Source organism: Bos grunniens, chromosome 25, assembly GCF_055505025.1.
Source record: "Bos grunniens cultivar Pamir isolate PY7600 chromosome 25, Bosgru_T2T1.0, whole genome shotgun sequence".
Taxonomy (NCBI): domain Eukaryota; kingdom Metazoa; phylum Chordata; class Mammalia; order Artiodactyla; family Bovidae; genus Bos; species Bos grunniens.
Window position 1 is genome coordinate 3,771,718 of NC_141189.1, and position 258,312 is coordinate 4,030,029.

General features: G+C 58.0%; 5 protein-coding genes, 4 long non-coding RNA genes and 1 other non-coding gene across 26 annotated transcripts; 5 read left to right on the forward strand and 5 right to left on the reverse strand.

Annotated features, from left to right (window-relative positions):
- The first annotated feature begins 2,280 nt into the window (after nt 1-2,280).
- SLC29A4 (solute carrier family 29 member 4) lies at nt 2,281-25,963 on the forward strand. Of its 5 annotated transcripts, none has more exons than XM_086373801.1 (11): nt 2,281-2,426; nt 14,402-14,583; nt 17,439-17,564; nt 17,868-17,981; nt 18,445-18,573; nt 20,479-20,553; nt 21,786-22,033; nt 22,635-22,770; nt 22,886-23,073; nt 23,711-23,951; nt 24,958-25,963. In XM_086373801.1, exons 2-11 carry the CDS (start codon nt 14,412-14,414, stop codon nt 25,098-25,100), a joined length of 1,572 nt encoding a protein of 523 aa, XP_086229927.1. In that variant the 5' UTR covers nt 2,281-2,426; nt 14,402-14,411; the 3' UTR covers nt 25,101-25,963. The 5 variants fall into 5 exon arrangements, 3 of the variants coding, with proteins under 3 accessions (XP_086229927.1, XP_086229926.1, XP_086229928.1); XR_015154228.1 differs by lacking the exon at nt 2,281-2,426 and adding an exon at nt 10,704-10,925 and having other exon boundaries at nt 20,484-20,553; XM_086373800.1 differs by lacking the exon at nt 2,281-2,426 and adding an exon at nt 10,717-10,925.
- Nucleotides 25,964-28,903: 2,940 nt separating this feature from the next.
- On the reverse strand, nt 28,904-118,935 carry TNRC18 (trinucleotide repeat containing 18). Of its 13 annotated transcripts, none has more exons than XM_086373789.1 (30): nt 118,759-118,935; nt 110,693-111,128; nt 91,464-91,619; nt 88,929-89,054; nt 86,740-88,482; nt 77,789-77,891; nt 77,339-77,544; nt 76,662-76,808; nt 75,997-76,187; nt 74,295-74,724; nt 71,783-72,778; nt 65,192-65,367; nt 64,637-64,773; nt 64,335-64,463; nt 62,756-62,927; nt 60,927-61,287; nt 57,500-57,775; nt 52,936-53,178; nt 46,114-46,535; nt 42,398-42,550; nt 42,004-42,145; nt 40,186-40,303; nt 39,667-39,742; nt 39,405-39,513; nt 36,809-36,925; nt 36,250-36,414; nt 34,615-35,912; nt 30,928-31,164; nt 30,743-30,817; nt 28,904-30,392 (listed from the first exon to the last, which is right to left on the reverse strand). In XM_086373789.1, the coding sequence occupies exons 2-30, from the start codon at nt 110,877-110,879 to the stop codon at nt 30,186-30,188; spliced, it is 8,898 nt and encodes a 2,965-aa protein (XP_086229915.1). In that variant the 5' UTR covers nt 110,880-111,128; nt 118,759-118,935; the 3' UTR covers nt 28,904-30,185. The 13 variants fall into 13 exon arrangements, with proteins under 13 accessions (XP_086229915.1, XP_086229914.1, XP_086229917.1 ...); XM_086373788.1 differs by lacking the exon at nt 118,759-118,935 and adding an exon at nt 113,034-113,718; XM_086373791.1 differs by lacking the exon at nt 118,759-118,935 and adding an exon at nt 112,416-112,774.
- Nucleotides 113,870-134,445, forward strand: LOC147344725 (uncharacterized). The gene is made up of 2 exons (XR_015154230.1): nt 113,870-114,229; nt 134,143-134,445. It is a non-coding gene; the product is annotated as an uncharacterized LOC147344725 (long non-coding RNA).
- LOC147344726 (uncharacterized) lies at nt 121,665-134,148 on the reverse strand. Its single transcript, XR_015154231.1, has 2 exons — nt 127,743-134,148; nt 121,665-126,998 (listed from the first exon to the last, which is right to left on the reverse strand). It is a non-coding gene; the product is annotated as an uncharacterized LOC147344726 (long non-coding RNA).
- A 27,107-nt stretch (nt 134,446-161,552) lies between the features above and the next one.
- FBXL18 (F-box and leucine rich repeat protein 18) lies at nt 161,553-187,895 on the reverse strand. The gene is made up of 5 exons (XM_086373804.1): nt 187,743-187,895; nt 181,887-182,090; nt 176,779-178,316; nt 173,730-173,948; nt 161,553-165,779 (listed from the first exon to the last, which is right to left on the reverse strand). The coding sequence occupies exons 1-5, from the start codon at nt 187,758-187,760 to the stop codon at nt 165,623-165,625; spliced, it is 2,136 nt and encodes a 711-aa protein (XP_086229930.1). The 5' UTR covers nt 187,761-187,895; the 3' UTR covers nt 161,553-165,622.
- Nucleotides 187,896-193,595: 5,700 nt separating this feature from the next.
- On the forward strand, nt 193,596-195,491 carry LOC147344728 (uncharacterized). Its single transcript, XR_015154233.1, has 2 exons — nt 193,596-193,709; nt 194,645-195,491. It is a non-coding gene; the product is annotated as an uncharacterized LOC147344728 (long non-coding RNA).
- Nucleotides 195,310-198,707, reverse strand: ACTB (actin beta). The gene is made up of 6 exons (XM_086373805.1): nt 198,624-198,707; nt 197,757-197,885; nt 197,354-197,593; nt 196,475-196,913; nt 196,204-196,385; nt 195,310-196,072 (listed from the first exon to the last, which is right to left on the reverse strand). Exons 2-6 carry the CDS (start codon nt 197,877-197,879, stop codon nt 195,929-195,931), a joined length of 1,128 nt encoding a protein of 375 aa, XP_086229931.1. The 5' UTR covers nt 197,880-197,885; nt 198,624-198,707; the 3' UTR covers nt 195,310-195,928.
- Nucleotides 198,708-212,256: 13,549 nt separating this feature from the next.
- On the forward strand, nt 212,257-216,326 carry LOC147344730 (uncharacterized). The gene is made up of 4 exons (XR_015154236.1): nt 212,257-212,420; nt 213,595-213,858; nt 214,149-214,239; nt 214,911-216,326. It is a non-coding gene; the product is annotated as an uncharacterized LOC147344730 (long non-coding RNA).
- Nucleotides 216,327-236,129: 19,803 nt separating this feature from the next.
- Nucleotides 236,130-236,202, reverse strand: TRNAG-UCC (transfer RNA glycine (anticodon UCC)). Its single transcript has one exon. It is a non-coding gene; the product is annotated as a tRNA-Gly (tRNA).
- Nucleotides 236,203-240,163: 3,961 nt separating this feature from the next.
- Nucleotides 240,164-249,645, forward strand: FSCN1 (fascin actin-bundling protein 1). Its single transcript, XM_086373825.1, has 5 exons — nt 240,164-241,117; nt 247,221-247,377; nt 247,464-247,585; nt 247,853-248,020; nt 248,332-249,645. The coding sequence occupies exons 1-5, from the start codon at nt 240,286-240,288 to the stop codon at nt 248,532-248,534; spliced, it is 1,482 nt and encodes a 493-aa protein (XP_086229951.1). The 5' UTR covers nt 240,164-240,285; the 3' UTR covers nt 248,535-249,645.
- Nucleotides 249,646-258,312: the final 8,667 nt, after the last annotated feature.

The window sequence follows — 258,312 nt, forward strand, 5'->3', positions numbered from 1 at the left end:
TTTGCGACCCCACGGGGTGCAGCCCGCCAGGCTTCTCTGTCCATGAGACTCTCCAGGCAAGAATACAGAGTGGGTTGCGGTTTCCTCCTCCAGGGGATCTTCCCGACCCAGAGACCGCACCCACGTCTCTGGCATCTCCTGCATCGGCAGGTGGATTCTTTGCCACTGAGCCCCCGGGGAAGCCCTGAGGATGTAGCACCTTGGTTGCTGTGGTTCAGTCGCTCAGTTGTGTTTGACTCTCTGCGACCCCACGGACTGCAGCCCGCCAGGCCTCCCTGTCCTTCACCGTTACCCGGAGTCTACTCAAACTCAAGTCCATCAAGTCAGTGATGCCATCCAACCGTCTCATCCTCTGTCGCCCCCTTCTCCTCCTGCCCTCAATCTTTCCCAGCATCAGGGTTTTTTCCCAGTGAGTTAGCTCTTCTCATCAGGTGGCCAAAGTATTGGCGCTTCAGCTTCAGCACCGTTTAATTAACTTTTAACAATGGCTGAGTTCAACAACCGTCGAGCAGAATTATCTAAGAAGGTAATTGTTGGCTCGCAGGGCTGACAGGAGCACCTCCAGCATGGCGCTGGGAAGCTGGAGTGTGGCATCTAGAAGGTTCCCTCACTAAGTGCATGGAGGGGTAGGGGGTGGGGGTAATGGGGGGACTGTGCCCACTGACCCTCAAGGACCACCTCCAGCCTCATCCCCTGCCTGAGGGACAGCCTGGCCCCAGATGCCAACCATGCCCACAGATGCAGATGCGCATCCCTGGTGGAGACCCCGCAGCCCAGCCCACACCTGCTACATGCTTTGAGAGCCCAGCAGTTCCTTTCCCCACCTGCTGCGCCGCAAGGGGAGGGGGACCCCCAGCTTCAGTCTGCCCTGGCTGTGGTCCCCCCACCCTACAGGCTGAATATTCTCCAACTGCCCAGGGGGAGGGGTATCTGCCACCACCAGACCACGCCGGACACTGGTCAGTTGTCACAAGCCCTCTGCGCTGAAGCTGTTACCCTCAACAAAGCAGCCCCGGGGAAACGAGCTGGATGTCCAAGTCCGCCCCCGGGAGGGACAGCCCAGCCTCACCAAGCAGTCCTGCTCGCCGGGCGCCAGCTTCCTGCAATCTGTTGTTTTATTGTTGGTTCTGCAGATCGCGGTCAACAGCCCCAGTGGCAGGCTTGACGGCCGTCACAGGTTACTAACGTAATTAGCTGCGGTGACATAGCTACTGTTGTCGGCCCATTTCACAGACGGGGAACAGAGCTCAGCTCAGCAAGGCTCAGGAACGTCACAGGTCCCACGGCTGGGAGGTGGAAGGCTCGAGTCAAACCCAGATCTGTCTGATGGCAAGGCTCAGTGGTAAAGAACCTGCCTGCCAGTGCAGGAGACATGAGACACGGGTTCGATCGCTGGGTCGGGAAGACCCCCTGGAGGAGGGCATGGTGACCCACTCCAGGATTCCTGCCTGGAGAATCCCGTGGACAGAGGAGCCTGGTGGGCTACAGTCCAGGGCGTTGCAAAGAGTTGGACATGACTGAACGACTTAGCACACAGGCACACAAAGGCTCAAATCTAGCCTCTCTGCTCTCCCAAGCAGGGATGACAACGTATGGCGGGGCGCCGTGTGCCGCAGGCCACGATCTCTGGGGATCTTAACAAGCAGCGAAACTGTCCAGGGATGAGGGGAATATTGATAAGTCCCTCCCTCTCTCTGTCTGCATCTCCATTTCTATTTCCATCTCTGAAACATCCTAGTCAATGACCTCACCTCCCCCTTACAGGGATCCCCGCCCCCTCCAACACTACTTAGAGAGCGGTCTAGACAGATGTTCTCCTGGATGGATAATCCATCTATGCAGGGAGAGGTGTACCTTGCTTGGTTGACTTTTCTGGATCGGCGAATTATCATCTGTATAATCAGAGGAGACAATAAAGCTATTTTCAGCTAGGGAACAAATGAGTGCAGTGGTAGATCCAACCCCAACGTCTGGTGCTGGGGAGGCTGACTCTGTCCTCATGGCTGGCAGCCTCCCCCTGCTGGGGAGGGGCTCATCTACATGGCGAGGACGAGGGAGGCGGGCAGGAAGCCTTCAGGAGTGCCAAGGCTGGACGGCCCCCTCAGTGTTACCAGGGCAGGTCCTGAGAGGGTGGGGGCGCGGCTCCGGGGACACACAGCCCGCAGGGTCCCCCGGTACCCTGCACGGCTCTGCTGGGCACGGCGGCCCCAGAGACTGACTGCTCGGGTGTTTTCTCAGCACATGGGAACAGATGGCTCCAACTCCCACCCACGGAAGCCAAACATTTCCCTGGTTACCCTGCTAATTTGCTCACAAGGCTCCTCTTGTAAATAGAGAGTACAAAGGCTCCTTCGCGCCGCGTGTCTGACGAGCAAATTCTGACTCCACGGGGGAGAGGCCTCAGAGAGAGCACAGCAAAGTCCCAGGTAAGTCCCAAGTAAGGCCAGGCGTGGGCCTGGTGTGGTCCAGGCGTGGCCAGGAGCGTCGGCCATTCGGGGCCATTTTCCTGCCACTCCCCAGAGGCTGGCTGGGAAAACTTGGGCCAGCCTGTGGCACGTGTTTCCTCATCTGATCTGTGAAATGGGCGTGTTGATGGCAAGGGACCCGGATGCAAGCCATCACTCAGGTGCTCCAGGAATCCGAGGATCTGGGAGTCTGGTCACCCTGCCTGCCTTCCTCTGGGGTCAGCTTGGTGGCCCCAGGGTCCAGTGCCACTCTGTCCCCAACCCCAGTGGTAGCTGGTTCACCCAGACCCTTTTACTGACCGAGACCTTCTCCAAGCCCAGCCCCAAGGCTCAGAGACGGGCTGACTCCTCGAGGCTTCTCAGTTTGGGCAAACATTCGACCTTGGGCAAACGGCTTCCCTCACCTGGGCCTCACCCCCATCTGTACATTTGCGAGTCCTCAAGCCTCCTTCAGAGGCAATGAGGGTCCAGTGACCCCCAGTGAGTACTCAGGGTCACCCCTGACATGCCCAAGCCAGGGGGAGGCTCCGTGCCGGGGGACAGTGGTGCTGAGCCTTTGTGAGTGGATGGCAGTTGGCGGGATGGGGAAGGGCGTGTGTGGATGGGGGTGGAGGGAACTAGGTGGGCAAAAGCTTGGGCAAAGAGTCGCCTTGTTGTTGGGGGCGGGGAAGCCTCAGGAAATTGGGTGTGGCTGGGAGCTCAAGGGAGGGGCTGGGGGTGGGTGGGAGCGTCGTGGGGGGTGGCTCGGCGCTGCGGGAGGCGGAGATCAGAGCTCGGGGTGCAGCAGCCAGCCCAGGGTCTGCCGAGGCTCCCATCCCCCACCATCCTCAGTGGCTATAATGAAGAGCTCTTCCAGCTAAAAGCTCCTGGAGCCTGGCCAGCAGCTGCCGCCGCCCTGGCCAGCCTCCAGCAGGGCCCCGGGGAGCCTTTATGCCCACTCGCTGCCTGGCCTGAGGTGTCCTGAGGGGCAGACCCCAAGATGCCACGATGGCTCGGGGCCCCGGTCCCGGAAACCTGGCCCCCGGTACGCCTCCCTCTGACCTCCAACCCCAGGGGTCTGGGGGGTTCTGGGGAGCAGTGTGCCCCACCTAGGACAGACAGGGGTGGCTGAGAAGGGACAACATCTGCCTGGCCTTGCTGTGTGACTTGAGCAAGGCAACTGGCCTCTCTGAGCCAGGCCCCTCCCCTCCTAGACTCACTGTGAGGATCTGAGCAATGACCTTGGCCCAGGACTGGCTCCTAGGGCTGCCAGTGCCAACCTACCCCCCGCCAACCCTGTCCTGCTCAGCACCACACACACCATCCCTGCCCTCCTAGGAGACAGTCCTGGGGTTTTATTCATTCAAGTTGCCTTTTTAGCCCAGAGGGTTGGGTTGCATTTTCTCTAAGTTGACACCACGATGCTCAAAGGCAGAGCACAGGCAGGGATGAGCTGATGGCATCCTGGCGTGTGATGCCTGCAAGGCTCAGGCAGGGGGGTCCCGGCCGGCCCAGGGGACCTTTCTGCCCAGGTCAGAAGCCTGGTGCCGGGGCCTGCCCTGAGGTGACCGACATCACCCATGTCCTGGGGTCACTGTGAGCGTGGAATCCAGCTTGTGTATGGCGTGACTGTGCAAAGACCCACTGTTCCCTCACCCCCGCCTCCCCACTGCCCCATTGGCTTCCCCAGCTCTCAAAGGGCGCTCCCAGGCCCCTGCACAAATTAGAGGAGGTGAGAGGGGAGGTGCCACGGGGAGACCCTCGCCCCTCCACCGTCTGTGGAGGCCTGGGCCTGCCCAGCGCGGTAGCTGGCGGGCCCGGGTGGGCACCCAGCCTCTGTCCGGGGGGGCCTTTGCCTCTCCCTCCCCAGCCCCTCCTGACAGTCTCTGCCTGACTCTTGGCTGCATGTCCCGGTCGATGGGAAGATTCTAATGGGCTTTAAGTTAATAAGTTGGGAATAAATTAGGTTTGGGCTCTGCGGGAAGCAGATGGTCTGGAAGAGCCCTGGCAGGGGTGGGGCAGGGTAGGGAGGGGGCATGGCGGGGCGCACCACTGGCCCCTTCTCTGCATCCCTCCACCCCCAGCATCCCAATGTATCATTGCAAACATTTTCAACATAAGGAAGAGCCGGAAGAATCATGCTGGGGACCCCCAGCGGCCCCCCCAGAGGAGCCTGCCTGGACTCCGCTCTGTTTCTGAGAGTCCAGCTCTCCACCCACTCTCCACCCAGCAACCCACCTTCCTTCAACGCAGTTCAAAGCCAACTGCAGACACCAGGACACTTCGCCCCCACACCTGCAGAGCGGTAGCTAGAGGTCAATATTTGGGGATTTTTCAGACAAAATTTACCAACAGTAGAAGGCACGAATCTAAAGTGAACATTTGCTGAGTTTTGACAGATGGACATGTTGGATTAGCCAAATCTCTATCAAAATAGAGAGCATTGCTCACCCTGATGCCTCTCCCTACCGAAGGGTAAACATCAACCGGATTTCCCTGGATTCATCTTGTCTGTTCTGGAATTTCATGTGAATGGAACCACACGATAGGAATTCTGTGCCTATCTTTCCTGTGTCTGTCTTTTCCATTCAGCATAACTGCACCTGATGGTCATCCGGTTATGGGGGTAGCAGCAGCGTGCTCCTTTTTCACTCCTGAGTAGTATTCCGTGGTGGGACTGGACCACAGTTTAACCATCTTCCCTCGCAAGGCCCCAGGCTGTTTCCAGGTTTCTGCTATTATGCATAAAATCTGTATCTGCCTTTTTGTGGACATTTATTTTTGAGATTACCTTGAGTCCGTCCCTCCCTCCAAACAAACCAAGCCCACCCTGAAGCTGGAGGGGACAGGAAAATACCCCAATACACCCGCTGGTCTTTGGGCTGAGCACATCACCCCCACACGGCGTCCCACTGGGGGGCCATGGTGGTCTAGGAGGCACCTACTCCCTGGGAAGGGACGGACAGTGAGCGGGCAGGCTTGGTAGCTGTTGTCACTGCAATGGTGGGAGTTATTCTAAAACGTCCACTTTGGGCCCAAAGTGTATCCCCCGAGATTCGTGCACAAGGGCACCCACCTGGAGGGCTGGTTAGATGGGCCACCAGCAGGAACAAAGCCAAGAGCCTCCAGAAAAGCCATCACCCTAGGGAAAGATCGAATGTAGAGTATTACCAACAAACCATGGTCTTGGGTCAAGCAAAATTTCAAAGCACTGTTGTCGGGGTAGATGATACGGTTAAGAAATATTTAAGGGGACTTCCCTGGTGGTCCAGTGGCTAAGACTCTGCACTCCCAAGGCAGAGGGCCCCAGTTCGATCCCTGGTCAGGGAACCAGGTCCCACATGCTGTAATTAAAAGATCCTACGTGCTGCAACTGAGATCGAAGACGCCGTGTGTCGCAACCAAGACCTGGTGCGGCCAGTAAACACATATTTTTTTAATAAGAAATATTTAAGGTAGTGGCTTGAAATGCTCTCAGCTAGATGAAAAGGCTTCTAAGAATCTTAAAAGCAGGCACCTCAGACTTTCTCTGTTAGATTAGTGAAGTTAGTGAAGTTGCTCAGTCGTGTCCGACTCTTTGCGACCCCATGGACTGCAGACTACCAGGCTTCTCTGTCCACGAAATTTTCCAGGCAAGAATACTGGAGTGGGTTGCCATTTCCTTCTCCAGGAGATCTTCTCGACCCAGGGATTGAACCCAGGTCTCCCGCATTGTAGGCAGACGCTTTGCCGTCTGAGCCACCAGGGAAGTCTGTTAGATTAGAGAGCTTCTAAAAATCGTGGGGACCTTGTTCCTCAGCCCAGCACTGAGAGATGTGTGGGTGCGGCTTTTACCTATTAATAGTGGAACGGATTATAATTTGATACATAGGAAGCCCACAGCGTTTTTAAAACAATTATATCAGATTGGGCTGAGCAGCTGAGCCAAATCTCTGCTGCTGGGACAGAACCCACTAGCCTACCCACCTTCCCACCCATTCGTGATGTGTGGGGAAGGTTACAGGGTGGGCTCTGGGTGTTACCCCTGCAGACCCTGAGGGATCCTGGGAGAGTCAGTACGAGCAGGTTAGCTTTCAGGAAGCTCGCTCTGTCCGTCTAGCGAGCTGGGTCGGAGGGCACAGTGCGGGAGGCCAGGAGACCAGGGAGGGGGCCCTGGTAGCACTCCACTGACAGGTGACTTTGGGGGGAGCTTCCGAGGCCACCGAGAGCAGCGCCCAGCACTTGTCGAGTGCAGGCCGGGCAGGGGCCTTGGTCCCCAGCGGTGGCAGCTGCAGGTCACTCTGGGGCATGAAGCAGACCCCACCCCAGCCTCTCCCTGTGCCACCTCACCGCCCTCACGAGGCTGGGTGACAGAACAGGGGGGACAGCGGGCCCCTCCCTCAACCCCTGCCACAGCCCGTCACCTGCTTGTTCCAGTGGGCCTTAATTGGCTACATTTTTCAGCCTGGCAGATGGCGTTTCTCCAAGGGAAGGCTGCTCACAGGGATGGGAGCACAGGCATCGACGAGCAGGGTCTTTGCTGCCGTCAGTGAGGCTGGGGTGTCGTCAGCAGTGACAGCGGGCCAGGTCCTGGGGCTTACCCAGCCCGGCACCCCCACAGAGAACACTTTCCTGGGCCTGCCACTCAGCCCCGAACCCTCAGGAGGCATAGCCAAAGACTCGGCTCTGACCTGATGGCTGGGACCTCTCTGGGTCTCAGTTTGCCCACAAGTAGAATGGGGATGGCTCTAGGGTTCCCCGGCACAGGGCAGCTGGCGGGGGGAGGGGAAGGATGTCTCTGAATGTGCACTGAGATCTCAGCAAGCGTCGGTGCCCCCTCCCTGGTGAAGCATGTTAGATCTTTTACCCCTCACAACAGTCCTTCCAGCTCTCCTTTTCCAGCTGAGACACAGAGAGGGGCGGTGAGTGGCCACAGGTCACACAGCAGGAAGGCTGAGCTCTCGCCAGCTGCTGAGGGTTGAGGGTCCCCGTGGGGGAAATGAAGTCTTCCTATCTCCCTCAGAGGGTACAGCAAGGTCCTTGGGCATGAGACCCACGGTATGGTGCACGACAAGGAGACATTCAAGAGCAGGGCAGAGGGCACAGCACGAGCCAGTGTATCAGTTATCACAACCACAGCCATGCCGCGTAACAAACACCCTCCAGAGGTCAGTGGCGTAGACAGGAGGTGTGTGTGGCTTTCACGTGAGCCCTACAGAGCTCATGGCTGGACTGACCCTGAGGAAGGGTCCTGATGTGGCAAGATGTGGGAGTGGCCTGGCCCCTCTCAATTCCGAGTCCTATTCAAATGCATCCGCCTCTCCCAGGCCCATTAGAGCCCCCACGACACAGCCCTGATCACCCCCATGATATCGCAAGCTCCTGCTAAGGTCCTCTGGACACGAGCAACATCAGTCATCCTCCCAGACCTTGGCCCTCATCTAAACCCTGAAGTCTCTTCCCTGTCTTAGCAAACTGAAACTTTTCTTAGCAAATAGAAAAGGCAGGAGACTTCCCTGAAGAGCCAATGGTTAGGACTCCGGGCTTCCACTCGCAGGGAAACTGGTCAGGGAACTAGGGTCCTGCATGCCCTGCGGCATAACCAAAAAAAAAGTCAGAAAAATAAAGACAATGATGCCTCTCCAGTCCCCACATTCAATGGCGACTAACATTTTACTGCATTCCCTTCTAGTCTTTCCTCTATGCAGAATACATATACTGTGTGAAACTGTGTATCGGGCTTGTCCAAATAATGTTACAAAATTCAGTGTATGAGAGGGGACAGTAAAAAAATCAGTGTCCTTTCTCTGATCCTGCCCCCACCATCTCCTTTCTCAGAAGCAATCGCTATTTGGTACTATTTTATTAGGGTGTTATGCTGATATTCACAGGTGAGGCTCACCTATTATTTTCTTAGAGAACCTTCTTCAGGTTTACCACACTCTTTCTTTTCTCCTGTGCTCTGAAACGATGACGTTGCACCTTGGCTCTCCTTTCTTTAAAAGTTGGGTAGAATCTGTAATTTTGTGAAACTGCCCACACCTGAGTTTGGGAGCAGCGAAGACATAGTTCTTAAACAAAATTCTCTATTTCTTCTCCAGTAAATGTTCTATTTAGATCTGATTTCTTATTTGATGGCAGCTTGTCTGCTCATTTTTATTTTCCCAGAAAATCTTTTATCCAGTTTTTCTAATCTGGGCCACAAAGTGCCAAGTATCTTTTGTATTTCTTCCCACTTCCTGTTGATATGCCACTTGCTTTCACATGGCCAGTTTCCACATTAAACGGTACATCCTAGTGGTGACAGATTATTCCACTAGTTTTCTTGTTTTTTTTTTTTTCAAATATAACAATCATGTCATCTGTCTCCCACCATGATGAATATTCCTTATCTTCTCTTCTTGGATAACCAGACTATTTGCAATGTCTGGCTATTATGGCGAATGTTTTTGTTTAGAAAGCCTTTTCTGTATTTTTAGAATTATTTCCTTAGGCTAGATTTTCCGAATCAAAGGCATCTTTTTTAAGCCAATTTACTTTCTGGGAGGATTGTTCCAATTCACATCCCCCTACCCCAGGAGAAATGGCAACCCACTCCAGTACTCTTGCCTGGAACATTCCATGGACTGAGAAGCCTGGTAGGCTATGGGGTCGCAAAGACACGACTGAGCAACTTCGCTTCGCACCCTAGGAATCTAGGCTTAAAACTCTTCCTCCGACTAAAACACTCCAGGGACTTTCCTGGCAGTCCAGCAGTTAGGACTCCTTGCTTCCACTGCAGGGGATGTGGGTTTGATACCTGATCAGGGAACTAAGACCCCACATGCTGCTAGGTGTGGCCAAAATAAAGAAAGAAGACACGCCAGGGGCTCCAACAGGAGCCCCCTCAGGCTGGTTTCTGCCCTCTGCCCCCCTTCCTCCCCCCTGGAGGTACACTGACCTTCTTTCTGTTCTTGAATAGAATGAGGTTTTCTGGCCTCGGGACTGTGCACTGGCTGTTCCCTCTGCCCAGAGCACCCTTCCCACAAATCTCCCCACCAGGGGCAAGTCTCTCCCGTCCAGTGTCACCTTCTCAGAGTGGCCTTCCCTGACCACTAGGACGCCCACCCACCCCCGTAGGCACATGCCATTGTCTCTCCCACCACTGTCTCTCTGTCTTCCAGGCATCTGAAGCTTCCAGAAATGATTGCACTTGCTTACTGCCTGCGAAACCCCATGGGGGCAGGGACCCTGATGGGGTCCCTGCACCTGGAACAATGTCTCACAGGCACCGAATAATTTTTCCTTGCACCAGGGCAGCTTCACCATGGCCTCCCGCATTGGCCCTTTCAATGCTTTAGAGCCCTGGGAGACACCAGACTCATTAACTCTAAGATTAATGATTTTGAACAACTGGCCCTGTCTCCCAGCCCACTCTCTGCTTGTCAGAGGTGGGTCACCAGACAGGAGGAGGGGCTAGTCTGGTGGGAAGTGAGGGGATGACATCCAGGTAGGGGCTTGGCATGGTCTCTGCCAGGCACCTGTGTGGATCCCTCCTGGGGGGGCTCAGCCCTGAGTGGGCTTCCCACGGGCTTGCTCCTCCACCTCCCACCTCTCCTCCCCTTGAGGTTGGACGCCTCTCCTGACAAAGAACTTTCCCTCCCTTCCCAGTGTGGTGGGCTCCTCCCAGGTCACAAATGAGCAAAGGGAGGCTCCCAGAGAGGTGGGCACAGGGGCCAACAGCCCTGGGGGGGTTGTAATTCCATCCACCCGGGAGGAAACTGAGGCTCCGAGACAGGAAGCCGCCTCCACAGCGTCTGATCTCAAGCAGCGAGCAGGAGGACCCCAGGGCAGGAATGGGGACCAAGGCTGCAGAAGCCCCTAGATCTGTTTGGAATGCACAGGATCTCCTGCTCGCCGACTTCTACTCATCCTTCAAAACTTGAATCTGGTCACCGGCTGACCTGTCCCACCCACTCTTCAAGCACCACAGGCCTCCCACGAGAGGGGACAGTAGTTGGAGGAGGTGAAGGGGCAAGGCGGGGATGGGGAGGGGAGTAGGCCTGGGCACCCAGGCAGGGAGGTGGGCATGGGCAGTGGTAGCTAGATCAGCCACAGGTCACCCAGAGGTCGCCGGGCGGGGGCGGGGGGGGGGCGCCCAGACCTCAGTCTCCGGCCCTCCCCCGCGGCTCGGAGGGCGGGGAAGGGGGGGGGCTGGGGGGCGGGAGGGAGGAGGGGAAGGGGCGGGGCTCCGCGCGGGGGGCGGGCCGGGGCGGAGCGCGGGGTCCCCCGCTGTGCTCGCCGCGGCCGCTGCGCCCCCCCGGACGCGCTCGCCGACCCGGGGGCCGGCGGACTGGGACCCGCGGAGGACGCCGGCCGCGCCGGGCCCGAGGCGGGGTGCGGGGAGCGGGACGCAGCGGGCCGGGGCACGCGCGCCCAGGGGTCCCGGCGCGGGGGCGTCGGGCGCGGGCGGGGCCGGGCGCCCCGAGGACCCCCACCACCCCCAGACCGGACCGGACCGAGGTAAGCTGCCATCGCGGGGGCGGCGGGCGGGGCGCGGGCCGGCCGGGACGCGGGGACCTGTCGGAGCCTTTGTCTGAGGCGCGCGCGGCCCGGCTCCGTGCTTCCCCCCCACTCCGCGCCGGCTCCGGCCGCCGAGTCCAGGGGCGCGGGCGCGTGACCCCGGGCAGCCCGAGACCCTCATCCTCCCACTCCATCCCGGGGTGAGCGGGCTCCCACGCGCACCCTGTCCAGCCTCCGGACCGGGCCAGCCCGCCACCGGCCCCTCTGCGAGCGCAGGACCCAGACCCGGGAAGCGGAGAGTGGCCGCCGGCTCCAGGCCCTGCCTGGCCAGGCGCCACCTCCTCCCCAGGCACAACCCAGCATCCTTCCAGCTGAAGTTCCTCCTTGGAAGTTCCTCCGCCCCACCGCGCCCCTACCCCTGCCCGCCCCCTCCCAGCTCTTGGGAGAGCGGCTGAAAGAGGTGGGGCCTGCGCCCAGAGGTCACCTCGCAGGGGTCCTACCGTCTGTCCTTCGCCCAGGAGCGCTGGCCTGCGAACCGACTGCGTTGCTGTGAAGCTGGTCTCCCGAGGGAGCCGGGGCTGGGGGCATTGCAGCACCAAGGCCAGGGGCCAGGGGCGGGGCCAGGCACCCGGGTCGGCTGGCGCCTGTGGCCGGTTGGCCAATGCTTTTGAGCCTGCCTCCTACCCCGCTCCAGGCAGGGGGTGGCCCGTGGGCCTGGAAACCCACTTTCCTATGGGCAGAACCACCAGGGAGGAATTTGGGCCAGTCCGGAAGGCTTGGCCGCGGAAAGAGCGGTAGAGAACTTACAGGCTGCCTCAGATAGGGGGTCCGGGGGCAGGGCCATCCAAGGGCGTCCAGCCAGCCAGGACCAGGGGCTCGCATGAGCCTGAGGCCCCAGGAAGACTAGCCGGCTGGCTTTCCAAGCAGATCCCAGGCTCCCTGTGCCCTCCAGCTGGAGCGCAGCCCCTGAGAGGCTCAGACACCCAGAGCCTTCACAGTGCCCTGGGGGCACAGTTAGAACTCAGTTGCCTCTGAAATGGGGGGGACCCAAAGGCGGCCGGCCTGGTGGGGCTCCAGAAGGCGCTGTGTGGCCCCTGGACCCGGCTCTCTGTGCCTCAGCCTCTCTTTCTGCGAAGTGGGGGCCTTCAGGACTGCTGGGGTGTGGAGAAGACCCCTGTGCCCCTGTGCCTGTCCATAAAGTTTAATTAAAGCAGGACCCAAGGAGGAGGGGCCGGGGGAAGAGCTAGGCTCAGGCTTGCCTGTGTGGGGTGGAGCTGGGCGTGGGGGGGTCTGGGGGGACGGCTTGGAGGCCTGCAGCCCAGGAGAGGGAGGGGCAGCCCCCTCCAGCCAACCCCCCTTGCCCTGCCAACATGGGAGGTCATATCGGGGGTGCTGGGGCCACTGAGCACCTCCCAGGAGGGGGCCTGGAGGAGCACAAGGGCACAGTGGCCCAGGCAATGTGAGTGGCGGCTGCCCGTCTCGCCCGCAGAGTGTCTGGGAGCAGCGGGGTGGCCTCCTGGCTCCATGCGGAGCACGTCCGCCTCCCGGGTGGCGTGGCCTCTCGGCTAGGCGGAAACCTCAGCGCAGAGGCCGGGCGTGTCCCCGGCGCCGCGTCTGTCTCGGAAACACAGGCCAGGGGGTCGGAAGCAGACATCCTCCAAGGCTGGAGGGAGGGGTGCTCGTCGTTGCAGACCCTGTCCTGGGCCCACCTGGGAGGCCGGGTGGCTGGGGGACCCAGGGTGTCCAAGCCTCCAGTGCAGGACCCTGCCCAGGGCCACAGCCCTTCACCCGCGACTGAGCTCCGTCCTGAGTCCCGTTCGGCCCCTCAGCTCCGGATGTGGCAGGAGGTCCAGGGCTGAGCCTGGAGGGGGGTCACGCCTGGCTTCCTGGCCCCCACACACACATTGCTTCTGGGTGCCCATCTGCCGGTCAGCCCCCAGCCTGCAAGGACAGAATTTCCCCAAGACCCACCTGGAAGCAAAGAAGGCTCCAGACTCTCAGACCCCAACTAAAACTCTCTATGGGGAGCAATGAAGCGGGGGGAGCCCAGGGGAGGCTGGGGAGCAGGTAGACAGGCGGGGCTGCTGGAGGAAAGGAGATGAACCAGGCAGAGGCGGGGGTGGGCATGGCTGTGGGCCAAGCTCAGAGAGAATCGGGGCAGCCGCGGGCACATAAGGTCCCTTGGGGAGCGGTCCCTCTCCCTGCTGCTTCTGTGGGTGCCCTGACCCATGCTCCAGGGGGAGGGGATCAGGAAGTAGGGACGCCACACTCAGTGCCCGATGCTGCCACATCCCATCTGTCTCCGGTTCCCTACAGTGAGTGTGTATCCTCTTGGCAATCAGATAAACGATTAAAGGTTGTTCCAAAAACAAACTGGTCAGTATTTTAGGGAAAAAAGCTAGTCACCCAACTTCTCCAATGGTACTGGAGAAGACTCTTGAGAGTCCCTTGGACAGCAAGGAGTTCAAACCAGTCCATCCTAAAGGAAATCAGTCTTGAATATTCTTTGGAAGGACTGATGCTGAAGCTGAAACTCCAATACTTTGGCCACCTGATGGGAAGAACTGACTGATTGGAAAAGACCCTGATGCTGGGAAAGATTGAAGGCGGGAGGAAAAGGGGGCGACAGAGGATGAAATGGTTGGCTGGCATCACCGATGCGATGGACACGAGTTTGAACAAACTCTGGGAGATGGTGAAGGACAGGGGAGCCTGGCATGCTGCGGTCCATGGGGTCACAAAGAGTCGGACTCAACTGAGTGACTGAACAACAACGTCCATTGAGGATCAGTTAGCTCCTTTCCTCCAAAGATATAGATTTGAATTGAGGCAAGAGCCAGAGAGAAAGGACTTCCCGCCACCCCACAAGGCTGGCCCCAGTACGTGGGCCGTGGGGGCGCGGGGACCCACAGGCCTGGGTCCAGGTTTAGGTCCCGCCGCTCACTGCCTGTTAGACCGGGGTGGCGGGGCAGAGGAGCTGTTCACCCAGTAACGTTCCTTTTCATCGGCCATCAAATGAGTGGATGTTGGAACCTCCTTCCAGAGGGCAGTGGTTCATGGGACACTTGAGTGCAGCACTGGCACACACATGCTCAAACCACCCCTCCTGCACCACCGCATCTGTTTCCTCTCAACCGTGCCCGCCGCTGCCGCCCTCATGCAGGCCTCCAGTCTTGCTCCCTGCTGCAGCCAGGGAGCATCTTAAGACACAAGTCACATGGCATCACGTGTCCGCTTGGGTTTGCATCCAGCGACTCTGCTGTTTCAGTGCTGAGGGCTCAGGTTCAATCCCTGGGCGGGGAGCTAAGATCACATAAGCCATGTGGCATGGCAAAGAAAGGAAAAAGAGGGAAAAAAAAGGGGATGGGATGAATAGAGAGGACGGATGGCCCTGGGGGGCGCGGGCTGGCAGCAGCGCAGTGGGGCTGGGGTCCTCTCCTGGGCTCCCCATCTGGCCTCCTTTGCTTTCTCTGCAGCGCGGCCGCCATGGGCTCGGTGGGCAGCCAGCGCCCCCGGGAGGCCAGCGTGGCAAGCATGCCGCACGGGGGTGTGGTGATGAGCTTCAGCTTCGACAGCGGCCACCTGGAGGAGGCGGTGGCCGGGGCCACCCAGGCCCAGGGCGGTAGGACCAGGGGCATCCCGATTTTCACGGACTCTGGTGAGTGAGGGGCAGCGGAGGGTCGGCCTTGGGAGTCCTCCCGAGCCTTCCTGGGATGGGGAACCTCGGTGGGGGGGATCACTGAGCCTGGGGGGCAGCACTGGCCAGGATGGATTAGACCTGCTGCGGCGACAAAGGAGCCCACAGTCCCAGTGCCTTCGCCAACGCCGTGTGTCCAGGTGTGTTCAGGGAAGCCTCCGTCTTAATGTGGGCTTCCACGGGGGCAGGCGCACCGACCCGTGTGTGGACTGCTGTCTGCAGGCGACGTCTGTTGTGTGGCCACACTCATTGGCCAGAGCCAGCCTTGCTTCACTTCAGCAAAGTCCCCGAAAAGAGGACTGGTGTGAGATTCCAGGACCCTGTTTACTACCTGACCGTGTGTCCCAGAGCAAAGACCTCCGCCTCTGAGCCTCGGGTTCCCTCGGTGGAGGAAATAGGGCAGACTTGCTGAGCGGGCAGCATGTGGGTCTGGAGTCAGGCAGATTTGGGTTCCAGAGAGCTCCCGTCTCTTTGTCTGCTCAGGGACCTTGGGCAAGTCACAAAAACACACTCACCCTTTCCCCAGGGGCTGCAAAGTCCATACCTCTTCTCTGCTCCCCGGAACTTAAACACTGAGATGCAGAGCTGTTACGAGCACACCTTAATGTTAGATGATACAGGGGTGAGAAAGTGAATACAATAAGAACATTTGACTACTGTAGCCCGCCAGGCTCCTCCAGGCAAGCATACTGGAGTGGGCAGCCATTCCCTTCTCCAGGGATCTTCCCAACCCAGGAATCCAACCCAGGTCTCCCACATTGCAGGCAGATTCTTTACCGTCCGTGCCACCAGGGAAGCCCTAATACATATATACACACGTATTCATATCAAAATAAGGAAGAAATGCTCGGGCAGTCAGTCCTCCTATCTGGCTAGTCACGACTGTAGCTGGTATTTATAGCTACTTTCTCCCACCCACCCCCACCCACATTCCTTGTGCCCTCCACCAGCACCTGAGCTGGTCAGGGCTCTTTTCCGGAAGGCTCTGGAGCACGAGCAGTCCTGCTAGACTTGGGTTGGGGTCATTTTCCATGGACTGTATCACATAGAGCGGACATCCTGAGAGAGGCCGTAAGGAATCTCCCGTCTTCCAGATCCACACATCTGGGAGCACCCGGATGTCCCTGTGATGGTCAGGATCAGCCCCTCCGCCCCCAGTGGGCACAGCAACTCTGTCCTCTGCAAACCTGCAGAGGACAGTGTCTTGGGGTGGAACCGTCCCGCCCTTTAGAAGGAAGCCCCCTGCACCAGCAGAGCCTGGAGACATGGGGGTGGGAACCAAACGTTTTGCGTTGCTGTTCAGTCACTCAGTTGTGGCTGACTCTTTGAGACCCCATGGACTTGAGGACACCAGGTTTCCCTGTCTTTCGTCATCTCTCAGAGCTTGCTCAAACTCTTGTCCGTCAAGTTAGTGATACCATCCAACCATCTCATCCTCTGTCACTGCCTTCTCTTCCTTCCCTCAGTCTTTCCCAACATCAGGGTCTTTTCCAGTGAGTCAGTTCTTTGCATCAGATGGTCAAAGGACTGGAGCTTCAGCTTCAGCATCAGTCCTTCCAATGAATATTCAGGACTGATTTCCTTTAGGATTGGCTGGTTTGATCTCCTTGCAGTCCAAGGGCCTCTCAAAACTCTTGCCAGCACTGCAGTTGGAAAGCATCAATATCACTAGTTCGGGGACCTCTGCCGGTTGTGGTGATTTGGCCTGCTCTCACTTCCACCGTGGTTCGTGGGAATGAGAACGCTAACTCCAGGAGAACTTGGACCATATATTGGACACGGACTTAGAGCGTAGACAGCCTCCCAGAGAACACTGTCTGAGCCCCACTAGCTGTTGACACCCAGCTGGCCCTGTACTGAGTCTGTAAAAAGCCATTTCAGCATTCTGTCCAGCCAGGCGTTTCAGTGGCCATGATGATAAGAGTCAAGGAGGCGGAGAGGGTCACGGAGGCGGAGAGGGTCACGGAGGCGGTCGGGGTCACGGAGGTGGTCGGGGTCGTGGAGGTGGTTAGGGTCACGGTGGCGGTCGGGGTCGCGGTCGCGGTAGTGGTGGGGGTCATGGTGGCCGTGGGGGTCACGGAGGCGGGGAGGGTCACAGAGGCAGTCAGGGTCACGGTGGCGGTCGGGGTCGTGGAGATGGGGGCCTCTTGGTGACGGACGGCGGCCGTGGTGAGGGTTGCTGTGGTCGTGGCGTGTGTGGTTGTAGATCTAGTGGCCGCGATGGTGACGACTCGGGCGGCAGTGGCCACGAGGGTGGACAGTGGCCCGGTGACCGTGACCCTGGTTCTGGTGGCTCTAATGGTGATGCCAACAGCCGCGATGCACGGTTGGCTTTGCCAGCCTCGGCTGTGGGATGGATGGCAGCCGGGGTGATGACAGCCGTGGTGACTGCGGCCTGCGTGAGGAGGGACCACAGTACAGTGATGGTGGGCGTGATGGTGGGCGTGATGGTGGTCCGATGGTGACAGGGGCCACAGTGCTTTGTAACTTTTGAGACTGGCCGTGCTGGCAGGGGTGCGGGCAGCTGTGGCCATAGGGCTGGAGAGAGCCCACAGTCATGATGGCTTCAGTGGCTGCATATGGTAGGAGTGGCCATGCTGATGGTGCCCACGATGGCGGCTAAGGTGGCAGAGGCACCGAATGGTGGGATGCCACGTCTGCGGTTAGGGTGACATTGAGTGGCTACGGCTGTGGTGGTCACGATGGGGGGTGGTGTGGTTCACTGTGCCCGTGGCGGCGGCCTGCACCCCAGTGTGGTGGCCGCGGCCACGCGTGGGCCTGTCCGCCTCACGCCTGAAGTCTGGGTTTGTCGGCAGAGGAGCCGGCGCCTGACGACCGCTACCACGCCATCTACTTCGCGATGCTGCTGGCGGGCGTGGGCTTCCTGCTGCCCTATAACAGCTTCATCACCGACGTGGACTACCTGCACCACAAGTACCCAGGTGGGCCCCGGCCGCGTCCTGCCATCCACACTGCCCTGCTCGCTCGGCTTGGGCCAGCTGCCCTCCAGAAACCCTTCGGGCGGCACCCTGCTCCGGGGGCCCGTTTTCTTCAAACTCTAGCTCGGCTGTGAACTGCCGTATGACCCCAGGGCAGCCCCTCACACTCTCTGGGCTGTTAGCCCCTTTGGGGCAGAGGGAGGAAGCAGTGCTCTGTGGGGGCAGCTGCAGAGGGCGGGGCTCCACTGAGCCCCGGCTGCCCCCCCGAGCCCCGGCTGCCCCCCCAGCGCCCCCCACCGCCCGCAGGAACCTCGATTGTGTTTGACATGAGCCTCACCTACATCCTGGTGGCGCTGGCGGCCGTGCTCCTGAACAACGCACTGGTGGAGAGGCTGAGCCTGCACACGAGGATCACCGCGGGTACGCTGCCCACTGCCCACCCGGCCCCCAGCCCTCCCCTCTGGCCACCACGCACCCCTGCGCCTCACTCTCCTTGTCTGTAAGATGGGTGCACTTCCTCCTAGGAATGTCATAGGTTCCACTATGAAAACCGGGTCAGGCTCGAGGGGTGCAGCGCACGCTGGCATGATGCCCGTACCTGGGGAGGCTGCTGTGTGCCCCACATGTGTTCCGGGGCCCTTGTTCTCCCCTGCTTTTCTCTACCATTTGTCTCCATGGTAACATTCAGCTTCAAAGTCCAGCTCAAAAGGCGCCTCCTCCAGGAAGTCTTCCAGGTGCCCCTCTGAGACCTGTAAGACGTCCTGCCCTCCCAGTCCTAAGGGGAATGGCAGAGAGAGAGCACTCAGCCCTGGCCCTGTGTGGAGGTGAGGGGGCTCCCCCAGCCCACTGCTCACTGCTCCCTCTCTGGCCTCCCCCGACACAGGTTACCTCTTAGCCCTGGGGCCCCTCCTCTTTATCAGCATCTGCGACGTTTGGCTGCAGCTCTTCTCTAGGGACCAAGCTTACGCCATCAACCTGGCCGCTGTGGGCACCGTGGCCTTCGGCTGCACAGGTAGGGCCAGGGGGCCAGGGTGGGTTGAGTTGTGTGCTAGGGGCGTGTTATACAGGGTGAGCAAGGCTCAGGGCTGGTGTGTGTCCACATGCACACGGGCATGTCCATTTTCACACATCGCACACTGCACACCCACAGGGCTGTGTGCGCTGGGCACGCAGTGTTGGAGCACACACACCGCGCACATGTCCACACGCCCAAGCCTTATGTGGACATTAAGGCACCTCCCTGGTTTTCTCAGGTATAAACTGTGCCTCACAAACTCTCAGGCATTTTTTCTGTGTCAGTGTTTCTATTGGGCAGTAGCTTTCCAGTTTTGTTTTTTTTTAAAGCTTTTTATTTTGAAACTATTTCACACTTGTGAAAAGTTGCAAGAATAATATAATGGGTTCGCATATACCTTTTAACTTCTTATTGTTGTTCAGTCGCTAAGTCACGTCCAGCTCTTTGTGATCCCGTGGAGGGCAGCAGGCCAGGCTTCCCGCCCTTCACTATTGCCTCGATTCACCAGTTGTTAATATTTTGCTGCAAATGCTTTCTTTCCTTCTCTGGCTTTCTCTGTCTCTCCCCACTTCTAAAGTAGCTGTATATATAAATTTCCGCGTACATATATATAAATGTAAAATAATGAACGTTTTCTCTTTAAACCGTTCAGGAGTTACTCCAGACATCGTCACACTTTTTGCCATAATACTAACAGTTCAGGGCTTTTCACTGTGGTAACAGTTAAACCTGAGACGTTTCCCCTAGAACCGTGTCTACAATTGCCCAAATCAGGACATTGAACACTGATACAGCAGTGTCATCGAATCTATAACCCATGTAAAGATTTCACAGGCTATTCCTATAATGTCCTCTATAATTTTTGTCTTTCTGACCCAGGGCCACATGCTGCATTACTGGTCATGTCTTTAATCCAAGTGGTCCTCAGTTTTCCTCTGTCTTTTATGGCAGCAACTTTTACAAAGGTCCAGGCCAGTAGTTTTGTTGATAATGCCTTCCGTGAAGAAATGCATTTCACATTATGACTCAGCAAACGTGTGTGTGTGTTTATAAATAAAATCAAGGTTTGTGAGATAATATTCTCAATCCAGGCTTTGTACACAGGTCTGCTCTGTTTTTTAAAAAATCCTGGTGACAACCACGAGATCCCAGTTTGCCTATCCTGCTCCAGGGTTTCCTTCTAGACATGGAGTCATTAGACTGTAGGGTGTGAGCCAGTGTGGCTTGATTTTCCCCAGACACGGCTGCAGTTCTGTCTTCATATATATATATTTTTGCTTGCACCGGGTCTTAGTTGTGGTGGGTGGGTTCTATTAATAGTTCCCTGACCAGGAACTGAACCCAGGCCCCCTGAATTGGGGGCATGGAGTCTTAGCCACTGGACCACCAGGGAAGTCCCTGCACTTGTGTCTTATTGGTCAGGACGAGAGAGGTTATGCTTGGTAGTAAATGAGCCCAGAAATCTCAGCGGCTTCGCAGAACCAGTCTTACTCCTGACTCTTGCTACACGTCCAGCTGGTGCCTGGGGTACTTTGCACACTCACTGGTGCTGACAGTGGCTCTCCATTTGTAACACGTGGCCTTGGCTGTAGCTGCCCTTGGGGAAAAAAAAGACTGGAAGACCACGTGGGCTTTTCCTGCCTGGTCCAGGAGTGATGTATGTCATTTCTGCTTGGCTGTCAGTGACCAGAGGAGGTGGGGGAGCCTGGCCAGTCCAGGGTGGGGACACAGAAGGCAGGCAATGCTGTTTCCACCACACCCCTCGCGGTGGTTGGACCACCTCCCTCTGCCCCCAGTGGTGTTCATGTCCTTTCCCCACTCTCTTGCCAACACGAGTGTTCTTGAACTTCTGAACAGGTGATAAGTGGTGTCTCACGGTTACTACTCTCTCTCTCTCTCAAGTGCAGCAATCCAGCTTCTACGGGTACACAGGGATGCTGCCCAAGAGGTACACGCAGGGGGTGATGACGGGGGAGAGTGAGTATCTGCAAACCCCAGGAGTGGGCGCTGGGCTTTCTGGGCTCTGAGACCCTCTCCCTGGGACTGAGGTGGGGCTCAGGAGCCCTGGGCACATGCGGCGGGAATGCCTGGCTGGAAGCAGGGGCAGGACTCCCAGATGAGGAATGTGGCTGTGAAGGGCATGGCCTCTTTGGTGTGCGGTCCTCTGGGATGTGAGGCACAGGTGGGTCTAGAGTGTCTCGGAGCGCCTGTGTGAGGCATGCGTTTTGTGTCTGTGTGTGCATGCGTGCGCGCGTGTGTGCACGGTCAGCCCATCCACACATGTCATGTCAAGTGCCGTCCCTCAGCACCAGGCTCTCCTTGCAGCCCCAGACCCATGAGCCACCGCCACTTGGCATCTCAGACTCACTACCCCAAGCCCACCGTGTCATTTCCCACGGCCTCAGTGAGCTGCACCCCCACGCTCAAACCTGAAAGTTACTCAACACCCCATCGTTCTGCAAGTTGTGTGGGCCTGCCTGCCCTCCAGCTGATCCTGCCTCTCCAGCCCCCGGTCCAGGTAGCTGACCCCCTCATGCGGTGCCCCCCTTCCACACAACGTTAGCTCCACCCTCCATCCAGCCCCAAGCAGCAGGGGCCCCCAGGAAGGTACCTGGCTTGCTGTGACTCCCCACCCACCTGGTTCCAAGCCCACAACTTCCTTTCAGCTCCTCAAATAGAAACACGCAGAGTTCATGCCCTCTTCCCCTGCCTGTACCCCCAAATCCTGGTGTTCTTCTTTGCGACCTTGGGGTCTCTCCCCTCCAGCCTCATAAGGAAAGGGCCTGTGTGCATCATCCCCACTGTGTCCTCAGGGCGGTACGGTGCTAGGCACACAACAGGCATTCCATCTACACTTCCAGTGGAGTGGGAGAGGGTGTGAGCAGGCGGCGGGCCGGGGAGGGGCGGTCTGCGTGGATGCGTCCTGTGGGCAAGTCTTAGGGCTGCGGGATAGCTTGTGGGACGGGGCCGAGAGGGAGGGCGGGGCCGAGAGGGAGGGCGGGGCCGAGAGGGAGGGCGGGGCCGAGAGGGAGGGCGGGGCCGAGAGGGAGGGCGGGGCCGAGAGGGAGGGCGGGGCCGAGAGGGAGGGCGGGGCCGAGAGGGAGGGCGGGGCCGAGAGGGAGGGCGGGGCCGAGAGGGAGGGCGGGGCCGAGAGGGAGGGCGGGGCCGAGAGGGAGGGCGGGGCGGGCGTCACGGCCCCTCCTCCTCAGGCACCGCAGGAGTGATGGTCTCGCTGAGCCGCATCCTCACCAAGCTGCTGCTGCCGGACGAGCGGGCCGGCACGCTCATCTTCTTCCTGGTCTCCGCGGGCCTGGAGCTGCTCTGCTTCCTGCTGCACCTGCTGGTGCGGGGCAGCCGCTTCGTGCTCTACCACACAGCAAGGCCCCGCCACTGCCGCCCGAGCCGCAGGGCCGGCTACCGCGTGCACCACGACGTGGCCGCCGAGGACGTGCACTTCGTAAGTCGCGAGGTCGGGGTCTGGGGGCCCTGGGCACGGCCGCCACCCTGTCCCAGCCGGGCCCTCCTTCCTGACGCGGACCACGGTTCCATCCCCCGGTGGCACACATGTCTGGGGCCTGAGCCCCCTCTGGATACGACAGCCCACCCCTGAGGCCTTAACACTCCCCCACGCCGGCTGTGATGGACCACACCTGCGGCCTGAGGTCCGTGCCGAGCCGTCCTGGGGGCTGGGGCGCGCTCTGGTGGCGGCAGGGCCACCTAGCCCGCAGAGGGCCCAGGGATGGCAGGTGTGGGGGCTAGGCACAGGGGAGCCGGGGAGCCGCCTAGGAGAAGGGCAGGGCAAGGGGAGCCAGAACGTTCTCAAAGGAGTTGTTCCAGCGAGTCGCCCTCGCTGGGCCCTGGGCTGGGGACATGAGTGAGCCAGAGACCGGCCCACGGGAGGCCCCCTTGATGGTCAGGGAGGTTCCCCTGATGGCTCTGGGCTGAGACCTGACCCGTGCGGCCGGAAGGCCGTTGGGGGTGGAGGGGAGCACAGGCCCAGAGGCTCGGCTGCGGCGACCCGCACGCAAGTCCCGGCCCCCACTCCGTCCTCCCTCCAGGAGCACCAGGGCCCAGCACTGGCCAACGGCGGGTCCCCGAAGGACAGCCCGGCCCACGAGGTGACGGGCGGGGGCGCCTACACGCGCTTCGACGTGCCTCGGCCAAGGATCAGGCGCAGCTGGCCCTCCTTCCGAGGTGGGCGGGCCTGGCCCGGCGTCGGGTCTGCGCGCGGGGTGGGGCGGCTGCTCCGACGGGCTGCTGGCAGGGGCTCCTGGGCTCGCCGCCCTCTGACCCCGCTGGCCGCCCACAGCCCTGCTCCTGCACCGCTACGTGGTGGCCCGCGTCATCTGGGCGGACATGCTGTCCATCGCTGTGACCTACTTCATCACGCTGTGCCTGTTCCCGGGTCTCGAGTCCGAGATCCGCCACTGCATCCTGGGCGAGTGGCTGCCCATCCTCCTGATGGCCGTGTTCAACCTCTCTGACTTCGTGGGCAAGGTGGGCCCCGCCCCAGCGGAGGGGAGGGCGCCCCCACTTGAAGATGCATGTGGCTCCGGGTGGGGAGGGTTGGAGCCGAGCCATGGACCAGACCAGGGGCAAGAGGAGGGGCACCTGGCACTGGCCCCAGGCTCACTGGTTGAGGGGTCTCTGGTAGCACAGGTGTGGATACAAGCAAGGGGGCAGGAGCACCCAGAACTGGCTAGCCTGTCATTGGGCTTTTCTAGAGGAACACAAGGCTCAGAGAGGGAAAGCCATATGCCTGCGGTCACACAGCAGGGAGGTCTGAGAAACTCCAAGCCAAGCTTAGTTAGCGGGTCCAGCTGCTGCCGCTTCCTACAAGTTGACACAGGTGGGCCTGACTCTTTGGGCCGCCGTGTCCTTGTTTCTCAAATGGGATCGTGAGCCTGCCCGGTGAGGGCGCTGTGAGGACTGATGCAGGACACGTGTCGTGTTTAGCTGGGTGCCAAGCACACCGCAAGGCCTGTGTGTCGCCACAGTGAGGGGTTTGGTCAGTTTTCGGGGGCAAAAACAGGAAAGGACAGGGACACAGCCTGAGCCGGGAGCGTCCAGGGACAGGAGTGGGTCTGGAGAGGCGAGGGCAGAGGCTGGGGCCCACAGGTCCATCTCCCTGCAGATCCTGGCGGCGCTGCCCATGGACTGGCGGGGCACCCACCTGCTGGCCTGCTCCTGCCTCCGCGTGGTCTTCATCCCCCTCTTCATCCTCTGCGTCTACCCCAGCGGCACACCCGCCCTCCGCCACCCGGCCTGGCCCTGTGTCCTCTCCCTCCTCATGGGCATCAGCAATGGCTACTTTGGCAGCGTGCCTATGATCCTGGCGGCGGGCAAAGTGGGCCCCAAGCAGCGGGAGCTGGCAGGTAAGGCCCCCTCGGCCCACTTGCCTGTGAGACTGTCCACCACCAGGCAGGGAAATCCAGGCCCATAAAAGTCAAGGCCATACCGCAAGCAGCTGCGTTTGGGTCCCAGGGACAAGTCAGCTCAGAGCGTGTAGGTTGGGACGTTCATCAAGCCCTTCCTCATTCATCCCACGACAGCTCGGTGAGCCTCTGCCTCGAGGCAGGCACTGTCCTAGGCTCCAGGGACACAGCGACAGTATAAGCGGTCCCTGTGCTGATGGGGTTGACCATCCAGAGCTGACACGGCACACAAAGATGTGCTGTGCTGGAGGAATACAAAACAGCGATGGGATGGAGGAGTCGGGGTCGGGCCTCACTGTGGAAGCAGGGCAGTCTGGCAAGGCATCACTGGGGAGGCCGCGTGAACAGAGCCCTGGAGGAAGGCGTGAGGGGCCAGCCACGTGATGGTGCAAAGGAAGCGGCGGGACTAGTATGTGCAAAGGCTCCGGGGCAGAAGCAGTGTGGGCCAGGGAGGTGGTGAAGAGGTGGGAGGAGCCTGGAAGGAAGCCCTGGTTCCAGAATCTGTTCTGACTGTAGGGCCTGCAGGGCCAGCTGACTGGGAGATGTAGCATGAGAAGGGGGCGGGGGCAGGGGTGTGGTCAAGAAGGACGCCCAAGTTTGGGCCTGTTGCCGAGGGCAGGAAGGCTGGACGGTTGTCAAGTGAGACAGAGGAGGGGCTGAGTGGGGAAGGGGCACTGGAGGTGGGTTCTGGTCAGGGTACCTGCGGGAAGCCTGGTGGGCACCCCAGGTCGTCCTTGACAAGGTGGGAGGCTGGAGAGGAGGCGGCGCAGGCCAGGCTGGGCCGCCCAGCACGTTCTGTCAAGGTTGGGCAGCCCTTGGGCGGCAGGAGCTGGCCGTGGTCACCGCCTCACCCCCCAGGAGCGGGGCTTCGGCTCCAATGCAGGCGTGGCCCGCCGCCCCCCAGGGGCCCCGATCCCCGCCCGCTGAGTCCCGGTCCTGACCGCAGGGAACACCATGACCGTGTCCTACATGACGGGGCTGACGCTGGGCTCCGCCGTGGCCTACTGCACCTACAGCCTCACGCGGGACGCCCACCGGAGCTGCCTGAGCCCCTCCGCCGCCAACGCCTCCTTCCCTGCCGGCCTCTGAGCCCCGCCCAGGGAGGGCCGCCGGGGCCCCCTCCCCACCCCTGCCTGCAGTGCCTGGGGGCGCCCAGCCGCCTCCCTGTGCAGAAACCACCACCTCCTGGCGCTCCGGCCCCAGGGCTCCGCCCCGCTCTCGGAGGCCTGGACGCGCCGCCCCGGATGCGGCTGTGCTCCGCGCTCCGTCTCACGCCTGCCCTCGCCCCCCGCCCGTGTCCGCCCGGCCCCGCTCTGTTGGGTCACTCACAGCCGTCCCCGCCCGGGAGAGCAGACCGCCAGCCCGTGTCCCCTCCTGGGTCCTCTCTGAGGGCCCCACGGCCCTGACCCCACCGTCCGCGGCACCTCCCCCTCCACTGGGGACCCCACTCCCACAGGCCTCCCCCCACACCCCTGCTACGAGGGGGCTGCAGCCTGGGTGCGCCCACCCCGCGCCAGCACCACCCATGCACCCTGGTACCCCCCTGACGCCACAGGCCTGGGGGTCTGTCTGCCCAGGGAGCCCGGTCGACCTTCCTGTTTCCTCCAGCCGCCTGTGATACAGGAGGAGACAGTTTGAGAGCCACGACCAGGGCCCACAGCCTGGCTGGAGTCACACCCCACGACCTAGCCTTGAGCCCTGTCCAGGGGGGGGTGGAACAGACGTGCCCAGGGATGCCTGGCAAATAGAAGGGGGGGGGGGGGTCCCTCCAGAGCTCCAGGCTGGCTCAGCACCCCGAGCTGGGGGGATTCCCGGGGCATCCTGCCAGCGGCGGGCTTCTCCAGGGGTAAGACAGGCGCCCTCCCACCCCCTCCGGGTCCCGTCCACCCGTCGGTCCACTGACTGTACCGCACTGGCCATTAAAGATGAAGGCAGAGCCTCTGCCCCACCAACGCCTGGAAATCACGTCTGTGCCACCGCCGTCTCTGCCCGCCGGGGTGGGAGGAGGGGTCCTGGTGGGGCAAGGCTGGCGGTGACTGGGACCAGTCTTCCCCCCACGCACGTGGCGGGCCCAGGATGGAGCTGTGAGGAGGGGCGCGGACAGGATGCGCGTGGGCTTTCAAGGGCGGCCCACTGGAAACGGGGGAGAAGAAGGGACGGCAGCTCGGCCCTGTCGTCCAGGGTCAGAGCGAGGAAGCGGGCTGGGGGGCGTTCCGGGGTCAGGTCTCGGCTCTGTCGCTGACAGACTGTGATTGGAGCAGATTCCTCCGCTGTTCCGTGTCTCAGTCTCCCCGAAAACCGGGTCGGTGTACTCTCTGATGTGGGCGCATGGGAGGAGGGTTGGGGAGGCGGGGACCCGGCCGAGCCCACGCGGGGCGATGCCACAGGGGCCGCTCCTCGGGGCTCCGGGGAGGAGAGGGGAAGAGGTGGAGGGATGGGGGAGGGGGAGCGCGCACCAGCCCGTGACTCAGTTTCTCTAAAGCCCGAGGACCGTCCTAGATGGAGGAGCCCATCCCAGGCTCTGCAGACGCTGAGCTGGCTGCCTTCGCCATCGGCACACCGTACCCTCCACGCACCGCCCTCAAACAGCAAAGCCATCCGTGTCCCATGCACGCCTGGGGCGCTGGGGCGCTGGGCGGGTGCCCGTTGGGTCCGGCCTGAGCTTCCCAGTGCCGGGGTTGGGGGGGAAGCGGGGTAGGGCGGGGCGGGGTCAGCACCAAGACCCTGGCGCAGCATCCCCCGAACCCCCGCAAGAGTGCGGCTCCTCCATCTCGCGCCGGCTCAGGGCCCCGCAGACCGTCAGCACCCTCGTTATCTCTTCCAGAGTGGATGCAGCTGGGAGCATTCAGCTCCATAGGTTTTCGTTAGGTTTTTTGGCAGCGCAGGGTCGTTTGTTGCAGTTCAGCTCCGTTGCTGCGTGTGGACCTTCTACAATTGCAGGGCCTACTCTAGTTGCAGTGCGCAGGTTTCTTGTTGCAGAGCAGGGGCTCATTAGTTGTGGAGCGTTGGCTTAGTTGCCCCGAGGCATGTGGGATCTAGTTCCCTGGCCAGGGATCGAACCTGTGTCCCTTGAATTGCAAGGTGGATTTTTAACCACTGGGCCACCAGGGAAGTCCCTAAGGTAATTATCCATATTTTCTTATAGCCCTCTTGCTAATTGCTTGGGAGTTGCATTTTATAGGTCTCTTTTTTAAACTTTCTTTTGTTCTCTTATGATATGATGCCTATTTTTAATGTTTGTATTCCTTTTTGTGTATTATAGATTTTGGGTGCTTTTTTTTCAGTTTTAACATTTTTATTGAAGTATAGTTGACTTGCAGTGTTAATTTCTGCTGTACAGCAAAGCAATTCAGTTAATATCTTTTAACATATTCTTTCCATTATAATCATAGAATATTGAAGTTACCTGTGCTGTGCAGTAGGACCTTGTCACTTATCCATTCTCTATATAAAAGCTTACGTCTGCTGACCCCAACCTGCCACTCCATCCCTCCACACTTGGCAACCATCAGTCTGTTGTCTGTGATTGTTTCATTTGTGTTATATTTCAGATTCCACATGTCATACCGTATGATATTTCTGTTCCTGAGTTCACTTAGTATAATACTCTCTGGTTACAAATGGCGTTATTTCATTTTTTTACGCTTGAGCAGCATTCCCCTGCATGTATGGACCACACTGTTATTCATTCATCTGTCGATGGACACGTAGCTTGTTTCCCCGTCTTGGCGGTTGTGAACAGTGCTACTATGAATGTAGGCGTGCGTGTGTCTTTTTGAATTCTATGGTTTTGTCTCAATCTGTGCCCCGGAGTGGAATTGCTGCCTGTGTGGTGTGTGCCCCCTGGTGAGTGAGACTGGCCTGAGGCTGCAGCCGGCTTCCTGGAGGGCAGGGCCAGAGGCTGGCACCAGGGAGCTAGGCTCTGTGCTGGACTCGGGTCTACAAGCCGCCTGTCTGCTGATGGGTGGGGCTGCATCTCCCACTCAGTTAGTTGTTCGGGAGGCAATGTCCTAACACTGGGGCCTACAGGCTGTTGGGTAGGACCAGCTCTTGGAGGGGGTGCCCCGCAGCTGTGCAGCTGTGCGCACCAGCATCCACATCGTTGGAGTGCCCAAGAATGGCTGCTGCCCACGTCTGTGTCCCCAGGGTGAGCCATAACTGCCCACCCCCTGCCTCTCCAGGAGACCTCCCCCGCCCCAAGACCTGGGAGACCTGGCCAATCTCCCATCAAGGTATGGCTTTCGCCCCCGAGGCCTGGAGCACAAGAGATTCCGTGTGTGCCCTTTAAGGGTGAAGTTTTTCCCCCTAGCCCTGTGGAACTCCCAAAATTAAGCCTTGCTGGCCTTCAAAGCCAGATGCTGGGGGGCGTGTCTGCCCAGAGTAGGACCCCGAGCAGGGGAGCCTGGTGTGCGGCTCAGAGGCTCACTCCTGCAGAAGTCCTTCTTCTCCAGTGTGCGGCTCAGCCCCTGGGGGTGTCCACCCCTCCTGTCTCACTGTGGTTCCTTCTTTACGTCTTCAGTTGCAGATCTTTCTGGTAGGTCCTGGTCCTTTCACTGATGACTGTTCCGCAGAGCTGTGATGTTGGTGTGCTCACGGGTCCTTATGCTCTGTCGTCTTGGCCCACTCCAGCCTGGCTGGGAGAACTCTGCACCGACGGACACAGGCCAGCCTCCGCCCGGTAGCCACTGACTGTGTCTGCTGACCAGTGTCAGCGAGGACAGCGTCGGTGAGGCTAGGGAACTTTCCATTTCCGCTAGACTGGCTCGCCCGCCAACAATCGCAGGCAGCCGCTGGCTGCTCTCCTCCTCCTGGAAATGTCAGCCTCCCTCCAGGAGCTGCATCCCAACACCAGGCCCACCCCAGCCCCTGAAATGAACCACGCCAGACAACCGTACTTTTCCAATTATAGCTTTTTCTTTTTTCTGTTTTTTTTTTTTTATGAAAAAGATCACACAGAATTCGCCAACAAACAAAATTCCAAAAGAAACTTAAAAAAAAAAAAGGAAAACAATAATTCCCCCAAAAAACAAAACCGAAACCTGGCTTTTCCTTCCCTTAAGATTGTCTGGACGAGGCCTCCCGTCCCCTGGAAGGCGCGGGGGCTGCTAAGTGCTTTCGTGGGCTGAGCAGGGCCATCTGCCCTTTCAGCCTCTGCTCTCCCTAGGTCCTTCTCCATCGTGGGGGCGAGTACAGTACACCTGGGCTGGGGGCGGGTGGGGGGTGTGCTTGGGACAGGACGGGGGCCCGTGAAGCGGGGTGCTAGACACTCACAATCTAACAGGAAATAAAAAATAATATTCTGCACGTCAGAATGTGTTCGCTTTTTTTTTTTTTATAATTTCGTAGCTATTTTTTCACAGTTTTAAAAAGTTTATATTTATATATATTTATATATATTTATCTTTATATATATAATTAAAAAGTTGACTCCATTTAAAGGCGTATGATACAGGGAAGAGTCTCTTGGTACAATAAAACTGTACAGGCTAAGAACTGCCGCCTCCCCGCGGGCATGGGGACGAGGTTTCAGCACCATGGGCTTGTCTGTAGTGTGAGGGTCTGGACCGGCGGGTGGGGTGGGCCCTCCCCGGGGCCTCAGGGCACGCAGCCCGCTCCCCCTGGCACCTGGCCAATGCTGCTGGACCACCCCCCAACCTGGCTCTGCTCCCCGAGTCCAGGCCATCCTGAGAGGGTGGAGGGTGGAGGCCAGACCCCAGGCAGGCGCCCACGCAGGCCCGGCTGGGTCAGTGAGGCTGGGGGCAGGAGGCCGGCCCGGCCCCGCGGTGGGAGGCTCAGGGTGCGTGCTGTGCTGAGGGGGCGGGGCACCAGGAGGACCCACCAGCAGTGGGAACCTCCGAGCAAGCATGAGTTTGGTTGCTCAGACACCCCCTCCCACCAAATCCCCAGCTGGCGTCGGCCTGAGGGTCCTGGGGCCTGGCCTGGCCAAGTGCTTACAAGGTGCTGGGGGGCCCCAAGGGGCCGGCAGAGCCATACCCTGATCGCTGAGAGGGGAGGGAATCTGGACGTGTGCACATGTGAGCACGCACGTGCATGCATACGGGCACACACATGTACACACTTACACGCTGGGGCATCCACGGGCACACCTGCATGCACACAGCCCGCGCACGCGGCCGCCAAGCCCTGGCAGTGGGGGGCAGGCGGGCCGCTGGCTCAGCAGAGCACGGGCACGCCGTCGGTGGAGAAGATCATGCCCGTGGTGGGCTCGTAGGTGCCCGCCAGGTAGTACAGGCCCTCGCTATCCTGGTGCTTCTTGGTCTGGAGCATCTGCTCGTACTGCTCCAGGCCCACCACCAGGCACTTGTGCGACACCGTCTGCACGTCGTTCTCGTCCACGTGCGAGGACTGGTACAGGGCGCGCTGTGGGCACATGGCGGCATCAGGGCACGGCGGGCCAGAAGGGAGCCCCGGAGAGAACCCAAGAAACACGGCGGGCGGAGGAGGAAGGCAGCCAGAGACCCAGAGAGAGCCCCTGGGACAGGGACACAGGCAGAGACGGAAAGAGACCCAGAGACGGATACAGAGAGATACAGAGACTGAGACATCAAGGAAGGGACAGACACACACAGAGACCCAGGGACTTGAGGAAGAAGACAGCAAGGGCGACAGAGGCCGGCAGAGGCGCAGACCGGGACACAGCAGGCAGCGGTGCGGGTCGGGAGCCCCCCGAGTGGGCGGGGTCATAGGAGGCCCCACCCCCGCGCTCCTACCTCCATGAAGTCTTTCCTCTGGCTGGAGGCCCGCAGGGAGGCGGGGAGGCTGCGGCCGGACTTCTGGTCCCAGGGCTGTGTGCGCAGACGAGGGGCTGCCGTGAGCCTGGGCCCGGCCTTGCCTGACCCCTGGCCCCAACCCGGCACCTGGCCCCCAGACCCCAGAGCAGGGCAGCCCGGCCCACCTGGCCTTCGTGGAGGCGCTTGCCCGGGCTGGTCTCCTCGGGGTGGTAGAACCACTTGACGCGGACCACCATGTTGCTGCCCCACGACTCCCACATGCTCTGGATGCGGCCGATGTAGGGCAGGTTGGGGCGGCCGGCCGACAGGAAGACGGCGCAGTCCCCGATGCGGATCATCTCCTTGCCGCGCACGATGGCCTTGTAGAAGAGCTTGCGGGCCTTGCCCTTCATGCCGCGGCGCTGCAGGCGGGCGGGCGGGTCAGGGTGGGTGCGCCTCCCCCACCCCAGGCCCTGGGTTCTGCAGCGGCAGTGCAGGGCGAGAGGCCCCTGCCTGCCCTGATCGGGAGCCCCGGCTCACCCCCGTGGCAGAGTGGGCCTCCAAAGGGACTTTACGTGAACTAAGACTCCGTGCTGAGAACCGGGTGGGCACTGATGCGGGGTGGGCGGGGGGGGGGAGGGCCCTGGGACGCCCACACGAGCCACAGTGCTGCAGACGCCACACCTACTGCCGAGTCCCAGCAGGCCCCCACTCCTCCTGCGGGGTCCTGACACCAGCCCCTGAGGCAGAGCCGGCCCCTGCTGACCCCCAACTTCCAGACGGATGGGGAGGTCGCCCCAGCCCCGTGCTCTCTGCTCCACTGGACACAGATTCCACTCGACACTTGCAAAGCCCATCGCCCTCCGGGCAGCCTCAATCTACATACACCACCCTGAACAGTGAGCAGTGCCAGGTCTCTGCACCAGTGGGCCCTACCAGAGGCCAGGGAGAGGGGCCTGCTGCTGCTGCTAAGTCGCTTCAGTCGTGTCCAACTGTGTGTGACCCCACAGACGGCAGCCCACCAGGCTCCCTGGTCCCTGGGATTCTCCAACCAAGAATACTGGAGTGGGCTGCCATTTCCTTCTCCAATGCATGAAGGTGAAAAGTTAAAGTGAAGTCGCTCAGTCGTGTCCTACTCTGAGCAACTCCATGGACTGCAGCCTACCAGGCTCCTCTGTCCGTGGGGTTTTCCAGGCAAGAGTGCTGGAGTGGGGTGCCATCGTCTGCTCCGGGAGGAGGGCCTGGACAGTGTTAACCCCCAGGCACAGCCGACTGCCCCACACATTACCCCAGGAAAGCCACTCACAGAGATCATAGCTTGGCCAACAGGATCCAGCCCTGGGCTGGTGGCTGGATTTCTCTTCTCGCAATAAACACTCCCTGGCGGCCTCTCAGCGCTCCTGCCTCTCCAGCGTTGGGACAGGCTGGTATGCAGGCTCCAATGAGTCAACAGACCAGCCATCGGAGCCCAAACTCTGCCCGAGGCAGCCCCGCGACCAGTCATTGACCCCAGGCCAATGCTGCCCAGGAGCCAAGCCGGCTCAGCTCTGCTCTGCCCTCCAGTGGAGCCCTTGCGCCTTCCCTTCAAACCAAGTTGTAAAACCCGCCTTTCCCTTCTCGGACTGGCCACTAGGCGGCGCCAAGGGTGTGGGTTTTTTTTTTTTTTTTTTTGGTATAAACAAGGAAAACCTGCATACTAATTTCCTACCATACCCGGCTGACCCTTTTCTACTTTTAATTCACTGAGTCCCTGGTGAGACTTGTTTGTTTGTTTAGCCACATCACAGCATGTGGGATCTTTGTTCCTCGACCAAGGATCAAACCTGTGCCCCCTGCAGTGGAAGCAGGGAGTCCTGAAGTCCATGACAGACTTTCTTACCTGTTCTGTAAACCGCTCAAATTATTTTCAGCTCAAGGCATGTTACAAACTGATTTAAGGTGAGATAGGTGGCTAAGACCTCTAAGCCGGCTCATCTTTGACAGCAGGTATGTTTTCAGGCCCCAAAGGCTACCTTCTTCAGACTCAGAGATGCCCCCTTGATCCATGGAGTGCCTAGTGGGGCTGACCCCGCCTCTGTGGCCAACACGGGACCTGATCTGGCCAATCCAAACAGCCCACCCTCCTTCTGGCCACTGTGATTGGCTCAGGGGTGTGCTCAGGCCCTAAGCCAAAGGAGGCTCCACCCACTTTCCCTGGAACCCTAATTTTTAAAAGAAGATCCTTCCTTCCCACTGTCACTTCTGAGCTAGTAGGTCAGCTGAAAGCTACGGGGCTGCCTACTGCCAAGAGGAGAGGAGCTGCCGGAGAAGGAGAGCAGGGCAGAGAGAGAAAGGAGAAAGTAAAGCTGGGAGCACGGGTCTGAGAGGGATCTGAAGACAGCCTTTGGGCTGCTGGATCCAGCTGGACCTGAAGCTGACAACCGCAGACTTTTCTATTAAGTTTGGCCCTGTGCTCCGACCTCTGCAGCAGTAAGTGCACTCAGTAACAGTGACACTGGAATGTGCAGAGAGCAGATGCCAAGATAAGGAACTGGCCGATCGCCCTGGGGACAGGGTGGTGAGGGTGAGCCTGTCCTTGGCTCAGAAACCACTGCTCTTCGATATGTCCCTGGACAAAGTGTCTGCCTGGATCAGGGCTCTGGCGGGCCTGGTCAGGAATGTCTGAGTGTGGCTCATCAGCAAAGACCCTAAAAGAATCACTATACCCCGGTTTGCTGTCTCGAGTAGTGGCCTTGCCAAGAGAGGCGCTTTTAGCCTGGAGCCCGCAATCCAAGGTGGATGAAAGTCAGATAGCTCACACCCTGCAGGGTCAAGCAGCAGATCTTCTGCCCCAGATGACCCCAGGGGACGAATCAAAGGCAAGGATGTCAGAAGGAGAGCAAGAGCTGTGGGAGTGGGAGGACACCCCCTTGTCTGACAAAGGGGGATCCCCCACCCTATCCTAAACAGTCTTTGGGGGTGCAGCCTGGGGCCAGGTGGAGCTGTCTGTCCCGCCCCAGGGGATCCAACTGCCCTTGGCTGGCACAGTGGCTAGCCCTAAAAGGCTGCTGCCAAGACAGAAACCCCCAAGCGAGTCTCGATACATCACCATAGAAACGAACCCCTAAAGCCTGCCTGCCTGGCAGCACCGGCATTACAGAGGTCCACACCCAGCAGGGCGCCTGGCTCCCGCGTGGCCTCAGAGGACCCTGGCTCAGGGCAGCGGATGCCGCGGGCAAACCTGACCTGACTGGCTATTCCCATGGGCCAGGGGCCCAGCTCTTCCTGCCCAGGGGCGTGGGGCAGACTGGTGGCCTCTGGACTGTTCCCTTTCTACATATAGAAGCTTCACGCATGTGCATGCATGTGCAGGTGTGTGCATGTGCGTGTACAAGTGTGTCTGTGTGTGCACAAGGCACAGGGTGGGCCAGGAGGGGTCCTTCTGCAGAACCGACCCCCACCCACGCCAGGGGCGGCCACGTGCCTCAGACCCAGTCAGCCAGAATGCTGGGCCTTCCCCTGACTAGCTCAGGGCGGGCAGGGACCCAGCCAGGCCCAGGAGACTCAGTCCTGGACTTCAACCTGCAAAGAGGGAAAGAAGTGCCTCTGCTACGACTGCTAACCTGACCGGCCCGAAAGTGAAGAAAAGAAACTCAGGCCACGTGGCTATGTGGCTCTGAGACCAGCCGCACGGTCACTACAGGCCTGCCACAGGACTGTGTGGGTCAACTGGGTGCCTCCAAGGGTGGGTCTAGGTCCCCGGGACCAGGGGGGCAGTGCTGCTCCGGGATGGGTGGGACTCGGGAGTCACATGGACTCCACAGCTGTGACCCAACCCTCCACCATGGGGCTGCTGGGACGACAGAGAAAGATGACCCCCCCGCCGCACCTACCTGGGTGGGCTTGCCGAACCACTTCCAGAGCTGCCGGGCGGGCAGGAAAGCGGCGATCTTGGGCCGGTTCTCCACAGACGGCAGGCGCTGCCTCTTGGCCAGCTCCTTGGTGGTGGGGAGGTGGACACCCTCTCTCTTCTTGGGCCGGCTCTTGGCCCCGGCCTGGGCCTTGGGCGGCAGAGGTGGCGTGGGCTGCGGAGGGGGAGCCTGGGCCGCAGGCGCCGGTGCCTTCTTGCCGGGGGAGTGGGCTGAGGAGCGGGCCTTGCCTGCCTGCTTGGGCGCCTTGCTGGGGAGGGCCGGCGGGGCGGAGGGACCAGCCGTGGGGGCGGGGGCGGCCTCGTCATCAGAGCTGCAGGAGGAGTCGTCTGTGGTGGAGGAGGAGGAGGAGGATGAGGAGGAGGACGAAGATGAGGAGGAGGAGGACGAAGATGAGGAGGAGGAGGACGAGGATGAAGACGAGGACGAGGAGGACGAGGAGGAGGAGGAGGATGAGGACGAGGAGGACGACGAGGACGAGGACGACGAGGAGGAGGAAGAGGACGAGGCCCTGGAGCTGGAGGCGCTGCAGGTCCGGCCGCCGCCGCCCTGGCCGTCCTCCTCGCCCTCCGTCTCGGAGCTGCTGCTGCTGCTGTCGCTGCTGCTGCCGCCGCTGCTGCTGCCACTCTCCGACTCCTCAGCCCCGTCCTGCTCGGCCTGGCCCTTGTCCGGGCTCTTGGGGGTCCCAGAGTCCTCGAACGCAAGCCCGACCGCAGGCTCCTGGGCCAGGTCGCCATCCGCAGCCTTGGGCCGGGCGGCCTTGGGCTCGGGGCTCCCGGCTGCCGGCGCATAGCTGCCCAGGCCAAGCAGGCCCTTGGGCTCCTCCCGCAGAAGCAGGGCCTCCTTGGCCTTCTTGCTCTTGGGCGACGTCACGCCCTCATGGTCCAGCTTGACCAGCAGCTCAGCCTCCTCCCCTGGCCTCCGGGCGCCCTTGCTGGCCGACTCCTCGGCAGCCCGGGCCTTCTTGGGCTTGGGGCGGGTGGCAGGCATGGTGATGGGCACGGTGACGAGGGGGGCGGGGGCCAGGGCCGCCGCAGGGGCTGGCAGCTCCCCGAAGGGCTCGGGAGCCGGGCAGCTGGCAAAGGTGGATGGTGCTGGGCTGGGCTGTGGGGGCGCCGGGCGAGCCTTGGGGGTCTTGGCTCGCTTATCCACGGGTTCTGGGGGGCTCTTCTTGGAACCTGGGGTGCTGACGGGCTCCAGAACCAGTGGGGTACCGGGGACGTCATCTGTTGAGCCCCCCTCCTCCAGGACGGCAGCTCTGTCTGCAAGAGAGGAGGAGCAGCCCGGTGAGTCAGGGCTGGGGGGCCAGCGAGCCCATGTCCTTCCTGGCCCTGCAGAGCTGGGCAGAGCTGGGGGCCCTCTCAGGTCCTCGGGATGAGCGGCTCTCACACCGCACCATCCCCACTGCCCTGGAAGCCCTGCACTGGATTCTGGAAGGACACGCCTGCCTGGACCTCGGTTCTGCCTCTGAAAGACCCACGAGCTCCTTGAGCCTGCTTCCTGTCAACGTTCCCGCACAGGCGGGTGGGGGGTCTCTGTGCAGACACTACAAGAGTGTGGCAGGCCCCGCGTGCCGGCAGGTCAGTCCCCAAAACGTACCGCTCTTGGCCTTGGTGCTGGGTTTCCGCCCGCGACCCCGAGCCTTAGCGCCGGGCTCCTCGGGTGCCGCCGCGGCCCCGTCCTTGCTCTCCCCGGCATCTTTGCTGGTCTTCCGGCTGCGGCGCTTGGCGCTCGGCACCAGGAGCGCCGGAGATGGCTCCGCACCTGCGGGGCAGGACAGACAGCAGCTCAGGCCCGGCCTCCGCCCCCCACTGCTGCTGGAGCGTCACCCGTCCATGGGCAGAGGGGTGGAGGGGAATCGGACGTTGCAGCGTGGCCTGCACCCGCTGCGTGGTCAGGCGGCAGGCCCGTCTGCAGGAGCGCAGCTCGGGGGTCTGCACCTGCGTGCAATGAGGCTTCCTCGAATAAACGAGCAAGGCAGGGCTGACTGTGGTCTTAGTGGTCCATGTGGAGGATCCAACGCCCTGCAGCCCTGGCACTTCTGGGTCAGTGTCCCGGTCCTAATTCTGACTAGTCGAGGGAGCCGCGATGAGGCATCTCCCCTCCGAAGCCCGGGTTTCCTACTGGTCAAGGGGCAGGGGGGTCCCAGACCACTCACACTGGATCTTGTAGTCGGGCGGCAGGAGGCGGATGTGCGAGAGGGGGATCCTCCCAGTGTCCCCGTCGTCGAACTCCACGGTAATGAGGTCCCCGTCATCTTCCAGGCCCAGCAAGCCTGTTGGAGGAGGGCAGGGTCAGGGGAGGCCCACGGGCCTGGGCCCCCTGGCAGACGCGGGGCAAAGGGGAGCAGACACCAGCCACTGAGCAGCCCCGGGCGCAGGACGCATGAGGGCAGGTGGGCAATGGAGCAGGATGTGGGCTTTGAGCCGGGCAGTCCTGGGAGCGTGGGCTCCCCCTGTCCAGCCAGGCACGTGGCCATGTCCACCTATCCAAGGCCCTCCCCAGAGTGATGAAGGAACAGCGAGCGTGGGACCACACAGCAGAGGGAGCAGGCTGGAGGACAGCAGCTGCAAGAATGTGGCCTCTCGGAAGACGACACCTGAGTAGACGAGCGGGACTCCTCCATGCTGGGCCCGCTGTGCCAACGGGAAGGAAGCAAGCTTTCACAGGGGAGCCCTGGGGTCCCCTCTCCTGAGCACTGAGCGCCTCTGCAGGCTGGGGTGCAGGGGTCACTGGGCAGACTAGGGGTCACACGGCAGCTGCAAGCTTCACGCCAGGACACTTGGCACAGCAGAGGAGAGTGGTGGGCACCACACCAACCAGGGTGACAGGGAAGTCCAAACACTGAATGGTGTCCCCCAGCCCCACTCCTAGGTGCTGGACGTGGAGCCCCAAGTCCCGAAGGATGGTGCCACGGGCGGGCTGGCGGGAGGAGCCGCTGGCGCTCGTACTTGGCGCCCCCGCCGTCAGGTCCTGCCCACACACAGCTTCCAGTCCCCTCGCTGAGCATCGCCAGTGATGAAAGAACAGCCTCCAGCAAAAGACAGTAGAAGGACAGAGGTACAGACAGGAGCCCGCAGAGACGGGAAGGGGACTGCAGGAGGAAACAGAGCTGAAGAAACCGCAAATGGAAACACTATGGCCTCAGGGAAAAAAGGAATCCATGAAACAAAGAGAGATCACTAAAAACAGAAAAAAATCAAAGAATAAGAAAGAACTTTAGAAATGTTATAAACAATAGCAGACACATCAAAAATGCAACGGAATAGAAGGACCGGAAGGCAGGGGTGAGGAAATCTCCCAGAAAATAGAAAAAAATAAAGAAAAAGATGATAATGGGCAAAAGACAGCAGGAGAGGGCCACCAGACAAGTGTGAGACCCAAGGAAAGAGGGTAAATGAGGGAGGAGACTCTCCAAGAAGAGAGACGAGAAAAATCTCCAGGAACTGGAAATCTTCCTCCAAACTAAAGTGCCCTTCCCCCAAATGCCCAACAGAACACACACACAGAGACAGAGAGACACAGAAAGAGACAGAGAGAGAGAGAGAGAGACAGGGAGGAAAAGACAGACAGAGACACAGAGAAGAAGAAAGACAGACAGACACAGGAGAGAGAGAAAGAAACAGAGAGAGAGAGGCCACATGAGATTCCAGATCTGGGAGTAAGGGGACGGTGCCAAGTCTCCCATGACGATTTGGGAATAACTCTGGTATAGGATACCTCCGACATCAGAATCCACATAACGATAGAATGCTGACTTCAGAAAAAGCGAGGGAAGGTGATTTCCAATGTAGAATTTATACCCATGAACTACCTCTAAAGACTGGGAGAGAACAAGCAGACTCGGACGTGTGTGTACTTGAGGAGTTTCCCTCCCACGGACCCTTTCTCTCTGGAAGCCATGAGAAGGTCCTCTGCCACAAGAAGGGAAACAGACACGAGATGCAGCACAGCAGAGAGGTGGAATTCTCAGCAGGACTGCAAGCACAGGTCCCAGCCGCCAGCCCATGGGGCTCAGGAGGCTGGAGCCCCAGGAGAGCTGGATGGGGAGGCACGGCTCCCTTCGTCAGGGGACTCTGGCCCAGCGCTCCATCCCCATCTCCTGGGCACATACAGGTGACTTAGGCGGCCGACAGGTGGACTCCCTTTGCCCCCGGGTTTGACTTGGGACTGTAACACACGCCCAGACTCCTGGCTCCCAGATGCATTGGTTTTGCACTAGCTCAGTGTCCACCACCTGCTCATCTGCGAGTTCTGTCTGTATCCACACTCACGTCTTCTGGGCTACCGTTACCCTTTGTCTGCCCAGCTGTCAACCTCTTATTCTGTTCACACGGTCAGATTCCCTAGGGAAGCCGCCTTCCCGTCTCTTCCAGTCCACAGGCAAAATCAGGAAGCTGCCTCACTCATTAGCAAGGACGAGTGCAAGACACAGAACCCAGGTGACCCAGGCCAGTTCAGTGCAACTCCATCCTGGGACTCAGATGGGAAAGCGGCGCATTCCATGAGACAGGGTCTGTTCAGAAGGTGAGGAGTCCTCGGGGGTGGGGCGTGAAGCCAGCACAGCTGAGAGCATGGCTGACGGACACAGGGACCCTGAGTCCTGATGACCCCAGGGGAAAGTCCCCGCTCCAACCAACGCCAATAAAACTCAATGCTTAAGTCTGTCTGAGCTGGCCTTCAGGAACCAAATGGATCCATGCTGACACGCTGGGAAACGGGGGTGCCGTGAGGGTCTTGCGGGCGGGTCTCACCTCGGACCACCGTGCCAGGGTAGAGGCAGCGGTACTGCTGGCTCCAGTAGGCTGCGATCCTGGTCCCTTGCGGCAAGTAGCGCGTGGAGGCCGGCCTCACATCGATGATCTGGGGAGGGGAGGAATGAGCGCCAGGCTGGCCGCCCCGGCCCCGTAGCCCCGCCCCCACCGCCTCCTGCAACAGCCCAGCGGCCCCGCCCCGGCCCCGCCCCCACCGCCTCCTGCAACAGCCCAGCGGCCCCGCCCCCGGGCCCGCCCTCACCGCCTCCTGCAGCAGCTGCTCCAGACAGTAGATGTGGGGCCGGTTCCCACGCTCACCCTCCACCACCACTCGATATCTGCAAAGATGGGGCGAGGTGACGTGAGGTCCCCCCAGGCAACCCCGCCTCAGCCCACGGCCAGCTCTACCTCCTGGACCACCAGGATGGGGTGTGCAAGCTGGGGGGTTGCTGACTTGCTGCACAAGCTTAGGACTGGTCTCCCCACTCTGGGCCCATCTCCTCAAGATGACCAGGCGGGGTCACAGATGCAGGGAAGGCCAGCACGCCCTCTCCTGCTCCCTCCCACTAAGCCCTGTCCACCTGGGGGCCACCTGGGAGTCCGCCCTGCCCCCTGGCCCGCCCACAGAGTGTGCTGTTCTCCAAGCCTGCCTGAGCCCCCATCCTATGGGGGGAGCGGGGAAGCCACAGCTCAGAGAGCTGAAGCAAGGCGCCCACAGCAGCCCGGCAAGGCTCTGGGTGGGGGTCTGAGGCTCTGTGCGAGGCGGCCCACCCCCACTCACATGTCTGGCGAGTGCAGGGTCTGCACATGCCCCGCATACAACAGCTTGTCGTCCATGGGGATGAGTACACGCAGGCCGTCCTTCAGCTCATCCTTGTCAATGATGCAGGAGCGAGGAGCTGAGGGCAGGCGGTGAGGTGAGGCTGGAGCAGGGGGCGGCCTGGAGACGCCCCCTGGGCCCACCTGGCCACTCCAGCACCCCTCTCTGCAGTGTGCCCACGCGCACACGCCCCCCTCCCAGCGTCTGCAAAGACCCCAGGCAGGTGGGAACGCAGGTGACGCCCACGCAAGGACCAGCGCTTTGCTGAGCCTCAGCTGGAGGCTCTGTGCCATCAGACCCCATTGCCACCCCTCAGCTGCAGTCTCCCGCCTTCCCCACGAGGAGCACTGCCTGTTCTGGCAGCAACACCCCCAAGGCTGGGCTTCCTGCCCCAACCAGCCCCCAGCCCGAGACTGCCGCTCCTTCTTTCCCTCCATTCTCCTCCAGGCCCACCCACGCTGCTTCAGACTCCTGGACCCAGTCTTCTCCTCCGTAGGACCCTGGGCCCAGCCCCTCACTGCTGTCACCTCACTCAGAGAAACCCAGATCACTGGCTGGGATGGACGGAATGACGGGCCCAGGTCTCGGTGCCCGCCTGCACCCGCACCCCTGCCACAGCCTGAGCATGGGTGCAATGGCTTCCCACCTCTTGACCTTGGGCATGGCCATGTGACCTGCTTTAGCCAGTGGATAAGGGGAGAAGAGCTTGAATCTGAAGGGAGGCCTCCCTCCAGAGGCCTTCCGGTCCCTCTCGAGCCTCTGACAGCAGGGCTGTCAGAGAACAAGCCCTGAGCAGCCCAGAGGCCCACGCTGGGCAGACCTGTCCCTGGTGTCAATGGACTGCTAGCTGTCCCATTATCACCAGAGCAAGCCCAGCTGAGGTCACCCTGCCGTCCTGCTGACAGCCTATTCCCAACCATCACTGAGTCTGCATGCTTGGTCGTTACACAGCGATAGCTGACAAATACACTCCCCAGTAGGTGACAAAGCTCCTCGGGGCTGGCCTGGCTCTTCTCACTGTACTCCCCCAATTTACATTCTTTAATCTCAAGCTCCAGACCCCCAGGTCCAAGTGCCTACTGGAAGTCATCGCTCTGGGATGTCCTCCAGGCACCCCAAACCCCAGCCAACAAAGCCCAGCGGTTCCCTCTGTGACCCACCTCAGTGACAGCTGCCCCCACCTGCCAACACCTGTCCACAGGCCTTGCCTCCCCGCATCTGCTCACACAGCCCTCGAACACTCCATCCCGCCCATGTGCCCCGGCTCCCCCCACAGGGTCCCACCACCCCTGGACCCACTCCCTGGCCCACCCTGACTGCTGCTCACTCAGATCCCCCAGCAGTCTCCTAACTCATCTTCCTGGCCCCCACTTCCTGCCCCAGCCCTCCAGTTCCCTGTCTACACAGCAGCCAAAGAGCTTACCGTGAAACCAACCTGACCACCCTGACCTCCGTCTTACTGTTTTCAGGGCAAAGCCCAAACCCCCACCGAGGCCCTCAAGACAAGGGGTTCTGCTCTGCCTGCCCCCAGTCCAAAGCCGCTCTCCCGCCCTAACTGACCAGCCCAGAGTCACGCTGGCCTTCCTGCAGCTTACCTCGGGCACTGCTGTGCTCCCGTCCAACCTTGGGGCCTCTGCACACGCCAATCCCCCGTCACCCTGTCCCCTCTCTACGCGAGCCTGGCCTGGCCCGCTCGGGCCCTGCTGGCAGCTGCCTCCGGGGAACCCCCTGCACCCCCATACTCCAGGCCCGCGCCAACACGGCATGGCAGGCGCTCACCTGGGGTCAGCGGCCGCTCTGCCGCCCCGCCTCGGGGCAGGTGCTCGTCCTCGGAGAAGCTCGAGTCCTGGTTGGGCTCAAAGTCCTCCTCAGCGGCCATGCTCTCCATCAGCTTGCTCACGGCTCCTCCCTTGCCCCGGTTCTGAGAACAGAGCAGGACAGACCGACGGCTGAGGCCGGGCCGGACCCCGGCGTCACCATCAGGCTGCCATGCAGCGTGGCACAGAGAGCAGCAGCCAGATCCCACCTGAGCGCCAGGAGGAGGACAAGACGGGTTGAGGGAGCACCTCCAGCTGCACACAGATCTTGGGGTTGGGAGGGGCACCCAGGATCGCCCGCATTTGTCAACTGAGCAAAGCAACTCTGCCGTGCCTAGGCCCCCGGGGAACCTCACCTCCTTCTTCACCTCCTTGCCCTTGGCCTTGGCCTTGCTCCTCTTGGCAGAGGCTGGGGAGCTGGTATGAGGGGCCCGGGCCTCGGTGGGCAGGGCAGGAACGCGGGGCGGTGGCAGCGAGGCTCCAGATCCGGCCTCCTTGCCCTTCTTCTTCTGGGGATGAAGCCAGAGAGTGGCTGTCAGAGGGCAGAGCGGGCCCAGGCCCCACATTCACCCTCCCGCCCCTGGCAAGCATTTCCGGTTTTAATCTGGCTTTATTACCACTATGCATTACTTGTTATAAAAAAAAGAATATCGACGTGCATGTAGCTGAGTTCCTCTCCAACGAGCCCACCAACCGCAGAGGTGACTAGAGGGAATGACAACAGCGTGGCGTGTCCTTTCCAGAACTTTCCCCAAGCACACACAATCATGTAAACTCACAGGCTACGCAAACGCATTTGTGCACACACAGTACTTTTTTTTCCTTAAACACGGATGGGAATTTACCGAAAATTCCGCTGTGCAGCCTCCCTCCCCCCACCCTCTGCCAAGTGTATCTGGCAGACAGGGAGAAGAGGCCTCCCTTTTTATTGTGACCAGCCGACCGAGGTGCCTTGGCATGGAGACCTGAAATTCATCTGGCTGCCCGCCTGCTTTTTCCCTCTGCTGAATGAGGCCAAGAATGACGACAGCGTCGCTCGGCGAGGCGGGCACATTCCTGGCAGGAGCGTGCAGAACCGTGCCCCCACTGCCCAGGGCACTTCTGGGGACCAGCAGTTACCTTCCTCTTGCCCCAGCAGTGGGGGACACCGAGCTCAAAGCCCCCAGGGTGGATCCGGGATGCTCCCTCCACTGGAAAGTGGGCCAGTGCACAGGGACCGTGCGAAGCTCCACTTATCAGAGCAAAGGAGTGGCAACAACCTAGATGTCCAGCAACCTGGAGTGTCCACAGACACAGTTACAAGCTTCTATCCCAGAGGCCAAGGCCCTGTGCCAAGGAAGAGGTGACAGCATGGGAGATGCACGTGATGATATTCGGGGCAGGCAGCAGGCTCAGGCCACAGAGGTGACGGGAGCAAGGGCAGGGGTCACTTGGTGCATTTTAGAAGAGACGTGCCTGATACCAATGACCGAGTCACGGGCCAGGGGAGACGGAAATTAAGACAGAGAAAAAAAGAAGACTGGGCAAATGTTACCAAGACAGCAGTAGAAGTCACAGCTTCCACAAGAGACGAGTGAAATTCAAAGCCAACAGCGTTAAAAGGAACAAAGTGGGGAATGTTACAAGGATAAATGCGTTCGTTTTAATCTCTATTTAGGGGGAGAAGTATATATATACAGCTTTATATATACTGAAGCAACTTGGCGTGTGCACACACACAGACACACACACAATGTTTTCTTATTTCTGATGTGTCTTGTAATCCTCTTCCCATTTCTGAAATCAGAAGGCATCTTGGGGGTGGAAGGACAGTGTTTCATGTGGTCGTGTCTCCTTTTCCACCTGACTTCTATTATTAAATAGACAGCCTGTCTTATGGGGCATGTCTTTGCAGTTGCATCTTCAGGAAGAAAGGGAAATTGACAGCAAAAAAAAAAAAGAAAAGTTACCGCTGCGTGGAATTTAATTTTCTTCCTTTTCTTTATCATCCAATTACTGTTACAATCAGATAAAACTGGTAACTTTCTTTCCCACTAACCAGAAAGCCCATATCTAAGAAACATTTCTTCTTTTAAAAAAAGAAAAGAATTCCGAAGGTGACGAGTTCTGTACACAGAGCAGAGATGTTTGTTGCTGGGATGACTGCCATGGCAAACACCACCATCAACCAGATCACCGATGGCCAGCGTGGCTGTTGGCAGGAGATACTGAAAACCACAGGATGGCCAGATGGTGGGATGCTATTCCTTCACTTAGAGAGTGACTTTAAACAAGAAAGAAAGAAAAGTAAGCCAAAAAGTTGATGGCATGTGGGAATGCACAAGATCTAACTCCAAATCTAGGAAGCAGGATACAAAAGGGCACCTCACCAAACGGTGAACCGTTTGGCCCCAGAGCGGTTTCCTTCGTGTCTGACGCCCTAGGCAGTTAATCTGTTCCGTTCCACCTCTGACTGTATCGTCAGGAGGCTGGGATCAGGTGAGCCCCTGGCCCTCTCCTAAGGGAAGCTGCCTTTTTGGGAAAGGCTCAGAGAGGCTGGGAGCCCTGTGGTTAGGGGCTCAGGCACTAGGCCTCCAGTGTAAGCTCAGCTCTGATGATCATTAGCTGCTGGGCTGACTGGGACGGTTCCGGGGCTACCTGTGAGGTACAGTTTTTAAGACTTCCTTATATGGCTTGTAAAACCCTCCTTACATGGCCTGTGATGTCAAAAGCAGTATGTACTTGGTCTCTCCCCGCCCCCTGCTGTGTTCCTGATACAGCGCTCCTACAGCGCCCTGGCATTTCCGGGGTCACAGGCACATCTTCTGTTCTAAGAAGGGGACATGTGATGAGCTCGTGGATGGCCTTAGGATGGGGCCTGGTCTGCAGAAAGACCAGCCACGACCCAAACTTGAAACTTCGGCCTCATCCCCGTTCTTGGGAGAGGAGCAAGGGGCTGGATGGAGCCTGAGTGACTGCTCTCCATCGTGCCTCCGTGATGAAGCGACCACGAAAACCCCTTAGCGCTGGGGCTCCGACCACAAGAGGGCTGGTCCACACACTGAGGCGTGCCGGAGGGGGCATGGGGCTCGACGCCCCTTCACACACACCCTGCCCCTCACGTCTCCTCCACCTGGCTGCTCCCAAGCTGCATCTTTTACGATCAACTGGACCAGTAAATCAAGTGTCTTCCCAAGTTGTCATTTTGGGGAATTATTGACCTGAGTGGGGGGCGGGGGTGGAGTCACGAAAATCCTTGATTTATAGCCAGCTGGGCAAAGAGCACAAGTGACCACCTGGGACTTGTGCCCGGCCTCGGGGGTGAGGGCTCCACCCGTGGGGTCTGTGCCAGCTCAGGGGAGTTGGAGTCAGAGTGTTTTAGCAGAGGACATAAGCGTCCCCCCACCAGCACATGCAGGATCCATGGCAGAGCGATTAGGACATGCCGGGCCCCCACCGCAGATCCCCCAGTACGGTCATCATCATGCATTATTCCAGCATCTTCTCTCCAGAAAAACCCGAGGTGGCTTCGGCCGTGAGGGGTCACGAATAAGGGGTCCCTGCAGATGCCACCCAAACGCAGCCCCTTCCCCTACCGGCCGACGCCGAGTTCTGTCTCTTTGGGTGGCTTTCTCGAGAATGACACTGTGGTGTGGGGGACGCAGGGCAGAGGGGCCTGAGCCAGAGACCCATGTTGTGAGCTGGCTGTACGGTATGAGTGCAGCTGGAAAGGCAGCAGGCCCCATCAAGACAGACTTCTCACAGAGTTCTCAAAAGGGAGGTGTTCCCTCGGGTGGGGAAAAAAAAAAATCCCAGCTCTATTTTCACTAACTTCTCCAGAAATGAGGTTTTCCTTTGGGGTGAGCCTTTGCCACTGACAGCAGTCACTGCCCTGGAGCATGCGACAGTTCCCATAGAGGCCTTGAAACACTGCCTGAGACCACGCTTCACACGACGGCGCTTACTGGCCCAGCTGCCGGGTGTCCTCACCAAAGACGCCCGTCGAGGGGCACCCAGAGGAGTGCCCACCACCAACGGAGGCCTCAGCATCGCGCTGCCCCCAGGGCGCCCGGCCTCCCCGTCCCAGGCCTACCTTCCTGGGGTCCTTCCTGTCCCTGGCGCGGCCGGCGTCCTTGCGCGGGCTGGGCAGGCCGGCCTTGGCGCAGCGGCCAGGCTTGGCGGCGGTGGGCGCGGCACTGCTGGGCGCGGGGGGCGCCGAGGCGTCATGCAGGAAGATCCGCTCGCTGCGCCGCCGCGTCCACAGGTCGTCGTCGCTGGCCTCAGGCCCCGCCTCCAGGCCCGGCTCCTTGGGGCCCCGCGACTTGCGGGCCTTGCGCCCCTTCTCGGCCGCCAGCTTGGCCTTGTCGGGGCTGCTGGGGCCGGGGGTGCGCGCACCAGGCGCGGCCAGGGCTGGACCTGGCTCCCCCAGCCCCTTCTTGGGCCGCAGCAGCCCGGCGGGTGACCGCTTCCGCACCTTGACCTCGCTCTCTGAGTCGGTGTACTCGAACTCCGTGCCTGCGTGCAGGTGAGGGGGGCGGCTGTGGACGGGGCGCTCTGCGGCCCCCACTTCCCACCCTGGCCACCCCACCCCTGCTGCAGGGACGAGGCCACCCGGGGAGGCTTCCGCCGCTTCCAGGGAGGATCCTGAGGCCGAAGATCCGAAGGACTGTGGCCCACTCCCATCCCGAATCACCCCAGGCTGCCCAGACTCTGCTCCGGACCCTTTACCCCAAAGCACTGTCTGGGAATGTGGCATCTCCTGCCTGGCCACGTGTGAGCTTCCCGGCTCTTCCTGGGCCTCCTCGAGCATCCAGGAGCCCTGGGAGGGTGAGCCGGGGAGAGCCCCACACCTGCACGGGCAGCAGCTCTAAGGGAGGTAGGCGGGAAAGTCCACACAAAATCCCCAAGCCCCAGCACGGCCTTGCCTCTCAAAACTGGGGGTCCTAGACACCCAGTCCCCTTTCAAGAGGACAGGATTCCCCAGAATCCACACAGATCTGGGGCCCAGCCCCTCCCCACAGCCAGGGGGCCACTTCCCTCTGATGCAGGGCAGCCCCCAGCTTCCGCCCAGCGCCTGGGCTCCTTGAACGCACAAGCTCTCCCCAACATCCGTTGTCCTGTCCTTGTAAGCCCCCCGGTCTTCGCTCCTTCTGGCCCCTCTGCCCACACCACCATCTCTCCCTGCCCTCCACCTGGATGACTGCAGCCTCCTTTCTGAGAAGACCCACTCCGCGCCCTGGGGAGTCCTCGGGCCACCCCTCCTCACCACAGGTACACGGCACACTGCAGAGGTCCCATCTGTGTTTGTCTATCTTGGCGTGCTCCACCCCCAGAAGTAGATCCCCACCTTCTCCTGGAGCCCCCAGAGTGGTACAGCGCAAAGCTTGGCCCAGAGCTGGTGGCCAGGAGAAGACTCTAAATGGGGGTGAGTGGTGCTTCTCCCCATCAGGGGAATGAAGAGGGGCCTGCCTCCTCCAGGCAGACCCCAGGGACGAGATGTCTGTGACAGTCCTGGGCTGACCGCCCCAGAGAAGGACTTGCCCCAGGTCAGCCGAGAAGCCAGGGCTGAACCTCAGGCCTACTGACCCTTGGGCAGCCAGCAGTCTGGCCACAAAGGCTCTTGCGGGAGGCTGAGACCCATCACCCCAACAGATGCAGCCTCGGTGGCAAGGGCAGGGCCAGGGGAGGGGCCACACTCCAGGAGAAGGAACCACTTGCAAAGAATGATGATCTTATTAATTCATCTTTTGTTAACAGACTTCCTGCTGCAGGGGAGATAGCTGGGGCTTTCTTGGCTGATTAGGGTGCAGGCCATAAAACACTCTTGGTTTGTGAGCTCTGCTTCTGGGTATGAGGGACTGAGACCCAACCTGATGACAGGTCCCTTGCAGAAAGCCACCTGCAATCCAGGACGCACACAGACCGCTGCAGGCGCACCGCACAGGGAGCCGGCGCGGGCAGGGCGGCGGGCGGGACTGGACCCTCGCCTGGAGAGCAGGGGCTGGGGCCTCCTGCTCACCGCCAGATCGGGTAGGAAGATAACAGTTAAGAGCCTTTGGGGCAGCACAAGCAGTGCCGGGAACAGAGGACACGGTCTCGTCAGGCCCCGCGGTGGGGACAAGCACGAGGCCCGCAGAGACGGAAGCATCTTGCCGCAGCCTCACTGCGGACAGGCCGGAGCAGGGAGCAGAACCCCCAGCCTTGATTCCCAACCAGCGTCCAGTGAAATGTCTCCTCCTCCCCCAAAAAACAGGCAGAAAGGAGGAAAAAGGAACAGGCCCAGAAAACAGACAAAAAATAGTACAGAAGAGAATAAGACAAAAATAGGCTGAACGTCAGGGGATTAAAAGAGACATACGATGTGAAGAGTAACCAAAGTTGAGCTGCAGTGGCTGTATAGACAGGCCTCACTTCATTGTGAAACTGCACCTTTTACCAACTCGAGATCGGTGGCAACCCTGCGTCGAGCACGTCTGTGGGCGAACATCTTCCAAGAGCGTTTGCTCCCTCTATGCCTCTGTGTCCCATTTTGGTAATTCTCACAAGATTTCAACTTTCTTCATTATCATTATATGATACCATGCTTGTTATATCTGTGAGCAGTGATCTTTGATGTTACTACTACAACTCACTGAAGGCTCAGAAGATGGTTGTCGATTTTTAGCAATAAAGTATTTTTTAACTGAGGTAGGTGCTTTTTTTCTTAAGATATAATGCTACTGCATCTTTAGGACTATAATATGGTATAAACCAGAGAAGGCGATGGCACCCCACTCCAGTACTCTTGCCTGGAAAATCCCATGGACGGAGGAGCCTGGTGGGCTGCAGTCCATGGGGTCGAAAAGAGTCGGACAGGACTGAGCGATTTCACTTTCACTTTTCACTTTCCTGCATGGGAGAAGGAAATGGCAACCCACTCCAGTGTTCTTGCCTGGAGAATCCCAGGGATGGGGGAGCCTGGTGGCTGCCGTCTATGGGGTCACATAGAGTCGGACACGACTGAAGTGACTTAGCAGCAGCAGCATGGTATAAACACAACTTTTATATGCATTGGGAAACCAAAACATTTGTGTGGCTCACTTTACTGCAATATTGGGTAAATGCAACATTGCGTTGGTCTGGAATTAAACCCACATGATCTGTGAGGTATGTCTCTACTATTATCAGACAAAATAGGTTTGAAGACAGAAATCGAGAAAGAAGAAGGACGTTTCGCAATGATAAAATGATCGATCCATCAAGAAAACATAACTATAAACAGACGTAAACGCAACGCAGAAACGCACAGGCAAGATTATACACCGTGACCCCGTGAGACACAGGCCAGGCATGCAAGGCTGCTTGGACACTCTTTACAAAATCAATATAATACACCATATTAATAGGATAAAACATTAAAACCACATGAACAGCACATCAACAGACACAGAAAAAGCAACTGACAAAATCCAGTACCCTTTTGTGATAAAACCACTCAACAAATGAGAAACAGAAGGAAACTTCCTTAACCTGACAAATGAAGAAAAAAAACCACTGTTAACATTATATTTGGGGTTCCCAGGTGGCTCAGTGGTAAAGAATCCACCTGCCAAGCAGGGGACTTGGGTTCATGGAAGAGATCCTGGGTCAGGAAGATACCCTGGAGAAGGAAGCGGGAACCCACTCCACTATTCTTGTTTGGGAAATTCCATGGACAGAGGAGCCTGGCAGGCTACAGTCTATGGGGTCGTAAAGAGTTGGACATGACTTAGCAACTAAACAACCACATCATACTTAATAGAAAAAAGTATGAAAGCTTTCTCACAAAGATATCTATGGAGCAGGGAGGACAGGAAAAAAAAAAAACAAAGATATCTATTCTCAGCACTTCTGCTCAGTATTGAACGCAAGATCCTAGCCAGAGCAATTAGGCAAGGAAAATAAAGGGACTATACATTGGAAAGGAAAACATAAAACTACCTCTATTTGTAGATGGCATGAAACTCCAGTACTTTGGCCATCTCATGCAAAGAGTTGACTCACTGGAAAAGACTCATGCTGGGGGGGATTGGGGGCAGGAGGAGAAGGGGACGACAGAGGATGAGATGGCTGGATGGCATCACTGACTCGATGGACGTGAGTCTCAGTGAACTCCCGGATGACGGACAGGGATGGTGATGCACAGGGAGGCCTGGCGTGCTGCGGTTCATGGGGTCGCAAAGAGTCGGACACGACTGAGCGACTGCACTGAACTGAACTGATCTTATATATAGAAAATCCTAAGGAATCTACTTTAAAAAAATTATTAGAACAAATGAGTTTAGCAAGGATGTAAGATATAAGATCAATTTACAAAAATCAGTTACATTTCTATACATTAGCAGCAAGCACTGCAAAAATGAACAGAATTCCATTTACAATAGCATCCTAAAGGCCTTCCCTGGTGGCACAGTGGATAAGGATCTTTCCTGTATACCAGCAATGAACAAGTGGGAATCTGAAACTTAAAAGACAGTATTACTTACACTAGCGATCCCCAAAATGAAGGAAGCTAAATTTAACAAAATATGTAAAAGATCCAAATGAGGAAAACTATTAAAAAAAAATCTGATAAAAGAAATCAAAGCTAGTCCATTGCCAACAGGAAGAACTGATACTGTCAAAGTGTCATTTCTTTCCAAATTGATCTATGGATTCAATGTAATAAACCCAGTAAGAAATGCAGCGAGTTATTTTGTAGATACCAATTCTAAAGTTTGTATATTGAGGCAAAAGGCCCACAACAGCTAACTCAATATTTAAAGATAAGAACAAAGTCAGAGGACTGAAGGTAACTCATTTCAAGACTTACTGTAAAGGTAGAGTAATCAAGACAAGGAGATATTGGCAAAAGCATAGACAAACAGGTCAATGGGACAGCAGAGAGAGCCCAGAAAGAGACTGCCATGAAACTGTCCGGTGACGTCTGACAAAGGAGAAAAGGCAATACGATGGAAAAGAGAGAATCTTCTCAACAAACGGTGCTGGAGCCAGTGGACATCCACGTGCAAAAAAAAACCAGAACCTGGACGCAGACCTTACACCCTTCACAAAAGTTAATTCACGCTGGACCACAGGCCTAAACTTAGAACTGCAAAAATACAGGATTTCTAGACGATGATGTAGGAGAAAATCTAGATGACCTTTGGTATGGCGGTAAATTTTTAGATACAAAACCAAAGGCAGGATCCATTAAAAAAAAAAAAAGGAACTGATAAGCTGGACTTCAGTAAAATTAAAATTTTCTGCTTTGTGAAAGGCACTGCCAAGAGAATGAAAAGATGAGACCCAGGAGAAAATGTCTGCAAAAGACACATCTGACTGTTATCTGAAATACAAAAGGAACCCTTAAAACTCAGTATTAAGATTTAAATTAAATAACCCAGTTTAAGAACGGGACAAAAACCTTAACAAACACTTTACCAAAGAAGATATGCAAATAGCAAATAATAAGCATATGAAAAGATGCTCCACAGCGTATCATTAGGAAAAATGCAAATTAAAACAACGAGAACGTCCAGAATCCAAAACACTAACACCAAACGCTGGTGAGGGTGCTGAGCAGCAGCAACTCCCATTCACTGCTGGCGGGACTGCAAAACGGTGGTTAACTTCGAAAGACAGTCTGGCAGTTTCTTAAAAAACGAAGCGTGATCTTAACATATGCATATAATCTAGTGATCACACTCCTTGGTATTTACCCAAAGGAGCTGAAAACAGGTCCAGACAAAAACCTGCACACAGAAGTCTAGAGAAGCTTCAGTGAAAACCGCCAGAACCACGGTGCCACCCAGACGTCCTTTGGGGCCTTGAGCAGGTGAATAAAGAAACCAACTGTGGTCCGTCCTGACAGTGGAACGTTTCTCAGCACAGAAAGCACTGGGCCATCCAGCCCTGAACAGACGTGGTCTCTGGAGGTGGTGCGGGCCACTGGGAATGCGCTCTGGGGTGCATGAAGTCCAGGCAGCTGCAGGAGGCCGGGGGGTCGGGGTGGCAGGGTGGCAAGCAGGGCCCATTTCCCGTGCTCCAGCCCCTGCCAGGAGGGCCTCATGTGTACCACCGAGGCTCAGAAAAGGGCAAAGGGAGCTGACAGCCCAAACACTAACCCCTGGTGAAGGTGAGCTGGGTCCATGCGGGGAAAGTGGCCCCGTGAGAATGGGAGTGAGCCCAGGAGACGGTCCCAAGGTGTCTGTCTGTCCCAAGAAGACAGAGATACGACCGGAGACGCAGAAAGGAGGGACGCAGGGCCAGGATACGGCTGGGCCTCCTGCCTGAGGGTTGGTGCCTGCTGCCTTTGTCTGCCCAGCCGGGCAGCGAGACGGTAAGCCGGCACCTGGTCACCCGCACTAATGACCTCCGCTGGGTTGCAACCCCAGGCCCACGAAATCTGCCCGGTCTGGGCCAACGCATCTCACTGAATAAACCAGCCCCACCTACTGCCCTAAGTGTGAAGAGCTTCCCCTTCTTCCAGACCTTCGTGCGGCCTGTTCTTGCCACGTGCGCCTCGACTTCTCCTACATCGCCTTAGCCAGCTCCCATTTTTCTCTCCTGGCTCAGCCTGGGTGTCGCCAACCTGCAGCGGTCTCCCTTACCCCTGGGCTGGGCCAGGGGCCTCCGGTGGGCTCCCACAGCCCCCAGCGTGCAGATCCGAGGCCTCTGCAGACCCCAGAGCTGCCTCTGGGCGCCTGAGGTCCTGTTTGCTGGGAGCATTGCTAGTGAAGGTCAGGGCACAGCTCTGGAGACCCCTCCCCAGGGAGTGGCAGGCCAGGGAGGCCCCCATCACCAGGGCCGTCCACCCAGGCCCGGCCCAGCCCTGGAGTTCCCGTCCTTCTCTTGAGCCCCTCCTGCAGGCCGGGCAGTGGGACCCGCTGCCACACAGCCCACCGCCGGGACTCACCCATCAGGCTCTGCCGCTCCTCCTTCTTGCGGGCCTTCTGCTTGGCCTCCAGCTGCACCACGGACAGGGATGGCCCCACGGTGGGGCTGGGCAGGGCGCTAGCAGCAAAGCGCGCCAGCAGGCCCAGCCCGCTCTCCTCCAGGCCTGGTGACAGGGCCCGCTCCCGGGCGCCCAGCCTATAGCCGCCAGCAGCCTCGTCCTCCTCTGGCTCATCGTCCTCGTCCTCCTCCTCGGAGCTCTCATCTGGCGTGCAGAAAACAGGGCACGAGTCAGAGCCTTGGCCCGGGCCGGCGCCACCCCCCGCCGCCCCCAACGCCGCCACAGCGCCAGCGAGGGGGGGCCGCGGCCCCAGCCCGGCTCCGGACTCCTCACCAGCCCACACGCCTCCCACCCTCTGCCGCCCCCAGCCGTCAAAGCGAGCCCAAGACCTGGGCAACCTGGCAGCCCAGAGGTGGGCGGCGGCTTTGGGAGGCAAATGTTTCTGCAGGGGAGCACCAACATGCACCTGTGCTGTGGGCGGGGGACGGACACACGGACGAGGACTGGAGACAGCGCTCTCCACGGTCTCACACGCACACACGCGCGCACACAACCCAACACACACGTGAAAGCTGGGGGAGGAGGCGGGAGGAGGAGGAGGGAGGTGAGGGCGGGGCGGGTGGCAGGGGGCGGGAGGACCCTGGGGGCGCAGGCCGGGCGCTGGCCCCAGAGTGTGTGGGGGCGGACAGGGGGCAGTCTCGCCCGTGGGAGGCCTGGGGGTTGGCTGGCAGCAGAAGGTGGAGTTCTGTCTCATCTCGGAGTGGGTCAGGGGCTCCCATGATGGTAATGCTCTACAGGCTCTGGGGTCCACAGCTGAGGCCCAGCACCTTGGGGAAGCCTGGGGCAAATCCACAGTCCTCTCTGAGCTGCTGTTTCCTTATCTGTGAGAATCTCAGCTTGGCTCAGCCAAGGGAGCCACAGCCGGCTACACCTCCAGGGGCCAGGAAGGGAGTGGCCGGGCTCGTCGGCCCACTCTGCTCCACACGGTCAGGTGCTCAGGCGGCAGAGTGGGACTTGAACATGGGGCTGGCGACTCACCACCCACGGCCTAGTGGGAAAAAGACTCTTGGAGAGCCCCAGCCCACCTCGCTGGGTGGTGAGACGGAAAGGTGCTTCTCCCCAAGAACTGGCCCAGCTCGGACCATCGGCACAAAGGCAGGGAGGGCAGTGGGGCTGGAGGCCGCACCAGGGAAGGTGACCTTCCGTGCACGTGAATTAAGTCCTCCGCCAGAAAGAGAGATGGCCTGGAGGTACAGGCCAGCTTCCCCGCCTTTCTGGGGAGACAGCTCAGCTGACCCCACCAGGCCAGTGGGTGGGAGGGCATCCGGCCAGTCTGCCCGCAAGGCACTGTGACCAAGGAGGTGCCCGTCTGCCCAGGGGCACTGGGAGCCTGGAGGGGACTCGCCAAGAAGAGGAAGGAGGACTATGAGCTACTGCCTCTCTGCAATGTCTGGGGACCGGGAGTCTGGGTCCAGGGGCGGACGAGCCCTAGAAATTGGCCAACTCCACATTCTCCTGCCAACGCCCCCCAGCCGCCTGCTTGTTGCGCTGCAGTGAGCGGCCCAAAAGGCGGCCTCGGGGGTGCCAGGGAGGACGAGGGGTGGGGGAGGGGCGGGGGTCTGGTCTGCCTGTCCCAGCCGAGGGAGCCCTCGGTGAGGGAGGCGGATGAGAGCTTGAGGGAGGCCCAGAAGAGGCTGAGAAAGGAAGGAGGCAGAGAGGAGGGCTGTTAGGAGGGTGAGCGGACGGAGACCCGGCTCCCTGAGCGATGGGGGCAGCGGGATGGAGGCCGGCGGGGCGGGCAGGCGGCAGGCAGGCCGTGCACACTTGCGATCCATTCACATTGCGGACGCCACATGGTTCTGTCTCCGCCCAGTGGGCCACAGCGGCAAAGCAGGCTAAGTGTAGGCAGACTTCTGGCAGCGCCTGGGTCCCCCGCTTCGGGCAGGCCCCCCTCCACCCTGGGGCTTGGCCAGTCTGAGCAGGGTGGCGGGCAGGGGGCTGGCTGGGCTGGGGGTGGGCGTGGGGTGGGCGTGGGGCTGCTCAGGTGTGGAGACTCCGGCTCTCTCTCCCACCCAGGGTTCCTGGTCTGGCTCTGGGTTTCTGGATGTCCGGGAAGTCTGTCTGCATTGGATCCCAGAAAGCCAGGAGTAGCCTGAACCCGGCACCACGAGATGGAAGAATGTTTGGGAAGCAAAAGGCCAAAATAAAGGGCGTGTCTCCCACAAAAGAAATGCTGACTGGGTCACCCTGGTCTCCTGAGACCCTTCCCTATCTCCTGCTCCCGCAAGCCTGTGGGCCGGCCCTGGCTTCCTCCCAGGGTGGCCAGTCTGCTCAGGCCAGAGCCCAAGCGGGTAGGGGAAGCTGAGAGAGGGAAGGTGTCTCGGGACCACGGAAGCCACTCGGGAGCTGTCCACACCTGAGGCGACAGAGCTTGCCAAGGGCAAGGGGAGGAAAAAGTCCCAACAAAGAAACCTGAGGAAATGCAGAAAAACTTTTTTTTTTCCCCAGAGGAAAAAAAAAAAAACCTGTTGGCTCAATATGTGGGGGTTGGCTCTTGTCACTTGGTTTTTCAAAACCCGATCCGTAAATGCCAAAGCGATCCGCTGCTGCCATAGCCGATGGGGGCAAACCCCGAGGGGTGGGGGGTGCAGAGGGGACACAGAGAAAGGGGTTGTGCCTACCTACGGAGCAACGAGCCCGGCTCGCACCCAAGCTCAGTGACCCGCTGCGCGTCTGCCCTACTCCCAGCCTTCGCTGTGCGTCCAGAGTGCAGCGTGAGAGCAAATGCGAGAGACCAAAACAGACATTCAAAGCGTCATGGGGAGGGGTCAAGGGTGAAGGTATGGCCAAGCTGCTGGGGGGAGAAAGCAGACACACCAGAAAAGCCAAGCCAGTTAGGTGTTTTAGTATCAGGCATCAGGAAGGCCCTATTACCCAAATATCCCTTTCGAGACCTGACCAGCGGTCTGGGTGCAGCGAAGACCCGCCTGCCCCCTGCACGGGCTTTGTCTGCTGCTGGGTCTGGCCCTGGTGGGTGGGCCCGTGGCTACCAGATCTGGGATGCTGCCTGCTTCTCTGTGGGGTCTGGGCTAGGGTGGGAGCTCCAAACCTTGGAAGCTGGAACTCTGGCCTCTGAGGGGGAGGAGGCATGGGGACCCAGCCCCGGGGAGGCGAGAGGGGAATGAGGAACCAGCCAGACGTGTCCACAAAGGCCTTACAAGACGAGGCCGGCGGGAGACCTAGCGGCCCAGGCTGTGCTCACTCAGGTGTGGCGGCCGCACGGGGAGCCTGAGCCCCGAGGCACCGGCTCCATCCTCTCCTGATCATCCAAACGCCTCCCAGTCAGGCTCAGACCCCCCAGGATTCTGCGATCCCCCCACCAGCTCTGGGGTCCCTGAAAGGGGTCTGCCCTGAAGCAAACCCTAAACCAGGGTTGGAAAGCCTCACCCCCACCTCAGGACATCTGGGAGTGGAGGTCCTGGAAGACTGAGACAAGTCAGTCTACCAGGGAGCTCACAGGGGTCGCCGAAACCAACCCTCTCTGCCTAAGTGAGGCCGGGGGCAGACCAGCCTGGGACTCCTGGAACTCCTCTGAGCTCTGCCCCAACAAGGCAATGAAGCCTTTGGATTTCACAACAGAACTCGGGGATGCAGAGTGGTCTTGATCCTGCACTGCCTACATGCCCTCCAAAACAGAAACATGTTAGAAAATGAGCGTTTGCAAGTTTTTTAACCACTGTTGCATAAACAGCTTTAAGAAAACAAAAGACAAACAAGCAGCTTAAAAAAAAAAAAGATGAAGCTTGAGGTGAAAGCAGTTGACTTTAAACCTGGAAAATGAAAGGCATGCCAACAGCTACCAGGGATATTTGAATAATAGAGAGAGCGCAGACTGCATCTACCCCTCTACCCCTTCTGGGGTAGGGTGGGGTGGGGTGGGGGTGAGGGTGGGGTGGGGAGGAGGGGAGGGGGGAACAAATGAGGGAAGCGGCAACCTAATGGTCCAGTCAGGACACAGCAAGAGAGACAAGGCACACGGGTTTAGTTAAAAATGAACTCGGTATGTTTAATAAAGCTTGGTATTACCAAAATTGCGGTACAAACATCAAGTCACACGCCCACACGACAGAATTCCATTTACAAAACGTTCCCTGGGAGGCCTCCGCGGCCATGGCCACGCCAGGAGGACCCACCCAGGCCTGCGGTCCGGGGGCGGGAAGGCGAGGGGAGGGGGCAGGCGGGCGGAGGTGGGAGAAGGGGAGGAAGACTAAAAACAGTGCATATAAAAGCTCCAAAAGAGCCAGCCAATGGTATTATCACAATGATACAGGTACAAATAAAAACAAAAATTAAAGGACCCAGGCTGATACAGCAGGCTACGCTGCCAAGAACTGGACGGCCGCCCTGGCCGGGCCATCCCGGCGGCTCCCGGCCGCCCTCCCTGCGCTCGCGCTCCGCTCTCGCTCTCGCACTCACTCGCTCGATAGGAAACACGGAAGGTTATTTTGTGTTTGGAGCTAGTAACCTTGGTCAAACGAGTCCTCCGAGGAATCGCTGAAGGAGGAACGGGGCTCGACCTCTTGAAGCAGCAAACAAAACGGCTGCTTCCTGCCGGCGGCCGGCTTGGGCTTCAGAGTCCGGGCGCCTGCCAGGCCCCTCCTGGTCAGCTTGGGGCCACCGGCTGGCTTGCTATTCTTCGCCACCATGCCGCACAAGAGGGAAGGTGTCAGTTTGGAGCTGGAGGGGCCCTGGGCAGCCCACTCGTCCTTCAGGAATTCCTCCTCTTCCTCTGAATCCGTATCTGCAGTCAAAGTAGTTTTTAATAAAGATAAGTCACAGAGCCGGGGAAGGAAGGGGCTAGGGTCTCTTCCATCAGCCTCGGCACCTTTGAGGACACTCTGCCACGCGCCAGAACCGAGGTCCAAACGCCCACCGGCCGTGGACCCGGCAGAGTTCCAGCACCTGGCGCGCTCTTCCCCATCCGGGCCTCATCTCTCACCTGGGAGGCCTCTGAGCCGCAGGCCCCACACGACCCATCTTGCGTGGTGTGGACCCAGGCCCTGGCTGGGCCGCTGCTGCCAGCACCACCCACCACACGGCCACAGGGCGAACAGTCTTTCCCGGCCCTGCAGGAGGTGGAAGCCCCGCTCTCAGGAAGGTCTCTGCCCTGTGCAGGGAGGTCACGGCCGAGTCCAGTCCACCCCACAGGACTGCAGCCAGCCCACGGGCTCCTCGTGGGGAGGGAAGCAGCCTAAGAAGGGAAGGACTCAGGTAAAGCCCCTCTTTCCCAAAACACCAGCTCGCAGTGGTATTCGGGGCAAGCGTGTAAAGACTCACAACCCAGCTTCCTGCTCGGCAGTCAGCACAGCGGCATCTGACGAATGACACTGCAGCTCCCAGCCCTACCCCGTTTCTTTTCCTATCTGAGAGGGGGGACCAGCATGCTGGTTCTGGCCTCCCACACGTCTCCAGCCTTGGAGCTGCTTGAGGCTTTGGGGAGGGAGCTGTCAAGTGGGCACAGCTCTGGCCCCTTCCAATCCCTCCCCAGGCAGACTCACACCACTTTGGTCTGTTCTACACGCGAGGCTGGTGAGCGAGATTCCATAGGACGGAAAGGCTCTGCAGCCAAAGGCTGTAATCCCTTCATCTCGTCAAATCCGTCCCAAAGACGTTAACCAACACAGCTGCCCTCCCCAAGTCCAAGAGAAGGAGGGAGAGAGAGAGTGTGTGTGTATGTGTGTGCACGTGTGCGCACGCGCATATGCTGGGGGGCAGGGGTTCTCTGGCTGCCTCCTCCAACATCTATGCTTTCCACTCAACACCCAACTGCAGGGTAGTCTGGCAACTCTGGGTGGGACGAGGACACGCCTCTGCCTGTCCCATAGCCACAGCTCTCCCTCCTGTGTGCTTCATCCTGTCCTTCTTGAAGCCACTTGCCAGGCTGGACAAGTCCGTGCGTGACAAGGACCAACTTGGCTTCCCACCAGAACCCAAGCAGGCCACCGGATCCCTACAACCCACAGTGAAATGCAGGAGGGCGACGTTCTCTCCTCCTGATACAGCATCTCAAGGCTAGGAAACACCTCGACTTCTTCATGACCCTGCATGCAGGCATTTACAGGGAAGACAAAAAGACTAATGTGAAAAATAGAAGAGATGCACTCTCTCCACAGCCAGCCACTCTCTCCACTCTCACATCATAGCCACCAGCTAACTGCAGACAGGCCTTTTGACCAACCTGTGGCAGCATTAACCCACTTCTCTCAACTGAACAGTGCAGTTTTAGACAAGAGCGCAACAGAGATGAGCAATCTGAACACTGCTTTGCGTGCCTACACACATCTGCCGCAGTGGACTTGGCAGCTTAGAGCCCCCCTCCCCCCTGCAAAGACCTCAGCTTCTCTCTGGACTCTAGCCTGAACCCCACCTCATCCCCCTGTAAGAGGGGGAGAGCAGAGGATCCTTCCAACACCAGCCAGGCCACATCCACTGAAAGATCAAAGGAAAAGCAATCCCTGCTCTCTCTGTGATATTCCAGAACAAGCAAAGGAAAGCCCTTCCCTTCTCCTTCGGAACTACAAGTCTCTAGAACTGGCACGAGGCAGCCAGGGGCCTGGGCAGTGCCGCTCAGCTCACACCCATCTGAATCTGAGGTGTTTCGGCCACTGATCCCACCCAGGGGACATAAGGCACAAAAGTAGATCCTCGCCCCCCCACCCATGAGCATCAAGGCTGGAGACCCAGGACAACCAAAACCAGGAACGTTAAAATCCAAAGACACCAGCAGCAGCTTCATCTCACGCCAGATGCCTTCTCCCAGCTGTTCACCCACCCAGCCAGCTCACTTAGGGCTCTGGACAGCACTCGGGGGGCAGGCCATGGTATCTTAACTCTATAGAGACTTTCTTTCCTTAAGAACACACACCATTTCTTGCCCTTAACAGTCATCACCCTCGCCCCCGACCCCATGAAGTAGACAAAGCCGATGAAAGGCCCAGTCATACAGACGCACGCAGTCACTAAGGAGAAAGCTTTCTACCCAAGTCGCAGCCTCGGGTCCCCCTCGAAGAAACCCGCGGACAGATGCCTGGAGGCAAACAGCCCCTCCCCGGCCTTGCTGCGGCGACCACAGCCCTGGGCAGCCATCCTGGCATCACACGTTCCGCCCAGGTACTTACCGAGCACCTATTAGGTGCCAAGCGGCGGGCTCTGGGCCAGCGGAAGGGTGTCGGGGGTGGGGGTGAGGACAAGGCCGTCCGGGCTCCGGAAGCCCACGCTTCCCCAGTTCCCAGACAAGAAGCGCGAGGCCGCAGGCTCCGCGTACACTCGGTCCCTCAGTGCCACAGCTGCTACGTTTCAGGGGCCCGAAAGCCGCATGCGGCTGCAAATAGGCAGCGCCCATCGTGACGGGCCATCCCGCGCCGCTCAATCTGACGGGCTGGGCCCTGCCTCAGCATCTATCCTCGGAAACAAACCGGGTAACCACGTGGAGGGCCGTCGCAAAGACAAGAAAGGCCGCCCTGGTGTGTGGTCCATAGACGCCTTCCTCACTAACACTGAGCTGGAGGACTGGCAGCCGCCTGAGGGCGGGAGCGACCCGGTCAGCTCTATGGTTTTCACGAGCGACCGCTCTAGGCTGAGCAACCGCCAACTCTGTAGCACAAGGCCTCCACACCGATGGCCTTAGCGCGGACCAACGGAAGGCGGGTTCGGGAGGGCTGGCGGACTTCCGCTCCCACCCGCCCGCCAATCACGAGTACCCACCAATCACAGGTGGCCGCCCAAACAACAGTGCCCATTCATCACAACCACCTCCGTTTCCGGCCTGGTACCGGCGCCAAAGCGGAAAAAGAGACCATCACCAGAGGCCATGGAGCTTTCGAGGCCAAAAGAGGAAGAAAGGAAGGAAAGGGAGGAAGAACAGCCCTGAGGCGGCGCGGCCCACTACTTACTGTAGGAGTAACTGCTCACTTCCGAGGCGAAGGGGGAGTGGGTCGACTTGGGCTGGCCTCTGGCCTTGAACCCCACCTCCATCTTCCTGGCTTTGGCGGCCCTTTTGTGTTTACCTTCTCGCGAGGCTTTCAGAGACAGGCTGAGGCCTTTGGCCAGTGCCTTCCTGTCCTTGCCCAGCAGGCTGTCGTAGGGCGTCAAGTACCTGCCACAGCCCCCGCTCGCTTTTGATTTTCCCCCAGAACCATCTGAGAACTTGAAGGGCGACTTCAACTTGTCCTGCTTTGTGAGGGAGAGGGCTTTGTCTAGCTTGCTTGCCAACTGCTCCTGGTCGCTAGCCATCTTCTTCTTCTTAATCTTTAGCTGGAAAGGGAAGTTGGGAAGTCGTGGGGTTAAGACATTTGACACCCACAGTGGGTCTCAGCGCATGAGCTCAGACGAACCCGGGCTCCTCCTCCCTGCCTCCGTGGCTTTCTAACATGTTGCTGAATTCCTCTTAGCCTCAGTTCCTCTACCCTGTAAAATGGGGGTGATTACGCACAGGCAGCACTGGGCTGTGCTGCAGATGAACTGAGAAAAGGCACCTGAAGCACTTATTAAAGAGCTCTTACTGTGGTTACAGTTCTCTTCGCCACTGGCTGGCTGTGCTGTGCTTCCTAGTGGGGAGCGCCTAAAACAGTGCTGCCAGGGAGCCAAGGGGGAGAAGGTAGCTGGATTAAGGGAGGAGGGATGAACCTGAAGATGGAAAACCCAGTTCACAGCACAGCTGATCTGCTTATCTCAGCTGCCTAAAGCAGGTGATGAAGATGGCCTCCCAGCCTAAACCAGGCCATCCAGCTAAATGGGCTGAAGCTGCCAAGAAAATGCCTTGAGTGTGCCTTGGACGCCTGAAGCAGAAAGAATGATTAGAGATTTCACAGATAAATTCCTGCTTGCGCGTCTCCCATCAGCTGGAGTCATTTGCTGTTGAAACATGCAGCTTCAATGGCCCTCATTTGAACATCTCATTGCTATTTTCTCTCTAATCAGGTAACATTTCATAAGGAGAGAAAAAGTTGGGATAGTGTCAATTAGACAACAAGAGTGCCCTTCACGGTTGGAGAGTACAAAGGATGCTGACGTACAAACTACAAACTGGCTCTCTTCCCCTCCCCACGGACCCACTCTCCCCTATGTAGGTCCTTCTCTCTGACGCCCGAGTCAACCGTAACAGCCCCCTCCCACAGGGTTTTTCTGGGAGGGACAACAAGGTATGTTAGTATTCAGTGATGAGGGCCTTCAAGTGGGTGATTTCAATGCTCTGCAGAAACAAGAAAACTCAAGGCGTTGGCGCTCGCCCCTTTACCTCAGGAGAGTTCCCAGAGGAAATTACAATGGCATCAAGCCCTTGTTTCTTCAAACTCCAGAATGGTGAAGCCGCTCATTAAATAATTATACCGTGAAACAACTGAGTAATTGCACTATCGGGTTAGGAACTCGCAGTCTCTCCTCTGCGCTTCAGCAGAGGGTCACGGAGCACACACAGAGGACGAGCTTTCAGCCTCAGCTCCACCTGGGGCTGTGTTACTTCGCCAGCTCTCTGACCTCCCCTGCTCTGCACAATGACCAAGACTGGAGGAGTGGCTCTGGCACTAAGGCAACCACCCTCAACAAAAGCGTTTGCGCCCAGGTTACTATTCCATTTTATCCAGAGTGACTCCACAGTTGAGTGTCTTCCCAAAGTGTGTGTGCAGCAGGGCCAGGAGACCCGCAAAGGGGGGGTGAGCCCCGGCAGCCCCGCCAGACCCTGCGCCCCAAGCCAACAGCACACCTGAGAGATGGGGCGACCAACCTGACTCATCAAGTCTGACGAGGTTTCGTGCTCGTCCCAAGGCTGGTTCCTCCCCCGGGCTTTCCCTGCTCCGCCGAGGGCGTCGTGGTCCTCCTCAGGCCCCTTGTGTCTCTTCCTCATCCCCGCTCCCAGCTCGTAGTCGTCTGAGGTCAGCAGGGGCTTGCCGCTCAGCCTGAAACCCAGACATGGAACCGGTCAGCAGCCCGGCCAGGCAGCATGCACGGGCCGGGGGTCCGCCCTCATGGCCCTGAAGGGTGGGCTCTGGATGCTGAAGCACAGACTGACGGCAGACTGACGAGTCTGAAGCACTGTGGTGCCAGGACTCTGGGACACTTGTGAAGGAGGCAGAATGAGCGTTTAATGGGGAAAAAAAGAACTTCTCGAAAGCAGTGTCTCTGCCGGCCCCTTTCTCTCTTGTGCTCCTTCACGTACACACACACACACACATCTCGTCATGGTCAGAGACCTCTGTACCCAAGCACGCCAAGAACACGGACCAGAAATGCCACAGACATCCACCAGGATGGGGCGGGGGTTACGATCAAGAGCTGCTGTGAAGGAGCGCCTCGCTGTGCTGTGCCCGAGCAGTCAGGCCAGGGTCCCGGTGGCCCGCTTCACGCTAAAGCCTCACAAGTACTAATAAGACAGAAGTAACTTTTACCAGGTCTCTACCGTGCGTCTCACTCCGTGTCTGTATTTTAACCACAAAACAACACTTGGTTCCACACACTGCTCTTCACGGAGGAAGGCGCTCACCTACAAGAGCGAACGCCTGGCCCAAGGTCACAAGGCAGCAGGCCTGGGCTCGGCAGGAGGCGCACCCACCCCCCGCGGCTCCACGCGCGGGCAGCCCCAGCCTCTGCTCACTCCTCCAGGAGCGGCTTTCCCCACCCGCCTGTGGCTGGTAACAGGGTATTTCTCTCTGCATCCTCTGGTCAGTCAGGGACATCCAAGCTTAGATGCAAGACAGGGGGGCTCTTGGGGCTGTCTTCTCCTGAGAAGACCCACGGCCTCTCCTGCGGCTGTGAAGGTACCCTGTGGCCCCTCTGCTTCCTCACCCACGCCCTGCTGGCCGCCTGCCCTGCTGGCCCAGGCCGAGGCGTGCTCCGGAGGCCCGGGGAAACCGCAGCGCCGTTCCTCTGTCCACAGCTAACCCAGAGGGAGTGCTCTCGCTCCGGCCACACGTGGCTCCAAGGAGCCTCTCCCCAGCGTGCGTGGAGGCGGAGGCCCCGGACACAGGGAGCACCCCGGGCACAACGCACCAGGAGCCCGGGAGTGACGCCGCCCATCACAGAGGGAAGCAGGCCCTAGCCGCAGAAGACGCCGGTGCGGCAGGAAGACGGGCCTGACTGGGGTGACACTCGACTTGCTGGCTGGGGTGGGTGTGCCTGTCCGCTCCACGCTCGCCCTCCTGGCTGGCCCAGGGCAGCGCGCCGTGCTGCCCGTGAGCTGCCGATCCCGGCGGGTCAGAGCCTGAGGGACGCCAGGTCCCTGGCGCCGACACAGGCCCCGCACGGGCCCGCGCGCCTCCCCTCCGAGCTCTGTGCCAGTCCCCGACCCACCGAGGGGCCAGCCTTACTTTCCGCTATGGATGCGGCTCTTCCCTCTCTTGCGGGGGGGCGACAGGGCGGTCAGGGCGTGGGTCCGTTTCCGCGGCCTGCCAGGGCCTCTGCGTGCCAAGCTTCTATGGGGTTCCTCGCGCCTGTCCCTTAAAGAGAATCACACGCTGGGCTGTGAACCCGGGGGTGGGGTGGGGCGCGGAGAAGGGGGCGCACGGAGCGCACACGTCACTCGGGGCCACGCACACCTGGCGGCCTGCACGGCGGACCTCCTGAGCGCGGCGCCTACAGAGCCCGGCCGCGGGCGGCGGGTCGCACTCACTCGGAATCGCGGCGCCGCTGCAGCTTCACCAGCTCACGCTGCTTCTCCTTATACTGGCGCTGCACCTCTGCCAGCCGCATCCGGAAGTCCAGCTCCATAGCGTCCATGCTCTCCAGGGAGGACTTCATGGCGTACATCTGCGGGGAGCGGCGGGTGAGCGCGGGGTCTCACAGCAGGGACGCCACCCTCACCGAGACTCCCCGTGTGCACGCCAGGGACCGGAAAGCCAACCCTGCAGGGCCGTGTCCAGGCTGAGGTGGCCCGCAAGTGCCTCTCGGGCAGGGCTGGCATCTGTCACACGCACATCTGCTCTCCTCGAGCCCCCAAGCTGTTGCCCACGGGACACACCCTTGACACGTGATCATGTGGTACACTGAGGCCAGGGAAGAGGAGACAACTCGCCGGGGACCGCCCCACAAGGTGGTGGTGGAAGCTGGGAGTGCAACAGGTTCCCCCAAGCGTGCAGCCTGCCAAGGCCCAGGCCAGGTGGCCTCTCTGGGCACACGCCGTCCTCCGCCCAGCCCGCTCCCCCAAGCCACGCCCGGGACGCCTCACCCGCTCGTCCTTCTTCTGCATCCAGCTGTACTTCTTGTTGGGGTTCAGCTCACGTGGAAGCCGCAGGTTCTTGAGCGGATCCACGAAGGGGCTGTCCAGCACCTCCTTCAGCACGTGGCTGCTGGCCGCCAGGAGGCTCTCCAGCGAGGGCCGCACGGGCGGGCCCCGCTCTGCACCTGCGGGAGGAGGCAAGTGAGCCCACACTCTGGGGGCCGGGCTCACGAGCACCTCGGCGACCCTCCTCAGATCCCTACCTGGGAAGAGGACACAGGCCAGGGTCCTGTCCTTCACAGCACGTCCACTCAGACGCGCAGGCGGTCACCAGAGAACGGCAGAGCCGCGCCCTAACAAGGCAACTCTCTTTCTGCTTATCTGTCCTGAAAATCTTCCACAAGGACTATGCGTGGTTTTCACCATCAGAAAAAAAATAACCCCATGATAAGTTCTGTAAATTGCGAAAGTCACGTGCACATGATAAAAACCACAAACCAAGCAAAGAAGTGTCATGAAACACAAGCCTTCTTCCTCCCACCACCAGGCCCCTCCCAGAGGATGCCTCTGCAGACACTGCGTGGTAGGTGGTTCCAGAAACTTTTACACACATTCAAACATGGGTAACACCCAGGCATCCTTCACAAGCAGAAAGTGAAAGTGAAGTTGCTCAGTCATGTCCGACTCTGCGACCCCCATGGACTGTAGCCTACCAGGCTCTTCTGTCCATGGGATTTCCCAGGCAATAGTACTGGAGTGGATTGCCATTTCCTTCTCCAGGGGATCTTCCCGACCCAGGGATTGAACCTGGGTCTCCCACATTGTAGACAGACGCTTTACCATCTGAGCCACCAGGGAAGTCCTCGAGTTTCACAAGCAGAAATTGGCACCCATCAATACACACCACATCACCCTCTGCTCGTTGCTACTCAACGTGTTTTCCCATTAGCACAAAAATACGCATGCATGCTATAGCTTGAACCCGAACAGAAAGTGCCATTTCTGTAAGTCAGAACCACTAGAATATCAGCAATTTTATGCAGCGAAACTGAGTAACAGCAGCCTAGTTTTCTCTCGGATCAATAAGCTTTAATTTACCTAAACAATCCCCTGCTGATGGCATTCAGGTGGCTCCAGATTTTTTTGGTTTTTTTTTGTAGTGAACAGACAGGCACTGTCTCCGGAAAATTCCTGTCTGTGCAATTAACATGATCAAGGTGTGTGCGTTTATCTCTCATGAATATTCCGACTGCCCTTCAGAAACGCTGCAGCAACTCAGGATCTCAACGGTGGTACCTGAGAACCTATTTTTCCACAGTCTTTCTACCAAAATAACATGAGTTTTCATTTTCCAACTGATGTTTCCTTTGTGATGTAACATATGATCAATTTTTGAGAATGGTCTGTGTGTATCTGAGGGGAAAAGTATGTTCTCTTTTTAAAAGAGAGAGCTTTTAAAAGTATTTATTAACTTAGCCGCACTGGGTCTTAGTTGTGGCACGCAGAACCTTCCATCTTCCTTGTGGCATGCAGAACTTTTAGTTGTGGCATGCCAGCTCTTAGTCGGGGCATATGGGATCTACTTCCCTGTCCAGGAATCAAACGCAGTCCCCCTGCATTGGGAGCGCGGAGTCTAAGCCACTGGACCACCCGGGAAGTGCCGGAAAAGCATATTGCTTACAACCAACGTGCAGAACTCCCTAACTTCAACCTTAACAAGTGTATCGCCCAGATCAGGGCTTCTGACCCCAGGCGCCATTCACATGGCCATGGCTCGAATCTCTGCTGCAGGGCGGCTCTTGGGCATCATCCTGGGACACTGAGAGGCGTCCTCGCCTTCACCACCAGGTGTCAGCAGTGCTCCCCTCGAGTCACAACCACACGTCACCCGTGCTGAGGTGAGAGCCCCTGCTTCTGGTCTTCTGTGTCTTTGGGACAGACACTAAGGCCTCAAAGCAGTGAACCCCACCAGCCTCAAGCGCTGGCACTAGACTGAAGCACGTGGCCCATGCCCCAGGTGACGCACCCCACCCCAGTCCCTTCGAGGTCCTCCGAGCCGTAAGCTTCTCAGTCGCTGGGTAAGGCAGGGGAGAGCTGCTTCATCAGAGGAGATCACACAGTGACTCCATCACCTGCTTCACTCTCCAATGCACCAGCCTCGCTGGGGTCCCCAGGACACAGAGGGGAGCCTGGTGGCCAGAGGGCAGCAGCTGCGTGCCCCCAAGTCCACATGGAAAGCCCTAACACCGTCACAGCTCGGAAGGCAGAGCCTTTCAAGAGGGAACAAGTTAACACGAGGGTGTCAGGGTGGGCGATGTCTGATCCAGCAAGACTGCATCATCATAAAAGGGGACGTTTGGCTACACAGACACACGTGGAAGAATTCCACAGGGAAAGGGTGGCTGTCCACAGGTCTGCGGAGGAGAGATGCCTCAGGAGGAACCAACCCAACCCTGCTGACACCTGGATCTAGAACGCCCAGCCTCTCGAGTCATGAGAACACATACTCTTGTTACTCAAGACTCGTCCCCCTGCCCCGCCCCACCGCGCTTGTATGTTTATTACAGCAGCCCGAGCTAATACCCCAGCCCTGCGGCTGTACCAACACAGAGGTGACCTGGGAACCAGGCCAACACTCACTGGAACCTCCACGGGACCAGGCGTCCATCACAGAGACTACGGTGCCGGAGGGCGGGAAGGACGGCTGCTCGCCTTGGGACACCCGTGCTTGCTGCCCACAGGTGGCTGCGTGGGGCAGGAGTGGGAAAGCGGGGGGGCCAGTGGCGCCAGGAAGTGATGGGGCCGCGGGGCAAGCTGGAGCCCTGGACCACTCGCGGCCCAGGCCTGTGGGCCCTTGGCAGGGCACTGATGCTTAGGGTCCGTCCATGACCGTTGGAGGCAAAGGGCCCCCAGGCCCTCCCCTGCACGCCGGCGCCTCCAAGCGCCTGCTCCAGCCCGACGCCGGCCCCCACCCCGGGATCACAGAGCCCACGCTCAGGCCAGCAGACCTGCACTGCAGAGTGCCGAGGGCACTGCAGGGCACCACCAGGAGCATCCATGTCCACGCCGACCACTGGGCTCCCCCTGAATGCGCCCCTCCCACTGCTTCCCCACTTCAGAAACCTTTCTTCTCTTCCAGCAACTCGGGTCAAAAGCCTCAGCCTCGTCCTTACACACCCAACTGCAGTCCCTTCACAAAGCCTGCCGGCTCCAACTTCCACCCAGAACCCACCTGCCCGCACCTGTGCACCCCTCACCACCCTGGGCCTGGATGCAGACGGGAGCCTCTACTGGGTCTCCCCACCCCAGCATCAGCCCCCACACAGCCCCCAAAGAGACCTCAGTGAGGTCTGATCCTATCACTGCAACGCAAATCCTCCTTCCAGCGGCCTCTCATTTCACTCCAAGTGAGTAAAAGTTGACCCCAACAGTGACCCCACTTCCCAGCACCCACTCTCCCCTCGGGGCTCCCCTCCCGCCCCTGGCCTCCTCACCTTTGCTCTACCCTGGGGCAAACAGTCACCCCAGGGCCTTTGCACTTGTTCTTCCTTGAGCCTGGCGTGGCTTTCCCCTGAAGAATCTCCCTCCCCCACCTATTGAGAGGGGCTTCCCTGGCCATCTGCTATGGGAGACCACCTTCCCACCCCTGCCCTGTCCCCCCCGACTGTTTGGGCCTCCCGCTTGTCACCCCAACAGTGCTGAGGGCTGCACGTGGAGAGCCTGGTTCACTGCTGGTACCCAATACTGCCGGGAGTACAGGAGGAGCTAAATGAATGCATGAATCAGGCAGCAGCGTGAAGACGGGCAAGAGCAGGCAGAAGCCCCCAAACCTGGTGACCCATCCTCGGCCTTCTCCTTCCCAGAGGCCCCTTGGCCTGTGTGGTCCCCACTGAAAACCCACCAGTTGGCAGGATCAAGAGAGGTTTGTCTTCTGGGGGTGGGGGTGGGAAATTTGTACTAAACTATTTAAATGAAAGAAAAGAAACAATGAACTTGAACAACAGGACTCCCCTGGTGATCCAGTGGTTAAGAATCCACCTGCCAATGCAGGGGACACAGGTTCAATCCCCGGTCCAGGAAGATCCCACGTGCTGCAGAGCAGCTAGGCTCGTGCGCCACAATTACTGAAGGCTGTTCGCCTAGAGCTCCTTCTCGGCATCAAGAGAGGACACCGCAGCGAGAAGCCCGAGCGCTGCAACGAAGAGCAGCCCCCCACCCCCTGCAACGGGAGAAAAGCCCGAGCACAGCAACCAAGAAAAGAAAAAACCCCACAAAACAACAGACGCCTGCGGGGAAGGACGTGTCAATTGTCCAAGCTTCCAGGAAAGGGGGCGTTGGACCCTGATGATGAAAAAGATCTGGTTCTGACCCAGCAATTCCACTCCTGGGAACAAACCCCTAGGAAAGCAGAGGTGTGGACAAAGATTTTTCTCCAAGAGTAATCATCACATTACTTACAACAGCAAAAGGAAGGGAAGAAAATTATAGAAAAGAAGGCAAATTAAAATGCCTGACAATTGAGGATTGGGTCAACTGAAGTCTGGAGCCTCCACCGGCCAGAAAACTGTGTAGTTCCAAAAAAATGTTTAAGAATGCACAGTTTTGAAATGTTTAATAAAGAATATACTAAGGGAAAAAGAAGGCTAAGTGCTAAAGAACTGATGCTTTTAAACTGGGGTGCTGGAGAAGACTTGAGAGTGCTTGAGAGTCCCTTGGACAGCAAAGAGATCAAACCAGTCCAACCTAAAGGAAATCAACCCTGAATATTCACTGGAAGGACTGATGCTGAAGCTGAAGCTCCAATACTTCGGCCACCTGATGCAAAGAGCTGACTCATTGGAAAAGACCCTGATGCTGCGAAAGATTGAAGGCAGGAGGAGAAGGGGTTGAAGGAAGAGAAGATGAGATGGTTGGATGACATCACCAGCTCGATGGACATGAGTTGGAGCAAGCTCTGGGAGTTGGTGATGGACAGGGAGGCCTGGCGTGCTGCAGTCCACGGCGTCACAATGAATCGGACAAAGAATCGGACACAACGTAGGGACAGAACAACAACAAAGTGGAAAAGGCAGGTAACAAAACATTGCTTCAAAATGGTCTTAATTATAGAAACTCCTACTTCTAGAACAAGTAGAAGATGTTCTAGAGGAAATACAGCTGAACACCCGGAACTACTCTTACGACCTCCCCGCAGCTGAGCGCCACCCCGCCCCCGCGAGTGTTCTGGCTGGACTGCAGACTGGCAAGGCTGCACCTGACTCTTTGGCTCTTTACATATTTCTTGGAGCACTTCGATTTCTATGTTGAACATCAGTGCTTTTGTGCCAGCCCAGAATTCACTGAAGACACTTTCTTTCTGCTGAAGGCACTCCATTCCTTCTGAGGATAACCACCCACCTACACACACACACCTACATCCTGGAAGTGACTGCTCCCCCATCCAGGGCTGGGCAGGATCAGCCCAGTCCATCCCATCTCCTGGGATACAGACTTTGCTTCTGCAAAAAGCATGAACCACAGTCAGCCAACCAATGAGTGTATCACAGCATCTCCGCCAGAGCTACCAGGAGAGAGGTGGCCTCTTCTGTGTGTATGCTGGCTACAGTCCATGGGCCCCTGGGCTTGGGAGGAAGTACCAGTGACCCCCACGAGGAAAGTGGACCCACCCTGAATGAAGCCAATAGAAAGCAGGGAAACTATGAGAGGGAGGGACAGGGAAGAGGGAAAAAAGAACTCCTGATGACTTGACTTGGTTTGAGCACCTGGATCCAGCCATACCTGAAACATTACCTCATTACTGACATATTGTGATTCCACAAGCCAATAAAATTTCCCCGACGTTTTCTAGGCCAATGAGTCTTGGTCACTCCTAGTGCAAAGCATCCCGCTAATTCACCACTGACAGAACAAGGAGAAATTTCACCACTAAGAAACCTGGTTGCACGACAATGTGACTACATACCACCGCCCTGTACATTTAAAAATGGTTAAGGCGGGGCTTCCCTGGTGTCTCAGTGGTAAAGAATCTGCCTGCCAATGCAGGAGACACGGGCTCCATTCCTGATCCAGGAAGATACCACATGCCCCGGAGTAACTAAGCCCGTACAACTATAGAGCCTGGAGCTGCACCTCTTGAAGCCCAAGCGCCCCAGGCCCTGTGCTCGGCACCCAGAGAAGCCACTGCAGCAAGAAGGCCGCGCTCTGCAACTAGAGAGCAGTTCCCGCTTGCTGTAACTGGAAAAAACCCACACGATGAAAACCTAGCACAGCCGAAAAACCAAACAGTTAAAGCAGTAAAATTTACGGTACGTGTATTTTACAATTTTTAAAAACTAATTCACAAAGGGGAAAAAAAGTGATGAGAAACAAACCATATTCTAGAGATTCTGAAACTTTAAAAATCCCACTTAAAAAAATATATGTTTTTGTTTTTGTTTTTTATAGGAAGGGAAAAAGCACGAATTTCCCAGTGGCCTAGTGGTTAGGACTCTGTGCTCTGGTCGGGGAACTGAGATCCCAACAAGCCTGGTGGCACAGCCAAAAATAAATAACAATTAAAAAATAGGCCAAGGAGGGGAAAGCAGCCCCCAGAAGCCTCACCTGCTGCCTCCTGGCTCCTCTTCTCCAGCTCCAGCTCGGCGATCTCACTTAGCAAGGTGATGCCGTGCAGGAAGCTCTGCTCCAGGACGAGGCTCTGCGCGGCCTCCAGTGTCTCCAGGGCCGGGGCTCCAGTGCCTGGGGAGGGCAGGGGCCGGGCCTGCGGCAGCTCTGCGGCAGCCGCCAGGGCGTTCATGCCGGCCAGCGGGTCCTCCAGGCTGGGCAGGAACTCCTCAGAGCCTGCCTCCTCCAGGAAGCAGGTACCGCCGGGCACAGGGCCGGCCTCGGGGGCCTCTAGTCTCGGGCACTCGCCCTCCCCAGCGGGCACGTCACAGTCCGGCAGTTCCAGGCTGGGTCGGGGCTCACTCGGGGCCGTCTGGGCCAGGTCCTCCTCGCCGGGCACCACCTCCGCCAAGGGTGCAGGCACGGCCACGGGCATGTCCACGGGCACCTCCACTGGCTCCTCCTTGGCCTCCACCAGCGGCTCTGGCGTCAGCCGCGGCCCCAAGTCCGGGGCGGCTGCACAGGACTCTGTCAGGCCCGGCGAATCAACCCGCGCCCCGGCCCCTTCAGCAAAGTCCGGGCACCCGGGGGGCTCCTCCGGCCCCTGGCCGCTGGCACTCAGTGCCTGGGCCTCCAGCAGGCCTCCCGCCGGGCTCGGGGCTGCCAGGGCGTCCTCGGGGGGCAGCGTCAGTGGGGACTCCAGTGAGGGCAGCTGGGCGGGCTCTTCGTCCATGTCCTCCACCTCCGCCTTCACCTCCCGCTCCACCAGCGGCTCTTCGTCCGGGACCTCACGCAGCGGCTCTGGGACCTTGGATGGGGACAGGCGCAGGGGCTTGTCCTCAGGGGAGAGCGCCAGGCGCTCGGGCCCGTCGGCTGGGAGCGGCACGTCGGGGGCCAGGCCGTCGGCGTCAGCAGCCGCCGTGGGCTGCAGCAGGAATGGGTAGGGCCTGCCATAGTGCGGTGGCAGAGCTTGAAACGGGTACCGGGCTGGGATATCTGCAGAGGATACGCAGGTCAGTGGGGGCCCCTCTGGCCCTGTGCGACAACTGTGTCCCCGTCAACACCCACCTGCCCACCACCCTCTCTCCTCAGCCGCCCTGCAGGGCTGGAGGCCCTTCCCAATGGCACCTGACGAACCCCAGGGCGTCTCTGCACATCTGAGCCCCAGAGAGAAAAAAATGGCCACCCTGCAGTCCCCAAGGATCTTCGGGTCTCAAAGGCAGAAGCTTTGGTCTCTGGTGCCCCTAATCTCAGCATCTGGCACAAAGCTGGACCAGAAGAACCTGGTAATAGGATCCTAAACAGGGGGCTTCCCTGGTGACTTAGTGGTAAAAAAACCACCTGCCAGTGCAGGAGACACAGGTTCGATCCCTGCTCTGGAAGACCCCACATGACACAGAGCAACTAAGTCCATGGACCGCAACTACCGGTCCCGGGCTCCAGGGCAGGGGAGCCGGAACGACCAAAGCCCACACGCCCTAGGGCCCGTGCTCCGCAACGAGGGAAGCACGTGCACCGCAACAGGGTAGCCCCCGCTCCCCACAACTAGGGCAAAGCCCTGCGCAGCAACGAAGACCCAGCACAACCAAAATAAATGAAGAAAAAAGACCCTAAATGGTCCCCACCCAGCCCAGCGGACTCTGCCATCCGTCCCTCAAGAATCCACCAGCCCCACCTCTTCTTCAGCAGAGTCGGGAAGTTCAAGTTGTTCAAACGCTGACAGTAACACTGTGCCGCCCCCACCTTTTTACCTCCGACCTCCCCCCACCACCACAAAGTATAATCTCCCGGAGAGCAGGGTGGTGTGCAGCTGACTCTGCAGCATCAGGCTCCGTCCAGGGGGCGGTGTGGGGGGCACAAGCAGTAAGGGCTGAACAGGAACCAACAAGGGGAGAGAGATACACGGAGCACCCCCACCGCACCGCAGCCTGGCCCGTGCTCCACACTTGACTCGACCGTTAGCAAGACATCAGCTCTCCCCAAAGAGGGACGCCACCGGCCCGAGACCACACACAGCATCCCACAGGCTGAAATCTGAACTCTGGAATTCGAACTCACGTCCTCGCATGGGACGAGGAACACAAGCCTCAGGCCCCGTCGAGGCCACCCACTGCGTGTCCCCATGGACACAGGACACGGGAAGAAGGCACGTGCGTGCACGCATGCCGCACGTGGGCGGGGGTCTGACCCGGAAGGTACTGTTGTTGTCAGGCGGTGCCGAATACCTCACAGGCGTTGCTCTGTTCAACGCTCAGAACAAGGCCTTCTGAACTCAGGACCTAATTCTAACATTACACCCGTTTCCCCTGACCCTCCAACCGAGGGAAGACTAGAGAGACGAGGGCAGACGGTTCGTTCCAGAGCTTGGCAGCAGGCCACGTACCGCTTTGGTCAAAACACCAGAAGGAACTTCCTGGTGGAGCCAACATGGCAGGCGCTCAACAAGGAAAGGAACGAGCGGCTGAACCAATGAGTGAGTGGTGCCCGGGACACCCGTTTCACCGGCTCTTACCTGAGAACAAGGCCTGGAAGGGGCTGGGGGCTTCCTTCTCCAGCTCTAAGTCCTTCTTCTCCACGACGTTCTCGGGGGCCTCCTCCTTGCGGGCGATCCCTGGGGTGGGTGGTGGGGAGGCGGGCGGCGGGCTGCTGGGGTGGGAGCTGGGCGTGGCAGGGTACGCGTAGGCGGGCGGCTTGGACACGTCCTCCAGCTTCTGAATGACCTTGGCCTTCAGGGCAGCCACAGGGGACGCGCGGGGAGAAGGCGGCGGGCTCATGGCCTTGCCATAGGTGCCCGTGGGGCCGGTGCTCAGGCCAGGGGGCTTCCGCGGCAACAGCCCCGGGCCCGCAGCGCCCAGGCCGGCCTTGCCCGCGGCCTCCAGGCTGCGCTTGCTCACCTTCTCCTCCATCTCTGCCCGCTGTTCCTGGGCCTTCAGCCGCTCCTGCTGTGGAGGGGGCCGGCAGGCAGGGTCAGTGCAGCAGGAGCCATCACCCAGCACCGGCCCCGTCCCCCCAGGCTCCCCCCAGCCCACAGAGAATGCCAGGCAGGGTGGGCGGCTGCAGGACCCTGCCTGAGATGGACATTCTGTCCCGGCTCGCGTAACAAGCACAGCATTCCTTGTAGAATTCCAACACACGGGGCTGGGAGAACCTCTGGTCTAGACCCTGACCCTCCCCTAGGACCCCCAGAGACAGAGTGCGGGGGGCCAGGCAGAGGTGAGAGGCCCCTGAAGACGCAGGACTGTCCCACCCCTGGCTCCACCACGGGCCGAGGACAGCTGCCTGCATGGAGGATTCACTACCTGAGAGCCCTCTCCTGCCTTATCACAGCGAGGTCTCAAACATCTCCGACAGTGAGCCTCCTGGGCTGTGAGGAAACGGCTCAAAATCAGCCCAGGCCCAGCGGGCTGCCCGTACACAAAAACACCATGAAGAAGGGCTCCAAGCCCCCCACCCTCACCGCTGTGAAATCTCAATAAAGAACTCGATGACACAGAAATTACAGCCGCTCCATTTCCACAGGAGGAAACCTGGAGCCCACAGAGGTGAATTCACTCGCCCGAAGGCACTCAGTCAGCCACAGCAGAACTAAAAGTTTCAAAACCAGGCCCCTTTCTCCGTACGTCGTCTCTGTGACTCCTTCAGGGCGGCTGCCGCACGAAAAAGGAGAGACGCGGCCGGGCAGAGGACAAGCGCCCAGGAACACCTTCGAGAAGGCAGGAGGGCTGTGGGCTTCGGGGAGTCCACCCACACGGGGGGCACCGAGTGTCGCCATCTTACGGGACCAGCAACGCGGGCAGAGGCCAGCCCTGGCCGAGAGGGAGGCCCAGGCCGCCCAGTGCCCGGCCGGGCCAGGCGGGGCTCAGGAGACGGCAGGAGCCCACTGGGATCCCCTCAGCCCCCAGGCAAACACCTCCCACCCACAGGAGGGGCCACCTCTCCTGCCTTGGTTTCCCCATGGCTCCCCAGCCCTGCCAGGCTCTGTCTGCCTCTCGGGCTTGCTCACCCCATCCCCTCTGGCCAGAGGGCTCCTCCACAACCGACTTCTTCAGGTCTCTGGACAGACGTCACCTCCTTCGGGGGGCCCTCCCTGACCACCAGCCTCTCATTTCTCCCTCCCAGTCCAGAACTGGACTGTCTGCCGGCTGACCCCTCTGCCTCGCCGTCAATGGGAGGGGGCTCCGGGAAGGGTCTCCACGGCCCCCACCCCAACTCACCACTAGCTGGGCGCTCCTCTGCAGCTCCAGGGCCTGGGCCGCCTGCTGCTGCAGGTAGAGGAATTCCTGCTGCCGCAGGAAGTGCTGCTGCGAGAAGAGCTGCAGCTGCTGGGCGTGGTGCAGGGAGCTGCGGCCCGGCGGGTACAGGGCAGGCCAGAGGGGCGGCACGGCGGCCCGCTCCATCAGCTCCGCTGCGGGCAAGAAGACCGTAAGGCTGCACCCAGCTCCCAACTCCTGTCACCCCACTTCACAGACAGGGAAGCCGAGGCCCAGAGAGGGACTGCGTGCTCACAGGGGTGGAACGGGCTCAGCTGGGCCTCTGGGTGCTTCCTGGGGGCCCCGAGGCCACACAGTGGGAGTGGCCAACGTGGCAACTCCACACCTCCTCCCACTACACCCAGTGCTCTGCAAACTGGATTCCTGAGGGCTGGGGGCACCAAGGCGGAGTCCAGGCCCCCCGCCCGGGCAGCCCTGCCTGGGTTCTCCACATGGGCTTTCTGGGTAGGAACTCATCAGAACAAGGACCCTTGTGGCTCCGTGACACCCCCACCCCATTCTGCGGCGTGGACACCCCCTCCCCACCACAGGAGGCCCATGGCGTTTGGGACAGTCTCACTGTATGAGGCCATCACAGCCCCTGCCCCCAACCACCGACCACCACTTACCAAAGTGAGGCAGGTGGTCGCTGGGAATGACCACCAGCTGGCCCGACTGGGGGTCCCTGACAAACTGGTAGGCTGAAGGCAGGGAGCCCCCCAGGCCAGGCGGAAAGGCAGGTGTCATGCCCTGGTGCAGAGAAGGGGGGCCCAAGCCTAGGAGAGACCCAGGCCCAAGTCAGTGCTGGGGGCCACTCCCCACTCCCCTTCTCTTCCTGGGTCTTCACGGAGGAAGCCAAGGATAAGAGCTGGCTGGCTGTGAACCTCCCCCATCACCCCTTCTGACCACTGTCCACCAATAGGCCTGGCAGAGAACCCCACGAGGCTACGGCCATCAATAATGATCCTGCTTGGGCTTCCCTGGAGGTTCAAATGGCAAAGAATCTGCCTGCAATGCAGGAGACCTGGGTTCAATCCCTGGATCAGGAAGATCCCCCAGAGAAAGAAATGACAACCCCATTCCAGTATTTTTGCCTGGGAAATCCCACGGACAAGGGAGCCTGGCGGGCTACAGTCCACAGGGTCACAAGAGTCGGACACCACTGGGCAACTAACACTTTCCCACTCCGGACAAGCAAGAGAGGTGAACTACGGGGATGAAAGGAGGGGTCCCACCCTACACCAGCCCCCGGCACCGTGCTCCAACGGAGACACTCAGGCCTCCGCTATCCCCACCCCCCACTCACCATAGGGGTGTCCAGCGAGCCACATGGATGTGCTACCCGAGCGGGGCAGCCAGGGGTGAGTGGCCAGGTGGGCCGCAGGGTCAGCGGACCAGCGACCGGAGCCCGCCAGCGCCGGGCCCCCGGTCACCATGAGGTTGGGGTTCAGGCCGTTAGCAGCACAGCTGGTGGGGTGCAGGCGGGCCAGGTCTGCCAGCTCCTTGCTTTCTCTGGAAGGGGAGTGGAGGCATCGGTGAGTCTGGGATGGCCCCAGGACGAGGGGGACAAAAAAAGGGGCGCCCCAAGGGACCGGTGGACATCAAGCCACTGCTCGGCACCCAGGGGCAGAAAAGCTGGCTGGGGCTCACCAGAAGGGGCCCCGGGCCTTCCTCGGGAGGGGTCCCACACGCTCAGGACCACCCTACGCCCACGTAGGGCCACCCACCTCACCCCAGGGGGCCCCCCAGGCCTCACCTGAGCAGCTTCTCCTGGTCTCGGTCCAGCCGCGCCCCCAGCAGCCTCTCCTCGCGGTGCCTGGCCCGGTCATCGCCACAGTCCTCGTCGGCTCGGCCGTGCCCTGGGTGGGTGGGAGGGCAGGAAGTGAGCCTGACTCAGAGCCCCCAGCAAGCCCTCAGCATCTGAGCGGGTCCCTCACCCTGGCCAGACGTCCTCTGCGCCCAGAAACGACCCTCCACCACCCTCATAGAGCCCACCTGTAACTCTCCCAGGTAACCGGGAAGCTGCAGGAAAACGTTGTAAAACAGATGGTGCCGTAACCCAGGATGAACCGAGCAGCACTCGCGGACAGGGTTCCTCCTTTAGTGCCGGAAAGGTAGGTGCTGGGGGCGGGTCAAGACGAGGGAAAGCCACAACCCAAAAAAGCGGTTGCTATGCAGACGCGGAGCCAAGCCCGGGTCACAGGGAGCCAGCCGCCACCCGGAGGCCCCGCCATGGTTGCGGCGGTTGCACACGTGTGGCTGGTCTCTTCAAAATCAAGTCGGAAAACTGAAACTGGAGAACCCTACGTGCATGGGGCGGGACGGGGGGGTGGCGACTGGAGGGGGAGCTGCCCCCCAACTGGCCCATCTCGGCCCTGGTGCCCAGGAGGCACCCCCAGCCCCCCACAGCTGGTCCCGCTGCACCTCCCCTGGGCTCTCCACCCCTCCCAAAGCCCTGACCAATTGCACAAGAGCTCAGCCCTCCTCGCTCTCCACCTTCCCCAGCCCCTCATCCCCGGGTTATCTTCTACACCATGAGCCAAAATTTAGAGCGTGCACAGTTGCGGAGGCAGGCCAGGGCCCAGGAGGCAGGTACAGCCACTAGCGGCAGAGACCACTCAGCCAGCAGCCGAGACTTTTCTCAAAAGAGAAACCAAAGACTTTGCTGGTGGTTCAGAGGTAAAGAATACACCTGCCAACACGGGGGACATGGGTTTTATCCCTGGGCCGGGCAGATCCCACACGGCACCAGGCAGCGAAGCCCTTGCACCACAGCTACTGAGCCCTTATGCTCCAGAGCCCAAGAGCCCCAACTACCGAGCCCACGTGCACACTAGAGTCCGTGCTCTGCAACAAGAGAGGCGACAGCAGCGAGAGGTCGGTGTGCTGCAACTAGAGAGAAGCCCCCAGTAGTAACAACTCAAGATTAAGTCCATGTGCAGCAACCAAAAATAAAAAAGAAACCCACTGAGGCTGGACTAATTCCTTCCCTAGGATCAGCTGCCCTGGGGCCAGCGTCCACCCACCCGGAGCTCCAGAGATGCGCTCAGGGAGGAAGCCGCCCCCAGGCCCGCCAGCACGTGGACCTTGTCATTTACTACTCTGCTGCAGACAAGTGTCCCGGTCCCCTCTCCAGGATCCACCAGCAGGCCCCCCAGCCCCACACAGCCCCTGGGGGCAGGGATCCAACCTGGCATACTGCCGTTGGCTTCTCCCCTCGTTTCTTCCCTCCTGCACCCTCAACACCAGGAACTCCCAAAGACCTCCTGAGAACTGTTCCCCAGGAGGAGCTTTCCTTTCAGGAAGGTGGGAGCCCACCGCTGGGAACAGGAGGCGAGTGGGCAGGGAGGAACAGCCATGAGCCCATACGCCCGATGGACCAAGCAGGTCGGGGAAGGGATACGCCTCAAAAGACAGCTGGAGACGGGCTGGGGGGCACCAGGGGCAGGCCCAGGAGGTTCCAGAAGCCCCTGGGGCAACGAGGAAGTTGCATGCACGGTTAAGGAGAGAAGAACCAGTGAGCTGGGGCACTAGGCAGGCGGGGTGAGAATGAGTGAAGAAGTCTTTCCCATCTGGCCCCTGTGGGTCACAGACGCGAGTCCCAGGCCGCCCACCACCTCACTCCACACAGGGCCAGAGCAGACCCTCTGTTTGTGCCAGCGCCCAGGCCCCATGACTGTGCCCAGCTCGTGGCAGGAGGCCGGGAAGCAGAGGGGAAAGGTGGGCGGTGGGAGAGAAGGTGGGACCCAGCCAGGATACCCAGGCCGCCAGAGTCAGTGCGGTTCCCAAGTCAAAGGGTACCCTGCGCCCACCCTCCCGCCCACCCCCTTCACCAAGGGCTGGAAGGGGCCCTCCTCACAGGCCCCACCTCAGGAATGAGGCCCTAAAGGGCGGCCACACTTCTGGGCAGGGCCACTCAGAGTCCTGCGGCTGGACTGAGAAACCAGAGCACACGCCTTCTCCCAGGGGAGGGCCTCCCAGGCCCACAGACACCCCAAGGGCCCTCCATCTATGGGGCCACGCTGCACTGGGGGACAGGCTTTGGCAAAGAGCTCCTGGTGCTCCCAGAAGGGTCACGTGCCTGGAGTGTGGCCTGTCCCCAAGAGCTCAGTCCTCAGGCCTGACTCCTCTCCACCGCCCTGGTGGTCACTGCACAGGCCTCAGGGGCTTCCCACTGCAGGCCCCACCAGAAGCCCGCACGCAGGCCAGCCCAGCTTGGAGAAGCCACCACCTGCAGGGTCCCTCAGGCCAGAGCCCCAGACCGCTCCCTCCAAATTCAGCTGGTGTCCAAAGAAATGTGACATGCCCTCCACCACCGCAGCCCGGGCACCACCCCGACCTCCTGCGTCAACTGTTCCCTCTAACCCCTGCTCACCCTGTCCCTCCTACCGAGTGCCAGGCCGCCCAGCTGTCCTGTCCAGTGCACCCCCAGCTGACTCAGGGCCACACTGTTCCCTCCACCTAGAGTGCTCGTGCCCGGCCCCTGCAGTACTCAGTCTCCCCAGGAAGACCTCAGCTCGTATGCTACCTCCTCCAGGAAGCCCTCCCAGACCACCTCTCCTCTATCATGCTCCCTTATTTGTCTCCCTCACTACACTGAGAACATCACACAGCCACTCTGCCTGTTGGTTATTCATCGTCCGTCTCCTCCATCAGACAGTGCACTGCTCTGGCTTGAGCAGTCCCACTCCGAGGTATCTACCTCTCCCCTTACACAACGCCTGACACAGGAAGGCACTCAGCATATACATGGGGAGTGCAAATGAACGAACTCGTGAGAACATCTAGAGGGCGATGCAGAGAGAACAAGCAGCAGGTGCAGAGGCCCTCAGGCAGGAGTGTGCCTGCCTCACCAGGGTGGGAATGCCAAGGAAGAAAGCAGGCAGGGGAAGGGCGGGGTGCAGACCGCACTCAGGGCCTTGTGGGCCGTGGAAGGGAATGTGGTTGAGACTCCGTCCAAGGTGAAAGGAGAAGCCAGAGGAAGTGCTGAGCAGGGATGAGACGTGATTCTGACTAAGGCTTTGAAAACCGCCTGCGAACAAGCAAACCAAGAGGGCCCTTGGCTTGTCTCTGCTGAGCTCAGGTTGGCGGGGGCCAGTTCCTCCAGGAGGCACATGTGTGGGGCAGAGGGGAGCCAAGCCCAAGGTCCCACACACACAGAAGACCCCCTCCTCCCCAGCCCTCGAGGCCTGAGCTCTGGTGATTTTCAAGTCACGCCTGTGCCCAGCAGGGTCCGAGGGCCGCTCCGTGCACACATTCATCCAGTCATCAACCCAGGAGAGGACTTCCAGCCCTCACACCAGCCACCTCAGATGAGGAAACCGGGCACAGACAGGTAGAGGCACTGCCCAGGTCACACTCCTGACTGCTGAGGAGGGGCCCAGCTGGCACTGGGGTCTGAGTGAGTTGTCCGGCCACCCCCCCATGCAGGTGCACGGCCCCCAAGCAGAGAGCCTGCACAGGGTGAGCGCCGGGGAAACGGCAGCCCCACAGCCATTGCCTGTCTGCAGCCCCGCCCCGGGGCCCGCGTCCCCAGCAGTGACAGCTTCTCCGTGGGTCATAGCCTCTAATCCCAGCCATTATTGCCCAGGCTGAGGCCCGGTTGCCATGGCAACCTCCTCCTGGACTCCCATCTGCACATTTCCACAGCTCCGGCTGACCCCACGCCCGTTCAAGTCTGGGGTCAACACCACAGCTTACAGCCAGTGCGACCCCGGCTCTGCTGGGTGACATGGACAGTGGAGCAGGGTTCGGGGAGCACCATCACAGCCCCCCAGATCTGGTCCCCAGTTTTACACCACCACAGAGTTGACAACAGGCAAGGGGGAGAGGCGGGAGGCACAGCCCTGGGCTTCAGGTTCAAGCTCAGCCTGCCTGTTCTAGCCCGAGTGACCCAGGGTGTGTCACTCCACCTCCACAGGCCCTGCTCTCCCGTCTGGAAGCTGGGGGATGAACAGATCCTCCGCTGGGGGGCTGTGGGAGGAGACGTTGGCCAGGGCTACGTGGGCCTGCCTGCACCCGCCCCCGGCTAAATGGCAGGGACAGTGCTGGTCTGCTGGCCTCTCGAGCATCGGGCCCGCTGTCTGGAGCTCACAGGCATACACGAGGCCCATCCTTCATCCATCTCAGGGTCCGAGATCCCAGGAGCCAGACCAGACCCTGAATGAGCCCACTCGGGACATTTCTCAAAAAAGATCTCAGGCTTAGGGCAGAAACTCTGAGCCTTGAAGACTCTGAATATGAGCAGAGAAAAGGTAGACCCGTGTATGAAGCACCTACTGCGTGCCCATCAGCCCACCTGGAGCCAGGGAATGAGGCAGCCCTCCTAGCGCCATGCAGTGAACGTAGACACCAGGGCTCGGGGGGCTTAGGCCTCTGGTTCAAGGGCACACCGCTGCAAGAGGCAGAGCCTAGACTTGAACCCACTGCCAGGGAAAGGGCTCACTCCCCAGGAAGCCAGGAGGCTGGGAGGACCCAGCAGTGCCTGGCTGACAACTACGGTTCAGTCAGAGTGGTGCCAGCTCCTTCCTCCCTTGAGGCCATCCAGAGTAGGGGAAAACCCACTTCTTACAGGGACTTCTCTTTGAGGAAAGTTGGTGGCTCAGTCAGTAAAAAAAAATCTGCCTGCAATGCAGGAGACCCTGGTTCCACCCCGGGTCGGGAATGGCAACCCACACCAGTGTTCTTGCCTGGAGAATCCTAGGGACAGAGGAGCCTGGTGGGCTATACAGTCCATGGGGTCGCAAAGTGTCAGACACGACTGAGCGATCAACATTTTCACCTTTTTTCACATCAAGGTTCCAATCACCTACTTTCCAACTGTAGTCAGGAAACAGGAAAACAGCCTCAGCCCCAAGATTCCTGAAAGCTGCGTCCCCAGACTCCTCCTTGCTCTCGGCTCCCACTCACTCTCACACTCATACGCACGCTTAAACACACACATTCTCACCTACACTCTCTGACACATTCTCACCTACACTCTCTTACACACACACACACATTTCTTCATACACATTCTCTCATACGCATTCTCACACACACATTCCCTCATACACATTCTCACATACACACTCACACACACATTCCCTCATACACATTCTCTCATACGCATTCTCACATACACATTGCTTCATACACATTCTCACACACACACATTCTCACCTACACTCTGACACATTCTCACCTACACTCTTACACACACACACATTTCTTCATACACATTCTCACACACACACATTCTCACCTACACTCTCACACACATTTCCTCATACACATTCTCACATACACACTCACACACACATTCCCTCATACACATTCTCTCATACGCATTCTCACACACACATTCCCTCATACATTCTTACACACACACATTCTCACCTACACTCTCACACACATTTCCTCATACACATTCTCACATACACACTCACACACACATTCCCTCATACACATTCTCTCACACACACACACGCACATTCTCATCTACACTCTTACACATTCTCACCTATACTCTCTTACAAACACATGCCCTCATACATTCTCACACACACACACATTTCCTCATACACTCACACACACACATTTCCTCATACACATTCTCACATACACACTCACACACACATTCTCTCATACACATTCTCTCATACACATTCTCTCATACGCATTCTCACACACACATTCCTTCATACACATTCTTACACACACACATTCTCACCTACACTCTGACACATTCTCACCTACACTCTCTTACACACACACACACATTTCTTCATACACATTCTCACACACACACATTCTCACCTACACTCTCACACACATTTCCTCATACACATTCTCACATACACACTCACACACACATTCCCTCATACACATTCTCTCATACGCATTCTCACACACACATTCCCTCATACACATTCTTACACACACACATTCTCACCTACACTCTCACACAATTTCCTCATACACATTCTCATATGCATTCTCACACACACATTCCCTCATACACATTCTCATACGCATTCTCACACACACATTCCTTCATACACATTCTTACACACACGCATTCTCACCTACACTCTCACACACATTTCCTCATACACATTCTCACATACACACTCACACACACATTCCCTCATACACATTCTCTCATACGCATTCTCACATACACATTTCTTCATACACATTCTTACACACACACATTCTCACCTACACTCTCACACACACATTCCCTCATACACATTCTCATACGCATTCTCACACACACATTCCTTCATACACATTCTTACACACACGCATTCTCACCTACACTCTCACACACATTTCCTCATACACATTCTCACATACACACTCACACACACATTCCCTCATACACATTCTCTCATACGCATTCTCACATACACATTTCTTCATACACATTCTTACACACACACATTCTCACCTACACTCTCACACACACATTCCCTCATACACATTCTCTCATACGCATTCTCACACACACATTTCTTCATACACATTCTTACACACACACATTCTCACCTACACTCATACACACACACATTCTCACCTACACTCTCTGACACATTCCCACCTACACTCACACATACACACATTTCCTCATACACATTCTCTCACACACACACACGCACATTCTCATCTACACTCTTACACATTCTCATCTATACTCTCTTACAAACACATGCCCTCATACATTCTCACACACACACACATTTCCTCATACACTCACACACACACATTTCCTCATACACATTCTCACACTCACGTCTCCTCATGCACATTCTCTCTCTCACACACGTTCCCTCATACACAAACATTCTCACATACACACACTTAAACACACAGATTCTCACCTACACTCTCTGATACATTCTCACCTATACTCTTACACACACACACACATTCCCTCAGACACATTCGTGCACACACAGTCACAACCACAGACGCAGATCCCTGGGGCAGAGACAGGCAAGCTAGGTATTCAGGAAGTGATCCCAGCAGGAGGGATCGTTTCTCATGAGCATTCTTCTACAAAAAGGACCCCCAAAAGGTCTTTTCTCTCCCAGAAGGATCTACCTAGTAAGAGGGCTTGTCCACCAGCCACCCAGCCACCTCCAAGCCAAGGGATGACACCCAGACTCTCGACTGCAGACTAAGTAAGGCAAGGCCTCGTGAGCTCCTGGGGTCTGAGGGCAGCCTCTGGCTCCAGGCAGGGTGCTCCACGCAGATCCACGGCTTCAGTCGGTCCTTTAACAAAGGCTCCCTGAGCGTCACCGGCTCTGAGCCTTCCAGGGCTCTGGCCCCGGCCGGCCATGCCCGCACCTCCACACACTGACGCACCTGGGGTAGCAGAGCGGCCTCGGTGCCCAACCTGCAGGTGGGGCCTTTGGCTCAACGCTGGGCTCTCTCTTTGCTTCCCTGGTGGCTCAGATGGTAAAGCATCTGCCCGCAATGCGGGAGACCTGATTACGATCCCTGGGTTGGGAAGATCCCCTGGAGAAGGAAATAGCAACCCACTCCAGTACCCTTGTCTGGAAAATCCCATGGACAGAGGAGCCTGGCAGGCTACAGTCCATGGGGTCGCAAAGAGTCGGACACAACTGAGCGACTTCACTTTCACTTGGGCTCTCTCTGGGCAGCCCAAGCCCAGAGTTCCAACCAAAATGCCGTAAGTATCAACTATGCAAAATTCCAGGAAGGAATCCAACTGGGAAAATATGCAAGGGACAAAACTAAATGTAACCAATCAACCCCCTTCGGACAAGATATTCAGCTTCACCAGTAATTAAGAGAAATGTACCATTACTCCCTACCCAGCTTAAGGACATTTGTTTTTTTTAGTAAAACACAACTCTGAGTAGTCTAAAATGAAAGAGTTCAAACAAACATAAAGAAATCTCTAACCACCTAAGAAGTCACAAAGGCATCCATTGTCGATACCACAGGGACGCCGGGGGTCCCTGGCTTCCAGCGGTCACACTCAGTCACCCATTCCCCCACGTATCAGACACCTACTATGCGCCAGGCCCCACGCTAGGTATTGGGAACACAGAACTAGGTAAGTAAGGCACGATTACCTCCCTCAAGGACTTAGAATTGAAAGCTTAAAGCTAATCTATTAGTCGGAATCTATTCTTAGAAAATGACTCAAAATATCAGGGAGGCGCAATGCACAAAAATATTCAGAGCCACTTCCTAAACACAAAAACATCAGAGCGAAAGCTGAAACGCCACTAGGGAATGGCAAAGGTAGCTATGGTGAGTGCTCTGGACAGAACAACAGGGGCCATCAAAACCGCTACTTATAGTTTCCAACAGCAAGAGCCTACCTACCTGGGCAAAAAAAAAAAAGCAGAACCCAAGATCACAGTGCAAGGGGAGCTCTGCAGATCAGATGGGAAAATGAATCTGGCAGATCTCTAGGTGTTCAGGGTCATGGAAACAAATCTAACGGTCCCTTTACTTCCCTCTCCTTTCCTGCATTTTACACATTCTTCTACGTGCGTAACAGAAGAAGCAATAAACCCTAAATAGCAGTCATAGCCCACAAGGGGAATAAAGGACAAATAGAGAACCAGGCCGGTTGGGAGGGAAGAGTGTGTGTGTGTGGGGGGGGGCAAGCAGAAAGGAGCGCAGAGGTGGGGAGGTGAAGGGGAATTAAAGGTGCAGGGGGTGGGGGTGGGACCCAGGACTCACCTTTGACGTTGCTCAGCGACAGGGACCGCTCCTGGTCCGCCAGCCCAGGTGCCAGCCGGCCACTGCCGCCACTGTCCTTCTGCCGGGCCACGGCCACAGCAATGCCCACAGGCGGGTGTCGCACTTCCGCCTCACCCTGGGCCCCGGAGCCGTCGCGGCCGAAGGCCTTGGCGCTCTCGGGCCTCTCCGGGTCACGCTTCAGCTGTCGGCCGCTGGATGCTGCAGGGCCCCCCGGGTGCGGGAGGCGCGTCTGGGCGCGCGGGGCAGCTGTGGGCGCCGGCTCGGGTTTCATGGTGCCCAGGCCTCCGAAGGGGCTCTTCTTGCCACAGCCGCCTGGGCGCACGGTCACGGCCTCGCGGGCGAAGCTGCCGCTGTACTTGATGAGGCTCTGCATGGCGGAGGCCTCTCCAGGCCCGTGGGCCGCGGCATGGATGTCGGCACCTGGCCTGGCGCAGGTGGCCACAGCGCGGGGCAGCGCACCCCCGGGGTCCAGGTAGGCCTTCTTGGAGGCGGCGGCGGCGGCGGCCTCCTCCTCGGCGCGGCTGGCGTGGTGGTGCTGCGCGGCCAGCACGGCCATCTGCGTGGTGGCGAAGTTGCCCAGCTCGAATGGTTTCCACTTATGCTCAGGGCCGGCGGGCGGGGGCGGCCGCCCGGGCTCCAGGCCGAAAAGCTTGGCGGCCTGCTGGGAGGCGGCGGTGGCAGCGGGGCCACGCAGGGCGCGCTCGCAGGGCCGGGGCTCAGCCTCGGGCTTGAGCAGCTCCTTGGCGGGGAGGTAGGCCCGGGGGTCCGGAGAGGCGCGTGCGGCCCGCGCCGGTGGGGCCTCGGCGGGCGGCGGCCGCTTGAGCGAGCGGATCACGGAGCTCTTTTCCCGGAGGCTCTCAGGCCGGTCCGGGGGTGGCCGCGGAGACCCGGGCGGGCCCTGCAGGACCCCAGGCCGGCCCACCTCGCGCTCCCGGGCCCGGGAGTCACGCGCCTGCGACGCGATCTGGATGGGCCCCGGGCGCTCGTCGAAGGCCTCCACGGAAGGCACGAAGGTGGGTGCCACCACGCGGTGCTCGCGGCCCGGCTCCCGCGCGGCCGCCGCGGGGAAGATGGTGTAGACGCCAGTGGGGGCGGGTTGCGGCGCGGCGAAGGCCCCGGAGGCGGCAGAGGGCGCAGGCGGACCCTTGCTTGGCGGCGGTGGCGGCGGCGGGAGTGGCGAGGGGCACGGGCAGGGCCCGGGTAGCAGGGCCTCTGCGCGCCGCAGCCGCGCGCTCTCGTCCTGGCGCGCAATGTCCTTGGTGCCGCGGGACCCCTCGGCTATTAGTGCGGGGAGCCCCACGTCCCCAGTGCCGGTGCCGTTGCAGAGGCTCAGCGACAGTGGCGGCGGCGGGTTTTTGCCCTTCGACTCGGCGGTGGCTGAACCCGGCGCCCGCAGGGGTCCAGGCTCGGCCAGGAAGGGGGACAAGCGCTCGAGGAGGCGTGGGGGCCCTCGGTCCTGGCGGCCTTCCGCCCTTGCCTCTTGGGTCAGGTCCACCACACCGCGCGGCCCAGCCGCCTCTTCCCGGGCCCGCGGGTCCTTCTTGCCGAACAGGGGGGGCGGCTCCCCGCTTCGGCCCGTCCTCTCCTTGGCTGGACCTTCCCGAGAAGCGCCTTTGGTCGAGGTGCCCGAGGAGTGGCCGCCGGGGGTCCTGGAGGAGGCCGCATGAGAGTGCAGGGTGCCCGGGGCGCCCGGAGCCCCCGGGGCGGGCAGGTAGAAGCCATCTGCAAAGAAAGAGCGCAGACCTGAGCCAATGCCCCCACTGCCTGGTCCAGAGCCAAGGGAGGCCCGGAAGGGTACCCTGGACCCCGAGGCACAGAGGAGGAACATGCACTGCTTGCAGTGTGGCTTGGGACAGGACAGCTCTAGAAATGGATGAACAACAAGTTGAAACCTCATCTCGGCCACCTACTAACCTTTCTGAGCCTCAGTCTCCTCATCTGTGAAAGGGGGAGAGGCCAGAATTAAGAGCTGCGCAGAGGGCCCAATAGGATAAGATGAGGACCCAGTAGCTAGGAGGTCCCAGAAGGCCATGGGTGGCCCTGGGAGCCTGGGGCTGGAGTCTTGGGAAACACAGCCAGGGTGCAGTCTGGAGTGCTGGGGTAGTGGTTCCCCCCAACCCCATTCCACAGCCCACCCCCAAGTCTCCCCACCACTCCTGCCCTCTGACCTTTCTGGGTATCGAAAATGCTGGGCTGACCCAGCTGGCTGAGGAGGGGGCTCCCGCTGCTGGGGGGCTCCAGGTGGCTCAGGTGGAGGTAGGGTGGGTACAGCCCGCTGGGCAGGTGGGAGAAGCCTGCAAGAGAGAAAGGCACGGCTGAGACCCCTGTGCCCCCCAGGGGGCTCCTTCCAGGCCCCACCTCCTGGTGCTGGAAGCGGAGGTTTAGCCCCAGCTCCCCATGGCAAGGACGGCCCCCTCCCAGTCCTGGCACGCCAGGCCTCCTTCCCGTCCCAGGCAGCCCCTGGGACTCCTGAATCCCCCGGGAAGGGAATCAAATTGGATCCAGGGGAGGGCGATGATGATGATGATGGCGCAGGCGGCAGTCCTCATCAGAGGCCAAGCCCTTACAACTGCTTTGCCTTTGTTCAATTCCCACTCACATTTCAGGGAGGAAAAAAAAATTCTATGAGGCAGATACTCTTAAAGTCCCCATTTTACAGATGAGAAAACTGAGGCTCAGAAAGGCCCACTTGCCCAAGGCCCCCTCCCCACTCCACCCCTAAAAGAGGAGCCTGCCTTTGAACTGAGGTCACCAGGGCTCTTAACCTCAGCCCAACATGGACCTTGTTTGAAGGATGTACTGGTTTAAGTTCTCTCCTGTGTAACTCAAGCAGGTCGCTTGCCTTCTCTGAACTTCAGCCTACCCAGCATAATCTCCAGCTGCTGGGTCTCCCAGGCAGGTGTTGCTAAGAAGGAATTCTTCCTACCAGGGATCCTCCTAACCTCTCAAGCCCCCTCCACTCCCACCTGTGATGCCCAGAACCAGGGCTGTAAGTTACAGGCCACAGAAGACAGAAAAGAGTGGCCACGGAGAAAGAAACAAGAGGCCTAAAAGAGTACACAAGAGAAGGAGGCCCAGAAGGCCAGGGAGGCAGGCAGGCCCTGGGGGGCAGCCTCTCAGCCTGGGCTGTGGGTGATACAGGACCCCGGGCCCACTGGCAATCCCTGAGGGGCTTGGGTCCCCCATGCCCCCTTGCCACGCCCTCCAAGGCCAGGAAGGCAAGAGTATCCCTGGCCACACTGGGCCCGCCTCTCCTCCCGCAGCCCCAACGGCAAGGACGCCGATGACCACCACAAAACAATGAGGAACATGATATGGGTCATTTCATCACTGAAACAGCGCTTGGTCCTGCTGCTTTTGCATCTGTAAAATGGGCATGACGGTCCCTCCCTCACGGCTTGTTCTGAGGATGAAGGGTTCCACTGTGCCGCGCTCTGTGCAGCGGAAGCACACTGCGCATTCGATATCATTACTATGGTTACTGGTATTTGTTGGCAAAGGAGAAAAGGGAGTCAGGGAAGGCAGAGCTCAGTTACTTTAGTTGTATCCGACCCTTTTCAACCCTCCGGACTGTATGTAGCCTGCTAGGCTCCTCTCTCCATGAAATTCTCCAGGCAAGAACACTGGAGTGGGTTGCCATGCCCTCCTCCAAGGGATCTTCCCGACCCAGGTATTGAACCTGCGTCTCTTATGTCGCCTGCATTGGCAGGCGGGTTCTTTACCCCTAGCGCCATTTGGGAAGCCCCAGGGAAAGCAGGGGGGCAAGCAGATAGCACAAGGCACCAGAGGTAGCCCCCACCTCACCCCCACCCCCCGGGGCTAGTGGAAGCAGGAAGCTCAGATGGGACCCCAGCCCGGAAGGACTGCCCAGCGTCCCAGACCCAGAGGCGGATGGCCCCCTCTGTGTGGGGCACCCACAAGTCAGGACAGTGACGGAAGTGCTCAGTGACGAGGCACAGAGGAGAAAGCAGGGAGACAGCGGGCGGTGAAAGGCCCAGGAAAGCCTGAACCTGCAGCAGCTGCTCCCAAGACCCCGATCTTCTGGGAGCCGGGCGCACACCCCAGGATGCCCAAGGAGGCACCAGGAGCCAGTGAGCACCCAGCGCGTAAAATCCACCCAAGCCCCAGGGCAGGGAGGAACGCAGCGACCCCCAGGCCCATCCTTTCAGTGACAGAGGGGAAACTGAGGCTCCAGGGAGGCCCGGCAGGAAGCCAACCGGCAGACCCCCCCAGCCACGTTTAGGGGTGTCACTGCAGAACGGCAGCAAGAGAGCCCAGTGGTGCCTGGCCCCACTGCTCCCACAGTTACAGTTACTGTCGAGCTACGCGCCAGGGGGACGGCGGTGAGCGGAACAAACTAGGCCCAGCCCTAGGAGCTCGGCCGGCTGGGAAGACAGGTATTTCATGAAAAAGCACACAGATGAAATGTGTGGTCACAAGCGAGTAGGAGAACGCGCGGGGGGAGGTGAGCCAAGCCCGTGAGCTGGGGTGAGGGGCTGCAAGGGAGCAGCACGTGTGAAGGCCCTGCGGCAGCCGGAGGGGTCGCTGAGCACTTGAAGCGCAGAGCAGAGGCCGGAGGCTCAGGGCTGGGCCCCGCAGGCCACACACAGCGTGGAGGGGTGACGGTGGGGCAAAGGGGAGAGGGCAGGCTGGGGAGTGCTGGGGACAGCGGCCCGGGCCCGCCCGCCCGGCTCGCTCCTTACCTTCGTGGGCGTGCGCGGCCCACAGCTGCACCATGGGCAGGTTGCTGGGGGTGGGGGAGCGGAAGGAGAGGTCAGAGGGCAGGGGCACCGGGCTCCCATGGGATGAGGCCGCCGGCCCCATCCCGCCGGCCACAAAGCTGCCCAAGAAGGCCTCGCCTGCAGAGAGAAGGGGGCCGTCAGGCAGCCAGCAGGCCCCCGCCGCCCAGCCCACCGCCCGGAATTCCCCGCCTCCGCCCTGCCCCACCCCAGCGCCTTGGACTTTAGGACCAGCCTGGGTCAACGCAGCAAGACTCCGGGCTGGAGAAAGAGACCCCAGGTACCTCTAGAGTACCTACACTCTTGGCAGATGGGCGTTATCTTTCCCATAGCCGAGGGGGTGTGGTTCTCCCCATCTGCAGCTCAAAGTTGGGGCTGGGGAACGGGTGTGGGAGCAGGGACCTCCAGAGGACACAGAATGACGCGGTGGCAGGGGACTCAGGTTCTGAGTGCCTGGACCCGGGGGAACCCCTGGTTCAGTTGGAGAAGGACCTCCGAGGACCCCACGGCAACCCTGGACAGGCGCCGGGATCAACTCTCAGCCAACCCCGTGCGGGAGGAACAGTGTGCCCATTTAACAGATGAGAATGCTGAGGCTGAGATAGGACGTGCCTGACCCCCACGACCTGTGAGCAGTGACTCTTAAGGCAACCCAGGACCACAGGAATGAGCCAGTGAGCCGGAGAAGGGATGAGAGCAGCAGGCAAGGGAGCCCAGGGGTCCCTCCACTGGGGTCCCTCCAGGGGAGGCAGGCGGGACAGCCAGCCTGCCAGGGTGGAAACCACACCCACCCTGGCCACGCCCCTGTCGCCGGCCCACAGGGAGGCCTCCTCCTTCCTGCCCCACACCCGCCCTTAGGGGGAGACCCTGGCAGGCCCCCTGCTCACAGCCCAGGGGGATGCCTACAAGACCTGGGCGGGGGGATTCCCTTCCCTGGCCTTGGTTTGCTCATCAACAAAACGGAGAGAATAAGACCTCCCTTGAGAAGTGTGGTGAAGCAAGAAGGGTGCACTTGGTGACAACGATAAACAGCAGCACAGCCCACGGAGAGTGCCAAGCACCAGCTCTGGCATCCGAGATGAGCGCTCCCCGTGTGCCCCCCAGGTAACCTCTCCAAGCCCGCTGTTTACATCGGCCCAGAGCAAAGTGGCGGTGGGGACGCAGGCAACGTAAGACTCGGGGTACCCCGGGGCCCTAGCCCAGCCCCCCGGGGGCCTGCAGACCCCACCCGACCTGAGCCTTCAACCCACCCCGAGGGCCTGCAGACCCCCCTCAGCACCTCCCAGGGGGCACAGGGCACCCTGAACAGTCACCGCGTCCCCCCAGGGTGCAAGGGGCAGGGCCTTCTCCCTGTCTCCCAGAGCTATCGGAGGACACCTTCTGGCCACACGTGGCGTCACCACCACCCCGTTGGTGCCCCCCAGTGCCAGCCCCGCTGGCCCCCTCACCGGACTCCAGCGCCAAGCCCTCAGGCCCCAGGGCCATGGTGGCCAGTCCGGCGGCCCGTGTGGCCCCAGCCTGGGCAGTGGGGCCTCGGGGCGCCCAGGCCCCGGCTTCCTCCTCGGCAGGCAGGCGGGCGGCCGGCTCCGGAAGGGGTTTGCGCAAGGGCTTACATCAGCCCCCGGCTCTTCCTGCCCCGGGCCTGCCCCTGCCCCAGCTTGTGAAACCCGCCCAGCAGCACCCCAGGCCTGGCAGGGCGTTGGGGCCCGGATGCCACCAACGGCTCCCGCCTGCCACAGGGCTCAACGGCGTCCCGAACTGCCTCCCTGGGGGCCCCTGGCCCGGAGACGCAGGCGGGCTGTGTCCCCCACTCCCCCAGAGCAGCGTGCAAGTCTGTAAGACGGGCTCGCCAGCCCCAGGACGCTGGCGTTTATTTGCACAACTTCAGTGTCCCCACCCACTTCCCCAGTGACGCCCCTGAAGCAGAGGGTCAGATCTCAGAGCCCACAGGAGATAACCCCAGCCGCTGCCTCCTTTTCCACTCGGACCCTCCGCTCATTCCCACCTCAGGGGCCTCCCCCGGGCCTCAGAGAAGCCCCCTGCCCAGGACAACCTGGCAATGGAGATGCCATGAGCCCAGGGGAGGATGCCCTCCCTGCGAGCGGGGCCGCGGGCTCTCCAGGGGCACACAAGGCCTGGCACAGAGCAGGCATCAACTCTTGGCCTAAAGGGGCTGCGTTGTATGTAATCCGCTCAGGGCCAAAGCAGATGGACACATGTCAGGGTTGGCACACACAGCCCTGACCCCCGAGGACACACCGCCAGCCCGGGCGTCCCGCCTTGACCCCTGGGGTGGAAGTTGGGCAGCTGACCCCCACCCCAACCCCACGGGCGTCTCCAGACTGCCTCTGAGCTCCGCACACACCCCCAGTGCTACCTTCAGCTCTCCTCACACCCACCCCCTGGGGATACAGCCATAGCCTCCTGGGTTCCCCGAAAAGGATGGGGGCCCCCCCAGGGCTCCGGAGGGGAGGTTAGTGAGAGTCAAACAAGAGCCCACTGACTCCACTGGAAATCCTCCAGCACAGCCTGCAGTGGGGGGCTGGGGGTGGTCTCCACCCCTCTCATCACAGAGTGAGGTTGAGGGGGGCCTGGTCCCCCTGCCTGGTCCCCGGACACCCCCTGGTGACTACAGGCCTCTGTGCCGCTGCCCACCCACGCAAGCGTCTTAACTCCAGGCCTGTGGAACACACAGGGCGCCCATCATGAAGTATCATCATTCACAATCAGAAAGGGGAATCCAGCCCAACTCCAGCAGACCCCAGGCTTCACGAAGGTGCTCAGAGTCTCCTGCCAGGCCTTCCGCGGGGCACAGAGCCCTGGGCCAGGGGGCAGAGCCAGGGCCGAACCAGAGCCCTGCAGCCCACACCCCCTCCTACAGGGCAGACAAACGTGGCCCCCAGGACCCCCATGGTAGAGCCTTCCCGCCGGCCGGTGACCCGCAGGACACACACCTGTTTTGGATCCTCACTGGACACTCAGAAGCCACCAAGCCCTCGAAACACGTGACTGATGAGACTGAAGAACATCATCTTCAATTTTATTAAATTTTAATTAATTTAGACTTAATTTAGCCACAGCCTTGGTGGAAGGCTTCCTCCTTGCTGGAAACCAGAGCAGGCCAGGCCCCCACCAGAACAGGGCGTGACAGGGGGCCCCCAGGAGACAGTGAAGACGCACCCTGGCCCCCACACCCAGGGTTCTGGGACTCTGCCTTTACCTCCCCAGGCTGAAGAGCAGGGTGACAGGAACCTCGTCCCCTCCAAGGGGGCACACAGACTAAATGAGTTCACGTCTGCAAAATACTTTCGTGAAGCGCCTCATTATTCATAGTCACACAACCTGTGGCGCTTTTGAACTGTGGTGTTGGAGAAGACCCTTGAGAATCCCTTGGACTTCAAGGAGATCCAACCCACCAATCCTAAGAACCAGTCCTGAATACTCATTGGAAGGACTGATGCTGAAGCTGAAGCTCCAATGCTTTGGCCACCTGATGCGAAGAGCTGACTCACTGGAAAAGACCCTGATGCTGGGAAAGACTGAAGGCGGGAGGAGGAGAAGGGGACGACAGAGGATGAGATGGTTGGATGGTATCACTGACTCAATGGACATGAGTTTGAGCAAGCTCTGGGAGTTGGTGATGGAAGCCTGGTGTGCTGCAGCCCATGGGGTCACAAAGAATCAGACATGACTTAGCAGCTGAGGAGCAACAACCTGGGGTTCAGAGAAGGCCAGCAACTGCTCAAGGTCAGGGTCTGGGGACTTCCCTAATGGTGCAGTGGTGAAGACTCAGTGTTCCCAAGGCGGGAAGGCCCCAGGTTCCATCCCTAGTCAGGTAACTAGATCCCACACGCCGCAACTAAGACCCAGAGCAGCCAAATAAATATTAAAATAAAAAGCTCAGGGTCTGAGCAGAACCACCACCTCTACCCAAATTCCATCTGTCATTCCTTAAAATGAAATTTTAATTCTGAAACTCAAGAGGACTGGTGATTGCCCATTATGAATGTACTAACTGCCACGAAGGCTGCCCGGGTGGTGCAGTGGTAAAGAGCCCACCTGCCGATGCAGGGGATGCAAGAGACATGCACGTTCAACCCCTGGGCCAGGAAGATCCCATGGAATAGGAAATAGCAACCCACTCCAGTATTCTTAACTTCCCTGGTGGCTCAGACGGTACAGCGTCCATCTACAATGCGGGAGACCTGGGTTTGATCCCTGGGTTGGGAAGATCCCTTGGAGAAGGAAATGGCAATCCACTCCAGTACTATTGCCTGGAAAATCCCATGGACAGAGGAGCCTGGTAGGCTACAGTCCGGGGGGTCGCAAAGAGTCGTATACGACTGAGCGACTTCACTTTCACTTTCACATATTCTTGCCTGGAGAATCCCATGGACAGGGGAGCCCGGCGGGCTGCAGTCCACAGGGTCACAGAGTCGAAAACGACTGAAGGACTGAACACACACAGGCACAGCTACCACTGAACCACACGCTTGCAAGTCGTGAACTGCACACTGTGTGAATTTCACCTCGATTTTGAAACACACAAACACACACATACACACAAGCTCCTCTCTGCCTCTGAATCCCTCCCTGGGTCTGCCCGACCCCACTGCCCAGACCCCACTGCCCAGGATGCCTCGAGGCTCAGGGGTCCCCAGACGGGCACCTTCCCATCCTGGCACACCCTCCCACGGGCCTGATAGTACAGGAATCTCATTACAAGGCTCAAACTAAGGCTCAGAGAGATGACCCAGCATCACCAAGCCTGGGCAATCAGGTCCCTCGGGTGATGCTGCAAGCACACCTCACACCAAGACCTCAGCTCAGGAGGCCCACCCAGCTGGACCCTGAGGGAGGGAGCCCCACACACACACGCAGGGCCTGGCCCTCGGAGGTCTTCTCTTGTCCCCAGTGAGAGAGGAAGGACATCCTGGGGGCGAGAAAGGAGACACTGAGGCCTGGCGATGGGGCAAAGCGCTCCTGCCGCTGCCTGAGGAAGCGGTCCAGGGTCCCTCTGGAATGTGAGCAGCAGGGAGCTGGGCACTCCGCCCAGCCTCAGCGCCCCAACCCCATCTGTGTCCCCTCCAGCACTGAGCTAACAGGCCCGCCCCTCGCTGGGACCCACCACCATCCCAGCCCTTCCCACCCCAGGCAGTGCACTGTGGGGACACAGCAGCGAGCCACGAGTGTGGGGGTGTAGGCCAGCCTGTTCTCCGCCACCGCTGCCCCCCGCTTATCGACACCCAGAACACAGGGCGGGCTTCAGGGCTTTGCAAGTCCAAGGCTGGCCCAGGTCACCAGGAGACAGAACTCGAATCCTGAAAAGATGCTTCCTTCCTCCCGTCACAGCTCAGGCGGGGCAGCTCCTGGATGCTTGGGGCTGGGGAACAAGACCACCAGGATGCAACCCTTAAGGGGCTGCACGGTGCTCACCTGCCGGCAGTCCCCAGAGAGGACGCCAGTGAGGCCACCTGAGCCGGCCAGTGGGATCGTGCCCCTGCAATTCATGGAGTCCCTGGGGATCCTTCCAGAAGCTGACTATATAAGCTTCTGACTATATATAAGTGAATATTCAGGCACCTGAAGTCCTGGCTGGTGGGGGCGGGGAGGGGACTCAATGAGATCAAAGTGGGTACAGAGGTCTGGTAAACAGAGCTGGGCTCAGAGGACTTTATCATGGCCTAGACTGGAACCTGGACCAGCAGAGCCCCACGGCCCCAGGGCCTTTGCACCTCAGCCCGGAATCCACTCCTCCAGAATAGAAGTTATCTGTTTGCTCCCATCGGTACATACCTCACCCCTTCTCTTACAGTCTAGGTGATGCGGCAACCTACCCCACCTCCCACGCCCTTTCCTGAATTATTTTTTCCACTGTGCTTATCACCACTTATCAGACCAAATCCAGGCTAGTTCCTTCTTCACTGGAGTTCCTTGCTGATTGTCCCTCTCCACCCACTGAACAGGAGTAGAAAAGCAGGCTTTTTCCTGAAAGGGCCAGATAACTAAAACTTCAGGCATCGCAGGCCTATTCTGCCTGCCTGACAATACTTAAAAGGACTGGGCTTTGTCCCAATAAAACTTTATTTACAAAAACAAGGAGATGGGCCGCATTTGGCTGCAGTTTGCAGACCCACCCATTACAGTGAAGGTTTACTCCATCCTGGAACCACCCCCCGGGCCCCCCCACTGTACACAGTAGGTGCTCAATTAATATTTATGGGTGGGAGGGATGGGCAAGGTCATGATAAGCTAGGACTGAATGAAGGACGAAGAGGAGACTTTCTCGGGTCCCACTTTACAGCCAGAGGACAGTTTCCACCCTTCATTTCATTCTGTCCCTAAGCCACCCCCCCCCCAACCCTACCATGAACTCTGGGGGGTGGGGAGGGTTCTTATCCCTTTCACAGAGGAAGAAGTAGGCTCTGTCCCCCGAAATCTACACTTTTCCACTCAGCCACACCACCCAGACTCAAGACCCTGTTTTCATCTTTTTACTCAAGAGAACCCTCCCCAGCCAAACACAGAACAAACATGTTTTTCTTCCCCCTTCCTATCTTAGAAGGTTTTGGCCTCGCAAAGGAAACTACATCCCTTAAAGATGTCACCAAAGGCTATCAGAACATCTCATGAGCACAATCCGATCAGGGTTATCACCTGAAAAAAAAGAGTCCATTCTAGCCCAGAGCATGGACATGTGACTTAGCCGTTTCTATGACAGCGGCGGAAAATAGTTCGAGGACCCTCTGGATAAAATGACCTTCAGACTCCCATTCACCCCAAGAGACTTCTGGAATATGTAGGCGGGAGAAAGGGTTAATGCTCTGTGTTATAAAGAAAGAGCCTTATCATTCAGTAAGAATCCTGAGCAACTCACAGATGAAGAACAGTAAATTCAGGTAAAAGTATCGCTATTGAGACAGGATGACATCATATTTATCTACCAAATCAGCATATTTGTGGTTCAGTTGTGGGGAGGGTGAGGGTGGAGGGGAGCAACCCAGGGGGAGTAAGGAGGGAGCCAACATCTTCAGCTTTTGGAAATAAATCAGCAGATCATCAAAAGCCTGGACCCGTTTCCGGGGGTCCCTCCTGAGAATGCCCACTGCAGCCAAATTGACCCAGAGATGTAAAGCAATCCCGATCCGAATCTCAGGGGGGAAGAGGGGTGTGCTGGGTGGGGAAGGATGGAAACTGAACACCTGTCTCTAAAGTGACATAGAAATTAAAAGCAGGCTGAAAATTTGTACAGATTCCTGCGTACCCATGTTTTATAGGAACATTATTCACAACAGCCAAAAGGTGGAAGCAACTCAAAGGTCTATCAGATTAAAAATTTTTTTAATGTTAAAAATGTGGTCTATCTTTATTCAGCCTTAAAAACAAAGGAAATTCTGATACCTGACACAACTTGGATGAACCCTGAAGACAGGATGCTAAGGGAAATAAGTCAGGCATGGAAGAGCAAATATTGTTACAATGATTGCACATCTAGGAGATCCCAGGAGGAGTCAAATCCACAGAGTCAGGAAGTCGAAGGGTGGGTGCCAGGCGCTGGGGGAGGGGGGCTGGGAGTTAGTGTTTAAGGGGGAGTTTCCGTTTGGCACGAGAATGTCCTAGAGATGCATGGGGTGATGGTCACGCAACAGTGTGAAAGCACTTAATGCCACCGAACTGTCCACGTGAAGATGGCTAAGCGTATGTTGTATGTATTTTACTAGTTACAAGAGAAAGTGATACAGAAGCACACAGTCCAGAAAAGCCAAGGCAACGCGGCCTTCCAGATGAAGAAAACGGCGGAAGACTGCGGTTTTCGTTGTTCATTCGTCCAGTCGCGTCCAACTCTGCGACCCCGTGGAGAGTTAGGTTATCAGATGCCAACAATGCAGCCGGTGTGCCGTGGGCATGTGGGTAGGGACGAACAGGACCAGGGCGACAGGAAACAGGCCCACGAGGTGGAGAAAGATGGTCTTTTCAATAAACACTGCTGGGCCCCTCGGCCACCCATCTGGGAAAAGCCATGAGTCCCGACCCCTCCTTCACACCATACATAAAAATCCACTCCAGGAGCACTGCAGATCCACATAGGAAGGGCACAAGCTTCCAGAAGAAAACATGGGAAAACTCCTTAGTGGATCAAGGGCAACCAAGGATTTCTTAAAGACCCCATAGAAAGCACAGACCATGAAGATAAGACCAATATACTGAAGTATATGAAAACTAGGAACATCTATTCGTCACATCACACTATTGGATGAATGAAAACGTGAACCACCTCGTGGAAAAAGACCTGTGTCCTAGGATTTCCCCTGTTGTCCAGTGGTCAAGACCTCACCTTCAATACAGGGGGTGCAGGTTCGATCCCTGGTTGGGGAACTAAGATCCCTCATGCGTCTTGGCCAAAAAACCAGGACATAAAACAGAATGAATTATTATAACAAATTCCATAAAGACTTTAAAAATTGTCCACATTAAAAAAAAAAAAAAAGACCTGTGCTCCCAAGAAAGGGCTTGTATATATAAAGAGCACCTACAAATCAATAAGCAAAAGACAGACAACTCAATGTAAAAACTGGCAAGATTCAACAAGAGGATGGCAAATAAGGACATCAAAGTTACCGATAACTTCTCAGCCTCTTAAACCATGGAGGAAGTGTGAATGAAAACTTCTACACACCCACCGGAAGAGTTAACATGTCAGAAAAGTTAAAATGGACAGACAATATTAAAAATACACAACCAGAGAGGACATAAATTATTAGTACAACCATTCTCAAACAGTTTGGCAGACTCTAGACACCTTTCTGACCCAGTAACGCCCTCGCGGGTATGCGGAGAAAAGATTGCAAGTTGGAATTCAGAGATCTTCCCCACTAGTAATCACCAAAACTGGGAAATAACTCAAATTCCAACGATGAGCTGGATAAACTGTGACAATGTCATAGGAGGGAACCCGTTCAGAGAGAAGGCACTAGAGTGACCAGGGCAGGATAAAGCTCACGACCTCACACAGACGAGAACACACTACATGCTTCCACAAACGTGAAGGGCGCCGAGACACAACTCGGAGAGCTGGAGGTCTCAGCCACAGTACGGGTCACCTTGGGACAGGGTGACGGGGCTGGACGCCTGGGTTTCTTCCTTAACCTGGTTCCGTCAGTGAAAAAACTAACTGAACTGGACGTTTACGATCTCCGCCGATTTCTGTGTCCCTTAAGCCCCAATAGAAAAATATCCTTTAAAAAATGGAGGGCAGAGGGCAGATCTGAACACAAGTGTGCAAAGATGTTACACTCTGAGTAATTTCCATGGAACTCTGACATGGACAGAACTTGCAAAATCCAAAACAAATATATAAATAAAAATGAGCCCCAAAAGGAAAAGGAGAAGTGAAAGAAAAAATTTTTTCATACCTGCTACCTCTGCTAAGCCCCTGGCTCTCTGGCCAGAGAGCTCAGGTCTGGCCCCCAGATCCCATAATTCCCAGCTGTGTGACCTTGGGGAGGGGACACAACCTCTCTGAACCGAACTTTCCTCCAAAGTAAAACGGGGAGTCCCCTGTGGACTAGTGGCTCCAGGCGTTCACAGCCACGGCCTGGGTTCAATCCCCGGTCGGGACACAGATCCCGCAAGTTGTACAGTGTGTTAGTAATAATCATGCAAAGCTCTCCCCTTTAAAACATGAAATTAAAAATAAAGCGAACTGAAGGGCAGGCAGGAAAGGAAGGAATCTGAGACTGGGGCCATGCCTGTCTCCTCTATTTGGCGTCATTCCCCTTTCCTGGAGGAAGGTGACCCCAGACAGACCAGCAAGGCCAGGGTCAGAGCGAGCGGAGGGGTGGGGAGGGGGGCTTACCTTGCACATTCTTGCCCCTGTGACTGGCCCACAGGACCTGTGGCCACGATCGACGTCCCCAGGCTCCCATCCCTACAGTAACCGGCTGAGAATCGTGTTTCTCCTCTAACCTAAGCAGAGGCTCAGAAGCCACGAGATCAACCTGCCCCGCCCCCTCTAGGTGGGGAGCGGTCTGGCTGGGCCTGAGGGCTGGCCTGAGGGAGGCAGGAGGGGCTTTATTCATCCAGCTCCCTCCCCTCCAGCTGGAGCCCGCCACGACCCCCGGTCGGTCAGATCCCGACGGGCACCTTTTAGTCACTCTAGACCTCCCAGCCCCTCCCCAGCAAGAGAAGGGTGATCTGGGTGTAACCCCAGCCCCTCCCCCAGCCCAGGACCTGCCCCCTACCCCCGGAGGCTAGGGCTTTGCCTAGCTCCCACCAAACGCCAAAAGTAGAGGCCCAAATCTAAATAAAGGGAATCCCCAGGCAGCCCGGAGTGGTCAAGGCCTCAGCCCGGCCAATGATATGCAAATGCATCCACCCCAGCCTCGCCCCAGGGCTCCAGACGTTCCCAATTCGAAAGCAATTACAGAGGATTTCCCCATTGATTTCTCTTCCCCCCCAACGGAGGTCCCAGCCAAGAGGAAGTAGAGGCAGGAATAGAGGGAGGGCGTTCTAGGAACCGTGGGGGCGTCTGTCCCAGCGGGGAAGGCGGAGAAAGAGAGGGACCCCAGGACAGGGGGGTGGCTCCCACAAAGACCGAGCAGGACAAATTCTGTCCCAGGCTCTTCCCTGGCCGTCAAGTGGTTAGGACTCCCGCGCTTCTCCAGCAGTAGGCAGGGATTCAGTATCAGGTTGGGGAACCGAGATCCCTCAAGCTGCACAGAACAGCGCTCCCACCACCAAAAAAAAAAAAAAAAAATCCCCTCCCGGATGCTGGAAGGTCACAAAAATAACACTAACACGGTTTAAAAAGGGAACGTGTTGATCACTAGGGAGCGCTTGAGGGGCTTGGCTAGATTCTCAGGGCTGGTGTGGCGACCAAAACGCAAATGCAACCAGAGTACAACTCTTCATCCTTGAAATGTACACTCAGTTCTTGGAAGGGGGCGGCCAGGGTTAAATTCCCTGCAACCAGTTAGGACTCCTGCCTGGGAGACCGAGAAAGACAGCAAGGAAGACCCGAAGACTCCATCACAAAGTTCCACGAAGGTCAACAAGTCCCACACTTGGATCTCAGTCCATCAGCTTGTTAGCATTGCTTCCTTTTTGTTTTTTTTTTTTAAAGATGTACGCTTTCTAAAATATTTATTTCTGTGGCTGTTCCGGGACTTAGTTACCAGAATCGTCTATCTTCATTGTGCCATGCAGGATCTAGTCCCCTGACCAGGGATCAAACCCAGACCCCCTGCATTGGGAGCTCAGCGTGTTAACCAGTGGGCCACCAGGGAAGTCTGGAGCCCGTGTGCTTGACTATTCTGTGGTTCTAAAAGAGTTTAAGTACTTGTAAAAGGGAAGGCTGAAAGTTCACATACAAAGAACAAGAATCAAAATAACATCACACCCTCAAAAAGCTGCACTGGAATTTAGGAGGTGGCATTGTAATTCCTTCAAATAATTTCCAAACTGCCAGTCAAGTGTGAAGGTAGAGTAAAGGCATTTTCAGGTATATGAGGCCTCAATAAAATGTGCGTTCTGTGTACCCTTTCATAGAATGCTACTGCAAGATACGCTCCAGCAAAACAAGGAAGTAAAGCAGAAAAAAGGGAGGGATGAAAATCAGGAAGCAGGAGATGCAACACAGCACAAAGGAACAATGAGTTTGAACAGACCTAAGCACCAGGCAAACCAGACTAGAGCAGGAAGAAAAAGTGCAGAAAGGAAATCCCCATGAAAAGAAAGAGGCAGTTCATCCAACAGATTTAACCAAATGAAAAGTACACCAAGAAATGAGAAGACAGAGATTCTAAGAAATCCTTGCAAATGAGCGGGGGGGGGGGGGGGGGGGCAGATGCAATTAATAACTCAAGGAAATAAAGAAATGAATTTTATTATACCGCTTGACTCAAATATCAACAATATTTACAAACCCAAAGCCGTAATAATAACACTGCTGCTGCTGCTGCTGCTAAGTCGCTTCAGTCGTGTCCGACTCTGTGCGACCAGACGGCAGCCCACTAGGCTCCCCCATCCCTGGGATTCTCCAGGCAGAATACTGGAGTGGGTTGCCTTTTCCTCCTCCAATGCATGAAAGTGAAAAGTGAAAGTGAAGTCACTCAGTCATGTCCAAGTCCTAGCGACCCCTTGGACTGCAGCCTACCAGGCTCCTCCGTCCATGGGATTTTCCAGGCAGGAGTACTGGAGTGGGGTGCCATTGCCTTCTCCAAATAATAACACTGGTTTAAACAAAATTGTATTTCACAAATATTGGAAAGAGAAAGGAAGTAGAAATGGAGGCAGGGGAGAGAGGATGCAGCAACAAAACAATAAACATTTACTAAGTGCTTATTATTTCCCAGATACTGTTCTAATGCTTTATAGGTATTAACGATTCATGATGCAGATACTATTATTATCCTCATTTCACAGATGAGAAAACCAAGGCAGGAGAGGCAAAGAAACTTGACTTTGGTCTCATGCCAATATTAATAAATGGGAGTATGAAAAGAAACTTTAGACAGTCTATGCAAAATCCTCATCTTCCATAGAAGTCAGTAAAGAATCTCAAACTCTAAAAAGTAACCGGCAGTAGAAGCAGGTTATTACACAGAAATATGGATGAAAAGGCCCAAAGAAACAGCCAAGAGAATTAAAAGGGGCACCAGGAACGGAGAGACAGGAGACAAGAGATTGCTGGTTCTCTTTATAATCCTAACAGCACTATATGACTTTTTTTTTTTTTTTTAATATTTATTTATTTGGCTGCACCAGGTCTTAGCTGCAGCTCTCAGGATCTTCGCTCTTCTCTGGGGCATGAGGGATCTTTCTAGTTTCGTCATGCCAATTCCTAGTTGCACAACACAGGATCTTAGTTCCCTGAACAGGGATCAAACCCCGGCCCCCTGCATGGGGAGCACAAAGTCTTAGCCACTGGACCGCCACGGAAGTTCCCCCATCTGACTTTTAAAACGATACCCAACCTTTACTCTAAAGTTTATACCAAGCATAATGCAGAAGCATATGCTTCTTACTGGGTGAATTTTATAGGATGCAAAGTATTCCTCAATACAAATACAGGAAAAAAAAAAAAAAGAACAATTTAAGATACATGCACAAGATACTACTACCGATTCACCAGAATGAATAGAATTTAAAGCAACTGACAATTTCATGGGCTGGGAAGACAGGGAATGGATTGTACAACGGTGCAACCACTGGAAAGCCCACCGATACAAAAGCTGAAGCTACACACTCTGACTCACCAATTCCAGTTCTAGATACTATACATCTCTCTCTCTCTCTCTCTCTCTCTCTCCAAAGAAATGTGCACCTGTATGGGCTAAAAGGCCACGCTCATACCAGCACTATTCATAGTAAATACTGCAAAGAAACTAAATGTCCATCAACGAAGGACTGAGTGAGCTTGGCTGTACTCACGTAGTGGAGTACTATATGACAACCAGAAACCGATGACCGCTCACGCTGCAGATACGGGCGAGTCTTACACACCCAGTGTGAGTGAAAACAGCCAGAGATCAAGAAGGACAGGTCGCACGACTTCATTTACAGAAAGTTCAAACACAGGCAAAACCAAGGTACAGAAATGAGCCTGGGGGTGGGGGTGGGTAGTGACCGGAAGAGCGCAGAGGGAACCCTCTGGATATAGGAAATGTCGTGACCTTGTGCTGGCTGGTGGTGACGTGGTGTGTTCTACACACCCATTTGTAGGATTTGTGAAAGGGCAACTACTGAACATTCGAGACTGAAGCGTTTTACAGAATGTTCACTACACCCAAAAATGAGAATAATAAAAATGATGGGTTCCAGATGGGACCCTGGAGTCTAAGGAGCCTATGGACCATCCAGAGGGGCCAACAGCATCCTAGAGGCCCTCGGAGAGGACCAGACTAGAGCCAGGGATTCACGGTGAATGACATATTTTAACTGCAGCAATCACTTCTACTGCCACTTCTGCAGAGGGCTATTAGTGTGCTAGGCACTTCAGGGCCACTAAATGAACCCATTTCATAGATAAGAAAACCGAGGCGTAGAGTCATCACCCAGCAAGGCGAGGAGGAAAACATCGAAACTCCAGCAATCCAACCTCAGTCCCTAGGCCCTCCAGCCTTCAGCAGTTATCTGGAGATTGCAGACAGAGCCCCAGCTGGTGTATGGAGACCCAGCCCATACACAATTATTCATGACAAGTGTGCAAAGCAGGTTTTTCACTCTGGGCTGAGGGTCCATCTCTTCGTTACCTGGGATGCAGACGGTAAATACATTCGCAGCCTGCAGAGGCAGTGAGCTTTTATGATCCCCACTAAATGGCCTTGACGTCCTCCAAAGTTAAATGCCAGGCCTCTGCGGGCAGCTGGTGCAACAAGGACCCTAGCCCTGGGGGGGCCCTGTTAGGGTCCCCCTTCCCCGAAGCCCCTGGGCAGGCCTAAGGCCTATGCCCTCCAAAGTTGGGCTGGGAAGTGAAGGACAGGGGAGGTTCATGACAGGACCGCATGTGACCAAAGAGAGGGCTTAAGGGACCTGGTGGCAGGTCACTAAGATCAGACTGGTCCACGCCAGGAACCAAGCATGCCCCGAGCTGGCCACGTTCAAATCAAGAAGGCTCCATCACCACCATCTCCTCAAATCTGCTCCTCCCCATTCCTGCAAAAGCAGCACCAACCAAAAACCCCGCCTGTTGTCCTCCTTATCAGCCCCTCCACATCTATCTCCAAGGCCCCACCCTCCCAAGGAACCACACCCCAGCCTTCCCCTCCAGCTCCCCTCCCGGGTCTCCAACATCATCCTGATAGCCTCCTCATCACTGACAAGTCCCCAGCTTCTCTCCCGTCTACCAGCCTCCAGCAATCCAGACTAACTTTGTTAAACACCTCCCTGGAAATAATTTCAAAGGAAAGTCTGAACTAGTACATCGAACAAACAGTCCAACTGCCCTATGACCTCCCTGAGGTTCAGCAACTGTGAACCGCTTTCTCATCCGACGTGTTATCTGAAGTCATCTGACTTATCATTGTCTGCCACATCTGAACATTTTAGATGGGTTTTTTTTTCCTCTTCCCGAGCCATTCCTGAGCCTAAGCTGCAGCCCTCACACCCCCTGCCCCTGAAAGTCTCTCGTCCGAAGAGCAAGGCCGCTCTTACATAATCACAGTACGACTTCATGAAACGTGATCCTGACTGGGTGCTATCGGCTAATCTACAGTTCATATTCCAATTTCGTCAACTGCCCCACTGATGTCCTTTAGAGCAATTTCTTCCCGGATCCAAGATCCAATTGAGGGCCACACAGGGCCTCCTGCTGTCTGTTTTTTCGTCTCCTCTAACCAGGAACAGTCCTTAGCCTTCATCTTGCCTTCCACGACATGTTTTGTTTAAGAGTCCAGACTGGTTCCATAAAATGTCCCTCAATTTGAGTCACTCCCTCCATTTAAAACCCTCCACTGCCTTCTCACTCCTCACAGTTTGAAATTCCAAGACCTCATTACTGGCCTTCAGGGACCTGCAGGGTCCCATCTACTCCCCTTCCCCTCCTCTCATCCCCCCTCCCCACCCCACCAAGCTCCGGCTATTCTCAGGGCTCCAGCCAGTCACCACTTGGCCAAATAAAGACCCTCTGCATTTCCCTTCCTTCACAGCCTCTATCTCTCATTAAAATGACTTCCTTGCTGGACTTATGTTTACTGCCTGGCCCCCTGCACACTAAGATGGGAGGTCCAGTGACAGCAAAGACTTCTGTGTTTGGTCACCACGGAGCCCCAGAGCTAGAGCAGTGCCTGGCACGCAGGAGGCCCTTGGAAATCCCTCTGCAGAACAAATGAACAAGTGCGGAAAGAAGAAAGCGTGGGGTTGAGAGCTAAAGAACCAGGAGGCTCAGAGAGCAGGAGGGGAGGGCTGCAGAGGCCCTTCCAGATTCTAGAACCTCCCTCAGGCCTCCCTTGGGCCTCTGCCCAGAGGAGGATGCACCTAGCAAATCTCCCTTATCTTGGGGATCGCATCACTCCACCAGCCAGTCCCACTGATTAAGCTTTTTAAATCAATCCCAGTAGGCCGACAGGCTGGATTCCAGAGACAGAGCTGATCAGACCCTGGAGAAGGCCCACGGCCAGCTATTGTCCACCGGTCAGTCCAAAGTGCGGGACCTGATCCTGGGTTCCTACCTTTACATTCACACAGCCTCCAGGGGCCAGGCCCGGGTGTCGGGGGCAGGGAGAATAAACATCCAAACACAAAATCCTGCTAACAGCTCTTTAATTGCAATGGTGAGGAGGACTGAATCCAGGCCTCCCAAACCCAGAGCAGAGGGGCTGGCGGACCAGGTGCTTGTCACTTACTTGTCCATTTCACCCACTGCTGTGAACATTTCAGGGCTCACACACCTCACAATACTCAAGCATATGGGGAAGAGAACTGGGACTCTTCATTCCAAGCCCCGTCTATACCTGATTTCACCTCCTCCTGAGCAGAACAAGGAGTCACCCCTCTCCGCCCAGACCTCATCTCCTCCCTGAAGACCCTCACTCGCCACAATCCCTGTCACTACCTGCCTGAATGGGGTCCCAGCCACCACCACCTCCCCAGCCAGGGGGCCCTTACAGCTCTGAGCTCTCCCCACTGGGCCAGCTCCCTCTTGCCTTGGAAAGCTGGATCTACCCGGAGTTCCCGCCCACACTGGAGTCCAGAGGTAATTGGGCCTCTCTGGCTGTGTGACCCCGGGCAAATAGCTGAGCCTCTCCAGGCTTCCCAGTACAAATATAAACAAATAAAGATGAGGCAGATAACACTGGCGAGACTTAGAGAGCTGACAGCCAAGAAGGTGATGCGCCCGTTGAAAGAGAAAATTTAGCACCTGCACCCCGCAAGAAGGGCGGGACGTTCCGGTGAAGGAATTTGTAATCCAGCCCCACCCCAAACAGTGAATGGGGAGCCGCTCCCCACCGCCTGGCTAATGGGATTAGCCCTGGGCTCGCTCTGGGCGTTGGCCTGGGGTCCCTAGGTTTCTGGGGTCCCTAGGTCTCAGTACGGCCACCGTACTGAGAAGGTGCAGGGAGCGAGAGCCAGTGCCAGCCAGCCTTCCCTCCGCGGCTGCACCGGCCTGAGCGGCGGCCTCCGCGCCCTGCCGGGGTAGCGCTTCCCGAGCCCGGCTCTGTTTCCTCCATGACCTCAGCCGCCGAGCACGCAGAACTCAGGCCGCTCCTAACGTACAAGGCGCCGGCACAGGCCTCTGCAGCCACCTCCCGCTGGACTTCCCCGTCCTGCCTGCCCCTTCACCAAGCCTCTTTGCCCCGTGCCTCAGTCTCCCCATCTACCTAATGGGCACCCAACGGGTCTGGCTGCTGCTGGGCTCAGCGCGCCGGCCTGGTGTGCGCACGCAGGGGCCCCCTGGAGCAGCGGCTGTTTTCCCCCGGCTTCTGGTTAGAAGACTTGGCGGCTGCCGGGCCAGGCCCAGACAGGAGACCAGAGGCTTGCGGCGCCCTTTCCCAAGCCTCTTGGAAAGCGAGGGAAGGCCCCGCCCGTCAGAAAGACCCCGAGGTCTGATTGCAGCACCCTGCCACCTCCCCGAGCTGGGCCAAGAGACTCCCGGAGCGCACACACAAAAATGACCGCGGCTTCTGGGGGCGCGTGAAAAGGATAGCCCCGGTCCTTCCTCTGGCTAGGGTCTCCGGCACCCCTCCCTGGTCCGCAGTGCAGCACTTGGGAGAAAACCCTGCCCCTCATTGTGGCAGCTCTTGGGGGACACGCGCGCCCCAAGGCCACGACCCGTTTCCTTGCCCCCCCCCAACACACACACGCCCCCCACAGACAGGGATCTTTGCGCGCGCGCCCCTCCCCCGCCCGGTGCCTCACAAAGGCCCTTTGTCCCGCCGAGCCCTGGAACTCAGGTTCCTGAAAAGTTTCAAGAGAAAAATCAAAGAAAGAGGCAAAAAAAAAAAAAAAAAAAAAAGCGAGCGCAGCGAAGCGGGCAGGGTCGGTGGGGCAAGGCCACGGCGGCGGCTGCAGCCGGAGGTGTTCCTTCCAAGACCCCAAGGCCAAGGGAGCGTCAGGGGGTCCCGGAGAACTCACAAGAGTCCTAGACTACACTTGGTGGTGGGAGAGGTGGGTTGTTCTTTTTTTTTATTTAAAAGCCGAAGGTGGGACGCCAGGCACAGAGGCTGGAGGCAGCCGGAGAGCAGGGGCTGGGTTTCCCGCAGCAGCTAAAGGCAGGTCTGGGGTCCCGGTGTCAGGGAGTGCCCCCGCCAGACCGCAGCGGCCCAGGCAGGCTTCCCCCTCTCCCGCGCGGTCCCCACCGAGCCTGGGCAGCTCCGCTGGGGAAACGGCAGGATCCAGCGAGCTTTCTCCGCCCGCGCTTCCATGTCAGACTCAGGGTGTTCCCGCCGCGAATCGTGCCCGGCCGATCGGCTCCCGCGCCGCTTCCGTCCCCAAGCTTCGGGATGGCGGCTGCCCAGTGTCTGCATCCCTGCGGCGGGGCCCGCCGGCTTTGCTGCCGGAGAATAAGGGGTCTCCAGGGCCGTGGTGCTGCCTTCCTCCCGGGCTACGGGTCCTGCCACTGTTCCCCGGGGACGTGGGGTCTTCTCAAGGGCAGCCGGCCGCCCGCTGAAGGCCGAGTTCCCAGTGTTGGGGGTCTCTGTTCTCTTGCCCACCACCCACCCCCACACACACACCAGGCGCCGGGACTAGCTGGAGACCCCACACGAGACTAGAAGCTAAGGACCGATTCCGGACGCCCGGCGCCTGAAAGGACATTTGCCAAGAAAAGCATTGCAGCTCTGGTGCAGACGTCTCCAAAGGGTGTGGAGCGGGGTTTGTTCTTTTCTCGCCCAGATTTTGAAAACTCCAGCCCAGGCTCCAACTGCAGGAGCCCCGGGTTTGGAATCGCCCCTGGTGGCTCCCATTTCTGCCGACTGGAGCGCCTCGGGAGAGCCGGACGCGCCGGGGAAGGCTACAGAGTAGAGCGCCCATGTCCGTCAGGGCTTCCAGACTGGCCTCTGCCCCCGGCGGAGAGACCCCCTGGGCCTGACCGTACCTCGCGGGCACCCAGTATACCGGTCGGGGGAGAAGGAGGGGCCGAATCCCCAGTGCGAACTCGGGGATGGGGGAACAGACCTGGTAGTTTCCCCGGGGCCGGCCTCCCCCGCAGGATCCCGAGGGGACAAGAGGGGGCGGGCACTGCGCAGGGCACTTACCCGGGTGCGGGTGCAGGTTGAGGCCGGCCATGTACTTTCCGGGCGGCAGCGGGCCGGGCAAGCCTGAAGCGGGCAGGCGTCCGGCCGTGGCCGCGCCCACGCGGTGGCTGTCCATGGCCAGGCCGGACAGCAGCGGCGGCGGGGGGCCGTGCACGGACCGCGGGGGCCCGAAGTCTCGGCCATCCATCCTCCGCGGGAGTGCCGCGGCCAGCCCCCCACCCGGCCCGCGGGCCTCGTTCAGTGGGACCTAAAAGTTCGGCGTCGGCGTAGTCCCAGAGTCCTCTGGCGGCGGGGGCTCCGCGGCGTGCATGGCGGCGGCGGCGGCCAGCGGGGCTTGCGCTCGGCTGCGGGCCCGCGGCCCGAGGCGCACGGCCGGCCGGCGGTGGGGCCCCTCCGGGCGGCCAGGCGGAGCGGCGCGAGGCGGCGCACAAGGCGTCTTGGCGGGGAGAGGAGACGGGCCGCGTTAGAAGCAGAAGGGAGGAGAAAAGAAAAGGAGGGGGGAAAAGAGAAACAAAGTTCAGAAAGTCGTCTTGCCGTTCGGGACCGGGGGCTGCCGAAGAGGCCAGAAATCAAACCAGGAGGAACCCCTTTTCCATAAAAAGTTCAATTCCATGCTCCTCCCTTCGGCGGCTTCAGGCTCCTGCGCACCCGGCTCAAAAAGTGGCCAGCCCGGACTCTGCTTCGGCTGCTCACGGGTGCTCCCGAAACTGAGGAAGGCCCCTCGGCCGCGCCCGGAGCGCCTCAATACAAACCTCCGAAGTGTGTTGGATTCCTGGGCGTCACATGCTCCAGGGTTTCAAATCGTGAAACCTTCCCGTGAGCGGTGCGAAATCTCTCCCTAAACACTATGTCACTATCTGATCCGAAAAGTTTAATATTTAACCTTTGGGGGCCCTTGTCTTCCTTTTCTGAGTTTGGCTTCCCTAAGCTCGCCCCGAGCCGCGGGATTAGTTTTTTTCACGACTGAGAGTACTAAGTGGGTTTCTCATTTTTAAAGAGATTCATCGCCCCCTCTCGCCACCCGCCTCGGGCCACTATGAGTCGTACAGTCTAAGTCCGAGGACCCGAGACGTGGCATTCTCGCCTGAGGACTGGAAAGAATCCTTCAAAACAAGCTTTGGTTTCATTTTCCAACGCCCTGGCCTGGGAATCTTGCGGCCCGAGGACGCGGCCTAGCGCGGGGGATTTGGGGGGCGTCAGAGAGGAAGGGAGGCACTCAGGGGTCTCGCTCCTACCCTAGCTTGCCCCCGACCCCAAAAATAACCTACAAAGAAAACCTTGGCGGCGCCGGCCGACCGAGGGGCGCCTCCCCCAGCGTTGGGCAAATCCCCGCGTAGTTCCAGTTTAAAGCTGTTTGTTTAAAAGATTTGCCGATTCCCGTGGGGGCGGGAGGGGGGTCTGGGAGCCAACCCTGCCCTCGCCCTCCGTCTGCCCGCGGCAGCTCGGATTCCTGATTGCAAGAGGCCGGGACGCTCCTAGAGCCGCCGATCTCGCCAAAGCCACCGGGCTCACGGCTAACCGCCCTGCGCCCCGCGACAGGCTGCCTCCCAGGCCCCGGACCTGCAGACCCTCTCAGCCACAACCCCCACCCCCACCCAGGGGTCCTCCAGACTCCCTCCCCAAGTTTGCTAAGGGTGCTTATTTTAACCCGGTCTTGGTTACAAACACCCGCTCCCTCCCTCGCTGCCTCCCATCAGGTTCTGGTTACCAGATCCGCGTTTACTTTGGAAAAAATCTAAGATCGCCACATCCGAAGATACATGTCTTAAGGAGGCGATGAGCTTTCCGTGATTTTTTAAAAATGTTCTTTGTGTAGCTTTCGTTTAAAAGCCAGCGCTTCGGGGCATACCCCAGCGCCCCACTTTGGGGAAGTCGGGGTGAAGCCCCCCGCAACACCCTTGCTCTGGTAGAGAAGCTCGTTCGGCCATCTGCGGGCTCTGCTGCGTTCTCCCTACTTTTCTCCCCCTCTTAAATGCAGTTAAAATGGCTGAATTCCGGCTTTTAATTAAAAACAGCCTATAATCGAAAACGTCTAGGCGTCCCTGGCTCCCCCGCCGCCTGCCGGGAACCGAGAAGAGAACCGACGCCCCTCGGCCGGGCTGGGCGGGCTAGAGCAAGGCTGGGGGCTCAGGCGGGTGCCCAGGGTTCAGGGACTCGCCCCCACCCCTCCCAGGGCGCCCCACCATGCCGGCCCTGGTTCCCCCCGATTCTGTTCTCCAGAGCTGGAGAGCTGCGGGAATCCCCGGCGCACCCCGAAGGAGAGGTGGGGTGGGGGCCATCTGGAGAAGTTTGGAGACCATCGTGCCCGGCCAGGGGGCAGGCGGACGGCCCGGCGGCGTACCTGGCGCGGCGGGGCTTCCAGATCCGGGCTCCGGCGACGGTGACTCCGGTGGCGGCCCCGGCTCCCGGCGCGGCTAGGCGCCCGTGCTGCCCGCCATCCTGCGGCCGCAGCTCCCCTTCGCCACCCGCAGCCGCCTCACACTTTTTGCCCGCCTTTCCTTTTTTTGGTAGAAAACCGCTCCCCGGGCCGAGCGCTCGGCGCGCCAACTCCTCCGCCCTCCCGCGGCCGGGCTCCCGCAGCCCCCGGAAAAGCCAGCTTTCCTCCCGCCGAGCTCCCCGCTTTTTAATAAAATCCAGGTAGCGCCGGTTTAAAGAATCCCAAATCTCCATATACAGCCCGGGATTGGAAAAGGTACATTACACAACCCCCCTTTCAAGTTCCTCTCGCTGGATCTAAAAAAAAAAAAAAACCCAGCGGGGGGGGGGAGGGGGTGACTGGGGGAGGGGAACACTCTCCGGCAAAGAAACACGCATTGTTCCCGGGTGCCCGCCTCCCCGCAGGCCGGCCCCCGGCCGCCATCCATTGGCCGCGCGCGCCGCCCATCACGCGCATGTAAACACCCTGGCCCTCGGCCATTCCTATAAAACCAATTACGGACCAAGGGGCTCCAGCAGTTTCCAGGCTCCCCTCAGCGGGGCTGAATGATCAAAACTGGTGGTGAGAATTTTTCCGGGCCGTTTCTAGGCAGCCCTCCCCCTCCACCAGCTCGGACCCCCCCCTTTCCTCCTCCTCCCTTTTCCTCCCCCCTCCCCCAGCGTCTGGGCTGAGTGATCAGAATAGAGGAAGATGGTTGTCGCCGCAATCCTGGGCTTTGCAAGGCGCGGTTTAATGGGCCGCCTGTCAGCTTCCTGCTCGCGGGAGGAGGTGACAAGCCGAGCGAGCCGGCAAGGGCCGGGGGCCCGGCGGGCTGCGCCCCGCGCCCGGGGCCCCCCGGCTCCCCACCTCCCCCGAGGCGCGCCTTCTAGAACGCGCGGTGGAAGACGCCAAAACGGACAAGGGCGGCTTTTTCCCTCCTCCCCCCACCTCGCTTTAAAACAAAGCAGCGATTCATTCCCTCTCCCCGAACAGCGCGGTTGGGTGGGATGGGCTGGCGAGAAGGCCGTTTTCCTAGCCCTGGTCTGCGGGTTCCTCCCTGAAACGCGGTGTCAGATGGTTACTGATTAATATTTTGGAGAGGCCGCGGCGGCGGGCAGCGGGTGAGTTTCTAATCTTCTAAAAGGGGGTTCCTATAGAAACGCGGGCCAGGGCGCGCCCCCCGCTCGCCCCGGCCGGGATTGCGGCGCTTTGCCTCGCGCCCCTCCCCAAAGGCTCTCTTTGCGTGGGCGCTCTCCTCCCTTTCTCTCTCCCCCCGACCAAAAAAAAAAAAAAAAAAATCAGAGCAGAAAAAAGGATTAGATCGGCTGAGCGCGAACTGACTCCCTCTCGATTCTGACATTTCAGCCTATTAGCATTTCTCCACGGGGCCTTCTGAAACCTATTAAAGTGTAATATTAAAAACCTCTTGGCTGGGGGCCTCTCTCGCCTTCCATCCGCCGCGCCCCCTCCAGGGAGGGCGAGACCGGGAAAAAAAAAAAAATCTGTTGAGCTCAGAGGAAGCAGCAGCCAAGCCCAAAAAGTGCTTGGCTGGCCGCAGCGGCCGGAGGGGGAGGGGAGCCCCATTCCCCCAGACTTTGTACTTTTATTTTGCGCTTTCAGCAAAATCCTTTCTGGGTTGAGTAGCCGGGAGCTGCCCGCGGCAACCTACTTGGCTGCGGGCGCGAGGAGTGCGGACGCGGTCGTAGGGGCCGTCCTGGGCGCCCGCACCCTCCGCAGCTCCGCAGGAACCCGTGCCCAGCTAGGCATTACGTACCCTCGAAAGGAAGCTTGGAGGGGCAGAAATCCTTTCCGATCCTGCCTCAGAGGCCGACCGTGGTGATTAGATTTTAATTAAAACAAGAGAAGCCCGCTCTTTCGCCCCTCGCTGCGGACTCAGCGTTTTTGCATCGTTCGTTCGTTTTTTTTTTTTCCCCCAATCCATTTTTAAGGCAACTTTTCTGGAGGAGGGGGATAATGAGCTAGTTCGCGCCCATTCGTTCTATTTTCTTTACTCCACTTTTAGAAAAAGAAGGGGGTAGGCTTGGAGAGCGAACTGGGGGTGTCTTAATTTAATTCCAGTATAAATTTTGGGGGGAAAAAAAAAGTTCAGCCTCTTGAGGGCAGTTTCAAGTTGCCCTTCCTGGAGCCTCCTGCGCTGGTTTCTAGGCTGCCCTCTTTTGGAAGCTGGAGCTCTGCGTGCTGGGGGGAGGGGGGGCGGGGAGGAGGGGAGAGAAGGAAAGAAAGCCTCGAAAATAGCGGGAGCCGAGGGGAAGGAGTGGCGGAGCAGGGCAAGCAGGTCTCAGTGGCGGCCGGGGCGGCCGGAGGCTCCCACTGCAGCCCCGGGACGGCCGGGAGCACAGACCGAGAGGAGAGGGGGGTTAGAGAAAGGAGGTATTATGTTGTGTGCCTTGGGGGAGGGGGGTGACTGCAGAAGTAAAGTAAATGCAGCTGAGCTGCGCGAGGCTGCTGGAAGCCAAAGCCGGGGAAGGGGCCCTGCGTGGGGGCGCAGCCCGGGTGGGCGCCGAGTGTCTCCAGTCTTATCCAGAGGCCTTTGTGGGTTCCTAGTAAACCCTCCTACTCCCGAGCCCCCATCGCTCAGTGTTCAGACCCCAAACACTTATCCTCCATCCCAACACCCCCACCCGGGATCTGGAATGTTTTTCTTTGTTTTAACGCTCAAGAAAAAAAAAAATGTCGAGAGAGTTGGGGTAGGGATTACAAAGGGCTTGCGGGGGTGGAAAAAAACAAAAGCCTATTTTTATAAATGTTTAATGTTTTCACCCCTGGATGCTCCAAGACGCCGTAATTGTGCCGGCGCGGTATGTGTGCCATAAATCATTTAGTTGCTAATAAAAATTGTGCCTGTTTGCCCTGGATTTGCCAATGGCGTCTGCATTTTCCAAGTGTGCGCCTGGTCGGCGTGGCGAACCAAGCCTGCATTTCATTAGGGCCGAGGTTCGGGGGGCAAGCGTAAGTCCCCTCCCCTCCCCATACCCCGGACCGCTGTGGGCTGCAGCCCCCTTGTGCCGCCCTCCCCGCGCATACCCGCGGCCCGCAGAGCCCCTAGCCAGAGCTGCCCGGGTGTAGGGCCTGGGAACCCAGAGGTGGCAGCGGCGGCTTCTGGCTCGCCGGACAGATCGTGCGGGGCAGTGCCGGGTCTCCGAGCTACAGCGCGGGTCGGGGTGCGGGCCGGCCGGGCCGACCTGCGTGCGTCCGGATCTTTGCCCCTCTCCGCCGGCGCCCCGCCGCCCGTACTCGCCGGGTAAACAGGCGGCTGGGAGCCATCTTAAGGGCGGCGGACGGATCCCAAATAGAGAGGTGGGCGCAGTCCAAACTGCTTTCAAGACCCCCCGCCATTCGTAGGGGGCCTCGGGGGCACCCCCGGCCGGCACTCGCGGTCTGGGGTAACACGCTTCCCGCTCTGGTGGCCACACTCAACATAAACCCGGGCCTGGACGCCCCGCGTGGAGCGGGTCAGAGCGCGCGGGCTCCGCAGTCCTCCCGGGTCCAGCCGCCATCTTCCACCCCTCCCCCCCGCATACTTGTGTTTACTTGGCAGGATCCGTGGCCAAAGAAGAGTGTGTTGACGCAGTGTGTGTGCGCGCGTGTGTTTTGTACTGGCTGGGCGGAAAATCGGCTGAAGCGGGGAACCTCCTCGCAACCCCAAACCTCAGTCCCCCGGAGGACCCGCCCAGGCCCGCGCTGTTGTCCGCGGTTATCCCCGGGACCGCCAGAGCCGAGGCCTTTTGTACGTTCCCGGGTCTCCAGTTCGGTGGACGCAGCCCGACTGACAATATTCTTTCGCTTTGTTTTAAAACCAAAGGACAGGCCAACGTTGGACTCAGCGCTCCCTGGCCGCTCCTTTGTCGCGGCGCGGGCTGAGCGTTCCGCGCTTTGGGGCAATCCTGCCCAATTCAGGGTCAAACCCTGCGCTCCCCGGAATGCTGGTGTGGCTGGCCGCAGGGACGGCATTCTCCCCCGACCTCTTTCCCCACCCCACCCCCCACGAAAAGAAAGCATCGTTTCCTAGGCGAGGACACCCGAGCCACCTCCACCACTTGCCCCAAGCCGCTTTGGGCAGTGGGACCGAACTCCCCGCGCTCCACCAGCCTCTCCATGAAGGCAGCCCCGGGAATTCGCCGGCCTCCGCTGCCCGCTTGGGAAGCCGTGTCGCAGTCTTTTAAGCGCCTGTTTCCAGGTTCCAGATCCGACGACCAGGGAGCTCCTGGCCCGGGTACTGCTAAAACCCGGAGAGGCCCCGCCCGGGAAAGCCAGGCTCACCATCCCCTTGCCGGGACTGGCCCAGTCACGACTCGGCGCCGAGCCGAGCTTCGACCAGTCCCGCCGAAATCAGTCCCGACCCGCCGGAAACCTAAGGATGCCTCGCCAGAGCCCGGAAAGCCGCAGGGGCCGGGACGAACTGCACACAGAGCCGGGACCCCAGAGCGTCTGGCCGGCCGACCGGGTCCCGCGGATCCCTGCGGCGCTCGGCTCCGCCTCCAGCCCTGGCCTCTTCCCCAGGCCGGGTCGGGTCTTCCACTCGACTGCTTGGCTTTAAGGGGACGGAGACAGTCTCCGGCGCGGGGGGCCGGCTGGGGCCATAAATCTGGGCGCGGGGGGGAGGGGGGCCTCCTTCCCACTGCCTGGGCCGGTATTCCCGGTGAGGCCGGCGTCTGGACCGCACCGGACACCCTGTCCTCCAGGTCAGGGCCTGGGGGCCCTGAGATTAAGCAGGGAGTCAAGTCAGAAATTTCCCTGCGGCCGCGGGACTCTGAGGGGGCCTGGGCGTCCCCTGACCGCTCCCTGGGGTAGGGGCGCCCAGCGACGCGCTTACTACTTGGAAGGCGAGGTGAGGCTGCGGTGGGCGCGCACCGCCACCCGCCGGCGCGCCTGCCTGAGCCCAGTTCGGGCTCTGTGCGTGCCATCCTGGGGCGACGACTGGGTCACAGTGGCTTCTCAGAACTCAGCCTCCCAGCGCGGACTCTGCGGCCATTCTGGGCCACCCTTCTGCCCTTGGAGCGCTCTCTGGGTGCACCATGTGGGGAGGGGGACTTTTTGTGTGCATCGAGGACCAAAAGGGGTCTGCAGGCGCCTCGCCTGTAGGCAAAGGGCTCATCTGGTTCCCCAGCCAGTGCCAGCCCCATCTCCTCTTTGCTATTCCCTGTCTGGACCCAGTTCGGCCCCCTCGTCAGCCACCCTCTTTGTCGAAAACAGGCGAACCAGCGGGAAAGCAGGAATGGGTCCAGCGCTGGAGGCAGCCGGCAGGGGCGGCAGTCTTTCTACCCCAGGCAGGAGCAGGGCGGGTAGAGGGGGCCTGATCCAGATGGGGTGGATTTGCAATAATAACGCTTAATGTCACCAGCTTTGTCTGTCTCTTTGCCAGAGGGGCGGGGAACAGGCCTTCGCACAGTGCTCTGCAGCCGACCAGCAGGCAGAGCACTCTATTCATCAGGACAGCCGCCTCTGGACAGCCTCCTGGACTTTGGTGGGGACAGCCGCCGAAGGGGGAGGCGTTCACACACACACACACACCACTTACACACTCACCGTGCCTCCTGGGATCCTCCCTGTGCCAGCGACACGACAGCAAACTGGCACGTGGAAGATGCCGGAGGCGGAGGGTTTGGAAACCTCGCTGCGAAATACTCACCCAGGGAGCTTCGGCTCCTTCCTAGAATTTCTAAAAGCACAAGTGAAGGGAACGAGGCCTCCGGGCCGAGCCCAGAAGATTTTGAGCGCTCCCCTTGGCGGTGGGAACGCAGCCTGGGAGTGGAGAGGCGGCTGAGCCGCATTCCGGCCGCGCCTCCCCCGGCCCCAGCCCCGTGGGGCCTCAGGAAGCGCCTCGGAAAACAAAGGGCTGCGGTTTCAGCCCAAGGTTAAAGTCCACCGCGAGCGTCGTGTGTGTGTGTGTGTGTGTGTGTGTGTGTGTGTGTGTGTGTGTGTGTTCGTCGTGTGTGTGTGTGTGTGTTCGTCGTGTGTGTGTGTGTGTGTGTGTGTTCGTCGTGTGTGTGTGTGTGTGTGTGTGTGTTTCCCCCCAGAATCCAAGAGCGATAGTGTTTCTCCAAATAAACCGCCAATAAATCAGCCTGGGGGCCGCCTGCTAAGGAGCTCTGCTGACCTTGGGGACTGGATCTTCTGCTAGACCCGTTGGGGGACAGGCACGGGGAGGGGCCCCGCTTACCAGCCGAGCCCCCTCCCACTCCGCAGAGGAGCAGAAGAAGGACTGGCCAAGAGCATTCAGGGGCACTTACTGGGGACTAGTGTGCCCAGGGGATGGGACAGCTGTGGTTATTTGCAGGGGGGGTGGGGGGCTGGCAGTATTTGGAGGGTAAGGCTGACCACGTGTCCATTGAGCGCCTAGGGTCCCCACACTGTTCTAGGCACCCAGGGAAGGGACACCGGGCACAGGCAAGGCCTCTGTGGGGGCCTTCTTTGTCTGGGTGTGCCTGGGTGTGTTCCACAAGCCTGTGTGTGCGCCTATGACTAATGGGATTTATGTATGTCAGCGGCCAGGGTGACTAATGGAGGGCTTGGCAGCCTGTGTGCTTGAGGCGGGGGGGGGGGGGGGGGGGGGGGGGGTGCTGCACCTCTCGATGGGGAGTCAGTGCCCCCCAGGGGCTGCCCGCCCGTCTCCTCCAGGTCCTCTTCTGCTGCCGGCTGGCAGCTCCATTTGGGCCTCTGAACCCCGACCCGGCAGGCCTGTGCATGCTGAGAGCTCCGGAGTAAATTCCGCGGGCAGCCTGGCCCCCCAGAGGCGTCTCCGCCCCTGCCCACCGCCCTGCCCCACGTGGCCCCTGCACACCCAGCCCAGCCCACCTGCATCCACAGCAGGACGCTCAGGCTTGCTCTGCCGTCTGAAAATTCCTTCTGCTGCGAACCTCTACTCCGTGCAGGCTTGGACTGCCCTCTGATATGGGTGCTGTCTGGCGCATTTAACAGACCAGAAACCCGAGGTGCAGAAAGCAGCGGTGGACCCACACGGGCGCGGGGCAATGGGGGATACCAACAGGGAGTCCCAGCACCCCGGGAGCCCCAAGCCTGACCACAGCTAGCTGAGAAAAAGTTCACAGCCGACTGCACTAACCCAGCCTGCCACCCCACTCCTGCCTTACCTTGTCCACCCTCTCCACCTTCTCCTGGGGCCCCTCTCCTGCCCTCGCCTGGGACGGGGAGGCAACAGGGGTCAGAGGTTAATGGGAGCCCCTTTGGCCTGGGCCTGGTAGGGGCAGGGTAAGGTCAGGCTGACTGAAGGAGCCTGGTCCCCATTCCCGGCTGGGAGGGCTCTTTGGTCAGGAGTTCAGGGGCCCTGGGGCTCCCTTTACCTAGAGGAGCTCGGACTCAGCACGTCCTTGGAGATTCCCACCTCCCGTCTCCCTAGGGGTCTCCTGGTCTGACACACCACCCCAGTCTGGGCATTCCTCCAGATATTCGTTCTGCTACTTACACATACCTTCTGTTGCACACGTCTGTCCCCCTGTTAGAGACACACTCACCCAAACGGTCCCTGGGAGCCACAGAGGCGAGATGCCTTCCTAAGACCACCCAGTCTGGGTGACAACCAGCAAGCCAGATAGGTTTCAACCCAGCTCTGCGTCTTCGTGCTCCTCACCGGTCCTCTGAGGCCAGTGGTGGCCTCTCTAGGGAGGGCACGGCAGGACCAAACCCTGCTTCCCAGGCCTCCCAGGAGCCTCCCACCCCCACAGGCTTCCAGGATGTGCATGCGTGTGTGTGTGTGTGTGTGTGTGTGTCAGTCACACACGAGCCTCTCTCACTCTCTTCACCCCCTCCCTCCTTTTTTTTTTAAGCCTTCTTTGGCATTTTTCTTTCAAGCAGAAAATAAAAACATTTCCCATGGCTACAGCTTTGAAAGCTTCCCTCGCCTTCCTGCCTCTTTCTCACCCCTACCCCTGTCAGTCCATTTCCAGACTCAGCAGAAAGTCAAAAACAAACCCACAAAGATCAAGCCTGACAGGTCCCCCCCCTTCCCGTGTCCCTCCACTTTCCCTGCCTGTCTTGGTCTGCCCCACCCCCACACACATGCACGCACGCACTCACATACTTTCTGCAGCCGCAGGGAGTCTCTTAAGAACCTTCTAGAGCCACCCTGCCAGAAAGGCCTGCTTATGAGGTTTCTCCTGCTGGAAATATGTGGCTTCTCCCCCACCCTCCTCTGTCCAGCCCAGCTCACCTGGCCCGGCTCCCCTGGACCTTCCTCGTGGAGCCCCTCTGCCGTGCGTTGAATACCTCCCCACCAAAATTCATGTGTTCAAATCCTGACCCCCAGTACCTCCAAGTGTAACATTACTTGGAAATAGGGTCATTGTACCTAGTGACGATGAGATCATGCTGGAGGAGGACTGGTGTCCTCATAGAACGGGACACAGACAGAGGCAGAGGCCAGGAAGACATCCTGCCCCTTAGTCCAGAAGGAACTGACGCCGCCCGCACCTTGACCTTGGGCTTCCCGCCTTCAGAACTGAGAGAATCCATTTCTGTGGCTTCAGTCAATGGCCTTTTGTTATACCAGCCTTAGCAAACCAATATACCAGCCCAGTCTTTCTTTTTCTTTTTTTGAAGGATCTTGGTTCCCCAACCAGGGATTGAACACACAACCTTGGCAGAAGCAGCACAGAGTCCTAACCACTGGACTGCCAGGGAATTCCCATACCATCCCAAGAGTCAGGCCTGAAACGAATGAGCAGAAGTGGCCCAGCATCTAGAGGGGGGAACGGGTTGCAGCCAGTAGTCCCCAGGGGGTCAGATCTCCTGTTGTTCATGGTGCATCGTCAGAATGGGCTAGGTTATGCGGCAGTGACAAAAATCCCCAATATCTCAGTAGTTCAACACAGCTCCTACGAATGTGTTCTCCCCAGCACGTGGTCTGCTCTGAGCCTGGGCAACCCTCCAGGGCAGCTGAACTCCATGTGGTGACTCAGCATCCCAGGCCACTTAGATTTCCTGAGTTGTCCACCTCCATGTAAGGTCATCCCGGGGAAGAGAGGATCATCATAGAGGACTCTCACTGCCAGAGCATTTATCATTCCCTGTATTTATTCCCTTGTGTTTGTTTAACAAATACGTACACGTCAGGATCTGTGCTAGGGCCTGATGATAAAGTGAACACGATGAACCAGAATTCCCCTCCCTGTGGGGCTTCCAGTCCAGAGAAGGGGACAGCTGGTTAACAGAGAGCCCTGAGCCTGGTGAGCGCTGCCAAGGAGAAAGTCCAGGAGCAGCAGGAGGAGCCACATCACATGGGGCCTCCACCTAAAACAAGAAAGAGAGGTTTTAAGTGGGCCCCAGGGACTTCCCTGGTGGCTCTGGTGTTAAAGAATCTGCCTGCAATGCGGAAGACCTGGGTTCGACCCCTGGGTTGGGAAGATCCCCTGGAGGAGGGAATGGAAACCCACTCTAGTATTCTTGCCTGGAAAATCCCCACAGACAGAGGAGCCTGGCAGACTACCGTCCATGGGGTTGCAAGCAACTGAGCGACGAAGCACAGGGACTTCCCTGGTGACCCAGAGATGAAGAATCCACCTTCCAATGCCCGGGATGTAGGTTCAATCCCTGGTCAGAGAACTAAGATCCCACATGCTTCGAGGCAACTGAGGCCACACGCCTTAACCACTGAGCCCACACACGACAGCGAAGGTCCCTCCTGCTATCAACTAAGAACTGACGAGGCCAAAAATAAATAAATTGATATTTTTTTTAGTAAAAAGGGGGCTTCCCTAGTGGCTCAGTGGTAAAGAATCCACCTGCCAATGCAGGAGACACAGGTTCCATCCCTGATCCGGGAAGATCCCACATGCCACGGAGCAGCGAAGCCTGTGCACCCCAACTATTGAGCCTGTGCTCCAGAGCCCAGCTTGTGCTCTAGCAGCCTGGAAGCCGCAACCACCCAGTTCGCGTGCCTTGACTACTGAAGCCTGAATGTCCTAGGTGGATCAAGGACCCCCTCCCTCCCTCTCAATTTTTAATTATCTTCCCATTGGCCCCATCCTCTCCGGCGAACCTCCATTTTCTCTGTGTGGTAGGCGATGGCCACGTGCAGCGAGCAAGAGGCAATTCCCCAGCAGCTTATCCAGAAAGATGGAAACGCTGGACAGAAAACAGACTGCCAATAAGCTGTCTTCCCATCACGCTCTTCTCTAAGGGCAAGATCTAATCAGACCTGAGGAATGACTGATGGATGAGATTTTTCCACAAAGCCTTGCCCCAGAGGCAGAGCTTCACCGGGGGTGGGGCTTGTACCAGCTGCAAACCTGGAGGCTTTCCCCAGTCCCTCCCCTGCCTCGGCCTCCCCCTTCTCCCCTTCTCCTCCTCCTCTCTGGTTCTCTCTCTGCCAGCCCCTCACCACACCCCGCCCACACCGGATCACCAGGTCACAGTTCCAGCTCCAGATGATAAAACGCCACGGCTGCAGGGCCCTGGGGCCAGGCTCCTCGGGTGGCTGTCCTGACACATTGCATCCTCCAAGGACGCGTCCCCTTTCCACGCTGTGACCTTGACATTTCTCCCAGTGGAGGTGGAATCTTGCGTCTCCAACCAGACACGTGAAGTGATACCGTGACTTCCAGAGCAAGGTCAGAAAAAGAAGACACGGTGTCACCCCTTCCGTGGTGGGGTTCAAACTCAATGCTGTCTGTCCCTAGCCAGGCTGTCTGTGCTGGGGGCTGCTGATGGAATGACCCTGGAAGGAAGCAGGAGGGATCTGAGGAGCCAGCCGACCTGGGTTCAAGCCCGATTCTGCCATTCACTTGGTATGTGACATTTATAAGCCGTTTCCCCTCTCCGAGCCTCAGTTTACCTGGCTGTAAAGTGGAGCTCCTTTCCTGAGATCAAGCAGGAGGGCTGTGCTTACAATGAGCTTGCAGCTGGGCCTGAAACACACACGGTTCTGAACGCTCATAGGCACTCAGGTAGCCGGGGGCACAGAAGCCCCGTGCTCCAGGTGACCACCGCCTCACTCCCTCTACCAGCAGCTGGGTACTGAGCAGGTGCTCAGGAGAGGATGGGTTCCCAGCTGGCAATGCGTGGACTGTGGTCAGCCCTGTCCCCAGGTCACTGCCCCAGCAATTTTTGACCAGGGCACAACTGAAGTCAGCTCTGTTGCTGGCCTGGGGCCGCCATGCCAGCGGCCACAAACTAGGTGGCTGTTGTCGTTCAGTCACTATGTCGTGTACGACTCTTTGCGACCCCATGGACTGCAGCACGCCAGGCTTCCCTGTCCTACACCATCTCCCAGAGCGTGCGCAAACTCATGTCCCTTGAGTCGATGACGCTGTCCAGTCGTCACCCTCCGTCACCCAGACAGCAGAAATTTACTCTGTCACGGTTCAGGCCAGAAGTTCAAAGTCAAGGTGTCAGCACAGCTGGTTCCGTCTCCAGAACCGTGGTGGAGAATCTGCTCTGGGCCTCTCTTCCAGCTTATGGCGGCGGCCAACGTTCTTGGCATTTCTTGGCTTAGAAAGCCGCTTTACTCTGACCTCTGCCCACCTCGTCGCAAGGCTGCCCACCCTCTGTCTGCGTGCCCTTACCTGGCGACCCTCTCTGAGCGGTTCTGTCTCTGGGTTTCTTCTATTTGTTTGTTTATTTCGGCCGCACCAGGTATTCCTGGCTGTGCACCGGCTTTCTCTAGTTGTGGCGAGTGGGGGCTCCTCTCTGGTTGCTGCTCGGACTTCTCGTGGAGGTGGCTTCTCTTATTCCGGACCACAGGCTCTAGGGGCAGCCAGCTCATGGGGCTCTAGGGCACAGGCCCAGGAGCTGTGGCACACGGCCGTCGTTGCCCCAAGGCGTGTGGCATCTCCCTGAACCAGTGATCGAACCCATGTCCCTGGCATTGACAGACGCATTCTTAACCACTGAACTGCCAGGGAATCCTTGCCTCCTCTGTATTTATTTATTTATTTATTTTGGCTGGATCTTCCCTGCCGTGTACAGGCTTTCTCCAGTTGTGGTGAGTGGGGGCCGCTCTTTGCTGCCGTGTCCGCAGGCTTCTCATGACGGAGCTGGCTTCTCTCGTCTAAGCTCACTGGTGCGGTAGCTGTGGAGCACGGGCTTAGTCGCTCTCTGGCACGTGGGATCTTCCCAGAGCAGGGGTCGAAGCCGTGTCCCCTGCACTGGCAGGTGGCTTCTTAATCACTGGGCCACCAGGGAAGTCCTCATCTCCTCTCCTCACAAGGCCACCAGTTGTACTGGATTAAAGGCCCACCCTACTCCAGTGTGACCCCCCCTTAACTGATGACATCGGCAATGACGCTCTATCTCAATAAGGCCGCATACTGAGGTTCCAGAGCACAGGACTTGAACACATCTTTGTGGGACACAGAATCCCACCCGCAACGCTGACCTTGACCTACGCCTTATCCCAGAGCCAGGACACAACCGGAAGCCCCTCCCACAGAAGCCCAGCTGCGAGGCGGGAGAGGAGGCTGAGGTCTCTTAGTGTAGGGGCAGCGCACACACTCCCCTCCTAATGGGGGGGTCTGCAATCAGAAGCTGCCGTGACTTGGAGGGCTTCCCTTGGTCAGGGCAGGCGGGAGGGGCAGGAAGTCGTGGCCCACCCAGCAGCCCTTGACTAGAGTGAGGGCATCCACGCCCCCTGCCAGGTTCTACATGGTCTCCAGGGTCCCCAGCACGCTAAGCCCTGGTGGGGGCAGGGAGAGATGGACTAGGAGTTTGGGGCTGGTTAGCGGGTGCAAACAGTCTCATTTAGAATGGATAAATAAGTTCCTCCTGGACAGCACGGGGAACTATATCTGATCTCCAGAGAGAAACCATAATGGAAGAGACTATTAGAAAAAAGAATGAGGACGTCCCTGGTGGTCTTGCCTCTTACACGGCCACAGATGACCCTGGCTAAGACGCTGCCAATGCAGGGGGCCCAGGTTCGATCGATCCCTGATCAGGCAATTAGAATCCCACATGCTGCAACTAAGATCTGGCACTGCCAAATAAGTAAAAATAAATATTAAAGAAATAAATTACCCTCCTTGAAAAAAGAATGCATGTATGTGTGTAACTGAGTCACTTGGCTGTACAGCAGAGATTGGCACAGCATTGTAAATCAACTACAGTCCAATTTTTTAAAAAATGATAAAGGATTTCCTGGTGGTACAGTGGTTAAGAATCCACCTGCCAAAGCGGAGGACACGGGTTCGATCCCTGGTCTGGGAAGAGTCCACGAGCCTCAGAGCAACTAAGCCCATGTGCCACAAGTACTGAGCCCACGTTCTGAAACTGTTGATGCCGCGCACCCTAGAGCCCGTGCTCCGCAGCCAGAAGCGCCACTGCAGTGAGAAGCCCGCGAGTCGCAACTCAAGACTGCGTGCAGCAGCAAAGACCCAGGCAACCAAAAAACTAAAAATATCAACGAATAAGCGATTTTTAATGATCAAAACCCAATTGCACACCTTGTTCTGGCTGTTTCCTTGCCTGTGTCACTCCCCTATCTTTCTTGGGCAGCCCCCCGAATAAACTGCCGGCGCCCACATCCTGAATGCAGGGATCCGCCTCTGGGGTCCCTTCCTATGGCCACCTGCCGCTGACCCTGCTTCAGTCACATCGTCTCCACCTCCGAGGGGCCAACAGGGGCTCAGAAAGGGCCACCTCTGCCTGGATCACTGAGGCTGCAGCTGGCAAGCAGAGGTCCTCCTGAACGGCCTTTGCTGGTCTGCCCGGGTGTGGTGTGGGCGACCGCACTGCTATGCCTTGGAATCTTGTTACGACGTGGAGACGGAGGTCCAGGTTGGGGAAGGGACACATCCAGGGTCCCAGGGCGGAATGGTGATAGACGATGGGGAGGGACTTGAACTCGGATCTCTCGGGAGCTCCAGTCAAGATGAGAGAGTAGGGCCTTCCCTCATGGCCCAGTGGTTAAGACTTCACCTGCCAACACAGAGGGTGTGGGTTTGATCCCCGGTCCAGGAACGAAGACCCCACATGCCTTGTGATCGAAAAAACCAAAACATAAAACAGAAACAATATCAAGACTTTTAAAATGGTCCACATAAAAAAAATAATCTTAAAAAAAAGATGGTGGAGTAGGAGGAAGTGAGTTCCACATGGACTCACCTTCTCCCACAAATTCATCAAGAATACATTTATGAATGAAACAGTTCTCACAGAACACATTCTGAACACGCGAAGACGACCTCAAACACCTAAAGGACAAGGAAAATCTCTACATAACCAGGTAGGACAAAAGGCAGGGCGGGGATAAAGAGGAAGCAGGATACAACCCGCGCCCCTGAGAGGGAGCTGAAAAACAGGTCTCTGACCATCTTTTCCCTCCCGATGGTCCCCATCATCCCTCCTGCAATTGTCTACAAGCCTAAGAGACTGCTTCAGTCTACCTGGGCCACCACAACAAAGACATTCGTGCTAAATCAGCTGCGTCCTACTCTTTGCGACCCTGTGCACCTACGGAGCCCTCCAGGCTCCTCTGTCCATGGGATTCTCCAGGCAAGAATACTGGAGGGGGTTGCCATACCCTCCTCCAGGGGATCTTCTTGACCCAGGGATCAAACCCAAGTCTCTTTTGTCTCCTACATTGGCAGGCAGGTTCTTTACCACCTGGAAAGCCCCACAACAAAAACAGGGCAACTTAAACCACAGAAGCATATTTCTCACACTTCTGAGGGCCCGACGTCCGAGGTGTCAGCAGGGTTGGTTTCCTCTGAGGCCTCTCTCCTTGGTTTGCAGGCGGCCGTCCTCTCCCTGCGTCTTCACACGGTTGTTCCCCTGCGCATGTTTGTGTCCTGATTCTTCTCATAAAGACACCCATCCTGTTGGATTAGGACTCACCCCAATGACCTCATTTTAATTTAATTGCCTCTTTAAAGTTCCCTTCTCTTGCGACTTCCCTGGGGGTGCAGTGGTTAAGACTCTGCCCTTCCACTGTGGGGGCAGGGGGCACAGGTTGAATCCCTGGTTGGGGAACTGAGATCCTGCATGCCGTGTGGTGCAGCCAAGATAATAAATGAATAAAGGTCCGCCTCCAAATACAGGGCTGCCCTGGTGGCTCAGACAGTAAAGAATCTGCCTGTAATGCAGGAGATCTGGGTTCAATCTCTGGGTCAGGAAGATCCCCTGGAGAAGGGAATGGCAACCCACTGCTGTATTCTTGCCTGAGAAATCCCAAGGACACAGGAGCCTGGTGGGCTACAGTCCATGGGGTTGCAAAGAGTAGGACACGACTGAGTGACTAACACACACACACACACACACACACACTTCAAGGCACTGGGGCTAGAATTTCAACTTATGGATTATGTGGTGGAGTCAGGGGGAATTCAGCCTGTCTTAGTTCATTTGGGCTGCTGTAACAAAAATACCATAGATTGGGTGACTTAAACAGTAGAAATTTATTTCTCCCTAGAAGCAGTTCTAGAGCCTAAAAGTCCAAGATGGAGGCATCGGCAGATTTGGAGTCTGGGGAGCGCCTGCGTCCTGGCTCACAGACGGCTGCTCTTCGCTGTATCTGCACACGGGGAAAGGGACTGGGGACTCTCTAGGGTCTTTCTTACAAGACCACTAACCCCATTCGTTTGGGCTCTACCATCATAACTTCATCAACTCCCTAAGACCCCACCTCCTCATCACCTTTGGGGGTTAGGAGTGCAACATGAATTTGGCGGGGGGGGCGGCCCACAGACATTCAGTCCATAATGCAGCCCAGGGACTTCCCTGATGCTTCAGTGGGTTCGATCCCTGGTCAGGGAAGTAGATCCCATGCGCCACAACTAAAAGTTAACTTGCCGCACTGGAGACCCCACAGGCTGCGGCAGACTCAGCTCAGGCGAATAAAGAAAATACGTAAAAATGATACACGCAGACATGCATGCCATAGCCCATCCCGGAGGCCCCATGCTTTATTATTACTCTCGCCCCATGCCCAGCCCAGTAGACCGCAGTGAAATGTCCACTTGATGAATGAGGGGGATGACGTCATTCTGGCAGGTTTTCAAGGATGAAGAGAAGTTTACTAGACTGAAAAAGCAGAGACAGGCATTCCAGGCTGGAAGATCAGCCTCTGCTTAGGCCAAAAGGGTCCCATCAGGGCCTGGGGGAAGGGAGAGAGTCGGGCAAGGCCTCCTGTCCCAGGCAACTGGCTGTCCTGGGCCAGGACAGGCGACACTGCCCCTGGCCTGCCCACCATGGCCCTGCTGACCGCCTGCCCACGAGCCGTGGTTTGTCCCCGGGGAGCAGGACCCTACCACCTCATCCACGGGAGCCAAGCTCCAAGGATCCCAGGCATCTCTCTTCCCCTTCACGCCTGGGTGGGCTGAGTGTTATTTATTCAAAGGCTCCTTTTATTGGTGTTCTGCTGAGAACACAGGAATTATTCATGGTGGGTTTCGGGTCTATTCCGGTGACAACCACATCTTCATACTCAAGGTACAAATTACGGTGTCAGCTCAATTCACCATCAGTCGGAGCTGTCCCCCAAGCATCAAGCAACAGAGGCTCAGAATGTTCTGGAAGCCCAGTCTGGCTGGAGGCAGCAGGGGCCTAAGTCAACAGGCACGGGGCTGTGGATGGGTGCAAAGGAGGGAGATGGAGGAACAAGCCCCACCTCTGTCCATTTCTCCTCTGTGCGCCTGGTCAGCCTCAGTCTTCTCATCCGTCAAGTGGACACTGATGGGAGTGTTTCACACCGGGAGCCACCCACATGGCCACGCACTGCCGACTGAGCCTGGCACCCTGGCGGCCCGGCTTCGAGGAAGCAGGTGGGGAGCCAATTTGCTGTTCAGTCGCTAAGTCATGTTCGACTCTTGGGAGCCCAAAGGCTGAGCACGCCAGGCTTCTCTGGTTGCCGGCCTTCATCCCCAGGAGTCACCTTGGAGGTGGGTGCCCAGCCCCTGGACATGTCCCAGCAGACCCCACATGGGGCAGGGCTGAGCTGACCCCACCGAGAGCTGCCCAAACTACAGACTCACAAGCGAGATAAGTGCCTGCCACCAGCATTGGGACACGACTGAAGCGACTTAGCAGCAGCAGCAGCATTGGGATGGCTTCTTGCGCGGCCACAGATAACTAAAATGTGGGGGTCAGCTGAAAAGGGCTTCTGAGGATATGCTTCATAAACCCCCCACCAGAGGCCTGCACCCCAGGCCACCCACCTCCCAGACTCGTCCCGTGGGCACCACGGCAGTGGGTGCTAAGGGCTGGTGAACGTTCAGCACAGGTTGCACTGGTTCAGAGCATCTGCTGATCCCTGCGCCTTAAATACTCCCGAGCTGCCACTGAATTCGGACTTGGACAAAGATGGGCAGTGACCTACCTTTATGGGGTGTATATACAGACACGGTAAATGGGAAGAGCCTCAAAAGCATAACAAAAGGAAATGGTGGGGATTTTCCTGGTGGCCTGCCAAGGCAGGAGACACGGGTTCAATCCCTGAGCCAGGAAGATCCACTTGCAACTAAGCCTGTGCACCATAGCTACTGAGCCTGTGCTCCGGAGCTGGCAGCAAGGGAGGCCTGTGTGCTTAGCGCCCGTGCTTGGCAACAAGGAAGCCACTGCAATGAGAAGCCGGAGTACCGCAGCTAGAGAAAGCCCGCACACAGCAACGAAGACCCAGCCTGCCCAAAAAAAAACTAACTAAATAAAATTATACAAAAAAAAAAAAAAAAGAGTAAATTGTCCTAGACTTCCCTGGCAGTCCACTGGTTAAGACTCTGCCTTTCTACTGCAGGGGGCACAGGTTTGATCCTTGTCAGGGAAGTTCGTCATGTCTAATTCTGTGGCCAAAGTGAAAAAAAAAAAAGTAAACTGTGGGGAAAGAATTAGAAAGCAATGAGGTCTGAGTCCTCACCATCTTTGTTTTCCATGTAGTTTGCTTAACTGAAAGTTTCTATCTTCTAACTTTCTGGGGGGTGTACGGGCCATGAGGGACCCTAGTTCCCTGACCAGGGATCGAACCTTCGTCCCCTGCATTGTGAGGTGGATTCTTAACCACAGGATTGCCAGAGAAGTCCCCCTGATCTCTTCTTAAAGGATACCACTCACGCTGGATTCGGGTCCACCCTAAGGACCCCCTTGCACCTCGTGTGTAGGCTTGGTCATTCAGGCGTGTCCAACTCTTTGCGGCCCCATGGGCTGTAGCCCGCCAGGCTCCTCTGTCCATGGGATTCTCCAGAAAAGAATACTGGAGCTGGTTGCCATTTCCTCCTCCAGGGGATCTTCCTGACCCAGGTCTTCACCCAGATCCTCCTCCACCGAGCCATCCACCTGGAGGAGCCTGGCATGTGGCCGGGAAGGTAGGCAGGGGCCCAGATAGCCCCAGAGTGGGGGCCAGTGTGGACAGCCGTCCACATCTGGGGAGGTTCTTTGTGGCCAGTGTCAGCTTTAAAACACGCCCCCACCAAAAGGTGGATTGTGCATCCCCGCTCTGAACAAGAGCAGGCCCAAGACTTCTTTGACCAAAAGAACAGGGCGGAAGCATGGCCTCTGGGATCCGAGGCTGGGTCGGGAGAGACCACATGCTTCCACGCGGCTGTCCACACGTTGGGGACAGGCAAGAGAGGGGTCTGAGGATCCTGGGGCCACCAGGTTGGTTGCAAGGAAGCCCCGGCCACATGGAGAGGCCACAAAGCGGGGCCCCAGCCCAGAGCCTCTGCTGGGCCCCCACCTCCACCAGCATCACCTGCCTGCCCCACCGGCCTTCCTGGGTCCAGCCCACAGAGCTCTCAGATGACTGCCAGGAACTGCCCAGCACCTTCCTGATTTCCTGACCCTCAAAATCCTGAGTCTAGTAAAGCTGGGGCTGCGTGCTACTCTTTGTACCGACTGGTGGCACAGCCATTGCAACCAGAGAGACCGCTGTGCCCAGTGTGGGATAAGGCTGAAAATGGGGTCAGGGCAGGGCTTCCCTGGTGGTCCACTGGTTGAGACCCTGCACTTCCAATGCAGGGGGCACAGGTTCGATCCCTAGTTGGGGAACCAAGATCCCACATACCACTCAGCCAAGAAAACGGGGTGAGGATGGCCCAGGGGCCACTCGTGTAAAGAACCCGCCTGCCAACGCAGGAAACATAAGAGACATGAGTTCAATCCCTGGGTCGGGAAGATCCTCTGGAGGAGGGCATGCCAACCCACTCCAGCATTCTTGTCTGGAGAACCCCTTGGACAGAGGAGCCTGGTGGGCTAAGTCCATGGGGTCACAAAGAGTCGGACACAACTGAGCACGAAGATGGCCAGGCCAAGTCAAGTGCCTTTCTGCCACCCCTGGCTGGGTGAACCCGCACCAGTCTGATTTGCTAGCATCCTGGAGAGAAAGCCGGCCACAAGGCTGATGCCTGCAGGGTGGGGGACCTCTCTTGGGTCTCAGCAGGTGCTGCTCCTGGGAGAACGACCCCACCCTCACCCCAGACAGGGCCTCCGTGGGAGCCAAGCAGCCTGTTGGGCAAGTGACAGCCCCGGGTTCTCTCCACGTCTACACCCACCGCCGCCACACCAACACCCGCCCGACCCACAGCGTCTCAGACGCAGGGCGGTGGGGCCAAGGCAGCCTGGCCAGGGGCCCTGGCTAAAAATAGCCGTCACCAGCCTTTATTGTGTCTGCAGCGTGGCTCTGCCCACCCGGCTCCTCTCAGGCTGCTTTGATGTTGGTATTTAAACATCACGCGGAGAACCTGAGCCTTCCCAGAGCATGGCTGACACCCGCGTGCACACACGTGTGTGCACACCCCCCACACACACCTGCTCCTCCAAGAAGCCGGTAGGGGTCACTCCAGAGCAGCCCCCCCTGCACATCTGGGCCAGTGTGCGGGGGCCGTGGTAACTCAGCCCCACACTGGGCAGCTTCGAAGGACAGACACGAGCTCACTCCCAGTCTGGTGGCCAGGAGTCTTCGATCAAGGTGCCAGCAGGGCCTGCTCCCTCTGAAACCTGCAGGGGTCCTTCCCGGCCTCTCCCCCGGCTCCTGGGGGTGCCTGGTGCCCCTTCCATGGTGTGGAGTCACTCCAATCTCGACCCCGGCCATCACACGGTCTTCCCATGTTTCTGCTTCCTCCTCTTCGTTTAAGGACACCAGTCACACTGAATTAGGGCCCACCCTAACGCCCTCATCTTAACTGGATGGTCTCTTTGAAGACCTGACTCCCCAGTAAGGTCATGCTCACCGGTAATGGGCAGCAGGTGGGGGTTAGGACTTCACTAGATCTTTTCTGTGGGGGACACAGTTCAACTCACAAAAGCATTCTCCAGGGACTCCCCTGGTGGTCCAGTGGTTACGACTTTGCCTTCCAATGAAGGGGATGAGGGTTCAAACCCTGGTCAGGGTGCTAAGATTTCACAAGCCTCTCGGCCAAAAAAACAAAACATAAAACAGAAGCAATATTATAACAAATTCAAAAAAGACTTTAAAAACTGTCCACATCAAAAAATTTGTAAAAATAATAATAATAATAAAACAAGAAACATTCCTCAGATGGTTCTGAGTCCAGGCTCCCCCTCCTCGGCAGGTGCCTCTTTGTGACTCCTAAGGCCCCTTGATGCCCAATCCCAGCCTGGACTCAGGTGTCCCCTGCCCAATTGTAGGAGTCTTAGGGCAGAAATGGCCGTGTTCCTCTCTGCCCCCAGGTGCTACATGGTACCCAGAAGTGCTCCTGGCGGGGAGCGGGGGTGGGGAGGCAGGTTAGCTCAGTAGCATATTCACCTCAGACTTTAATGCTATTCTCTTCGCCACTGCCTCACAATCACAATATGGTTGCTGAAGTTCCAGACATTCTATCCCACATCCTCTTATCTTGATCATTTTTGGTGTACATCACTCCAGTTGAACTTTAAACTTCCAGCATCAGTACATCTGAGGGAATTCTCAGCACCCACAGCTTGACTGTGGGAGAGGATTAACACCCTGACGGATGGGAGTTAGTGGATCAGATCAGTGTTTTGCTCCCTAGCCCTTAGGTGGCAGAGCTCGGAGGTATGTGACCTTTGCTATCTCCCAGGGGGCTTGAATGCTGGTTGACCATGGTCACTTACACTCTTTCCCATTCCTATGTCACTTCCCACTTCCCCACAGGGGTTCCCTCACTTTCCTGCAAATCCTCGGCCACAGTCTGCAAGCTGTCCCTGCGAAGGCCAGCCAGGCTGTGGAGGAAGTGGGCCTCTGCTCCCCTGGGACCTGGTTTCCTCATCTGTAAAATGGGACTGAAGATTCCACCTCTTGAAGGCGATGTCCAGGAACCGGCTTGCAGGAAAGGTTGCCGAGACGCAGGGCTTCCGGGGAGCGGGGCACGTGGACCCTCCCTTCCTTTACAGGCCCCTGGTGTCAGCTGAGGCTGTAGCAATGTGAACGAATGAATGAAATGCATGAGTTCAACAACTTTGCGGGTTCTGTCTTTCTTCCCTCCCACCTGCCCAACCTCCTGCCTGAGAGTTTACTGGGGACAGTGGGGCGAGGGGACCAATGAGGACCTAAGAGGGCGGCGAGGGCTTCCCTGGGGGCTCTGTGGGAAAGACCCCGCCTACCAACGCAGGAGACATGGGTTCAACCCCTGGTCCAGGAAGATCCCACATGCCGAGGAGCAACTAAGCCGGCACAGCTATTAAGGCAGTGCTCTAGAGCCCACGTTCTGCATGAAGGGAAGCCACAGCTCACCTCAACTAGAGAAAAGCCCCAGAAGCACTCCTCTGACTCCCCTCCCTTCACTCCCCCTCCCCTCCCTTCTCTTCCCTCCTCCTCTTCATTCCTCCCCCCCCCCTCCTCCCCCCTTCCCCCTCCTCCCCCACCCTGCCACTCCTCCCCTCCCCACTCCCCCTCCCACCTCTACAAATGCCTTCCAGCTGCCTCCTCCTGCCTGAAATTCCATCTTGGCTCCACCCCAGGGCCTAAAGCTCTGGCCGCCCGGGCTGCACGGCTCTGGGCTCACTGATTTGCCTGCAAGTCGCCCCACATCTCTGGGCCTCAGTATCCCCATCTGTAAAGTGGGAGCGCCCCGGAGTAAAGGAACTCCCGAGTCAGTCACCCGCAGCAACTGTGTCTCCAGCTCCCCACGGGGAGCTCCCCACGGGGAGGGGGTGCACTCGGTGAGCGGGACCCCACAGCTCTCGACCAAGGGGCCTTGATAGGCAGGGAAGAGCCATAGAACGCGAACAGTCGCGGGGCAGGTGTGTTTGCAGAGGCCTGACTCCCCCACGCCACCCCTAGGAAGGGAGCAAGCTGGCTCCGTGAGAGGGAGAGGCTGGTTAAAGCCCTGAGACCTAGAATGTCCAGACTGACCGACCTTTCCCCAAATGAGGCCCACGCCAAGCCACCCTGATCCCTGACTTGTGTACACTCAGGCGCCTTCAGCTCCCCGGCCCCCGGACAAGACAGACCAGGGCGAGGCTGCACGCAAAAGCCTGCTTTGTCTGCGACCCAGGGAGGGCAGCCCCCATACCTGGCTCAGGAGACCCCGGAGGTAGGGGACCTTTCCAGGGACCTGGCTCCACCCCAGGGCCGAGCAGCTGCTGTAACCTTGGGGCAAAGTGAAAGTGAAGTCGCTCAGTCGTGTCCGACTCTTTGTGACCCCATGGACTGTAGCCTACCAGGCTTCTCAGTCCATGGGATTTTCCAGGCAAGAGTACTGGAGTGGGTGCCATTGCCTTCTCCAGGGGATATTCCCAACCCAGGGATCGAACCTGGGTCTCCCGCATTGTAGGCAGATGCTTTACCCTCTGAGCCACCAGGGAAGCCAACCTGGGGCAGGCCTCTGAGAAAACCGCAGGCGTCACAGGGATCTCAGCTCAAACTCATAAAATGGGCTGGAGGTGACCTGGGGCTTGGGGGAGGGCGTGGGGAGCTGTGGTTTCCTGGGGACAGAGCTTCACTTTAAGAAGGTGAAATTCCTGGAGATGATGGGGGTGATGGCTGCCCCCGGACTGCACGCTAGATGATGGCTCAGATGGCGAGTTTTACATTACATATATCTTATCACCACTTTTTAAAATGTAAAAAAAGATGGCAGGATCTCTTAGAGAGTCTGGGTGGGTGCGGACACCATCCATGACAGACACTCTGCCTCTGTGACACCGCTCCCCCCCACACCCCACCAGCATCCCATAATGCCCCACACAAAACCTTATCGGCGCCTCCGGCCAGCGGCCTAGACACCCCCACCCTGCCAGGCCTGAAGCTGGCAGCCGCCAGGGCCTGGAGATGAAGCCGGCTGTGCTAGCCCCACCCTGCCTCTGCCCCAGGAGGCCCCAGAGCACAGACTGACCCTCCGGTCTGGCTCCCCACGGGGCTAACATGTGGGGGCAGGTTTAGTGCCTGCAGAAATCCGGCTGCCTGGAACGGGCAGCGTGCGACTTTAATTTGGTTCTTTTCCTCCTGGAATCAGTTGTCCCTAGAGACCTAATCTCCTCTGGGGCTCTAAAAGCATCCAAATTGCCAAGGAAGAGGCCAGCTCCTGGCCCTAGGCGATGCCAGCTTCCCACTTTAACTGGGGCCGTTTTTAGCCCCGAGGGGAGGCTCCCAAAACTCCCAGGCATCTCCCGCAGTGCCCACAGGAACAATGGACGTGTGCCTGCCCGAGCCTGGGACTCCCATTCCCCCATCTCTGACCTCCGACATCCCTACCGGCTGCCTACTCTATAGGTGGGGCACCCTGGACCTCAGTGGGTAAGCACCCACAATACATGTCCCTCCTTGAGGGGCTGCTGGGAAGGCAAGGGGCCCCTCCTCCCACCTGGAGCCCAGCCCTTTACACTTGAAGCCCACCACTGATCAGATCGAATCCCAAACCCAGCCAAGGGGATCTACCCAGCTAGTCGGCCAAGACCGTGCCTCTTATCCCTGAGCGTCTCACAGCCAGGCCACCTCTCACCCTGGGCCACTCGGTCCCCCTGCCACCCTCAGCCAAGCCGGGCAACGCGTCGAGTGGTGTCCCCTCAAAGGATATGTCCACCTAGAACCTCAGAATGTGACTTTATTTGGAAATAAGGTCTTTGCAGATATAATTAAGATAAAGATCTTAAGATGAGATTGTTCTCCATGAGGGTTGGCCTTGAATTCAACGATCGTGCGTGTGTGCTTATTAAGTATCCAACTCTTTGTGACCCCATGGACTGTAGCCCTCCAGGCCCCTCTGTCCATGGGATTTTCCAGGCAAGAACACTGGAGTGGGTGGCCATTTCCTTGTCCAGAGGATCTTCCTAGCCCAGGGATTGAACCTTCCTCTCTTGAGTCTCCTGCTTCAGCAGGCAGATTCTTTACCACTGTGCCACCTGGGAAGCCCGAATTCAATGATGAGTGTCCTTAAAAAAGACTTAAGAGACAGAGACACACGCACATACACAGGGTGCGTGCAGGCAGGGGCAGAGATTAGTCGTACCTCCACCGGCCAAGGAGGCTGGGCATCACTGAAGCTGAGACGAGGCCTGGACCAGATTCTTCCTAGAGCGTCTAGGACCCAGCCCGGCCGACACCTGGGTCTGCACAGTGCGAGAGAACACACGTCTGTGGTTTTAAGCCAGCTGGTTTGTGGTCATGTGTCACCGCAGCCCCAGGAAACCCCAAGGGCTCCCCCATGCCCCATGCCCCATGCCCCCAGGCTGACCCCATGGGGGCAGCAAATGGGACAGGGGTCTCGGCGCCTCCTCCCGCCCCAGCCCCAGGGTTCCCCTGGGCTGAGCTCCCCACTGCTCAGCCAACGCTGGGCACAGAATCTGTTTTCCATAAACAGTCTTTTGAACCGAATTTCATTTTTCTCACCCAAGGAAAGAGTCTGGAAGAGCATACGCAGACGCGGGGGCTGCAGTGCATCCGGGCGGAGGGATGCTTTGTGGCCGGCTGAGGCTTTTTTCCCTTTTTTACTGGCATTATCTGTCCTTTCTGATTTTCCTCTAATAAATATGGCGGCAGCGGCCTCTGAAAGTGGGTTCCTGCCCCCGCAGGGGGCTCTGAGATCAGGGGGGTGGGGCAGGGGGCAGAGGAGAGAGGTGGTAGGTTCACCCAGGGCCTCCCCTCTCAGGGCCTGACTGGGAGGGGCATGCAGGGGCTTCCCCAGGAGCTGCCCTGGCACCCCCCCAACTTCCTTCCCCCACCCAAAGGTGCTCTGGGAATGAGTCATGGGAGACCCGTTTCTCTGGCAGTTTCCAAAAATAAAACACCTTTCAAGAGCATGAGCCTGAGACGTCCCTGGTGGTCCAGCAGTTAAGGATCCGCCTTCCAACGTAGGGGACGTGGGTTTAACCCCTGGTCGAGGAACTAAGATGCCACGTACCACCGGGCAATGAAGCCCATGGGCTGCAACAAAGAGCCAGTGCAGCCAAAAAAAGCAAGAGCACCAGTCCTATGCTGCCCGGCCAGCAAGGAGCCCCTGTCCATCCCTAGGACTGCCCCCCGGACATCCCAGAGGCTGACGGCCACACTCTGCTGATGAGCAAACAGCTCAGGGAGGGAAGGACTGGAGCCTGCCTGGCGCCCATGCTGGAGAGACGCCCCCCAGACCACCCAATCCTACCCAGGTAACCCACCCCCCAACATCACCCAGCACATCTCCATCCAAGCCCTGTCTCTTACATCTCCTGCATTGGCAGATGGGTTCTTTACCACTAGCGCCACCTGGGAAGCCCTTAGTTGGTAAAGAACCCGCCTGAGATGCTGAAGACCTGGGTTCGATCCCTGGGTTGGGAAGATCCCCTGGAGAAGGGAATGGTTGCCCACTCCAGTATTCTTGTCCGGAGAATCCCATGGACAGAGGAGCCTGGCGGGCTACAGTCACAAAGTCAGACACGACTGAAGCAACTAAACCAGCACCACCACTACACGGAAGCTGGGAGAGGCCGGAAGGATGCTCCCAAAAAGGTTGCAAAGGGGAGCGTCCCCGCCCACACCTCCTTGATTCCAGACTCGTAGCTCCAGAGCTGTGAGGCCAGTTTCTGTTGTTCCAAGTTGCCTGCTTTGTGGTCCTTGGTCATCGCGGCCCCAGGGAAGCTCCTACAGCCAACCATGGACGAATAGGGGGTTTCAAAGGCTGACCCTCAGCCTCCGAGCACGAGGCCACTCATGACCCAGAGCTCCCCAGTGAGGACAGAAGGCCCCAGCCCAGGTCACATGCTCACTGGGCATTTCCCCTGCCCGGTCCTGCCTCCTGAGAGCCCTCCCACACTGGAGCCCTTGCAGAAAGTTGACCTAAGACAGTAGATGTCCGTCAGCCTTGGATGGGTGAGTGGAAGGAAAGAAAGAAGGAAGGAAGATGGATGGATGGTGAATGGGTGGATGGGTGGGGGACGGGCAGAGGGGTGGGTGGGGGAAGGATGGGCGGATAGGTGGGGGGTGTTTGGACCAGTCCTTTCTGCCCAGGGCCAGGCCTGCAAGCACTTCCAGGGCTGGGTGGAGTGTAGGTGACCCCTCCCCAAGAGCCCCCTCCCTGGCAGGAGACAGAGGAGAGCCCTCTGAGTCTTTTTCACTCCCTTGCAGCCTCCCACGCCCACCATGATCTGGAGCTTCAGGGAGGGGCCTCCCTCCAAACGGTACAGACTTCAATGTTTCCACCCGCTGAGGTCAGGGAGAAGGGAACGCTGCCGCTCCAACCCGGCTCTGCAGGGACTTCAGGCAGCTAAAGGGTCAGGAAAGTGGGGAGGGTTTCCTCCAGAAGCCCCTGGGCCCCCTTCCACCTCACCCAGGCACAGGCTGTGGAGGCAGAGGAGGACACAGCGGTGTCCGCTTTGCTATGCATACGCGTCTCTGCTGGTTTAGTCGCTAAGTCACGTCTGACCCTTGCAATGCATGGACTCTAGCCTGCCAGGCTCCTCTGTCCATGGGATTTCCCAGATGAGGATACTGGAGCAGGCTGCCGTCTGCTTCTCCAGGGAATCTTCCTGACCCAGGGATCAAACCCGGGTCTCCTGGAGGCAGTCTCCTGCATTGCAGGCGGATTCATTATCAACTGACGTTTCTGTTTTCCAACATTTCTACAATGAAAGCGGTCGCCTTTATAACCAAAAAATTAGTCTTAGAGACAAGGTCTGCACCCTGGAGAGATGGACACTGCACTGGGAAGGAAGCGGGACCTGGAGGGGCACGGGCCAGGAGACAGGGGAGGGGACACTCCAGAGGAAGCGGGACCTGGAGGGGCACGGGCCGGGAGACAGGGGAGGGGACACTCCAGGCCGCTGACAGCAGGAAGCCTGAGACCCCAGGCACTCAGCCCCCCTGCCTGGCCGGGGAGGGGAAGACATGGTCCTCTGAGCCCTGGGACTCTGGCCGGGGATCCAGAGGTTGGTCCCCATGGCCAAACCGGGCCAAGCTGAGCCTCCCTGCCCCAAACGGGTCCCAGGTGGGCCCCAGGGAACACAGAGACCCTCAGGCCTGCTCTGCCACCCCCCACGAGGGCAGGGACTCGGGGGAGCCACCCCACCCATCCACCTCCCTCCTCAGCCTCTTTGATTTGTTTCTGTATAAAATCAGCGAATGGAGACAGGCAGCAGAGACGTGGTTTAGGAAAAGAGCAGAGGGCACTTCCCGGCCTTGGCAGCATTCCTGGGGGTGCTCGGGGCGAGGCGAGAGGAGAGCACAGTGGGGAGACCCCAGGATTCATCCAGTTTCAGCGGGAAAAGCGGCAGGGCGGCTCCCCCACCCCACACCAGAGGCCCCGTCTCTGTTTCCCTGTGCATCGGTCACGCAGCCTTAGTCCTGTGGCCGGGCTGGCAGGAAGGGGTTTCCGGGGCCCCTCCCACGGAGCCCCTGGGCCGGAGACCCACCTGAGGCTCAGTGAGGGCACAGCAAGGGCAGCAAAGCCAGGCGGCCCGCAGGCCTCAGTGGCTGGCGCTGCCGTACAGCAGGGGGCCTCGGCAGTGACCCGCCAACCGAACCCATGTAGCTGCCCACGGGTGTGCTTCCTGGGGCAGAGTGGCTTCTGACCCAGAGGGGCCTCCAGGCCTTGAGAGGCAGTGACGGCAGCCCCTCTCCAGGCCCCACTCCGGGCAAACCCTTGACCACCCTCCTTGGCACCGCCTTCCAGGTGGGCAAACCGGAGCTGGATGCTCTGCCCAGGAGCCCTGAAGGAACCTGGGTTCTCAGCAGCCTGCTTCGGGGAGATGCCTCTCCCAGCCCCATCTCCCGGGGGTGCCGGGGCCCCACCCCCAGCATCCTGCTGTTCCCAGCAGAGCACCCTGCCCCCTCCACGGTGATGGCGGGACAGCTGTGCCAGGCTCCCGCAGAGGTGACTCTGAGGGCCCCCCCGGGCCTGGCGGGATTGAAGGGGTCTCTCCTGGCACAGTTGGAGGAGGCCCTTGGGAGAGGCCGTGGGTGCCCCCTACCCTGCCACACCTGCTCCTCCCAGTTCTACAGGCTCTGCTGACCCCTGCTGGCCACTTATCCCATCACCATAGCAACCCCAACCTTGCTTCCCAGGCCCCAGCACGGGGCCAATGGGGCGGGGTTGCCCAGGCCGGATGGCGGGGCACGGAGGCCCAAGAGGAGGGCTGCCAGCAGGGCCTGCCTCTTCCAGGGAGCCCCCATTCATCCCGTTAAATGCCGGCTGCCGCCCCCACCAACCCCCACGCCTGGCTCCCTGCCCCCCACCTCCCCCTCCTACCGCTCAGGGGGTCTGCACCCTGACTCCTAACTGGGTCCCCCAGCTGAATCACCATCTCCCCCCGCTTCCGGGGCTGCCTCTCAGGCACAGTGACCCCTGGCCACCCAACTTGGACCCTGTCAGAAGGTGGCCTCCCCCTCCCCATGCTCCCCTGGGGCTCCCCTCCACGGTAGTCGTGGCCCGTGCCCACCTCACTCCATCTGCTCGTTGACACCCTCGCCTGGGCGGCGGTCACTGCCCAGGGTGGGCCCCCAGCTCCTCTGTGGCCCTGCAGCCACATGCGCCTTGTCACGGCCACGCACGCCACGCTCCAGACGGCTTTCCCAGCTTCCTCTGGCTCATCAGCTAAGCCTTCCAGAACATTCCACCGGCTGTGACCTCCCTGGGTCATGCATTGTCTGGGGCTGTCCCACCCCCTGCCAGGTGCCCCCTGGCACTGTCGTGACTGTGGGGCCCCTGCCATGTCCGAGCCGCACCCTGGATGGCATGGCACCCTCTCACCCCTTCCTTCTCCCAGGCCCACTCCCACCTTCCCTGGCCCCTCCCCCTGCTCCGGGGGTCTCCCTGGGCCTGCTGACCCGGCCCTGTGGGATTACAGGGAGACTCAGCCCACCCTGCCATCAACCTGACCTGGCGCGCCCTGCATGGCCACCACATTGACCAGAGCCCACTGTCCCCAGTCCTTGCACTGGACCTCAATACACAGACAGAAGGAGCCTACGGGGCTGTTCTGGAGACCCCTGAGGTGGCTCCTCAGAGAGGCAGGGTCTGCTGATGGACGTTGGGCTGCCTTCTCCCTTGAGATGGAGCTGTGGGCCAGAGGAGCAGGGAGGAAGGGGCAGCGCCATGAAGCCGGAGCCCCGGTCCCACCCCAAGGTCCCCAGGGTCTCGGGCTGGTCCGCCATCTGCATTTGTCAGGTGGGGCCCATCTGAAACTGATGACTCAGTGATCCTGGAGAGACCCTGGAGGTGGAGGGAGGACCACCCTTCCTCCGATGGCCACCAAACCTCGGGACCCCTCGGCGGTGGGGATGCCCGGCCACCCTGGGGGTCTGGCCAGCACCTGCCCCGGCCGCCTGCTGGTGGCCTCCACACCAGTGCTCAGAAAGGCCCTGGAAGCCTCCAACTTCAGTGGGCCCCAAAGAGGAGGCTGGTCCCACGGCAGAGCGGGAGGAGGGGCTGGAACTGGACCCCCCCCAGTCATCGTTCAAATGGCGTCCCTGAGCATAGCCAGGGCCCCCTCTCCGTCGTCCCCGCCCAGAGAAGCAGCCGAAGGTCAGGCGAACCCAGCCAAGTCTGGCCACAGCCACGGCCATGAAGACGGGCCCACACATCAGGCCGGAGCCACTCCACTCCGGTCAGCGGCACAACCCAGCCTCCCAGGCTCTCCTTCTCACTTTCTCTCTCGCTGTGGGCCTCTGTCCTCTTCGCCCGGCCCCTGTCGACCTGTTGACCTGACTTCTCTCTGCCTCTTGGTCTGTCTCTCTCTGTCTCTGGCCCTCCAGGCAGAGGGAACAGCCTGTGCCAAGGCTGTGTGTGGGTCAGATATTGGGAGACCTAACAGGAGGCAGGCGTGGTGGAAGGGGCCCATGGGGTGGGGCGTGAGGTCAGGTATTGGGAGACCTGAAAGGGGGCAGGCGTGGTGGAGGGGGGCACAGGGGGTGGGGCGTGAGGCTCAGAGCAGGGTTGTCCCCGCTGAGAACACAAAGACTCGCAGGTTGGCAGTCAGAGAACAGCCCGGGTCAGCTCTACTCAAGTCAGATCCACAACAGTCATGATGCTTGTGTATCAGAAAAGGATTTAGGGAACACTTTGCGGTCCTGAAATTCGACCTGTCCCACCCCCATTCTGTGGGAGCCCCATGGTTTGGGCGGGCCCTGACCGGTCTGAGCAAACCAGGGAGTTCTCACCCGCCTGCCCACAGGCTTGCTTCAGGAGTAGGAATAAAGAGGGACTCCCACAGCCCAGTTTGCCAGTAGCTATCCCAAACTGAGTCCTTACGAGATACCAACTGAGCTGCTGGATCAATCCTGACCTGAAGTCTACCATGCCAGTTCTTTATTACATAAATTCCCTTTATTGTGAAGCCCTTTTGAGCTTTGTTTTTCTACTATTTGCTCTCAAATGCACCCTGACACAGAGGGTGGGAGTGAGTTCCCCCAGAGACTCAGCATAGCAATGAGACCACCTCAGAAGCCAGACAGCAAAACAGTTTCCATATGGCAATAAAGGCAATAAAAGCCTTTTCAGTGTCAGGGAGGCTCAAGCTCTATTGTAAAAAGCAACAGAAGGTCTGGAAAAATTAACCCTTGGATAGCAAAGGCCTGCAATGCCCCACAAATGCCCCAAGTGGCCCGGAGCGGGTGGAGGGGAGGAGCAGGTGGCCGGCCTGGGGATAGGGTCCAGCCCCTTGCTCATCAGACCTCCAAGCCCTGGCCCAGTGGAATGCCACCCCAGCCTGGCTGGCCCATGCCCACCACCCGCCGGCCAATTCGCAGCAATGGTGCCGCCAGCTTCCACACCACCCGAGCCACGCTGGAAACCTGCCCATGAGTTAAAAGAGATTTCTTTCCAGCAGACACCGCGCTGGTGGATCCGAGCCTTATCTTCCCCTTCCAGAACGAGTGTTGTTCATTTCACTTCCTAAAATAAAATTAAAAAAACTCTAAACCACAAACTGAAAAACAGGTGGGACCGTTTCAGGATTTGGCTGGAGTGCGTCTGGGGGCTGATAAGGAGCAGCCACGGTTGCCAGGCGACACAGCAGCGAGCCTACGGGGACAAGTGCTTGGCGTTTCCGGGGCATCTGCGCGGCCCCCCCGAGGACACAGCTGGGCATGAACAGGCCCGTGGGCTCCTCCAGGCCTTTCTCGTTCTGGAGAGGTTGCACCCCTAAGCAGCTGGAGGTCAAGAGGGGCGGGGAGCCGAAGAGGGGAACCCACCTGTGCAAAAATAATTTTGTTGCATAGTTGCTAAGTCGTGTCTGACTCTGCGAGCCCATGGACTGTAGCCCACCAGGCTCCCCTGTCCATGGGATTTTCCAGGCAAGAATACTGGAATGTGTTGCCATTTCCTCCTCCAGAGGATCTTCCCAACCTGGGGATTGAACCTGTGTCTCCTGCAAGACAGGTGGATTCTTTACACTGAGCTACCTGGGAAAATATTTAAGTTCTTTTTTTTTAAAACACTTATTTATTTCTTTATTTTTATCTATTTGGTTCTGCTGGGTCTTAGTCGTGGCATGTGGGATCTTTAGTTGCCACATGTGGGATCTAGTTCCCTGGCCAGGGATGGAGCCCAGGCCCCCTGCGTTGAACACACAGAGTCTTAGCCACTGGATCACCAGGGAAGTCCTTGAACCTAAGCAGAGCAGAAATGCCAACACGGACTGCTCCCAGGGGTGGTGGAGGGTGCTTAGAGGGCATTCACTAGCAAATGCCTGTCTGCCTTGGAATCTCAGACCAGGAGCAGGATTCTACTGGGGCTACTGATGAACATTCTGGAGACAGATCTGCAGAGACGGGCAACTGGGCTCTACCTTGGCCCAGGTCTGGTCCACTGAATAACTGGCACCAGGGCATAGAAGTCGCCCAATCAAATGTACAGCTGATCCCAAAAGTCGGGAGACAAAATACAAAAGCCAACCTGCAGGGCACTCAGTATCACGTGGGGGCCTATAGTTGCAGGCCCCATGGACTATGCTACTGTGAAAGCTGGTGGCCAGCTGGTTAAATATGGGGAAGACCATGTCATCCGCTTCACAGGCTGTGAGAGTTAAATGAATGAATGCTGCTGCTGCTGCTAAGTCGCTTCAGTCGTGTCCGACTCTTCGCGACCCCATAGACGGTGGCCCACCAGGCTTCCCCGTCCCTGGGATTCTCCAGGCAAGAACACTGGAGTGGGTTGCCATTTCCTTCTCCAATGCGTGAAAGTGAAAAGTGAAAGTGAAGTCGCTCAGTCGTGTCCGACTCTTCGCGACCCCATGGACTGCAGCCCAGCAGGCTCCTCCATCCATGGGATTTTCCAGGCAAGAGTACTGGAGTGGGCTGCCATCGCCTTCTCCGAATGAATGGATGGAGAAGGCCTGCAAGACCACTTGATACGTAGTGAGTAACTCATAAATATAAGCTACTATGATCATACACATAAGCTACTTAAATTTAATATAACCATAAGAACGGGGCTTCCCTGCTGTCTTAGTGGCAAAGAATTTGCCTGCCAATGCAGGAGACACAAGAGATGGAGGTTGGATCCCTGGGTCGGGAAGATTCCCTGGAGAAAGAAACGGCACCCCACTCCAGTAATCTTGCCTGGGAAATCCCATGGACAGAGGAGCCTGGTGGGCTACAGCCCAGTGGGTTGCAAAAAGTTGGACATGACTGAGCGTGAGCACACGCACACAACCATAGGAAAACCCCTAAAACAAAAAGGCCAAGAGCTGAGGATACACGGGGTGACCTCTGTCAACTGGGCACCTGTCTCCTCCCTTCTCTCCCCTTTCACCTGCCCTCTCCTCCAAGTGACACTTCAGTTCATAGCTTTGAGTAGTAGTTGTCATTCGCACCTCCTCCATGAAGGCCTCTACTGATTCCTGCATATGGAAAACACTTCTCCCACCACTCAAATCCTATAAGGGTTTATCTGTCCCTGTCTGGTGAACTTTATCACTCCCTACCTTGGAATAGTTATTTATATAGACATCTGAAGGCATTATTTGTTTTGTTTTGGTTTCAATTTTCATTTACTTATTTTTGGTTACACTGGGTCTTCTTGCTACACACGGGCTTTTCTGTAGCTGGGGCCAGCGGGGGCTGCTCTCCGTGGCAGTGTGCAGACTCTAGGGCATGAAGGCTTCAGTGGTGTGGTGCACAGGCTTAGCTGCCGTAGAATCTTCCTGGACCTGGGATTGAACCCGGGTCCCCTGCATTGGCAGGTGGATTTCTATCCACTGTACCACCAGGGAAGACCTGCAGGCATTATTCGTTTCTGGACAATAAATTACCCTGAAACTTAGCAGTTTAAAATAATAAGCAGAGACCTCCCTTGTGGCTCAGTGGCTAAGACTCCTCACTCCCAATGCAGGGGACGTGGGTTCAATCCCTGGTCAGGGAACTAGATCCCACCTGCTGCAACTGAAGATTCTGCATCCTGCAACTAAGACCTGGTGCAGCCAAATAAGTAAATAAATATTTTTTAAAAAACAGAAACAAAGAAAAATAAACAATAAGCATTTGTTACCTCACAGGGGTTCCGGTGCAGAAGGCATCCAGGAGCAACTCAGCTGTGTGGTTCTTGACCCAGGGTCTCCCCCCAGGTTGCAGTCAAGCTGCTGGCTGGGACTGCAGTCATCAGAAGGCTTGGCCGGCCTGGAGGCTCCACACCCCAGGTGGGTAACTCTCATGGCCGCAGGCAGGAGGCCTCAGTTCTTTACCATGTGGACTGCTCTACAAGGCTTCTTGAGCATCCTGCCAACACGGCACTTGGCTTCCCCCGGGGCAAGTGATCCAAGGGAGGGAAATGAGCTATAATGTCTTTTCTGACTTCAGTTCAGTTCAGTCGCTCAGTCGTGTCTGACTCTTTGACACCCCATGGATGCCAGGCCTCCCCGTCCTTCTGACTTAGCCTCCACCATTTCTGCAATATCCTGTTACTTAGGTCAGGCCCACCCAGTACAGGAGGGGACCTCATGGGAGGAAATACCAGGAGGCTGGGATCACCGGGGGCCATCTTGGGGGCCAGCCAACACTGCCTCCTTTTGTTCCTTCTGCAACATAAACTCGAGTACACAACTGAAATCCCGGCTCAACGTCTAACACCTGGCTGTTGTTCAGTCGCCCAGTCGTGTCCGACTCTGCAACCACCTGGACTGCAGCACGCCAGGCCTCCCTGTCCTTCACCATCTCCCAGAGTTTGCTCAAACCCACGTCCATCAAGTGGGTGATGCCATCCAACCATCTCATCCTCTGTCATCCCCTTCTCCTCCTGCCCTCAATCTTTCCCAGCACCAGGGTCTTTCCCAATGAGTCAGGCCCTCGCATCAGGTGGCCAAAGTATTGGAGCTTCAGCTTCAGCATCAGTCCTTCCAATGAATATTCAGGACTGATGTCCTTTAGGATGGACTGGTTTGATCTCCTTGCAGTCCAAGGGACTCTCCAGAGTCTTGTCCAACACCACAGTTCAAAAGCATCAGTTCTTTAGCATTCAGCCTTCTTTATGGTCCAACTCTCATCTCTATACATGACTACTGGAAAAACCATAGCTTTCACTGTATCTTACACCTAGTTGACATTAAATACACTCTAGATGAAAAAAAAAAAAAATGAAGACAGAAATACCCCCTCACTGGCTGACTGTACATTGTCCAGTTAAACCCCAACTGGCCTCCATAGGTGCAGAAGATGAAGTCTACCATGCCTGCATGGAGCAGGGAGAAGGTGACTCCTGTGGGTGAAGAAGGCAGCAGGAGTTGAGGTTTGGGGAGCCAGCAACCTCAGGAGGAAGGAGGGAGGGGTGTTCAGTGGGGTGGTGACGATTTCCTGGGGCTGGACAGCTGAGGATGGTCTAGAGTAAGATTAGGAAAAGATCATCAACTCAACAACATGCACAAACTGGATTCAAAACTGGGCAAAGGAAAAGATAAAAATTAAAAAAAAAAAATTTTTAATGGGCAACAAGCTTGGATAGACATTTTCCTAAAGGAGACAGACAAATGGCCGGTAAGGAAATGAAAAGATGCTGGACATCACCAAGCATCACAGAAATGCAAACCAAGACCACAAACTGGGCTTCCCTGTGGCTCAGCTGGTAAAGAATCCGCCCGCAACGTGGGAGACCTGGGTTCGGTCCCTGGGTTGGGAAGATCCCCTAGAGAAGGGAAAGGCTACCCACTCCAGTATTCTGGCCTGGAGAATTCCATGAATGTATAGTCCATGAGGCCACAAAGAGTTAGACACGACTGAGCAACTTTCACTTAATAAATTAAAAAAAAAAAAAAAAAGAACACAAACAGATAACCGCTTCACACCCACTAGGATAGCCACTAACACAGACAAAAACAGACAACAAGTGTTGGCAAGGATGCGGAGAAATTGGGATTCTTGTGCGCTGTTGGTGGGAGTCTAAAATGGAGAATGCAGCCGAGGGGGAAACCAGCGTGGAGGTTCTCAAAAATTAAATGTAGAGTCACCACCACACAATCCAGCGGTTCTACTGGATCTACACTCACAAGCACTGAAAGCAGGTCCCTGAAGAGATATTTGTTTATCGCAATGTTATTCACAAGAGCCAAAAGGTGGGCACAATCCAGGTGTCCCTCGACAGTTTAACAAATGCGGTCCGCCTGTGCAATAGAATGCTTTTTTCAGCCTTTTAAAAAGGAAGGAAATTCTGATGCCCACTACAGCATGGATGAATCTTGAGGACATTATTAGGCTGAGTGGATTAAACCCATCACAAAATAACATTGTATGATTCTACCTAAGTCCGGTCCTTAGAGCATCACATTCATTGAGACAGAAAGTAGAACAGTGGTTGTCAGGAGCTGGGGGAGGAGGCACGGGGGAGTTGGTGTTTAACGGGTTCAGAGAGCAGTTTGGAAGGATGAAAATGTTCTGGAGACGAGGGTGGTCATGGTTGCACAAGGATGTGAATGTGTTTAATAAAAAGAATGGATCACAGGACTAAAAGTAAGCACTAAAGCTACACAACTTCTTGAAGAAAACATAAGAGAAAATTCTTAGTGGCCTTGGGTTTGGGAAAAAGTTCTGAAAAAACAATACAAAAAGTCGATATAAAAGAAAAAAATCCGTAAATTGGACTTCATCAAAAGAAATTTTTAAAGTTTGCTCTTTGAAAAACATCATGTTAAAAAGCCAAAAAGGCAAGTTACGGCCTGGGAGAAAAGATATATCTGACAAATGATTTGTTCAGCTGTTAGGAAACAACAACTTTTACACAATAGTAAGACAAATAACCCAACTGGGAAAAAACGGGCAAAATATTTGAACAGATACTTCACCAAAGACACACTCATGTCAGATAAGCGCATGAAAAGATGTTCAACATCACTAGTCACTAGGGAGATGCAAATGGAAGCCATGTGGGGACACGCATGCCCTCGCGCCGCTGAAAGGCGAGAGTCACCGCACCGAGGGCTGGCACGGACGTGAGCCAGCAGGAGCCCTCACAGTCAGCTGCTGCTGTTGTTCAGTCGCTCAGTCGTGTCCGACTCTTCGCGATCCCACGGACTGTAGCACGCCAGGCTCCCCTGTCCTTCACTATCTCCCAGAGTTTGCTCAGACTCATGTCCATGGAGCGGGAGATGCCATCCTGAGGATGAGATGGTTGGATGGCATCGCAGCCAGCTGGGAGGAGTGCAAATATCGCCATCCCTTTGGGCAACAGTTCAGCAGTTTCCTTACAAGTTAAACAGGCACCTACCACGATACAACATTCTCCTCCAAGGAATTTATTTACCCAAGAGAAATGAGAGCTGACATCCACAGGAGATCCTGCACATGACTGTTCAGAGTAGCTTTATTCGTAACGGCCAAATCCTGGAAGCTAGGTGGACGTGCCTCAGCAGGTGAACAGGGGGACAAGTGTGGGCAGGTGACGCGGAGCCTGGCCTGGGGGCGCTCAGGAGGACACGGAGGCCGCGGCCAGAGGGACCCCAGGCTCTGCAGGTGCCTCAGGGCAGGCGGGACCTGTGTGTGTGTGTGTGTGTGTGAGGGTGGGCCGGGGGGCAGGGCTGCACACGGCCTTCTGTGGCTTTGGTGGGTCAGGAGAATTGGAAGCTGTGCCCCGTGGGCTGGGCAGGCCTGGGCTGGGAGCTGGAAGAGTCCCGAGAGCTCTGGGGGAAGGAGAGACAGCTGCTCTGGGGCTGGGGAGGGGGCCGTGGCACCCCCAGGATCTGCCACCAGGTCACCCCAGCCTCAGCGACCCTAGAGCACAGGCCGAGGACGGAGGCTGAGGGTCCTCCCCAACCCCAAGGGCTCTGCCCATGGGCGGTCAGGCCTGGAGCATCTCAGATATGTACGCAAAGCCTCTCATGGGCAGGCTTGTGGCTAGGGAGCCCCCGACCAGGTGGGGGACCCGGCTGTGACCAGTTGGGGGGGCCCTCTAGGACCCATGACAGCCCCCCTTCAACCAGAGCATCCCCGGGCCCCTAACCCCTCTACAGCGGGGTGGGGGCGAGCGTGCTCAGGACTCCGCTTCCAGGAAGGAGGGCTTAAAGATCCCACCTGCCCCTGCCTGGGCCCAACTTGAGGAGGGACAGAAGCCAGAAGAAAGAGGGGCAGGAGGACAGTGGTGGAGGAGGGCGATTTACGGCGTAAACACAGCACTTGTGTGTGGAAGAAAAATATTTTCTTTGAACAAACAAGACTCTCAGCCTCGTTTCCCAGAAGCACCATTATCTCTGCACAGTGCTGCTTCCAAAATGAAAGGAAAAAAAAAATCACGGGCCAGGGACAGAGGGAAAAGAAAAAAGCTTTGCAACCTGAGAACAAACGCTCCAGGGCCTCAGGGGCCTTCGCAGGGGGCGGCGGGCTGGGGGCAGTGGGCAAGGCTGGGGTGCCCGGCTGCCTCCCCCCACCCTGGGCCCAGGGGCCTCGTCTGAGCCGGCTTCCCTCATCTCCAGGGGGATGGCAGCACTTGGCTCAGAGCCATCCCAGGGTCCACGGCCCAGGCCCCCAAACCCCACACGGAACCTACTGTGCGCTGGGCCTGGGGAGGTGCGACCCCCAAGAGCTCAGACTACAAGCTGCACAGAGGGCCCTGCAGCAGCCTTGACCTGCAGGGGGTGCAGGTGGGCGAGCACGCCGGTGTGTTAGGACTCTAGACCACTTCTTTTCTCTCCCACCCCCGGGTGTGTCACTGACCCTCGGGCGTGACCTCCCGGCCCAGCACGACCCATATCCACGTAAAACCACAGGCCAGTGTGCGTGAGGCGACGGCACTGCTGTGTCCAGGGCTTGGTTGGTTGGTTTTAACGTTTAGAAGTTTAAACACATGTTAGGAACAAAGATCCCTAGCCTCAGATTTTGTTTTTACAGACACGAGGCTTCCCAGAGCCTGACTCGTGGCAAACAGCCCCTGCCCCTCCCCGTGTGCCCAGCCTGAGTGCTCAGACAGGGAGGGTGAGCAGGGTCCTCTCGTGGCGGGCGAAGGGGTCTCACCATCCGGGGAGGGGCCAGAGGAGCCCTGGCCCCTGAGGCCAGAGGGGCCAGGGAGCCACGTGATAGGAAGCCCTATGACCAGGGAGATGGGGGTGAACAAAGCAGTGTGTGCTGACACCTCAAATTCTAAACATCTTTTATTTCTAAGATTGCTTTTCTGTCCTGAAGAGAAAGTTATGCACAATACTAAGTTTATAAGGCTGCTCACTGCAGCACCATTTACAAAAGCACAAAGCTGGAGACAAGCTAGATGTCCAACCATTGGGGATCGGTCAGCAGCGTGCGTCAGTCATTAAAGCTGTCACAAATCACAGCATAGCAGCTTAGGTGAGGCAGAAACCTGTGCACCACATAAGCAATCAAAGAGAACACTGGTCAGGGGCTTCCCTGGCGGCCCAGTGGTTAAGACTCCATACTTCCACTCCAGGGGCATGGGTTCGATCCTTGGTCAGGAAACTAAGATCCTGAATGCTTCCTGGCCAAAAAAAGAACATTGGGTAAAGTTGTTTGTAGGGTATAACTCCATCTTTATTTTCTCACACATACACATAATACTCCAAAAAGAAAGGATAGGAAGTTATACTCCAAAATATTAATATTGGGACTTGAATTATTTTTTTGTTGTTAACCTACACTAATTAGATTTTCCAAGTGAACATTACTTATTATTATTATTATTATTTATTTGGCCATGCTGAACAGCTTGCAGGATCTTAGTGAAAGTGCAGAGTCATAACCATTGGATTGCCAGGGAGTTCCCATGTTTTCAGACGGTAAAGCGTCTGGTGGCTCAGACGGTAAAGCGTCTGTCTACGATGTGAGAGACCTGGGTTCGATCCCTGGGTTGGGAAGATCCCCTGGAGAAGGAAATGGCAACCCACTCCAGTACTCTTGCCTTGAAAATCCCATGGACAGAGGAGCTTGGTGCAGGATACTATCCATACGGTCACAAAGAGTTGGGCACGACTGAGCGACTTCACTTTCTTTCCCAACTTTTCAGGTATTTTAAAGGCCACTGGGGTTTTCATTGTTCTGTTATTTTTTCATGCTGATTCATAGGTGCTCTCTGTATTAGGGAAATGAGGGCCTTTTTTTTTTTTTTTGGTCACACCATGCAGCTGGTAGAATCTTACTTCCCCAACCAGGGACTGAACTCAGGCCACGGCAGTGAGAGTGCCAAGCCCTAACCTCTGGGCCATAGGCAATTCCCGAGGGCCTTTATTTTTATAGAAATAAATGTGTGCTTTCCAGCCCTTCTTACCACGGGCACGTCTTGCTCTCAGCGGACCGGAGACAGTTCAAGCCCAGATGCTTTAAGCTCCTACACTGGCTGCTTCTGCCCTCTGGGGGCAAGGTCAGGACCCTGAGCCCTCCTTGGGGGCATGGCTGTCAGATGAGCCAGGCTTGGGCACATCTGGGTACCAGTTGTCTCCTGTTGGTTGGTTTTGCTTTTAACTCTGCTGGGGTTTGACTCTGGCAACCTTTGATGAGCCCCTCAACTCCAGAGCACACTGACTTCAGTCTAGGAGCGCTTTCTCCCTGGCCCTTCCAGGCAGAATGAGCCTCTTCTTCTGCGTTATTTCTGTACCTGGTTCAGACTTTCCCTGTTAATTGCTGTTATCATGCTGAATTCAGTTTTTAAATCATTTTTTTTTTCTCCCCTAATAAAATAATGTTCATTTGGAACTTTCCTGGCAGTCCAGTGGTTAGGATGCAGCTCTTTTGCTGCTAAGGGCCTGGGTTCAATCCCTGGTTGGGGAACTGAGACTCCCACAAGCCACTCCATGTGGCACAAAAAAAGTGTATAAATAAAACCTGAAAAGATGCTCAACTTTGCTCATAAAAGAAATGCTCAGTTAAATTACACAGAGATACTGTTTTTCACCCACCAAGCTTCCAAAATCTGAAAGTTAGAGAACACCCTCTGCTGGCAAGGCTGTGGGAAACAGACTCTTGTACATTGCTGCTACTACTACTCCTAAGTCGTGTCCGACTCTGTGCGACCCCACAGACCACAGCCCACCAGGCTCCCCCATCCCTGGGATTCTCCAGGCAAGAACACTGGAGTGGGTTGCCATTTCCTTCTCCTTGTACAGGGCTGCTGGGAATGTAAATTGGTTCAGCCAATCCCCGTGGAAGACAATCTGGGCAGTATATCTATCAAAATGACAAATGTATATATTTTTTGACTTAGCTATTCCCGCTTCTAGAAATTTATTTTATAGATACACGCACATGTGTAAAATGACAGATACTCAAGGGATTAATTTGTAGCATTGCAAGTAATCACAAAAGACTGAAAACCATCTAAATTTCCAACCACAGGGGATGCGTTAAATAAATGATAACACATCCATCCAGTGGAATACCACACAGCTGTCAAAACTGAATAGGGAGGTGATAGGAGAAAAGTGACTGAGCAAGAACCTTCAAAAGCTCATCCCTGAGAAAATCAATGGAGAAGACTGGCAGAAATGATCAAAAGCAACTTCTGCAGAACGCTGGAAATTAACCAGAGGCTTGCAGCAACCAGGGGAGTGTTTAATCAAGAAAATCAACTGATTTCCAGTAGGAATCAAGCTTTGTGGATTTGTAATTTGTCCTATCCCACCTTCCTTTGTCTAGCTCAGCAACAGCTTTGAAAACTAACAGCCCACATTCCCAGCCCCTGAAGAAGTAGAACAGAGCTGAGGCTCTTCCAAAGCTTTATTTTTAAAAAACCTGGCATTTTTGGACACATCTGGTGGTTCCATGGAAGACCTCATTGGAAAAAATTACCTTTATTTAACCTAAGTCAGAGCTCACTCAGTGCTAAAAAGTATTTCACAGAGGGGCCTTTATCTAAAACAATTACAAGCAAGTGTTTTAATGTTGCAGCTGCCTGAGGCAATGAATAACAGTTGGAACAAGTAACAGACTAACCAGAATAAGAGGTAAATAAATAGATAAGAGACTAACCAAATAGCCGAAGAATGAGTTATCTATAGGAGCTTTGAAAAGCTTTGACGTATTTGGATCTTATGTCTTCGGTGGGCAAAGGATCTCTCTGAGGTCTTGCCTACAAGGCACTTACCCCATTTGTGAAGGCTCTGTCCTCATGACCTAATCACTTCCCAAATGCCCCACCTCATAATACCATCTCTGTGGGGGTTAGGATTTCAATATATAAATTTCCCTCAGTCAGGTCCAACTCTTTGCAACCCCATAGACTGTAGCCCACCAGGCTCCTCTGTCCATGGAATTCTCCAGGCAAGAACACTGGAATGGGTAACCATTTCCTTCTCCGGGGATCTTTCCGACCCAGGGATCGAACCCAGGTCTCTTGGACCAGAATCTTTACCATCCGAGCCACCAGGGAAGCTCATAAATTTATGGGTAGGGCCACAAATATGTAGACCACAGCATTATATGATTCCACTTACATGAATTACCTACAATAGTCAAACTACAGAGAAGGAAGCAGATGGATGGGGGCCCGGTCTGGCTGGGGAGGGATGGGGGGAGTGAGCGTTTCCTGGGGATGGAGTTTCAGTTAGGGAAGATGAAGAGCTCCGAGGATGGGTGGTGGGGATGGCTGCAAAGTGTGAGAGTACTCAGTGCCACGGAGCTGTGCAATTAAAGATGGGTACGGTGGTTAAAAGAGGGGCAGGGATGGAGTCAATAATCATATTAAGGCCGATATAAAGAATCAAAGTGGTGGTTCCCTGGGAAGAGAGGAATGGGTGGTGAACTGGGGGCCTGGGGGACAGGAGTAAGAAAGGGCCACCTCACCAGGAATCTTCTCAGACTTATTCATTGTTTTTGTTCGTGTTGTGGCCTGACCGCACAGCCTGCCTGCAGGGTGCACGTTTCCCAACCAGGGATTAAAGGGGGCCCCGGCAGCGAAAGGGTCAAGTCTCAACCACTGGACCGTTGGGAAATTTCCTCTTCTGTTTGTTTGTTTTGCCAGGCTGCCTGGCTCACAGAAGCTCAGACTCCTGACCAGGGATTGAACCCAGGCCCCAGCAACGAAAGCACAGCACCCTAACCACGAGGCCACCAGGGCCACTCCTGTTACTCATTATTGAGTCACTTGAATATATATTCCTACTCCAAATATTACATTTAAGACAAAAAAAAAAAAAAAAACTGTTAATGATGAAGAACTGAGTCCGAGTTTGATCAAACCTCTGGATCCAGCTGCCCATCGGCAAGAAACACAGGCCGTGCAGATCGGCACCAAGGGATGCGGTCAGGAAAAATCCAGACCGTGGGGAATTCTCCAGGTGGGCTGGCTCGGGTGCTCCAAATATTAACTGTTCAGGAAAGAAAGGGACAGACGGGACCCCCTGGACAGGATCTGAAGATACAGCAACGAAAACTGCGAGACTGGGCTGCAGTGTCATTGAGGACCGTCAAATCAGGGCCACCTGCACAGGAGGGCGAGGCAGGTGGTCAAGGCTGGAGCTGAAGAACTCTGCTTCTCAGCGCGTGCTTCAGTTGTGTCGGAGTCTGGGTGACCCTATCGGGTGCAGCCCGCCAGGCTCCTCTGTCCGTGGGATTCTCCAGGCAAGAATACTGGAGTGGGGTTGTCATGCCCTTTTCCAGGGGATCTTCCCGACCCAGGGATCGAACCCATGTCTCCTGCATTGCAGGCAGATTCTTTACTGTTTGAGCCACCGGGGAAGCCCTGCCTCTCAGTACATTATGCTAACTCATCAAGCTGTTTGTTTTCTGTGATTTTCTGTACTGATTTTTTTTTTTAAAGAAAAGTTTAAAAGAAACACAGGCTTTCCACACCCTGCCCTCGGAACAGGGGGCACTGCTCCATGGCTTGAGACTGAGTGTCCCGGGCGAGGGGCCCAGAGCGGCTGGCCGGTGGGCAGGCCACGGCTGTTGGGGAGGGAGCCGAGCCTCCGCGGTTTTTTCTGGAGAATGAGGTAACGAAGCACCGAGCTCATGGCTTCTCTGGTGAAAACTGGGCTCCGTCTTTGAAGAATTTTCTCAGACCACCAAGGCGTCATGGGACAGCTCATTGTCCCCACACTTAGGGAGGAGGGTCTGGACCACCCGCTCCCAGGACTGGCTCCAGGCTCTCCCCCACCACCTTAATTTGAGGGGGGTCCATTGCCACCCCAGCAATGGTCTGAACTACCCAAACGTTGCTTCTCGTGGAATCCAGTCTTTTTATCTTTTTTTCAAGAAATGTATGTTTTTTTTGTTTTTCTTTTGGCCAAGCCGTATAACGTGTGGGACCTTACTTCCCGTGTGTGTTAACTGCTTAGTCGTGTCTGACTCTGTGCGGCCCTATGCACTGTAGCCCGCCAGGCTCCTCTGTCTATGGGATTCTCCAGGCAAGAATACCTGAGTGGGTTGCCATCTCCTTCTCCAGGGGGTCTTTCTGACCCAGGGATTGAACCCAGGTCTCCCGCTTTGCTGGCAGACTCTTTACCGTCTGAGCCACAAGGGAAGCCCCTTACTTCCCCAACCAGGGATCAAATGTGTGCCCCCTGCGGTGGAAGCTCAGAGCCATAGCCATCGGACCACCAGGGAAGCCCCAGCCTCATTTTAGTAGCCCACTCCCCTAAAGAGTCCCCTAAAGACCCCTCCACCAAAGTCTGCTGTGTACTTGCGTTGGTCCAGATTTTGCTCTGCACCGACTTGCCCCAGGAAGGACTTTTTCTAACCGAAATAGGTCATCATATCTTGTATAGAATCTTGCAACTTGCCTCTGGAATTAACAGGCAGTGAACAATTTTTTAATAGATCTAGAAATGATCTGTTCTCGTTGAGAGCATCATCCTAGAATATGTTTTTATTTTCCTTCTTTTCTATTTTTTAGAATATGTTTTTAATGACATTATTTTATTCACTTTCTTCCTATGTGTGTTTTTTGTTTCCATCTCAGCATTCATTTCATCTGTGCCCATGGTAGAAAATCTGGAAAAAGAAGAGAATGAAAACGCGCACACTGAGAAGTCCTCCCACCCACGGGAAGCGAGCCTGCACTTCCCTCCAGTCCCTCTTCCACCCGCCTCTTCTCCTGCCTCGCTTTCCTGGTGGGCTCTGAGTGCAGAGACAGAGTGGGGGACCCCCCCCCGCAGTGTATTCCTTTTCTATCGCTGATATCGTGTCAATGAGCACCATTCTGCAAGTCAGGAGTCTGACCCGGGGCTCACTGGGGTAAAAATCAAGGTGTCACCAGGGCTGTGGCCCCTCTGGTGGCATTAGAGGACAGTCCGCCTCCTGGCTTTCCCCAGCTTCCAAAGGCCACCTGTTTCCTCAGCTTATGACCCCTTCCTCTGGCAGCGTCAGGCCAAGGCCTCATTCAAGCCCCCCTCCTGGACTTTCAGGAACCTCTGTGATTCCACTGGGCCCATCAGAAGAACTGCTCATGTCAAAGCCTCATGAGCTGCAAACGTAATCCCCCTTTGCCGCTAACCAAGCATAGTCACGGGGTCTGGGGATGAGGGTGGAGCTGGCTTTGGGGGCCATATTCTGTCTCTGCAGATGGCTGGGCCCAGGCCCAGGGTCCGTTTAGGAGGTAAGTGGGTGGGAGGGGCTGGGGCTGTGGATGAGACTAGGAGCCTCAATTGGGGAATATGCAGCCGGAGGTCACCACCCTCCCTGCACACAGATGCATGTGGTACGGAATCACCAAATCACAGGAAAAAAAACTTTTTATTTATTTGGCTTCACTGGATCTTCACTGAGGCACACAGGATCTTAATTGCAGCATTCAAACTCTTAGTTGCAGTATGAAGGATCTGGCTCCCCGACTGGGAATCAAACCCAGGTCCCCTGCATTGGGAGTGCTGCGTCTTAGCCACAGGACCACCAGGGAAGCCCCCTACGTCATCTTAAGCCTATTACTTTTAGTTGATCTGCACTGCTCGCTTGGACGCCCTCACCATCATTTCCGTCCTGGGGAGTTAGTGCATTTGAAATCAGGGAACGCAGAAAATAAAAATTCCCGTGTGGGACGCAGTTGAGAGGTGACCTCCGTGTCCTGAAGCCCAAGGGCTGAGATGGGGGCTGTCATCCTGTGCAAAGATGCTAAACCCACTCCCCAAATACAGCTCTGTGTTTCCAGTTTCCTAGAAGCTCCTCCTTGCCTCTAAAAACTCTCCCTTAGACCCAGAAATCTCACTAACCAGAGTCTCTCCTAAGGAAATCTTTCTAAATATAGAAAACGCTCCAGCACAAGGGTATTTGGGCCATTTTCCTTGGAAGAGTGACTAATTAGACACAACCTAATTGTCCGACAGTGGGGGCCCAGCCGGCCGGTGGCAGCAAACTGCGTCATTAAAGTGATGAGTCCAGGAGAATACGGGCAGCCGCCTGCATCGCCGTGCGTGTGCACAGGACCGCGATCCGGTGATCACAGCTACAGACGGTTTCTAAAAGCCCGGAACAAAGGCTTGAAGGACATTAACAACAACAGCAGCGGAGGTTCTCTCTGGCTGGGGAGGACTGGGGTGATTTCTCTTCCCCTTTGTTCTACCTCTCGGAAATTTTCAAGTTCCCTGGGAAGAGCGAGATAGAAAAGTCTACCTTTCAGTGAATTGGTTGTGTTCACCGAATGGAGTGTGGAATTAATGCCATCCCTTTGTGTGGGTGAGTGAACGTGTGTGTGTGTCACACGTGAGTGTGTGCACGTGAGAGTGCACGGGATGTGGAAGTGGAGTGTGTGCCCGAACGTTGGGTACGGGTGGTCTGAGTGTGACTGGGTGTGAACATGAGTGTGGGTGGATGTGAGGATGAATGCCACATACATCAACGTATGTGCGTGTAAATGTACATACGTGAGTGGACACGTGTGAACATGGGGGCATCAGTGTGGGTGTGTGAGCAAGTGTGCGTCCCTGTGACACTGTGAATCTGTGTGTTCGTGTGAATGTGTGAGAAAGGGTGGGGCCTAAGTGTGTGGTGTGAATACTAACGCAGGGGTGTCTGTGGACTTGCCTGTGAGAGTGGGGGGGTGTGAATGTCAGGTGTGTGCAAGTGTACGGACATGAGCACGTGTGCTGGAGTGTTGGTGACTGTGTGCACGTGAAGCTGTGAGTGGATGTGTGTAAGCATGAGTGTGTGTGGACGTCGGGCGTGGGCACCCATGTGACGGCCAGGTCTGAGGGCACATCTCTGGTGGGCAGCCCCCGCCCCTCACAGTGGGGAGAGAAGCCCGACTCGTCCACGTGGGGGTGTCCCAGCCACAGGCCTGGCCGAGGTCCCGGGAGAGCCAGCCCTGACCCCCCAGTGCGTGAGTGAAGGAGGTCCCGGGCCCCCAGTGGCTCCGGACGAGGCGGAGCCCAGGTCAGCCACCTCGCTGTGATCTGTGCGGACAGCCTCCCACGGAAGCCCGGAGCGTCTCTGAAAGGCTCTTCCCAGCCTGCAGTTGAGGGTTCGCTGTGCGGTTTTCTGAGCCTTGCACCCCCTGTCCCACCCCACTGGCCTGTGGTCCCAGGGACCATGTCTCCCCTGTGTGTGAAGCAGAGCCCGCGGGGGCTTCTCGCACCCACCCTCCCGTCCAATGAATGCCCGCTGCTGCTGCCCTGGACACAGAGGGCAGAGGGTCAATCCTGCCCCTCTTGGGAGGGTCACTGCTGAGATCGCTCAAGGATCATCCCCTCAGTCTGCTCACCTGCTCCCGGCTGGAAGTGAACCATTGTGGGGAGTCCCGTGGGGGCACCCGGGGCTCGGGCAGAACCGGGAGGGACAGAGGCTCCTGTTCCCGAGTGGCTGCTGCTGCTCAGGTAGGCGGCTCACCTGGAGGACCACCCGGCGGCTCAGGAGGCGTCGCTGGCCCCCTCTGCCCACCTGATGGCCCCTGCCCTTGTCCCTCTGTCCTGCCCACCTCTGGCCCGGCCCAAGTCCAGGTCCCCACTTCTCCCCAGACACCTGCCCACCTGCCCTGAGCCCCTGCCTCAACGGTCCCTCTCCATCCTCCCCCTGGCTGCAGGCAGGTCCTGGAACCCAATCTAGGGCACGAAGTTTCCACGTAAAACCGACGCTGCCAACGTGCCAGTCCCGACTGGACACATACAGTGTGATTTCACTGGATGAGTTCCCCGGAGTCAGCTTCATAGAGACAGAAGGGAGGCGGGTGGGTGCCAGGGGCTGCGGGAGGCGGGTGAGGAGTTAGTTGTTAGTGGGGCAGAGTCTCAGTTTGGGAGGATGAGAGTGCTCTGGAGATGATGGTGGAGCCGCTTACACAACCACGTGAATGTACTGACCACCACTGAACTGTCCAGATACAAATGGTTTAGACAGCAAGTTTTATGTTATGTACATGTTACCCCTGGAAAATACAAGTATGTGTATTAAGGAAAAATGAAACCGACTCGGTGCCCACAGCCCCCACATAACACCTGCGCTGACCCGGCCTCTGCCAGCCGTACAGAGCCCTCGTGTGGAGGGCAGCTGGGGTCTCCCTGGCGTCCTGCATCCCTGCCCGCCAGCCCCGCCTTGGCTGTGCCCCTCCTCGTGGCCTCTGCCCCCCCCCCTCCAGCCCTCAAAGGCCGAGTCAGTGGCTGCCCCCTGATGGCCCCAGGCAGCGAATGGGCCCCGTTTGGGGTCTCACGTCTCCCTCCAGGGACCCTCAAGCGGCCCGGTAGAGATTCTGTTCTCAACACCTGAACAGCAGCAGGTGACTGGAGTGCCCCACCTCGGCCCACCCTCCGGGGTTGCAGAGGGGGTCGCAGGGGAAAGGTCAGGGGCGCCCCAGCTGGAAGGACCACACAGCTGCCCGGTTTTGCTAAATCAATTCCACTTTATTTGAAACTTTTGACATGCCACAAATTTACATGAAAATACCCATTCGAAATGTAAGTTGGAACACAAAATTCAGAAGCAGCTTCACCAAAGGACAAAGAGGTCTGTCATTGAAAGGCAGGTGACGCAAATTCGGTCACTTAGCACCTGGTCACATACAGACATGCTGTGAGACACCCTGGCACCCCCCACCCCACCCCCTCACTACCGATCCTGTGCTGAGCGGGACTCTCTGGCCAGAGGGGCAGGCAGTGGTCAGATGGGCGGGCGGGCAGTAGTCTGAGTGGCAGCCAGGAACTGGCTGGAGGCAACCAATGGCCGTGGGGTGTCACGTGCCACGGCACACAGGCAAAAGCACACACCTGCACACAGCCCTCTGCCCACCCCCACCGCTCTCACACCCTCGCTCCCCCGGTGGGCACAGCAGGGCAGCCTCTGGGTACTGCTGGCCTGGAGTCTGGTACAGCTGGTGCCCCAACCCTGTGCTATTAATGCAAGACCTCATACTTCAGAGTTTTTTGAAAAAACTTCAGAAAGTAATTAAAACGACGCTGGTCAGCCTGTGTGGGACCTGGGGTTTGTGAGTTTCTGTGGGTGTTTGCTCATCACGCCCGGCAGACCGGAGACACTGCTCGTCAGAATCCTGTGCCCTGAGCCCCTCCGCACAGGGAGGGGGCCAAGGGCCGAGGCCACGAGGACCACAGGCGTCGGCGTCCACGTCTCCCTCAGTGGGGGCCACACTCCAGTATCCTCACCCACCAATCCTCCTTCTTTTTCCAAGGTCTCAGCACTTTGCAAATCTTAACGGAACAGGGAGGCCGAGAGGAAGCAGCAGGCTGACCGGTGCTGCTCAGAGGGGGACGGGAGGGAGGACCCATCCCGGCAGGCCCCCCGCTGCCAGGCTGGGCGGGTTGGCAGGGTATGCACTGGGACCCGCCACCATCCTGGCCATGCACCAGGAGACCACCAGGGCAATGAGGTTGTGACCGCTGGGTTCAGGCCCTCCGGCCAGCAGAGACCCGGGCACCCCGGCCCCACTTCCCCAGGCCAGGCATCTGCCAAACTTCTGCTCCTGGGGCCCCGGATCCCGTCTCAGGGTGGGGCTGGGCAGGGGGTCAAGGGAGCATCATCTCAAACACCCAGCCTTGCAGAGCCACCGGAAGAGGGCACCTCAGCCCCAGGCCCGAGAGGAGAAGCCCTTGGAGACCTGGAAAAGGGACCCTCGGTCCTGTCTTCCCAGGTCCTCGAAAGGCAGCCGACAGGCCTCCGGACCGGGATCGCCTTCGGGCAGGTGGCCGGGCTGCCTGGAGGCACTGACTTAGCAGAGCCCAGCCCCAGAAGCAGGCAGGGCCTCTGGGTCTGGGCGGGGCCTCGGGTCTGAGGGCGGGGCACCGGCAGAGGGGCGGCTTCCGGAGGCCAGCTGGGGTCTCTTGTTAACAAAGACACAAACATCCGTCTGGGTCCCCTCCTCCCTCATTCCCCGCTCCCCGGTGTCTGTCTCGCACACACCACGCACACACATCATGCAGACGTGTGCTCCCACACTCGTGTGCACACCACGAACAGAACCCTTACATGGCTGACTACACTCACACGTGCAGGCACGTAGATGTACACGCACGCTCCACGCACACAGCACACACGGGTACACACACACACATGCGTGCACGCGCAGGCCCCAGAGCTGACCAGGCCCCTCTCCGCAGGCAGCATATGGTCCGCCGCTTAACAGCCCAGTTCCGCCAATTGGGGACCATCAGGGTGGGTTCTTCTCCCAGCATAAAACGCTGCAGAATATAAACTGCAATTAACAACGGTGCCAAAGCAGCACTTAGTGAGAATCAGCACGTTACTGACATCTGGTGCGTCCTGTCCCGGCTGCAGGAGCGGGGAAACGCTTGCTCTAAGTAAAGCGTGGTCGGGGGACACTGAAACACAAGCCCCCTCTCAGGGGGCTGCTTTCCAAGGCAGCTCGCCCCCAGCCTCCCGTGAACGGCCCCTCCCAGCCCTGTTGGCTGGCACAGACGAGGCTGTTGGTTGAAAGCGCTTGCTTATGAGAACCATGGCTGCCTGCGGGGAGGGTCCCAGTGGGAAGGTCTGTCTCTGGCCTGAGTCCAGCTGCTGTGGATGAAGACATGAGTACCAGGGCCCCTGGGTCTCCTGCCCCCATCCTGGGCCAAGTCCCCCGGCTGGTCAGGCTGAAGCTGGCCACAGCCCTGCTCTGAGGGAAGCGGTCAGTCCCCACACCACCTTCCCGATGGCCCTGCAGGTGGTCTCTAGGTGCATCCGACAGAAATGCCCAGGAATGGAGCCGGGGGGAATCCCACCACCTCTCAGACCCTCGTTCACAGCATGTGGCCTTGTCTCTCCGGGGCCTGGGGCGGTCTGGCCTGCAACCTGCGAGGATGCCAGAGGAGCCAGCCAGGAGCGTGGGGTGAGGGCCCCAGGCGTTCCCCTGGAGCAGCCGGCACGCTGGTCCCTCCAGGCAGGAGGCAGAAAACTGCCAGCGGCACCTGGGGAAGGAAGGGGGCACCCCACGCTCCAGAGCAGACAACGGCACCCACAGCAGGAAAGCCACAGGGTGGGGGAGGAGCCCAGCTCCACGTGCAAACACACGGTCTGCCCAGTGCAGGGAGGCGAGAGCAGGGCCAGGGCCATGGGGCAGGAGGCCGCCAGACAGATGGTGCTTCGGAGGACTGACCGGAGCGCTGGGGGCGTGTGTGCGTCCGGGACCCTGACCCCAGGCACGCTTCTGCCCTCCGAAGGCCTCCTGATCCCCTGGGCCTGGTGGGGGGAGGGCTGCTGAACTGTCTGCCCCAGGAGGACCCCGGGAAGGGCAGGTGAATGTGGGCTCAGGGTCCAGGTCCCTTCAACAAGCGAACGACAGGACAAGAGACACGCAACGGGGGCAACCAGCATGTGCAACCGAGCAGGAAGCCAGCGAGGCTGGGGGCCACGGAGCAGACAGCAGCCAAGGTGGGCAGCAGCGGCGAGGCGGGCCTGGCAGACTGCATGCCCAACCCAGAGTGGGAAGGAGGCCAGCCCCGGGCTCTGGGGAGGCAGCCTCTCTGGAGACCCAGCAGCCCCCGGCTGGAAGGCCCCCTGACGCCACCCAGCCTTCCTGGGACATCTCCAGGAGCGTCACCAGGGGTGTCGGGGCAAGCCTCTGGGTGCAGGGACCCCAACCGGCGCCCTTGGAAGCCCACCAGCCGTGGGGGTGATGGCTCTGGGGGAGAGTCTCGGGGTGACAAGGCAGAGGCACCCGGTGACCCCAGGGTGTGAGGCTGGGACATGGGGAGGCTGCCCCCCACCCCCCATTTTGGGAATAGCTGCAGTGCCATTTTTTAAAGTGCTAAACACAGCTCTCTGAAATAGGGTAATGGGGTTGCCTTTCCGGCCTCACACGTCCTTTCTGGGTTCTGATATTTCAAGTTTTTCTAACGAAGCAGGTCTGCCTACATTTCCCCAGAAACAGGGACCTGCAGCTTCCAAAGCCGGTGGCCGTGACCGCGTGCAGCCGGGGACGCCCGGCCACCCGCTGCTGGCCTCAACCTGCCTGATGTCGTCTGGCTGGAAAGGAACCGGAGACAAAACCGGGTTAACAGGAAGAAGGGAGCCCCAAACTGCAGCCACACACCTGGAGCTCCCCTCTGCCCCTCCCCAGAGCCTGGAGGCCGCCGACCAGCAACACAGAGTCAAGGGACGCTCCTGGGTGGGGGGCACTGGGGCCATGCGGGGCTCTGGGACCTGGCTCCAGTGAGTCCGCACCCCTGGAGGCACCCCCGCCGGGCCCCTGGTCACCGGCCAGCCGGCCTCGCCTCCCTCCCCCCCATCTCAGCCGAGGGGCGCTGAGGTGGAGTCCTCACAAGGAAGCGCTCAGGGGCCGGGCGGGCGCACGAGACAGCCCGGGAGGTGGCTTCCTTCCCCCTGGGAGCCCGGGGGTGCGGGCCCGGGTGGCGGGCAGGTACAGCAGCTATGGCTGAGGGGGAGGCCACACGCCTGTCCAGGCTGTCCTGGGTCTGTGGCTGCCGCCAGGCACCCACTCCCGTCACCACCACAGGTTGGGGGGCTCCTCGGCCACTCTGCTTTTAAACAAGGTGACCTCATCCAGGTGCACCATGGGCACGTCCCGGATCACGTCGGTCAGGCCCTCGTGGAGCAGGGGGAAGACGACGACGTTCAGCGCTGGCCGCTCCGCCTGGAAACTGAACCAGAGGGAAGCTGTTAGCAGGCCGCGCACAGACAGGCCGTGTCCCCAAGGTGCGGCGGCTGACGCGGGAGTGTGCGCGGGGGCCTTCCCACTGTCCGAGCAGGCCGTCTCCCCGGGGCAGCGGGGAGGTCCCTGAAGGTGACACTAGGGAGCCGCAGCACCGAGGTTGCACAGGCAGGACTCGGCAGGGACGGGGGCCAGGCGGCCAACCCTGTGCACACACAGACCTTCCAGAAGGACACCGACTCCCAAATCATGTGACGCCGTCACTCTGCCGGGAGGACATGCCCCAGTGCCTGCCGCCAGCCCCGGACCTCTGCGGGCACCTCAGACCAGCCTTCCACCTCGTGCAGCCTTGGGCGCCAGGCTCCACCCCGTGGGGCGGGGGACAGTTTACAAGGAGCATCTGCCGGGCCGGGCACCGCGCTGCAGCTGACAAGATGTCACCGCAGGTCACCTCCCCACAGCCCCTGGCCAGCGAGGTGACCGCCCCCTTCCCACCCGGAAGCCAAGGTGCCTCTGGTCACGGGAGGAACTTCCATCCCATATTATTGCGAAGGGCGAGAGGCAAGAAGGTGGCCACACAATTGGCCAGAGCTAAAGCCAGGCCGCCCCCAGCCCACGCCTGCTGCAAGGGATGAGGAAACGGCGGCCCCAGCTTCCCTCAATCCCCGCAGCGGCACTGCACAGGATCTCGACATGTGCAAACTGAACGCCAGAAAGCCATTCGTAAAACCTGATGTTGCGGCAATAAAGACGCTGAGGAAATGCCTCCGGTTCTGAGCACCGTGTTCTGCTCCTGGTGGGAGCGTCTGTGACCATGAACCTCGTGGGCAAGTCCTCACCTGCAAGCCTGCTGTGCGATCTACTTGACTTGAAACAAGATATTCTCAGGTGTGGGACGTGCATGCAAGATGCCTGCCTGCCCACCTGCCTCCCCGAGGCTCTTATGGAGCCGCCGTCAAGATGCCGAAGGGGATTAACTTCTCACCGGAGCCCGGAAGGCAGCTGCCCCTTCAGAGCAGCCCTGACATGCGACTCCTGCCCCAAGTAAACCGACGTCCTTCCGAAGGCTTTCTCTGGGGTCAGCACCCAGGTCAGCCCTGATCTTGACAGAGCGGGGGCTGGGGGGTGCTCAGTCGCCCTCATACCTCTGAAAGGCACCTCCCAGACCAAGGAGTCCACACGCCCTCCCAGCTGGAGTCTCACCGTCCCCACGCAGAGTGAAGCGTGGACAAAACGTGGACGAGGGGCAGCAGCAGGGAGAGCAATCGCTCCTTCCGAGGGTGGGGCTGAGGTCCCCTCTCCCTTCCCGGGGGCGGGGAGACGGGCTCTTGGTGGGGCTCGTGTGGAGAGCCATCGATCCACGGGTTTTGCGGGGTCACCTGCACATGGCTTGTAATGTTTGTGTGTACAATTCAAGTGTGGTTTGAGACTGGAGTAAATCGATACAAGGCAAGAAAATTAAATTCCTTGCTGTCCCCTATGTTCGGAACCAGACGGATGAGCCACAGCAGGGGAGGCCACCTCTGAGGGCCGCTACCCTGACCAGGGCGAATCGCATCGCGAGAGGAAAGACCCAAAGCTGCATGCAGCCTGAGGTTGCAAGGACAAAAACCAGGCCTGCCAGGTTGATGGGTTCACCTCCAGGCATGGTGTGTGTGTCCTCCTGGGCACCCCCACCTGGGCACCGCCGCCCCCATGCCCAGGTCCACCCTCAGCAACCCCCACACCATCCTGGGCAGCAGAGGCGGGGAAGCCCCTGCCTCCCCTCACTGCCAGCCTGGATCTCATCTAGGGTAGAAAGACGTAGGGTGCCTGGAGCCTGAGCTCAGTCCACACTCACTCTGAACCTGGCATCTGCGAGCTCGGCCACCTGGCCCCCACAAGGGGCAACAAAAGCTCTAGATGGCGAGAGGAGACGCCACCCTGGATGCCGTCCCTCCTGGGGGGCCCGAGGGCACCAACAAGATACAGAGCTTCAGAAAGTTCAACCAGACTGACTCTCTGGCACTTGCAGCGGTCGGAAGGGAGGAGCCACACCGAAAACTTTCTACACACACCAGGGGATTTCCAAGGGGCCTCTGGGTGCTTGAGAAGCTCAGCTGCCCCAAATGCCTTCTCCGAGCCTCCAGGGAGCAGACAAGATTTTGCTTGTCTTAAAACCATTGTTGTGTTCAGAGAGAAAACACGCCGAAATGTAAGGTGAGCGCAGGGGCCCCAGCCCCTCCCGTGGCGCCAACGCACCCTCTCCTTCTGTGCTGAGCACGTTCCTCCTGGACGCGGCCTGGCGACGTCTCAGGACACAGACAGCCTGAGTCGGGTTTGGTGAATTTCCTTCAGTCCTCGGGGCTGTGACCAACCTGCGCCCAAGGCAATAAAGCACCCGGGCGGGGACCACCTCCTCCATGGTCCCGTCCCGGCCAGCGGGCCGCTTCCCCCGGGGACACGGTTTAGGGACCCCTTCCCACAACCATATTGGTAAGCTTCGTTTCACACAGTATAATCATATACGCGCTTGAGCCGTTTCCTCAGGATAAATTCCAGAAACAGGGCCATTGGATCCCAGGGCACGAACACGTCAACATGTCAAAAGATGGGCCCACAGCAGACTCGGATGCCACAGCAAGGACCCAAGGGGACGCGGCTGCAGAGCGACCGGGGGTGGGCGGATGAGGAGGGGCAGCCTGCGGTGCGTCTGCCTGTGGCTGACATGGGGAGGCGGCTGGCGGGGAGGTTGAGCCCCAAGGTCGCTGCTGACACAGGACTCGACGGGGCGGCCACAGCCCCGGGACCTCAGGCCCGGCTGCGGCCCAGCGGACATGGAGAGGGGCGTCCCGTGCAGGCAGCTCTGAGCCCGCGGTCCGCGAGTGCACGAGGGGGCCCCAGGGACCTCGGTCTCCGTGCTTGGCCCTGCAGGTGCCTCGGAGCTGGAAGGGCTCCGGGAGGGGACGGCTGGGGCCTCAGCCTGGCAGCAGTGCTGGCTTGCTTCTGGGCCTGAGTAATACCTGCTGGCTTGCTTCTTGGCCTGAGAAACTAGGAGAGAAATTAAAGTTGGCAGCCTCGGGTCCCCCTGCTGCCCCACCCAGATAAAAGTCTTATAGAAAAGCCAAAGTCATAAGACCTTTTATAAAACCACTCTCGCTGTAACAGGGATTTTCAAGAAGCAGGGAGGTGGGCAGTGGCCAAGAATAAAACAGTTACTAAAGCTTCTCAGAACTCAAGATGCGCTCCAGGCGGGTGTGCAGGGCATGCCCTCTGAGCTCCCTGCCAGGCCTGCGGGGACCCCTAGGGCCCCTTGGGGCAGCCTGGATCCACCCTCGTGCAGAGAAGTGGGCAGGGAGAGACCCTCCGTGTCAGGGCTCACTGGCCGCCCGCCCATGTGGAGGAACAGGATCGTAAACCCATGGGCTTGGGCCCCTGGAGCTGGTAACTCGGTGTGAGGCTCTGTCACCAGAAAGGCCCGAAGGAGGCGGGCCGGGGCGAAGCAGAACACAGAGCAGCTGGTTTGGGGTGTCCCTGGGGCACCTCCCCTCTCCCCCAACACAGACACCTCCAGGACCAACACGGCAGACTTCTCACAGCCTTCAAGAAACACCTCCGAGAGGCGCCAGAGAGAAACAGCGTACGCCCCTGCTTTTGTCTGAGACACGCCTTGAAAGCTTCCCTGTGGGGACCCCAAGTCTCTTACAGGCTGCGCTTCGTTACATTGGCTTGATGCATCATAATTTACTTCCCAGTCTCCTACAAATGGGGGGCTTCCCACGTGGCTCAGTGGTAAGGAATCCACCTGCAATGCAGGAGATGTGTGTTCAATCCCTGGGTCGGGAAGATTCCCTGGAGAAGGAAAACAGCAACCCACTCCAGTGTTCTTGCCTGGGAAATCCCATGGACGGAGGAGCCTGGCGGGCTACAGTCCATGGGGTCGCAAATGAGTCAAGCACGACTGACGGACTGAACAGCAAGTCCTACTGCTGTTCTCTTGGGTTGTGTTCCGTCTTCTGCTAAAAACAAACAGCACTGCCTCCGCCAGGAAGAGCTTGGCGTGAACCCTGCCTCAGGCCCGGCTTGGTGTGAACCCTGCCTCAGGCCCAGCTGCAGGCGGGAGCCTGGAGCGTGGCTGGGCCGAGGCTGTGAGTTCAGCCTCCACAGAGCTGGCCCACCCGCCTCCGGTGACAGGTGGTCCCCTCCTTCCACTAACACGAGTGGGCTTTGCCTGAAGGGGTGGAAAGGGTTGCACCAACGTGCTCCAGGGGCCGTGTGGCCCCGTGTGACCAGCGCCCACATAAGACTCTGCGGCCACCCCCCTCCAGGAGGTCACCACCACCCATACCAGAGCAGACCACAGCCTGCCCTGCACTTTCCAGAAGCAGGGCTCTTCCTGCCTTTCCCACAGGGGAGGCTGGGTCCTTTCTTTGTCCCGCGCCCTCGGACATCTGCCTGGTGTGAAGGTTGTGTCTGGGCCCGCCCCCTCTGCTGTGCAGGCAGGCCAGGACACTCAGATCTCTACCTGTAACAGGGCCAGCAGGTCATTTTCGGTACATGACTTTTTGTTTTGTTTCTCCTCATTTTGTTGTTTTGGCTGCATCGGGTGGTTTGTGGGATCTCAGTGCCCCGATGAGGGATGGAAGCCCAGCCATGGCAGTGACAGCCTGGAATCGTAACCACTGGGCCTCAGAGGCATGCGGGTGAGTGGGCAGGTGCTTGAGTAATCCTCTGAGCTTGAGGCAGGGCACCACGTGAGAAAAGGTGGCGACAAGCCCCTCCAGGTCGTCATCCCAGGTGGAATGCGTCCTGCTGTGATGCCTGAAGCCAGCGCCATCACCCTGAGCCAAGGCACCACCTGCTGGGTGCCTCGCAGAAGCGCAGCCGGGACCCCATGCCCCGCAGCAGAGGCCTTGCAGGAACACAGACGTGTCCTTCCAGCGCGGGTCCCGCTATACCTCCAGCCTCTCGGAGCCTCGGTCTCCCCACTTGTGCTGGGGCTCGGGGCACACAGCTCACAGGGCTCTGGGGCGGCGGGAACCACAGAGGCAGGACATGGCAGGGGGAGCCCACAGCGGGGCCACGCTCCAGCACGCACAGGGCTCCAGGCACCTCAGCTGTTCAGCGGGTCCCCAGCATGGCCCCAGCCTGCGCCCAGGAAATCCACCCAGCCAACGTCGACCTCAGGCCCGGACACCGAGGGCAGAGACACAGTGGTGAGTGGGGAGTGCCCCCCACAACCCCGGCCTTTCTCCAGGCTCCCAGGCGCAGGCCTGAGAGAAAGGGGAGTCACGAGTGCAGAGTCAGCTGTGAAGGCCAGGCCAGAGCCACCACAACGTCCTTAAAACGGAATGTGTGCAACTTTAACGACACACAGAGACACCCCTGGTGGAGCGTTAACTCAGCAAAATCAGCACAAAAGCACATAACGACTCCCTAGAACTGCTGGCCACTCTGGCTGGGGGAGCCAAGGGGAGCTTCCACTTGAAAACAGCTTGATCCACGGTCTGTTTTTATTTTTATTTATTTTTTTTACGGTCTGTTTTTAGAAAGATCATGAACACCAGGGAGGAGAAAACCCTTGCTAGGATTTCTCCTGAGGAAGGCGACAGCAAACCGCAAGGACCGGCGACCCCATAAGGACCATTTGGTGGGGCGGCCTGAGCCCTATGACTCCGGAGACCTGGCTGATGCCACGTCTGTAATTCTGTGACCAGCCTGGCCTCCTCCATCACGTTCCCCTATCCGCGGGGCGTGGAGATCTGGGAGGAGGGGGCTGGGACCCCCAGGGCCACACTCGACGGCCGCCAGGGGCACTGCCACGTCACCACATTTCCTCTCCAGGGGGCCTAAGCGCTTCATGCCCCTGGGGACCCGCTCGGGGCAGACCCCCCTCCCCAGGAAGGGCTGCTCCAGGCCCTCACTCCAGTCCTGAGAGCCGATACACGTTCCTGCTGGACCGGTTGTCAAACTCCAGGACCCACTAGGGAAGGACACGGCCTGGTGTGTACACACCGCACACCTTCTGCAAAGGCCCGGATGGCAAGGGGGACACACACACCCACGAGAAGGCAGAATCTTGTGAGCTCTCCGCCCTGACCCACAGCCCCGCAAACGCCTGCTGCTTCTAAATCTGAACCAACGCAGAGACATGGAAAACTGGAGACTGAAAAGATGTCTGTACAGTCCACAGAAACAAAAGTAGAACGAGGCTCCCTTTGTGAACGTGCTCGGTGCCGCTAACCGCACACCATGAAACAGTTAAAGTCAGAAACTTTAGGTTACACATATTTAAAGATCTTTTAAAAATACCATCTTCTCTGCGTTGGGAAGATCCCCTGGAGGAGGGCATGGAACCCACTTCAGTATTCTTGCCTGGAGAACCCCATGGACAGAGGAACCTGGCAGGCTACAGTCCATAGGGTCACACACAGTCAGACACGACTCAAGCGACTTAGCACACTTACTGAAAAACAAGTCTTTAGCGTCGGGAAGGGCTTCACCAGGCCCGGCTGGCAGGCGCACAGCCATCAGAGGGCACTGCAGTCAACCTCTCTGAGACTTAGGTTCCACCTCCAACCCTGACTTCTCCAGTGTGCGCTGGAAGGCTTAGAAACCCCAGAAGGATCTCTGTACTTGACATAACGCCCTCACTGAGGACCCCAGGGACCAGGAGAACTTCGGAGCGCTAGAGAGAACTTCCGGAGCGCCAGAGAGAGCTTCCGGAGTGCATAGGTGAGAGGTCACAGGATCCGGAGTGTCCCCCGGAGTGGACCCTGCAGACATCGCTTCACTTAACTGCTTCCCTACAAACTGCCGGTGAAGCCAAGTTCACCATTTCCTGCTAGACCGACAGCACACGCTTACTTGGCCAAAGGCAGCTGCCACGTGCTCAGGTTAGCACCCACGGGAGCAGCCTCTACAGGAGTCTCTGAACTTTCTGTGCACGCAGGGGTCAGGTTCATGTCTGGCAGTTGCCCCGGAGATTCCCCGCAGCTGTCATTCAAAGCCCACGGAGCTGCGTTTTATACACCAACCAAGAGGCTCTGCTGCCTGCGTTCTCGGACCAGGGGCCAGGGCAAGTGGCAGATTTAAGAGGAAGCTTGGGGCGTAGGAGGGTAGCAGGGGAGGCTGTTGGACCCACAGCCGTAACCTGCGTCCACAGTGAACACCGATGGTAGGGAAAGCCAGCAGCGGAGAGGCGGGCCCACGGCAGGCGATGGCACAGCGGCCGCACTCTGGGCTCACCGGCCCCAAGCGCCGCCACTCCCTGAGGAAGCCCCACAGTAGGGCCCGCCAGGAATGAGGGGATCGGCCACAAACAAGGAGACGCAGCCCGGCAACAGGCATGCGAAACGATGCTCCCTGGAAACACACCGCACAGACTCACGGTGCGAGGACAGGCTCGCCCAGGAGCCCCAGGCATCTGGCAGCGTCTCGCATGGGCGAGGCTGTGGGCCAGGGGCTCTCCCACCCACAGGGACGCTTAGGTGTGGGATGGCCATGCAGAGAGCACGAAACCGAGCCACTTCCTGGACACGCCCTATCACTTCTAGGACCCTGCACACTGCGGGGTGGGGGTGGGAGGCTGGGGACGAGGACAAGTCAGCAAACAGCACAGGGACAAGAGCCAGGCCTCTGCTGCTCGAGGTAGAGGCTCTCAGGAAAGAAGGGGGCAGAGGTCCTCGTGTGAGGCAGGGCTGGAAGCAGCCTCCCCAGGCACCCGGCTGGCCCAGAGCTCTCCAGAAGACGGCCCACCAGGCGTGACAGGGGCTCTGAAGCGAACCCGTGCAGAAAAACGACGTGATGGGGAAACGACGCCCGGAGCCTAAGGCTGAAGGGTGACGGGTGGCACCACGTGGGTGCCCGGTTCTGACAGCTGTCCCCCGGGGAACTCCTGAGAAGCCGGAGGATGACGACGAGGAGGGTCCTGCCGCCTGCGAGGGGCCCGCGCACTCACCTGCGGAGGAGGGCCTGCTGCAGGCTGCGGCAGGTGCTGAGCGACTCGCCGGTGAACAGGTGGCACACCACCACGTGCAGGCAGCGCGCCATGAAGGCCAGCACGGCCTCGGGCTGCAGCGTCCCGCTGCGCGACACCAGGCAGAGGCGCTGCAGCGCGGAGCACTGGCTCAGCGCCTGGAAGAACTGGGCGTTGGCACTGAAGTAGGGCTGCTCCAACCTGCGGGGAGACAGGACATGCGGCATGAGACGACAGGGCTCCTGTCCGGGGGCCCACAGGCCCAGCAGGCTCGCTCTGCGGCTGCACTGCCTTCTCAGAGCGCCTGAGAGCCAGGAGGATGGGGAGGGGTGCGGGGACCGGCTGCACCAGGCCCCGGAAGACGTGCTGCAGTGACACCCTCGGGACCTGCACGGGGCGCCGGGGGAGAGGGCCCGTGTTTGGAAGCAGGGTCTTTGCAGACACAAATGACTTGAGATGAGGGCACGCAGGACTGGGGCAGGAGCTGGTCCAATGACCGGTCCCTGAGAAGCCACGTGACGGCACAGGGAGCTGGCTCTGCAACAGCTGGGGTGCACTGCAGGGATACATCCACGACCCTAAGAATGCTCACACTGCCTGCAGCCACCAGAGGCTGAAGGACAGGCCTGGCACAGGCTCCCACCCACCTTGACCTGGGACTTCTGGCCTCCTGATTGTGAGAGGATGGCCCTGTTGTCTTGGGTGACCCAGCTGGTGGTCGTTTGTCAGGGCAGCCCCAGGACACGGGCACAGCAGCCCGGGGCAGGGAGCTGGGGCACAAGCAGAGCTTAAGATCATTTCCTGGTAAATCATACAGGAAGTCCTAGGCGGCCTCACGGACAGAGGTCAGCATGGATCCAGTCCACCCGAAAGCTTCCCACAAGGAAAACTGTTAATAAGGGTCGTCCTTGGGGATCAGAACCAGGCCCCAGCGGCACTTCTCAGACATGCTGGGCTGTCACCTGAGCTTTGACACCTCGCTCTGACTGTTGGGGGAGTCCACGGTCACGTGGCCCGAGCCACTTCAAGGCTGGCAACACAAGAGGGAGAGGCCGGCCAGAGACATCCGCCCAGAGCGGGCAGAGAGCGTACAGGCGCTGTGGTGGTCGAGAAGGGCTTCATGGGATGATGGAGATTCGGGCACGTCTGCAGGAAACTGCAGCTCAGAGAGCTACGTCTGCCCCCTATGACTGACCAGGAGGATGCTTTAAAGGGCGGCGAGTGGGCACCAGGCAAGGCTCCCTCTCAACCAGCCACCCAGGCCTCTGGGGGCCTTTGTGCGGGCCGTTGTGGGCCCTCACCCTCCCTGTTAGCACGAGGGCCGGGACGAAGGCACAGGACAGCCCTGCGCCAGGCCATGCTCACACTGTGGGGACACCACCACACCTGGGGTGACATAGTCCTGAGCCCTCTGGGTCCAGCCACCCCCACCTCCAAGGCCCAGGCACTGCACAAACCACCCCCAGCACAAACATGGTGTAACACCTGGGACAGACACTGACACTCTCGGTGGGCCTGGGAGGCTGGCAAGACCTCCATCAACATGTAAGACCCACAGGGAACCCCAAAACCGTCTTGCCTGGTAAACTGAGAGTGACTTCCCGGGCAGCCCCCAAGAAGCTGATCTGCAGCCATGGGCTGTCGTCATCAAAAGAGAGGCTTCCAGGACAAGCAGCAAGACCCCCTGAGCCCGCTCCCCGCAGAGGCAGTAGGCCTGTGCTGGGGGCAGAAAGCCTCCAAGCGTCAGGAGAGCCTGAGCGCTCTGAACGCAGTGATGCCCTGGGTGAGGCAGACATGGGGAAGGGGCTGTCTTCCCCCTCCCCAGACAAGAGCCCGAGGGCCAGCACTCAGCCTCCTGATGCCCAGGGACACGGACAAGACAGGACAGGGAAGCAACTTTAAAATCAGGTCTGAGGTGACGGGATGTCTGTTCAGAGCTGTCCCACACGGGAGTCACCAGGCCTTGAAATGAAACGCAGCAGGGAGCTGGGGGCTTTAATCACATGTAAACAGAAGTCCTAAGCTCCTAAAACCGTGGGGAACGGGGGTCCCTTTGGGCATGATTCTGAAAGGCCTCACGTTCTCTCCGGGTCTGGCAGGAAGGAAGCCCCCAGGGGCAGGGCTGCTGAAAATGGGAACACTGGAGCAGGGAAACAAGCCCTAACCTAGCACTGCTGGGCTGCAATCACCCCCCACCCGCGCCCTGGCCGCCTGCAGGATGGAGATGCCGCCAGCCAGCGAAGGACACGTTGCAGCACCTCGGCCACTAGGTGGCGATGCGGGACCTCGCTTCCCACTGGGGACCTCGCTGCTCAAGCAGCAGCGAGGAGAGCACGCGGTACACACAGACTCCTCAACACTTTTCTATTTTTCTCTTAACATGCCCGCCACCTCCAGGTCCGTCCCCAGAGATGCCCCTGTCATGGGTGTTCATGGCAGGTGTGGTGGGCGTGGGGGGCCCATCCACTCCACCTGCAGGCTGCCAGCACTGGAGGGCTAGCCGAACTCAGCGCGAGTGACCAGCAGTGTCTGCGGCCAGGGCAGCAGGGCAGAGGAGGAGGAAGAGGCACTTGCCATGACTGGCTGTGCCCTGGGGCAGGGTGTGTGTGGCACCCCCGCCCCCGTCGTCCCTCGCCCTTCCGCCCAGTGAGGATCTGGCCTCCACAGCTTGCTCCGTAAGGCTCTGTGGGCACAGGCAGGGGCTCAGGCCCCTCTCTGACCAGCGCCCGAGCCTCTGGGACACAGGCATTCAAACCGCCAGCGATGAGGGCGATGTCCCAGACCGGGCTCAGGAGCACAGCCTCCTGTGTGCTCTGCCAGGATGCCACCAACCGCTGTCACTCCAACTCACACCCCGACACCCCCCACTACACACCGTCAGTCCCTGGTCAAGCCCCCGGCCCTCGAGACTCTCAGGCCTGTGCCCTCCGTCTTGGCAGGCATGCGGCAGGAAGGCAAACACGCTCGCCAAACTCAAGGCCACACTCCGCACTCCCCTCTGTGCCCTGGAGGCTGCAGCGGGGCCCCTCACCTGAGGTCCTTCAGCCGCTTGCAGTGCTTCAGCATGTCTGAGAGGCCAGACATGTAGACCACCTTGCCCATCAAGCCCAGGTGGGCCAGCGAGAGCGACTGGAGCTGCTGGCACTGCAGGCCGATGCTCACCAGCCCCGAGCCCGTCAGGATGCTGGGCAGCTGGGCCAGCGTCAGGTGCCTCAGGAAGGCCAGCTGGCCGATGGCAGCCACCTCCGCGTCCCCGACGCTCTGCGCCCGGCTGCAGGGCGGCAGGGAGTTGCGGATGGCGGGCTCGTTGCGCGGCATGGCGGACGAGAAGTTGGAGCCGATCAGCTCCAGGCGGTCCAGAAAGGGCACGTTTTTCAGCAGCGACCAGAACACCGAGGACGGCTGGGGGCCTGCCGGCCCGGGGAAGGGGGCGGACTGCACGCCGATGCGGACCTTCTTGCCGAAACCGCGGGGCACCGCACGCATGGTGGGCGGTATGGGCGCACGGTCGGCCCGCGGCGGGGAGTCGGCCACGGCGCAGACGGGCAGCGACAGGGAGCGCAGGCGGGGCAGCCGGGCCAGCAGCTGGCACAGGTGCTGGCTGGGGCCCTCGGGGCTGTGGTGGTGGGCGGCTGAGAGGTTGAGGTGCCGCAGGTTGGGGCAGGCCGCCACCAGCGCCTCCAGGATGGCGGGGTCGATGTCGTCCTCCGCCTTGCGGAGCAGGCAGTCAGGCGCCAGGCAGTGCGCGCAGCCGCTGAGGTTCAGGCCGGCCAGGCTCTGCAGGTCCCTGCCACCGTCAATGACGCGCTGCAGGAGGTGGCCACCAGATAGGGCGCAGCGGCTGAAGCTGAAGTAGAAGGGGCTGCTGAACTTCATGTGCTGCAGGAGGGCCGAGCCGTTGAGCCAAGACTTGGGCAGCTGCAGGGCGTCCAGGGCCACGTTGCGGGCCATGGACTCCAGCAGGTTCCGGGTGGCCCCACTCTCGGCGAAGCTGCCGGGCACGGAGATGAGGAAGGCGTGGAGGTTCTCGGGCGTGCGGTCGCTGAGCACGGCCAGGTAGAGGCGCACCACCTCCTGGTTGATGTAGCCGGGGGCCAGGCGGGCGTAGAAGACGCGCAGGTGCTGGTAGTGCGGCACGTTGCTCTGGCCCACCATGAGCTGGCCCGAGAGCACGGCGCCCTCCCGCGTGCGGTCCAGGATCTCAAAGTAGAGCAGCAGCTTCTCGAGGCTGGTGCAGCAGGGCACCACGCCATACGAGGGTGTGTACAGTGTCTGCTTGAGCTCCCGCACACGGCTCAGCGTGGCCTTGCACTCGCTGCTCAGCTGGCTGGCGTCGAAGCCAGGGCTCACGTCGATGGCCAGGGAGCGCAGGTGCGGCAGGGCTGACAGCACCTTGGAGAGGCGCAGGGAGGTCAGGGGGCAGCCCGACAGGTTGACGCGTACCAGGCCGCGGCAGCGCGCCACGTGCTCCACCGTGGTGCCCGACAGCCAGTAGCAGCCGGCCATGCTGAGCTGCTGCACGTCCCGGCCGATCTCCTTCACCAGCCGCTTCACCTTGTCCTCGCTGGCCTGCGGATGGCGGGGAGAGGGGGACAGAGAGCGGCTGAAGGCACTAGCATCAACTCTGCCCTCATCCCCCAGCCCGCATCCTCCCCCCAACGGTCAGGGAGCCGCCTCATCCCTCCCCGCACACTCACCTCCCGCCAGCACTCAGAGCCCCGGCCAGGCGGGAGGGAAAGTGGGGCAGCCCCTGGGGAAAAGTCTGGTGGATCCCCTGAAGAGCCAGAGTCACCTCGTGACCCACAAGTCCACGGTCAGGTGTGCACACGAGAGGACTGAAAGCAGGGCTGGGACCGACACCAGCAGACCCCGGCTCCCGGCAGCACCGTTCACAACAATCGAAAAAATGGCAACAACCCAAGCTCTCCATTGACCGCTGAACAGATAAGGCAGTGGGGTCTGTCCACGCAGTGCGATTCTGCTCGACACAGCGAGGAATGATGAAGCTCGGCTGCTGCGACAGCACGGGGCAAGCCCTGAGGACGGAATGCTCCAGGACGCCCGTCATAGAGGTCATATACTGTCTGATCCCACTGATGTGAGATCCAGAAAAGGCAAGACCAGAGAGAGCGAGCTGAACAGAGGCTACCAGAGGCCTGGGGAAAGGGGAATGGGAGCTATTGCCTAATAGTTCCAACACTTCTGTTTAAGACGATTAAAAAGACTTTCAGAAAGAGTGACGATGGTTGCGAAACCCTGTGAATGTACTTAGGGCTAACAGCATGGTATGCTTAAAATGGTTAGGAAGGGAAGTTTCGTGTTGTGTGGGTTTCTTTCAAATCATACAGTAGAATCGTGTCCAGAAAGCGGGCTTTGGCCCTTGCTTTCTTTTACATCACGTGCACATTCACATGGTTACATGTTCCTCAAAAACCTGGCCTGGACGGTCAGGGAGCCACAGTACATCCAGCCCGCTGGTGGGCCCAGCGACTACCACGGCCTTCCGACAACACAGCATGGAGCGTCTGTGTATGTAAGGCTCGTGCACATGATCACTTCTCTACAGCGATGTCCACAGCTGGAACCGCACAGGTGAAAGACACATTCTAAACACTCCAGGTAAGGCCTTCCCTGGTGCTCCAGTAGCTGAGACCCCAGTGCAGGGAGCGATCCCTACTCAGGGAACTAAGACCCTGCATGCTGCATTGCGCGGCCAAAAAAAATTAAATTAAATTAAAAAAAAACTCCTCACACCTACCTGACAGAATGGCCATCATCAAGAAGACCAAAATAACAAGCGTTGACCAAGATGCAGTAAAAAGGGAACCCTTGGACACTGTTAGTGGGAATGTAAACTGATGCAACCACTGTGGAAAACAGTATGGCGGCTTCTCAAAACATTAAAAATAGAACTACCAAATGGTCTACCACGTCCACTTGTGGGCATTTACCCAAAGCAAGCAAGGACACTAACTCGAAAAGGTTCTCTGCACCACCTTCTCACAGCAGTGTTAGTGACAACAGCCAAGGCATGGCAGCAACTTGAGCGTCCATCAGTAGACGAGCGGAGAAGGAAGACGAGCCTGAGACACGCAGTGTGGCATTCCCGTCAGAAAAAAGAGGAGGAGGAGGTCTTGCCATTTGCAACAACACGGATGGGCTTTAAGAGCATTACACCAAGTGAGCTAAGTGAGTACACTAAGTGAACTCAGTTAAGAGGAAGGCAGACAGTGTAAGACCTCACTTATATGTGGAGCTAAAAAAAACTCCTACAGTATAGGAATAGAGTCAATAATGTTATAATAACTTTCTATGGTGTGTAATCTAGAAAAATATCAAATCATTACGTTGTACACTTGAAGGTGATATAATAGTGTAAGTCAACTAGACTTCCATAAAAGACAGGAAGTTTTAAAACCAAGCTCATAGATAGAGGGAACAGATTGGTGATTTGGAGGGAGAGGATAATCAAAAGGCACAAACTTCCAGTTACAAAATAAGTCCTGGGGATGTGAAGTATAGCACAGGGACCATAGCTAATAACCCCACATCATTATCACAAAGATGCAAACATACTGCATATGTGAAAGCTGCAAGAGAAGATCTTAAAAGTTCTCGTCCAAGAAAAAACAATTATACCTCCATAAGGTACTACTGTTACTTCGACATGATCATTCCCCACTGCATACAAACAGCAAACCATTACCATGTACACCTAAAAGTAATACAACGTTAGATAAAAAGACGAAAGAAGACAGCAGGAGGAAATCTTCACGACCTCAGGTCTCACAAAGATTTTTTTCAACAGAATACAAAAAACAGGAACTCAAAAATTCAACTGGACATCAGCAAAATAAAAAACTTACACTCTTCAAAAGACTGGCCTCACCGATTCAATGGACATGCGTTTAAGCAAACTCCAGGAGACAGTGAAGGACAGGGAAGCCTGGTGTGCTGCAATCCATGGGATTGCAAAGAGGTGGGACACAACTTAGCGACCGAGTAACAAAAAAATGCAAAATTTACACTCCTCAAAAGACACTGCTAATAAAATGAAACGGCAAGCCAAAGACTGTGAGGAAACAGTCACAATACATCTGATCAAGGACTCGCACCAGAACATACAAAGAACTCCCAAAACTCATTAAGAAAAAGACAGACAATAATGAGTGGGCAAGAGCCTTGCACAGACACTTCTGAGACGATACACAAATCGCCCTTGCAGCTGATGAAAGTAGAAGTCACAGCGTCCTTCATCAGGGAAACCAAGTTAAACCCTCAAAGAGATACCAGCTCCCGTGCATCAGGATGGTTACCACCAGAAAGACTAACAGCATCAAGCACTGGGGAGGATGCAGGCAACCTCAACTCTGGGCTGCGGCTGGGGGCCGAGGTGGTGCCTCCAACTGTGCTCAACTTCACAGGAGAGCCCAACACCTTTCATGGGTCTGCAAGTCCACTCCTGGGTAACTCTCAACCTGGAAATCCGTCTCCCTCCTGGCCTGGTGCCAGGACCTAAGACCCTCCCAGAACAACACCCCCCTCACCTACACCCTGGCCCAGGTGGCTAACAGCCATACTTTTAGGCCCCAGGCTTTTCACCTTGGAAAAGTCTTCACTGCATGTGTTACAACATTGCCCTGGTTGTTTATGTTCTGGTTCTTTCGCTGCAAGGCAGGCGGGGCTCTCAGCTCCCCCTCAGGGACCAAACCCGCACCCCCTGCACTGCAGGTGGAGTCCCGACCACTGGATCGCCAGCAGAGTCCCTGCGCCCCCAGCTTTCGTCACCCGGAGAAGGCGATGGCACCCACTCCAGTACTCTCGCCTGGAAAATCCCATGGACGGAGGAGCCTGGTAGGCTGCAGTCCACGGGGTCGCTAAGAGTCGGACATGACTGGGCGACTTCACTTTCACTTTTCACTTTCATGAATTGGAGAAGGAAATGGCAACCCACTCCAGTGTTCTTGCCTGGAGAATCCCAGGGACGGGGGAGCCTGGTGGGCTGCCGTCTATGGGGTCGCAGAGCGGACACGACTGAAGCGACTTAGCAGCAGCAGCAGGCACCCCAGGCCTCAGCGGGGCACCTCGGTTGTTCCCCACCTCTGCCCCCACGCCAGACGCTGCCTCCGGGCCCCTCACCTCGTAGTCCTTCTGCAGCAGCACCGTGTGGGTGAGGCTCTTGTCCAAGCACAGCGCTGCGAGCTTCCGGCAGGTGCGCCGGACGTTCAGAACCAGGTCCGTGCTGGGCACATGGCTCAGGATGTGCAGAAGGATCTCGTCGGAGAAGCCCAGCAGGTGGGCGCTGTCTGCCACCGGGGCCGTGTCGCTGTCATCGCACGTGTCCTGAAAATAAGGGGCACCAAATTTCCATGGGATCTCCAAGGGCAGCCCTCAGCCAAGGGAAGTCCTCGCCGTGGTCTGTGGGGAGGAGCTGTTACCAAAACTCTTAACTACAGAGCAAGAGACATTGGACATTCTCTAAAAGCTCCCTTTCCAATCTGCACACCAGGATCTCTCTTTGAACATAACAGAGTCTAAATGAAATTTCAATTTTTTTTTTTTTTTAAATTTAAGAGAGATTTTTCTTCCTACCGAAGTTCCTCAGCCAAGTCTGGCAGGTTTCCGACTCAACTCACGACCATCAGCTGAGGCTGTCGTTGGTGAAAGCTGCGGTTTCTCCTCCTTAGCCCAGAGTGTCAGTCTTAAAACTCTTGGGCAGGTGAATTCCATCCAGAAATAATGACACCTGGTCTTCACCCCCCAGGATCACTGTGATAGGTTAAGGAGTTACTGTGTATCAGCTCCTCAGAACAGCGCCAGATGGGCACCTCTCAGCGCTGTTGTTAAGGACGAGTAAAAGGAGAGAACGAAATGATGAAGCCCTCATAATTAAGCAGCAGCACCAACCAGACCAATGCCATTTAAAAATCTTAAAGATTCATAAAAAACAATGGAGACAGCGTAGCTTCTCTCCACTTCTGGTTAGAAACCCTTGTTGGTATTTCCAGTAAGATGTCCACACGTCTTACTGTTTCATTTTCTTTTTGCAAAAATCAACAAAAGATTTTCTGCCCAAATGTGGGCTTCCCATCTTACTGATCAGTGCCTTGTACAACCAAGAGGGAGAGGGACTAGGCCTCTGTTAGTGTGACAGGAAATCCCTGAATCAAGGCCAGGGGAACTGGGATTCTCTAAGAAGAGCCCATTGGAGGGGGGGGGCGGTGGGAGAGAGGCATCCCTGTATCTTTCCAACACTTCCGGAAAGGACCCTCTTGCCTCTAAACCGACCTGAGTGGGGTGCCTCTGTGACATTCCCAGTAGAGTACCCAGAACTATTTCTACTGGCTTGCCCAATGATTCTGTCTACCAGCCCCACCTTCTCCAGCCTGCTTCTTTGCTGGTAATACTTGCCAAGGATGGAAGCGTCAAGGCTTGGAAAGCCGTGCTGCTGCCATGGCAACCGTTAAGTCCGGGAGGAAGGGCCTCTCTGCGTACCCCATGCAGGCACCAGGGGATTCCTGGGAGCTCTGACTGCGACGCCCCTCTGGCCTCTGCATCAAGCCAAGCCCTGGCCAGGGCAAGAAACGTTTGCACGTCCACTGCCGACCTACCAGCACCGGCCCCTCCCACTTTCCCGTTCTCCTGAGGGGCGGCAGCCAGATTTGCCTTCTCTTCCTTCTTTCCTTCCTCCCACCACTACCAGGGCAGCAGGCGGCCATCAGGCCCAAGTCCACAAGTTGCCCTGGGTCGCTGTATTCTGGGTCCACTCTTTCGAACCATACATTACTTCCCTGAGAAATTTCCCAGGTCCAAGTATCTGGAATCGCCCAGGCACATCTGTTAAAAATCAGATTCGCAGACCGCACCCTAGACCGAGGGACTTCGTCTCCCGAAAGCGGGTGGAACCAGCGGTGATCATTATCAGGCGAGCTCGGTGTGCCAGGCTCCTGGGGGACAAGACGGAAGGGCTGGGCCTCAATTCCGCCGAGCAACCCGAGGCTAACCCCTTCTGACCTCCCCCCGCGATTCGCAGATTTATCAAAGAAAGAATGCCGCTGCAGAGCAAAGAGAACACAGGGGAAAACTGTCTCAGGTACGTCAGCATCATATAATTTCCGCAGTTAAGGCTACCACCCAGAAATTACATTAAAACACACACACACACACACACACACAACAAAGCAGGAGTTGACCAGCGTTTTCCTCCGTCCAGCCCCAGCACATGCTGCGAGATCGTGTTCTCCACGTGCTGCACCCCCCAGAGCTGTCCCGAGGCCAGCGTCCCACGCTCCACCCCGGGCAGGCACGGGCTTTCGGGGCGGCGGGCCTGTGTGAGGAGCAGCCGCCCAGGCAGCAGAGCAGATCGGTTCTCCCTGGTCTCCCGAAGGCCCATGCTGGAAGGAGGCCCAGGGTTTGCACCAATAGAGTCTTCTCCCTGGAACCGAGGCACCCCCCCACCCCTACCCAGCCCCCCAGGAAAGGCTCTGCGGAGGCAACAGCACACAGGCGACTCCACCCGGAGGAAGACAGGAGGCCTCTCGCTTCTTCATTCGCCAAATAAAAACGTGGGCCGCACAAGGCCCACGTCCACGCACACCCAAATACACACGTTCCTGCTTCCCTCTGCCTCTCCGGAGAATGTGTTCTCAGCACGGGAAACTGAGGCAGTCCCACCCTCCATCTTTACAAAAAAAAAAAAAAAAAGTCAGGTAAGTAGCCCGAGGTCAGAGGGCAAGGATACGCAAGACAGGGCCTGATTGGCTGAGCCCGAGACCGCCCCGCCCTCTACCACCGGAAAAGGGCCACAGGGGCTTCCGGTAGGGTCCAGCAAGGGGCTTCCTGGGGTGTCCGGAAATCCCTGCTCAGGGCCAGGTGATCCTTATCAGGCACACCTGGGAACCAGCCGTCTAGCACCGGACTACACGCTGAAAACCACTTCAAGAGTGGGGGCTCAAAGAGTTTATTCGATAAACTGTGTTACGTTCTTTTTCAGAATGTGTAATATTTCACAATTTTTAAAAAAGTTAAGCCAAATTAAGCTGAAACCTAGGTACTGGCCCCGTAAAAAAATCCCCTCCTAGGATGTTCACTGTTTGACTGTTTATAGTCAGGCACCCAAAGAAATCGCAGGGTTCAGAGATCAACTGAGGAGGTGTCTGGGATGTGCTCTAAATAACCCAAGGGGCAAGGAGGGGGTGCAAGGGTCAGAGACGAACCAAGATCAGTCCTGTATTAACTATTAAAACTGGACGATGAAGCACAGGGAACTCTACTCACACTCTCTAATGACCTATATGGGAAAAGAACCTGAAAAAAAGTGGTATGTATATACATAGAGCTGATTCACCTTGCTGAAACCAACAACAGTTTAAACCAACTACACTCCAAGAAGAATTGTTTAAAAACTGGCCGATGAGTACATAGAGGGAAATTCATTACAACATTCTTTTGCAAGTGTGTGGAACTCTGTCATGCTGTTTTTTAATCAAAGGAGCAACCTGAAAGGATGCTTCTCACGTTGCCTTTTTAAATTTTTATTTATTTATTTAGTATTAAACTCTTAGCTGCAGCATGTGGGATCTTAATTTCTGACCCGGGCCCCCTGCCTTGGGAGCACAGAGTCAGCCACTGGACCAACCAGGCAAGCCCCACTGCCCCTCTTCGTAAGTCTTTGCTTCTCTAGTTGGCAATTCCAGAATGGCCCCCAATACCCAGCAGTCGGACTTCCAAGCCTTGGCACAGCTGCTCCCTCCACTCAATGATGCCCCCACCACAGAAGGGAAACTGCTACTCTGGAAACCTCAGCTCAAAGGCTCCCTCCTCAAGAAGCCCTTCCAGCACCCCAGACACACTTAACTCACCCTGCTCCTCCACCGCTGGCCCAGCCACCCTTCACCCCCTCCAGCCTCATCAGGTGCGTTGTACTGCCTCCTCACTTGGCCAGGAACAGCTCATGAACAGGGATCACCTTTTAATGCCCAGTGGAAAGAGGCACTGAACTGGGTGTCAGTGAACCACTGCTTCAGAATCTTTTGAAGAGCTATTACAAGTGCAGAGCCCAGCTCCTCAGAAGGACAGGAGGAGGACATCTGCATTTCAAACCCACCAAGGACTCTCAAAATCAGACTGCCCCATTCTGGAATCAGATAGTGGGGATGGTGGCACAACCCTGTGAATATATTTTTTTAAATCACTGCATTATACACTTGAAAAGTGTAAGTTTTAAGGACTTTCCTGGCAGTCCAGTGGTTAGGACTCCGTGTTTGCATTGCAGGGGATGTAGGTTCAAACCCTGGTCGAGGCACTAAGATTTCACATGCTGTACAGAGCAGCCAAAAAATAAAAAGACATATTTTAAAAGTATATAAATTTTATGGTATGCAAACTGTATCTCCATCAATCAATCAATCAATCAATCATAAGATCCACCCAGAGAAAGGGGCTTCCCTGGTAGCTCAACTGGTAAAGAACCCGCCTGCAACTCGGAAGACCTGAGTTCGATCCCTGGGTTGGGAAGATCCCCCAGAAGACTGCATGGCAACCCACTCCGGTATTGTTGCCTGGAGAATCCCCATGGACAGAGGAGCCAGGTGGGCTACAGTCCACGGGGTCGCAAAGAGCCGGACATGACTGAGCAACTAAGCACAACACAGAGAAAGGGACCTTATCTCCACATCCAGGATAGAATAAGACTCCCCTCTCTCTTCTCAAACCAAGAGATGCTCACGATGTGACAAGAGGCTTCACTGGGCAGCACCCCAACATGTACTTCAAGAAACAGAGGGGCCTTTGCACCAGGACCGCGTAAGACCACAGTAGCAGATGCCCTCCATGCCCTCCCCCCCCGCCCCTGCCCCCCACACACTAAGCACATGCAAGTAACCAGAACCTGCTAACACAGCCAGTCTACCCCCATGACTCTTCTGGGGGAGCTGGTACTCTCTGGCCCTTCACTGCTACCACCAGTGTGTGTGTGTTGGGGGGGGACACAGCCTCCCTCTCAATCTAGGGGCCACTTCTGACCCAAATTCACTTGAAGAGCTGTCAGTAACCCTAGCCACCTTCCGTGTACCCATGCCCCATCTACTCCAGTTCCCCAGAGAACAAGCAAGCCCATAAGACTCAGGAAGTTCACTCAGTGGTTGCTGGTCCCCGACGATAGCCATAAATACAGGTGCACACAAGTATACATAAAAGTAGGAAGGAAGCAGCAAATGGGAAGGCCCTAGTCAGAGTCCAGATCCCCCACTCCCTAATCTACAGAGAGAATACCTTGCACCACATTACAGGAACTCGGCGGGATTCTCTGTCGGACCCAGACTGTGGAGGATTCAGAGTTAAGTCATAAGGCCCCCTGGTGAAATGGCTTTTCCTCCACTACCCGCCCAGCAAGTCACACAACAAACAGGCTCAGAGAAAAGTGGGCTGGGCTGAAACTGAACATTCAGCGACAAAGGATGGGATGGGAAGCAGGCAGGGAAAAGGAACATCTCAGAGCTCCAAGAGCTAGCCAAGGCCCGGGGCAGGGGAAAAGGGCCGGGGAGGCGCAGAGGAGCCGTAAACTCTGGGAAAGCAGGGAGCGGGGAGAGGTCTGCCCATCAGGAGGAGGGACTGGGAAAGGGAAGGAAAACCGAAGGTTGAGAGAACTTACACCTTCAGGGACAGAGTGAGGTCCTAGGGGGCGGGACGGGTCACGGATGGGGCAACGAGTAAGGCCACGGACGGGAAGGGAAGGAGCCGGCGAGGCCAAGGCCAGGTCGGGGCAGCAAGGACCAAGCCAGGCCGACGCCAGGGTCGGAGTGTGAAGGACCGCCCGGGGCCGCGCTTGGGGGACCGGATGGGAAGCACAGAGCCAACCGAGGTGGGGACGGGCAGGATGGAGCGGGACAGGGAACGAAACGGAAAGGACGCAGGGGAACCGAAGTCGGGGTGGGGAGGACCGAGCGGGGCCAAAGCCGCCGGATAGGGAGGAGGGCGGAGAGGCGCCGGCCGTACCTCTCCAGAGCTGGCCATGTCGAAGGCGGGCCGAGCCGCTGCCTCCGGAGCCACAGCTCCGGGGCCTCCCGCCTGGCTGGCCAGGGATGCTCAAAGCCGGCGCGTCCGCGGCTCCACAGAGACCCGCGTAGGGGGCGGGGCCATCTGCCACTTCCGGCGCCCGCCGACACGCACTTCCGCTCGCCCGCGGGCGGGTTCCATGTGGCCGCCATGTTGGATGCGGCACACAGGAAAGGGCCTGCTAGGGCGCGGGTTCAGCCCACGAGGCCAGGCAGACCCGCGCGTGCTCTCCGACCTCATCTCCAGCTCATCTGCGCACTGCACGCCCCTTTGCAGTTTTGCGGCCCCTCTTGCCGGTTGAGCACTCTCTTGTCTCTAGGCCTTTGCATTTGCTGTTCTTGGTGTCTGTAGAGTTAAGAAACCACCTGTCAGACAGCCGATCAACACGCACAGGCACGCGCGCACACACACACACACACACACTCTCTCTCTTTTTTTCTCTCTCTCTGTCTCTCAGAGAATAGAATTACCTCCTCCCCATCCCCCCGAACACCCACCTAAACTTGCCCTTATCCTGCGCAATTTTTCTCCATAACTCTTCGCACCATCTGATCTACTGTATCTTTTTTTTTTCTGTCCTCCCCCAATAAACTGTAGACACCCTGTACCCGGAGCACTCCCTGACATAGGCACTGAATAAACATTTTCTGGGTAAATTAATGTATAGATGATATGCTCTCACCCGTAACGTTTTGCATTTAAAAATCATTTATCGGACTCCCGTGGTGGTACTAGTGGATAAGAATCCGCTTGCAAATGAAGGGGACACAGTTGAAACCTGGCTACTGGCTCGGGAAGATCCCACATGTCGTGGAGCAGAGCAACAAAGCCTGTGTACCACAATTAGTGATACAGCTCCGGAGCCCGGGAGCTGAAACTACCGAGCCCACGTGCTGCAACTCTTGAAGCCCTGTGTCTAGAGACTGTGCTAAAAATCCTGTGGACAGAAAGAACTGGATTTGAATGCTTGTTCCGACTTCCTCCTGGGTGACTCTAAGCAAGTGTGTTTCTTGGGAGGAGGGTATCAGACTACAGCCAGCTGAGTGGCTTAAAGAACAGAACGTCATTCTCTCACACTTCCACAGGCTAGAAGTCAGAAATGGAAACGTTGACTGGACCATGCTCCTTCCAAAGGCTCAAGGGGAGAATCTTTCCTTGATTCTTTTATGTTGTGGGGAGTTGCCAGCAATCCTTGGGCTTCCTGGATGGCTCAGCAGTAAAGAATCTGCCTGTAATTCAGGAGCTGCAAAAGATGCAGGTTCAGTCCCTGGGTTCAGAAGATCCCCCCTGGAGGAGGACAAGGCAACCCACTCCAGTATTCTTGCTGGAGAATTCCATAGACAGAGGAGCCTGGCGAGCTATAGTCCACAGGGTCCCGAAGAGTCAGACACGACTGAAGCGACTTAGCACACACACACCAGCAATTTTTGGAGTTCCTTGGCCTGTAGCCACATATCCACATATTCCAAGTTCTGCCTCTGGGGCCATCTTCCCTCTCTGCCTGTGTGTGTGTGTGTGTCTCCTTTTTTTTGTGTGTGGGACCTTACTTCCCTAATCAGGGATTGAACCTGCACCCTCAGCAGTGAAAGTGCCAAGTCCTAAGCAGTGGACTGCCAGAGAATTCCCTCTCCTCTTATAAAGACACCAGTCATGCTGGAGTTAAGATCCACCTTAGGCCAGCATGGCTTCATCTTAACTAATGACATCTGCTGAGACCTTGTTTCCAAATAAGGTCACATTCTGTGATACCAGGTGAACCTGAACGTTCGGGATACACTATTCAACTCAGTACATCAAGTTTCATATCAAACCCTCTCTGGGCGTCATTTAGTATCCAGTTAGTATCGAGAGCCCTCTGAGGGCAGACCTCCGTCTGGACAGGCACAGTCTGTGCCTCGGAGAGCTCATGGTTTGGTCAGCCTTTAGGTACCACTCCAGACACACATATTAATGGAGTCCCCGTTGTTTAACCCTGCAAGCCTGCATAGTGGAGCTCAGCTCTGACTCAGGCAGGCGTGTGGGGGAGTTTCACGGAGGAGGCCCGGACTCTCCTGACTGTCATGCCCCTTCCTTTTCTTCCCTTACAAGCCAGAATCAGGTTTGCTTTTTGCTGTGCCGGTGTGTTTATCTTCCTTGCACCACTGGCACAGGGCAGGGCAGCAGCAGGCCCTCAGTCAACATTATCAAATCAATGATGAATTAAATGCAATACTCTTGCCTGGAAAATCCTATCAATGAAGGAGCCTGGTGGGCTGCAGTCCATGGGGTCGCTAAGAGTTGGACACGACTGAGCGACTTCACTTTCACTTTTCGCTTTCATGCATTGGAGAAGGAAATGGCAACCCACTCCAGTGTTCTTGGCTGGAGAATCCCAGGGACGGGGGAGCCTGGTGAGCTGCTGTCTATGGGGACGCACAGAGTCAGACACGACTGAAGGGACTTAGCAGTAGCAGCATACAAGTATACAGAGAAGGCGATGGCACCCCACTCCAGTACTCTTGCCTGGAAAATCCCATGGATGGAGGAGCCTGCTGGGCTGCAGTCCATGGGGTCTCGAAGAGTCGGACACGACTGAGCGACTTCACTTTCACTTTTCACTTTCATGCATTGGAGAAGGAAATGGCAACCCACTCCAGTGTTCTTGCCTGGAGAATCCCAGGGATGGCGGAGCCTGGCGGGCTGCCGTCTATGGAGTCGCACAGAGTTGGACAAGACTGAAGGGACTTAGTAGTAGTAGTAGTAGTATACAAGTACATGTCCAGCAGAGAGGAGCCATTCAATACTTACAAGCTGGAACCATCGTAATTCTTACTCATCCTAGTGAGGAAGGCGCTCCATGTGTCCTGGGATCCCCAATTCCAAGGAACACTTGAGCTGGAAATCACTGAGTGTGGGCCTTAAGAAGACCGGGAGAGGGACCGGCTCTGACGCCTCACTGCTCCTGTGCTGTCACAGGCCTTTCTGGGTTTGGGTGACACTTCCCTAAATAGCATCCACCAAGAAGTGTAGGTGAACAGATAAATGAGTACAGTCCATCGAAACCATGGAATATTATTCAACACTCAAAAGAAATGAGCTATTGGGATTTCCCTTGTGGCCCAATGGGTAAAAATCTGCCTGCCAATGCAGGGGACATGATTTGATCCCTGGTCTGGGAAGATTCCACGTGCTGCGGAGCAACTCAGCCCAAACGCCACAGCTACTTGGCCTGTGCTCTAGATCCCTCGAGCCGCAACTAATGAAGCCCATGAGCCTAGAGCTCAGCAACAGAGGATTGACCACCCTGAGACACCTGTGCTCTACAACTAGAGAGAAGCCCCTGCTGTCTGCAACTAGAGAAAGCCCACGTGCTGCAATGCAGACCCAGTGCAGCCAAAAATAAACAAAATACACATTTTTTTAAAAATCTGAAAAAAAAAATGAAAGGAGCTATTAAGCTGTGAAAAGACATGGAGGAAACTTAGAAGCACATTACTGAGTGAAAGAAGCCAATCTGAAAAGGCTACATACTGTATGATTCCAACGACATGACATTCTGGAAAAGGCGGAAGTTATGGAGACAATAAAAAGATCAGGAATTGCCAGGAGTTGGGGGACCAGAAGAGGGAGGAACAGGCCAAGCACAGAGGACTTTTAGGGCGGGAAACTACTCTATGAGTGTACTGGCGGACGTCTGTGCAAACCCTACCGGGTAAACACCGAGAGCGAACCCGAATGTGAAGTATGGGTGACGTGCTGTGTCCGCGTAGGTTCATCAGTGGTGACAGAGGCGCAGCCCTGCTGGGGGTGTTGATGGTGGAGGCTATGCAAGCAGGGGTAGACGGGAAATGGCTTCTGCTCAGTTTTCCTGTGAACCCAAAACTGCTCTACAAATTAAAGTCTCTTATTTTTGAAATATGTATATCTGACCTTCTCACTCCCGAAGACCCTCCCTCCGTCTCTGCCTGTGCCGCCCCCTCTGTTGGGCAGCTTTCACCCCAACTCTGACTCTCTTTCATTGTCCTCCCAACACCCTTTCCGCAGAAAGCAGTCCTGTTCTCCTCCGTCACTGTCCTTCCAAGTATTCCTTGAAGGCATTTACCCCAGTGGATAATTAAAGAACCATCAGTATGAGTTTTTGGCCCACATCTGTCCTCCCACGGGGCCAGTGCCATCCACTAGAACTTTCTGTAAGGAGGAGAATGTGCCACAGCTGTGCTGAACAGTGGCCGCTTGAACTGTTGCTTGTGCAACTGATAAACTGAATTCTTGATTGTAAGTTTGTTGTTGTTCAGTCGCTAAGTCACATCCAACTCTTTTCCACCCCATGGACTGCAGCACGCCAGGCTTCCCTGTCCATGGGCTTCTCCAGGTAATGATACTGCCATTTCCTTCTCCAGGGGATCTTCCTGGAACAGGGATTGAACCCACATTGCCTGCATCGGGCAGGCGGATTCTTTACTACTGAGCCACCAGGTAAGCCCACAATTGTAATTTGTTTAAATGTGAATAGCCACCTGTGGCTTGAGGCCCCCTTGGGGACAGTGGAGCAAGACTGGACGCCCTCTGAGGGCAGGGACAATGTCAGGATATCACTGCTGAACACCCCTTCCTCCAGACTGTGTCAGTGCTCGAAATACAAGTTGAATGATCAATAAGGTGAAGGAGTGAATGAAGGCATCAACCACCAGCAGGGGCTCTGAATGATCCCAGTCCCTGAACCCCTTGGGCAACTCAAACCACCTGCCACTGGCCCCCTAGAGCTCACGGCCTCAGTTCCCCCCAAAGAAGACGACTGGCCTCCAACAGTGTCACCAGGGGCATGTGATCCTCCCTCACCGCTGGACTCCAGGAAGACACATCAGGATGAAGGCAGTGACCTAAGGTTCTGAGCTCCTGCAACTTGCCAAGACTCCCCTCCCCTCAGGGCACCTGTTGGGGTGCAGTCCCCTCCAGGCAGAGGGTGCTTCTGGGAGGAGGGACGTTCTGGGTGGTGAGAGATGGTTTTGGTTCCTTAAGAAGGTGAAGCTCCGGTGTTCAGAGCGGCCTCACGGGGGAGCCAGCCACCTGGGAAAGCAGGGAGGAGACTCCAGGGTCAGAGTGGAGAAGCCCAAGGTCTGTACAAGAAGACAACAGTTTGGGGGCGGAACCTTGCTTTGTCTGGCCTGTTGATCTCTCAGGCTTCCCAGATGTCAGGGTCAAGTTCCAGTGTCCTCACTCATAAGGTGGGTGACCTGGAGCTGGTGTACCTGGCCTCGCTGAGACTCAGTTTTCTAATCTGTAGAATGGGTATAGGAGGAAGGTGGGAGGCAATCAGCACCCTCTGGCTTAACCCGGATGATCAGCCCAGCAGTGGGCCCTGGAGGGAAGGAGCGGCACCTGCAGGGTCAAACATGTGTCTCCTTTCAAAGGGAAAGACTGAGGGGCACCTGCTCACAAGCACCCTTCCTGCTGTTACTGACGTTCTCATTTCTCAGATGGGCATGTAGACAGTAACATGATTTTCCAGGGCCATGTAGAAAAGACACGTGGCCCCAAGCACCCTCCCATTCATCCCAGGCGTCTGTCCTCACTCAATCAGGGCCACTGCCTGAGACGGGGACGCCCACACTCCACCTCCCCAGGTGACTCCTGGCCAGCTCACACACCCCTCCCACAGGAAGCCGTCTGAAGAAATCTCCTACTCAAGAGCCATGGCTACTCCCACCCCCCGTCAACCAGATTTATGGTCCCTTATTACTTTATTTGTTGTTGGGAAAAGGCAAAATGATGACTGCTGCTTTTTTTGGTTACCTGTATTTTTTTTTTTTTTTTAGCTTTGATGAGCTTGGATATATGGACGTGATGAATGGCCCCCATCTTCCCTGACCGACCCTGTGGTCTTCACTCAGCCTCTGCACTTTTTTCTTCTCACTGCCACTGGGCGTGGTACGTTCCTATTTATTCTATCTTCCCCAGTGAATGGGATGTCTCATGAGGGTAGGAAACAGCTGGTTTCTTCTCCACTGCAGCCCATTCTGGGCACAGACAGTGCTTGGAAGAAGGAAGGCAGGGAGGGAGGAAGAAAAGGAAAGGGGGAGCGGTAAGAGGAATTTCCAGACTGACAGCTCCTCCAGGGCTGGGTCTGTGTCCAAGGCGTCAGCATACAGTAGGCACCCAACTCTTACCTGAGGAATGAATAAGCAGTCCAAGGTGGAAACTTAACTTGTAGCTCCCAGAGTCCAGGACTCACCACCACCCCAGAATTAGATCAGAAGAATTAACTAGAACTGACCCGACCCCGGAGGGACTTCCCTTCTCAGCCCCTGCTTTCTGAGCCTCTGTCCTTGGCGTCCTGCTCTTCCTCTGGGCCAGATAAAAGAGGTGGTCTGGGATGCCCTGGAGAACAGGACCCCTTCCGGATGGCACGCTCTGCACCCGCCTGCTGTTTCATGTACTGACCCAGGAAAACCTGCCTGGCAAGCCCAGGACTGTGGGCTCCTGTTTGGTTTTGGAAGCCATCAGGAGGTCAATCAGTCCCCTTCCCAGTGCAAAGATAACCACCTTGCACTCCCATTTCTCCTGTTCCTCCAGACCTGAAGTTGACCACAGCCCCTCAAGATGCTGAGCAAAAGTACATTCCTGAGGGTCTGCACTGTTTCTCCCGGAGATGGGAGGCGGTGTGTCATTCCGCCCCCAGGGGCCACAACTCCTAGTGGAGTGCTGGAGGGACACCCCCCCAGATTCATGGAGGGGGGCCCCCCTCAAGGCTGCCTATCTGGATTGACTTGGGGGTCAATTTCTGTGCCTCTCACTCCCTCTAGAGATGGGAGGCACATCCCTCATAGGGGAACTTCACCCCTTTCCCTCCGTGTCAATTGCAGCTTCTAGCAGAGGAGAGGCCAGCCAGGATTGGAGAGGAGCCCCAGACTGACCTGAGGTGCCAGGCAGACCACGCCCTCCAGGAGTGGGGAATCAGCTGAGAGGCGGGCTGTGGCCCAACAGGGTCTTGGGAGAACTGGGGCAACCTGCACTTGAAATTGGGAACCCTCCAGTCCCAAGAACAGATCCAGACCTTGGCCAAGTGCGCCCAGAGCCATCTCTGCCAACCCCACAGCCCCTCACCCACAGGTTGGGGTGGGTGCCCTGCGGACCTATAGGAAGATCCCCCTCCTGTGGGGGTCACTCCAGGTGAATGGGCAGGTGTTGCCCTTGGGCTCAGCCTCAGGTTCTGAAGGTGAGGACAAAGTCTCTGACTTTTGAAGGCCGTGCCCCCATTCCAAGATAAAAAGTCACAAAGGTCCCCCCACCCAATCACAGGAGGTGGGCATAAAGACTCCCAACTCCAGGCCTCCCGACTATTCAAGCATCTCAATATCAGAACCAGTGAGAAATGGGGATACTAGGGCCAGGCCAAGGAATTTATCTCAAACATGAGAGGCTAGAATCCTTAACTCCTCCCCCATGACCCTCCAAGAACCCCCAGGGAAAGAGGTGTCTCCCACTGCCCCACCCTTGTCCCCAGCACCCAACAACCAACCAGGAGCTGTGTGTTTAAGGTGTGCACTTTATTGAACTGGTCTCAAGTCAGTGTACAGGAAAGCCCTGACTGCCTCCGCACCTCAACCCGCTCCCAAGGGGACCAAAAGCCTTCATACATCTCAAGTTGAGGGACAAAAAAAGGGGTCCATGATGGCTGTCCATTCAAAATAAAACAAACAAAAAAAACAAGTATTAAGGCGAAGATTAAAAACAAAATTTGTTTTGGAGTACATAATTTACACAAAAGCGATCACCTCCCCTGTGTGGACTCGGGCGAGGACTGGCCCCTTCTCCTTAGAGAGAAGCGGGGTGGCTTTTGGGAAGGCAAAGGACTTCCTGTAACAATGCATTTCGCGATATTTGGAATGACTATTAAAAAAAAAACAAAACCATGTACAATCAAGTCCTCGGCCACACTGTAGAACTTTGGGAATGCTCGATCCAACCGACTGCTGTCACCTTCACCGTTCCAGTTTTTAAATCCTGAGTCAAGCGCCAAAAAAAACAAAAAAAAAAATCAAAAAAGACAAAAAAAAAAAACAAATAAAGCCATGCCAATCTCATCTCGTTTTCTGCGCAAGTTAGGTTTTGTCAAGAAAAAGGGTGTAACGCAGCTAACAGTCCGCCTAGAAGCATTTGCGGTGGACGATGGAGGGGCCGGACTCATCGTACTCCTGCTTGCTGATCCACATCTGCTGGAAGGTGGACAGCGAGGCCAGGATGGAGCCGCCAATCCACACGGAGTACTTGCGCTCAGGGGGCGCGATGATCTGGAGAGAGAGAGAAGGGGGCAGTGAGGGCCCTGGCGTCATCTCCCCGGTACCCATGGGACCCGAGCAAGGCAGCCGCCTTGACAGCCACCACGCCTATCTGCACCGTCCGGCTACGGCTGGGCGCTCACCTTGATCTTCATTGTGCTGGGTGCCAGGGCAGTGATCTCTTTCTGCATCCTGTCTGCGATGCCGGGGTACATGGTGGTCCCGCCGGACAGCACCGTGTTGGCGTAGAGGTCCTTGCGGATGTCGACGTCACACTTCATGATGGAATTGAAGGTAGTTTCGTGAATGCCGCAGGATTCCATGCCTGGGGAGAGAGAGAAGGCAGACTTAGCCTCCAGTGTGGCCACAGGGTGACCTTCGTGTGGGGCGGGCAGGGCGGGCCTTCTCACTCACCCAGGAAGGAAGGCTGGAAGAGAGCCTCAGGGCAGCGGAACCGCTCATTGCCGATGGTGATGACCTGCCCGTCAGGAAGCTCGTAGCTCTTCTCCAGGGAGGAGCTGGAGGCCGCGGTGGCCATCTCCTGCTCGAAGTCCAGGGCCACGTAGCAGAGCTTCTCCTTGATGTCACGGACGATTTCCCGCTCGGCCGTGGTGGTGAAGCTGTAGCCACGCTCCGTGAGGATCTTCATGAGGTAGTCCGTCAGGTCCCGGCCAGCCAGGTCCAGACGCAGGATGGCATGGGGAAGGGCGTACCCCTCGTAGATGGGCACCGTGTGGGTGACCCCGTCACCGGAGTCCATCACGATGCCGGTGGTGCGGCCAGAGGCATACAGGGACAGCACAGCCTGGATGGCCACGTACATGGCAGGGGTGTTGAAGGTCTCGAACATGATCTGTAGGAAGAGACGGACCGCGTCATACTGGGACACCACAAGGGGCAGTCGGGCCAGACTGGGCACATGCAGAAGAGTGCAAGGAACACAGCCGAGTGTGCCGGGGCCCCAGAATGGGGTTCACTTCAGAACGTACTGTGCACCTACTGAATACACACTCCGAGGCCGCCTGGCAGCAACCTCGGTTGGCTTTTGTCACACGAGCCAGGGTTAGTACCTACACCCACAGCACTTTATGCTTGCAACACCTAGTCAGAAAGGCAAACACTAGAAAAAGATTCCAGCTGGGGAAAAGCAAATAGAACCTGCAAAGTTCCAAAGGAGACTCAGCTCAGAGAAGAAAGTCCTAGGAAAATGGCAGAAGAGAGAATAAGTGAGAAAGGGTGTGGCAAAGGGCAAGAAAGGAGGGGCGCGGAGGCAAGGCAGGGCGGCCCACTGACCTGGGTCATCTTCTCACGGTTGGCCTTGGGGTTCAGGGGGGCCTCGGTCAGCAGCACGGGGTGCTCCTCAGGGGCCACACGGAGCTCGTTGTAGAAGGTGTGGTGCCAGATCTTCTCCATGTCGTCCCAGTTGGTGACGATGCCGTGCTCAATGGGGTACTTGAGGGTCAGGATGCCTCTCTTGCTCTGAGCCTCATCCCCCACGTACGAGTCCTTCTGGCCCATGCCCACCATTACGCCCTGCGGAGAGAGGAGCGAGGAGGCGCCTTCAGCTCCGGCCAAGTCCCACCGACCCCCACCACCCACCCAGAAAGCCAAAAAGGCCTCCCTCCACCCTCCTCCCCGCCAGCTCCGAAGAGCTCAGGACCCACCCACCAAGCCAGACCCCCGACTGGCGCCATACCTGGTGCCGGGGGCGCCCCACGATGGACGGGAAGACGGCCCGGGGAGCATCGTCGCCCGCGAAGCCGGCCTTGCACATGCCGGAGCCGTTGTCGACCACGAGCGCAGCAATATCATCATCCATGGCGAACTGTGGGGACAACCGGGGGGTAAACCGGGATGTAGGAGGGTGTCGGGCGCGGCCGCCCCCGCCCTACCCACTTCCGGCGCAGCGCGCCTTCGAGCCGCTAGGGGGCGCCGGCGCGCGCGCGCCCAGATTAGGGACAAAGGAAGCCGGGCGGCCGCGTTATTACCATAAAAGGTAAACGCGGGTTGGAGGCGGCCCCCGCGGCGCGCGGCAGGAAGCCAGGCCTCCGCCCCCTCCCCACCCGGCGCCAGCCCCGCCCCGCCTCGCCAGCGCCACCCGGCCGGCGCGCGGCGGCGGCCACGCCCGCCAGGGCGGCCGGCGGCGCGGGGAGGAAGTGCGCGCAGGCGCTCTTGCGCCGCGGCGGCCCCACCCCTTCCGGCCGGCCGCCCCGCCCTCGCTTCCCGAACCTAGCGCGCACGCGCACGCGCAAACGCGCCCCCAGCCCCCACTCCGCCGGGCCGCGCCGCCGCGCCCACCCTCCCTCCCCGCCGCCGCCCCGGGATCGCCCTGGAGGAGCAAAGCCGCCCGCTCGCGGACAGAGATCCAGGGCGTCTGTTCCCGGCCGCGATGGAGCGCGCCCCGAGCGCAGCTCCGGCCCCGAGCGAGAGGCGCGCAGGAGCCCGCTCTCTGCAGCCCGGCAGCCGTCCACGGGGGCCGGGGAGCCGCGGGGGCCCTCTTGCCCGGAGGAGGCGCCGGGCCCCCGGCGCAGCAGCGGCACGGCCGGCGCGGGGGGCCTCTTACCTGGTTGCGGTGTCGACCGGCGGCGAAGGCGGAGCGGCGAAGGCGAGAGGCCTGTGCTAGCGGGGCGGACGCGGTCTCGGCGGTGGCTGCGCCTCGCGCCGCCGGGTTATATAGGGCGCCGCCGCGGCCGCTCGAGCCATAAAAGGCAACTTTCGAAACGGCGGGCGCTGATTGGCCCCGCGCCGCTCACTCACCGGCCTCGCCGCACAGTGCAGCATTTTTTTTTTTACCCCCCTCTCCCCTCCTTTTGCAAAAAAAAGAAAGAGATGGACTGGGAGAGAGCGAGAGCGAGATTGAGGAAGACGAGGGAGAGAGTTTTGGCGTTGGCCGCCCTGGGGTGCTGGGCGGCCCCACGGGCAGGGGGTGCGAGCCCCGGGCCGCTGCCCCGCCGAGCAGTTGCGCCGGGTCCGGCCCCGCGTGGCCAGGCCCGCACCCGGCCTGCCTCTGTCTCTGGGGGACCACCCCCCCAACCTCAGGCCCCTCTGGGTGTGGATGCCCCAGGGCAGTGAGCGCCCCGGTGGGCAAGGGTCGGCACAGATGCCAGGGTCCCTGGTCGCTGTGGGTGCATGCTTAGGGAACAGATGTTGGGGGGGTGGGGAAGGGGTGGGCAGAGAGCCCTCCACCCTTACCAACATTAGCTCAACTGTCCAGAAAGCCTCTGGACAGGAGGCTGTCCAGGAGGGCCTCTGGGGGTGCTCCGCTTGCTAAGTGGATGTTCTCAGTGTGCTAAGAGGGCCGTTATTACTCAGACCTGGGGCTCAGAGCTGTGTTGACACCGGGAACTCAGGGGGCTTGTGGCCATTTAACAGGGACTTAAGGACCCCGGTTCCCAGGGACAGGGCAGCCCTCCCCCCACCCACCCAGGGGCCAGCGGCTGGCCAAGCCTCCCCTGCTGCAGGACTGGACAGGGGTGGGATCTATAGAACGGAGGAACCGTTTCTATGGAGCTGGGCTGCCTCAGAACTGCCTGGTCACACCCAGCCAAGGCCAACCCTGGGCCGTTAACCCGGGCAGCTGCCAAGCTCTACTGGGTGCAGGCAGGCCGGGCCATTCAGCGCAGCCCTGGGGCCTGGGGCCCACTGTCCATCGTCTGCCTCTCATGTGCAGCTGAATTGCCCTGGACGATCTGGAGGCCACCAAGCCTGGGGAAGGACACTCAGTGTGCCAGCGAGGAGTGAGGGAGCTGGGGGAGCAGTGACAGTCCCTGAAGACCAGCTGCCCTCAGCCAAGACCTAGAACACCTGCACCTACCCTGGGCCTCCCCTCAAACATTGGGTGCTCTGCAGTGTTCTGGGTGGTTCCCTAATCTGAGCCCTGCCAGTCTAGCAGGGAGAGCTTGCCCCGTCCCCCCAGAGGGTGGGCAGCAGTGGTCAGCGTTTGGCAAAGAGGCACCCAAGAGGCCGTAGAATCCCAGAGGGGCACCTGGCCCAGCCTGGGGGAACACGCAGCTTCTCAGAGGTGGTGACACGCTGAATTCTCACACAGAGGAGAGGGTGGTCCGGGTGGGGGCCTGCCTGTCCCCAGGGGTCTGTGTGCAGGCACCCCAGGCCTGCCTAGTGCTCTGCTACACATAGTAGGTGCTCACTGAGCGTGTGTTGAAACCAGCAAAAGATTAGTCCATATATGGATGTGGAATCTGGCCAGGGAAGAGGCAGCTTGGTCCAGCCCACTGCAGGAGGCTGGTAGCAGGGCCTTTGAAGGTTGCCGAGGCCACAAACAGGTAGGAAGAGTGACCGGCTCTCAGCACGCAGCAGAGCCCCCAGGGCTTAGAGCCGCAGGCTGGCATTCCCAGGGAACTGCTCTCGACAGCTCCCCCAGCACCACCCCAGGCCTGGGTGAATGTTTCCAATCCGTCCACTCCCTGCCTCCCAGGGACCAGATTGCCCTGTCCCTGGCCTTGTGTCTCAGTCACGGGTATTTGGCCAGCTATCCTGGGACCTGCCAGCCCTGTGATTCAGGAGCTGTGGTGGGAATCGGGGGGGGGGGGGGGTGAAGCCTCTTTGCTGCCCGTTGATGAGAGCTGTTCACTGAGCCTGGTGGGGTGCTGGACAGACTGGAATCAGGCCGTGGGGCAACACGTGGGAGACTCCGGTGGCCCCCGACAGCTCTGTGGGCTGGAGATCGAGGCCAGTCCCTGGGATGCAGGGCCTGGGCTGCCATCACACCTCTTCTCAAGTGAGGGGGCCCCACCCACCCACCTCGGGCTGAAGAACTCCTGGCCACCTCTGTCTGCAGCAGCCTGGTGGTCTCCTATGCATCCTTCAAGGCCCATCCCAGAAGGCCCCTCCCTTGAGGGAGTCCTCTGGGATCTGCAGCATACACCTCTGTCCCACCAAAGGCAACTGCACAGGGCCAGCCTTGCTGACCAGAGGCAAGTCCTTCCAGGTCTCTGTCCAACGTCCATCTCCCTATCTCCTCCCACCGAACCCCCAGCCCAGGGCTCCGGTCTCAGTGCATCAGTGACCCCCGCTGGGTGTCCTCGACCTTGAGAAAGGACCCTGGGAAGATGGGGATGGGGGGGGCGCGGTGGCTGGGTCACCAGCCTGGGGGGCAGGGAGGAGCTGTGAGAGAGGCAGCAGGAGGGAAAGAGGAAGTGGAGCGGCGGAGGAAGAGGGAGGAGGCGCGCAGGAGAGGAAGTGAGCAGGTCCTCTGCCCGCTCGCGGGAACTTTGCCCTTGCAGGGAGTTTTCCGAGCTGTCACTGGGGCAGGCCGGCACCCAGCCCCCGGGGCCCTTAGTCGGCTCAGCCAATGGCGACGGCACTTGCGTTTCTGGTACTTTTTTTTTTCTTCTTCTTTCCCTCTTGCGGTTCTCCTCCCCGAGAGGCCTCCAGGCCAGCGGACCTTTACAGCCCATACCAGAGGACCACTCCCCGCCTTCCTCCAGAGCCCGCCCCAACGCTGCCGCCCTGCCCTAGGGGACCCCAGGTTCCATTTTTCTGTGGCAGGAGAGAGAGGGGAGGAGAACTTCTGTCTCAGACTGTTGGCTCCAGGAGGGCAGTGACCCTGCGATGGGTTCCCCACAAGGGGCAACTGGTGAACCAGGGGTGACATTCCAGCAAGCACAGCCGTTGCTACAGATGAGGCTACTGAGGCCCAGAGTCTGGAGTGAAGGGCTCTGGGTGTAGGGCCTGGAGGCCACTCACTGCCCCTCCCTGGGTAAAAATGTCCCCAGGGATAGGGATCAAAGGCTGCTCCACAGTGTAAATTCCTGGGTCCCAACCACCTCCTCAGCGCTTATCTCCCGAGGCCTGGAGCAAGCAGGCAGAGCCCCTGGTCACAGGACAGTGGGTCCTGAGCCCCCAAGCCTGCTGTTTCCCTGCCCCGTCCCCTGCTCCTGGAATGGTCTCAAGAAGCGATTCTGGACTTCAGGTTTCTGAGGTCCTGGGAACGACTGGGCTTGAGGTTCGTCTTGTCTCCTCCCCAACCTTTTCCTTTGGCCTTCAGGGCCAGCTCTTGGGCTGCCTGCCCCTTCCAGGAAGCCTCCCTTGACTGCCTCCCTCCTCTGCCATAACAGCAGCAGCTCTCCCGCTCAAGAGAGGGGAAGTGACCCAGTGAGGATTCCACAGCAAGAGCGAGCACAGGCGGGTGCCCAGCCTCCTGGATCATGCCGCTCCTGAATCCCGCACACCAGCACCAACCAGCCAGGCATGTTTCCAGGGAGGAACAGCCCCAGACAACACCCCGAATACAGCAAGTGCTGGTGCCCCAGACGGAAGCAGAGAGGCAAGGCCCTCTGAGGAGGTCCCCAGCCAGCCACAGGGGAGCCGAGAGGCGGGAGGGCCAGCCGGGCCTCGTGCTCTTGGGTCTCAGCCAGGCCTTGGTCCCCACCCCAGCCAGGCCTCTAGCCAGAGTTTTCCCAGGGCCGGTACTGGGCGGCCTCCAGCGCCTCAGCCCGCCCTGGACCTCCCCGCCTCCCTGAGGCTCATCTACTCAAGGGGGATCCCTGCCCCGGAGAAACCGGGAACTTCTGACCCTCCTTGGGAGTGTTTTAAAAAATCCTTCAAAACTACCCTCTCTCTTCCTGTCCCCCAGGGCACCCAGAGAAAAGCCACCCTCCTGGGAAGTTCCCAGCCTGGCTTATTTGGTTGAATTTTTTCAGAAACAGACATGAGGTTCCGTGGGCATCCCCCCTCTACACACACGCAGCTGAGCCCCTGCTGATCCCTCGGCCCTTTTGCCAGGAGGGCTAGTTGCCCGCCTCCCTGAGAAGCGGTGGTGAGACGGGAGCCCCCGAGGGAGTCTGACGGCTGTCCCAAGCAGATTGGGGGCATCCCGGTCTCAGGCGCCCGCCCCAGGGGGTGTGGAGGCCTTTGAGGGCCTGGGTCCACGTCCGCCCACTGGGAGTGGCTGGTGACCTGCCCCCGGTCACCCAAGTCAGTGCTCTGGCGCCCCTGGTTTTCCGGCCAGCGGCCTGAGAAGCCGGGCGACCAGGTGGAACCAAGTGGGGTGGGGTTAGCAGCAACTTCAAGTTCAGGGCCAAGTGGGGTCCTTGGGCCTTAGGACCCAAAGTGTGGGCAGACTTGCCCAGGGGAACCGCGCAGACAGGAGGCCACAGGGGCCCCCTGCGCCTGGGACCCCTGACCCTGGGCTGCGGAAAGAGGTTGGGGGTGGGGGGAGCTTCTGGCCCCAGGGGACTAGGGGTAGTCAGTGACCTGATGTGGGGCCTCAGGTCCCGGGCACCCAGCGACATGGTCAGTGTTGGGGGCTCAGCCCCTCCCTGGCTGGGTGGCCTGTTCTCCTCTGGGGGAGCAGAGGTAGGAGGGGATGCCCCCAGGCTGGAGGGGCCTGAGGAAGTGAAAGGGGAACGGGAAGGGGGACAGGAGCCGTTGGGAAAGTGCAGGCGGGCGGGGCAGGGGTGACTCACGAGCCACAGGCTCACCCACCTCAGGGTACAGGCTGGCCCTGGCGTCCCCAGGAGGACAGGGCCAGCCGGCAGGGTCCCCAAGGGCCTGCGGCCAGCAGAGGCGAGCCCCGCCTGGGTGCACACAGAAAGTTCACTGCACCCCTGCCGGCCAAACTGGAATCTCTCCATTTCTCAGAGGAGCAAACTGAGGCCGGTGAGAGTGGAGAGTCCATCACCAGAAGGTCCCAGCACCCAGGACTCCGGGGCCAGTCTTGAAGGGGCCCCGTTCATCCAGGAGCCACCAGACAGTTGCTGCTCCCCATGTTCCAGGCAGGCAAACCGAGGCCCAGAGTGACCAGTGGGCAGCTCGGCTCACCACTGGGGCGTGGGGCGCCCTCCTCAGCTGGCGCCGGCTCCTCCGGGCTTGGGGCCCATCCAGGTGGAAACCTGATCGGCTGGGCCACGCCACTGGGTAACCAGGCCCTCCTCAGCCAGAAATCTCAGCTGCCATCTGGGCTGGTCAGGAACCCAAGCTTCCTGTGATACGGGGGACCACCCTTCCCTGGCCTGCACTGTCCACTGAGTGGGGACACGATTCGTCCGGATCTGATGTGACTGATTCTGTGTGAGCCCGCAGCGGACCCGCATCTCAGACCTGGGTTTGATGGGCCAGGTGGGGAAGGGGTTTCCCCTGACATAGTGGCCTCTGTTGGCCTCTGGGACAGCAAGCAGGGCTCCCTCCAGCCCAGAGGCCCTGCTCCCTCCACTTCCCAGGCCCCCAGGGAGTAATCTGGGCTGAGCCCATGAGCTGTGGAGACCCGTGGCACTGGGGGCACACAGCTGTGACCAGGCAGTGGCCAGGCTAGGGTAGGTCCGGACCCAGGTAGGACTCAGCAGTAAACCTGCTATGCCCAGGGCCAGGGGGCTATGCACCGTGCCCTCTTAGTCAAGCAGAATGAAGGGAGCCCAGAGCAGATGGAGTACCCCAGGAGAGAGGGGGCTTCCTCCCCCGACCCTGCCACCCCTACTGTGAGGCCCCAAGAGGCGGACCATGTCTTTTGGAGACCCTGGTCTTTCCTTTTCTGATTCACTTTCAGGTGCTCTGTTGAGTAGGTCTCGGTTCCGTCGCTCACCCCGGATGTCCTTGGAAAAGGACTCGGCATCTCTGAGCCCAGGAGGGTCAGCAAGACCCAGTGCGGATGGCGCCATCCGGGAGGGTTTTTTTGGACCTTTCAGGGGCTTGTCACAGACAGTCTGGAAGCCAGCCATCACCTGCCTACTTACCAAAGGGGAAACCAAGGCCCAGAGATGGGCAGAGGCTCGCCCAGTGTCACACAGAGCTTGGTGCAAGCCAGAGGAGCCCAGGTCTGGAGGGCTGGGGCTTTGCATCCTGTGTGCCTGCAGGATGGCAAGGAGGAGGCCCAGCTCTCTGCTGGCAGAGCCGGGCTGGTCTGTCCAGGACGGGTGCAGGGCCCCGCACCCCTCGGCCAAGATGGCTCTAAACAGCCTGAGCAGGCCGACCTGCTGGGACAACCGTGGGTCACACGGTGCCTGCCCCTTCAGGTGCACGCACACGCCAGCCTGGCGGCCCGGGTCTGGCTGGACCCAGCCCTGCGGGACTGACGGCCTTGTCCCTCATCTGTCCCTCGGTCAGCTGCCTCTGGGGCCTTCTGTGGGCCCCGAGTTGCTCCCTCTCTGCGGGTGCGAGGACCCTGGAGGGCAGGGCCCAGGCTGGGCCATCCTGATTCTTGGATACATAGGACAGGGGACGGCGGGAGGGGGAGGGAAGTTATGTGTCCAGCCCTGCAACCTCCATTCCCGGGGACACAGCTGAGCTGCTTATGTGTTGGTGGCCTTGGCCTTGGCCTTGGCCACCTCGCTTTGCTACATCGCAGAGCTGTGGGAGGGGACAGGCGAGCAACAGACACGCCAGAGCTGGGCCTTGCCCAGAGTGGGTACAGGGTGGCTGTGGCTGGCCACTCGGACTGGGCATGCTGCGTGACTGGCCACGTACCGCACCGAGTCCCGGGCCTGCTGGGGGGCTGCAGCAAGGGCGGGGGCTCCAACAGGGGCCTCGCCTGCGCGTGCGCAGTGGTGCGCCTCTCCCTGGTCTGCAGGCCTGTGACCAGTCCGGCCAGGGTGGGAGGTGGAGACTGCCTCGATCTTCTTTACCTCCCGCTGATTGTTCTTCCACCAGAGAATACTGGCTGGCCTTTGGGCAAGAAAGCAAGGGGAAAGGCAGGGAGGGGAATGAGAAACAGACCTGGAGGGGCATTTTATTTATTTATTCATCATTATTATTATTTCTGGCTGTACTGCACAACTTGCGGGATCCTAAGTTCCCCAACTAGGGATCAAGCCCGTGCGCCCTTGAATGGAGGCGAGAGTCTTGATCACTGGACTGCCAAGGAAGGCCCTGAAGGGGCTTTTTCTTTGGATTTTTTTGGCTGTCCTGGGTCTTCTCCACTGTGCACAAGTTTTTCTCTAGTTGTGGCCAGCGGGGGCTACTCTGGTCGTGGAGTGCGGGCCTCTCCTTATGGTGCATCTCTTGCTGTGGAGCTCGGGCTCCAAGGCACACGGGCCTCAGCAGTTGCGGTTCGAGGACTCGGTCGTTGTGGCTCCCGGGCCCGAGAGCACAGGCTCAGTAGTTGTGGAGCATGGGCTTAGCTGCTCCAAGGCATGTAGGATCTTCCTGGTGTTACTGCATTGGCAAGCAGTTTCGTTACCACTCAGCCACCAGGGAAACCCCTGAAGGGGCATTTTAAACAAAAGTCCACCCAAATCTCCACATCGCCAGGAAAGATAAGAAGAGACTCGACATCACGGGTCATCCGGGAAATGCAAATGCAAACCACAGTGAGCTCCCACTTCACACACAAGAACGGATTCTCTCTGATCCTGTTTTCGTGGAGTTTAAAGACAGGGAGCCAATCTATGTGCAGAAGACAGGACAAAGGTGCCCTATGTGGAGGACCACTAGAAAGGGTGTGATGGAAGCTTCTGGAACCCTAGGCCTGTGCGTCGATCTGGGTGCTGGGAACCTGTGAGTGTTCAGCTTGTGGCAATTCAAGGAGCTGCACGTCGACACTGCACATAGTTGTGGAGACCACGGCTAGTTTGGGAGTGTGGCTAACCTCACCCCCTTGCCCCTCCAGCCTTACTCTGTGTTCCCAGACACTCTGCCTTCTAATCCTTAGAACACCAAATCTGCCTCAGGGCCTCTGCCCTTCCTGTTCTCTCGGTCTGTAATGGACTCTGCTCCCCACACGCATCCTTTCTGCTTCTTTAAGTTCTGCTTCTCCTTTAGGGTTTGGTGTACATATCACCTCTTCCAGGAAGCCCCCCTGGATTCCTAGACAAGGGCAAGGTTCTTGTGGCTCCTACACTTCTTCCTCATGCTCATCACAGCCAATTATTGGATGTAAGTGTGTGATCATGCTCTCTTCCTCCATGCTCCACTGGCAGGGACCATGTCTGTTTTGATCACTGTGGGGTCCCCCTCTCAGGATGTAAGTAAGTGCAGTTTTGAGCTTCTGTCTTCAGATAGAAGGAAGGAAGGAAGGAGGAGAGGAAGGGAGGGGAAGATGAATGGATCCAGTTCTCTACAGCAGGGACAGAGGTTACAGGAGTCGATGTGCTGTCTCTCCAAGGTGTGAGCACCCTGTCCCAGGAGGGTGTGGGCACAGCCCTGGCAGGGATAATGTCCTAGGACTGCCAAAGCTGATGAGGAATAGGCCTGGGGAGGAAGGGGTTGGGCCAGCTCAGGGCTCACACCTTCCAGCGGATGTTGACGGGGAGTATAGGAGGGAAGGTGTCACAGCAAGTCTTCAGGTCTCTGGGCTGCAGCTGACTCACCTGGTGTCTGATAACACTCCCGGGTCAGACTTGAACCCTGTTCTCCAGGGGTCCCTGGGGAAAACAACTGTCTGATATCCTGAACACATGAGGTGCTGAACTGCAGGAGGGGCAACCCAGTCCGAGGATCAAGCAAGGCTTCCTATAGGATGGGGTTTTGGGGGCTGGGCTTTGACATGTGAATAGGAGTTCACAAAGGAGCCAATTTAGAGAGGGCTTGACAGAAGGGTATGTTGGGAGAACTGCAAACATTTGATGCGGCTGGGCCCTTTGGAGTCCATAGAAACGTCAGTACGGAGGTCTGGGCTCAATAGCATTTCTGCTCTGGTCAGCTCTCAGCAGAGTACACGGAGGGCACAACTGGGCAAAACCCCAACTGGGCAAGCAGAGTTGGGATGGGCATGGGCTTGGGGGAGCCCTCTTAGCACAGCTCAGAGGGGACTGTGTGCCCTTACCCCTTGGGAGGAATGTGCTGGGCCTTGAATTCAGGTCCATGTGTATAGGTGGGGAGATTGAGGTGAGCAGGGTCTGAGCGAGGCTCACAGAGCTGGGTTAAACTTAGGTTCTAGAGCCCATAAGAGCAAGAGACAGGCCCTCTTGGGAGTTGGACACAAGCTTACCAGGCCAGCCTCTGGTGCTCAGCGCTGGGGGTTCTGTGACACCCATCAAAGAACTGGTTGGTGACCAGGGACAAGAACTCTGCAGCAGGCGGCAGCTGCAGAGCCTCTGGGCTTCCCTCCCTCTACGTGGCCAGGCGCCCCTTTTCTCTCCTCGTCAGCTTCCACCTTGGCCCAGAGAAGGAAACAAGCTGCAGGGTCACAGAACAAGAATGTCTCCTTGGAATTCAGCCAGGAGGTGGAAAGTGCTTCCTAGGCCTGGAGATTAGCTGGCGCCCAGGATGCCTGGGGCGGGTGTGTTCTCAGAGGACTGGGGCATAAACTCAGGAGCTGAGACTTCGTCAGCAACGGTAATGGGGAGCCATAGAGGGTGTGGGAGCAGGAGAGGGGCAGGGCCACGTCCGATGTTTCAGCAGCTGGCTCTACATTGTGAAAGGGCCCAGGAGGCTCCAAAGCAAACTGAAGCCTCAGATGTCAGATTTCTCTCTGCTTCTAGCCAAATAGAAGTTTGTATTAGAAATATAGGGCTACACAAATAATGATAATAATAGTCATGAGAATGATAACTTGTTTGTGATACGCTCACTTTTCTGATGTTCTATAATTTGACTCTGTCCCCATGGCAACCCCAAGAGGCAGGAAGGGGCGTACCTGTCATCTCTGTGATTCTGGGCAAGTCTCTTTACCTGGAAAGGGCCTCAGTTTTCTCGCCTGTGAAATGGGGGTGAAAACCATGTGGGGCTGCTGGAAGGATGAAATCAGAGTATGAGTCAAGGGGTCAAAAATCACGGAGTGGCTGGGCTGTGGTCACTACTGCTCTTTTTCCCAGGAAAGAACTGGGGACCAGTGGCCCCTCTGTGATGCCTGCTCACAGTTGGTTTTGGAGGAGCGGGTGGGGGGTGTAGGGGGGAGGAGAAAGGTGGTCGTGGATCAACTGATAAGCTAAGCTTCCTGGCTCTGCCCTAGCCCATTCCCAGGGTTCCTGTGAACAGAGGGCAAAGGGCCAAGGGCAGGGGCTGAAATCCGGCCTCTCCCTGTCATCAGGGGCGCTGGCGGGCCTATCTAGAGTTAATCATGACAGTGACCTTTCCCCAGGGTGTCCTGGGTGTGGTGCCAGCCTTCCAGCTCAGGAATCTGCAAGTCTACTTGTATTACCCCCCACCTAGCCCCACCCTCCACGGAACTGTCACCTCAGGCCTGGGGCTGGGGGCAGGTGTCTGTCACAGGCCTAGCGACCTTAGCAGACCTCACACCTAGGAAGGATGGGGTCAGGCCTTGCTGACCCCGGGGGAGTGGGGGGCCTGTGTGAGTGACACAGGGCGTTTGCAGATGGGCTGGACCAGGGTCCTCGGGCCCTGCCACACACCCCTCTTCGCTCAGCTCCTTAGGCCTGCAAAGTCCCTTCAAGGCCGGGGGATCTCGGAGGCGGCTCAGGAGAATGACATGGCACTCCTGAGGACTCTTCGGGCATATCCAGGCCAGCAGTCCGTGCCCAGACTGTCTGGTCCGGGTTCCCGGGCCACACGGCACATGAGCAGAAACTCGGAACCACCCCGAGCCACTCCCTGCTCTGTCTTGGCCTCAGTGTGTCCATCTGCAAAATGGAGCCCAATGGCCTGGGACCAGCCTCCCAGGGTCCCAGCTGGACCCTGGACCACGCGGATCGGGCGGAATACTGGGTTCTCAGAACTCCATAGCCCATCCTGGCCCTCCTCCCACAAAGCGGCCCGGGCTGGGGGTGGAGGCCGTTGAAGGTGGAGAACTTTCTCTGTTGGGAGTCTGGGCGGGGACACTGAGCTGCGGGACAGAAGCCCTGACTCTCCCAAGTCAGGGGGAGGGGGGCTGGCTAAGTCAAATCAGAGGGTGGAGGGTCCACCCGGACACCCCAGGTAAGCCGTTGTCTGGGGTCCCAAGGTGACCGTTCTCAAGCCCATCCCCCGGGAGGCTGGAGCCCGGGGCGGGCCGGCTACCCAGGGGCGCAGGCCCCGCCTCCCCGGGCTCGGCGCTCGCGGCCCGGGTGGGGAGGTCATTATCTGGCGCTCCCAGGCCCGCGCGGCTCACGTGGCCGCGGCTCAGAGCCTCCGGGGTCCCAGGGCCGCTCAGCTCGCGAGGAGATAAGCTCCGGCGCCCCCAGTGCGTGTCCGGCGCGGGCCGGCCGGGGCTCCAGGCCCCCACCCCGCCCCTCGGGCCGGCTCGGCCCACTTGGCCCAGCTTCCTCTCCATAAAAGGCGAGGTTTGGGAGCGCCCGGGGAGGGGGTGCTGGCCCCACAGGCCCGGCCGGAGAGGGTGGCAGGAGCTGCCCACCCCCGGCCCTCCCCCCGCCCAGGGAGCCGCCGCGGGCCTGGGGGACTCAGGGTGGGGAGCGGGGGGCGCAGCACAGCGCCCGAGTTTTCTAAATCGCTGCCTCTATCTTCCCAGACCGCCACCCGGAGCGGGCTTTCCGCTCCAAACCGGACCCCCTGGAGTCTCCCCGTTGTGCACGTGAACTCAGTGAGGCCCGCAGCGTGGCAGGGCCGGGGGCGGGGGCGGGGGCGGAAGAACTGCTGGAAACGCCAGCGTGCCCCAGGGTCAAGCTGCGACGCAGGTGCGAACAGAGAGCTATTTCGTGCCGGGCCTCTGTGCGTTCTGATACCCCTAGGATTGGGGTACCCGCTCCCAGACGTCCTTCAGTGCCTTGCCAGTTAGCTCCCCAGACCCGAGCCTCACAGCCTCAGTTTCCCATCTGTTAAATGGGGAGATGGTTTTCATCTCCTGAGTTTGTGCAGATGTAAAGTACAACAGCCAGCCGGCGCAGGTGAAGGGGGAGGGAGGGGGAGCTGCTTCTGTCCCCTAGTCCCATCCCCACCCGGCCCCCGAGAGAGCCCTGGGGTTCGCGGACCTAAACCCGCACTCAAGGGACTGCTGGGAGGCCGAGAAATCTGGAGGCCGGGAGACAAACAGTGAATGCTTAATAAATGCAGCTCCGCGCCCTTGGAGGTGTGAGTCATGCTGTCCTGGCCCTGGGCTGGGAAGCAGGGCCTTTGGGTGTCATCGGGAGCCACCCCGCCGCGGTGCGAGGTGACCCCGGCGGGACGCCACCCCTCCCCGGCCTCAGTTTCCCTCTGGGTGAATGGGGAGGCCGGGCCTGGCCAGCTGGGGATGGGGAGGAGGGAAGCGGGCCAGAGGATGGGCGGCCCTCCGGGGAAGTGCGCGAAGCTGACCCCCCACCTCCGCCGCCGGCCGCCCCCTCCCAGCCGTGCCCGCAGCCCCTCGGCCGGGGGGCCCAGGCGGCCACGTCCGCCGCCGGCGAGTGCGCCATAAAAGGCAACCGGCGGCGCGGCGCGCGGCCAAACTTAGTCATCCGGCCCGCCGGCCGCCCGGCGCGCGCAGCTCTCAGCTTCCTCCCCGAACTTCCCGTGTTCCGCGGGGCCCCGGAGGGGTCCGAGGTGGGGCTGCGCCTTTCGACACGTCCCCGCTTCTCCGAAGGGTCGGCTGCGGCTGGGCCCTGGCGGGGGACACCCTCGGGGAAGCTGCGGGGAGGGGGCTTGGCCTGGGGGGTCCCGGGCTGGGGACCCGCCGTGGACACCCGTGGCCCGTACCCCGGCCCACCAGGCCGGCATGCGGGTGCTTTAACCCCAGAGCTGCCTGGTGCCACAGCGCCTTCCAGAAGATGCCTGCGAAGGAGGCCAGATCTGCACCTAGATCTACCCCATCAAGCCCCGGGGAGAAAAGTACAAGGCGGTCAGGGCCAGTTTGCAAAATGTGAAAAATACTTTATGAAACCACCGAATACCGGCCTGCAGGAGCGGTGGTAGATAAGAGGGGCATGAGATGCGACCTACGTGCAGGCTCAGGAACACCCAGGGAGCAGCCTCAGGCAGCAGGGCTCAGGGTCCCCTTACAGCCAAAGCCAAAGCCAGCCAAGCGTGACAGCAGTCAGGATGGTGGTCGGCCGGGGTGGGGAGGTGGGGGAGCCTGCCTGTGTGCTAATTAGGGTGGTGGTCCCAGGGCCTTCCACTCAGGACCCAGCTGTACAGTCAGGGCTGGTGACCTCGACTATAGATTAAATTGCACCGAAACCAAACTAAAAAGGAGCGGTGCACAGGACACTCCCATTTATCGTTCAGGGGCATCTAAACAGATGGCAAGGGGCCACCAGGGCTTCAGGGTGGAGGTGGCAGGGGGCGTGGAAGGGTAGGGCATCCATTGATTCCGATACCCTGTGTTTCTTCAAGAAAACAGAGCTGAATACGGTGAAATAAAGAGCAGATCTAGGGGTGAACTACATTCCTCTCTAGAGTTCTCTGTATACTTAGAATATTTCACATTTTTCAAAAAGGAAGGAGTGAAGCACGGAGCCGGGAGTTGGACGCAGTGGTCAACCTCTCTGACCCTCAGTTTCTTCTTCTGTATGATGGGCCAGCATCATCGCTCTGGGGCAGATGTGTGAGAACCATACAGACGGGTGCACGCCAAGTGCTGAGCTTGAGCCCAAGGCAGCCAGTAGGTGCTCCAGGAAGAGGGAGGGTGTCAGGCCCCCTTACTCCTCCCAGCAGAGAGGAGGACTTGCTGGGGTGGGGAAGGTCTTTAGGCCTTAGGCTAAACGGCCTGTGATGGCTGGACCCTGGGGCAGCTAAGGACACTCCTCTTGCCGGATGCTTTCCCATGGCCACTACTTGTCCAGCGAGGCTTGGGGGAGGCCGGGCAGAGGGGTGCCATGAACTGGGGGCGGGGGGGGATGCCTATGAAGGTGTCTGAGCTGTACAGGAGTGGCTAATAGCCTGGCCTGGCCCGGCCTGGAAAGGCTTGTGTTTCTGACAAACGGGGCCAGCCAAGCTGGGCCCCGCTGTCCTGTCCTGGCTGCCCTGTCCCTGGGGCGAGGGTCACTCCAGGTGAGTCTCAGGGCCGGCACGTTCAACAGGACACAGGCCTGCCGGTCGCCTGGCCTCAGACTCCAGGTGGCCAGGTCCACAGGCAGCTTCCGTGGGCGGCGAGGACATGCTGGATGGTGCATGCCACCCGGTCAGTCCTGGAGCCCTGCCCGCGGAGCTCGATGCAGAGGGCTCCAGAGGGCCAGCCAAGCCAGCAGGGAGGAATCGGGGGAGGGTGTGGGGTCAAGAAGGGGCCTTCGGGAAGGGAGAGGAAGAGAAAGTAAAACGAGAGTCTGCTTTTCCTCCCGAGACTTAGGGGCACCCACAGGTGGGCGCCGCACCCGGGCGCTCCGATGAAAGCCACCAGGACCCTGATAGGGACGGAAGACCTCCAGAGGCAGTGAGGTTAAGGGACTAGGTCCAGGCTGACCCAGCTAAGGACAAGCATGAGCAAGAGAGAATTGTCAGAAGCGTGGCCAGGGGACCACAGAGTAGGAAGGGGCCAGGAAGCAGCCCAAGTGAAGGGGAGGCCCTTGGAGTAGGAAGGAGGGGCAGGGGCTTCCGGAGAGGGTAGTGGTCCCCGCAGAGAGAAGTACATGCCAGCCAGGTGGGGCCAGCCTGGAGGCAGGACCATTGGTAAGACATTGCTCTTGGGTGCCCTCTAGTGGGGACAGTCTTCCCTGGCGAGGTGACATCCCCACAGGATGCACGGGGGACCGGCTCCATTCTCCCTGTACCAAGCCCAGAGTTTCATAGGCACGCCCCGTTCATGGCACCCCTTTCTCAACCCACCCTCACTGCCGCAGGCCCTGCCTCCCCCAGGCCTTGCTGGAAAAGAAGCAGCTGTGGGAAAGCATCCAGCAAGAGGAGCGTCCTTAGCTGCCCAGGGCCCAGCCGTCACCCACCCACTGAACTCTCCAGCGGCAGCCTCCCAGCCACCCTACTGGGGTGAACATTTCTCCGCCCCTTTTCCCGATGAGGAAACTGAGGTCTGGAGAGTACCGGGAATGCCCACCTCTCATGCCCACGAATGCACCATGGAACTGAGCACCCTGAGTCTGGACACCCAGGTAGATGCAGATGAGGCTGAGAATCTGGGTTTATTAGTCTTCCCACTGGTGAAAGCAGCCCCTCCTCCAGCATCTGATGAATCCAGCCTTCTCTGGCTGGAAGGTGCTCCAACACCCTCACCTGAACGGACCCCTGTTACAGGCTTTAGCTCCACCATCCCTGTGGCCTTCGGCCCCAGAACCAGGGTCTGATTTCAGCACGCCCCAGGGGCTCAGTGGTCAAAGTTGACCCCAGAGGAAACAGCTTATACTCCAAGAGAAAGACAGATGTTGCTAATTTCCATCAACAGGAAGCTTGGGCTCCATGGAGATGGGCTCTACCAGTGTCTGCAGAGACGACACAGGGGGACTGCGCCACTGGACTGGGCTGGATTTACGGACGTGAGTGTGCATCCCAGAGTCAGGATGTAACAAGTCAGCTGGTGCAGCTCAAAGGGCCTCCAACAATTTGCTTGGTCTGTTGTCTGAAGTTAAATCCCATCCCATCAGTGGTCTACATTCATTTAGGCAGGCATGAGAGAATTTCCCAGGCATGATGGGAGGAAGAATCAGAAGAAAGTGATTCAGCACGTGTGACTTGCATGCCTCTGAGAAATACATCAGCAAGGCAATGCTAGCGTGCCCGGGCTCCAGCAACCATCCTCTCTGGGCTGCCGTGAGGGGGCGGCGCTCCACTGCCATGGGCTTCTGATCCCAGGGGCTGATGCCATCCTGAAGGGCAGAGTCCAAGCACCGGCCCTTAAGTGCTAGAGTTAAGCTGGGCAAGTGACACAGAGATGGGGCTATTTCCAGAAAGTTCTGGCCTGCAGGAATTTTGGATGGCAGCTAATGGATCGTGGTGTCCTTAGGAATGAAGTAGATTTGCCACATACTAACTGATCACTTGCGTTATAAAATTGGAAAACTGGAGATCTGTTGGGCAGAAATCCCACTGGAGTCCATACACCCTAGAGTTTCTAGGGTTGAGGCATATAAGTATTCAACATATAATAAAGAAATACCTTTGTTGGTCACTGTATCACACATTTGTACTTTCAACTTGTGCTTGCCAGGGCTAAGTCATTCAGTCGTGTCCGACTCTGTGTGACCCTATGGCCTGTGGCCCGCCAGGCTCCTCTGTCCATGGGATTCTCCAGAGAAGAATACTGGAGTGCGTTGCCACCCCCTCCTCCAGAGGATCTTCCCAACCTAGGGATCGAACCTGTGTCTCTTATATCTCCTGCGCTGTCAGGGAGGTTCTTTACCACCAGCGCCACCTGGGAAGCCCCTCAACTTGTTGACAACTGCTATTGCTACAGTATCCTTTTTTCATTTCTTTGTAATTCTATGCATTTTATTTTATGCATTGAAAGACATGATTCTTATTGTCTGTGAACGGATAAATGGATCAACAAAATGGGTGTGGTATATATATATATCTATAAATATAAAATAGAATATGATTCTGCTTTTTAAAGGGAAAGAAATTATGACATATGCCACAAGGCGGATGAACCTTGAGGACATTATGCCAAGTGATTAAAACAATCACAAAAAGACAAAAACTGTACGATTTCACTGACCTGAAACAGCTACATAGTCAAACAGAAACAGAAAGTAGAAGCGTGGTTAGCAGGGTCTAGGGCTCGGGGGCCAGGGTGAAAAGGGGAATTTATTGAGTATAGAGTTTCAGGTTTGCAAAACGAAAAACTTCTGGAAAGTTGTTTCGCAAGTGTGAATGTCTTACTGCTAGGAAGCTGCAGTTAAAAGGGGCTCAGTCAGTTCAGTCACTCAGTTGTGTCCGACTCTTTGCAACCCCATGGACTGCAGCACACCAGGCCTCCCTGTCCATCACCAACTCCTGGAATTTACTCAAGCTCATGTCCGTTGAGTTGGTGACGCCATCCAACTATCTCATCCTCTGTCGTCCCCTTCTCCTGCCTTCAATTTTTCCCAGCATCAGGGTCTTTTCAAATGAGTTAGCTCTTCGCATTAGGTGGCCAAAGTATTGGAGTTTCAGCTTCAACATCAGTCCTTCCAATGAATATTCAGGACTGATTTCCTTTAGCATGGACTGGTTGGATCTCCTTGCTGTCCAAGGGACTCTCAAGAGTCTTGTCCAAGACCACAGTTCAAAAGCATCAATTCTATTATTATTTTTTTTAAAAGCATCAATTCTTCGGTGCTCAGCTTTCTTATAGTCCAACTCTCACATCCGTACATGACTACTGGAAAAACCATAGCCTTGACTAGACGGACCTTTGTTGGCAAAGTAACGTCTCTGCTTTTTAATATGCTGTCTAGGTTGGTGGTAACTTTCTTTTAGTTTCATGGCTGCAGTCACCATTTGCAGTGATTTAGGAGCCCCAAAAAATAAAGTCCGCCACTGTTTCCACTGTTGGAAATGGGCTAGGAAAAGGCACATGTTATGTGTATATTACCAGTTTAAAAAACACAGGATGCAATAAACACAACAGGAACCCTTAAAATACTTCTTGTTGTTTTCTTTAAAGCATGATTCTGAGAAGGATGGCCTCAGTATCCTCAGATGCTAACAGCATCCGTGTGGGTGAAAGGTTAAGAGCCCCCGCGCCTCCAATTGGAGGATCCCGACAGGAATTCCGGAGCAACCAGGGATTCTGGGAATGGTAGTTCACAGCCCCCAGCTGGAGCCTCGCGGAGAAGGGTGGGCTTGGAGCTGGGAGACAAAAGCTCCGAGACCGACATCGCGTGGGCGGGGGGTTCGCGGGATGCACGCTCGGCGTGCCCGGCCCCCACGCTGCCCGCCGGTCTCACATGTTCACACGCGCACACACCTGTCCAATTGCACCGTGCGGCACGTGGCGCTCCCGGGTTGCATTCGCACACCTTTTCCAATACAGGTGCCCATCCGAACGTGTGCAGGTCAAGGCTCACAGATGCTTCCTCGCTCTTCCCGGAGACATCCCCGCTGAAGCAGGGGCCTCGGCAGTGACCGGGGAGGGCCGGGACGGGGGGTGGGGGTGATGCGCAGGAAGAGTGTGCCAGGCAGAGAGAACAGAGGGTGCAAAGGCCCCGAGGCAAGAGGCTGCGTGGCCAGCGGGATGGCTGGGGGAGAACGCAGGGCAGGAGGGAGGCTCGGCCTTGCTGGCCAAAGAGGGGCGTTTCGACAGGCCAGAGGCCGGGTTTCGCAGGTGAGCGCCCGGCCGCTGCCTAGTGAATTGAATGACATTTATTGTTCTCCGCGTGGGCGCAGCGGCGGCCTCGGAAGTGACTCAGCGGAATTCCTGGGCGCTGGGGGTGGGCGGGAGGGATGCTCCGAATAGGCTGGGGAGGGGGTGTTGCCCGCACAGATGCCCCACCCCCGAGCTCTGGCCGCACCCCCTTCGGAGTTCTCCACCCGCCCCCGCACCCACACCCCCGCTTTGGGCTTCTGGAGGGACCCGCGGGAGCCGAGGAAAGGAGGGTAGCGGTGGGCGTACAGCCCGAGGGTTCAGGGAGACAGGGAGGGAGCGGGGAGACCGGGCGGGGCCTTCTCCGCATCCTCGGGGATCCCTCATCCTTGAGCCCAGACTTGGGTGGAGGTGGGCATCCTGGAAGGAACCCTGGGGTGAGTGGGGGGAGACGGCTCTCTTTTCAGCCCCGGAGGCCCAGGCCTTTGGCGGGGAGCTGAGCTGGCCCAGTCCGGACTCCCTGAGTGACTCAGCCGGATCAGGGCCTCTCTGGGACTAACTTCTTCCCCTGTATAAAGGGGACCATTCGGTAAGCACGCTCCAGCTGGTCCTCGGTCGCTAAGTCGCGTTCCATCATAAAGTCGCACTTGGCATTTGGGTGGGTGCGGGGAGGGGGCCAGGGCAGGCTGAGATAAGGTCTGAGCACTGGGCTGGGGGCCCTGGTGCAAATATTCTAAGAACTGAGCCTCAGTTTTCCGATGCATAAAACGGGTATATATAACACCCCCAAGAATGAGACTTGTTGGAGGAAGCTGCACACGGTCCACCACCCCGGGTGGCCGGACTGAGAAGGTGAATAAGAGTACTTAATGGCGCAGCTCCAACTTGCCCTCCTTAGAGAAGGCTACCACCACCACCAAGACAAAATGTACGGCCTGGCCTGTTCCCTCCTAGGGACCTCCTCCCTCGCCAGCCCCCAAGAACCCCACTGCCCTCTCCACCGCCCTACCGGGCTGCGGGCCGCCTGGCGGCCTCCAGGTGGCGCTGGAGACGTGCCTGCCACGCCAAGCTGGGAGGGGCTGGAGGTATCCTTGGGAAGAGGGGCGCTCGGGAGGCCACCCCAGGCCCACGGAGAAGCCCTTTGGATACCCACCCTCTGACCCCGCTAGAAGTACTGCTTTCAAAAAATGCAAAATAAGAGTAAATACACATATGTATTTATGTGGTCAATTTACAACGGAACAGGCCTCATCGTGAATTGGGGTCTGGAGCCGCTGACAGATAACTAATAAGGATGCTTTTCGAAACAGGGCGGTTTAAATAGGGCCTGGAAAGGTGAGTAGGATGTGGAGCGGAGGAGAGGGCGAATTCTAGGCTGGAAGGTGGGACTGGTTCCAACAAGTACAGAATTTTTACAGGAGTTCATTTCCCAGTAAGAGGGTGGAATTTCGCAAGTGGAGTCTAATGGGGGTGGATGATGGTCTAGCCTCACCCAGCTTGGGACTGGCCACGGTTTGTCTCAGACTGGCCTCAGGGACATGGAAGGTGGTGACCCATCAGCGTGGTATCCTGGCGCCACTGGCATTGCACTCTGATGAAGAGATACTGAGAAGTCACCCTGGGGACACAACCAGCCGGCCTGTCTTCCCCCAACCGCACATCATCCGTAGCTCTCCAGGGCCCTTGAGACAAAATCTGGGGCCTCAGCTTGAAACTGTCTGCCAACGGCCACTGGACATTTCCTGGCAGATGGAGACCAGGAACTGGGTCTGTGGGGTGCAGGACCAGGGGCAGCCTCCCAGCTTACTGGGCCAGAAAGGCATAGAAAGGGACTTTCCTGGTGGTCCAGTGGCTAAGACTCCATGCCCTCTCAACGCAGAGGCCCGAGGTTCGATCCCTGCTGGGGAGCTGGATCCCACATGCTGCAACTAAGAGGTCCTGCATGCCGAAACTAAGGATTAGTGTGGCCATGAGAGAAGGACAGGCATAGATGAGGAGGTCTTAGCACAGGTGCTAGGGCGGGCCGGCAGCGACTCTGGCCTCGGAGTAGTGTGTGTAGGGGGGTGGTGAGCACTGAGAAAGAACCAGGCCTTGACCGCTGCCCACCCCCCACCCCCGCCCCCGCACCGTGCGCAGACTTGATCAAGGTCAGGAGGTAGAATGGCCCTGTGCTGGTAGGCAGGTGTCAAAGTATGATTTCCAAAAAGCTAAGATCATGACTCTCATACAATTAGAAAATGAACATTTGTGAAAGATTTCCTTCAACTCACTGATGAGGGAACAGTAAGATGGTAACATCGACACAAAGAGCATTTGTGGACCTGGGGTTTATATAGTCACTTAAAAAAAATACTAGGAGGAGATTCCTAAATTCCTGGCTTCCCTAGTGGCCCAGTGGTAAAGAATCGGCCTGCCAGTATCAGCAGGAGACATGGGTTCGATCCCTGGTCTGGGAGGATTCCACACACCCCGGAGCAGCTAGCCTCGTAGGTACCACTACTGATCCTGGACCGTAGAGCCCGGAGGGGCAGCTACTGATGGCCCTGCACCTAGAGTCTGTGCTCTGCAAAGAGAAGCCACCCTAATGGGAAGGTCAGGCCCCGCAACCAGAGAGTAGCCCCCAGTCTCTGCAACTAGGGAAAAGCCTGTGCAACAATATGCAAATACATTTTAAAAAAAGATTCCTAAATTTGATTTCACAAACCACCGAAACATGACTAGCGTCCTAGGAGTAACCTTTGGTGTTATCTTTTGTCTCAGACACAAATCTACAAGTTAACCTGTAACTTCACCAAGTTTGAGCCCTTATGATTAAAAGTAAATAGCAAGGCAAACAGAAGTTTGCTAGAGAATCAGTTAACCCTCGGGTGGGCTCCTTACACACAGCGCAGTCCTGCTCCGGGCCTCATTTTTAGGTCTCAGATAATCTTTCCGCCACAGGAGAGATGGGTACTCAGCTGGGCCCTGGCACATACCAACACTGGGAACAGTTTTCACTCTTTCTTGCCTCAGTTTCCTTAACCAAAGGGTTGGACCACATCTTCTTGCTCTGACAATCTCCTCCATCCCCCAAGATTGATTTTACCTTCCAAATATATACCCAAGACCCCCACTCCAGTCCATTCCCACCTGTACAGTAGCCCCAGTTCAGTTTAGTTCAGTCGCTATCATGTCCGACTCTTTGTGACCCCATGGACTGCAGCACTTCCCTGTCCATCACCAACTCTCGGAGCTTGCTCAAACTCATGTCCATCGAGTCGGTGATGCCAAACGATCATCTCATCCTCTGTCGTCCCCTTCGCCTCCTGCCTTCAGGCTTTCCCAGCATCAGGGTCTTTTCAGTCAGATCTTCACATCAGGTGGCCAAAGTATTGGAGTTTCAGCTTTAGCATCAGTCCTTCCAATGAATATTCAGTACTGATTTCCTTTAGGATGGGCTGGTTGGATCTCTCTGCAGTCCAAAGGACTCTCAAGAGTTAAATAGCCCCACTCTGGTCCAAATGTCTTAGGGACCCCAGGAAAGTAGTGATGATTGGGTTCAGAAGGACTTGAAGCAGCCATAGTCTCCAGCTCCTCCAAGGTGCTGTGTGATTTCAGGGCAATTTGGCCCCTCTCTGGGCTTCCAAGTTTCCAGTGGGGCAGAGGGCAGGGTTGAGGTGGACCTGTGGTTGCTTCTGCCTGCTGTTGGGAATTTGGGAATACCCCTCCCCAACCCACCTCCCCCTTTCAACTGGATGCCATTCAACTGAAATGGATTCAGCCCCTGGGGAAGAAAGAACTGATAAGCAACTAGTGGTCAAGAGCTTGGAAAGGACTTGTGATCTCCTAAGAGAATAAGATTCCCAGGTGGCTCATTGGGAAAGAATCTGCCTGCCAGTGAAGGAGATAATGGGTTCAGTGGGTTCAATCCTTGGATAGGGAAGATCCCCTGGAGGAGGAAATGGCAACCCACTCCAGTATCACACACATCTAGCACAATCAGCACTCAAAAAGGATTCAGGAAAGCCCCAATTCTGGTCCCAGTTTTGCCACTGCTCTCCTGAGTGAACTGAGGACATTAGCCACTGTGACCCTCAGTCTCCCTACCTGTAAAATGAGAATTAATTATCTCCCCAGGGTTGATGGGCTAACATGTCAGTGAACATCTTCACATTGCAAGAAATGGAAAATCCCAATGCATCTTTTCTAGAACAGCAAATATGGCTTCCGTAGCCATCTAGAGGTAATGGGATGTCAGGGATGGTATGATCGGGGCTCTGGCTCAACTTCTGACTCTCTAAGCATTGTCTTCTCCCCGTGGGTCAGCTCTGCCTACAGGATGGCCAAATGCTTGCTGCAGGTCCAAGTGGCACATCCATAGGGCACAGTGACTTGGGGCAGATGGCAGTGCTCTGGGCCAGGGTGCCAAGCGTACCCTGGGGTCGCTCCACATTGAGCAACTGAGGTCGGGCCCATCCCTGAAGCAATGACTGTGAATGGGGAGGTCACGGGGTGGCCCCGGGCTCAGGAATCGAGAGGAAGAGCAGAGTGGAAAGAAAACCTGTGCGCGGCGCATGCATGCTTAGTCCTGTCATGGACTGTCGCCGCCAGGCTTCACTCTCCATGGGATGATCCCGACAAGAATCCTGGAGTGGGTTGCCATTTCCTTTTCCCGAGATATTCCTGACCCAGGGATCTACCCGGGTCTCCTGCATTGCAGGCAGATTCTTTACCATCTGAGCCACCAAGAAAACCCTCGGCTGTCCTTAAAAAGAAGGGGAGGGTTGGATGTGGGGTAGGAGCCCTGGGAAGCATAGTGGAGGCGGAAAGGAGAGACTGACAAGGAAATTCTTCAGGCGGGTTGAGGATGCGGCCATCCACCCAGCCTTAGGGTCTGTCTGGTTGGGAGGGGGCTGCAGTAGCTGAGGTGTGGAGGGTGGAGGACGGAAGGGGCTTTGGATGAGGCTGCTGCTGGAGGGGGGGACTCCGGAAACCACACCCAAAAGGAAGGCGGTCAGGCCCTGCCAGGAGCCTCCAAGCTCCCCGCACCTCCAGCTGCGCGAACTGCCGCCTCCGCCAGCAGGAAGCGAGCAGGGGAGGGGAGGCTGTGCGCGGAAGGGGCTGGGAAGGGCGGTCCCGGGACTCGGCCGGGGCGGGAAGCGATCTGGAAGCGGGAGTTGCCAAGGGAGGAAGGACCCGGGGCGGGGGGCGGGGTGAGGGACGCGGGGTCCCCTAGGGTGGGCAGGGACTGTCTCCGCAGCACCTCACGGACCCGGGGGCGCCCCCTTCCTAGTCGCGCCCAGAGTCGGGGGCTCCCCCATCGCCTGCGGCGGCGCCTCTGCTCACCCTGATCCCACCGCTGGATCCCAGGTCCCCTTCCCCCCCGCACTGCCCCCTCTTCTGGACCCTCCTTTTCCCCGGGGGCGCCCCGCGGCCTCAGCAGGACCCCCAAAGGACCCTCAACTACGGCCCCAGGCAGGAGCCCCGCCCCGTTTCCCTCATGGCCACGCCCACGCCCCGGCCACGGCCTCGCCATTGGCTTCCCAGAGCTGCGGCCTCCCCGGATTGGTCCGTCTTCGCTAGGCCACGCCCCCTCCCGCACAAAGACAGCGGCCGGCTCAGCCCATCCCCACCGCAAGACCCCAAGGAATTTGGGGGGCTGGGTCCCCAGGCTCCGAGCCCAGCCTCACCCTGATCTCGGCGGCCCGCATGAGTCACACCCTAGGTGTTGTAATAATAACTGCGGTCGAGGTTGTTGTGAACCTCAGATGTGCAGACTTGGGGGTTCCACCTTGGGGAAAACCTGGGTCTCCTTACCCAGACCTCGCACCCCCTCAGCCCCCAAGCCTGGCTCCGTCCCCGCCTAGGAGCTTACCCTCTAAGCCCCGTCCTTCTGCTGTTTCGTCCCGTTGTGCTGGGGTGGGGATGGGTGGACTCAGTGATCACCGGTTACTTGATTATGAAGCGGATACGATTGAGGAAACTGAAGTTCAGAGAGGGTAGGTCACCTGCCTCAAGTCACACAGCAGTCAAGAGTAGCCAGGGAATAATAATGAGGTGTGGGAAGAGAGGGAGAAGCCTGTGGATGGTGTGATCATCTGTGCTTCCTCCCCACATACCTAAGACTCAGCAGTTAAGTCACCAGGAGGGTCTTCAGGATGAGACAAGGATGACCACAGGCAGGCAGGCAGCCTGCAGGCTGGAGGAGGCAGTTATATTTTATTTGCTTTTTAGGGTCAGAACACGAGCCATTTTAATGCAGCTCGGAAAAAATCTTTGGACACAACTTTCTTTTCTTTTCGTTGGCTGAGCCAACACAGCCTATGGGGGTCTTAGTTCCCCTCCCCTCTATGTGTCAAATCTGCGCCTTCTGCAGTGGGAGCACAGAGTCGGAACCACTGGACTGCCAGGGAAGTCCTAGAATTTTATTTTTTTATCAGTGATTTACTTGCTCCCAAGGAATAGCACCATCCAACTGATACATAAGGCAAGCCATAAATGCAAATCACATATGTAATTTTAGATTTTTTTGTCTGGAGAAGGGGATTTTAATAAGGAAACTTGGCAGTGGTGTCTAGAGAGCGTGTACAGGCTTTGTTCCCACCTCAGGGCAATGGCACCCCACTCCAGTACTCTTGCCTGGAAAATCCCATGAAGGAAGGAGCCTGGTAGGCTGCAGTTCATGGGGTCGCTAGGAGTCGGGCACGACTCAGCAACTTCACTTTCACTTTTCACTTTCACGCGTTGGAGAAGGAAATGGCAGCCCACTCCAGTGTTCTTGCCTGTAGAATCCCAGGGACAGTGGAGCCTGGTGGGCTGCCGTCTATGGGGTTGCACAGAGTCGGACACGACTGAAGCGACTTAGCAGCAGCAGCAGCTACCTCCCAGGCAAGTTTAATCTCCTTGAAACTTGCCTTATCTGTAAAATGGGATGATAAGCCCTGAGGATGAGAAGAAACCCTGCCCGGTGCCAGGCACATTCTCGGGGTTGGGTGTGCAGTATCTGCGGGACTGTGAAGAGTGAGGGGCCAGAGTCCACAGAACGCCAGTGGGAATCCTGGAGGAGCAGCTGCCTCGGCTCAAGAGTTCCGAGGGAGCAGCTGATGGGGCCTGTGGGTCTCAGGCTATGGGACTGCTGGAGCCAGGAGGGCAGGGTGGGGTGAGTGTCCAGGCTGCCCCAGGAAGGATGGGTGTGGGGGGACATTCAGGGCATGCCAGGCAGGGACAGACGTCATGGAGCCTCCCTGTGCCCAGCAGTGACCAGCAGAGGGTGTGGGTGGGCGTCAGGACCTCAGACTTCCTGAAAGCACCTTAAACTCTTTCAGAGCCGTAGGTACTCCTGTAGTTCTGGGTGAGGTGGGGCGGGTGGTGGGAACACTGGCCAGGACCCTTAGGTTCAGGCTGGACGCATGTGGCATATCTCCAGGGGAGGGGTCAGGGCTGTCCCTGTGTCCCCAGCCCATGGGTGGTCTTGTTCTCCTGGAGGACCCTCCTCCTGTTTTCTCTGCTTCCCTGGCTTGTCTCCAGGGCCTCTCCATGCTCTCTCCTGAACACAAAAATCCAAATCCCCTGGCACCTCCACGGTCAATGCAGGGCATAGTCACCACTCTGCCGCCCAGCTTCAGGCCCCCACTCCTGCACACCCCACATGGGAGCCGTGGAAGCCCACCGTGCTCTGCCACGGCCAGTGGCTTTAGGACTCATTTGTTCCAGAAGGGAAATGAAAGAAGGGCCAAAGGGGAGAGGAAGGAAGATGTCTTCTCTTTTTCTCGCTGTAACTGGAAAACTCCTAAGTGTGCACTTTTAAAAAATTATTTATTTATTTATTTATTATTGGCTGCTCTGGGTCTTCATTTCTGCCCAGGCTTTTCTCTAGCTGGAGCAAGCGGGGGCTACTCGCTAGCTGTGGTGTGTGGGCTGCTCCCTGTGGGGGCTTCTCTTGTTGCCAAGCTTGGGCTCTAGGGCGCACGGGCTTCAGCAATTGCGGCTCGTGGGCTCAGTAGTTGTGGTTTCCGGGCTCTAGAGCACTGCCTCCGTTGGGGCCCACAGGCTTAGCTGCTCTGTGGCAGATGGGATCGTTCTGGACCAGGGATCGAACTTGTGTCTCCTGTATTGGCAGGTGGATTCTTTACCAGTGTGCTACCAGGGAATCCCCAAGTGTGCGCTTTTTAAGGGACACAATTCCTTTCCGTTTAACGTGAGGCAGAGTCCTCCCTACTCATCGTCAGGTGGACCTGCTGCCCTGGGAGGGGGCCTGGGGCTTCCAGGAGCAGCTTTGGGTCGGAGACTGGTGGGGAAGCTGGACAGGGCACTGGGGGAGGGAGGTGGGAGGGGGTGGCAGGGGCCTCTGGGCGTCTCCTCTTGCTTTTCTTCCAGGACAATGGCTGCCAGCAGAGGGAGATAAGGGGCTTGATTGGGTCCCGGTGGAATCACAGCCTCCTGCTGCTGCCTGGAGGAGGAGAGCTTCCCCGAGGATGCCCCGCCCCCAGCCTCCAGGGCCTCTGATCCCCGTCACTCTGCACCTTCACTGAAGGGCCCTGTCCTGACTCCCGGACTCAGTCACTCAAGGACAATGTCTTTATGTCTTTCCTTCCATCTTCCCCCACCCGCTTTCTCTGTCTTTCTTCAAATGCAGAGTGCATCTACCTTCAGTCTGCATCCGTGGAGAAGTTTGTCTGGCCAGGATGTGTGGGGGTCGTCTAGGTGCAGCTCAGCCAAGCGGAGGTGGGCCAGATGGCTTAGTCTGGAGGGGAAAGAGAACCTAAACTTTCTCAGTAACTCTTATACTGATTATATATTGAAATGGTCATATCTGGGGCATACTCCTGGGTTAAATCGGAGAAGGCAATGGCACCCCACTCCAGTACTCTTGCCTGGAAAATCCCATGGACGGAGGAGCCTGGTAGGCTGCAGTCCATGGGGTCGCAAAGAGTCGGACACGACTGAGCGACTTCACTTTCACTTTTCACTTTCATGCATTGGAGAAGTACATGGCAACCCACTCCAGTGTTCTTGGCTGGAGAATCCCAGGGACGGGGGAGCCTGGTGGGTTGCCATATATGGGGTCACACAGAGTCGGACACGACTGAAGCGACTTAGCAGCATGGGTTAAATAGGGCTTCCCTGGTGGCTCAGAGGTTAAAGCGTCCGCCTCCAATGCGGGAGACCTGGGTTCGATCCCTGGGTCGGGAAGATCCCCTGGAGAAGGAAATGGTAACCCACTCCAGTATTCTTGCCTGGAGAATCCCATGGACGGAGAAGCCTGGTGGGCTACAGTCCACGGGGTCACAAAGAGTCGGACACGACTGAGCGACTTCACTATACTAAACACTTCACTATACGTGGGTTGAATGGGGCTTCCCTTGGTGGCTCAGGCCCCACTCCAGCATTCTGGCCTGGAGAATCCCATGGACTGTATGTATGGTCCATGGGGTCACAAAGAGTCGGACACTACTGAGGGGCTTCCACTTCATGGGTTAAATAAAACACTATTAAAATCAATTTCCTGGGTTTATTTTTACCATTTTAAGGAGCTACTGGAACATTTAAACTTACATCTGTGACTGATACAGAACATTTCCAGCTCCCAGAAGCCTCCTGGAGTGCCCCCTGGCCAGCATCTCCCCGACTACTTTGACTGTTCTTGACCTTGATAAAAGGAGTCGCTCCTTCCTATCTATGGGGTCCTCCATGGACTACCCAAGTGGTGCTAGTGGTAAAGAACCCACCTGCCAATGGGTTCGATGCGGGTTCGATCCCTGGGTTGGGAAGATCCCTAGAGGAGGCATCCCACTCCAGTATTCTTGTCTGGAGAATCCCATGGACAGAGCACCCTGGTAGGCTACAGACCATGGGGTCACAGAGAGGCAAAGAGTCGGACACAACATGCACACACGGGGAACTGAGCAAACCAGACTCTGGACAGGGCCGCCACAACAGCCGGGTCCCTGCCTTGGGCAGCTCGCAAATGGTGGGAATGATGCCGGGGAGTCCAGTCCGAGGGGCTGCACCTGAGCGAGGCCCACATCTGGACTGGGCTGGCTCAAACTGTGACCCTCGCCTGCAAATTCATGTCCACCCGGAACCGCAGAATGTGACCTTGTGTGCAAGTAGGGTCTTTGCAGGAGTCATTAGTTAAGGATCTCGGGTGAGATGATCCTGGGATGTGGGTGTTTTTATACGAGAAGGGAAAGGGAGGGGACGTCCCTGGTGGTCCAGCAGCTAAGGCTCCGTGTTCCCAGTGCAGGGGGCCTGGGTTCAGTCCCTGGTCAGGGAACTAGATCCCACATGCCTGCAACTAAGAGTTTGCCGCAACTAAAGATCCTGCCAGCCTCAACTAAGACCCAGTAGAGCCAAATAAATATGTATACAAATAGATATTAAGAAAGAGAGAGAAAGGAGAGGGAGATGAGATTGGGGGACCCAGAGAGACACCAGGAGGGAGGTCCTGTGAAGACCGAGGCCAAGGACACCTGGGCCCACCAGGGCCGGAAAAAGCAGGCAGGAGTGCCGCCTGGAGCCTCGCACAGCCTGCAGGCACCTCGATTTCTGCCGTCTGGCCTCCAGAACTGTGAGAGAATAAATTTCTGCTGTTTCAAGCCAGCTGCAGCCCCAGGAAACCCTGCACGGAGCCTGTGGGGGCCCTTGGAGCAGCTTTCGGGAACAGAGGGGAAACTGAGGCTCCGGGAGGGCAAGCGAGTGAGGTCTCCACACGGAGCACAGGTTTGGGACCCACCCTGACTAGCTGGGCATCAAGTCCCTGCCCCTCTCTGAGTCCCAGCTTCCTTTTCGTTGAAGGGCTCTGCTGAAGGTGGACAGAGGCTCTGCGTAGGGCTGGGGGGCACCAGGGATGGCAGGGAGGGGTCCCCTATGAGCTTGACTTCTTGGCGACACAGATGCTGCAAGAATGGGCCGTCAGCAGCGCCCCAGGTGCCCAGAGGCAGCGGTTTCTAAGGCATTCCTTGGTCAGGATTTTTGCCTTGCACAAGTTTTATCAGAAAATCCGTAACGAGGCCAGAGATCAGGCTGGGGACACTGCAGTCCTGCGGCCACCGCAGGACGCGGCCAGAGCTGCCGGAAGGGAAGTGGACCCTGCGGGCATTTCCCCGCCTCTGCACCCCACACCCCACCTTCCCTTCAGCTGCCTTCCGGCCTCACGGGGTGGGGGCGGGAGTGGTGGGAGTCCAGGACAGGGGAGGGGTCGGTGGGAGGAACTGTGGGGTCCCCTGTGGTGTGGAGAGGCTGGGGCTGGGGGAGCCTGGATTTGGGGGGCTTGTGATCCCCCCACCCGGGGCCTGCCTGGGCCTGCTGGTGCTGTACCCTCCCAGCCCCTCAGATGGTGGCAAAGTTCTTCCCCCCAAAACAGAAACTGCTTTCTGAGTACATCTGCTCGGTCCTCGTGATCCTCAGGATGTGGGGCTCCTGGGCCCCCATCCCCATCATGCTGACTCACCTTCCTGCATGCAGTAACTCCTCCCCCATCTCAGCACCCCCCCATTGCTCCTTCCCTCCATCTTCCCCCAGGCGTCAACAGAAGCACTCCCACTCAAACCTTTCACGGCTCCCCAGTGCCCTCAGGATAAACCCTGAGCACCTACCTGCAGGGGCCAGCCTCTCCCACACCCTATCCCCTCCCCTGCACCCCAGACTGAGCCCCAACTGGACCCTGAACTCCTCTATCCCTGCTGCCTCCCATGGACAAATATCTTTTTCAGAACATTCCCTGATAACCCTGTGAGGTGGGTGGTATTGTACCCATTTCATAGAGGACAATGCTGAGGCTCCAGCGAGAAAGTATGTTACAGGATGAGCAAGGCCCTGCACCCCAGTGGCCGCAGCTGCCCATGGCCCCACTTGGATGCTGTTGTCCCACCTGTGTGCCGGCCTCTAGTTCTATTCTTGGCCGTGCTTCATGTGGAATATTAGTTCCCCTGGTTCAGTTGCTAAGTCGTGCCTGACTCTGCGACGCCACGGACTGCAGCACCCCAGGCTCCCCTGTCCTTCACTGTCTCCCAGAGTTTGCTCAAACTCATGTGCACTGAGTCAGTGATGCCATCTAAACATCTCGACTTCTGCGCCTCCTTCTCCTCCTGCCCTCAATCTTTCCCTACCTGAACCCACACTTCCTGCAGCAGAAGCATGGAGTCTTAACCACTGGACTGCCGGGGAAGTCCCAAGTATCCGAATTTCATCCCTTTTTAAGGATGAATCCTATTTCATTGTAAGGATGAGTCTCACTGTGTTCACTACTCGCCTGTCAGTGAACACTTGGGCTCCTTCCACTTTTTGGCTACTGTGAATAAATGCTGCTGTGAACACAGGTGTGCAAATGTCTGTTCAGAGCCCTGCCTTCAGTTCTCCCGGGCTTTTACCCAGAAGTCGAATTGCTGCACTGAATGGTCTTTCTCTCGCAATGGGCGTGGATTTGGAGAGAAATGTCAGCTTGGCTAAGAGAAATGAAGGAGGGTCTGCGGGAGGGCCTGGGAAAAGTTTTCTTCCGTTTACAAAAGCAGCCCTCTACCTACAGCTGCTGGAGTCAGGGAGTCTGGAGTCTGTGAATGTGCATGAGAACACAATCACATCCTGATGGTCAGCGACTGAATTCAGCGTTTCCCTCCTTTATGGGGGTGAGCAGCAAACCCCAGGAGGCCCTGTGGGTTTGCCACCTAGGCTTTCAGAACATACTACATCTATTGCAGAAATTCCAGAATGTCATTTGGACTCAGATAACGGTATTCTAAAGTCTACCCCTAGTTACTATTTAATGTATTAAAAGGAGGCACGTATTAGCACTTCACCATTAAACAACAGGGTTGACAATATAATGCAATTGGTTTCCTTTGTAATCCCATGTATTTTGTCTCATGTGCTTAAAAACATGACACTGAGAAGGCGTTTGTCAAAAACCTGGCTTAGATAACACTGGGGAAATGTGATGTCCGGAGCCCTGGTAGCCATTCTGTGACTCTGAGGGGCTTAACCAGAGGGTAAAGCTGACTCAGGATGGCAGTGTGAGGACTACGGGAAGTTCCAGGGTCCTTTCCCAGTTATTATCAGAATTAAGCAACCCAGGAAACTCCCCTCTTCAGGGCTTCTTATATCTTACCATAAATACTGGCCTTGTTATTTAGCCAGTTGAGTCCTTTTTTAAATTTTTTTCTTTTTTCACTGCACCATGGTGGCTTGTTGGGGGCTAAGTTCCCCAACCAGCAGTTCAACCCGGGCCACAGCAGTGAAAGCCCAGAATCCTAACCACTAGACCAGTGGGAAATTCCCAGTTTTCTTTTCTTCTTCTTTTTTTTTTTTTGGCCTTGAAGATTTCATGACCGAAGAGGGGTGTGTCCTAAAGAGTCCTGGAAGGGCCTAGTGAAAACTGGGCCTGCACAGAGCCTTGTGTGAATTAGAAGGATGTGCTCCTCTAGGGGGATAAAACATACCCTGACCAGGGGCTTTGACCATTGGCAAAGAGAACAACCTCTTTTCCTTCAGGCTGACACGGCTTGTCTGGGGGCCTTGAGCTGGCTGTCCCCCAACCTCAGCCTTTGTGCAGCTGTACACGGAGGCCCTGGGAGAAGACCCCAGTGGTGGAGAGCTGGTGGGCTTCGTGGAGGGCAGCGCCTGCAGAATTCAGACTCCCAGGCACTCTTGAGGGGGAGCCTCAGGCCGCATCCCTGCTGGCAACTCCCCGCCCCTGCCCTTTCCTTCCCGCAAACTGCCTTGCAGCTGTGCTCCTCACTCAGGCCCCAAGACTGCCCTCGTCCCCATCCCAGGACCCCCACCATACCCCGGACCCTTGTAAAGGGTCCTGGACAGGCAGTGGGTCGGGCAGAGAGGGGCTGTTAGGACCCCTGAGCCAGGCAGGTAGTGGAAGATTCCCCCCTCCCCGTAGGAGGGTTCAGAATTCCCCAGACGTCCTGAAAGGCCATGTAGGCCCCACTCCGGCTCTTTCTGGGAAGCAGTGGGAGGGCCAGGGACTGGGTGCCCACTTACAGAACCATCGGGGTCTGGAGTCTGAGAGGGTCCGCAGGCCAGGGGAGGACTGAGCTGAGACAGGCCCGGGCTGCAGGGAGAGTGAGCGAGGGTGCAGGCTGTGGTCTAGGCCTCCAGCCCTCCTGCCTCTGGGTCCTTCCGTGTTGCCCGGGGCTGCCTGGCAGCTGACGGGCCTCAGGGGTGCGTTTGTCAGGGGTGTGTGCAGGGCCTGACAGGGGCACCGCAGCCGTGGCACTGGGGAGGGCGGGGGGCGAGGGCGGAAGAGCCAAGGCACCCCGACACCTGGCCAAGGCACTGAACACCTGCCGCCTCGTCTGCTGACCCCTGGGACATCACTCCAAGCCCCAGACTCTGTTCTGGCTTCCCAGGAGGGCTGCCCCAGAAGTGCCCAGACCTGCCTTTTTGACATGTAGATGAAGCACAGTGAAGCAACATGCAAGGTTCCTCGGTGACCCGAGCCTCAGGCTCCCTTATCAGACAGAGCAGATTCCAGAACACTTCCCTCGCTGCCAAAGATGCCTGCCCTGACCCCTGGGATGCCTGGACCTGTGTGAACAGTGTCAGAGTTCCTCTCCACCCCTGAGCGCTCAGGGAAGGAGCCAGGAGCCTCCCCAGAGGAAGTGGGGGACGTTTGAGGTGGGTCTTTCCCATAAGCAGGGGGCTTGGCAGGTGGAGAAGAGAGACAGGAGGAGAGGGAGGCAGGAGACTTGAACAGAGAGGTGGGCCCCCCGAGGGCTCCGAGCACTGGGAGTGGGGAGACGGCCAGCTTCGCCCTGGAGGCAGCCGCCGGGCCCCCCGGCTGGATGGACCGGAGGCAACAGGGGTGGGGATCGAGGCTGCTGTCCCCGTGAAGGTGCTTGTTGCTCTTTCGCTCCCCAGCAGCAGAAAGCAATCAGAGGTGCTTCCCTGGTGACTCAGTGGATAAGAGTCCATCTGCCAACGCAGGAGACACAGGTTCTATTCCCGGTCTCGGAAGATCCCACATGCTGGGGAGCAACTAGGCTCACGGGCCACAACTATTGAACCTGTGCGATCTAGAGCCTGTGCTCTGCAAGGGAACCAACTGCAATGAGAAGCCCACACCCCACAGGACAGTAGTCCCTCTCGCTGCAACTAGAGAAAAATCCGTGTAGCAATGAAGAGCCAGCTTACCCGGAAAAAAAAAAAAGTCAGCATCATGCTCAGAGCCCACTAGGAGAGGGAGGCGAGATGACCGTGGTGCCCCTGGGCTTATGGACGCGGTGTAGCAAGGGTTCCATGCAGTTTCAGGGAGGACGGATGATCAGGCCACTCAGCAGACGGGCCTGAGGCCAGGTTTCAGGGGCGCCGGCGGAGGGGTTAGGGGAGCCCTGGAGGGTGGGCACAGGCTGTCGGAAGTAGGAGTGGGGCAGCAGCCAGGTGTGGGGGGGAGGCTGAGGCCTGGCGCGGCCGGGGAAGCGGCCCTGCTCCTGGCAAGGATGTCTTGGCAGGAGACAGCTTCTGCCCAGGATGCTAATGCCCTCTTAATTAGCCAGGCCCTTGCCAAGCTCACTCCGCCACAGCCTCACTTTGCAAAGCACACTCGGGCCTCAGAGCCGGTCTAGCACCTGCCATACCATCGGACGGATGGGCCAGGTGCGGCCTCTGAGCCGCCCGCTGAGGCCAGTCCAGGCTTTCCCCTCGGGGTGTCATCGTCCAGATGACAGAAATAGACATGCTTTGCAGGGACACGTGTTCAGAAAGACACAGGGAGGTCAGCCTGTGGACCTTTGCTCCAGCTGACCTGGCTCCACTCTGCTGAATTCCTATTCACCCAGCCTGGCCACTGCTTCCTCCTGGGGGCCCTCCTAGATTTCACAGTGAACTCAGATTCCCCACTCCCCAGGACAGCGTACCGCGTGGGTCAGGCCCTGGGCACCCCACCTCGGGTTTGGTTCCTGATTTACATAGGTTACAGGTTAGGACCAGGAAGCGGGTATTACAAACCTCTTGTCACATCCGACAAGATAACCAATACTGTTGTAAAGCAAGTATCCTTCAGTTAATAATAAATTAAAAAAAAGAAAAATCTGACAAGAGCCACGGCCTGGGCCCCTGAGAACTGCGTGTCCCTGCTAAAAGCTGACACCGAGCCTCTCTGTCCTGCCCAGTCCAGGCCTCCTTTTGCCGACTGGTAATGTGAGGGCCCTGAGCCCAGATCGGCAGAGGCGTTTCTGCAGACGGGGTGATGGGTGACGGTTGGTGCTGCCCTCCTTGGCTCTGACTCGCCGGTGCTGGGGGTGTAGCCCGTGGCCCTGGAAGGCACAGCTGTCCGAGTCCCGCCCCGGAATCGCTTCCTCCCACTGAGGGCACCCGAGAGGGAGGCAGGCCGTACCAGGCTGCCTCGAGGGGCCACAGGGTGGAACAACAAAGACGTCATTCACGGGCTTGGGTCCCGAGGCGGGCGTCCACGCGGGCTGGGCCGTGGACATCTGCGTGTCTGCAATGCGGATGGCACTTCTAGGCCCAGGGCCCCACTCACCTTGTTCAGAGAGAAGGGAGGGTGAGGCTCGGAGAGCATGGGGACCCCTCCCAACCCTGAATGATGCTGGCAGGAAACTCCCAGGACGTCACAGCCTGACCTCTTGCTGATGCGGAACTGAAGCTTCAGGGCTTGTGATCTGCCCAGTGCTGCCCCCAAGACCTCCATCCCTGGTCCCTGGACCACAGTCAGGACCTCGGGTAGGGCCCAGGCCTCGAAAGCCGGCAACACCCTGGGCAGGCGTGATGAGAGGTTTCTAGCATCTCGTGGGGATCCCGGGAGGCAAGGAGAGGGTGTGAGACTGCAGAGCTGGTGCGAAAGGGAGAGCCCCAGGAAGGAAGGAGGTGCAGGGCGAGAGACAGCCTGAGGCCTGATTTGACCCCTCCCAGCTTCGTGATTCGCTTGTGTGCTTTGTTCCTCGCTAAGACTAATTTTTAAAATGGAGGTAAAGATCACATAACATAAAATTAACTGTTTTAAAGCACGTGATTCTGGGACTTCCCTGGCGCTCCAGTGGCTAAGACTCTGTGCTTCCACTCCAGGGGCCATGGATTTGATCCCTGGTCGGGGAACTAAGATCCCACATGCTGCGAGGCGCAGCCAATAAATAAATAAAAATTTAATAATAAGAAAAAAAGCATACAGTCATTGTGGCCTTTTGTTGTTGTTGAGGTTGAGTCATGTCCGACTCTTTTGCAAACCCTGTGGACGGCAGCCCACCAGGTTCCTCTGTCCGTGGGATTCTCCAGGCAAGAATACTGGAGTGGGTTGCTGTTTCCTTCTCCAGGGCATCTTCACCACTCAGGGATCGAACCCGCATCTCCTGCATTGGCAGGTGGATTCTTTACCACTGAGCCACCAGGGGAGCCCCTCTGTGGCCTTTGGCACAATCAAAATCTTGTGCACCCGCCACCTCTACTTAGTTCCAAAACACTGTGGTCCCCCTGAAAGGAACCCCGTCCCCATGAAGCAGTCACCCCCACCCTACACTGGCAGAGGTGTAATGCTTGCCCCCTCACCAGATACTACACCTGACCTTAGCCAAAAGGCCGAGAAGCCAGTCAGTCTTAAAGGAAATCAGCCCTGAATACTCACTGGAAGGACTGATGCTGAAGCTGAAGCTCCAAAACTTTGACTACCTGATGCAAAGAGCTGACTCACCGGAAAAGACCCTGATGCTGAGAAAGATTGAAGGCAGGAGGAGAAGGGGGCGACTGAGGATGAGATGGTTGGATGGCACCACCGACTCGATGGACATGAGTTTGAGCAAACTCTGGGAGATGGTGAAGGACAGGGAAGTCTGGTGTGCTGCAGTCCATGGGGTCACAGAATCGGACACAACTGAGCCACCGAATGGCAACAACTCCCACCAGAGACCAGTGCCAGGGGCCTCAGGAGTGGTGGACGCCAGGGCCCGGGTCTCCAGCCAGGTCTCAGGAGACTTGGGGCTTGGCAAGATTTCCTCGAGGAGAAGCCAAGGGGAGCCCAAGGTGCTGGAGGCCCCTGGGCAGCACAGCGCAGCCCTGGCCCAGGTGAGAGGGCCCAGCGCTGGTACAGGTTGGGGCCCAGCCCGTCCAGGGAGGCATTCGCCCTGGGGATTAAGCCTGAAGCCTCAGGCCTACAGAACAGCCTGGTAGGAATCTGAGGCCCTTCCACACGCCAGAGAGAACAGGTAGATAAAGCCCTGAGGGTGGAGGGGGTGGTGCGCCAAGACAAGAAACACCTCCTATCTAAACATCTACCTGTTGGCTCTCCATCACTACCTACAGAGCACGTTTCTGAACAAACGTAGACAGAGGACCGGCAGAGTGAGTTTCAAACACGACGAAACAGCACACGCAGGACAAGGACTAAGGCAGAGGCAAAGTTCCAGGATCAGAATGTCCGGGTCTATTATTGCTGCGGAAATGTTCAGGTGGACATAAGATTCCTAGTATGGCATCCCTTCTGCGGCCTCCCTGCCGTCACAATCAGTATATCCTCTCTATCCCCGCCTCCACCACCATGATTTTTTGGGAGAGAGGGGACTGAGAGAGGGGTATTTTATTTTTATTCTTAGTGTGCCTGTCTAAAACTTTAATTTTTTGGTTTCTTTGGCTGCGCTGGGTTTTCATGGCCCCAGGCGGGCTTTCTCTAGTTGGTGGACAGGGGCCCGCTGCTTGTTTTGGTGTGCACGCTTCTCCTGGCGGTGGTTTTTCTTGTTGCAGAGCACGGGCTGTAGACGCAAGGGCTTCAGTAGCTGTGGCTCCCAGGCTCTCGAGCACAGGCTCGGTAGCTATGGTGCACGGGCTTAGTTGCTCCATGGCATCCGGGATCCTCCCAGACCAGGGATTGAACCCGCGTCACCTGCATTGGCAGGCGGATTCTTATCCATTGCACCACCAGGGAAGCCCTGCCTAAAACTTTTTATTATGGGCATGTCCAAACATTTATTCAAGTAGAGACTCGGGAATTCCCTGGAGGTCCAATGTTTGGGACTCTCCGCTTGCCCTGCTGAGGGCCTGGGTTTGATCCCTGGTCAGAGCCAGGTTGAGTGGGCCAAAAACAAAGAGAGAGAGACTCACATAAGTCATCCCCACATACCCATCACCCTGTCTGGAAGAGTTGTAGGCAAAACCCAGGCAGCGTGTCATTTCATAGGGAATGTTTTGTCGCGGCTTGTGGGATCTTACTTCCCTGACCAGGGATCGAACCTGGGCCCTCGGCGGTGGAATCGCTGAGTCCTGACCACTGGACCATCAGGGAAGTCCCTTCTCCTGTGACTTCTGTGGGGGGGATGCACCGGGCATGGGACAGCCCCTTCCTGTCCGTGGTGGGTAGGCACAGAAATTCTCGGAGGCTGTCGGGTGGGGAGGAGTCCGAGTCTCTGTGACTCGGGGACCTGGGCTCAGGCTGGGCCGAGCAGCCCCTCCTGGTGGCCTCGTTTTCCTCCCCAGACCAGGCAGGAGGGCGCCCGGTGGCCAGCCTGGGAGCAGCCCCAGCCAAAGCACGTCCGTTCTCCCCAGGCCATGCCCTCGTTCCAGGCAGTTCAGGTGGCTCCTGGGTTCCCGGGGGGCCCAGGGACACAGTGTCCGTGTTCCTGTCCTTCCCCAGAGGGACCTGAGGTGGAGCCTGCGGACAGGACCGTGTGGCCGCTCTGGACACAAAGGCTCCCATTGTAACCGGCACTCAGGGAAGGCGAGAGGAGGAAATGTGGGTGCAGAGCAGACAAGCAGTTTTGAAAATGCTCTTCGGCTAAACTGACCTAAGATTTTCTTGCTACATTGACATTTCAGCAATAACGAATAAGAATAATTTAAAAAAACCCGACTGATTCACGTTCTTGTACAGTGGAAAGTAACATTACATTGTAAAGCAATTATCCTTCAATGAGAAAAATCCTGTGATAAACCATAATGGAAAAGAATATTTAAAAAAGAAAATATATATATGTACGACTGAATCACTTTGCTGTACAACAGGAACTAACATTGTAAATTAACTGTACTTCAATTCAAAAAACAAAAACCCTGAGATGCTTTCCCTTCTCCTCATCTAAGGGGCTTCCCTGGTGGCTCAGTGGTAAAGAATCTGACTGCAATGTAGGAGATACAGGTTCGATCCCTGGGTCAGGAAGATCCCCTGGAGAAGGGTATGGCAACCTGTCCAGTATTCTTCCCTGGAGAATCCCGTGGATGGAGGAGCCTGGTGGGCTGCAGTCCATGGGGTCACAAAAGAGTCGGACACGACTGAGAGACTAAACGACAACAAATAGGCTTGAGACCCACTGGAGTGTGGGTTTACACAGTTTTGTAAAGCTATTATCCTACAATTTAAAAAAAATCTGAGTTTGCTTGTCTTTGAAGTTCAAGGAGACAACAGTCTAACTAACAGCCGTTATGCAGGTAGTGGGGTGGGAGTGGAGAGAGGTGGAGGACAAAGGCCTTTTTAGATTTGGGGATATCTGAACTATGTGAATGTGTTGTCTATTCAGAAAAAATTAAATAATAATCACTCAGCTCCAGACCTGTTGAAATTAACCTCAATTCTTCATATATTGACCCCTCCCCACTCCTCCCATCCCCAGTCTCAGGACTAACTAACCTGATTCCCCGATGCCTCAGTCTCTAATCTGTTCACTTGACCTGCCTGCCTTTGTCCACGGGGAAAACCAAGGTTCCCTTTCCATGTCTCATCCTCCGCATTGCTCTATCTGATGTTAATTTATTCAGCAAACTGGCACAAGGCTTGTGCTCCTGGCCAAGTGGTCCTAAAGCTGTGCTCCACCATCGCTCTGACTATACGACTAGGGTCCTGGGAATTCCTGGGGGTCTTAGGGGGCTGGAGGGAGTCTGGCCCGTCTGTGTCCCCAGGACCAGCGGGCGTTTATGAGCGCTCACCATGTGCCAGGCACTGTCATCTAGGTGCCTGGTGTGTGGAGTCACCAACTTGTCCCCATCTGCCCAAGACCTTCCTGGTTCGAAAACTGAGTGCCACGTCCCAGGAACCCCTTGGTCCCATTCATGTGTGTGAGCTCCTGTCCTCTAGGCTTCTTCCCGGGACAGATGCTATCATGATGCCCATTTTAGAGATGGAAAAACTGAGGACCAGGATGTGCATTCGACTGCAGGAAGCCCAGTGCAAGAAGCCAGGGCTACCACCCAGCTGGGCTCTCCAGTCTTTGTACCCATCAAAAGCATAACCTGGGAAGCCTGGACCTACTCCCACCCCTGGCCTGACTGAGAGGCAGGAGCCCCCAACTCCAGCCCCACAGCAGGAGCATCTCAGCAGATCCCAGTCCTCTCTGTCAGCACGGGACTGCTGCCCCCAGCCTTCAGTTATTTGGCATCCTCTCTTATGAGCCATGGCAGCTGGCCAGAGAGTTGGCCCTAACTAGAGAGTCTTGGGGATAGCAATGGGTTCTGAGGGTGGCCAGGGACAGGGTCTGATTTCCAAGTCCTCAGGGACCTTCAGACCACCTTGAGATGAGGGATTTGCATCTCTTCTATAAAAGGCGAAACAGGCTCAGAGAGGTCAAGTAACTTGACCACAGTCACACAGCCAGGGAGACCCTGGGTTTCAAGCCTATTTGTCATTGTTTAGTCACTGAAAGTCGTATCTGACTCTTTGCGACCTCATGGACTGTAGCCTGCCAGGCTCCCGTCCACGGGATTCTCCAGGCAAGAATACTGGAGTGCGTTGCCATTTCCTCCTCCAGGGGATCTTCCCGACCCAGGGATCAAACCCACAGACTCGGGTTCACCTGCATTGGTAGGTGGATCCTTTATCACCGAGCCACCAGGGAAGCACCTATCAGACGACTTCAGAATGAGAAACTTGGCTTCTCAGCTCTCCAGAGCTTTGTGGGAGGGGGTGCTATGGGCAGTGACTGTCTAGGGCTCAAGGCCCTACGGGTTAACCTACCTGACCTACAATAACAGGAAGGTAACACGGAATTAACAGGAAGATAAAAGCCCCTGGAGGAAGCTGCCTGGGGAGAGGCAGCGGCACAGACCAACCAGCTGGGGAGCTAGTTCAGGGCCCTCTGCCTTTAGCCTCCAGACCTTGTGGGCAGCCTGTGGTCACGCTGGCATTCCAGGGGCTTGCCTGGCATGTGGGGAATGTCCCAGCAAAAGTCTTGGCCTTTGGAGATGCTCAGAAAAGGGAAGTGCTCCTCTCCAGGGTGGGGGTGGGGATGGGCATCTGTAGGAATTATCCCCTCCTGGGTACCAGGCTCAGAGTCCAGTGCAGTGGGACCTGGGGGTGGGTACAGAGTGGGAGGCGTGCTGGCCCCTGGGGTTCCAGATGCGGGTTGCCCCCCTTAGGGCTGTGCTTCCTGAGTCCTAGCACATCTCTTACCTGCTCCATAAAAGGGCTCACTACTCACTCTATAGCGAAGAACAGGGATGTCTGGCGTCCCTCAGCCTATGGGGTGGCAAAGAGTTGGACACGACTCAGTGATGGAACAGCAACTCGCTCTATGCCTGTGAACCTCACCAGAACCCTGTGACCTCTGCAGCCTCGGGATGGGAACGCTGTCACTACTCCGGAGACTGATTTGGGCCAGTGGGGCTGGGTGCCTGGACCCCCAGGAAGGAGGGTGCCTTTCTGGTCAGTGTTCTGGGAGGGACGCTTCGGGGAACCACAGACCCCGCTTTGGAGGCTGCAGAGCCTGGGTTGGGTGAGTTGGGGTCGGCAGACCCCTTCCCAGCTCTTGGCCTGCGCCCACCCTTCCGCCCACAGGCACTTAGAGGGTCCCCTCTCTGCTCTTTCAAGGCTCTGCGCTAAGTCCACCTCCTCCAGGAGCCTCCGGAGCGCTCCGCTAGTACTGATGAGCTCCGTGGTTTCCGACGTCTCTAATCCACAACCTCTAATCTGACTCGGGCCTTCCTCCCGACTGGGCTTGGGGTTGGGGGGGCCTCCGAGGGGTCCCCTGCTCTGTGGGAGCCCTCAGGCTGCGGCGCCGCGAGGGTGGGGCTTTGGTATTGGGGGAAAGGGGGCGGTGGCCCCAAGTGGGGGGTACTGCAGAGGCCGGCGGTGCAGAAGGAGGGGCCGCTGCGAGCGCAGCTGCCGCCAGCGCCCCTCCAGGCCCCGCGCGCCACTCACTGGCTACGCCGGCGCGTCCCCGGCTCTGCTAGCCCCCGGGAAGGGGCGGGACGGGGGCGGGGCCTGGCGGCGCTGACGTCACCCCGCCTATAAAGGGGCTCGGGCGCCGCGAGCCGGCTTTGTAAAGCCGCTGCTGAGGGTGTGCGCACGGCCTCTGCTGCCGCCGAACAAAGGAGCAGGGCACCGCCGCCGGGACCCGCCACCGACCGCCCGGGCCGCGCCGGCCCGCCGCCAGCCGCCACCATGACCGCCAACGGCACGGCCGAGGCCCTGCAGATCCAGTTCGGTCTCATCAACTGCAGCAACAAGTACCTGACAGCCGAGACGTTCGGGTTCAAGGTGAACGCCTCGGCCAGCAGCCTGAAGAAGAAGCAGATCTGGACGCTGGAGCAGCCGCCCGACGAGGCGGGCAGCGCCGCCGTGTGCCTCCGCAGCCACCTGGGCCGCTACCTGGCGGCCGACAAGGACGGCAACGTGACCTGTGAGCACGAGGCGCCGGGCGCCGACTGCCGTTTTCTCATCGTGGCGCACGACGACGGCCGCTGGTCGCTGCAGTCCGAGGTGCACCGGCGCTATTTCGGCGGCACCGAGGACCGCCTGTCGTGCTTCGCTCAGACCGTGTCGCCGGCCGAGAAGTGGAGCGTGCACATCGCTATGCACCCGCAGGTCAACATCTACAGCCTTGCCCGCAAGCGCTACGCGCACCTGGGCGCGCGGCCGGCCGACGAGATCTCGGTGGACCGCGACGTGCCCTGGGGCGTCGACTCGCTCATCACGCTGGCCTTCCAGGATCAGCGCTACAGCTTGCAAACGGCCGACCACCGCTTCCTGCGCCACGACGGGCGCCTAGTGGCGCACCCTGAGCCCGCCACCGGCTACACGCTGGAGTTCCGCTCCGGCAAGGTGGCCTTCCGCGACTGCGAGGGCCGCTACCTGGCGCCGTCGGGGCCCAGCGGCACGCTCAAGGCGGGCAAGGCCACCAAGGTGGGCAAGGACGAGCTCTTCGCCCTGGAGCAGAGCTGCGCCCAGGTCGTGCTGCAGGCGGCCAACGAGAGGAACGTGTCCACGCGCCAGGGTGAGTGGGGATGCCGTCCCTCGCTTCTTCCGGGCCTTGCACAAAGCGCATCCCACCCCACCCCCGTCCCCACCGCCTCCCGCCCTTCCTCGCCCGCGGCAATCCCGAGCGACGCCCGGTCCGCCCCAGCTAGGCGCGCAGGCCACCCTACCCGGCCGCAGGGCGTGCGCTCCGACCCCGAGGAAGGGGCGAGGGGTGGGGCTTTGCCCATCCTTGGGGGCCGTGGCGCGGCCCCCACTCCGCCTTGGGCTTGGGGCTCCCTAGGCCGCTCTTAGGCCCCGCCCCGGGTGCCACCCTCGCACCCCTTGCTCAGTCTGTGTCTTCCCGACTCGTGCGGATCCCTCGGCTCCGTGGGCCCAGCCCTGGGGGAGGCGACGCCCCTCGCCCGGTGCCTCGTGCCCTTCCCCCCGTTAGTGAGTCTTCAGTTCCAGGGCGGAGCGAGGGGTCGCCCCCCGCGCAGGGCGCTCCCGCACTCCCTAAGGGCCGCCTTTGGCGGGTGGGATGGGGGTCCTTTGGTCTCCGCAGGGTGCGCGTTCACCTCCCCCGGGGCTGGGCCTCTCTCCACCCACTCTGGCTGCTGGGAGGGGTTGGCCTCTGCTGGAGGGGGGCGCCCCGAGTGTCTGCCCTTCCCCCCCAGCCCCTCCTCCCGCGTCCGCCCCGCGCTTGAGGCCGCGGCCTTTGTGAGCAGGGGGCGGGCTCCTCGACAGGGCCCTCCCTCGCCCCCTTTGTCCTGCTCGGTCTCTGCGGATGAGAAAACCAGATGAGGCTGGGCGGGGAGGGAGTCGGCTTTCTGTGGGTCCCCCCTGCTGGGAACCCCCCGCGCCGCCTCCCGGGCCGGGTGCTCCGTCCGAAGCCGCCCCAGGAGGCGGCCTCCCTGCTCGCGCCCAGGTCCAGGGCGGCGTGGTGGGGGTGGCTGCCCGCCAGGCACCCCGCCCTGCGGCTCCCGGCCGGTGCGCTTTCCTTCGTGGGTGCCCGAGAGCGGTCCCAGCTTGAACCGGGAGACCCCAGCCCGGCACCCTCGGAAAGCGCCCCTCCTCGAGTAAACCCACCCGCTAAGACTCCAGCCTGGAACAGCTGGCTGCAACTCGACGCGTCCTTTCCCGGGGCCTCCCGTTGGCCTGGCCATTTCCTACCGGCCTGCGCGCCAGAATGAGCCCCCTCTTTCCCGGCTCAGATTCTACCCCAGGCGGCTTCTCTTCCTTCTGGCGCCCTCGCCCCTTCTTTGGTCCAGAAGGCAGTCTGTTTCTTCCTCCCAGGGGAACCTCTGGGTGTCTTGCTCCCCCCAGACAGGAAGTTGGACCCTGGCCTCTGGAGATAGCTGGGTGGGAACCCCAGGCAATGGCCCCACTTTTCTCCTGATGACCACCCTCCTGAGGTCCGCACTCTGCCCAGGTGGTTGCAGCCCCCTGGCAGCTCCACCCGAAGTTGCCGGCTGCGGACTGAAGTGGGCCAAGCTTCTTCCATCCTGCAGATGGGCGGGTTTAGGCCCAAAGAGGAGAAGCCCTGTGCCCAAGGTCACACATAAGTATGCAGCAGGCAGAACTGGGTTTGAGTCCAGAAAGGGCCCTCATCTGGACCCCCTGATGCCTCCCAGCCTCTGGGGACCACAGGGTCTCCCCTCTCCAGTCTCACACAGCACTAGGTGGGGCAGGACTCCTCACCTACTCCGCAAACACTGAGCCCCTAGCGAGTGAGGCATGCTGAGGCCTGAGTGGTGAGTAAGTGAGCACGTCCCGGCGCCTTCCTTGCTGGGCGCTGTGTCCTCATTGGGACATGAGCCCCATCTTGGGCAACAGAGGTGTCTGGGACTCCAGGTGGTCCATGAGGGCCCTGGGTTAGATGGGAGAGGTCCCTTTCCGGGGAGGACATTTGACCTGACCTGAGGATGAACAGAAGGGGGGCTGTATCAGGTGTGTGGGACAGTGTTGAGGACACAGAGCACAGCTTGTGCACAGGCCCCGAGGCAGAGAGGAGCAGAAAGCCCAGTGCTGGCCGAGAAGCAGCTTGTGAGGTTGGTCCACGGGACTGGATCAGCCAGCAGGGCTGCAGGACCCGGAGTGGGTGCTTATCAGTGAAGGATGCTCTGTGCTTGCCAGCTGCATCCCACCCCTTCCCTGGGAAAAACGTGCCAGGAGGCCCCTGGGCCTGGAAGGGGCAGAGAGAGCCTGGGGTATTTTTGGCAGGTACCAGGTGGCGAGCCTGGACAGACACCCTCTCCTTTGAGTGAGGCTCGCTGGGGGCGTCATGCTGTGATTCAGGCCGATGGGGCAAGAGGAGCTGCCGGAAATTGCAGCAGGAGAGCCAAGGGCTCATCTGTGTGTTTAAAGGGGAGGGAGCTCTGGGGGCCAAGATTGGGGCTGCCTTGGCTTCAGGTTCTGGGGTCCGTTCTGACGTCGGGTCTACCTGGCGGGATGGAGGGTGATGGGGGGCTCGGGGCCGCGCGGGGTTGGGGGGCGTGCCTGCAGAGGCCATTTTAGACAGGCCTGCGTGGCAGGGAGGAGGGGGAGGCTCCTCCAGACACATGTTGGGAAACGCGGGCCAGGAAGGAGGAGCCTCCTGGGTTTTGCCGGTGGGGGATGTGAGTCATCCCAGCAGCCAGGGCCCGGTGCGGGTGGGGTGCTTCCTGCTGAAGCTGCAAGCTGCTCTCCGGCCTCAGTCTCCCCATCTGTAAAGGGCTCCACCTGGGCACGTTCTTTGTGGCCAGACCGTATTTCTGGGACGGGGTCATCGCAGCCACTGTTAGAGGCAAGGTCGGCCACCAGGGCTTGGGGGTCCTGAGAGCTGCTGTGACAAAGCAGATGGCATACATCCACCCCAGGTCCTGGGAAGTGGGGTCACTGTGACCACACAGGCAGGGCCGCTGAGTGAGCTGTATTCAAGCTTCTTTGGTGCCTACCTGCCCTGGGCTTTGCTTCCCTGGTGGCTCAGATGGTAAGGTATCTATCTGCCTTTAGTGAGGGAGACTTGGGTTTGATCCCTGGGTCAGGAAGATCCCCTGGAGAAGGGCATGGCAACCCGCTCCAATATTCTTCCCTGGAGAATCCCATGGACAGAGGAGCCTGGCGGGCTACAGTCCATGGTGGGTTGCAAAGAGTTGGACATGATTGAGCGACTAACATCTACACACACTGCCCTGGGCTCCAGCCAGACCCTGATCTCATAGCCCCTTTGCCTCTGACCAGCTGTGCCCTGGGGTCTCCGTGCTCAGGAAGTGCCCAGCCCCAGCGCTCGAAGGTGAGGCTGGCTGGCTGGCTGAGGAAGGGCTGGACAAGCCAGGCTTTGTAGGATGTGTAAGAGTTCTCTTGATAAGGCAGGTCACGTTGGCCCCAGGGAACAGCTCATGTAAGGATGGAGTAGGGATTTAAGGTGGTTAGGTAGTGGCAAGAGTTGACAGCAAGGAGGAGAAGTGAGGTGAAGCCACAGAAGCTTCTGGGCTCCCTCCCTTAAACTGAATGGGGGTAGTGGAGAGCGCCTGATTTTTGACCATCCAGGGGACTTGGGGACTGCTAAGGCTGCGGGGGGATGAGACCATGGGGTGTGCTGCAGGCTGGTCTGTGCAGGATGGCCCCGGGGCTGGAGACTGGGAAAGCCATGATGGACAGGGGCGGGGCCCGGCGTCTCCGGGGTGGGAGGATGTGCCTGTGGGCTCTGGTGAGCCCCCGCATCCCTCTCCTTACTTCCCGGGGCTCCAGTGGGCCTGTGACTCACGCTTTCTGTGCTGCTGTTGATGAAAAGAAAAATCCCAAAGAAAACCCTGTTCCCATAGTAACCCAGCTCTAATTAGAGACTCCAAGGCCGAGTGGGGCCTTTCCCATCAGGGCATGGCCTTGGAGCCAAGAGGGGCCTCCCTGGATGGAGTGGACACTACCCCCAGCCCCTCCTGTGGGGGCAGAATACCCCATGTCTACTTGGCATCGGGCCCCTCCATGCTCTCAATCTCCTGGCAGGACGGAGAGACACCGAGCCGGGTTGACAGAGGGAAACTGAGGCTGGAGGGGTGTGCTGCTCACGCAAGGCGCCTGGGCCCCACTTTGAGTACCTTGCTCGCTGGCCTAGGCCTGTTGATCCACACCAGTTCCAGGACTGGACACAGCCAGGCTGGACAGGGTCTGAGTGGCTGAGTAGACGGCGGTGGTCGTCGTGTGGCCCAGGGCAGGGACCCACCGCTGCAGTCTTGCTTTATGCACCCCAGGGTTGGGAGGGGAGTTTCTGGGAGGAGCAGGGGTTCAGGGCTGGCTGAGCGCTCGGGACCTGAAGTCTCCTGGAGAAGGGCCCCCAGGTGTGTCTGGCCTGAGCCTGGTGCAAGCCTTGTGTACCTGCAGGGCCGCATACCAGCAGGTAGGCTGGCAAGCGCGGGCGGGCTGACTGCCATTTACGGCCCTCCCCTGCCCGCCTTGCCCTTCTCCCTGGGGAGCCCCCTCTGCCTTTTCTGCTGCCGAGGTGTGCCCGGCGGGGCGTCTCCCCTGTTCTTTCTTTGCCATCAGCCAGCCTCCTATGCGTGGGGTACATGGTGCCCTGTGGCCCGTCAGGTGGGGTGGGGCAGGCTGGCTGGACGGGTCTGAGCCAGTGGCCCCAGGACGGCCCACCTCTTGGGGCCTGGGAGCCCCAGCAGGCGCAGCCCTCGCTGCTCCTCACCTGGTGCTCCGCGGGGGGTGTTGTGGTGGATGGAGTCAGCCCAACCCCGGGGCCTGAGTAGACAGCTGATCCCTGACACTGGGGCTCAGGCGACCCTGGGGGGCTGAGGGGTCGAGCCCAGCGGTGGTGAGGGTCTATTCAGGGTGACTCGTGGAGGCCGCGGCCACCAGTCCAGAGAGGGGAGGGAAGGTTGGGGGGCAGGGCTTGGTACGAGGCCGGAGTTTGCCCCCTTCTCCCGAGAGCCCGGGGACCCCTAGCTTTTTCTCTGGGTGACCTTGGGCAAGGGCACTATTTCTCTGTCTCCCTCTCTCTTGTGAGGCAAGGTGGTGCTGACATGGGACACGAGACCTGGTCAGCACAGGGCTGACGCCTGTCAGGCCCTCTGGGTGGAGCCTGGAGAACCAAGAAGGGGTCCTGGGCCAGGGGTGCGGCGCCCAGCCCCCAGCCTTTGCCACCCACCAGCCTCCTCTCATCTGAAGGGGTGCCTGCCACCAGCCCCGGCTTCATAAAGGCCTGGAGGCCCACCTCACCCGACAGTGAGGCTCTTAGGCCCATGGTGCTTGGGGACCTGAACTTGTGGTTGTGACCAAAGGTCGCATTGCAGGTTTTAGCTGGAGGAGTCCACACGGGTGTGCAAAAGCAATGGGGCTGCAGCTTGTGGGAACAAAACCTCGGAAGCCACCCCTTTCACAGATGATTTCAGGATGTGGACACACGTGAAGGTGTTAGGCAGGTCGTGTGCAAATCGCGATCTGCCACCTGCGTGCACTTTAAGGTCAAGAAAACGCATGTGTGAACGCAGGGGAAGCGTTAGGAGGCTGTGGTTGCCCAGCGTTCACAGGGGCTCTCCGGGGGTGCGGTGCGCGTTGCGGGTGTGTGACTGCACTTTCAGAGGAGTTTTCTAGATTTCCTGAAAGGAGCGTGTGCAATTGCTCTTTGAACTTTTACACGTACACAGAAGCAGGAGGGAACAATGAACCGCCGAGTAGCAACCCCCCAGCTGCCTTCCCAGCTCCCTGGGCCTCCATTCATTGTTTTTGCTTGTACTTCCGGTAGAACTCAGACATCCGGGCATTTGCCTGCGTCTCTATAAACAGCAAGGCATCCTCTTACATATTGACAACGTGATTAGCAGTAATTAACCCTTCCCCTCTAACCCCGGGCCACGGTCAGATTCTCCCTGTTGGCTCTACAGTATCTTCTTGCATCTGGTTTGTTGAAGAGTTCTATGTCTGTAATCAGAGAAAGTGATGTGTAAGTGGACCTAGCAGGCTCTGGTCCTTAACTGGTCCGGCCCGGGGTCCTGGGTTCTCCCTCTGATGTGGAGGCCAAGGGGTCTGAGCCGTGCAGTGGGTTCTCAGTAGCCCCCCCGCCCCCCACTGTACTGGTGTGTGAGGGCAGGGCTGAGGGTCAGCCAGAACTGGGGGGTGCGGGGGTCCCTGGTCCTAGCTGGAGGCTCTCCCCGCAGGTATGGACCTGTCGGCCAATCAGGACGAAGAGACTGACCAAGAGACCTTCCAACTGGAGATCGACCGCGACACCAAAAAATGCGCCTTCCGCACCCACTCGGGCAAGTACTGGACGCTGACAACCACCGGGGGTGTGCAGTCCACCGCATCCACCAAGTGAGTGCCCGCTGCCTGTGCTCGCCCAGACCGGCCCTTCCCAGGGGGCACCTCTCCTGACCCTGTCCCCCACCCCCCTACCCCAGGGACGCCAGATGCTACTTTGACATCGAGTGGCGTGATCGGAGGATTATTCTGCGTGCATCCAATGGCAAATTCGTGACGGCCAAGAAGAACGGCCAGCTGGCGGCCTCCGTGGAGACGGCAGGTAGCCACCTTGGGCACACCTCAAGCCGCAGTTCCCTGGGGCGGGGTCTCGCTGTGCCATGGTCACTTACCAACCCCACTGGAAGCCCGCCCTGTGCCAAGTGTCCTCCCAGACCGCCCTCACCCCGCCTCCCCTAGGGCTGGCGTGCTGTGTGACCCTAGGCTCTTGCTGTCCCTCTCTGAGCCACACACACCCTGGGCGTCGCACCCCCCCGGCCCCCGCCCCGATCCCCCTGAGGCTCACTGCCTTTCCCACCTCTTGGGACAGGGGACTCGGAGCTCTTCCTCATGAAGCTGATCAACCGGCCCATCATTGTGTTCCGCGGGGAGCACGGCTTCATCGGCTGCCGCAAGGTCACGGGCACCCTGGATGCCAACCGCTCCAACTATGACGTCTTCCAGCTGGAGTTCCGAGACGGTGCCTACAACATCAAAGGCAGGTGCCCCTGTGGGCGGGACTGGGTGGGGCATCCCCCCCCCCCCCGCCTCTGCGCCCCACTTGACCCTCTGACATGGCTTGGGCCATTCCAGGCCCCATGTGGGAGCTCGAGCTGGTGGGGAGCCCCTTCCTTCCGCTCTCGTGGGTATAGGAGGGAGACCACACTAGACAGGGGGCTCTGGGAGGGGCTCCGTCCATCCACGTGGGTGGACAGGGCAGACCCCAGCCACACTCTGGGAGCCGTGATTGGAGGGTGGGGGGCAGAGCGCGAGGCAGGGCCTGACAGGGTCCCCCCTGTGCCCCTGCAGACTCCACGGGCAAGTACTGGATGGTGGGCAATGACTCGTCGGTGACCAGCAGCAGCGACAGCCCGGTGGACTTCTTCCTGGAGTTCTGTGACTACAACAAGGTGGCCATCAAGGTGGGGGGGCACTACCTGAAGGGGGACCACGCGGGGGTCCTGAAGGCCTGCGCCGACACCATCGACCCCACCACGCTGTGGGAGTACTAGGCCTGCGCCCCTGGCCCCCTCCCTGCCCCGCCCCCGCCCCACACTAACTCTCTTCTCCTGGGGGCTCTGCTGCGGGTGGCGAGCCCCTTGCCTTTCAAACTGGAAACCCAGAGCAAACGGTGCCCTCACCGGTCATCCCCCGGGCAGGTCGGCACTCTGACCTGGCCCTGGGCGGGCTGTCCCGGCCCTCTGCCCTCTCTTCTGCGCCCTGGGCGAGGCTGGAACTTCTCTCTCCTGACCTCAGACAACTCTGAGCCTTATTTCCCCAAAGAGGCCATGGAGGAGTCGGGGAGCTGGGAGGCCTTCCCGAGCCCCCGCCCCCCTGGAATGGCAGGGTGCGTAACTGGAATCTCCTGTCCCCTCCTGATCCTCCCCCACACCCCCAGGAGCCATGCTCTTGCCCCAGGCCTGTCGGTGGCCTCCCCTTGCAACCGGACAGGTCAGGGCCGGCTCCTGCCCCTGCACACCCTGCTGTGATCCCGGGTCCCTGCCCCTGTCTCTCTTTGCTTTCCCTCTGGCCTGACTGGAAGCAGAAAATGACCAAATCAGTATTTTTTTTTTAATGAAATGTTATTGCTGGAGGAGCCCCAGGCAAGCCTGGTTGTAGCCATGAGTGGGCTTGAGGGGGTCTTGAGACAGAGGCCTCTTCTGGCCTCTGCGCCCTCTCCTCCCACTAGTGGTGGGGCAGGCGGGGTGCCTCCCCAAATCCAAACTCCCCCACCTTCCCAGAGGGTTTCTCCAGCCCCACCCTCCCGAGTGCCCACCCCAGGGCTGGGTCTCACCTGGTGGTGCTAGGCCCCTCACCGCCTCACCCAGGGCCCCGTGTGGTCGGTGCTCCTTGTCTGACCAGACTCCTGGGTCTCAGCGGGATGAAGCTGGGCATCGCCCTCAGCTGGGAGCCCCCTGGAAGCCCCCACTGCCCCCCACCCCCGCCCATGGCTCCCAGCCCCTCCCCTGCCGGCTCCCCTCCCTTCCGGTTAGTGTCCACCATGCATCTCACTCTGGGTGTCTTGGTCTTTTATTTTTTGTAAGTGTCATTTGTATAACTCTAAACGCCCATGATAGTAGCTTCAGACTGGAAAGAGCAAAATAAAATAACGCAAGTCTGCAACCCGGAGGCTGTGTGTGTGTGCTCGCGCGTGCGCGTTGGGATGAAGGCAGACGGGAGGTGTGGGCCCGGGAACCCGACTCCTGCACGTTTAGGGGTTAGAGGTCAAGCCCACACAAACCAGCACACCTGGGCAGGTGTGCCTTGATTAGAGCGTGGAGGCCTGGGCTGCCCCCTTTCCATACTGAAGAGGCCTCCAGTGCGTCCATCCACAGCCCCAGACCGCAGGCTCCCACGGAGGTGGGGAGCGGCCCTGAGAGGAGTCAGTTGGGTGGACTAGGCTTGCGGTCCAGGGTGGGTGCCTGGATCAGATATCGCCTGTGCCCAGTTTGCGGAGGGACAGAGCCACTTCTCTGTCTGGCAGATAAGAAGCCCAGGAAGTTTCCGGCCTCGAGGGGTCACCTGGGTCCCAAGTCCACCCTGCCCTTCTTGGTCCCTGGCCGACCACGTGGCCAGCCCTGCGGGGACCTCCAGAGAGACAGGTGCTGGGCGGGCCCTCCTGTACAGTCCCTCCTGTTACCCAGAGCCTGCCTGTTCCCATCTTACAGAGGGGCAGACTGAGGCTCAGAGCAGCAAGGCGCAGCCTTAGGAGTGGAATGGGTACCCCACGGGTCCAACTGGCAGGCGGCGGCTGAAGATGGACTTGGGCCTGCGGCCGTCTCGCGGGGGCGGGGGGGGGGGGCGCCTGAGCGGTCAGCGGAAGCGCTGATTGGCTGCCGATGACGAAACTGGGATGCCTGCGCTGTGATTGGTGGCCCCTGGGGGCGGGAGTCTCGAGATTGACAAGGACAGATGGCGGCCACAAAGGGATGGTGAGCTCCCAGCGGGGTCCTGGCGACCAACCCCCACCGCTGTTCAAGCCAGGCTGGAAGCCAGAAAAGTCTCGGTGACGTGGAAGGAACAGATGAGGATTCCAGAGCCAAGCTCTTACAGACCGTTGGGGGTGGGGGTCCCCAGTTGGGCAGTGGAGCGAGGTGGAGGTGTTCCCCGCGGTGCCCGAGGAGAGGGCTGCTCAGGAGCGGAATGACCTGTCCTGGAGAGATTCCACGGACCCCTGCCCGCATCCTCTGAGCCAGGCCTAGGGGCTGGTTCTAAATTCCACGCATTCTGCAAAAATGAGCACCGGCTGCGCATTCTGCAAAAATGAGCACCGGCTGCGCGCGTTCCAGGGGCTGTTCCCCTCCCCCCCATCTCTGCAAACGAGGTGCAAAGTCTGGTGGCAGAGGCGATCACACCTAGGGAGGAGCGGGGCCTAACCTAGTACCTGGGACGGAAGAGCGGCCAGGCCAGGGAACCACAGCGCACGCAAAGGTCAGGAGTTGTGGCTGAGACCTGGCTGGGTCTCGAGGAGGAGTGGATCTGCTCGAGTGAGGCCGTTGTCTCCAGGCCCCGTGGAGGCAATAGGATGCTATGGGAAGGAGGCAGACACTCCCGTGGCGCACAGGAGCACCTGTGCTGACCGGAAAGTGCGCCCACCGCCCCCCCCCACCTCCGCCCCCATCAGAACTGGCTCTGGGGCCCCACGTCAGATTCCGGGGTGCAGTTCTTCCTCCAGCCAGAAGCATGTTTGCCTCCTCAGCGATTTCCGTTTCACAGGTCCCGGACCGCAGGACCCTGCACACACAGGCACACGGACCTGTGTACGCGAGTGGGTGTGTGCACACAGGAATACATGCAGGCACGTACAAGAGCCCAGTGCACACAACACAGACGCACACAGACACAGACATGCACACACACAGGCACACAGACCCGCCCCCACTCAGCCCACAGGCTGCCACCCTCTGTCCCTGGGGACTCCTTGCCCCACTTCTCCTAGACCCTGACTGGCAGCTCCTCCCACCTCCAGTTGGGTAGGGGGCCAGCAGGTCCCCAGAGTTCTGAGGGTGGGTTCCCCCCAAGCCTGCCGTGGAGGACGAGCAGGAGTCCAGCCTCCCATTGCTCAGATAGGGAAACAGGCCTAGAGAGTGCCCAGCGAGTCTGGGCAGGTGCAGCCGGTGCTCCAAGCTACTCCACTGGGGTTGATTGTGAGCCCAAACGAAGAACATGCAGTTGAACTTGTAAGGAAGGAAGAAGCAAAGAGAGACAAGCTTTCTTCCCTTCCGTGAGTCCTTCCCTGGCAGGGGCAGGACTGCTGGAGGCCAGGCGGGGCAGCTGGGGGCAGCTGTGGTTCCCAAGATGCAGCCTGGCCAGAAAAAAGTGGGATTTTTTTTTTCACAGACAGCCATTCACATCCTTTTGGGGTGGGTCTTCCAGTCCCGCTGGGGGCTCCAGCCCCGGGAGGACCCAGGTGGGTCCCTCAGAGTTTCCCAGGGGCATCTCACAGGACACTTCAAGCCCAGCCCCCTGTGCTCCCCAGCTCAGGCTCTTTCCCTGTTCTTCTCCGGGGAGACCTCGTTGGAGGACACCCAGACCTAGCTGGGCCCCTCTTCCTCCAGGGATACATCGGCTTCTGCCAGAATTGGGGAGGGCTCCAAAACACACTGAAGTGTAGAGTGGGTGATGCTACAAAGAGACCCACCCCTCTGGACTCCCTGGGGACCCTCTGGCCTCAGTTTCCCTCCTTCCAGGGACAGCAAGACTGATGGGGGAGGGGCTCCGAGACCCCTGGGGCAGCAAGAGGAGAAGGGGACAGATGGGGGCTCCGGGCAGAAGGAGGCCCAGAGAAGGGGCCCAGGCCTGCCCAGCAGGGGTGGGGCGGAGCTGAGCAATTGGCCTGAAGCCCCAGCCAGTTCGTGTGGGCCCCTGAGCTTAGCCAAGAGGAGGCCGAGCCTCCCTGAGGTGTGAATAATTAAGACCAAAGCTGCAGGAGATGGGGGAGGGGACCCTGCACCCCTCTCCCTGCCCCCACCCCCACCAGACAGGGACGACCCCCAGAAGGGGAGGGAGACACACCTGCCAGGAACCTGGGGCTGGGCAGGCTGGTCAGAAAGAGCTACACCCCTATCACAGTTGTTGCTTTAAGAATTAAGAGGAGCCGGCAAGGGGATCTGGTTTGCTTGTTCTCACTTCCCCTTGCCGCAGCAGTGCCCCAGTAAGAAAGCCTTGCCTGAAAAAAGAATTAAGAGAATGGGGGCTTCCCTGGTGGTCCAGTGGCCAAGACTCTGTGCTCCCAGTACAGGGGGCCGGGTTTCAATCCTTGGTCAGAGAACTGGATTCCGCACGCTGCGAATTAAGAGCTGCATGCGGTGCTAACAGATCCTGAAGGCCAAAATGAAGATCAAATTTCCCACATGCTGAACTAAGACCCCGTGCAGCCAAAGAAATAAATACTAAAAAAAAAAAGGTATGGTATCTATGTATATATACACACATACACGCAATGGAATACTGCTCAGTCATAAAAGGGAATGAAATCTTGCCTTTTGTGACAACATGGCTGGATCTAGAGGGTATGCTGCTAAGTGAAATAAGTCAAACAAAGACAAATATTGTAGTAACAAGACAAAAACAGACTCACAGACACAAAGAGCAAACAGGTGGTTGCCAGAATGGAGGACTTGGGGCGGGGGATGAGTGAGTGAAATCGGGGAAGGGGACTTAGAGGTACAGATATCCGGGTACAGAATCAGTAGTTCACAAGGACGCAATGCACAACATAGGGGGTGTAGTTAATACTGTAACACCCCGGTGTGGTGGGTGACACATGGGGACGACTTATCCTGGTAGTGACTGTAGCATTTAGTACATCTCTGTGTAACACTCACTATGAATATGTGTAGCCTACACTATGCCGTGCCCCTGAAACCAACATAACAGTGTAAGTCAGTGATGCTTCAGTAAAGAACCAACAAATGGAACAGGTATGTCCAGATACTGAAACTCATGGGATCGGTTCCCCCAGAAACAAAGGAACACAAGCGTCCAGGCCAAGTGGCTTCTTTGGGAGGTGACCCCAGGATGAGGAGAGACGGGGACGAGAAGGAGAGCAATGCTGCACAGCGGGCACCGGGCTCCGAGCCCCACTGGGCGGTTCAGGAGAGCAGGGCAGTGCACCGCAGGCAGAGCCGTCCCCGACGAGCAGGGCGTGGGCCTGTCAGCCCCGCGCCTCCCCATCCTGGTGGGCTGCTTTCCAGAGCTGAGGTTCACAGGCAGCACCCCTGTGACGGGGGAGCCGAGGGATATGTTATGTCCTTATTATCATGACCCCCCACTGTATTTATTTTATTCCAATTAATTAACCAAATAACTTTTAACTGTGGTAAGATACATTAGCATAAAGGGAGCTTCCCCCGTGGCTCAGGGGTAAAGAATCTGCCTGCCAATGCAGGAGACGTAGGTTCGACGCCTGAGTTGGGAAGATCCCCTGGAGGAGCAAACGGCAACCCACTCCAGTATCCTTGCCTGGAGAATCCCATGGACAGAGGAGCCCGGCGGGCTACAGTCCATGGGGTCACCAAAGAGTCAGACACGAGTTAGCAGCTAAACAACACTAGCATAAAATCTACCGTCTTAACCGTTCCTAATGGTTCAGTAGAGCCGTCTTTATCCGCACTGTCGGACCATCATCAAATCACCACCATCATCTCCAGAACTCTCTCCACCTTGTAAAACGGACGCTCTGTCCCCACTCAACACTGACTCCCGGTCTCCCAGCCCCTGGCCCCCACCCCTGTCCAGTCTGTCTCCATGAACGTGACACTCAGGACCTCATCCAAGTGGAGGCCTACAGTGCTTGTGCTTTTGTGGTAAGCTTATTTCACTTCGCATAATGGTCCCAAGGGTCACCCACGCGGTAGCAAGTGCCAGAATTTCTTTTTTAAGGCTGAATACTGGGGCTTCCCTGGTGGTCCAGTGGTTAAGAATTTGCCTTGTAATGAAAGGGACACGGTTTCAATCCCTGGTCCGGGAAGATCCCACATGCTGCAGCAGAGCAACTAAGCCCGTGTACCTTAACTAAAGAGTAGCCCCTGCTTGCTGCACCTAAAGAAAAGCCCAGCCCGAGCAGCAACGAAGACTCAGCACAGCCAAAAAAATAAAAAGACTGAATCCTGTTCAGTTGTATTGATACGCCACATCCGTCCACGGGCGTTTTGGCGGCTTCCATTTATTAGCTCTTGTGAATAATGCTGCTGTGAACGCAAGCGTACAAGGCCCTGCTTTCCATTCTTTTGGGTACAGACCCAGAAGTGGACCTGCTGGGTCATGTGGCCATTCCAATTTTAAGGTTTTGAAAAACTGCCATAACGTCTCGCACAGCAGCTGCACCATTTTCATCCCCAGCAACGGTGTACGAGGGTTGTGTTTCATTTTCCAACGCAGAGCATCGGACGTGTCCACTGCCCCTCCCCTCGCTGTCCCCGAACAGATGCCAGTGTTCCTTATCTGCGCAGACAGACCTCCCTCTGTCCTGTCGCGTAGCCTCGTCACGTCCCGTCTTATCTACCTCGGCCCCTGCTCACGGACCTTCACATCGTATCTCGTGTATCATGACTGGCACAGACACTGCTGAACGGAACAGTGGCAGGAGCCTGTTTACAAGTGCCCGGGCTAGATTCCTGGAAGGATAATTCCTGGGTCACTTGACATTCTGATCGATGCGGTCTGATGGCCTCCCCCTGAGACCCTCCCCACAGCCCCTGCCCGGCAGAGGGTGAGTGTTTCTTTACACCCTCCCCAACCTGGACGGAATCGCTCTTGAAGCTTCTGGCCAAGCGGAGAGGTGAGGAGCAGGGTGCAGTGTCCCCTGGGGAGTCTGTGCTCACCGGGAGTGCAGGGGTCTGCCCAGGGGGCTCCTGCCTGCTGGGTTTCCTTGTTCCCCGAAACGTCACTGGCCGATATGAGGGCTGTATGTAAAAGCCTCCCACCCCTCCAGGGCTCCAGATGACGTCTCATCAAAGCACTGGTAACCAGGGAGTCCCTGGGTTCCTGTGGCTCCCGAGGTGCCCGTGGGGGCTCAGAAGCGGCTGGGGTACGGCCAGTTCCCCCGACTCACCCGGCCCGAGGCCCTCCTCACAAAGGCCGTCGTCCCTGAGGGTGTAGGGTGGGCCCTGGCTGGCCGTCTTCCTCTTTTCTCTGTGTTTCTTTGTTCGGAATAGTTTCTATTGCTGTCTTCAAGTTCAGTAACAGTTTGTTTTGACCCCCTGCAGCATCTAATCAGTTATGAATTTCACCCGAGGTATTTTTAAAAAGATAAAACATTGCCTAGTTTCACCTTTATTAAGTTTTTAAATTAATCCGTTTTGGGGACTGTGCTGGGTCTTCGTTGCTCTGCGGGCTTTTCTCTAGTTGCGGCGGGAGGGGGCTATTCCTTGCCGTGGTGCTCACGCTTTGCGTTGCAGTGGCTTCTCTTTTGTGGGGCCCAGGCTCCAGGGCACGGGCTCAGCAGCTGTGGCTCACGGGCTTGACTGCCCCACGGCCTGTGGGATCTTCCCGGACCAGGGATTGAACCCGTGTCTCTTGGATCTCCTGTACTGGCAGGCAGGTGTGCTGCTTTACCACGAGCGCCACCTGGGAAGCCCTTCTTCCCTTTATGACCAAATACTATCCTGTCTGGACAGGCCCCATTTTGTTTGTCTGTTCATCAGACAGTGGACATTGGATTTGGATGGTTTCCACTTTTGGGCTATTTATGAATAATGCTAAATTATTGTTGTGTGAAACACATTCTAGGCAAACATATCTGTAAACTTAAAACTCCAGCTCTTGATACCTGGGCTGTTTGGACACCTGTAAAACCCCAGCCCTTTAGAGTGGGGAGGGCTTTTCAGGCTACCCAGCCAACCTCTCGCACCCCCTGAGCCCACCCCAGAGTTTACAGACGGGGAAACTGACACTCCAGCTGGCAGATGATCTGCCCACCGTTCCAGTTCAAAGAACACTCACTCACAAACCAGTCAGTCCTAAAGGAAATCGGCCCTGAATAGTCACTGGAGAGACTGATGCTGAAGCTGAAGCTCCTATACTTTGACCATCTGATGCGAAGAACTAATTCATTGGGAAAGATCCTGATGCTGGGAAAAACTGAGGGCAGGAGAAGGGAGTGACAGAGGAGGACATGGTTGGATGGCATCACCGATTCAGTAGAGTTTGAGTGAAGGCAGGGACATGGTGAAGGACAGGGAAGCCCGGCGTGCTGCAATCCATGGGGTTGCAGAGTCGGACATGACTTGGAGGCTGAACCACCACAGAGAACAATGCAGGTAAGCTCTGTGAGGCTCCTGTGGGTCAGAGTGCATCTTCACACACGCTGTCTCATTGGATGCCCTACCTCCCCCTTCTGAGGTGGGTCTTTTTATCCTTGTTTCACAGATTTCTTCTTCCAGCAGTTATTTCCTGAACACTCCAGACTGTGAATGAATCCCAGACAGCCAGCACCTCAGCAGAAGAGAGGTCTATGTCCCAGAGGCAGGAAACGGCGGAGCTGGGTAGGAACATCCAGCTTCGAGGTCGCCCTGGGCTTCCTTTTTGGCCTTCCTCCCCATCAGGAGGGAGAGGAAGGAGATGTCTGTGGGGGCGGTGTGGGTGCCCCGGAGGGCTGAGGCTGTGTGCCCCAGAGGGTTGAGGCTGGGAACGGGCTAGGCCCCCAGCATGCCTGGGACAGGGCAGCCGGGCCTCCAGCAGGTCGCAGAGAAGTGCCTCTGCCTGTAGAGCGTCCTTCCCTTGAGCTGCGGGCACGTCTCCACCTTCCAGACACACTGACCCTCCTAACTCTTGCCTGTCCACCCGTGAGGTCAAGCTGCCTTTGAAGATAAGGGCGCGGACACCTGGTGGAGACGTGTTTCAGAGCCCTAACTCTTGGCTGTGCTAGTGGTCACTTTGCTTGCGTTCCAATTTGTATTTTCTATTTGTTTTTATATCATGTGTGTTTTGGGTAATTTGAGATCGCTCAGTTGTGTCCGACTCTGCGACCCCATGGACTATACAGTCCCTGGGCCAGAATACTGGAGTGGGTAGCCTTTCCCGTCTCCAGGGGATCTTCCCAACCCAGGGATTGAACCCAGGTCTCTTGCATTGCAGGTGGATTCTTTACCAGCTGAGCCAGAAGGAAGCCCTTCTTTTGGGTAAGTGGCCTTAAACTTGGTAGAAAGGAGGAAAGAGGGAGAGACAGAGACAGAGAGACAAAGAGGGTAACAGGGGGGACCAGACTTGGGGCTGACACAGGGAGGGCAGACAGAGAAGGCTGCGGCCACTGTACCTCGAGAGGCGCCTCTTGCAGCTGAGGTGGGGCGGGGACGAGGCTTGTTTTGGGGTGCCTGGGACGAGGTGGTTGATGTGCACTGGGCCCTGGAGAGCCTTTGACAGCCCCCGCCGGCCGTGCTGGGGGGAAGCGGGGGCCGCCTCGGGGCTGCCGGCTCAGCCAAACCGCAGGCGGGCTCAGAGCTGCCCCTGGGCCGGCAGCGCGGACGGGGCGGGAGCCCTGCGCGGTGCTCGTCGCTTCGTTCGCTGCTCCGGGCGGTTTCCTGTGGCTGCTGCGGCGGGGGCAGCTGGTCCTGGGCTGGGAGGAGCTCCACTGGGCCCTGTTCAGGGCTTGGGGGGAAGGGGGAGGGACAGCTCCCAGGAACCAGAGGCCAGAGAGGGGGCTCGGCCCGGAGCTCCTCCCTTTCCCTCTCCTCCCCCGTCACCGCTCCCCTTCATTTCCTCCGGCTTCCAGGCTGCCCTCCGCCGCCTTGCAAGCGAGCAACGCTGGGTGCTGGGCGGCACCGCCCCCGCCCCAGCCCCGTCTCAGCC

Excerpts from the sequence above, each read along its gene's own strand:
- SLC29A4 (XM_086373801.1), top strand. The coding sequence starts at position 14,412 with ATGGGCTCGGTGGGCAGCCAGCGCCCCCGGGAGGCCAGCGTGGCAAGC. Across the intron at positions 22,034-22,634 it reads CCGCCGAGGACGTGCACTTC|GAGCACCAGGGCCCAGCACT; the intron begins GTAAGTCGCGAG and ends TCCTCCCTCCAG. Across the intron at positions 22,771-22,885 it reads CAGCTGGCCCTCCTTCCGAG|CCCTGCTCCTGCACCGCTAC; the intron begins GTGGGCGGGCCT and ends GGCCGCCCACAG.
- TNRC18 (XM_086373786.1), bottom strand. The coding sequence starts at position 101,578 with ATGAATAAAGCCCCTCCTGCCTCCCTCAGGCCAGCCCTCAGGCCCAGC. Across the intron at positions 91,620-101,355 it reads CAGGGGCAAGAATGTGCAAG|GCGAGGCCTTCTTGGGCAGC; the intron begins GTAAGCCCCCCT and ends TTCTCTCTGCAG. Across the intron at positions 77,545-77,788 it reads GACCAGGAGAAGCTGCTCAG|AGAAAGCAAGGAGCTGGCAG; the intron begins GTGAGGCCTGGG and ends CTCCCCTTCCAG.
- FBXL18 (XM_086373804.1), bottom strand. Across the intron at positions 173,949-176,778 it reads AAGCGGCTGAAGGACCTCAG|GTTGGAGCAGCCCTACTTCA; the intron begins GTGAGGGGCCCC and ends GTCTCCCCGCAG. Across the intron at positions 165,780-173,729 it reads CAGCAGGCCCTCCTCCGCAG|TTTCCAGGCGGAGCGGCCAG; the intron begins GTGAGTGCGCGG and ends CCTCTGGTTCAG.
- ACTB (XM_086373805.1), bottom strand. The coding sequence starts at position 197,879 with ATGGATGATGATATTGCTGCGCTCGTGGTCGACAACGGCTCCGGCATG. Across the intron at positions 196,386-196,474 it reads CTTCCAGCCTTCCTTCCTGG|GCATGGAATCCTGCGGCATT; the intron begins GTGAGTGAGAAG and ends CTCTCTCCCCAG. Across the intron at positions 196,073-196,203 it reads CCAGCACAATGAAGATCAAG|ATCATCGCGCCCCCTGAGCG; the intron begins GTGAGCGCCCAG and ends CTCTCTCTCCAG.
- FSCN1 (XM_086373825.1), top strand. The coding sequence starts at position 240,286 with ATGACCGCCAACGGCACGGCCGAGGCCCTGCAGATCCAGTTCGGTCTC. Across the intron at positions 241,118-247,220 it reads GAACGTGTCCACGCGCCAGG|GTATGGACCTGTCGGCCAAT; the intron begins GTGAGTGGGGAT and ends CTCTCCCCGCAG. Across the intron at positions 248,021-248,331 it reads CGGTGCCTACAACATCAAAG|ACTCCACGGGCAAGTACTGG; the intron begins GCAGGTGCCCCT and ends GTGCCCCTGCAG.